This window comes from Sus scrofa, chromosome 14 (assembly GCF_054392235.1).
Source record: "Sus scrofa isolate SSC_HxYL_T2T_F1_AM1 chromosome 14, Sscrofa_HxYL_maternal_Yorkshire_Landrace_v2.0, whole genome shotgun sequence".
NCBI lineage: Eukaryota > Metazoa > Chordata > Mammalia > Artiodactyla > Suidae > Sus > Sus scrofa.
In genome coordinates, this window is record NC_139396.1 from 22,521,641 (window position 1) to 22,809,998 (window position 288,358).

A 288,358-nucleotide genomic window follows, 5' to 3' on the forward strand; every position below is an offset into this window, starting at 1 on the left:
ACCCAGAATCATTCTTACCAAATATCTGGGGACCTGGTGAAGCTGATTACATAAAATTAGCTGTCACTCCTTCACTATCCTAATGGAGTTCACAGCTCTGTGAAGGAGTGCTGGTTCCTCTCTTACAGAGAAGAAAACCAGTGTTCAAGTTTAAGAAGCTACAGCTTGGAGTCCCCTGCTAGTCTAGTGGTTAAGGATCCGGCATGGTCCCTGCTCTGGGTGGGGGTGGGGGAGGTTCCACCCTTGGCTGAGGAACTTCCACGGACAGGAGGTAAAGCTGTGCCTGGGATCCGTTTCCGTTCTGGGGTCAAACCCAAGGAGTGGGGTACATGAGCTACTTTTGAGGATGAGCACACAGACACTGTTCTTTTAAGAACTTTTCTAGTGTATCTCCAGTTTGGCTATCACCATCATCTCAAACTTCAGATAGCATTGCATGGAAAAAGCTGAGATTTATTTCAAGAGTTTAAGTTATTTTTCAAGAGAATGTTGAGCGATGTAACCCTGTGGCAAAATGTGTAAAAATGATGCTTAGAAGAAAGCAAGCTCCACTAGAGGCTGGTGTCCCCACACATTCAATGGATGATCCTCCGTCACTTCAGCCTTTGAGAGCCTTGCTCTGAAGACCATGGTCAGAAACCCTCCAGATTCACGCGCCTCTGCTCCCAGACAGCCCTCCCTGATTTTCACCCTGGCATCTCAAATTTGCCCACCACAAGTAAGCTCTAGGAGCCTCTGTTCTCCCAGTTTCTACCTTTCCTTTTTTTCTTTCTTTTTGGACTTTTTCGGGCCACACCCATGGCACATGGAGGTTCCCAGGCTAGGGGTCAAACAAGCTGTAGCCACCGGCCACAGCCACAGCAACGCCAGATCTGAGCCGAGCCTGCGAACTACTCCACAGCTCACAGCAATGCCGGATCCTTAACCCACGGAGTGAGGCCAGGGATCGAACCTGCGTCCTTATGGATGTTACTTGGATTTGTAACTACTGAGCCACAACGGGAACTCCTGTTCTCCTGGTTTCAAGAGACAGTCTCCTACCCACCCAGTTTCCTCACCCAGTTTCTCAAACCAGAGGCCAGTGCCATCCTGGACCTCGGTGTCCTCCAGGCACCCCACCTCTATGTCTGTTCTTGCCATCGCCTCCAGGAAGCCCCTTCTGCTTGCCTGCCCCACCCTGGCCCCCTCAGCCACTCCTGTCCTTCATCTGTGTTCCCAGAGACTTCCTTACCATGGGACCTACATCACATAATGCCTGTCCATTGCACCCAGGACAAGCGTGTGTCCTGTGTCCTGCCTCCCTCACTGATGTCACCTAGCCACGCCCCTACCCTTATTTCCAGGTTACTCCCTGGAGCCTCTCTCCCACATTGTTACCTGTCTGTTCACCAGCGAACCCCACTCAGCCTATTGTCCAACTTCCCTTCCTCAGGAAGCCTCCCCGCCCCCAGCTGAACTCTGCACCCCCTGTACCCCCATCACTGCTTTGCTCCTGTCCCCTAACCCTCTCACAATCTGTACCACCTACTTATCAATGCGTGTCCTTCCTTTGTATCTCCCACTAGAATATTAGTGTCAGAGGATGCCAGTGATGCTCTGGTCCCAGTGATCAGCCCAGTCTGAAGTGTGGTGACTCCTCAATGAATGTCTAGGGACAAATCTAAGTATCGGGTAGGAGTGAGCAAAGACCCAAAGCTGAAAGCAACAGTGAAGAGTGAATCCCTCCCATCCCAACCAGCACATAAGGGCAGTGATCCTGCTTTGAGAAGCTAGCAAAACATTTGGCAAGCTTTTATTCATGGGGATGCTGACATAAAGAAAAATACCTGGAGTTCCCGTTGTGGCTCAGTGGGTTATCCAAGGCAGTGCCCGTGAGGATGTGGCTTTGATCCCTGGCCTCACTCAGTGGGTTAAGGATCTGTCCTTGCCGTGAGCTGTGGGGTAGGTCGCAGATGTGGCTCCAATCTGGCGTTGCCTTGGCTGTGGTGTAGGCTGGTAGCTGCAGCTCTGATTCAACCCCTAGCCTGAGAACCTCCATATGCTCCAGGTGCGGCTGTAAAAAGAAGAAATAAAAGACAAAGGAGATGCTCCAAGTCCCAGGTGGCTGGCATACTGGTTTCAGGGGAGAAGGCAATGGTGGGCACATGGGGCCAGGTTCCCACCCAGAGAGAGGAGCCGCACAGTGGGCTCCCAGCAGCCTAGGAAGCCGGAAGGGGGATGTGCGCTGCGGGCACCGTAACTCCTGTTTATACCTGAGAAAAGTGGAGGGAAGCTGATGAATGGATGGCTCCCTCCAAAGGTGACTTGGTGATCTGGAAGCCTTCACCCATCCCCCACCCACCCAGGATTTTGGGGACATCTGGAGAATGTCACCAGGCCCTGGGCTGGTCATTGCGGGCTGCAGCATTTGCCTGGACAGACTCCTCAAGCTCCTCAGATGGCTGCCTGAGATCAGGGCCTGTGTCACACACCTTCTTCCCCTTCGGCAGGAATTGGGAAGACACCCCACTGAAAACTTTACCGGTTGGGGTTTAGGACATCCTTAACTGGACTGATCAACAGCTCTCGGAGAAAGGAAAGGAGAAAAATGCTGTGATCCCTGACATATGCTGATTTCCTGGGGGTAAGCATTGACACCTTGGGTGATCTTGATCTCACCACTGGGAAAATTTCCAAATATTCATTTGACCCTGGGCTCTCGGGAGCACAAGATGACAGATTCGTGCATTAGGAAAGCTCTGTATCGTGGCCGTTACTGACTCATCCACCTCTTACTCAGGACAACTGGCATTTCATGACATTTACTGGATGCTCGAGAATTCTTTGTGGTTGATTTCCTCAAATACAGGAAGCTGACTTTTCTCAGCAGTGAGCCTCGCTTACCAACCTGCCCGAGGACATCATCGTGGCGAAGGAGACGTTAATGTCACCCCTCACCCTGCATGGCCAGCCACTCTGTCACCACTCCTAGGCAAAGAAAGGCTTCCCTTTAGCCTCTCTGCCAGTTATTAACTCATCCTCCATAAGCAGTCATCCAGCATCCTGGCCATGGAGAATGCAGATCAAAGACAGCTCCGTGTCCTGGAAACAGTGTGGTTCCAGAAAGGACACTGGTGTGGGGTTTACGGACCCCCGGCCGAGAGCAGAGGTGGCCCTGGGTTTCTCCCCTCTCTGGCCCATCCGACGGACAGCACCAGGGTCGGCTCCACCTGTTCGAGTCTGTGTGCCGCTTGCGCAGACTAACCTGTTAGAGAAAAAGCTAACCTGTTAGCCATGAGGTGCCACACAGTGTACTGATGGATTTTTTTTTTTTTCCACTGTCAAGTGGAACTAGAGGGAGATTCAGAGCTGTTTGTGAATGCTGTTGGTTACAAAAATCAAAGAATAAAAAGTTACCAACTTCTATGTCAGACACCACGCTTTGGGCTTTATATACAGTCTAACACCGTTAACCCTCATAACACCCCTGCAAAAGAGGTGTTAGAATCCTATTGACTGATGCCACCACAGAGGTGACATCTCTGGGCTAAGGTGGCTCAGGCCAGAGCGGGCTGCAGGCTCCCTGCTTGGTTTTTGCCCCAGGAGGACCCCGCATCCCTCATTGACAGAGGAGAGGGGCCAGGAGAGTGTTCTTCTCATTTGAGTCCAATATTTCATCTGCTGTAATATCTCCTGACTCTGTCCCCCCTAAAAAAAAATCCCCTTTCCTTCAGGATTCTTGGAGGTTAGTTCCGGGGCTGCCCACACTCCCTGGTGGACCTGGCGGCCGTCTCTTGCTTCTTCAGCCCTTCCTTCCCAAACTGAAAAAAAGGAGAAATCAACATGAGATTTGATCGTCTCCCCTTCATACTTTTGCCCATCTTGCTTCTCTGTCTCTCTCTACAGGGTGATGACAGGAGCCTCACCAACCACTTCCTGGAGCTCAGGCGCACAGCCCAGGGCAGCCTATGGCCTCGGGCCTCTGCCTCTGGAAGCTGTTGGTGGTGCCAGGGTGGGATTTTCCCTTCTGATTGAATCCCCTCCAAGTCCCTCCTGCTGTCACAGAGACCTGGCAGTGTGAGGCTATCTTAGGTGACCCCGTAAACCATCTCAGCCTATAAGAGAGGGAGAGACTCAGCAAACAGGCCGTGACTGGCAAGCAGTGGGCACCAGCCTGGCTGCAAGTCCTCCTCCCTGCAGCCCAGACCCTATGAGAGACCAGTCAGATGAAAGCCTGTCTCCTGCGGTCCCCGGGGCGTGAGATGCCCATGCTAAGGGACAGTCCAGGCTGACATCCCACTGGCTTCGCATAATGCGTGCTGACCACAGAAGAGCGAACTGGCCACAGTCTGCCAGCGCTCAGAAGGGAGGACAGAACCCATTCTCTCAAACCACAGCTCTGTGCTAGGAGCAGGGCGGTATATTTAGCAAAGCAGGATGTTTGTGGGTAAATCAACATTTTGCTGTAAATAAAATTCTGCAAACTAGGGAGTTTAAGCTGAGGATGGCAGAAATTTATTTTACCACATTTTCCTAAAACAAGCTCCTTCTGACCCTTGTTTCAAAGACACCCTCACGCTAAGGGCTTGAGTGACTTTGGAGTAAGGGGTGCTGTCAGGGGCTTGAACTAGAAGAACTATGAAGAGCTTGGAGAAGCATCTCCCTGGGTAGACCAGCAAGCTGACCCTGTTCCTCCTCATGTCCCTATGAGGCACTCCCCACTGACCCACCTGGACCCCAGCATCCTGGCTGAAGACTGTGACAGCCTGCCATGCCAAACAGTTCCATTCATGGGGCTCACACGTTCTTAAAATCAAGAGTCCCTGTAGACCGTCGACCCCACACTTTGGGGCTGACCAGTGAATGACACTGCATTTAGTTCAAGCCTTGTTACATACACAATACATACATATTACATGTAAGGTGCTTCTGTGTGTCTCCAAGCATGTCTTGCCCCCGCTTTGCTGAATTGTATCTTGACTCATTGCATCAGTCATAAATAAGTGTGAGCAGGTGCCAGGCACTGTGTTTGGAGAAAGCTCTGAAAGAGATGGCCCACGAGCCAGAGGGGAGTCTCGGTGGAGACATGGCCGTGATGGGCAGGACGTATGGTCATGTGTGTGAGAGGAAATGCGACCACACATTTTCTTTTTGCTCCTACCACTGAGAGGTGGAGTCCAAGTGCCCCCCTTCCCCCGAAACCTTGAATCTAGACGGTCTTGCATGATTTGTTTGACCATTAGAAATGAGATATATGTGATGGATGGCATTTCTAAACTAGGTTATGTAAAGCTTTGAGGCTTCTGCCTGTGTCTCTTAAAACACTTGTTCTCAAGACACCCCCTCTTGGAATCCAGGCACCAAGTGTAAAGAAGCCCCAGCCATGGAGAGAGGCCAGCTGTGGGTTCTCCAACCAAAGCCTGGTCTGAGCTTCAAGCCACTGGCCAGCAACATGAGGGCACCATCCCACATGGCCAGCTGGTAGCCCCAAATGACATCTGCTGCATTTCCATGGGACACGCCAAGTGAAAGCCCAGCTCTTCCCGCAGTCCTGACCCAAGGAATTGGGAGAAAAATGAAATGGTTGTTTAAAGCCACCTAGTTAGGAGTGGCTTTGTGCTGCCACAGATGACCAAAGTACCATGGAAGCAAATCTACCGAGGCACCTCACTGGGATGCCAGGAAGGGAAATTCCAGGAAGGCTTCCTGGAAGAAGTAGTATCTCAGGTGGTAAGAAGGGAGAGGTTTTTCAGAAAGAGAAAACAGCACCAGTGAAGGGGCAGGGGTGAGAGGAGGTTCTACTTCCCTAGGGATGTGTAGTCGATGGAGGAGAGAAGAAAGATGGTGAAGGTATTAGCAGAGTTGGACTTAGAGATTCCCAGGATCCCCCACTGGGCTGCCCGTGGCACACTGGTGAAAGATCTGCCTGTGCCACCCTCATGCCAATGTGAGGACACAGTCACAGTAGGACTGCTTGTCTCTGGCTGGCAGAGATGATGGGTCCCTGAAGCAGCAGGTGATGACAAGTCCCATGTGCTCCTCTGAGATGCTCCTCAGATACCCATAACTGGGGGTGGGGGCATACTGAATCCCCTGAGAAGGAAGGAAGGTGGCAGCTGGAACACACAAGTCCCACTCCAGCAGACAGATGTCATGCTTGAGACTTAGATCCTAGAGAAGGTTTGGAAGCCAAGAGGAACACTGACTAGCATGAAAGGTCTCTTGTATAAGAGCTCAGAGATTCAAAACCTGCAGCCAGAGCAGCACCACCACAGGGGAGAAGGTCTAGATTTCAGACGTGGCCAACAAAGGTGATACTTTGGGGTTTCGAATCCGTAAGAGCCACACTAAGCAACATTAGGGCAACCGCTTCTCAGACCTAGATGAGTACCAGCTCTTCTGGGGATCGAACAGAAGAGTGGATTATGCATCCGGAAGCCTGAGATGCCACCCTGGATTCTGAGTTCCTAACACGTTCCCAGGTGATATCCATGCTGTAGCTGGTCCAGGAGCCACTCTCTGAGCAGCAAAAATTTAGAGGCACCCTCCGAAGAAGATAGGCCATCGTCTGCCTGCATGCTAGCAAAGAACAGCTTGGAAAATGCAGGTCTGGTCCACAACCAAATAAAAAAAAAAAAAAAAGAAACAATAGAATCACATTCATCATTCCACAAAATAGCAATAAAACTAGGAAGAAGTTTATCTGTTAAATGGTTTATTACTGTGATTGGGTTATCACTGCTATGTTTCAGGGTGCTATTACTGCATGACAACTAACCATGAACTTACCAGCTTCAGACAACACCCTCTGATTATTTCTCGGCTCTGCAATTCCGAAGTCCAGGAGGGCTGGTGAGTATCTCTGCTTAAGGCCTCATTAGAACAAGAGCACGGTCAAGGCTCTTACCTCGGGGCACTGAAAGGAACCACTACCCGGCTCATCGATTCCTTGCAGCTGTGTGATTTATCACCCTGCTTCTTGCTTCTTGCTGGATATCAGCACAATTGCTCTCAGCAACTAGAAGCCACGCTCAGGTCCTTGTCCCCTCTTGGGCCATCTCAAAGTCCACAGCGGGGAACCCCCCGACCCTTCGTGTCAAATGTCTTTGACCTCCCCTCCTGTGACCAGCCAGAGAAAACTCTCTGCTCTCAAAGGATCTGAGATCACTTTAGTCCCATCCCAATCACCTCTCTATTTTCAGGTCAACTGATGAGTAACCTTAACTACATCTGCCAATTCCCTTTTGCTGTGCAAAGTAACATAGCCCCTGGAGTGACACCAGGAGGCTCAGGGTCTGGGAGCACACTAGAATTCTACCCCACAAACTGGCAATGGTGCCTCTGGCAAAAACCGCCCATTGGCAATTTTGTTTGCCAAAGCAAACAAAAATGGGCAATTGTTCATCGCCGTGGTGATCAGAAAAGAGAAGCCTACAAAAGATAGGGTCTCTTAACTGTCCCACTCAAAAAAAGAAGCTTACAAAAGACAGGGTCTCTTAACTTTTGCAATGCAAACTAGCATTATCCCAAGAACCTATGTTTAAAAAAAAAAGTCTAGGAACATTTTCTGCCTGCAAACCCTTTATGGTAGCAGCAACATCAAAAAATTATTAGGTCATTTACACCTCCAAAGCAAAATCTAGTAACAGGTGACACCAGCCTCCTGAGGACAAAATTGACCCTGCAAAGCTAGAAGTAGCTTCATGCCATCAATGGGACATCAATGGAACATTTTTAACTTGTACCATTCTGAGCAAAGGCAATGGAAGAAACCTAATTCAATAAGTTTTCGAAGTTCCGATCGTGGCTCACTGGAAGCAACCCCACGAGTGTCCATGGGGATGCGGGTTCAATCCCTGGTCTCGCTCAGTGGGTTAAGGATCTGGTGTTGCCATGAGCTGTGTGTAGGTCGCAGATGTGACATGGATCCTGCATTGCTGTGGCTGTGGCGTAAGCCGGCAGTTGTAGCTCTGATGCGACCCATAGCCTGGGAACTTCCATATGACACGCCGGTGGCCCTTAAAAAAAAAAAAAAAAAAGAAGTTGTCTTTACAAGAAAAAATAAACCTCTGTCATAAACTTGTTGGAATTATCCTTGGCCTAAAACTCTACTCAGTGTAGTTCATTTCTGACAGGTAACAAGGACTTTTTCTCTCTTTAAATCCAAGAATAAAATTTACATATTAAAGTGAGAGAAAAGCACTGGTCTCAAGTCACACCTCAATGAATTGTGCATATAGAACCCTGCACAATTCATGCCCCCAGCTTTTCCAGTACTCTTGCTCTCTGCTCCAGTCCTCAGACACCCCCCCACCCCCGAGGGGGGGGCAGCTTTTCCAAAACTTTATTGAAGGTAACGATTTCTAGCCAATAAACTGCCTCTGTTCAAAGCTCACACACTGAGCGGTGTTAATACACACCCTCTGGGAATCACGGCCCTGGTCGGGAGGGAGGACCGTCCCCAGAAAAAGCTTTGGGCTCCTCTGAAGACCCTCCCTTCATGACTGGCCTCCAGCCACCACTGATCTGAGTTTTGTCCCTACAGATTAGTTTGCATTTGAACGTTTTTTTACCAAAGGCATCATAAAGTAGGTAGGTACTAGCTGCCTTTTCCCACTCAGCGTAATGAGTTCGAGATTCATTCACGCCGCATCAATAGTTCATTCCTTTCCTTTGCTGAGTAGTTTCCCACTAGATGTGGATACACATACACCCCATTTTATGACTCTTCACATTATTGCATTTCGCAGACATTGCTTTTCTTAGACATAGAGGGTTTGGGCAACCCTGCCTCCAGCAAGTCTCTTGGCACCAATTTTCTGAGCATTTGCTCACTTCATGTGTCTCTGTGTCACATCTTGGTAATCCTTGTACTATTTCAAACTATTTCATTATTTGTTGCGGTAACTATGATCAGTGGGTTTTGATGTGACTATTTAAATTTTCTGTTTTATATTATTAAATTGTTTTTTTTAGACAGGCTGCTATTGCACGCATAATAGACCACAGTACAGTGTAAACAAAACTTTTATGTGCCCTGGGAAACCAAAAAAATTGTGTGACCCACTTTATTGTGATATTTGCTTTATCAATCTGGAACCGAACCCACAGTGTCTCCGAGGTTGGCCAGGACAGCAAAGCAATAACCCGCTCAGCTGTGGATAAGCTATTGTGAATGAAGATGCTAGAAGATTCATGGCCAGGTTTGGGTTTTTTTGTTTTGTTTTGGCCGCACCCACAGCCTGTGGAAGTTCCCAGGCCGGGGATTGAACCCACACCACTGCAGTGACAACACCAGATCCTTAAACGGCTATGCTACAAGAGAAGTCCATCATGATTTGTGCGTTTTGTGTTCTATGCAAAAATGTTTGCCTACTCCAGTTGCAAAGATTTTCCCCCTAGGAGTTTTATGTCTAAGATCAAGTTCATGGGTGCATGAACAACATAAGGGTTGATGGGAATTCTGTCCCCACACAGATATCCAAACCGTTTAAAAAGAACTGTCTTTTCTCTATTGAATTGAGTGGGCATCTTCGTTAAAAATCAACCGACCACCTATGTGTGCGTCTCTGTTATGTCCAGTTGATGATTCTATCCACGCTGGCTGTAGCACCACACCACGTGATTCCTGCAGCTTCGCAGTAAGTCCAGAACTCAAGTGCTCTCTTCCAACTTTTAAAAATTGCTTTGGCTATTCTAGGTCCTGTGTATTTTCAAGCAAATTTTGGAATTAGCTGCTCAATTTATACCAAAACCCTACTGCAATGTTGATGGGATTGCATTCAAGCTATAGATGAAGTTGAGGAGAACTGAGGTCTTGGTATAATTGAGACTTCCAATCCAGGAACTCCATGGATTCAGGTCTTCTTAAATGTCCTTCTCAGCAATGTTCTGTAGTTTTCTGTGACTAGGACTTGTGGATTTTGTGTTAAATGAAGTTTAAGTATTCTATTTGGTATCATACACAGAATTTTAATTTTTTTTCTTTTTTCTCTTTTTTGCTTTTTAGGGCCACACTCTTGGCATGTGGAGGTTCCCAGGCTTGGGGTCAAATCAGAGCTACAACTGCTGACCTACAACACAGCCATAGCAACGCAGGATCCAAGCCGCGTCTTCAACCTACACCACAGCTCATGGCAACGCTGGATGCCTAACCCTCTGAGCAAGGTCAGGGATCAAATCCAAAACCTCATGGTTACTAGTCAGATTCATTTCCACTGCACCACAACAGGAACTCCTAAATTTTTTTTTATTATAGTTGCTTTACAATGCTCTGTCAACCTCTGCTGTACAGAAAACAATCCAGTTTTACGTATATATATATATATATATATACATTCTTTTTTTTTCACGTTATCCTCCAACATGTTTCACCACAAGTGATCAGATATAGTTCCTTGGGCTCTACAGCAGAATCTCATTGCTTATTCATTCCAAATGCAATGGTTTGCAGAATTTTTAAATAAGCATAATTTCCAATTGCTTGCTGCTCAGTATGTACATATGCAATTAATTAGGAGATTAACCTGTATCCTGAGATTTTCTATGTACACATTCATGCCATGTTCAAATAGAGACGGTTTTCCTCCTTCCCCACCAAATGTACGCCTTTCACATCTTTTCCTTGTTTTATTGACATAGGTTCTCAGTGCGATGTTGACCACAAATGATGAGAGAGAGCTTACCTCCTTATCTTGTTCCTGATCTTAGAGAGAAAGTACTCGGTATTTCTACAGTATATACAGTATTGTGTTAACTCTAGGTTTTTCACAGATGCCCTTTATCAGATGAAAGTAGTCCCTTTCTTTGCTTAGTTTGCTGGAAAAAGAAACAAGTGCACAATCATAGTAAGAGATTTTATCATTCCTTTCTCAGTAACTAATTGATCCACTAGAAAAGATATCAGTAGATACATAGAGGAGATGAAAACCATCATGTACCTTAACTTAATTGCTATTTAGACAGCAATTTTTTTTAGACAGAAAATTACACATCAGGCAATCTCAAAAAATTGAAAAAATCTGAAAGTATAGGAAGCAGATTCTCTGACTATAAATGACTTAAATTAGAAATCAATAGCAATAAGCTAGCCAAGGAAACCTCCAATATTTGGAAAGTAAGCTACACACTTCTAAGTCATGTGTGTTTTTTTAAAAAAACAAATGAGATAATTGAAAAAATATTTCTAATTGAGTGATAGTGAAAATACAACCCACCAAAATGTGGGGCGTACCGCTCAAGCAGTGGTTAGAGGGAAATTTACAGTTTTAAATGCTTACGTTAGAAAAGAGGAAATGTCCATCTCAAGAGGCTAAAAAAAGAAAAGCCAAGTAAACTCAAAGTAAGTGAAAGGAAAGAAGTAATAAAAAGCAGAAATCAACACGATAGAAAACAAACATGGCCAAGAGACTGTAAAGCTAAATCCTAGTATTTTAAAAACAGCGAAAGAGATAAACTCTTAACGAGACAAATTAAAAAATCACAACAGGACCCACATCATCAATGTCAAGAAGGAAAGACTGGTTATTACTTCAGACATTATAGATATTCAACGGGTATGTAATAAGCCAGTTTTGTGGAGTTTATGCTCATCACCTTGGTGACTGAATGAAACGGGCAAATGCCTTGAAAAACACAACTTGCCAAAAGGTACCCAAGCTGAAGGGGAAAATGGGAATAGCCCTATATTTACTAAACAAATTGAGTTCGTCATCATAAACTTTCTCCCCAAGGAAACTCCAGACTCACATGGTTTCCTAAGGGAACCCATCAAATAGTCAAGACGTCACAACACCAACCGTGCACAAACTCCTTCAGAAGATAGAGGGGGAGGGGACACATCCAACGTGTTTTCTGAGACAAGCATAACCTCAGCACCAAACATAACAAAACACTACGCCCCAAAAGGACCATTTTTATAAGGAACTAAAGTTAACACTCTCATGCGTCTCAAAGTCAACGTCAGCTCCACTGTAATAGAGATGACTAATTTAAGCCAATGAGAACCAACTCCCAAATTACAATATTAAACTTCATTCCACTGTGTCTTTTAAGAAATTGCCATATTTGGAAATTAATGATTTTTTTTTTAAAGAAAAAAATGAACTCTGGGCAAAGAAACACATAGAACCCAATTATTGGTTTAGCAGAAATCCAAATATCGTAATTAGAACCTTAGAAAAACTACGTGTGTTGGGAACAGATTTGTAGAAGAATAACATAAAACAATGCAAGAGGAGATGGGGCCCATGCTCCTTGTAACTAGAACATGGTGCACAACTTTACAGTGTGTAAATATGAAGTCTTTGAAGAAAGCATTGCAGTTTCTATTTTGATAGATGTCTTTATTGTGGTTTCCACTGTGTAGCCAAGTGACCTTCCTGCTCAGATCTGTGATGAGAAATTAGAACTTCTTTAACTAGTTTTTGAGAACCAGCCTGTTATCTAGAAGATAAAACTCAGTGCAGCAATTGACTCTGACTAAGTGAACATCCTTAGGGACCATGAGCATGAGATGCCCAGGAGTCAGTTAACCTGGTCAAGCATCCCTCCCCAGAATAACTTCATCAGGCGTCTGCAGAGAAGGAGACAAAGTGTTGGCTGCAGAAAACCAATGGTGACCACATTTCTAGACTGAAAACCCGGGATCCATGGTCTGACAAGAGTCTCTGTGACTGGCAGCTTGATGGTCCTGGGGGTTTATGAGAACTGTCAAAACCTCATTCAGTTGGAAATAGGTACACAGAGTATCTGGGGTCTGCGGCCCGAAGCCCATGAGCAAACTGCTCATCCTGCCTCAGGACAAGAACATCGAAAGCAGAGAGTGAGGGTTTAGAACTTTTACAGCTGTTTGACACGTGGCAACATCATGTCATTTTTGTGCCTAGTTTTTTTATTTTTAGTAATTCACACTTATTGGCATGTAATTACAAAAGCACTAGTCCAAGACCCAGTACAAAGATGGCTTGTGATGGATGCCCTGTTCTAGAACAGCAGCTGGAAAGTGCAATTTTATGGCTGTTGGTTCTGGAGGGAGTTGCAGGTAATTAGCTACTGATGCGAGTCGTGCTGATGACAGGCGTGGTGTCAGATGTCCCAGCTGATGTTTAAAACAGACATGAATGAATGCAAGAGTGTCCTTCTGCTTACCTGGTCTCACCCCCTTACGTTCCCCTGTGCTTCCTGAGAGCAAAGGGAGGCTGGCATTTCAGTCTGCGTGCCCAGAAACCCCAGGTCTGGGACGTGCCTGGCAGCATGACTGCATGTGAGATCACTCCTGGAGTAATGACAAAGTGGGAGAAGGATTCTGGGCCAAAGACGAGGAGAAGAGGCGTTCCCGCAACACCCAGGCTGGGGGATGGTTTGTCGTGGAGCTGGAAGCCCCTCCCCAGAGCTGCTCCCGGGCATTTGCTGGGCTGGCAGAGGTGTCCTCCCTGGGATGCTGAGAGCACAGAGGCTCCGCTGGCCTCAAATCTTACAAGAGCACACAAAACCCCTTCATTTTTCTGAATCAGCCCCAAGCTTCACTTATATGTGGTTACTTCTAGAGGCAAACTGGAAATGACGTGGCCCTTTCTTCTTTTGCAGCCTCTAACGTGAGTGCATGCGAGCCTAGGGACCTGGGATCCCATCCGCACTAGTGATCCATTTAATTTTCCATGAGCCAGAGGTTTTATTTTACAAAGCTAACAGTCTGCAACCTGCTGATGCTGCTCTGAAACAGGCCGACCCCACTCCCCCACGCATCTTCAAGGACAGTCAAAAAAAAAAAAAAAAAAAAAAACCAGTGAACTTCAATGTAATATTTGATTTCATGATAAAGCTGTCTTGTGGCTCATCGAGTCTGGCTGCAGAAGGTGTGTATGCCAGGAAACAAGCCCCGTATGGTTTCTGTGGTTTGGCAGGGGAAATTTCTGAGCTGGATAGATTTGGGGAAACGGGAAAGAGAGCCCAGGCCATGCGAGGCTCCAGCTGAATGTGGAAGGGCACGGAACAGGAGTCCGGGGCTCAGAGAGGCAATGCCAGCAAAGGGCAAGCAGGCTGGGGCCTGGCTGGAGACTCTGGACACCCCACACACATGGCTAGGCCCCGGCTGCGTGACCCTGCCCCATTCCTGTCAGCCCTGGGCTAGATGCCCCCAGAGGAGGGGAGAGCTGAGCCCGTCAGGGCTGGAGAGGGCAGAGCAGTGGAGAAGGCCAGCTAACGTTGGCCCCACCTGACACTTGGGATTTGTCGCTGCCCTTTCTCACCCCGGTGGGCCTCTCGGACCTGTCAGAGTTCTCAGGACCACGCCTTGGGGATGTTTCAGGAGAAGCAGACAAGTTCCTGTCGCTGCCCTTGGCGGAGGGCCAGACGTCAGGTCAGTCCATGGGGGACCTTGCTTGCAGCAAACGGGGAGTTCCTGGGCACAGCCCAAGGCTTACCGTTGTCCAAGGGCAATTAGGGATTATACCAGAGTGGCTTAAAATCAGCATTACGGATGTCAAGTTACGCAGACAAAGCGAGACGCCAAGTGGAGGACGGCCTGTCACTCGTGGTCTCTGAGGGGTCTCAGACCTCCCTGTGCCATCTGAGGACAACTGCACCGTGCGCTCCCCCACACAGGGGTGACTCTGCCCCTCCCCATGAGTCCCAGGGACCTGGTGGAGCAAGACTTTGGCGGTGGCGGTACAGGATTGGAGGACGGTGGGGGGACAGAGACATGTGTTTGTTTAGAAGCTGTCTTCCAGGAGCTCAGAAGGGGAGGGGGGCGGTAAGAAGGGCCAGACTGGAGGGCAGACCACACAGGCTGGGCCCCCACGTGGTGGAGGAGCCACGTGGGCCGGGTTCCCATGGTGGGTTTTATCCTCCCGATGTCGGTCCCATTTGATCCATCTTTTCAATCACACCGCCACCCCCAAGTTCACTGCCCCTCTCTAGGTGTCCCTCCTCCATCTCCCCAACCCTGGACCACACTGCGCTCAGTGATGCTCACCCACCCTGCACACTCTGCACGCTTAGGTGGGGACAGTCAAGGTGGACATGTCCCACGCTCTGTGTCCCTTACTTCAGCCACCCCGACTGTATGACATTCCCCACGAGGACCCACACTGTCTGGAGAACGGCCCACCCTCTGGATCAAACCAGACCCAGTCGGCAGTGGGTCAGCTCGAGTTGCCAGCACAGAGCAGGCCGAGGGTGGTGTGTGCTGCCCCTCTTCTCTGCCCAGAAGCCCCTCTCCCCTGCCCTGCCCAGAGAATCACTCTGTGTCCCTCCGAGGGATTCCCACCTGCGCTCAGCTGAACAAGCCCCCAAAGATGTCCATGCCCTAAGATCTGGGAATGTCACCTCATATGACAAAAGGGACTTTGCCAATAGGATTAAGGATTGGGGCTGGGGTGGTGGAGGGGGGGCAAATATCACAGGGCTCCTTACCAGGGAGGAGACAGAGACCAGAAAAGAAGATGATATGATGATGGGAACAGAGACTAGAATGAGGTTCTTCAAAGGTGGAGGAAGGAGCCAAGAACCCAGGAACACAGCCAGCTTCCAGACGCTGAAAAAAGACCAAGGAAGTGCATTCTTCCCCCGAGCTTCCAGAAGGAAGCAGCCCGGCAGACACCTTGGCTTCAGCCCAGGGAAACTAATTTCAGACTTCTGGCCTGAACACTAAGCGGATAAATCTCTGTAGTGTTAAGCCACCAAATGAGTGGCAGCTGGTTACAGCAGCCTGGGACCCTAACATGCTGCCTGTCGCCCCCTCGGAAGGCCTGCCGGGTCCCGCAAGCTGAGCATCACCCCCAGGACCTCCTGGCACCTGAACAGGAACCCCCTTCCAGCACAGGCTCCATGAGAGAAGGATGGGACCTCCTGTCACCCACATGTGTCAGTGGCCACAAGAGCCACTGCAGTGCTGGGCTTTGCAGACGCCTGTGTCCCTGTTCAAGGAGAGGCCCTGAGGATGTGGGGACTTGATTCCCCTCCCCAGCCACACTGTTCAGCAGCATCTGCCCTCCTGTCAGCATGGCCCCACCCGTGACCCACAGGCTGGCCTGGTGACAAGTTCCAGCTGCTTGGCCAGGGCTGCTCCAATGAGGTAAGCAACAAGGACAAGCCACTAAAGTCCTTTCCTAGGGTATTTCAACTAGGAGCTGAGAGCAGAGCCCGCCCTCGCTAACTCGGGTCCGAGGCCAGCCAGCAGCCCTGGCTCAGGCCCAAGGCTGGTCCCTGGACGTCTCCAGGTGGCCCTCCAACCTGGCTTGCTCTTCGGCCCTCTCCAGCCTCACCAAGGCAAAAGACACCAGCTATGTGTGCACAGATTCAAGGAAGCAGTGACGGGTAGGTGCAGCCACACTTCATGGTTATTCCCTGGAGCTCTCCCAAGAGGCCGGCAGGAAGGGCAGCCGCACCCAAGGGCAGGGCTTCATTTTCTCACCTGCATAGAGAATAGCTCAGGTGCCCACAGGTGCCCTTGGCCCATCATGCCCTGTGGCCTCCAGGGCCTCCAGAGTGGACGCCCGTCTGTTCCCAAATGTTCCCTGTCACTTCCTGGGGATGAGGGTGGGGACATGAAGCAAATCGCGGGTCCCAACCCAAGGTGGCATGGGCTCCAGCTTGGAGCACCCACCTCCTGCCTTGTGGCTCTTTTCTCAGCTGGCCCTGGATTTGGGATAGCCCTTAAATTCCACACTGCAAGGTTTCTTTTTTTTTTTTTTTTTTTTAATTTGTTTACTGATGTAACCTAAAAGCCTAAAAACATTATGATCCCCACACGGAGAGGGCTCAGTCACCAGTTTTTTGTTTGTTTTTGTTTTGTTTTTTGTCTTTTTAAGGCCACACCCGTGGCATATGGAGGTTCCCAGGCTAGGAGTTGAATGGGAGCTGCAGCTGACAGCCTGCACCACAGCCACAGCAACGCCAGATCCGAGCCACATCTGTGACCTACACCACAGCTCACGGCAGGGCCGGATCCTTAACCCACTGGGTGAGGCCAGGGATCGAACCCACGTCCTCGTGGATGCTAGTCAGATTCCTTTCTGCTGAGCCGCGATGGGAACACCAGTCACCAGTTTTTGAATGAATGACTTAACGCTTCATGAGCTGGAGGATGAGCCCTTCAACAAATATTATAATTGGAAACAATGCTAAGGTTTCAAATTTAGAATACTTCACTTAAATGTGCTAATTTGGCAAATTACAGGTTTGAGACCCTTGTGGATTGTCTGGACATGTTTTTTGTTTGTTTGTTTGTAGAAAAAGGGATCCGCTAAAGTAAACTACAAAGGCCAACGAATATATCGACATTGTTCATAAAGGTGCTTGCACGTTGCAAAAGACAAATGAGAGGCCGTCACACAAACAATAATTACACAAAGGCAAACTGAAACAAGAACAATGCGTTTCTCAACCCTTCTAAGGCTGGCTGAGCGCAGGGCTGGGTCCACTCCCCACAGGGAGGTGGAGAGAGAGGCTCCCCCACTGTCAGGGAGAATGCAAACTGGCGAGCAATTAAAATTATGTATCTCCAACCCAGGCCAAGCACAGGTGTGTGCAGCAAAACCTCAGAACAAAGGCATGTCCACCAGGAGAGGAGTGGCCGATTGAAAAGGCAGCCCCAGAAGAAGCCAGATATTGCCAACTGGGAAAAATGCTCAAGATTCATATGGTGAGGTGACAAAAACAGCAAGCTGCAGGCCCTCACAGAGAACATGATGCTGCTGTTTGTGGGGAAAAGTGTGTGTCCACAGGTATGAGTGTGTGTGCGTGTGTTTGTGTGTCCGTACATGTATGTTTGAGAGTGCATCTGTGTGTGAGTATGCGTGTTTATCCCACGTGTGTGCACATCTGTTTTTTGGAAAAAAAAAATTATTTTAATTTGCCCATAGCAAGTGGAAGTTCCCCAGTCAGGGATGGACCCCACACCATGGCAGCGACAACACAGGATCCTTCACCCACTGAGCCACCAGGGAACTCCCAAAGGTCTGCCTTTTTTTTTTTTTTTTTTTTTTTTTTCTTTTTACAACCACACCTGGGGCATAGGGAAGTTCCCAGTCTAGGGGTTGAATCAGAGTTATAGCTGCGGGCTTACAACCACAGCCACAGCAACATGGGTTCTGAGCCGCATTTTTGACCTATGCAACAGCTTGTAGCAATGCAGGATCCTTAACCCACCGGCGAGGCCAGAGATTGAACCTGTGTCCTTGTGGATAATATGTTGAGCTCTTAACCCACTGAGCCACAAGGGAACTCCCACAAGTCTGCTTGTTGAAGCAGAGGGAGCAGTCAAGTATAATCCCGATGGTGATCGAAGTTAGTTGAGCCAGGTTCCACGCTGGGCCAGGCACTGTTCTAAGCACTTTACACATACGCACATATTTAATCCTCATAATCTTCCTGTAGGAGGGTTGCTACTGTTACCTTCACTTCGCTGATCAGAAAACTGAGGCAGGGAACAGCCACAGGACCTCCTAAGTTTCCCAGCCTGTAGGCAGCAAATCTGAACCCAAGTGACCGGTTCCAGAACCCAGACCAGAACAACTTTGCTCTGCTGCTGAGCCCCAAATAGGAAAGGTGGAGCAGATTACTGAACATTTTGAAGGGTAGGACTATGGATTTTTTTTTGAGGGGGGGGGGAGTATTTTAAAAGTATTTTTGGATTTAAAGTTATTCCTTTAAAAAAGGGAAGGAGTGACGCATTTTTTCCTTAAGGGTGAAACAGTGCTGTGGGACTCCTCCTCCTCCTCCTGAGATGATGTAAGTGGGCTCAATGGAGAAACACAGGGAAATCTCATGCAATTATGCAATCGGGTGTATATTTCACATGAATTACAACGCACCTGGAGACACTGATGAAATCCTAGATGCCTAGAGCTGTCAAATGTGGTTGGAAAAAAAAAAAAAAAAAAAGAATACACCGGCCCACACCCTGTCTTCACAACCTATAATTAATTAGGGAAAGAAAAAGAGATCTGTCTGGTTCCATGACTTCAACTTTCCACCTGGAATATAAAGTTCTAAGAATATCAGTTGGCTCCGCTCCCCACTGCCTTTTCTTCTCGCTCTAACTTTCAGGCTTTTTGATTTCTATTTTCAGTGGTACTACCAAAATAAGAATGCAAATATCCTCTGCATAATTCATAAGGCGTACTACGAATGTTCAAGTGCTACTACTTGTGTCACAGCCACAAACATAAGCACAAGAGCATCCAGACAGCTGCTCTGTCTCTCGCTCCCGAGCCAGCCAACAGCTCCTGTAGTTAAACCCAGAACGTCTTCTTGTCCGCAATTCCGGTCTCAAATTCTGCATTTACCTAATTAGCTAGAGGGAGGCTAAGCTGTTCGTCTTATGTGCCGAATAAACCACTTTTCTAGGGAGCCTCGCTCCTTTGCTGGTGGAAAACACAGGAATGCTCATGCTGCACCTGTACCCCTGTACCCTGTACCCCTTTCTGTTCCCAGGCATCTACCACCTTTCTTGTGTGCAGTTAGGTTTTTTTTTTTTTTAAATACTCATTTATTGAAATTTTAGCACGTGTCGGTTCAGTAAATCAATGCCTCTTATTTGTGGCTATAGCACAATCATTTGGGTCCCATCCCCAGAGACCCTGGGCTAAACCGCCTGGTGAGCTCAGACATGTCAAATTTTAAAAAGTTTCCAGGAGGAGTTCCCCTTGTGGCTCCTCAGGTTAAGAATCCAACTAGTCTCCATGAGGACGCAGGTTCAATCCCTGGCCTTGCTCAGTGGGTTAAGTATCGGGCGTTGCCCCGTGAATTGTGATGTAGGTATCAGACGTGGCTCGGATCTGGTGTTGCTATGGCTGTGCACAGCATAGGCTGGAGGCTGCAGCTCCAATTTGACTGCTGACCTAGGAATTTCCATATGCTGCAGGTGCAACCAAAAACAAACAAAAACAAAAAAACCTCCCAGGAAAGCTTCCACATGAGAAGCTCCATGAACAAACCCCATGCCCAGAAGCTGGCTCTGCACGGACTTTTCCTCTGCCCTGAGCCCCGCCCTTCTTCTGAGCATTGCCCAGCCTCTCTGGACCCAGTAGGAGATGTAAGACGCCTTCCCCTAGTGGTTGGTCCAGGGCAACAGCTTCTTGTATTACCAGCAGCCACCAGAAACCCTCGGGGAGGAACTGCCTCTATTCAGGGAAGCCCCTAGATGCTCCCAGAAAGACAGGGCAGTGCTGGGGAAGGAGGGATGGGTGACACATCTTCAGGCAATAAACAAAACGGACGACTGTGTCCAGTAGTCTGGGAGAAGGGGGAGCAAAGAGAATGAAGCCCTGGTGGCTGCATGGCCTCAGAACCTTTAAGGACCACGAGGTCCACAGGACATCAATCGCCACTCCAGCTGCTCTGGGGCCACGTGTTCTCTGGGTGGCACCCCCTCGTCCAGGCAGATGAAAACGAGGTGTGAGTGGTAACCACTGCAGCTGTGCAGCCAGGTAGCCCTTCTGCCGCCTCAAGGCGCACAGCTGAGCAAGTTCATGGTGCACCCCCGGGGGAGCTGCAGGGGGTGTGTCTGTACACACTGAACCACGTCAGGGGATCGAGGCCCAGGATGATTTCAGGGATTTGCCGAACCTGGGAGCTGGAGCTGGTCTTCAGATTGTGGGATGGGGGCTGCAGGCCATTGTTTCTGGATTTCATAGGAATGAGAGATGCCACAGGTGTCTGGCCATGCCCACCTAGCACATGCTGTCCCCACCCCACGTGCAAACTCCCTAGGACAGGGTGGTCACAAGGGGGCCACCACGAATATCAGCTGAGGACCAAAGGAGGCCACAGCGTTGAAGCGGCCACTGTGTGGGAAATACGGAACAATGCTGGCACCTGCTGCTCTTTGCCCAAACGTGATCTTGTTGAATCCCTGATCGGGCCCATGAAACGGAACAGGCCTGGCTATTGCTTTGTACTCAGACTGCAGGAGAAGTTAGCTTCTCAGACTTTTGCCCCCTCGTCCTTAAGAGGGTTTCAGCACCTACCTTCCCCCAAGTAAATCTCGGCTACTGTGCTTCCAGGAGGTCCAGGCTGGACACATGATTGGCCAGAGGCCCCCAAGAGAGTTCTGGAGACGGGACCCATCCTGGATATTGCAGCCAGTGGAGCTCCCAGCTGAATGCAGCCACAGGAGCGACCCCAGCTGATGCCAGGCAGAGCAGAGCCACCCTGCTGAGCCCTGTCCAAATTCTGTCCACAGAATTGCAAGTTAAAAGGATATGTTGCTATGAACACCTAATTGGGGGGATGGCTTATAACTTGGCAAGAAGTAAACCACACTCAGCTTCCTCTGTACTACAGGGGCTCTGCTGACCCAGAGTGCCTAGGACACAGACAAGCACATCCTTGAGGAGGCTTGCAAGGTGGGGGTGTCTTGGGTGACATTTCCGAGGGCCCTGAAGGTGGGTGGAGATGACAGCACAGAGCTGACCCTCAGAGGGAGTGGCTGTCTTGCCTTCAAGATTAAATGATAGAGGAGTTCCTGCCATAGTGCAATGGGTTAAGAATTTGACTGCAGCAGCTTGGGCTCAGGTCGAGACAAAGGTGCAGGTTTGATCCCTGGCCCAGCAAAGTGGGTTAAGGATCCAGCATTGCCCCAGATATGGCATAGGTCGCAGCTGTGGTTTGGGTTCAGTCCCTTGCCAGAGAACTTCCATATGCTGCAGGTGCAGCCATAAAAAAATAAAAAATTTAGAAAAAAAAGACAAAATGATGTGAAACAAACTTTGACTCTTAATAGGACTGGTTGAATTTTTTTAAAGTAACAAAATAAATAAAAACATTGCTAAACTCAAACTCTGGGGTGGGAAGAGAAAAACTCAAGGGTTTTATTTTAGATATACCATTTTGGAGTTCCCATTGTGGCTCCGCAAGTTAAGAACCCAACATAGTGTCCAAGAGGATGAGGGTTCGATCCCTGCCCTCACTCAGTGGGTTAAGGATCGGGTGTTGCCGCAAGTTACAGCACAGGTCACAGATGCGGCTCAGATCCCGCATTGCTGAGGCTGTGGTATAGGCCTTCAGCTCCGATTGGATCCCTAGCCCAGGAACTTCCATATGCCACCGGTGCAGCCCTCAAAGAAAAATAGTAAAATAAAATTTTAAAAAATAGATAAGCCATTTAAAAAATCCTGCTACAAAAGGCAAGCGCCCCCCCCCCCCCACCAAGTGATTCAGAAAACCATTTAAAATATGGAATTATCTGCTCTCTTAAATGTTTATGGTGGCCTGGTTTCTATAAAGGCAGCCTGGGCCACAACAAAGGGCCTCATCCCGTGATCTCAGGATTGTTCACAGCTCACCAGGGCCCAGAGCTCACTTTTTATCTTCCAGGTAATCTGGACACTCTCAAAGCCGCTTTCTCATCACAGTCCCCCGAGGAGCTGAAAATTTAGACACTGATGCTGTCAGTGGCCTTCAGACAGGAGGCCACCTCGGGGCCACATTGCAGGTGGGCTTCTCCACTGACAACAGGAAATGGCCATGAACTCAGCAAGCCAGGCTTCAATCCCTGGCCCAGCAGCTTCGTATGTGTTCATTTCACATCGCAAAGCACGAGTGTCTCCAAAGAAAAGTCACTTCTTCCCTTCAGAGGCAGGGCTTTCTGTCCATAAGAGTTTGAACGTACATTCCTGTCCACAGAAAAAAAATCAAACTTTAAGGACGAGAGTTCCATCAGTGAAGTGGGAAAAGAGAAACCCCTGCTTCTCTGGGTGAGAAGATGACCTGGGGTCCATGGTCAGTGTCCCATCTTGGAAGGGCTAGGTCCAGCCAGATGCTGGGATTTTAGTCACTGAATGATCTTTTTAGGTCCGCACCTGCAGCATATGGAAATTCCCAGGCTGGGGGTCGAATCAGAGCTGCAGCTGCAGGCCTACGCCTCAGGAACAGCAACACGGAATCCGAGCCACGTCTGTGACCTACAGCACAGCTCATAGCAACACTGGATCCCTGACCCACTGAGCAAGGCCAGGGATCGAACCTATGTCCTCATGGATACTAGTCAGGTTCTTTACTGCTGAGCCGCAACGGGAACTCCACTGAATGATCTTTGGATGAAATGTCTCCAGCAGCCTGAGGTGACATGTCCATTCCAGGCAGCAGTGTCCTCCCGCCACCCCATCCCTCAAAAAAGGTGGGAAGCCCTTAGGGACCAGGCGCAGACAGGGACGCACTAGGGGAAGAAGCGGTCACCCATGCTGGATGTGCAGCTGTTCTCTGATTACCTGGACCCAAGACTCATTTTCTGTCCAGGACTGATCCCGTGGGACTCCCTTGCCCTCTGCCCCCAGGCAGGGTGGGTCAGTCAGTGAGCGGCACTAGCAGGAGCGTGGATGATGTAGCCTAGGGCATGCATGACTTGCTCTGGTGCCACCATCAGGAAAGGCTGGGGCATCTGGGATGTGGTGGTGCAGCTTCCTTCTTCTGGTCCACGCCATGGGATGCCGCCCAGATCCCCTTTGGGACAGCAGGCTTTATTCCCCTGTCCCTAAACCATGTCCCACCTGGCAGCTGACAGGAAATGACTGGTCAGCGTGTGGTGAGAAGACTTGAGCCTCAGCCCAAACTCAAGGACCTTCTGAAGGACCCTCTGGCTGCAAGGCACCCTGGGGGTCTGCCGAGGTCACTGGTGTGACTGCATTGCTGCTCAATCCTCCCTTCATCTTATGCGGCTCCCCTCCCCCACCGCCTCCGGACCCCAGCCCCTCCTCCCCTCCCCTCCCCTCCCCTCCCCTCCCAGGTGCTGGCCGGATCCACCTTGGGTGCAAGGCAGTCCCCGAATGTTACAAGGCGTTATCCCCACAGCATGAAGTTGCAGTATGATCACAGCCCCTCTTAAAAGGAAAGGAGGCAGGAGAAGGAGAGGGAAGGACACAAGGAAGGAGGAAAGAAACTTGAGAATCAGAGAGACAAGAAACTGATGAGCCATCCGTGAGAATATGTGGCAGTTTTAATTCCCATCCAGCTGGTTCCGAAGTCCAGGTTACCATGGCATTTATTTGTAAAAAGAATGGCTTTTCTTAGTCTGTCAACTAGGGAACAGAGCTGTATCTCTCCGATCCGAACTTCATTTCTAAAAGCAGAGGAAGAGGAAAACACTTTTTAAATCTTCCTTTCAATTTTTGAGAAATATGTCTTCTCTCACGTGAGTGGAAACAAGGGGACAGAGGTCTGTGCTGGAGGGTGGCGTTCAGGAGAAAGTCACCGAGAGAGAAGTGAAACCCTGGCAGAAGAGTGTCACCTGCGTCCTGACATCACCTCTCCGGGATCAGAGCCACCGCCACCCTTGGACATCAGCCAGCCCTGCCTAGTGAATTAGCCCCCCAGGGAAGATGGATGTCAGCAAAACCTCCTCCCCCCAGATACCCGAGTCAACTGCTTCAGAAGAACAACCACCAAAAATCAAACACCAGCCACACTGAAAGGAAGAAAGGAGCCGCGCACAGGGTTAATGTGGAGACAGGAGATCCAGGAGTCAGTGCATGTCTCCTTCCCCTGCACACACAACACACATAATGCATACAACACACACACAAAACGCAAAACAGAGAAATAACTCACACGACATCCACACCACACCACACACACAACACACACGGCACACAACGCACATGGCACAAAACACACACAAAACATGAAACAGAAATAACACACAACATACACAACACACACAGCATACATGGCACAAAACACACACAATGCATACAACACACACACAAAATATAAAACAGAGAACTAACACACAGCATACACAACACACATAGCACACAACACACACCCCACAACACACACAACACACATAGTACATACAACGCACACATAACAAGACAAAACAGAGAAACAACACACACGACACACACAGCACGCAACACAACACACCCCACAACACAGACAACACAACACACACAACACACAGTGCATACAACATATGCATAACACAAAAAAGAGAACCAACTCACACCATACATAACACACAACATTCACAACACACACATAGCACACAACATAGTGCATACAACACACACATAACAACACAAAACAGAGAAACAACACACACAACATACACAATACATATTCTATAACACACACACTCCACCATACATAATACACATAATACAACACACACAGCACACAACACACATAGCCCACATAAACAACATAAAACAGAAACAGAACACACAAAAAAACAACACAACGCAGAAAACACATACAACACACAATACACACACTTGGGAGCACTCCAGTGAGAAGAAGTGAGGCAGAGGTGCCCTGACCGCAGGGACAGGGAGATGCTGGTGGAGTGAAGGCACTTCCCAAGGCGCAGACACAGCGGCCAGGATTCACGCTGGGTGGTCTTTGGTGGCAGGTGACAGTCCCCAGCTCCTTCCATCCCATCTGGCCACGCGGGGCATGATGATGAAAGAAAACATGGCCAGAGCCCCAGATGGCCCAGGCACTAGGCTGAGCCAGACACCTCGTTCTAAGGGGCCCTTTGACCACGTAGGAGTCACCCTACCCCGGGGGTGGGGGGGAGGGGAGCTGCTCTGGCCCTGAAATGGGTGCACACGTTGGATTCCTAACCCCAGCTGGGGATCTGGCTGCGTGGAGACAGAGGGGGTCTCTCACTATTGACTCTATTCTAGCGCAATGTTCTTTTAGGAGCTAATGATGTCATCTCTACACAACGCTTGTGGCGAGTGGCAGTGGGGGTCTTAGATGTCTTATCAGCAGTGTTTACTGCCACGAATGGGAGAAAGTCTCCTAGAGGGGCCAAAAGGGAAATAGGTGTGCCCAAGAATCGTAGACCGTGTTGTGTGCTGTAGTCCACGGCAGCAGACACATATTTCAGCCTTGCCAGGGTTCAAGAAATATGGAACTACTTAGGAAAACAAAAAGAAAATAAAACTGCTGACCCATTGAGACTATAGAAACAAAAAAACCATGATATGAAATGAGTGAGGATGAGGTGGAATTAGTGTCCATTTAGAACTAAAGCTGAGGACCATAGGATTTATGGTTACGGAAAAGACAGTGTATCTTTAAAGCTGGAAGGAAAATGAATACGAAGTACCCAGAGCCTTCTGCTTTTCCAGGCTCTTCTTGGCTCGTTACAATAAAGTACACATATTCCCTTGTGCTAAGCAGAACACTGGCCCCCTCAAAGATGTCTGTGTCCTAGTCTCCGGAATTCATAAATATGTAAGGTTACATGACAGAGGGGGACTAAGGTAGCAGGTGCAATGAAGGAAATGAAGATGAAGGATGCTAATCAGCTGACCTTGAGATTATCCTGGATGGCCTGAGTGCATCCAGCGTGGTCACGGGTCCCAGCTGTGGGTGAGAACCAGAGGAGACAGAAAAGAACTTGACCTGCTGTTGCTACTCTGAGAGTGGACTGAGGACATGGGCCCAGGGACTGCCAGCAGCTGGAAAGGCAATGAGCGGATTCTGTCCTGGATCCGATGGGAACTCCTGACACCTTGGTCTTAGGCCCAGGAGACCACAGAACTGTTACTCTAACAAACGTGTTGTCCGAAGCCACCAAGTTGGTGATGGTTTGTTACAGCCACAATAGAAAGCAAATACTGGAGTTCCCGTCGTGGCGCAGTAGTGAACGAATCCGACTAGGAACCATGAGGTTGCGGGTTCAATCCCTGGCCTTGCTCAGTGGGTTAAGGATCCGGCGTTGCCGTGAGCTGTGGTGTAGGTCGCAGATGCAGCTCGGATCCCGCCTTGCTGTGGCTCTGGTGTAGGTCGGTGGTTACAGCTCCAATTCGACCTCTAGCCTGGGAACCTCCATACGCCGCGAGAACGGCCCAAAAAATAGCAAAAAGACAAAAAAGAAAAAAAAAAGAAAGAGAATACAATTGTAGAGTAGAAAAAGTATGTATGTTATATGTATATCACGTGAAAATTGGATTACCAGGGGCTGCCTGAATGGTAACTTGTTTTTGTAGCACAACAGCACACAGTAAACATGTTTCCGTGACAGTCATATACACACATCTACGACACAGTGTTCGGTTCGTGGAGTTCACGGTCTAGAACACATTGGTCCCATCTTCCTATGGCAGAAGGTTGTTTGTTTCAGAGGTTACATTGTGTGTGCACTTCCTTGATTCGTTTCTCAGGACAAACCCTCAGCATTTCCATTGCTTTGCCCATGAACAGGAACTTCTTTTTATTTATTTTATTTTATTTTATTTTATTTTTTGGTCTTTTTGCTATTTCTTGGGCCGCTTCTGAAGCATATGGAGGTTCCCAGGCTAGGGGTCAAATCTGAGCTGTAGCCGCCGGCCTACACCAGAGCCACAGCAAGGCAGGATCCAAGCCTCATCTGCGACCTACACCACAGCTCATGGCAACGCCGGATCCTTAACCCACTGAGCAAGAGCAGGGATCGAACCCGCAACCTCATGGTTCCCAGTCGGATTCGCTAACCACTGAGCCATGACAGAAACTCCGAACTTCTTTTTAAATGTGTGGCTTTTGACATCTAACACCATTGCTATGCAACCCCTCCCTCCGCTCTGGACCCTCACTCACACAGGGTGCTGACCATATCTTCACAATGTTTTAGGGGCTCAGTGAAGTGGTTTTTCAGAGAGGTCCTCCTCCAGGGCCTCCTCTCTTCTCTGCCAGATGTCTTCTCTTAGCACAGCTGGGTGAGCTGGGATGCAGTGCTCTCTGGACCACAGGAAGCAGCCCCAGGGTAAGGCGCTCTTTCTTCCAAGGTTTAAAGACCATTAAGTTTTCATCAGTCAGTTCCACTTAATTATTGAAGTACTGTGTCCTTTCTATTCCCTTTGAAACGTCATTTCCATTAAAGACAAAGCATTTGGGACCTAGGCTTTCATTGGCATCTTTCAAATTATTTTGAAATATTCGAAAACCTTTGATTCCTCGATGTGCTTCTGACCAGCAGAAAGGGCTGTAAGAACTGTCACACAGGGTCAGAGACACACATGGAAGTTCACCACGGTCTTTTTTTTTTTTTTTTTTGCATGTGGAAGTTTCCAGGCCAGGGGTCAACGAAGCTGCAGCTGGAACCTGTGCTACAGTCACAGCAACATCGGATCTGAGCCATATCTGTGATCTACGCTGCATCTTACAGCAATGCAGAATCCTTAACCCACTGAGCAAGGCCAAGGATTGAACCCTCATCCTCACAGAGACAACATCAGGGTCTTAACCCACTGAGCCACAATGGGAACTCCCACCATGGTCTTTTTTCAGTGTCTCCCGCTAGAAGCCAGGAGTGCACAGAGCACCTTTGGCTTTCCTCCAGAACCCAGAGCCTTAGGTTGGCAAATGGACGGATGCTCCCTTTGAAAAACTGCCCACACAGTGAAGAGGTGGGGCAGGCGTGCTGGCTTCCATCCTGGCTCAGCCTTTGGGAAGAAAAAGGCTAGTGGTGGGCCCCACCTCCCTGCTCAGCACACACAGGCTCAATTAATTCATGGGTTAATGAGATCATTTCATCCATAAGTCTCATCCAACAGAAACCAGCAGGAAAGTTTCCCAGCACCTCCAACACTGCCCAGGCCTGACCATCACCTGGGCCTCTCGGATGGCCTGATGGAGCCAGGCTGGAGGTTCTTAAAGCCCAAGCACCCCTCTGTCACTGACCTGGCCCAGCCTGGCCATCTCCACGCCCTCCTACCCCCAGGCATTTCCCACGTCTTCTTTTTATCTTCTGATAGCTCACATACTTATCGCTGGAGAAGTCACTCTTCTTGGTACAGTGTGTGTGTGTTATGTGTAACAGAGAGAGTGATATGTGTGTGTGTGGCATGTGTATGCGGTATGTGTGTGTGTGTGTGGCATGTGTGTGTGTCCCATGTATGGGGAGGTGTGTTGGATGTGTGTTACTTGTGTGTGTACCGTGTATATTGTGTTGTGCATGTGTGTGTGTGGTATTGTGTGTCCATGTACATCCCTGCGTGTCAGACGTGTGTGTGGCAGGAACTGGGAATTGTTTCCTCATTTTGAAAAAGCATGTGCAGGTTAAAATACAGTGAAGACTGAGTAGAGAAAGTTTCCAAGCAGCAGAATCCCAAACCCTACGGGGGAACAGTCTGGATTTGGGGGCAAATAGTTTAAAAAGCTGCTTGGCCTTGAGAAAGTGTGTGCTGAGCGAGCAGAGGCCGGGAGGGCTTCCTGGAGGCAGGGCTGCGGGACTTGCAGGTGTCCCTCCCCTTCCTGCATGGCAGGGCCTACTCCCAAGCTGGGTGCCACACCCTGGGACCACAGCGAGTGCTCAGCAGAGATGCACAGCCCTGGGGAGCCTAGACAGTCGTGGTTACATTTGGAATCTTCAAGGGTTCCAGGGAACCAAGTTTGGGGACTACTAGCACAGTTCTCCACCAGGAGAAGCACGCTCTCTGGTTTTGTTTTATTTCTCTGATTCAAGCCAGTCCCTCCCAGGATGAGCAGGGGCTCCTGCTGTCCCTGATTTCTCTAGGTCTTACATCACCCTGTTAGCCTGGGAGTCATTTCACAGATAACGGTGCAGCATCTGGGCATGGAGAGCCTCTCCATGCCTGGCACACATCACCCACCGGGCAGGCCAGCACCAGGTACCTTGTGAGGGTGGCTGAACGTCTGCCCCACCTCCGCAAAGCCAGCGCTCTGGCCATTGCGACCCAAGTCATGACAGGTGTCAGTCCGTGCCAGTGTGGCCACATCACCACCCCATCTCCAAGTCTTGAGTCTTCAACTAAGGGGGGCACCGCTCCCAGCATCAGCTTCAAGGGGTCTGGCTTGACCCTGAGATTCTGTAAGCAGCCCCTTCAGGGGCGCGGCACTGGTCCCCATCCTTGAGCCCCCTTTCCCAGGGAGGGGAATGCCTGCCCCTGGGGCTTCAAGTGGGAGCGGGACTCAGCTTGAGTGTCTACAGAACAACAGATGGTAATTTGTTGACACTGAGAGATTTAAGGGGACTCAATTACAGTCCTACTGAAAAAGCTTACTCTAAAATAAGAAAGCACACAGATTCCTCAACTCACAGAAATTGCTGACAGCTTTGTTTTCCACCCAGTAGGAGTAAAAAGAAGCTGACAACTTATTTTTGCAGGTTATGCTCATTCAAGTCTATTTTTAGATCTTTTTCCTAAGTAAGTGCACCAGAATAGCGCTCAGTTTGAAAAATCACCATCTGTTCCCAGCAATAAGCCCTGTCTCTCGGGGTCTGGGGTGGGCATGCCTGGCTGATCACGGCCGTCCCTGTGGACCAGAACAAAGGGCATTTTGTGTCCCCGTAGTGCTGCGGGGAGAGCACCCCAGCAAGAGTCTCCTGCAGTCGGCTTGTAAATGTCCATCAAACAACCCCCGATCTATTTTATTCATAAATCAAGCACCACAGAAAAAGTCCTCGGCTTTTAAAAAAGAAGTTCAAATAATCCCTTGTGTTTAAATAGATTTCTTATAAAAAGACCTTCCAACCTTATCTCGGTTGTTGAGATAAAAATTAACCTATGGAAAAAAAGCTAGCGCAGAAGGCTATAAAAGGTCCCTTCCCCGCCTAGTCTTCCGGCTGATGGGAGCCGCTCCCTCTCTCTCAAGCCCGGTTCTTTCTCGAAGTTCACAGGGAGAGGCCCCGCTCCAGAGTGACTCATGCTCTTCTATGGAAATGCAGTTGGTGCATGAAATAACATCATGACAGTGAGAATCTGACATATGAGTAACGGGCTGAGCACACCTCCTGGAGCCGGCATTGGCCTGTGGCGCCCGGGGAGGGCCAGGCAGATGGCAGGGGGTCCCCAAGGCCCACGGGACTGATGAGGCAGGCTGGGCTTCAGCTGTTTTTAGCCTCTGAGCTCACTCTACCCTCTGGAATAACCTAGATCTGAAGACCATATTTCTCCTACAAGTCCAAAGAACTCTGCAAGGAAGACTGTCCCTTCAGGCATGGAAGGTGTTACAATGATGGTAAACCCACCCCAGGGAGCCCAGGGAAGGATTCAGCAGGATTCAGGGAACCTGTGGCCACCACACGGTGGCTCTTGCTTCTTCTCATTAGGACTGCCTATGTGCCCAGCACTGGCGTCTACGCACACAGAGACCCCCACATGCTCCCAAACCACAGCCAGGAAGCCCCCCTGCTGGCCATTATTTTTGGCCTCTCTGAATGTTTTCCAAAATGACTACAGAAATGAAATCAGGCTTGCTTTACACACACTCCCTCTCTCGCTCTCTCCCAATACAGAGAGTCCCTCTTGGGGAAACAAATACGCCAAAATCCTAGTGCAGTTATGACATAGGATTTTGTAACCTGCAGCAGAGTTCAACTGAAACTCAAGCACAAGCCTCTTATCGGCGCCCCGTTCCAGGAAGCAGCCCTGTACTTGTCACCGCCCTCTTCAGAGCCGCCCCGCACGTAGGCAGCATCAGGCAGCCGGGGACCTGCTTCCTGCACCTTTGCACCAGCTTGGGGGTGACTCCTAAGTCAATGTTTACCCATCCTCTTGGCTTTTGGTGAAGCCAAAGTATGGGGCCGTCTCTGGACAGGAACGTCTCCCAAGCGCAACTGGTGGGCAAACACTTGGTCTTAGCAGTGCCAGGCTCTCTGGCTGAAGTGGAAAGAAAGGACCATCGGAGTAGGGCTGTAGTCTGAATTTCACACAGCGCAAGTCCCAGCTCCATTAAGACTCCTGCCTGCCACCGCCGACCCATGAAGCCGAGAGACCAAGGTTACTGTTCTTCGCAGAGGATGGAACCAGGGTTTTGGAGGAGAGTGTAGAGGGAGTGGGAAGGTTGCTAGATTCCTGCGTCACCTCCTCTATTCTCATTTTTCTCATGAGAACATGTGCCGGCGCTGTAGGCTAACTAATAATAACATCACTTCCAGGTGTCTCGTCAAACATGCAGGCATTGTGTAAATTTTAAAGAAGAAAACCAAACATCCTCTTCTTTAGAAGTTGTATTTAGGGAACAGTACGTGTTACTCGGAATAAACCCACTGGTTGTGCCTAGTCATTCTTACAGCGAAAAGTTGGAGAATGGCTCTAGGTGCAATAGGAAACTGGGGCTCCCGTGTTTCTGCATGCGAACATCAATATATTTTGAGGACCCCCATGTGAGGGTGACTGGACATTTATCTTCCTCTTGGAAAACAAGTAATATGACAAATAACAAACATGGATTACATGGTGGCTTAAGAGGGAACCAGACCAAGGTTACTGGTTTATTCCGCACAACTCTTTTTTTTTTTTTTTTTTTTTCACTTTTGGCCACCCCATAGCATATGGAGCTCCTGGGCCAGCGATCAGATCTGAGCCGCAGTCATGCCCTAAGCTGCAGCTACACTGGATCCCTAACCCACTCTGTCGTGCCAGGGATCAAACACATGTCCCAGGGGTCCCAAGACGTTGCCTATCCCAATTGCACCACAGTGGGAGCTCCAAAACAACAACTCTTAAAACACTGGGAAAGCACTGGCATATCTGTGCCAAGCATATTTGCGCAGTTGGTGGCCATGTGGATTTGAAGACCCTGGTAATGACAAGGGGTCTCCCGGGTGTTCTACCATAACCCAAGTGCAAAGTGAACAAGAAAATGCACTCATCACTGGAGACCCGGGCGCCAGGATCTGCCCGGTGGTGCTCCAGGAGGCTGTCTGCTGCCGTTACAAACCTCATGCGGGATGGGGTCTCCTGCAGTGTCTCCCAGACTCCAAGCTTGGGGTCCTAATGAGGGCCGCCAATTACAGCAGCTCACCCCTGCCCCCGGGCCCCAGTCCTTCCCCACATGTCTTCCAGAAACACGGAGGTAAGATCACCCTCCACTTTGGTAGAAACCCTGGGAAGATGCAAGTTGGGCATTGCGAGGGGCATGTTTCTCCCTCGTGGAGGACCAGTTGGCAGGGGAGCGGGAGAGATTGGAGAAGATGGGGACCACAGGTTTATTTGTCCCTGAAGCTGGCCGGTCAGGGAATTCTCTTTTCCTGTCTCGTTTAGTTCAGGTTGGGTTCATGTTCCCGGCTGCCCAAAGAATTCCAACGCAGGTCTTATCCCAATCATGTCCCCCTGTCCCTTGACCCTCTTCCTTGACAGTGGATTGTGTTCCTTGTCTATCTAGCTCATTTAGGTCCTTGCTGGTAGGGCCACGTGCTGGAGTGCATCAGCAGCCTCGGCACCCTCTCCCAAGCCCTCGATGTGCTATTATCTAAAGCAGACGCTGTTCAACTGTGGGCTAGAGAGAGCAGAATCCCTAAGCACACGGCGGAGGAGGCAAAGCCCTTAAATTCCAGCCAATCCAGGTTCAAAACGAGCCATTTGACCAGTTACTAGCGAATGGGCTGCACCCCTCTGCACTGCGCCTTCAGTCTGCGAAAGCCAGGGGTCTGTTCTCAGCCCGTGACTACCTCCAGGACCCTCCATGAGGGCACTACTGAGAGTGAATCAATGAAGGGTAAAGCCCCCCACGAAGATGTTTTCTCCAGTGATCCTTCAGGGGAAAAGCCTATCAGCAGCAACCTGCAGGGGAGATGGGCCAAGGGGCTTAACCTACAGTCAGGGAAGGGGTCTGAAAAAATGAGTGTCTAAGCACAGCTGGTCCTGCCGGGTCCCTTCAATTGTTACTGACCTGGGTTCTTATCCTCCTTAATCAGTAGAAATTGATATGAGGCCAGAAGGAAACGCAGGCAAGGCTTTACTGGGGCTCCTGCTGTAGCAGGGGGTTAGTGGGGGAGTGAAAACGGGTAACTCCTTTGTTCAGTCCCTGCAGCAGGGGGCAGGGGGCGGGGGGCGGGGAGTACAAGCTAGTTCCTTTATAAGGGTTGAGGGTAGGGGTGGGTCCTGGGGTCCGTCTGGAGGGGTGGCTTAGGTGGTCTGCCCACCCCCTTGGTGGTGCTGTGTGCAGGGTGCAGGCACAGTCCCCTGCTTTTGCCCCCAGCTCCTCTGAAGTGACAGTGGAATTTCTGGGCTTTTGGTACTTACCTGTTCACAGTTTTCCCCGGCTGCGACTGCGCATGCATGCAGTTGTTTTTAGTCCCTTATACTTTGTATTTTGTTGCCAGAAGGGGCGTTTGTCCAGTACAAACACGGAAGCGAAGGGTCCCAGGTCCCAAATCCTGGCCTGTGGCCCTATGACCACGGAAAGTGTGTGGATAAAGAGCATCTGTGCTTTGTCCCTATTTGTAAACAGATTTCCTCCCTCCCTGGGTACAGTGTCCTGAGGTGGCTGAATAGCATGGACGTCACAGGCTACCTGCTGCTTTGGAGCCAAACCTGGGCTCGAGAGCAATGGAAGTGACCTGGAGGTAGGGGTGAGAGCTGGGTGCACTTGCTGGGCAGGACCTGGGGTAGCTCTCAGCAAGACATCTGTGTTTGCAGATGGACCAGGGGGAAATGCTTGAAGGTGATTTGGGGGCTTCTTGGGGAGAGGATGACTGGTTGAGCTGAGGTTGGCCCTCCGTAGCCACTGTGCTTTTTTGGGCTAGAACAGCAGGCCTTCTGTCTATTGGAGAGGTGCCCCTCCTCCACGCATAATGCCCACTTCTGAGGCCACACGGAGGACATGTGATCCAGCAAGGCCGAGCAGAGACCTCTCCTGGGAGGTTTTTTGGTTTTGTTTTGTTTTTGCTTTTTAGGGCCTCATCTGCGGCATATGGAGGTTTCCAGGCAAGGGGTTGAATCAGAGCTGTAGCTGCTGGCCTACACCACAGCCACAGCAACGCCAGATCCAAGCCCCATCTCAGCGCATGGCACAGCTGGATCCTTAACCCACTGAGCAAGGCCAGGGATTGAACCCTCAACCTCATCGTTCCTAGCTGGATTGTTTCCACTGCGCCATGACGGGAACTCATTTCTTTTTCTCTCTTTCTTTCTTTCTTTCTTCCTTCCTTCCTTCCTTCCTTCATTCACTCCTTTCTTTCTTTTCTTTTCTTTCTTTCTTTCTTTTGACTTAGAACTGAGTGACGTTTCCTATCCTCCCTGGTGCTGAGGCAGGCAGCTGGGATCTGCCATCAGATGAAGCCAGGCCCTAGGATCAGGCTCAGAGGATGAAGCCACATGGCAGAGAACATGTTATGAGAAATGGAGTGTTGTCCCTACAGCCCTGGGCCCCTGGCTCCTGGGGGCCCTGTGAATGCTGCTCCCCTGTCCTGTCAGAGTTCCACACTGAGAGTCACGAAACTCCCTTGTGCCCAAACCGCTTTGGTTGATTTCCTGCCACCCACCCCGAAGAGCCCTAACACACCAAGCATCTCAGACCATCCTCAACTAAGATTTGAAAATCTTGAATAAAATGCAAACCTTTTCAGTTGCAGGCAATCAATAACAACCATCATGGGAACTCTCTAACATGCTTGGGGATGTGAGAGGCAGAGCTCTTTGACCCAAAAATGTTTAATAAAAGTAACATATGTTCAATCTTTAGCTCACAAGGTGGGTCATCGCAAAATAGATCTGAGATTTTTCACATCAAATTAGAATATGCAAAGGTAAAATTAAAATGCAATAGCAGAGTGTTCATGCATGAGCCCATCTCGTGAAATTCCCGCTCTGAACAAAAATCCCAAGTAGGTTTCTCTATTTTACCCAGTGGCAATAAAAAAGCTGTTAATCATGTACCCATTAAGAAGCTAAAATGCATTTGGTTATTTCTGAAGCACATTACCTTGAAGCTCTGTTTCAATCTTCCATAGTTGTGTGATGAGAGTTATGTCACAAAGTTAATCATTCCCAGGATGCTTGCATTTGGGGAAATGAAAAACCTCTTATGCAAGCAGCCATTAATCAGTCCTATTGCATAATGTGTTTTGAAGCACGTGTCAGGGGATCAGAGCCCACGGCTGCATGATGCAGGGCAGGGTTCTTGCCTCCTATTGCCCTTTGCTGAAGCAGAACTGGAACCACGTGATGTGTGCTTCCTGCCAACAGTCCCTTTTTGCCAACAATTAAGTTGGACGATATGGAGAAACAGAAATTTCAGTTCCTTTGGAGTTCTACAAAGACGACTCTTTGAAGTCCCTGGTTTCTGGCACAGCGTTGTGGCTGGCTGGGACGTGTTACGCTTGATCATCGTCAAAACTACCCATTAAAACGGAAATCAAAAAGTTTGCTCAAGTGGTTCCTGGCATTTGTGTTAGAAACAATAGGCAGAACCCCACCATCAGATTATTTGATACATAAAAAAAGGAAAAGGTCAAAGGCGCCCGAAGCCAAAGACAGACACATCACACACGAAAACTCAACGCATCATGTTTGATGTTCTTGAACAATAATGTTAGCAAGAAACTATTACTTAAGCTTGCCAGTGTTATCCAACAAGAACAGTTGCGAAATACCCAAGACAAATAGGCTGTAATTGTTACATGAATAAAGAGTCTGTGTAGCATAAACTGTTTTTGGTAATATCAACACAGACTCCAGTGGAGCGTATCGGTGATTAGCCATGTTCGCAACAATGGCCACTGTGTTTGAGCTCTGAGCGTTGCCATTGCCAGGTCGGGGGGAGGACTCTGGAATATCTACCCATTGTTCTCAACAACACCTTCCCTGAAAACTTCCTCTGAAATGTAACAGGGCCAATGAGACATTCTGGTAACCAACTAGAATCTATCTGGTCCCTTAAGCTATATTGGAAATAATCAATCATCAAACTTCATTCTCATTTTACTTTTTTCTCTTTTTTCATCTTCCATCACGAGCTGACTCTTACTATATTTGAAATCCTGCCCAAAGATCTGACAAGTTCAAGTTAATAAACTGTTTTGTCGTCATAGTCTTCATGTCCAACAATGGGACATGAATTTAACACCAGGGAAGAAAAATTCGTACTTCTTCTACAACATAAAAGCATTTATAAAGGCTAGGATTTTGATAATTAACTTTTGATTTTTACTTTGGGAACTCAGCATTTATGGATTGATTTGCTTTGAACTATGGCTATGGCGCTCAGTTTAACCCCTGAAATTCTCCAAAGACCAAGCCAATCTCATGACCACGCAGGTGCAGCCTCAGCTGGAGCAGGAAATTTCTGTTCCCAGGGTTCCTCTTCAGGGCAATATTTGAAAGATAACACAGCAGTAAACCCTATCTTTTTGACTGCAAATACATTTTACATTTTGATTACAATTATTTTGTCCTGTAATAATAACAATATATTAATAATATTAATATCAATACTTAATGATTAATATATTATACTGTTTTCTTACTGTGATTCAATTAACATCAGTTTATTTAATAGACATCAGTTCTGATGTACCCAAAGTCAGAAATCTACTCTGAATACCTTATTTATCAATAAGGTAAATGATAGGCATAGCTGCATTATAATCAGCTAGGTGAGTGAAACCAGTGGGAATGATGAGGTGAAAAAGCTCCAAAAATCTGCTCCTTTGTATAAGCAATAATGGTCAAAATCAGCATATACAGAACCCTGGAATGCAGCCAAAAGCTTGCAATAATCCAAGGAGCACTTATTCAAGAACAATGACTGAATCTCAGTAAGAACATCAAGCTCCGTGGCTTTTTTAATGGCCATATAGTCAGCCTCCTTTCCAAACTCCTGTACAGCTTGAAAGCCAACAACCTCAAAGCCAAGGTAGTCATGACCCGACTACCACCATGTCTGTGGCCTCCCTGTGGCCCTATTCCTAGAAATTTGTCATTATCAGACCTGTCTGGTAGTTCCTTAGAGAATCAATTAGCGGGGAAAACCCCATTCACAGGGCTTGCCTTTATCTGACCTGACTTAGAACGCCGTCATCATGAGCATATTTTTCCACAGGGTATTTGCAGGAAAAAAAACAGTTGACAATTGCCTAGCATCCAAATTTCCTGAGGCAATGATTCCAGTTGGTGTAAACAAGAAGCTGACCAAAACGCTGAAAAGGAGAAAATTGGGAATGAGATGTCCACAGGGGATTATGAGAAGCTCTGACATACCTCTAGGAATTTAGAAGGCAATGTGCATTTGCAGGGCTATGTGCACACTCAGGAAAGACCTGAGAAAGACCCAATTATCACCACTTGTTGACCTTGAGTCTCTGCACAAACAGAAGTACAGACTAAAGAAAGGTTGCCAATTGCCTGACAAAGCATTGATGATATGTCCCAACATGCACGCAGAGCCATTTGGCAAGAGCTAGAGACTTATTGGTACAAAGAATTTAAATACCAGTACAACTATTAGATGACCACTTAACTAACCAAGTAGAGGTTTCAGTGCCACATGCAACAGCAAATACAGAGGAGTTCCCACTGTGGCTCAGTGGGTTAAGGAACCGATATAGTCTCAGCGAGGATGCAGGTTCGAGCCCTGGCCTGGCTCAGGGGGGTAAGGATCTGGCGTTGCTGAAAACTGTGGCGTAGGTTGCAGATGCAGCTCCAATTCAACCCCTAGCCTAGGAACTTCCATATGCCATGGGTGCAGCCGTAAAAAAAAGAAGAGAGGGAAAAATACGTAATTATTTCAGGCAAGTCAATAAATAAATAACAACTATCCTGGGGAAGGGATGCAGGGATATGATTTTCAAAGTTGCATATTTATTATTTTAAAGGTCTATTATTCAACAAAATATTATAACATGCAAAGAAACAAGAAAATGTGACCAATAAAAGGAAAAGAAACAACCAGCAGGAACTGTCTCTGAAAAAGCTTATTAGAAAAGATTTTAGGTGAGCTATTTTCAAATATGCACAAAGAATGAAAGAAAAATATGAGAAAATGTCTCACCAAAGAAAATTAATAAAGAGAAATCATTAAAAAAGAATTAAAGTATCATTCTAAAGTCAATAAAATAATAACAAACAAAAAAATTCATGATAGGGTCTCAAGAGCATGTTTGGCATGGCAGAAGAATCAGTAAGCTTGAAAACATGTCAATAGAAATCATCAGATTTGAAAAGTAAAGAGAAAAAAGATCAAAGGAAAATAAACAGCGCCTCAAAGACCTGTGGTATATCATCAAATGTATGAATGTACGCACAGTGGGAGTTCCAGAGAGGAGAGAAAGGGGTAGAAAGAATATTTAAAGAGATAATGACCAAAAACTTCCCAGATTTGACAAAAGACTTGAATCTACACATCCAAAAATCTCAATGAAATCCAATCCGAATCACATCAAAGAGAACCACACCAAGACATAATAATCACATTGCCAAAAGCCAAAGCCAGGTAACCTTGAAAGTAGCAAGAGAGAAACAACTTGTCATTTACAAGGAGTTAATAACATTTATAACCAATTTCTTATCAGAGACCATATAGGCCAGAGGGCAGTGGGATGACATATTCAAAGTGCTGGGGAAAAAAAAAAAAAAGCAAGCGCATGCAAGAGAGACCTCAACCAAGAACCCTATGTCTGACAAAATTATACCTCAAAAATAAGGGAAAAATTAAGATAGTCCAAGAAAAACACTGCGAATTTGTCAATAGCAGAAATTTCTTGTAATAAATATTATAAAGGAAGTCCTTCAGGTTGAAATGAAAGTATACCAGAGAGTAATTCAAATCCACATGAAAAAAATTAGGTGTACTGGTAAAGGTAATACATAAGACAGTAGAAAAGTGTTTTGCATTGGTAACTTTTTCCCTCCAATTGGGATTAAAAGACAACTGCATAAATCATTCTAAAGCTATTCTCATGGACTTATACTGCATACAGGCTTAATTTATGATAATAATAGCACAGAGGAAGGGAGCAGTACAAGGCTACATTAGAGCAAATTACACCAATTTTCTACAATCTTTTCCAGAAAATACGAGTAGAAGGAATACTTCCTCATTCCATGAGGATGCACATGTATACACACATGGTCACTTACACACACGTGCTCACAGCAGCATTATTTATAACAGACAAGAAGTGGGAACAACCCAAATCCTCATCCCTTGATGAATGGATAAACAAAATACAGTGGAGGAGTTCCCGTTGTGGCGCAGTGGTTAACGAATCCGACTAGGAACCATGAGGTTGCGGGTTCGATCCCTGCCCTTGCTCAGTGGGTTAACGATCCGGCGTTGCCGTGAGCTGTGGTGTAGGTCGCAGACGCGGCTCGGATCCTGTGTTGCTGTGGCTCTGGTGTAGGCCAGTGGCTACAGCTCCGATTCGACCCCTAACCTGGGAACCTCCATATGCCGCGGGAGCGGCCCAAGAAATGGCAAAAAGACCAAAAAAAAAAAAAAAAAAAAAAATACAGTGGAATATTTTCAGCCATCAGAAGAAAGTGCTGACTGACACATGCTAACACCATGGATACACCTTGAAAACATTCTCCGTGAAAAAAAGCCAGGCATGAAAGGTTATATAATGTATACTTCTATTTATATGAAATGTTTAAAGTAGGCAAATCTGGGGAATTCCCTTCGTAGCTCAGCGGTTAACGAACCCAACTAGGATCCATGAGGATGAGGGTTCAATCCCTGGCCTTGCTCAGTGGGTTAAGGATCCGTTGTTGCCGTGAGCTGTGGTGTAGGTCGCAGACACGGCTCAGATTCCGAGTTGCTGTGGCTGTGGTGTAGGCCGGCAGCTATAGCTCCGATTCGACCCCTAGCCTGGGAACCTCCATATGCCGCAGGTGCAGCCCTAAAAACGAGAAAAAAAAAAAAAAAGTAGACAAATCTGGACACAGAAAGTAATTAAAGATTAGTGGTTGCCAAGGGCTGGGGCAGGGGCCAAGCAGGAGTGACTGGTAATGGGCACAGGGCATTTTTTTGAGGTGATGAAATTATCTAGAATTAGACAGTGGTCATGGTTGCACAGCTCTGTGAATAAACTAAAACCACTGACTCATACGCTTTGAAGGGTGACTTTACGGGATGCGAATTTTAGCTCAAAAATTTTTTTCACGAAGTGGCTTTTATCTCAATATCGATTTTAGGACTCCAAACGCAGAATCCATTCAGAAGTTACGGAACAGAGCCCAAATACGCATCCTGAAGATATTTTCCAGGTGCCAGTGGCTTTGGGGATCCCTGTCCTCAGGTTTAATGAATGGACAAGACGAGATCTTTTTTTTTTTTCTTTTTTAACTTAGAAATGTGGCCTCCATTCTGCATCTGCTAAAGGTCATGGAGCAGGAGAGGCAGGCCTGGCCCAGGCCAGCACTGGGCTGGCTCCTTTTCCTGGTTCTCTTACAGCGCTCCTCCTCGTGTTCACTTTCTAAGACTAGTTTATCCCCAGGGGAAATTTAAAATGTCAGGTCTGTCTGTTTTTTTAGGAAATTCAACATACATTTTCAGATCTGTACATGCAAATATTCTTTAATTCGCACATACAGCAAATGAGATATCACACATGCTACCTGAATTCAGGAGCACTGGCGCCGTGGATAGGCCCAGAGATACACCTTGTTAGTCTTTTTAGAAGAGTGGTTTGCCAATCACAGGTCACATAGAAATTCCCACAAAGACCAGAGCAAGAGAAAGTACCTTTAGGGAGTTCCCGTTGTGGCTCAGCAGTGACAAACCCCACCAGGATCCATGAGGTTGCGGGTTTGATCCCTGAATTAAGGATCCAGGTTTGCTGTGAGCTGTGGTGTAGACCACAGACACAGCTCAGATCCCATTTGCTATGGCTGTGGTGTAGGCCGGCAGCTACAGCTCCAATTCTACCCCTAGCCTGGAAACTTCCATGTGCCACCGGTGTGGCCATAAAAAGACAAAAAAAAAAAAGAAAGTACCTTTAAGGTTATGTGGAGACCATCTAAGAGAATTTAATCGATAGGTAATAAGAATAAATAAATCAATAAGAATAAATAAATCAATAAATCACACCACTCCTATAATTAGAATTTCTTTCCATGAAGTTAGGCATGGGCTGTCATTTCCTGTCTTTTATGGCATGTCACATATTTCTTGTACTTTTTTCTTTTTTTTTGGCCACACCTGCCACTTGTGAAAATTGTGGGGCCAGGGATCAAACCTACATTACAGCAGCAACATAAGCCACAACAGTGACAACACTGGATCCTCAACCCACTTCATCACCAGGAAACGCCTTTTCATTTTTTTTTTTTTTTTTTTTTCACTTCTTGTATTTTTAAAGCACTCAAACTACGGCCACTCATGAACAAGTTCTAGGCTTCATGAAACGTACGTTTCAGAACCGTGTTAACAGACAATGCGAAAGAAGTGTTACTCAATGTAGGAGAGGCTATGAGGTGTTTGAACTTTTCTCGGCTGCCAAACCACTTTTCACTTTCTGTAAACTGCACAAAGGATTCCTTCAGCACAGTCCCGAGGCTGAAAGTGAAAGTGACTCAGACTATTTTCGAAAAGGTCAGGAAGTGCCTTTGCCCATCTTCGAATTCCTCTGAAACCTTTGCCTGTGACTAAAGACGTCACAGCTAAAGGAATACAGCTCCAGAGCTGTTGCTCGGTGCCACAGTGGTCTATTTTACCGTGGTGAATTCAGGTCTTGCTCTGTGAAATGGATTCATAAGAGGTTGCGTCTGGAGAACATTTGGGTGGGCAGTTTTTGGAAAAGGGATAGGAGGTGAGATGTGTGGAACGGCTGATCCAGGCAGTCCGCCTTGCTCCCAGCCTAGTCCCAGCCTGCCCCACTGCAGGGGCTACGTCCTCCAGCATCTCTTCTGTACCACGGAGGCCACCAGGCAGCCACGTGAGAACCAACAGGCTTAGGAGAAAATGGGCAATTCTCCCTCCCCAGCCCTAGCACTTAGGCCTCCAGATAATTTTTTTTCTTTTCTCTTTTCAAATTTTTCAAATTTATTTATTTATTTGGCTCAGTACGCAGCAGGTAGAAGTTCCCAGGCCAGGGACTGAACTCTTTGCACCACAGCAGCAACCAGAGCCACAGCAGCGACAACGCCAGCTCCTTAACCCACTGAGCCACCAGGGAACTCTGGATAATTTTTCTTCAAGTTTTAAAAAAAGCTACTGCTTAAACACATGGATTATCCCAAGAAACAGAGTAGTGATGAAGTCCCGGCCCAGGTTAGACTGATTTCTGCTTTCTGTGCCTCTTTAGGACCTGACCAGTGAGCTGCCTTTGCATCCACGCACTTCCCAGCTATTCAGCCTGTGCTGGAGCTGCAGGGGTGCCATCTGGATGACCTCAAGGACAGAGCTGAGTCAGAGGAACTGTCCTCTGCCTGCACCCCACTCCCACCCCCACCCCCGAGCTTGCCCACACTCTGCTTCAACCTCGGCAGCAGGGAGCAGCTTATGGGCCTGGGAGAGTGGACGCAGCTTCCCCTAGGGACCCGGTCCTTGCCTCTGTGTGGACAAATGCAGAGTGGAACAGAAGAGTGTTGTGGGGGTGGGGGCCTGTGTGGCTTCCTCCAGCCCCTGGCAGCCATGAGGGTTCCAGTTTGGCACCATGGTTCTAAAAGACAGCCACCTGTCCCCCCTGAGCCCTCTTTCCCCAGGTGAACCCCCAGGTTCCTGAACGTGCCCTGAACTGGACCAGTTGTGAGCCCCACCTTCCTGATACAACAGGTCTCTTCTAAAACATGAAGCAAATAAAGCATCGCCTGTCATCTGGAGGAGGCGACTTTACTGATCCCCAAGCCCCTTTGCACAGACACATTCATTCCCTCTGCAGTGATCACAGAAAAACGACTGGATTCTTTTATGGATAAAGAAACAGGTTCAATGGTTCAGGCTTTACCCGCCCTCATCATTGATTTCAGGAGTTGAAACTTAGCCAACAGACTCCTGTGTGCTTTCCAGAAAAGCACAGAGTGAATCTCTAACCACCTGAAACTGTGATGTTGAGAAGTGAATACAAGACTCTAGGTGAACCTGAGCCGTGCAGAACAGAGTGAGACGCCCAGTACACTTCCGCTGAAGCAGCACGGGGTGCCCTTGACCCACACGCACTGCCTTTTTGACCCTACCATGCAGGAGTCCTCAGACTCACTGCTCACAGCTGCCCAGATTGGGTCTCTACCCTCCAGGTGTTGTGACCAACGTCACTGGGTTTCCAGGTTCAGAACGCCTGCCCCGAGTGCAGTCCTGGCCTCTGGTTCTTAAACCATAAAATGACAAACCCATCTCCTAAGGTGTCTTGAGTACTGGACCTGGACACGCAGGTGAAGTGCTTGGCTTAGAGGAGGTGCTGAAGCCAGTATCGCCGTACCAGTCACACGTCCCGCCTGACACCAGGGCCTTTGACACGCACACTTAGTCTCTCTCCAAGTCATGAGAAACCTGGAACCAATCAGAGCAAAGGGTGACACATGTATGTATCAGCAGCCCTTGGCTATGTTGTTCAGCTGGTTGTAAGCCCAACAGTCATGACAAGTCAACAGCCCCGGGTTCAATTCCCGACTCCATCACCCACTTGTAACCATGCTATGCTCCCAGCCTTCTGTTTTGGAATAACCAGTGCCTCTCCTTTCCTGGCTGATAGGAAGAGTAAATACAAAAGTGGATGGAAACCCTGGGAGGTAGAGAGCTTTGTAAATGGTAATCATTATCCTTGTAACTGTACCCAGCCCAAATCCCCTCCTCACACTCACACTAGTATCTTCAGTGATATTGTCAGAATGCTCCCTTGAATCAAAACATATCATTTTTCTTTCTCCTTTTTTCTTTTTCTTTCCTTCCTTCCTTCCTCCCTCCCTTTCTTCTTTTTTTGCTTTTTAGGGTTGCACCTGTGGCTTATGGAAGTTCCCAGGCTATGGGTCGAATTAGAGCTGGAGCCACAGCAAAGTGGGATCTGAACTACATCTGTGACCTACACCACAGCTCATGGCAACGCAGGATCCCCAACCCACAGGGCAAGGCCAGGTATCAAACCCTTGTCCTTATGGATACTGACTAATAGAGTTCGTTACCACTGAGCCACGATGGGAACTCCCCCGTACTGTGTTTTCTGTATGTTAAAATGGGGTTGACAAGCTGGTGGTCATGAGCTTACTTTGCTGATCCCAGGGGACCATGGGCTCACTGAGGAAGGGCCCTCCTCCATACTGCCCCCTTTAAGTTGGTGCTGTGTGGACGAGGGCCAGCCCTGATGTGCATGTCTCAGCTGGTCCTTGGAGTCCTTCACCCTCCTCATCAGGTGCCCAGCTCCCTCACGCTGCCCTGCGGATAGGTCTGAAAAACCAATACCATGAGCCAAACAGATTAGAAGCTGTCCCTCTGAGGGGGAGCTGAATTTGGGGACTTTCCCAAAGAGAAGACATTTGAAACTGGGTTTTTAGAGCTTGAGACCCACAAATATTTTGAGCAGAGTGTTTGATCCCCCTACCTGCCCAAATACCCCCAAACCACAATCTGTAGCCTATTTCATCTATGCAGAAGAGTGGCTCTCATGTTACCAAAATATTAGCAAGTAACTTTATTTTCTGCTTTTAAGGGCCATACCCTCAGCATATGGAAGTTCCCAGGCTAGGGGTCAAATTGGAACTGCCACTGCCGGCCTACACCACAGCCACAGCAATGAGGGATCTGTGACCTACACCACAGCTCACGGAAACACCAGATCCTTAACCCATGGATCGAGGCCAGGAATCAAACCCACAACCTCATGGATACTAGTCGGATTTGTTTCTGCTTTGCCACAACGGGAACTCCACCAAGTAACTTTCAAAGGCTGTCTTTTATCTTTGGTGACACAGGTACACGTTCTTTTTAAGTGTAAGAAAATAACTTCCATTGTCTTCTGATAAAGCCCAATACATGCTAACATACACATTGGTTAATCTTTAATGAGGTGAATAAATAGATAATAATAACGGCATGATCAGAAAGTATTTAGAATGTCCACCCCTGCCTGCTAAGGTTTTTGGATCCCAAATCAGAGCCAATGTAGGCCTCCCTAACCAAAAGAGGGAGTTAAGATCAAACGAGGAAAAGGGTCAATGGCCAGTCAGCTGAGTCCATAGGAAAAAGATGCATTTTCTGTAAGTAAGCACTGTCAGAAAAGTAACACTTGGTGATGAGCCAATTTTCTGACAGGCAAAAGAGCAAAAAGAACAGGAAAATTGAGTCTTTTTTTTATTATTATTAAAAACACCACAAACTTGAAATGACCCTTGAATCACAGAAAGTGAGTCACAGGAAATCTGAGTCTTGTTTCGGCCATGACTCCAACTCCTCTCTGGACTCCAAACCTCTGTAACTTAGGAGACCTCTCGTTCAGAGATAAGTTATAAATTAACCAGCACTGCATCACTTCAAGACCAGCAGGTCTCCTGGCTCTGAAGATAACAGGAGATGTTTTCCCCCTGAATTATAAGCAGGCCCGGTTAATCATCCTCCCTCCTGGTCCTTTCATTCAAACTGAACATATGGATACTTCCACCGTGGCTCCAGTTTGCGTCAGCTTGACGTGGTTTCAGTGTAAAGACCCAGAAACAACACTCCAAGCTCTGGGGGAAAATAAAAGCAGCAGCTGGCCCATGTGCCAGTGCAGGGGCTGGCAGGGGGCGGGGGGGTGGGTTCTTTCTCCAGGAATAACAGAGCCCCCCCAGCATCCAGCTGGGACCCAGGGGGAGGGGGAGGACAACCCCCCCAGAACGACGGCTCTGCTGAAGAGCAAACCAAACGACAGACAGCTGGGCGGATGTGTTGAAGTTGACGACGACGGGATGACGTCCTGGCTTTCAGATACACGCTGGTGACTTAATCAGAGCTTGTTAGGAAACTAAATGGTGTTCCATCAGCAGCTGGCTGCGGATCCAAGTTAAGAGCGACAAGTCACTCAGCACCCTACGTGTTTTTCCCCATTAACATAATTATTTCCTACTCAGTTAAAATGGAAGTGGCATCCCTACCTGTCACAGAGCAACATAGTCCTGAAACCTTTAAGGGACCCCGGAAACCAGGACTAGCACTTTATTTGCAACTTATCCTGCCTGAAATGAACGGTGCAGGTCTTATCAACACAGGATACACACCACCAGATACAGTCACCACAGAGCCGAATGGGGATTGTAAAAAGCCCCTTTCCTATGAGGCTGAGCAGCTGAGCAAACGTCCTAAGTCTGCATATGCCAGCCGTGCAGGTGACAAGGAGCACAGAACTCACCTGAGCCTGAGGACACACATAGTGAAGTGGCTTGTCCCCCAGCAGGGTGACCATCAGCTAAGGGTTGGCCCGTGCTTGCCTCTTCCAAGGTTTTTAGAATTGAGATGGAGAGTTCAAGTTCCCAAATTAAAGAGTAAAAGTTCTGGTGATGTAAAAAACTCCAAGACTCTTATGGTTTCCAAGAGCAGGGAGACCGCGGTGCTGGGCGTGGGAACACACGCAATAGGCAACCACCCATGTGCGGCACTGGACTCCATTGCAGTGAAGCACAGCTGCAGCGTTTGGGGACAGTGGCACACCCCTGGAGTCAGACAGCAATAGGTGCGGGTCTCAGAAAAGGGGGGCTTCTCCAGTGCTGCCCGTCTCAGTCCAGGACGAAGCCTCAGAAAGCAGATGTTTTGATCAAATGAATACACGATAAAGGAGCTCAAATTGATTGTTCCCCTCTCTTCTGCACACTTAAAAGGTGGTTTCTTCTAAAATCCAACATGCGGTGATGTATTCAATACACAAAATTCTGCAGTTTACTCTTGCCTATACACTTCCTAGCTGTCCCCCATCCCTGCCAGGCAAGGCTATATAAACTCACAGGCCCTCCCTGGGGCACCTGTTTCTAGTTGCTTACCTGGCCAGGGGCAGAAAGGCATGATGTTTCTTAGAAGGGAGAGAAAGGGTAGCTGTGTTCATCTCCTAATTAGGAGTAAAGAGCTGGGGGCGGGGAGGAGGAGGAAGCAGAGAGCAGGTGCCACTTCGCTCTTAATCCAGGACTAAGCCACTTCGACAGGCCAACCCTGGCTGTACCATTTTATTTCTGGGTTAGGCCAGGGGGCCAGACCACACCCTCTAAGAGAGCTTAGTGGTACAACAGCTCTAGGCCTCCAGCCACCTCACAAGGTCTTTGGCCCCAGTCTCTGGCTCAATTAATTCTCTAGTCCACACTGTCTTCTAAAACATGTCTATGTAACAAGGTCACATGACAGACTCAGCAATGGAAAGGGGGTTTCTTCTAAAATCCAACCTGCAATGATTTATATAATAAGACAGTATTATTACTATATAATACAAAAAGAACGGGGTAAGAGAGAAATTTCCAAGTTTTCTTTTCACTAATTTTATTTATATTTGGTCATTTTCACTCAGAATTCGATCAACTCCTTCTTCAGTATGAGATGTATGTGTGAGGGTACATGTGTGAATAATCCCTTAGAAATTTTATTTGGTATAACGTCACATTTTTGGTATATATAAATAATTTTATTTTCATACTGCAGCACAGGAGACATACAATCAATATTATTTCCTGGAGTGTGCAATATATAAATTATTCACATTAAAAAGATTAGGAACAGAAAGCCTCATATGCAGGAGGTATTTAAAAATGTACACCTAATTCTGAGTTGGTGTTTCTGACAGTATACACTACTAGCTTTATAAATCTGAATGAATATGATGATACACACTTGAACAAAGTACACATATAGGTCCACTGCAGGTACTTTATTCGGTATACAGATAACTTGCTCTTTACTTTGGTCGCTGGGGTTCCAGGTGCTGAGGCATACATGGATCTGAAAGACACTTCCAGAAGTACATTTATTACACTGGCATTTTAAAGATTTCTGTTGCTTCTATTCTCCTTTATAGCGAGGGGTCCTTTTCTCTTTAAAAGCAAGAAGACCTTCAAGTCTGTCTTTCGTTGGAACAGTCTAAGAGAAACAAAACGTGATGTTATCAATGCCAAAAAAAACCCCCAGCTGCAATAGTTTAACGAGTTTTATCTAAGGGAACCAATTAAAAGACCATCTAAAATTTTGACATCCTTTAGTCCCTTGAACAATTTTATTTATGTGACTGAATTTATCATTCTAACTCCAAATTTCCCATTTCAAGTACACTTTAATACAATTAAGACCTTATTTTTTAGACAATTTTAGGTCTACAAAAAAGCTGAGCACAAAGTTCAGAGTTCCCATATACTCTCTGAAGCCCCCACTGTTTCCACTATTATTAATATCCTGCATTAATGTGTAATTTGTTACAACCAATGAACCAATACTGACACATTATTACTAATGTACTACTAAAGTCCAGTTTACACCAGGGCTCAATGTGCTGTGTGTTTCATGGATTTTGACAAATGCATGATGTTACACATCCACCATTCCCACACCAGAGAGAACAGTACCCCTGTCCTAAACATCCCTAATACTTCACCTAGTCAATCCCCCACCATCATCATCTTTCCCAGAATGTCATACAGCTGGAATCATACAGTGCAGCCTTTTAAGAGTGAAGTCCTTCACTTGGCAATATGCATTTAAGGTTCCTGCATGTCTTTCCATGGCAGGAGAGCTCATTTTCTTTTATTGCTGAATGATACTCCCTTTTATGGATATACCGCAATTAGTCAGTTCACCTCCTGTAGGAATCCCTGGTTGTTTCCCAGTTTGGCAACAATAAATAAAGCTGCTAGAAACACCAGTGTGCAGGTTTTTGTGTGTGGACATAAGTTTCAACTCATTTGGGTAAATATGTAATGGCATGATCGCTAGATCATGTGGTAAGATGATGTTTAGCTTTGTAAGAAATGGCCAAATTGTGATATACTGTTTTTATTTGCATTTCTTAGTGACATGTGCTGTAGAGCATGCTTTTCTATGTATTTGCCAACTGTACACCTACACCAGTGAGGTTTCTGTTCAGACCTTATACCCACTTTTTAATGGGTGTTGAGTTTTAAAAGTTGAAGTCCTTTTTAAGATATGTATTTTTGCAAAGATTTTTTCCCCCAGTCTGTGGCTTGTGTTTTCATTTTTTTCATTTTTGTCTTTTGCAGAGTAGAATTTATTACTTTTAATAAAGTCAAACATCAATTTTTTCTTCCATGAATTATGCTTTTGTTGTTATATCTAAAAAGCCATTGCCAAACTCAAAGTCACCAAGAATTTCTATGTTATCTTCATTTTACACTAGGTCTATGACCCATTTTGAGTTAATTTTTGTGAAGGGTATAAGGTCAGTGCCTACATGTCATTTTTTTTTTTCTCTGTAGTTGAATGTCCAGATGCTTCAGTACTATTTTTTTTCAAAACTGTCTTTTCTCCTTTGAATTCCCTTTGCTCTTCTGTCAAAGACCAGTTGATTATATTTGTATGAACCTATTTCTGGCCTCTGTATCCTGTTCCACTGACCTATTTGTCTTTTCTCTTGCCAGTACTACACTTTTTTGATTACTGTAGCTTTGCAGTAAGTCTTAAAGTCAAGCAGTGTTATTCCTTCAACTTTGTTCTTCTTCAATGTTGCATCGATTAATCTGGGTCTTTGGACTTTCCATATAAATTTTAGAACTGGTTTGCCAATATTAAAAAGTAACTTGCTGGAATTTTTATTGGGATTGGACTGAAACTGTGATCAGGTTGGGGAGAGGTGACATCTTAGTACTCCTGAGTCTTACTATTCATGAATATGGCACATTTATTTAAATTGTGACCTTTTTTTTCACCAGAGTTCTGCAATTTTCCTCCTATAGATCTTGTACATATTTTGTTAGATTGATACTTAAGCATTTTTTTATGCGCTCACGTAAATTATGTTGTGCTTTTAATTTCAAATTCCAATTCTTCATTGGAAGAATTAGGGATAATTCTAATAGGGAAACAACTGACTTTTGTATATTAATTTTGCATCATGTAATCTTGCTCCAATTGCTTATTAGTTACAGTGAGATTTTTTGTTGTTGTTGATACTTTGGGATATTCTTTTTTTTTTTTTGTCTTTTATCTTTTTTGTTGTTGTTGTTGTTGTTGTTGCTATTTCTTGGGCCGCTCCCGCGGCATATGGAGGTTCCCGGGCTAGGGGTTGAATCGGAGCTATAGCCACCGGCCTACGCCAGAGCCACAGCAACGCGGGATCCGAGCCGAGTCTGCAACCTACACCACAGCTCACGGCAACGCCGGATCGTTAACCCACTGAGCAAGGGCAGGGACCGAACCCGCAACCTCATGGTTCCTAGTCGGATTCGTTAACCACTGTGCCACGACGGGAACTCCGATACTTTGGGATATTCTACATTGATAATCATGTCATTTACAGTTTCATTTATTCTTCCCCAATCAATATGACTTTTATTCCTTTTTCTTATTTTATTGCATTAGCCAGGACTTCTAGCAGATGTTGAAAAGGAGTGGTGAGGGGCAACAATCTTGCCATCTTGTTCCTGACGATTAAGTATAACAGCTATAGGTTTTCTGAGGAAATCCTTACCAAGCTGAGGAAGTTCCTGTCTAATTATAGTTTGTTGAGTTTTTAAAATGAATGGGTATTGAATTTTGTCAAATGCTTTTTCTGCTTCTGTTGATACAATCATATGATGTTTCCTGTTTAGCCTACTGAGGTGACGAATTACATTAATTAATTTTTGAGTACTGAACCAGCCTTGGATATCTGGGAAAAAATCTCACTTGGTTGTAACATATGACTCCTTTCCTACACTGTTGGATTTGTTTGGCTAACATTTTATTGAAGATTTCTACTTCTATTTTCATGAGAGGTAATGGCCTACAGTTTTTCCTTCTTCTAACGTCTTTAGTTTTGTTATCTCGGTATACTGTCCTCAGGGAATGAGTTAGGAAGTACTCCTTCTGGTTATATTTTCTGGAAAGGACTGTAGAGAACTGGTATAATTTTTTCCTTAAATGATTACTGTAATTCACTAGTGAAACTATCTGGGCCTGGTGCTTCCTATTTTAGAAGTTTATTAATAATTGATTTAATTTCTATAACAAACATAGGACTATTCAGATTATTTATTTCTCCTGGGGTGAATTTTGATATATCCTATCTTTCAAGGAATTGGTCCATTTCATCTAGGTTATCAAATCTGTGGACATTCGGCTGCTCATAGTATTCTTTTATTTCTTCAATGTCCGTGGGATCAGTAGTAATAACCATTGTTGCATTTCTGATTCAATTTTTATCTTTTATTTTTTTTCCCTTGGTTAGCCTGACTAGAGGGCTGTCAATTTTATAGGTCGTTATAAAGAATCAACTTTGGTTTTGTTTTTTATACTATTTTCAATTTTATTGAATTGGTTTTGTCTTTTACACTATTTTCAATTTTATTAATTTCTTTTTTTTTTTTCCTTCGATTTTTAGGGCCGAAGCCACGGCATATGGAGGTTCCCAGGCTAGGGGACTAATTGGAGCTACAGCTGCTGGCCGATGCCACAGCCACAGCCACACCAGATCTGAGCCATGTCTGCAGCCTACACCACAGCTCACGGCAATGCTGGATCCCCAACCCACTGAGTGAAGCCAGGGATCAAACCCAAATCTTCACAGATACTAGTTGGATTCATTTCTGCTGCACCACAATGGGAACTCCCAATTTTATTGATTTCTGCTCTAAAGTATTACTAATACTCTTCTGGTAACCTTGGATTTAAGTTGCTCTTCTCTTTCCACTTTTGTAAGGTGGAAAGTTATTACTGATTTTAGACCATTCTGCTTTTCTAATACACACATTCAGTGCTATAAATTTTTCTTGAATCATTGTTTTGATGCATTCTCACAAATTTTAATGTTATATTTTCACGCTGATTTAGTTCAAAATATATCTTAATTCCTCTTGAGACCTTCTCTTTGAAACATGCTATTTCGAAGTAAGCTGTTTAACCTTATTAAAAAGATTACATCTCATCATCAACAGGTGGGATTTTCCACCTATTTCTCCTATTGACTTCTGGTTTAATTCCACTGTGGTCTGAAAGAATACTTAATTTGATTCCCGGTCTTTTACATTTGATAAGGTGTGGCCAAATATGCTTTTAAAATTTTTCTTCAGATCTGTAAGAGGTTTGTAATTTAGTTCATTCATGGCATGTGCTCATCAATGACAGGTGGTAATTTATATAAACAGACCAGGCACAGAGGAACACTCCAGCTATTGCTCCTAATTCATGATCCTGCTATGCTTAAATATAAGCTGACACAGTTTCTAATTCTCAGGAAAGGGAGAACATAATTCCTTTGCTACTTTAGATGCCCTAAAACAACATTATTTCTTTCATTAAAAATAGGACAGGAAGAACAGAGGTAGGAAGAAAGATCTGTTCCTCTATAAAAAACCCTGTCATGTTGTGTACAAAAAAAGAAACCTATACACAGAATTGAATTAGTGAACTTTCAGTAGGTAGAAAGAAAAGCTCAGAATGTCAGGAAAAGCCAGTGAGTCTCAAACACTGGTGTTTCCTGGAGGCACACGCTCAGTGCTGCCTTCTTCCCACCTCTCGACACTGGACTGAGGGTTTCAGACCATACCCACAAAATACTACATGAGCTAGAGAGACAGCTAGAGCACAAATGGTACTAACTTAACTATTCTCGGAGTTTTCTAAATTACATAGAGAAGAGTCATTAGAATGTGGAACAGAATCAGTTGTATGAGCGGGTAATGGTCAAATAGCAGAAACAAGTAATTTCATTTGTCTGATTCCGTAACTGGCATGAGTCTAATCTGCTCAGTGACATAGAAATTACTTCACTTGTACAGAAGGTAAGGGGTATCCTCAATGAATCCATGATTGTATTACATACCTGAGCATAACAAGCTTCTTCTATGGCTAATCCTGTTACTAAATCAACCTGAGGATAAAAATATAATTCATTTCAGCAAGAGCATGGTATAGGTAATATGGTATAGGTAATAGAAATATAAACCGAAATTTAATAACCTTATTCCAAAAGAACAGAATGCTTTGATGTAATACAGCAAGTCAGACGTATGACCAGCTTGAGAAGCTCTAGAACCAGGCTGCCTGGGTTCAAATTCTGATGCTACCACGTGGGAGCTGTGTAACCTGGTTACCCAGGTTATTTAACCTCTCTTGCCTCAGAGAGGTATACCCAAACAAGGGGCTCATTATAGTAGCTACCAAATTGGGTTACTAGGAGGCTCAAATGACTTAATGTAGGTGAAGTCTTTACAAAGTACATAAGATATATAGATATAGATATACACACACACATAAGATGTATATATATACACCCTCATGTAAGGTTTTTGCTATTAGCAAGGGATTTATTGCTAACAAATTCAATCACTTTCAACTGCTCTCAAGACAAGGAAGATATAGTGGCCTCTGGGTCTGCAAGGAAGAGGTAGTTTTCTTCAAAATTCCCATAATTTATCCAACAAACAACTGCTGTAATGAAAAGCCCAATGTAAACAGGTACCTGCACTGCTCCTTGGCCCTGCCTACTTCTCCCCTGGCCTGGGGCCTCCACTCCTTTGGAGCCATCTCTCCAGGGTGACCCCACAGCCCCTTGCAGGGTTTATGTGTGTCTATTTTTCTTATAATCAGATACTGGTGCTGAGAATACACAGAATGCCCTTTTCTTTTGGTTTTCTATGAACTACTAGCCAGCAAATCTGTCTATTAACTCAATGGCAAAAACAACAAGCATATACTGCAGGGCATCAGTGAAACTACTGAATTCTGTGATTATGATACCGAATCAACAAAAGCTAGAAGCAGAATGAAATCACTGTTGTAGCTAAAAAGAACCTCAGTAGCTTTCAGTAACAGTAGCTGTGAAAGAGCTATCATTTAGAACATTAAAAAATAATGGTTCATTTAAGTTAAATCTATACTACCTACTCCAAAAAAGAACTCAAGCTTAAGGTACTCACCTCCATCCCTTGATTAATTGCTAATTTTGCCACTCTTATTGCAACAGGTCCCTAAAATTCAAATTAAAGAAACATATTTTAGTTATTATTTATGCAAACCATGTTGCATATCTCAGTAAAATTCAGAAACTCCCTTTGCTGGATTCATGGCATAGAAGTGACAATGGTTTTAAGACAGTGGATGGAAAACATATTTTAGGGCTCTTACAAGGTCTTAACTAAACAGCAACTCTAACAACCTATTGCATCAGCAGCAGGCTATGCAGATTCCACAGCACAGTGTATATACTTGGGGCGCAGCAGGTGCTGTGTGTCCAGCAGAGGGCTTTGTGTTGTTCAGCAAACCTCCCTGCAAGTTACGTAGGAAAAAGAAAAGGAGCTAGAGTGTTTGACACAAGAACACACCCACCAGTGGTGTGATGGAAACTTGGGCTGGAAATGAGGCTGACACTATTGATTAACATGGGGTTCAGGACAGACAACAGGTCCTACTGTACAGCACAGGGAACTATATATCCACTTTCCTGGGATAAACCATAATGGAAAGGAATTATTTTAAAAAGAGTGTATGTATATATGTGTATAACTAAGTCATTTTGCTGTATGGCAGAAATTAGTATAACACTGTAAATCAACTATACTTTAATAAAAAAAAAAAAAAAAAAACCACAAAACTACACAACACAACACACACGAAAACCAACAAAATAAACAGAAAAACCCCATGGAGGACAGATATCTGTTCCAGGCGGTGGATCTGTATCTTTCTTCCATGAGCGCTGCTAACTAACCACGATGATGATACATTAGTAAAGAAGTGTCCTCCAGGCAGTGCTTCCACATCACACAAAAGCTAGAAGTCCACAAACCTCCTTCAGGATATGTGAGGGCACAGAGGAAAGGACTGGGAGGCCTCCGTGAGAAAGAAAACATTACAGAAAACCACAATCCCTCAGATGGAATGTGGTTACTTGATCACATCTTAAATTCCTAAATATTGTTTATGAGTGTGAATTAGAATTGAATGGCATATTTTAAAGCATCTTTTGGGAGTTCCCTGGTGGTTCAGTGGGTTAAGGATCTGGTATTGTCACTGCCATGGCTCTGGTTACTGCTCTGGAGTGGGTTTGATCCCTGGCCTGGGGGATTTCCATGTGCCGAGAGCTCGGCAAAAAAAAAAAAAAGGAAAAAAAAAAAAAGGTGCATTTTTAAAAAATTAAAATACAAGAGGCTCTAAATAAAAGGCAAAACAAAGGACTCTAATAAGTGAATGCAAAGCGCACTTGGACATGAAAAATGCCATTTTCCCCTATCTAGGGGTTTTCAGTTACCTGAGATATTTAGGCAAGTATCTCAACTAGAATTCTTCCAAATGAGATCTGTATATATGGTACACATACTAGTCTTTTATTTTTAAGATTATTAATTCTTTTTTTTTTTTTAACAGAGTGCTCCTCTCAATAAGAATCTTAGCCATTCACTTTTATCAGACAAGGAAGGTGCTGGTCAAACTTCCCTATGCACACACAAATCCCCAAACCCGTTGTTAAAATGGAGATGCAGGTTCAGGGATCTGGAATGGCCTGGGGACTCCGCACGTCTAAGCTGCTCTCAGAGGCTGCCTGAACTGCTAGTCCACAGATTACACTTTGGGCGACAAGGCTTAGAACACTGAAGAAACAGGAAAATACAAATACTACTACGCATAATGCTTAATTAATTAGCTTCCCTTTCAAAATATAAAGCCAGTGCCTTTTCCATATATACAAACCTTTTTTTCTCAGACGGAAAAATGGAAGTAACGAATAATTCAGAAGTCACCTAGAAACTAATTTTATAGAAGCTTCCTAAGTATTTGGAAGAGTCATCATTCAGTCACAAAGTCTGGAAAAACAGACCATCCCAGCGTCACCAATTCTGTTTTGTAATTTTTGCATGTACTTTCACAGTTACACATTTTCCGAAGTCATCTGACATCTCCAGTCACCTGGGGAAAAATTATTTTTAGCAATTACTGTTCTCAGAGGCGTGTCCTTCAGACGACAGGGACGATGACGTCAGCCTGATTTGCACCGTGGCAGGGTGCAGCTGGATGTCCGATGGGAGGGGAGGAGGTAGCTCTCAGGCGGGGTGAGCTGTGGGCAGTGCTGGCACTGATGACACCGTGCTCACAGGGGAAAGAACCAGTTTGCAGGAGTGAGATAAGGAATCTGAACCACAGAGACGACAGCGGGCAAATGAGCCTCCAGGGTGGGGCTCTGGGACAGGGAGCTGAACACTCGTGTTCAAAGACCACGAAAGGTGGAGAATCTCAGAACTGGAATTGTGCCGCAATCCTTCCAAAACACACCTCTTTATTTCAGTCGAGACATGCGTTGGTCATAAAGTTTTAAGCTGAAGGAAGTCACTAAACCTGCATGTAGTTAAACTATTACCTCTCCTGACGTATCTTTAATCTCTCTCTAGGTAGATATGGCCTTAATATTCTGAAAAAATAGTAACACCAAAGTTACCATGAAAGCTTTTTTTTCTCTTCTTAAAAGTAGTAAAAGTCTTTTCTATTTGCGTTCTCTCTCCATCAATTCAGCATTAAGGCTCTGTGTTACCACATATGGGGGATAAATTACATAAGGACCCTTACAGCTCGTACTTTAACTGAGAGGAACTGGAGGAGCATCAACACCGGGAAGTGTGGTTTTAGAAACCAACTCCAATGTGAGGCTCCATCTGACTGCTCTCAGGGGACAGGCATGTCGCAGCAGAGCGGAGCCTCTGTCTGACAACAAAGAACTCCAAAGACACCTTCAGAAAACTAGATGCAAAGCTCTGAGCACATGTGAAGGATGCATGCGTTTTTCTAGAGAGAGATTTCATAGGATTCCCAAAAGGACCCATGGCCCCAAGACAGATCGTGAATACTGTATGAGTTAGAGAAGAAGTAATTTTGACTCTAGAAATGGTTAGGGGATTATCAAACTTTATACTCCATTAGGAATAAAGACATGTCACTAATTGTTTACACAGCAAAATCCTATAATCCATGAATTCAGAAGAAAGGAATATTTGAAAAATACTCCTGAAAGAGAGAAGCAGGAAACCCTTAAAATAAGACCCTCAATGCACTGCTATTAATATTAGTCATGGCATTAAGATCTGTGAGTAAACGCGTATGTCCTATGTTTGAAAGTGTACCTTGAGGGAGTTCCTGTCGTGGCTCAGTGGAAACGAATCTGACTAGCATCCATGAGGAAGCAGGTTCAATCCCTGGCCTTGCTCAGTGGGTTAAGGATCCGGCGCTGTCCTGAGTTGTGGTGTAGGTAACAGATGTGGCTCAGATCTGATGGTGCTGTGGCTGTGGAGTAGGCCAGCAGCTGTAGCTCTGATTTTTTTTTTTTTTTTGGTCTTTTTGCTATTTCTTTGGGCCACTCCCACGGCATATGGAGGTTCCCAGGCTAGGGGTCGAATCGGAGCTATAGCCACTGGCCTACGCCAGTGTAGCTCTGATTTGACCCTTAGCCTGGGAACCTCCATATACTGCCAGTGCAGCCCTAAAAAGCAAAGGAAAAAAAAAAAAAAAAAAGAAAGTGTAACTCTGAGGAAGTATACTGGGCACAAAGAAGTTAAAACAATGCCTACATCACATAAAACCCAACACAATCAGACAAACAACTGGAGCTGTTCCAGCAGGCTACCCCAGGTTAAGTATGATCTCAATGAAAGCTCATTTGGCACAAGTGATTGGGCTCCTTACTTATTTGTGTTTCAACGTGTGTCAGCTTGGGGCAGAGTCGGTGTAACGGCTCTTCCATCACTGTTTCGCTTCACTGTAGAGCTTGGATCAGAGGCGCTAGCTGACAAACAACTTAAGTTGCTAGGAAGTTCTGTCACACGTGTTAAAGGCGCATGTACTATATTATCCATGTGCAGCTACGGTGGACTATCTTTAAATCTTAATTTTAATTCTAAGGGCTCTTAAAATTAATCCAGTATATGATTTTCAGTTTTACAGCTACTATATACTTCTCTACTTGGAAAGCAAACCAAGGATATCATATGTACGTGAGATGATTGTTGGTTGTGCCAATTTGCTATAAAGTTATTTAAAAAGAGAAAAAAAAATGAAATGTAATTAAAATACCTGAGGTAGATGAATGGCTAAAGAAGACGTGGTACATATAAATACTAGAATATTACGTGCCATAAAAAAGAATGAAATAATGCCATTTGCAGCAACATGGATGGACCCAGAGATCATCATACTAAGTAAAGTCAGATAGAGAAAGACAAGTTATCGTGAACATATTTACAAAACAGAAACAGGAGTTCCTGTCATGGCTCAGAGGAAACAAATCCAACCAGGAACCATGGGGTTGTGGATTCGATCTCTGGCCTCACTGTGTGGATTGAGGATGCGGCGTTGCTGTGAGCTGTGTGTAGGTCGCAGTTGGGGCTCGGATCTGGCATTGCTGTGGCTGTGGTATAGGCTGGTGGCTACAGCTCCGATTGGCCCCCTAGCCTGGGAATCTCCATATGCTGCGGGTGAAGCACCCCCCCCCAAAATAAGTGACTTACCTTTGAAAAAAATTGTATTAAGGAAATAACAATAAAAAAAATTAAAAAAAAAACAGAACAGAAACAGACACATAAAACAAACTTACGGTTACCAAAGAGGAAGGGGGGGAGGGGAGGGACAAATTAGGGGGTTGGGATTAACATATAAATACTCCTATATATAAAGATAACCAAGACCTCCTGTATAGCATGGGGAACTATACTCAATATTTTACAATAACCTATAAGGGGAAAGAATCTGAAAAAGGTGTGCATGTGTGTGTGTATACACACATGCATATATTTATATATATAACTGAATCACCTGAAACTAATATGACATTACAAATCAAGTATACTTCAATTAAAAAATTTGTTTAAATGTGAAAAAAAAAATACCTGAGGTAAAAACTCTCTTGCTAGGTCCAAGGCCTTTCTGTAGGCAGCGTCCCCCTCCTGGTTCTGTTCTAGAACGTGGCTGATCAAGCCCACTGCTTTGGCTTCTTGGCCATCGAGCACACGTGCAGAGAAAATGAGCTCTTTGGCCAGGGACATCCCGATGGCACGTGGCAGTCGCTGCGTCCCCCCTGCAGAGTGGACAGGAGAGAAAAGGCAGGCCGTGACCTGATGCTCTTTTGTTTTAACATTTCAATGTTTCATTTCTTCTTTTATAAAAAAAATAAAATAAACTAGAGCCAGAAGTTTATGGGTCAAAATCAGTTAACTGGAAAACTACTTCAAAACAGAAGCTGATTTCAGAGTTCCCGTCATGGCACAGCAGAAACAAATCTGACTAGGAACCATGAGGTTGTGGGTTCGATCCCTGGCCTTGCTCAGTGGTTTAAGGATCCGGCGTTGCCATGACCTGTGGTATATGTCACAGACACAGCTTGGATCCTGCATTGCTATGGCTGTGGCATAGGCCAGTGGCTATAGCTCCGATTCGAACCCTAGCCTGGGAACCTCCATATGCTGGGGGTATGGCCCTAAAAAGACAAAAAAAAAAAAAAAAAAAAAAAGCTGATTTCTTAATTAGTTTATGAAATTATCAATACCCCCAAAGCATTTAAGAACCTTAGATCATTATTAAGTGGTCCTGACCCTGACTGTTCCTTGCAACACAGCTGGTATGTTCCTGACTCCAATCCACAGGCGTTCCCATGTCAGGAGCCAAAAGATGCACAGCAACAGGTGCGCAAGCTCTCCCTCCCGCGGCCCATTCACCACAGGAATGACAGGTCCGTCAAGCTTGGCCTTTCTCTTTCGGTTTCAATAAAACATCAAATTCTGAGACATTCAACTCATGTGCTTTTAAAGACTCACTTATGGTAAATAAACTATAAACTAATTTTAATTTAATGAATATGAAAACAGATAATTACTCATGAAAGAAGGCTCTGCCCCAGGGTTTTATTTTTTAGGGCAAGTACTACGTACTATTCACCCCTGATGCACTGCTCCATTCGATCCATCTATCTTTTGGCTCCAGTATCTCTGAGTGATGAGACTGGAATCTCATTAAACAGAAAGCTGGACAAACCAGGTCATATTCTCATTGGTAGCTTCACCTTCTACCAATACAAATATGAAAACAGCTGCAAATCTTAAATTTTATCTTTAAAGTGACAACTAGGCTGCCCAGGAGGCCAAAGAAAGGCTGAATGCTAAGGTTCTGAGGAGAAAAAGCAAACTGGTGCCCTGACATCTAAATGAGTTCACTGTGTTCCTCTGACCCATAAAGTTTAAACTTTGTTCTTCTGGAATTTCCGTTGTGGCTCAGCAGGTTAAGAACCTGACACAGTCTCTGTGAGGTTGCGGGTTCGATCCCTGGCCTCACTCAGTGGGTTAAGGATCCAGTATTGCCATGAGCTGTGATGTAGGTCGCAGATGAGGCTCAGATCCCATGTTGCTGTGGCTGTGGTGGAGGCCAGCAGCTGCAGCTCCGATTCGACCCCTAGCCTGGGAACTTCCATATGCTGCAGGTGTGGCCATAAAACTTTGGTTTTTTGCATTCGTTACCAACATTTAAAAACTGAGTGGGTGATTTCATGTAAAAATTGATTTTTAGAGAGTTCCCGTTGTGGCTCAGTGGTTAACAAATCTGATTAGGAACCATGAGGTTGCAGGTTTGATCCCTAGCCTTGCTCAGTGGGTTAAGGATCCGGTGTTGCCGTGAGCTGTGGTGTAGGTTGAAGATGCAGCTCAGATCCAGCATTGCTGTGGCTCTGGTGTAGGCCGGCAGCTACAGCTCTGATTAGACCCCTAGCCTAGCCTGGGAACCTCCATATGCCATAAGTGTGGCCCTGGAAAAGACAAAAAGACAAAAAAAAAAAAAAAAAAAAAAAAAAAAAAAATTGCTTTTTAGCTGGAAGTCAGCTGCAGCCACAGCTTTTAGATGCAACATACTCTACTTTGCCACGGATTCACTACTCCCTATTACTCTAATACTTTAGATTTAGAAGTTCTGATTCCCTTTAAGCAGTTTTAAAAGGGAGGCAAAATCTTTATTCACATCTCAATCAAAAGTGGGTTGGAGCGGTAATGAACCCAACTAGCATCCATGAAGATGTGGGTTCAATCCCTGGCCTTACTCAGTGGGTTAAGGATCTGGTGCTGCCATGAGCTGTGGTGTAGGTTGCAGATGCAGCTCAGACCCAGCATTGCTGTGGCTAAGGCTGGCAGCTGTAGCTCCGATTGGATCCCTAGTCTGGGAACTTCCACATGTCCCAGGTGTAGCCCTAAAAAGCAAAAAAGCAAAAAAAAAAAAAAAAAAAAAAAAAAAAAAAAAAAAAAAGTCGTGGAAAAAAAGACAAGATTCTAGAAAGCATATTTCCCCTTAGTAATTAGTATACTCCTCCACGTTTAGCAAAGCATGTCAAGATTGGAAGAATAGAGCTTATGATACTATTTTAAGCAACCACGTTGAGAACCATGACCATGTTTAGAAAATATACGTGTTTAAAACAAAAAAAAAAAAAAAAAAAAAAAAAAAAAAAGGAAAACAAACCTCAAAAGGTCTGACATTTTCAGCAAGGATTATTTTTTAACCTAAATGAGTACTGCTTCTGTAAACTGCAGTTACTTATTAAGTGTTTACACTGCCCAAGTAGTTAAAGATAAGTTTATAGGTTATTTTACATGACGTGGCAAAAAATGAAGCACTGACAAAGTTAAATCCAACTGTAAACAATGACGCTGTTCAGTGTAGTAAAGATAGGTCTGAGAACTGATGGGACGTGTTACATAGAAAGACAAGTTATTTATGGTGTTTACAATGACAGCTGATTAGAATGGAGATATAAATAATACAACCCAGATAACTATATTTACTCATGGAGCTGATGAGAATTTTAATGAGACTAAAGAATATATGGATAAAGTAGTCATGATAAGGACAACATTAAAAAATGATTCTTTTTAGTGTTTTGAGAAAAGTTTAATGAAGATTGGTCAAAACTAACAAATGTGATCCTCAACGGTCATAGTAATGTTATATCTTTTTTTTTTTTTTGTCTTTTTGTCTTTTTAGGGCCACACCCACGGCACATGGAGGTTCCCAGGCTAGGGGTTGAATCAGAGCTACAGCTGCTGGCCTACACCACAGCCACAGCAACACCAGATCCAAGTCCGAGTCTGTGACCTACACCACAGCTCATGGCAATGTGGGATCCTTAACCCACTGAGCGAGGGGGATCAAACCCACATCCCTATGGATACTAGCTGGGTTCATTAGCCATTAAGCCACAATGGGAACTCGTGTCGCACTTTTTTATTCAACCAAAACTCAGTATTTTGCAAATTCACATTAGCTTAAGCCCATTCATATATTTTGTTTATAGTATGATTCTCTAAAAATGGCGATTTTGTAAATTTAGCAAAGGAAACTAACACCATGAAACAGAGCCGAATGGCACAGCTGAATGGCACAGCTTTGCTAGATGAAGTAGATGCATAACTTAAATGCCTGCTGGAGGACAAGACGTGAGGGTGACAGTCATTCTGCTGAAGAGACCTTTCTTTTCTGCTGAAAACTGTGTATCATGGATCCAAGGAGAAACCCTCAACTTGGTTCACCAACCAACACTGCACCCACGACTGGGCTCTTCTGGCTACCATCACAGGCTGTCTGCTCTAGGAATCCCGAGTAAGTACAGTTATACAGTATTTGTCTTCTTGTGGCTGGCTTATTCTGCTTAGCATAATGTCTTCCATGTTCCTGCATATTGTACCATGTGCTAGAGTTTCACTCCCTTACAAAGCTGAATAATATTCCATTGTATGAACAGGCTGTTTATTCATTCATCTGTTGATGGGCACTTGGGTTGCTTCCACTTTTTGGCTAGGAGGAATAATGCTGCTATGAATACACGTGTATAAATATCTCTTCAAGACCCTGCTTTCAATTCTTTTAAGCTGACACCCTGATGTGGCATTGCAGGAACATTTAGTGAATCTATGTTCCATTTGGGAGGGAATAGCCACACTGTTTTCCACAGCAGCTTCACCAGTTTGTATTCCCACCAACAGGGACGAGCATTCCAATTTCTCCCCATTCTTACCAATACGTGTTACTTTCTGGTTTTGTCTTTTGATGGCAGCCATTCTAATAGGTATGAAATGGTATCTCATTGTGGTTTTTGATTTCCATTTCCCTAACAATTGGTGATGCTGAACATCTTTTCATGTGTTTATTGTCCATTTGTATTGTCTTCTTGGAGAAAAGTGGTCCTCTACCCATTTTTAAATTGGGTTGTTTTTGTTGTTGATGGGGTGTAGGAGTTTTGTTTTATGTATTCTGGATAGCAAAACCTTATCAGATACATGATTTGCAGTCATTTTCTCCAAGTCCATGGGTAGCTTTTGCACTGTGGATGGTATTCTTTGCTACATGCAAGTTTTAAATTTTGATGAAATCCTATTTATTTTTTCTGTTGCTGCTTTGACTTTTGCTGTCATGGCTAATAAATAATTGCCAAATCCAATGCATTAAGTTTTTCCACTGTTTTCTTCTAAGAGTTTTGTACTTTCAACTCTTAAAGTATTTACCCATTTTTGAGGTAATTTTTGTATATGGTGTAAGATAAAGGTTCAACTTCATTCTTTTCTGGGTAGAAATCTAGTTTTCTCAACTCTACTCATGAAAAGAAGCATTCTTAAATAGTCACACAAATACGTGATTTAATTTGATCACTGTTACCAAAACTTTATCTTCAGGGAACCTGTTTAGTAAGAAATTATCTGGTGCACTTTCAAATGCTGCAATCAGTTTGCAGAAATCAAAGACAGAGAGCCTGAACTGTATTTTTACTTTATAGAATTGAAGGGAACTGACCCCCTACTATCCCCAGGTGTATAAAATTTGTGATTTAAACCTGTATAAAAATGATATGACCCATGCAGTTTGCCTTTGTCATTTAATATTGATAGTGTGAGCAAAGAGCCATACAAAGGGAAGTTACTGAGCCACAGTGCAACACAACATAGAAAAAGTAAATATGATTGAGATGGAAGCTCAGATTTCCACAAATATCTCAGGAATAGTGACTCCAAATAGAAAATCTTTTTAGGCTAACATTCTAGTCCAATAGAAGTACTTCTATTTATGAATAGCTATTTTCTATCCCAAAATAAAGCAAAACTTAACACTACTGCTCATCAGGGAAGCAGGGGTACAGTGTAGCATCGCACCCTGCAACCTGAGAGACAAGATGTGTCACTGAGACCTGGTGTGGGGAAAAAAGGCCATCAGATACTTAAGTGCCAGATCAAAAAGGAGGACTAGAGAGAATTTGTTTCAATTCATCTTTTCTTAATTCTGAACATTAAATTCCAATATTATCTTGGAGTCAGGTAAAAGTGAAACCACTGTGTTGTGTTTCTGTCAACTGATTTTCTTATACCAGCCTCACTTCATTAGATCACACAACCTGCTCCATCTCCATAGGGATTTGAGCTCAGGATCACTCAGGTGCCATCTCTAAATACAATCTTAGGGGCTGGTGAAATCAAACAATAGAATTAAAACCAGGGTTGTCTCCAGTGGTATTAAAACTATTCCACTCTGACAGCAGCCCTAAAGTATGCAAAAATCACACAGGTCTAAGATTCTATTCAAACGTACACCACTGTCCATTCCAACTGCTTCCAACATGGAGCCCTGACTCCTGGTCAGGCCCTGCTCTGAGACTCACGGAGTTTTAGTAACCTGCCCAAAGTCATCAAGTTGGTTGCAGGAACAGGATCCACAGCTACCTCTGCCTGATTCTTATCTACTATGTAATAAGAAAATAAAAGAGCAACTCATGAAACAAATTCATGGCTTGCATTTATTTTATACAATAAAAGCTATGTGTTTGGTATGTATAAGTAGGTACATAACATAAGCAGGCATATCCATATGTCAAATGTATCCAGAAAGTTGTCTCTGTGGGGTCAGGTGATAGATAATAATCATTTTGTATTCATTTTGTCTCTCGCTGTATTTCAAAAATGTTCAGCAGTATCTAGATAATATGACACCGTAACAGGAATAAAGTGCCACATCGCTTTTGAAGAACACAGTGCATACAGGGAGGTAAAGCTGGGCACTAGGTAGAAGGCTCCCAAGACACTTCCTGCTCGTATTTCCAGGAAGCTCTCCAGGCTTCAGGAAGCCCCTCCTGGGCAGCAGTGTTAATACTAAGGGATCACGGAATCAGTAGTAATACACCCACGTGACCCTCCTGCGGGGACACCAAATACAAGGAGAAATAGGAAATACAAGGAGAAATAGGAAAGCCAGCTGGAAACTTCCACAACAGCTCACAAGACTCCTGTTAAAAGGCAAGTAATTTAACCCCTCCCAGGAGCAGTATATTCACAGCATGTTTTGCTTCCATGAAAAACTCCTCCTCCCGGTTCCTTCGTCACCAGGGCAGTCTGTGGTGTCCCATGGACCTGCATGAATCCGACATCAGTGCAACAGGCAAACACTGTGGGCCAAAGCCAAGCTACTGTGTTTGGAAGAAGAGGAAGCATCCTGGACACCACTCCTTCCTTTCTAATGTGGGGATGCTCAGAAAATGCTGGCTGTTTGCTCCGGCTCTGTCAACAAGGAGATTCTGACTCAGAGGGATCTGTTGACCCACTGCTGTAAAACTTGAGGTGGAAGATGATTCATTTTTAATAAAGCAACAGAATTTACATCACCAACGGGTATGCACCCCTTCGGAAGAGTCACCTCAAATGTGTACTTGTCATCCGGAACCATTTTAGAATCCCTCTTTGGGAACTAATTTCCAAGATGACACATTTGTTCATTCATTCAGTAAGTACTTCCTGCAGCTTCCTGTTCTAGGCAGGTGAATGCGGCTGTGACCTAAACAAATCCCTGCTTCCAGCAGCTTACACTCCCGTGGGGAAGCCCACAATAAGCAAATAAATACACACTGTTAATTGGAAAGTAGAGTGTGTCGGGGTGTGGTGTGTATACAGTTTAGACAGGTGGCCAGGGAGGGGCTCTGAGGAGATGACACTGGAGCCAAGAACAGAAGGAACCGAGTGCACAGTGCGCAGGTTGTGTGGGGACCGTGTCCGACTCACAGAGGAGCCCAGGGAGACCAGAATGGCTGGAGTGGAGCCCAGGAGAAGCAAGCCCAGATCTCATGGGTCCCCTGGACCTGGAAGGACCTACAGGTTATTCTGGGGATGACAGAAAGCCAAGGAACATCTGAGAAATCTTCTAAAAATGGTGGTGTAGGGTCATCAATCACTGGTGAACACTTGGGCTTGAGGACAAGCTATGATCCTTATGAGCCAGGAAGATGGAGGAGGTGGGTGGAGGCTTACACTACGTGTGGCAGGGCTCCAGCAGGCTCAGAGATAAATTCCAAAACAACTTCCCAAATGCTTTCAGGGTCTGTCATGGTTTGGGTGCCCAACATCCACTGTCCCCACTGAAATCCTGGTCCTGCTTTTGGAGAACCTCTTTAGTTTTATGCAGCCCAGGACAAGTATCCGAGTAGTCAGGTCTGGTCTACTGGATGTTACTTCTCAGGACTAGGAGTCCTGCATGGGTGATCCTGTAACACGGAGACTTTCTGAGCTTAAAAGCAATGCAGGGGCAGTAAGGTGCTGACCTGATGATACTTGTATTATGACTCCGGCCATGTCGTAGACTATGTGGTTCCAGGGCTCCTAGGGTTCAGTCCAGTTGGTGCTCTTTTTCTCTAGCCATCTACTGATTCTGAGAACATTACAATAAATTCTCTTTTCGTTTAAGGTAGCCCAACTTAATTTCTATGGTGGGTTTTCCAACATCATGAAAGATATAATGACATACTAGTAGTTTTGTTTTTCTTTTTCAAAAACAGTTACATGATGCTGGACGGGAGTTTATCTGTTGTACTTTTCCCAAATAAAATCCAGTTGTTCAATCTCTAATTTATTGGTCAAGGGACCTAATATGTGCCTGACGCTGTCCCAGGTGCTGAACAGACAGGAGTAAATGAAATAGGCCACCCCAGATCTCACAAAGCATGTATCTTAGAGAAAGAAAGGGAAGAAAAGGGGCAATCAACAAGCACACGGATGAGAGAGAACGGAGGCTGTGATAAGTGCTACCGAGAAAATTTAAGGCAGGGGAAAAGGTTCTGAGATAACCAGCAGATGGTTAATTTAGATCGGATGGCTGGGGAGGGCCTGCTGGATAAAGATGAGGCCCATGGCTGAATGCCAACAGGGCAACGGCATGAACATCAAAGAGAACATCCAGTGATGAGATCAGTCACACAAAGGCCCTAAGGTGAAGCCAGGCTTAGTATGTGTGAGGAGTCCACCGCAGCTTGGGTGAGAAGGACATGAGGGAAGTGGCAAGAGTGAAGTTGAAGAGGCAGGGTTCAGACCACACAGCTGTAGAGTAGGTTTACATCTTACTCTATGTATGATGGAAAGACTACTGGAGGGTTCTGAGTGGAAAGCAACATGATTTGTGTTTAAAACATCCTTTATAAGCTTGGCAGAGAAAGATTATAGGACAAGAGCAAAGTGGGGGCCCCACCCAGAGGCTCCTGCTCTCCTCCCAGTGAGATATGATTTGGTTTTGCTTGTTTGTTTGCTTTAGCGGGCCGCACCTGCGGGATATGGAAGTTCCCAGGCTAGGGGTCGAACTGGAGCTGTAGCCGCTGGCCTACACCACAGCCACAGCAATGCCAGATCTGAGCCTTGTCTGAGACCTAAACTACAGCTTGAGGCAATGTTGGATCCTTAACCCACTGAGCGAGGCCAGGGATGGAACCCACATCCTCTCGGATACTAGTCAGGTTCATTTCCACTGATACACAACGGGAACTCCCAGTGAGATGTGATGACAGCTTGGACTGAACTAGGACAGCGGAGGAAGCGGAGGGGGAAGGATTTGGGGTGAGTGTCCAAGACTGCCAGTAAAGTGGACGTACAGAGAAAGGGAAATCAATCCAATGCCTAGATTTCTGACCTGAGTGAGATTATACGCCAGTGCTGTTTACTGACCGTGGGGAAAAAGAAGGCAGAGGGGTGCACTCTGCTATGTTCAAGTGGGAGATGTCTTTTACAGACATAAACGGAGCAGTCAAGCATGTGACTGGATATTCAGTCTCATGTTTACTAATAATCACTATCATACAGATGGCATTCAAAGCCAGGGGCCTGTATGTGATCACTTAGGGAGACTGTTTAAATAGAAAGGGGCAGAGAAGGAGTGAGCAAGACTTGGAGAGGTGCCCCCTGGAGTGAGGGAGCAGAAGTGCAGGAGGAAGGCGGTACTCAGCTGGGCAACTACCCCCGCCACTCAACCCGGACTCCTTCCAGTGAAGTCAAATCTGCAGGGATCTCCTAGGAAAGCTTTTCCTCACTGAAATAAAGACATCCAGAAATAAACAAGCCTTTTCTCGGGATGTTGGCATGTCTACATGTGACACCTGGAGTGATGACAGCCACTCTGTGACCATGAGAGAAACCAGTAAGAGCAGAATCTTCAAACTAAAGATGGCACAGCAGAAACACTGGTTGTCTATTTTTTTCCCCCCAGCAACTCCTAGCCATTTGGGGGCAGGTACAGAGTAGGCAGATCAGCTGGTAATTCACTGGACAAGTGCAAGAAGTGCAATAACAATAGTTGACAAGTATTAGGCAGGTACTTTATAAACACGGCGAGCCTGTTTTTGTCTGAGAAGACAAGAAATGAAAACTTTCAAGCTACCTGGTGAACTCCACCCCCCAACACCCATGTCCCAGCAATTTAGTACTGCCGCCCTCCCAAACCAAAGTCCTCAACCGATTCAACCAAGTACAGATGCTACTTTTTTCTTCTTGCATGTATTTAAACAATTTAAATCAAGCTTTACTTGACATTTCACAACCAATTATAATATGTAAATAACTGAACGTAACTTACAGTTTTGAACTATAAATAGTTTCAGTAATATGTACAAGGAAGAAAATTCCAGGGTTTGCTTCCTTTTTGTATTTGGGGCTTCTTTTTAGCCTTTATCTTTCCCTCCTCTTAGGACTTCACAAAAAAAGAAGCCACGCTAACAAAGGGGGACACTTACGACAAATACTTTAAGTTGAAGGTTATGCAGATACTTGCATTAAGGGCATTCTGTTGATATAATTAGAAGTGATCTCTGACTCTTAAGTGAATACCACTTTTGAATTAGTTCTTAATTCAAAAATTAATTTCTTAATTTCATAAACAGAAAGTTCCACTTAAGGTTATACTTTCTTTGAATTGTGGAGGAAACAGAATAAAATGTTAACTTTGCATTAAAATGTCTGTTGCACCTGATGACCGTGGGCTCTATCAGAGGGCTTTAGGCAAGAGCTTTTTTGACAGATCTGGGCTAGATGCTTACAAACCTGTCTTCCTCTCACTTTTACACTGAAAGAGAAGTGTGCTATGTGAACAAACATGGCTGTTTACTCATCTCATAATAGATCATGTCACACACAATCATACAAAAACCATAAAAATATCTATACTTCAATTTGTGAGTGATGCATAAAGTGTTGTTATACTTTGTATTTCCTGAAGCTTTTACTTTATAATAAGTTGTAAAGTAATGAGAGAAGGCACACACATATAGAGACACATAGAAACAAACAAGACGGTTAGATTTAGAATGGATAAACAAGGTCCTGCTGTATATAGCACAGGAAACTATATCCAATCTCCTGGGACAAACTTGATGGAAAATAGTATTAACAAAAAGAGAGAGTGTGTGTGTGTGTGTGTGTGTGTGTGACTGAGTCACTTTGTTGTACAGCAGAAATTGGCACAACATTGTAAATCAACTCTACTTTAAAAATATATTAAAAAACAAATAAATGACAGACAAAAATGAGAAGGAAAACCTAACTGGCTAAACCCCAGCAGATTCTACCTCAAACACATCAATTTGAGCTCTGCTTGGCTTATACTAATGGAGCACCTAGAAAAACTTTAAAACTTTCTAAGAATTGGGGCACAGAAAGTAAAGTTGGACATCTGAAACTTTTTCCAGAGCACATTAAGCTGACTGGCAACAAATTGAAACCTTTGTGATACAGCTTTCATTGTTTATTATAGAGAGTTCTCTTGACTATCATCCCATCCACTGTTAGAGAACCAGGTTATGAATGAAACTGTATTTTTAAATGTTTATATACATTTTTACAACATACATTTGAAAGATTATCTTTTTTTAAACTTCTGAAAAATATATTATTATATACTTTTTTTTATTATTATCTTACTTTTATACATGATTTTAAAGACTGCTGTGCCCCATGCACATCTGTCCAGTTCAGGCCATCCAAGGTCTACCACTAGCACCGCATGCTTCTCTGTCACTCTTTGCAGCGGTGGAGGCTCCAAACTCAGCTCCAACGGCTTGCTGGAGGCTTCCTTTGCAGGAACCTCTCTCCACTCCAGCACAGCCAACAGGTAAAGGCAAATGACTTAAGTCAGACCAATCAAATGATCTCTGGCAAGCTGGATCATGAATGGAGCAACGGCAGAATGGAGGAAACGGTTGGGCTCATCAATTCAAACAGCTTCCAGGCAAGCCTGAAGTTGTGCTGCCAGATAGAACCTTCTGTGATGATGGAAACGGTCTGTGGCTGGGCTGTAAGATACAGGAGTCACTAGCCACGTGTGGCTACTGAGCACTTGAAATGCGACTGGCTTCAATTTTAAGTTTTAATTTTAGTTTGTTTTATTCAGTTGAAATTTAAATAGCATGTGTGGTCAACAGCCACAGCACCAGAGAGCCCAAGTCTAGAGTTTCCTGCCCTTCAGCTTCCCGTGAGCTCATTTTTGGTTACAATATTTGTTTCTGTTGCAAAACCAAAGAAACTCTGATATGATCTACAGTTCCCTGCAACACGTACAGAGTCTTAGACAGTAAGACAGGTCTGTAGACTTTCCCACTGCCCATCTGTCTGGCAGGAGACAAGGGAGCACATGCCTAGTGAAAGACCTGTGTTCCACCATGTAGGTAACCTCTGTCATGCCCAAAGGAGCCAGAAACCAAACGGTTCAACCGTTCTTACGATGAAGCCCCACCATATGCAAGAAAAATGGGTGTCAGCAATGAGATCAAAATGGAGATCTTGCTCACAGCCTTCAACATAAACCTATCTCAGATGTGATTAAAGTTGTGGACAGTAACTGCTCAGAGAAAATAAAACTAAAAGAAAGAAGCAATTCAATGCATGCTTTTGTATTCTTATTTCCACCTACAGTGTCCATTTATTGCACAAATTACTACTGCTTTAGGAACAGAAATTTCCTACCTATAGTAAAAATTTTGTGCCATATATGGCCATTTATGTGCCACTTATGCATAACTGTTTTATATGTTATATATTTTCCATTTTTAGCCCTAGTTATTTATATCAATGTTTTGTATATTATATACTATAAATATATATTTTGTTTAGTCATAATAGTATCTATAAGTATATCACACGGATTATGATTAGGCTGAATATCTCCTCCCTTTTGAGATTACTTATGAATATATATATATATATGTATATATAATTGTGTCAAATGAATATAAATACATAAATGTATATACATGACAGCCTTAAAGAAAATCTTTTTTTTTTTTTTTTTTTTGCCTTTTAGGGCTGCACCCGCAGTACATGGAGGTTCGCAGGCTGGGGGTTGGTTGATTCAGAGCTAATGCTGCCAGCCAAAGCCACAACCACAGCAACAACAGAACCAAGCTGTGTCTGCAACCTACACCACAGCTTGTGGCAATGACAATCCTTAACCCACTGAATGAGGCCAAGGATCGAACCACAACTTCATGGTTCCTAGTCAGATTCGTTTCCACTGCGCCATGACGGGAACTCCCAAGAAAATTCTTGATTCTATTTTCTTTAATACAGTGACATTTACTAACAATACAATGTCTCATGTTTACCTCATTGAATAACGCATATTAGTTAAACCATATTTAACAGCTTGATATCTCTTCAACATTGAAAAAAACCCCCTACCCCAAAGAGATGGTAAAGCATAAACCAGGTAGTCTGTGCTTTAGGAAGAAAACGTGTCATCATTTCTAATGACTGAATAAGCATGCTATTAGTGATATAACGTGCATTGCAAGTCACCTAAAAACTCAGTGGCTTAAAACAACCAACACTCCTTTTTGTGGGTCAGTTACCGCTCTGGGTCCCTGGGGAGGCCCCAGTCCTCTGCTTCCAGGCTCATTCACGTGGCGGCTGTTGACAGATATTCCCGGACCCCTGTCCCCCATGAGCTAATCCACAGGGCAGGTGGCTCCCCTCAAAGTGAGTTAGTCAAGAGAAAGAACACACAAGATGGAAGCCAGAGACATTTAACAACCCACCCAAGGGGTGATTTCCCCTCCTTTCTGCCGTATTTTATCAGACAAAAGTGAATCGGTACGCCCATGCTTCACGAGAAGAAGAATCACACGTGGCATGACCATTCAGAGGCTGCCTACCACAAAGTGTAACACTGATTAAGCCACATGCACGCTAAAGGTCATCTTTCCTTTACCAAAAAGCAGTTTTTTCCCCAGAGCTGCTTCTATTTCCCAAAACGTTAGAAACGTCTTTCATTCTCTCAAAATCAAGGAGGAGGTGAACAGAACATGTTAACCTCTATCTTCAAAAATAATAGAGAGGGAAAATTGGGAGACTGTAAAACGGAACATGTGCTTTCTGGAAAGCTCAGCCCATGAGAAACGCAGGGCTTGCCAACTAGAGTCAGCAGAGAAAGGGACCCCCACATATCAAGGTAGTTCTAGCCTTTCTAAAATGTACTGATTTAACTGATCAGCAAAAAGTGGGTACATTAATTGTACTCATAAAAACTGGACCCTGGCATTTTCATTAAATGGTGGGGGAGGGGGGGTATCCTAATAAAAGGTTTCAGATACAAGTGGAAAATCCTCAAGAGCCAAATGTTTTCTCTCTGGATAACGCAAAACCTCTGGACAAGTACAAAGACAGTACATACAGCCACAGCAACATGAGATCCTTAACCCACTGAACGGGGCCAGGGATCGAACCTGCATCCTCATGGATACTAGTCAAGTTTGTTACTACTGAGCCACAACAGGAACTCCCTATTTCTTATAATTTTTGCAAGAATCTCATGAGGTCACTACTATTACTATCCTTATTTGACAAATCAGAGGCTCAGAGAGGTAAAGCAACCAGCTCATGCCCACTAGTAAGCCAGGGAGTGTGGGTGAATTAGGCATATCTGATTCTGTAGCCCACTTGCTTTTCCTGATGGCAAGCTACTTACTTCCTCCTAGAAGAGATCAGAGGCAGAGCTCCTCAGAGAGTTACCTCTGATGGGGCAAAGCCTTGGTGGGACTGAGTTTGCATAACAACATAACGGGATAATTGGAATAAAAGGGACTATTACCCTCTGGGTCTGCCATCAGAGGCAATGGATGAGGGCAGAAAGCTTCAAATCTCTGGCACTGGATCGTGGTCAAGTCCCAATGGGAAAATACTACTGGAGAGAAACGAATGACAAGGGGAGGCCCACAAGACGGAAAGCCCGCTCCTGCCAACCTTCCGTTCTGGTGGCATACCGTCCTCCCCGTCACTCTGCTCCCTGACTGTGGCCCACCTCTACCTTATCCTCCGGTCCGTAGGGCTAGCGTTACAGGAAAAGACCGGAGGCATAAAAGATATGCAACTGATGGACTGGGAGCTTGGGGTTAATGGATGCAAACTCTTGCTTTTGGGTTGGATAAGCAATGAGATCCTGCTGTTCAGCATTGGGAACTATGTCTAGTCACTTATGATGGAGCATGATAATGAGAGAAAAAACAATGTAAGCATGTATGTGTAACTGGGTCACTATGCTATGCAGCAGGGAAAAAAAATTCTATCGGGGAAATAACAATAATTAAATAAATAAAATTTGCAAAAACCTAAAAAAAAATAAAAGATATGCAACTGACCACAAAGCACAAACCTTGAGCCACTATGGCCATCCCAGCCCCTTCTGAGGTCTCCTGTGTGGAACAGCCCACTTTTTTTTTCCCCCTTTAAACTTTGAGCCGAAAAAAAAAAATAGCATATTGAGCAAAACAATTTTTTAAAACATGCTATTTCACAGTGGCTAAAACTATAAAGATGAACTAACTAGCATTACTACAGGGAGAATCATGAAACATTTTATGAAATAACAGTAAAAGAAGATTTTATTATTTAGAGAACTCGTCAACAACTGTTTCATATTAAGAAAGTATTCTTCAGAGCACATCCAGGCATGATGAAGCAACTCTAACTTACTGGAAACAAATTATTTTTATAAAATATATCCAACATCTAGCCAGTTTTTCATAACTCCTAAGTCATGAGGCAAGAAAAATAGAAAACGTATAAAAACCAAATAACCTTCTCTTCATAGCCAAAACAAAATAAAACAAACACATGCCATAAAACAACCAAAATCCTTTCCCTAAACAGTGAGGAAAAACTACAGCATAGTATAACATACATGTATTCACTCTTACCTATTATTTTTTTCATGTCCAGTTGCCTAATCTATAAGTCATCTAATATATACTTTTATTTGGTCCGATATGTTCTTTAAAAATGTTCACTGTATAGTATCAATAGAATATCAATTAAAATAACCAGTCTGTCATAATAAAATACTGGGAAAACCCCCAAATACCGGCCACCTGTAGATCTCTGGTTACTCATTTTGCTCGTAGTCACTCTGTTGAAAAATGAACAGAAACTTCAGCTAAAGTTTTAATGACAATGTTTTTAGGAGTTCCGTTGTGGCTCAGAGGATTAAGGACCTGATATTGTCTCTTTGAGGATGCAGGTTCAATCCCTGGCCTTGCTCAGTCAGTTAAGGATCTGGCGTGCAAGCTGCATCGTAGGTTGCAGATGTGGCTTGGCTCCAGTGTTGCCGTGGCTGTGGTGTAAGCCACAGCTATAGCTCCAGTTCAACCCCTGGCCCAGGAACTTTCATATGCCACAGATGCAGCTGTAAAAAGGGAAAAAAAAATGCTTTTTATATATTGGAGTTTCATATTTCAAACTATATTAAGGCATACAGTTTGAAATATATGTGTAAAATTTATATGAAATTAACGTGTCTCAAGGCCAACACCCTCTTGCTTTCCAGCTCTCCCAACTAACTTCTCATGTGCACTGTTGCATATGTGGGCCAATGACCAGGATGAGACAGGCTGGCCACTCTCCTTTACTCCTTCTCACGCATCCTGACTACACGCCCACACATAGGAGGCTCCACAGAGACAACCCCTGCCCTCTCCCTGTTCCAGGAGAACATTTTTCAGACAAAACAGGCGTTGACTATTGCCATCCCAGCAAGAAAAATGAAAAGTTCCCTTACCACCACTCTATAATATGTGCTGAGTCAACAATGGATTGACAGAGGTGTTCCTCAGAAAATGTCAGTTTGGGATACAAATATTAAATCTAAGCCATACTGCCAGTATTTTAAATGACCAACTCTTTAAACACTGGCAACACAATATGCATTGATTACAAAATGTGCATGGCAGGTTTTTCTAGGGCAGACGTTTAGCTAGATCGCAGCTTATTCCTGGACTCTCTCTTTAAAATAAAGCAACAAAAATTCATTGAAAAACTAATATGGGGTGGGAGGTGGGGGGTGGGGGAATGAGGGGTGAGGATGGAAAGAGCAACAAGAGAGAGGAAGTGGCCCAACCTTAAGGCATAAGCATTGAGAAGCAGAGGCCAGGGAATGCCCACGACAGATTTCAAGTATGGCCACGGCACGGCCATACTCTCAACACGTCTCAACCCCAAAGCCACACAGGGCAAAGACGGCAACAGACAAAACCCTGTGTCAATACTACCACAAACCCCCTGCCTATTTGAAGAAAAAGGGGTGTGAAGACAGCTCCATGAAAAATTTTCAAATCTAAGCACTTTCTGAGAGACAGGGTGCCCTCCGCGCCCCCCCCCCCCCCACTTCTTATCAGGCTGTCCTACAGGATGGGGAGATCGCCATGTGGGGTTTTATCTGATAAGAGGAAAGCTGGAGAATGAAGGCTGAAATTATCATGCTCATCTAACCACTGATCATCTTCAACAATGATCAAGGATTTAGTAAAAGGGAAAGTAAAAGCGAAAATAAAGAAAATCAGAGAGACCAGGATAACTGAGTAGGAAAAGTGCCAAGGTGAGACATCTATGAGATAACAATTTCAGGTTTACTTGCCATCCGGAAGCAGAGCGTGCCTTTCATAAGCTGAAACGGCTGCAGAGAGCAAAGAGGCAGTTAACTTAGGACATACTTCGCTAACGGATGCACAAAATCATTCCAGATAAAGCACAGATGCTCAGAGATACAGCTCAAAGCCATGGCAGCTTGATGCTGAGGTGCTGAGTGTGGTTCCTGGGGAAGGAGCCTGGTAGGGCTGCTGCCGCTGCTCTGCAATGAGCACTTTGTAATTTGCAGGGAAGCCTGGTGCAAGCTGCTGCAAAACAAGTCCTGAACGCTACTTTCATCCTTAGCCTTTTCTCATTAAAGTGAAAACCCCTTTTGGATTTCTTTGGGTTAACAAAAACAGGTACTAAAGCAGGTCTTTCACAAAAGTTAGGTGGCATAAATCAAAGTATCTAAAAGCGGGGGATACCTGTCCTTGGAGTTGACACCTGTGGAGAGAGGCAAACTCCGGTGTTAGGTAGCTTACAGACATTGCCTCATTTAATCCTTCCAACCTTATGAAGTAGGTTATCCTCCATACAGAGAGAGTAACTACAGAGGCCCCATGTCAGGCTAGTAAGGCACAGAGACAGACTGCAAACCTGAGCAGCTGAGCTGCTCTACCTCCGACCCTCTCACTCCAGGTTATCTCAGGAGTCACCCTGAATCTCCAGCCCTGTTTCCAAATATACACACTTGCACACGCGTGGTTCTTACCCATCCTTTCTATCTCTAGCTGGCAACAGAGTGCCTACAGGGGCTGGAGGTGGGACCTGGGGACAGAAGCAGAGCCCATACAGCAGGATCTGCTGTCTTAGGATTCCAGACCCGTCTCTAGTGAGGGACAAAGGGTGTAGCTCATGGGAAACTGTATGGCCCTGCCTCAGTGGAGGGAGCCCTGGGAAAGGATTTTTATAAAGCTGCGTAACAGACTGCCTCCAGCTGCCGGTGGGCGATTCCTGCCACCCCTCATCTCCCCTTCTCATCCTCAGGGATGATAGGAAAAAAACAAGCAATACTCAGCACTCAACCCAAAGTCCATGCACTGTGTAACAGTACAACAATCCTGACAGAGGCTCATGATAAACAACAACAACAAACACGTGGGAGAGGAAAAAAGCCTGGCATTCTAACAATACAAAAGTTCACCAGCATCCTCACTGCTCAAGGCAAACCAAACAAGCCAACCTGTTCAAGAAAGCAAAAGCACACAGCCTGCTAAAGATGGGAGTCCTTTACGCAAGTCCAATGCAAGAAAGTTTAGATAATTAGGAGAAGACATGAAATCAACATGGGAGACTCAAAGAGTGATGGTAAATCAAGAGACTGAAATGAAAAGTGGGAATGCAGAGCTAAGAAAAATACTGAGGAACAAAATCAACATAATTAAAGAACTAATAAATGAATTATCATTAGTATTATTTAAAGAAGGCTCAAGACATATTGCTAAAGGCAAAATACTTGCAAAAAAAGGTCGTTTATGCACATGAAGAGTTAGAAGCTAAGCAAATAAACACAGGACAGACACGATGTAACAAAGAAAAATGCTGTTCTTTACAGAACTTAAGACAACTGCTGTGGACCAAAAGTAACATGATGAGAATGGCAAACAGAATGCTGGAAAGAGTCTGCGAACCTCAAAGTTATTCCTAAGCAGGCGAACCAAGCCAACAACTGCCTTCCCCTGACTTCTTACATGGACACCCAAGCCTTTAACCAGGTTCTCTGTTACCTGAGTCCTCATGTCCGGCCCTCCCCAATCCTTCAGCTCCTCACAGGTCGTCCCTTCTGTGCAGCCCCCTCTTTCCAGAACCCTCCAGCCACCTTCTTTCCGAGATCCTCAATCTTAAATCTCCTTCATCCTGCCATTCCCTTCATCTTTCACCCAACTGGCAGCTCTCAACTAACTGTGCACGGAACTGCCCTTTAACCTTCGGATTCTGCACCTGGGCAGTTAACGCGGCAGCAGGAAATCACGAGATCTATAGAAGGGTACTTAGGGTTCAGGCCCACAACCCTGGGCAAAGGCAGCCCTGGAAGGCAGCTAACACTCTGGCTCCCACACAGATGGACCCACATGGCGTGGTTCTCGTATCCCATGTCAGCACAGGTGAGTGTCTCTCAGCCCTCCCTGGTCACACACCCACACGCACTCTGCAGGATGCTTCCCAATCCCCTCCCTCCCCCTTGGCCAGGTGGTCTCACCCCCACCCACGCACGCATGGAATCCCTCCTCTCCAGCCTCTCCTTCTCCTGCCCCTTTCCTCATCCACTGACACCACTGGTCTTTTCCTCCAGGTTAAAAGGAATCCCTCTGTTTCCTCCGGGATTGGAAACCTGGGGTCACCATACTGTCATGATGCTCTCTGCATTATCAGCCCTGCTTGCTTACTGTGTCTTCTTCCTCTGACTGTAAGCATGCTCCCTTCATCTCCACAGATAATTCACTAAAACACTATCCTCCAGTTATAGGAACCCTCGTGAACACTTGAAACATAACAGCACCAATCAGCATTTTAAAAATGATTTTTGCTTGTCTACCTGACGGCAATACCACACGTTTTCCTTTGAGTAAGCTGATTTACTAAAAACTAAATTCATGTGTTTTATTATTTTGAGTTTAATAAATGATTTGTCATGGTAACAAGACACACGAGATACTTCAGGCTGAAAAAAGCTTCTATTTCTGGGAAAGGAAAATGTTGGCTGTAAAAGAGCTGGTTGCTTTGTTTTTTTTAATCAAGATTTCTCAAATAAGTCTGAAAAAGGTCTTCCCTCAAAACAAGTAAGTACGACAACAATCAATTTTGGATTAAAACCAAGAATGGTGTAACAGAAATTTTTGATACGGGGTGTTCAAGCAAAAGCAGTAACGTAAAAGAACTTCGGCTGCTGTCCTGAGGTTCTAAGTCCAAGAGCCATGCCTTCCCCCACCTCCATCCCCCACCCCCCGGGGCAGGGGCAGGGGCAGGGGCAGTCCTGTGACCAGACACTGGCCAGTGGTGCAGAAAGCAGGGGCTTCACCAGCACCTGCAGGTCCCCGCCTACACTCAGAACATGCTGGAACCAGCCAGCCTGCAGAGAAGATGAAGGATGGAGGGGAAAGACTGAGTCACTCTAGTCATCTCAGGGGTCCATCCTGGACCAAGTAAATGGGCCATCTACCAGGCATGCCAAGAGTGCCCAGCAGGACCAGACCTGCCTGAAGCTCCCAGCCTCAATCACTCACACATAGAGAGGCACATGAGCTAAATAAATTGCTGTTGTTTAGAGCCACTTAATTTCGGAATGGACTGCTAGACAGCATTAATTGCGGCAACAGATAGCTGGAACACAGATGAAATCTCTTGGGGGAACAATCACTAGACATAAAGAGAAGCACGCGTGTATTTGATTTTTCTGAAACGTGTACTGAGAATACAGAGAGTAAATCTGCAAGTAAGCAGGGGAAGTTGTGATCCATCCTATCAGTAGCCCATAGATGAAGCAGACAAAACACTGATAAACATACAGACAGAGGCCCAATCTTCGCTGCCACCTGCCTTGAACACTAAGTCTTACTGGGACCAGCCACCATTAGCTGATGGGACAGAGACCACACGGCCTGCAAGGCCTGACAAATTTACCATCTGGTCCTCTACAGAAAAAGTCCCCCCACCTCTGATATACACTGTTGGGAAAAAAAATACAAATAACAAGTTTGATCTAAAGAACCCTGCACCCCATCTATTACTTTCCAATATATAGGCAACATCTATGAAAGCGAACTGTATACTAGGTCACAGAGAAAATCTTAACAAAGACAAAGCAATTCATATAGACAGTCTGTCTACAAAGTAACAAAGATCAGACATCAAACCAAAAATAGTCTCCACAGCCACATATGTTTCAACATTAAAAACATACCGATACATTAAATGACAGGTAAATACAATAAAGTAAATTAAAAGCCAGAAAAATCCTCTGAGCAAAACTGACTTAACATATGAGAATGTATTAATACGGTAATACCTCAAACTCTCTGAAATTATCTATAAATTTAATGAACAACAAATTTAAAAAGTCTAACAAGTTGGCTATAGCTCCGAAATAGAAACTAGGTGATATGGATCAATTTCCCCAATGAAAACAAACACGAAAACGTCAGGTTTTAGGTTTAAAAAAAAAAAAAAAAAGTTAGGAGTTCCCATTGTAACGCAGTGGTTAACAAATCCAACTAGGAACCATGAGGCTACAGGTTCCATCCCTGGCCTTGCTCAGTAGGTTACGGATCCGGTGTTGCCGTGAGCCGTGGTGTGGGTCGCAGACGCGGCTCGGCTCCCGTGTTGATGTAGGCCGGCAGCTACAGCTGATTCGACCCCTAGCCTGGGAACCTCCATATGCTGAGGGAGCGGCTCAAGAAAAGGAAAAAAGACCAAAAAAAGTTATCAAGTTAAAAGCAATGATGAACCAGAAGAACAGCAAGTAACTCCCAAGCCATTTTATGGATGAAAACCAGGAATCACAGAAGTGAGCAGAATGAGGGAGCCCCCTAGTCAGTTATGTCCTTGTTCCAAGGTTCCAGGGCCACAGGGATGTGGGACCAGAAAAGTCAGGGTGCAGAATCTGATCAGGGAGACAGAAAAGACCCACCCACTAAGCAGGTGGAACTTCAGAGGGCACTGCTCCAAGGGGAAGGTAAACCAGATCTCCATCCTCATAACCACAAAGGACTGCACGCACTTCTACCCTGGTGCTTCACAGGGCAAGCGATGGGAGGAAAAAGAGAGGGAGAGAGAAATTCCCTGCCACTGCGTAGTTCTGCATACCAGTGTCACAGAACCTGGACACTCGTGGCCCCTGACAAACCGAATGTAAGGACCTAACTGGCACTGCCTTGGGGCAAACGGCAGAACAGATGCAAACCTCTCTTGAGGAGGACACATTTAGCCCCCATTCAGGGAGCCTAGGAGTCATTTTTCATGGGGAACAGCCAGCAAACAGTCAAAAATATTCGGACACAAAAAGAAGAACAAGAAGCAACAGAAACAATAAAGGGAGTTAAAAAAAAAAACAACAAAAAACCCGCACATGAGTATCTAGACATAGTTCTCAATGCTACTCAGCAGGATCTCCTTGTAAATCTATTCTAAATTGTGTCTGATAATCCCAAACTCCCAATCCCTCCCACTCTCTCCCTCTATGTCTAGATACTCATGTTGCAACAGAACAAAGGGTGGGGGAAAAAAATGCAATGTATACATGTAAGGATAACTTGATCCCCTTGTTGTACAGTGGGAAAATAAAAAAAATAATAATAAAAAAAGTAACAACTTAAAAAAATAAGTATGACAGTATATATTAAAAAAAACGCACACATTTCAGAAACTGAATAATCAGATACATATTTTAAAGCAACTAGATTTACCATATATAAATAAATGACAAGTCTGAATATACTCTCAGCAAACGGAAAACTAGAAAAAATGACATAGCAGATTTTAAAATGAAGCAAACACAATCTCTGGAAAGGGAAAACACAGTAACCCAAGTGAAAAACTTGACAGATATATTTGGCAGCCGACTGAGCACAGTAAAACAAAGCATTAAGTAAACTGGAAAATGGATCTGAAGAATTATCCAAAATGCAGCAAAAAGGAAAAAAAAAAAAACAACCAATGACTAGGTCTAACATAAATCAGATCAGAGTATGAGAAGAAAGGAAAGAAGGAATAAGCAGTGACACTATTTCAAGAGATGATAGCTGGATATTTCTAAAACACCGAAGGACACCAGTTCAGGTATTAAGAGTATCAGTGAATTAGAAGCAAGGTAAACAAAATGAAAATCCACACCTTAACAAATAAAATGGAACTCCAGGAAGCCAGACATGAGAGAAAAAACTGTTAAACAACTAAGGAAAAAAAAAAGGATTGTTTTCGAAGGAATAAAAGCTAGAGCAGAGCCAACTTCTCAGGCATGGCAGAAGGCAAGAAGAGTGGGACAGCTTCATGGTGCTGAAAGAAAATAAACGCCAACCTAGAAGCCTACATCCCATGAACACACTCTTTAAGAATGGATCATGGCTCAGCGGTTAACGAACCCGACTAGCATCCATAAGGATGCAGGTTCGATCTCTGGCCTCGCTCAGTGGGTTAAGGATCTGGCTTTGCTGTGAGCTGTGGTGTAGGTTGCAGATGCGGCTCGGATACTGCATTGCTGTGGCTGTGGCAGAGGCCAATGGCTACTGCCTGGATTGGACCCCTAGCCTGGGAACCTCCATATGTCACAGGTGTGGCCCTAAAAAGACAAAAAGACAGAAAAAAAAAATGAAAGCAAAAACATGAGAGAAAAGATAAAACTGCATTTATTTCTCTGAACACATTATTGGGTTAAATTCCAAATAGATTGAGATCTAGAAGTAAAAAATGAAGTCACCTAAGGACTTAAAAAAAATACCATGTGTTATTAATAACCTGGGCTGTATCTCAAAATCCATAGATTACAACAAAGATTAATGCATTAAAAAAATCATAAAGGAAAACAAGAAAAGAGAAAAATCCTAAGGAAATTTAGGAGACAAATGGTAAACAAGAAAAAAAAAATGGAATTGGAAAAAAAAAAAAAAACCACAGCTAAAGAACTGAGTCTTAATACATAACAAGCTACTAAAAATGGAGACATAGCTTAATAAGACAAAAAGGCAAAAGTTAGACAATTAAAAATTCAAATGGCCTGAAGGGGAGCAGAATATGCTATTCAAAAATATGTATCTTTGGCATAAGGATGATTTTGAACTGAAGGCAGATGAGGAAAAGCAGACCTAGGAAAACACCTAAAAATAAAGCACACATTTTTCTTTTTTGTGAAGGAAAAGTACATTTATAAAGGAAATTTCCATTTGTGAAGGTGTTTCCCTCTCTGGTACCAGGAAGGAAAGAACAACTTTTAACAACTCTTATCAGTGGAGAAGGAACAGACCGAAATTTGTAACATGAACCTTAGTAAACAACACTGGTTTACCATACATCTCCCACCAGAAACCCCAAACCCCTTTTCCTTTGTTAGCTTATGACAGCATATATGTCTCCAAATTCTCACCACCTCCCTGAGTTACTCATCACTGAGTCTCTCCCACACGTATGCGTGTTGCACATGATAATAAACTGGTTTCTTTTATTCATCTGTCTTGCGTCAGTTTAACTTCCAGGGCCCCAGCCAGAGAATGGAGAGGGTAGAAGAAAAGTGTTTTTCTTCCCCCACAGGCCCTTAAACATGTGAAAACTACCAACTTTGCTTATAAAGACAAATGCAAATTATACAGCCTCAAAATGCCCTTCCTCATCTGTCTGACTGGCAAATTATCCCAAAGATCGACAGTTCTGTTAGGGAGGCTGTTGGCCTGCAAACTGCTATAACCCCTGTGGCAGGAAGGTTTGGCAATACCTATGAATAGCTACCCTTACCCCAGCTACCTCAATTCGAGGATTCTACTCAAAGAGAGCCTAGTAAAAACTGTCAAATGGCATGATATACGCGTAAGGTTTTTCACTGTGACATTATCTGTAACTATAAAAGAACAAAAACAAGCCAACTGTCTATCAATAAGGCACAGGCTGAATGGATTACAGCACACATACACAATGGAGTAAAGAAAAGGAAGACATCAATGCAGCTGTAAAAATAACTGTTATATATACATACATGTATGTGTGTGTGTGTATATATATATGCTTATACACAGAGAAACTGCTGTCATGTCTTACCATATGGGTTATATGGTAGGTGTATACTTAACTTTTTAAGAAAATTCCAAACTGTTTTCTAAACTGACTGTACCATTTTATATTCCTATGTGTGGTGTATGAGAGTTCCAGAAGGTCCATATCCTTGCCAACACTTGGGAGAGTCGGTCTTTTTAATTTTAGCCATTCTAATAGGTATTTAATGGTGTCTCACTGTGGTTTTAATTTGCAGTTCTCTTAGCATTTATAAACATCTTTTCATGTGCTTATTTGCCATTCATATATCTTTTTTTGGTGAAGTGTCTTCTCAAATCCTGACTACTTTTTAATTAGGGTGTTTTGTTTTCTCACTATTGAATTTCAAGAGTTTTTGTAACATATTTTAGATACTGGTCCTTTATCAGATATATGATTTATACATATTTTCTCCCAGTCTGGGACTCGGCTATCTATTCTTTTATGTGTCTTTTAACAACAGATATTCTTAATTTTGATGAAGTCTAATATTTTCATTTTTCTCTCACAGGGATTGTGCTTTTTCTGTCATACCTAAAAAATCTTAGATTTCTAACCTAAGAGCAAAAGGCCTATTTTTTCTAAGTTTGTTGTTGAACTTTTACATTTTTAGGTTTCATATCTTGGTCTACAATCCATTTTGAGTTCATTTTTATATATGGCAAGAGATATGGATTGAAGTTAATTTTTTGCATATGGACAACCAAGAGTTGAAAAAGACCATTTCCCCCCCAGTGAACTGTCTTTACACCAAGCTTTATTTTTAAAGGTTTAAATTTGTATTATTTCTATTTTTTGTCTTTAAGGAGCCTATTCAGACTGTCTCAAAATAAAATACATACCTCCGTCCTAAAAATGTGTAAAAGTATAATAATATAAGAAAGAAAAAATAAAAACAGAAATTCTTATCAATATCGGATGTTTGACAAAGGACAACCTCACCCAAAAGCTACAATACAAAGGATACCTGTGGAACTGGGAAGAGCTCCCAGAAGTAGTGGACACATAGCCCAAGACCCTGTCAGGACTATAAGTAATGCAGACAGGAGTTTCAAAGAGCTGCTAGGTCAAGTCTTTTGTTCTAACTACCTCTCACTTACACAATACTAGTTTCCGTCCAGACTGTTTCACATTAAAATGTAGTTATGAACTTGTACACACTTGTTATAAATGGCAGGCTAGCATGGCATTTTTTTCTCATGGTCAATGGCATAAGAGAGTCCGTGTCCTCAGTGGACAGTTCCATGTAAATGACGAAGGACGGAAAAACAGAAATAAGTAAAAAATGCAATATCTCAGAATACGGGCCTGGAGTTCAGTGAGTGCTCTGGTGGCTCTGGAAGGACTAAAGCCACAGTGTCTCTGTGACACAACTGAGGAAACAGTATCTCACAAACCCCCTTTTTCCTGTTACCTCACCCCTGCGGCTGTTCTTTCAGCTGATTACACAAAAGTTGTTTGTTCAGTAGATTTTTTTTTTTCCTCTTAGCAGTAACAAAAAATCAGCAATGTAACAGATACATTAATATATACTTAATGCTCAAATATCTTTTATCTTTGCTCATGATTACAAACATGGCATATAAAAGTATAAAGACCATGTTCAAACTATATTTAGAGTCAAAAACAGCAGTTAGTAAACAAGAAAGTTATTTACATTTTTTAAAAAAATCAGTGGTTCCTTCGAAATTGTAGTCGTCACTAACCGCTTCTTTCAGGAAGAAAAAATGGGGAAATAAAAATGTTTCCGTGCCGAGTGTGGAAGGGCAGAGCAGCTCTAACGGGACTGGCCTTGACCTGAGAAGGTAGGCGATACGTGGCCACCTTACCACATGGTGGTGATGCAGGGCACCCTTCAAAATTCAACCTTCTCCACGAGCTCCCACTCACCTTCCCAGGACTCGCCCACCCATCTGGTCGTGGTGCGCAGGTTTTTCTCACTCCTCTGAAAAATCTTTCCAATACTACAATCCCGTCCAGTCATGTCCTTTGTTCTACAAAGGGTCATAAAGGCTACTGCATCACTTAGCAAACATGTACTATGTTTTTTAAAGTTCTCATTCTCTGCCAGGTCTAGTGGAAGGACCAGGAATAACAGGAGAACTTTCTCCTGTTTCCACATATAGACCCAGTTCCATCTCCTGATCACTCTCCTCCCACCCCCCATCTCAGAGCTGCAAGATGCCTGACCCATGCATAAAGTCACATGTTTTAGGAGTATATGATTCTAAATCACTAACTAAAAACTTTAAAAACTGTTAACAGCATATTCATTATGTAGTTTTTTTTTTCCTCTGAAAAGCAGTATCCATAACTTTAATCTCATTAAATAGGAGAAAATTTCAAGTTTCCACTATCTACTGCATCACTGATTTTCTTCTTGATGCAGCTTGGCAGTCACCCCGAGACAAGCCTATTTAGACTGCGGGCCAAGATGTGCTGATGCGCCACCCAAACAGAAAAGGATAAGATTTCAGGTCTAGAGGACTCCTAATACACATCAACATGCCCCTCTGGGTGAAAGCAAACAGTGCCTGAGAAGGAGAAGAAACCACTAGTAAACAAGCTGGTGATTTTCCTCAGTACACGGAGAAGCTGTGAGCCCATCAGTGTGTTGGCCATGGCCTAAGAGCAAGGGCACTGTCCTGGGGTCTGGGGACTGAGGGTTGCTGGGCCCCAGAAGGGATGGCATTTCACTTTCCTGAATCTCAGGATCATCATCTCTTAGGGGAGGGAAGATGGATGACCTTGCTGGTGGAAATACTCGGTAAGATCAACCACGTTGGCCCCTGGTCAGTCTCCCTAAGTGTTATCGGCGGTGTTCCAAGGCCCCAAAGCAACAGGAGGGGCTTCAAAATTTTGGGGGTGCACCAACACGCATCTAAGTGCTGGGCTCTCGGCAAAAACAGGGAAATGAGCTCTTCTCTTCTAATTCCATCTCCAGTACAGGACTTTATCCTCCTCTCATAGGTCCTTCTACAAAGCAGAGCCTGCCAAAGTGCTGTGTTTTTTTGGAGGGTGAGGATCTTTACTACTTACAAAGTAGCTGGGTTTCTGAGAGGAGTCACTGGAGAATGGGAAATAGAAGTCAGTCACTGGCTGATCGTATATTCATTATAAAAGCCAAAAGCTGTGGTTTCCACTGATATAAGCTCCCAATGACCCTGTAAAAGAAAAAGGAAAAGGGAGCCAAATGTCGACTGCAGGCCAGGATAGTGTCAACTTTCCCTGTACTCCTGGCTCCTCCTCGACATTCTATTTCATCCCCTGTTAATCCTACGGCCCACATACATTCCATTCAGCAAATCTTTTGATAAATTCCTATGCTGATCAAGCAAAGAAAAATTCACACTGCCCCGGTAAGGGCTGTGACTATGTAACTGCAACTGGTAAGGGGTTCTATAAATATTTTCATTATTCCACTTCCTTCAAAGTCCTCTCTGCCCTTAAATGGTTCTCCAAGTCTAGTGGGCCACAAAAGCTGTTAAGGAAATCTGTCAGTCCACTAATCAATTTTTTTTTTTTTTTGTCTTTTTGCTATTTCTTGGGCCGCTGCCGCGGCATATGGAGGTTCCCAGGCTAGGGGTTGAATCGGAACTGTGGCCACCGGCCTACACCACAGCCACAGCAACGCAGGATCCGAGCTGTGTCTGCGACCTACACCACAGCTCACGGCAACGCCGGATCCTTAACCCACTGAGCAAGGACAGGGACTGAACCCACAACCTCATGGTTCCCAGTTGAATTCGTTAACCACTGCGCCACAACGGGAACTCCTACTAATCAATTTTCTTTCCTTTTCTCTCTCTCTCTTTTTTTTTTTTTTTTTGTCTTTTTGCCTTTTCTAGGGCCGCTCCCGTGGCATATGGAGGTTCCCAGGCTAGGGGTTGAATCGGAGCTGTAGCCACCGGCCTATGCCACAGCCACAGCAACGCAGGATCCGAGCCACGTCTGCTACCTACACCACAGCTCACAGCAATGCTGGATCCTTAACCCACTGAGCGAGGTCAGGGATAGAACCTGCAATCTCATGGTTCCTAGTCAGATTCGTTTCTGCTGCACCACAATGGGAACTCCTTCTCTTTTTTATTTTTTTTGGGTGGGGGAGGGAGTTATTTAAAAAAAAACCCTATGTATGATCAAGGAAAAGCTACAAGCTATATGGCAATAGTGCCTCGGAAAAAAGCATAAACCAGCACAGAGAAGCGATTATCTAGTGCTTATTATGTGCCAGGTCCTGTACTAAGGACTTTACCAATTCATTTAACTCCCTCATCAACTCTCTTTGGGTGGTGCTATAAGCCCTGCTTCAGGACCCAGAGGCAAGTGTTGGCAGAGCTGAGTGTTCAGACACCAGCTTGTGTCACTACTTCCCTATGTCTTTATTCTCTCTGAGGGCCACAAACACTGGGTGGCTGTCCTTGGGGAATCCCAGCTCTGCCGGGCTACAGGAGCACAAAGGATAGAGGATACTTGGGTTACCTAGGAGGTCACATACTGGAAATAAGGCAAAGAATACTTGAAGTCAACTCTATTAAGAGTAAGATACCACTAGATGTGGATACAAAACATGTTTTAACTAAATTGGGACAAAGGTATTATAAAACCCTAAAGGCAAAGAAATAAACACATTAAAATTGATCTTTTAATACAGACGTAGGAAAACAACTTTTAATTTTCTCATTTTTACTATAGAACTATACCTTAATCAAATACGTATAGATGAATTAGTAATGAGAACAGTCAATCTTTTTGTTCCTATACCAGTTCTTACTACTTACTAGTGGCTTTTTGTTTTTCATTTATCTTTTCCTTTAACTCTACTGTATGATTTATAATTTTTGAAAGTACACCAGGGTCTATTACTCTTTAGAAAATAATTTATCATACAATTCCCTAAACGAGGTCCTTTTCACTGCCTGAAATTATTAAGTTTACAAGGACTCTACAACAGACCTTTGGAAATACACAGTGAAAATCAAGCCTGTACTGAATAACTATTTCCACCTCAGGTGAATATATGTAAGTGATGTCTTCTCCAAGAGAAATTTGGAAAAAATGAGTTTGGCAGGTGCCATTCTCATGTTTCAAAGAATGCACAGGTGAGGGCTCCCCACATAGTATTATGTGAAGTGAGCAAACCACAACTCTCAGGATTAAGCAGATATTCAAACTTATCAATAAATCATGGCTTTTCATATCTCCCAAAAACTAAGTCCATAAATAATATCTTCTTCTGTATGGTGTTAACTTTGTAAACACATTCCACAGAACGTCTGTCAGAGCAGAAAATAAATTATGGACTATGATCAAAGAGGCAAGAAAATGGGAGATTATTACCAGGATGGAGGTAGCCCTGTGTGCCTCACTGCAGCGCCTCCTCTCCCAGAGCAGCCATCTCTCTGCTTCACCTGAATCAAAGTCTTGTCAGGTATGGGGAGGAGTTGGCTTTCATGGGGTTGTGGCTCTTCTGTGGTGCTGGAGAGCCAAGGAGGCCAACAGACAACAGGCTGCTCACTGAAGCTGTTCCTTAGCCCCATGTGGGGTGCATGTGAATTAACACTCAGAACCCCTTCTGACCAGGCCATCAGCGTTCTCTAAATAGATCACTATGCCCTGGATAATCCTGGCATTCCTTAAAGTAACACAAGTAATTCTCCTGCATATAAATCACATTTTAATGGTAATAAAGCAAGCATAATTCAAAGAAACCATAAATATGGTTTAAAAAAAAAACCATAAAAAAGTTAGCATAAGAAAGTCAAGAAAAGCAATTTAAAGAATTACATTTCAAACTAATTAAAATGGAAGTCAGGAGTTCCTGTTGTGGCTCAGGGGTAAAAAACCCAACTAGTATCCATGAGGTTGCGGGTTCAATCCCTGGACCTATTCAGTGGGTTAAGGATCTGGCATTGCCGCGAGCTGTGGTGTAGGTTGCAGATGTACCTTGGATGCTGCATTGCTGTGGCTGTGGTGCAGGCCACCAGCTGCAGCTCTGATTCAACCCCTGCCTGGGAACTTTCATATGCCACGGATGTGGCCCTAAAAATACTTTAAAAAAAAGAAAAAAGAATTTTTTTGGTATTCTTAAAGGTCCATATCCACAGAAATTAGTGGAAAGAATTTAAACAAAAGAAATGTATTCTTAAAGGTCCATATCCACAGAAATTAGTGGAAAGAATTTAAACAAAAGAAATGTGGTCTGCCTTGAGTGCCCAGGCCTGTATCAGAAATCAGGAGTGAAAAAAGTACCAAAGTGTGAAAAAGGTAATCTCTGAATGGTGTCTACAAATTTATTCTGTTTACCTTGATCTCCTAGATTGTGATTTGGAGCTAAAACCCTTAGGCACACTACGGCGTAAACCAATTGCTGTGTCAGGGAGCAGGGAAAATCTCCCTGGAGAAGGGGGCAAAGGGGCTGTGATGAGATGGGGAGAAAAGAGGAAGGTCATCCGCCCACAGCTCAACTCAAGGCCCTCCCAGCAACCAGCAAAGTCGCAAGTGGCTGAGATGGGCCCAGATATGGGATGGGAAGGGCAAAACTGGGGAGCAAAATTCACGTCTCCAGTGCCAGGGTGCGCTTATGCTTTCTTTGGTCAGTGATGGGAAGTACTAAAGGTTTTAGAGTAAAATTAACCTGCCAAACACAATAGGGACATACACGTGCCAAAGAGAAGACAGAACCCCAGAGACGAATGACAAAATGCTGGTGGCAGGTAATGGAAATCTGAATTAACAGACTGGCAGTGAAACAAAAATGAATTAAAAGACGGCTAGTTAAAATAGCAAAATGTTCAAGTTATCTCTTAGGTTAATACAAAAAGTAAGTAAAGAACTATGTATACTGGAGACCGTTTATGTGCTGTCAATGCAATATGTCAATGCACTTCTATTAACTAACAACAATCCTGAATGGCAAAGTGAGGTATCAATACATCTACCGAGATCAAATATCCTTAATTAGCTACGTGACCCTGGAGAAGGTTCTAAGGTTCAGTTTCCACATCTGTGATATAGGAGTAACATACCTCTTAGGCAATAATGAAATAGGAGACAGTGGGATAACTTCTACCCCATCTGTGGATGCAACAAATGGACCTGGAATCTAGCACAAACTCTAAGGTCAACTAAACCTGATGTTTATAGCCCACAGCTGAAATGTTTCAAACTTGTCACACAAAAGTTGCAGTGAGATTTTAAGTTCAGGCTTATAAAGAGTTTATATATTCCAGAAGTTCCCATTAGACTTCTGTTAGTCTTATAAATTGTATACACTAATATGTATACATTTCTCAGAATCAGAGCAGATTAATTAAATGTTGGCGTGCTATCAACCCTCAGAATAGTAAATATAGTCATAGTTAAACCCAGCATAAGAAGTTTCATAGTTGAAAACACCTAGGAGTGATATTAAAAAAAAAAAAAATCCTGAGTATATCTTTTGTACGATTTTTTTTAAAACTTCAATACTTTCAATTTAAACTGTCCTAAAAGAGTAGTTTTTCCACAAAGGTATGAATTATAGTTACATCATGTATTTCATTTAGTTCTACAGTTTACTTGCTTTTAATTTGCTGCTCAAATGTGTAATATGTGAGTGATGGCAGCACTACAAAAGAATGTGGTTTTTAAAAGAAAAAGCTTTGCACAGCTGCTTGTAATAAAATAACCAAACCTCACAGCAAGGGCTGATTAGATAAAGATAAATATAGTAACACATGCGTAAGTCTGAAATAGATCTGAGAAAAACTGCTACAGAAGACATTTCCATGACTATCCTGACAAGCAATTTTTAATGATTAAATGTGCCTATGCATGTATACGTACATGTTTTGTATCTAAAAGCTATTTATAATGCTCCCTTACAGAATCATAAAGTTGATTTTTTCAAAAAAATTTTTAACTATCAAATGCTAACTTGGCACACAGCAAAGCTATCATTTAGAAATGATGTTCATTATTTAAAATAAAAGTATAATGAGGATTAACTTAGAAAACGTCTATTTTTAATTTCTAAAAACAAGATAATTGCTCATGAATTGAGGCAATATAAATTATGCAGCTCTATTTAAAAAATAAATGAAGGACAAGTTCTAAGTTATGGCATTTTATCTCCTATTTTATAGGAATTAAACATAATTAAATTTAAATAATGTCATACAAGCATTTTATTTCACTTTCATCTTATTTTGGAAACAATAGGGATTGATCATTTGTAATATATGGAAGTATTTGAAATTGCTTTTGGTTAGTCTATTAAATAAGTTAGTGAAGCTTAAACTGTTAAAAAAAAAATACATCTACCCAATTGCAGCAATTAAGCTTATGGTTTATTTACTGGCTTAAAATAAACACTTCATAAAATCTATCCTAAAATAATATTTGCTAATAAAACTATGACCAAGATTATCCTGAAATTTTATACTTCTTACAAAGAGACAAGTGGGACTTCCACTGCCACCCCTCCCTACTTCTGTTCCCTAACTATGTATATATGTGATTCTATTTCAGGAATTTCTATTCTGTACGTCTGTTCTCACACCAGTATCATGCTGTCTTGATTTCTCTAAAGTAAGTCTTGAACTCAGGCAGTATAATTCAGCCAACTTTGTTCTTTGCATTTTCATAAAAATTTTACAATCAGCTTCCTACTGTATACAAATAAAAAAGCTAAGACTGCACTAAACCTATAAAGAAGTGACATTATAACAATATAGCATTTTCTGATACATAAAGATATAATGTCTCTCCATTTATTTCAGTCTTCTTCGATTTCTCCCCCCCATGTTTGACAACAGATCTTACACATATTTTGTTAAACGTATTCCTAAATATTTCATGTTCTTTGATGCTACTGAAAATTGGAGTGATTTTTAAATTTCACTTTGCAATTGTTCATAGCTAGTATACAGAGGTACATACAATTGACCTTTATATACTGACCTTGTATTCAGAGACACTGCTTGATTTGATTACAAGTTCTAATAATGTTTTTGGTAAATTTAAGATTCTCTCTGAACATGAACATATGGCCCTTGTGAACAGAGAGTTCTTTCCAATCTTTATGCCTTTTATCTCCTCTTCTTGCCTTACTGTCCTGATTAGAACCTACAATATTGAATAGAATTGATGGGAATGAATATTCTTGCCTTGATTCTATTATCTGTGGGAAGGGGTTCAATTCTTCATCCCATCCCTGAATATGTTAGGTGTACATATCTGATAAAAGCCTTTGGTTAAATAGAGGAAGTAACCTGCTATTCTGATTTACTAAGAGGTTTTTTTTTTTTTTTTTTTTTAAATCATGAATCAATAGTGAATTCCGTCAAATTCTTTTTCTACAAATACTGAGACGACCATTGAAGTCTTCTTTTACTATAGTATGATGAATTACATTGGGGTTTTTTTTTGAAATGATTTTTATTTTTCCATCACAGCGAGTTTACAATGTTCTATCAGTTTTCTTCTATACAGCAAGGTGACCCACTCATACATACACATATACATTCTTTTTTATAAATCAGATTAAATCCCACTTAGTTACATTATCATTTGTAAATTTTTTTTTTTGAAAAATGAGTGACTATTTATTCACTACTGACTGAGGACTGGATCCACGGTGCATGGAATGGTCTTTGTCACTTAATTCCATACAGCATTATGCAATTCAATCAGGGTGGATAAATGATGGCGCTACATTACAGTCCATACAAAGAGGAAGTGGCAAGGCAGGGCAGATAGGAGGTCTTCAAGCTCCTATAATATTACATTAGAGTTGCTCACGTCACCCCCAGACTCTTGGCATTTCAGACACAAGAAAGTTCAAGGGAAGAAATACAGCCACAGAGTCCTGACTCAGAGAAGCAAAAGTCAACTCTTTGAACATTACAGTCCCTCTTCCCAGCATTCAGAGCAACATTCTTGAATGGAACCTCCATCAAGGGCTTGTATAACAGTTTACCTCCCTCATCCAACTTCACTTCTTATATATTATTTAGCACATTGGGTTTAATGTGCTAAAACTTGGTTAAGAATTTTTGTGTCTGTTTTTATGAGGGATACTAGTCTGTTGATTCCTTTCCTTGTAATACCTTTGTTTGGTTTGGCAGGAAAGTAATGAGGGCCTCATTAGATCTTTTCTTTCCTTCTCCATTTTCTGAAATAACTTAGGTGGAATTGGTTAATAGTTCCTCCATAAATGGCTGATAGATTTCACCAATGAAGACACTATGCCCAGCATCTTCTTTCTGGAAAAAAACTTTAATTACAAATTCAGTTTCGTATAAAAGTATAGGTGTTCATATTTTCTATTTCTTCCAATGTCAGTTTTAGTCAATTTCCTGGTACAGTTGTTTTTTAATATTCTCTTATAATCCTTTAATATCTGCAGAATTTGAGACATAACCATCTTTTAAATCCTGACATTAATAATGTGTTTGAGTTCCTTTTCTGGTTTATTTCTTGATTATCAGGTTAGCGAGCAGTGTTACCCCCACCACACCCCATTTTTGAAGAATTGGCTCTTGCTTTTATTTATTTTTCTCTATGGTTTGTACATTTTTTTCGCTATTTTCCTCTTTACTAAAAGTAGTGGTTCAGTTCAGTGATTCTAGAGCTTTTTGTTTTCTAATATAAGCTTTTAAAACTATAATTTCTCTCTAAGCATTGCTTTTAGCTATGTCCCACAAAATTTAATGTTTTCATTTTCTTTAAGTTCAAAATATTTTCTAATTTCTTTTGTAATTTCTTCTTTGACCCTTAGATGCACTTAATATTCTTTTAATTTCCAAGTATCTAGAAGCTTTTGATATATTTTTTCAGTTACTGATTTCTAATTTAACTTTGCTGAGGCCAGAGAATATAGCCTATTATTTCATCCTTAAAATGTATCTTATGGCTCATTTTTCTATTTTGATCAATATTCCATGTATAACCTAAAAAAAAAAAAAAGTGAATTCTATAGCTGCTGGGTGGAGTACTCTGAAAAGAGCAGTTAGGCCAAGCTGTTTCATAGTGTAGTTCAAGATTTCTATATCTTCACTGATTTCTTTCCATTTGCTCAACCAATTATGAAATTTCCAGCAAGAGTAGTGGACTTTTTATGTTTCTTCTTTTCATCTTGAGAACTTTTGCTTCGAGTATTTTGAAGTTCTGTTATTATAACAGAATACACACTTGGAATTGTTATGTCTTCCTGGTGAATTCATTCTTCTGTTATAAAATGTCCCTCTTTAACACTAGCAAGATTCCTTATTTTTGAAACCTAGTTTTCTGATATAGATATGCCAGCTTTCTTATTTATCATTAGCAGGCATATCTTCTTCCATCCTTTTAGTTTTAATCTATCTGTATCTTTGTAATTAAGAAGCACAGCTCTTAGAAACAGTATATAATTGAATCTTACTTTTTTAACCAATCTTTTATAAAGTGGTTTACAAATTATGTTGTATATAAAATTTTATGTTTAATATAATTATCATTATGATTGTGGTTTAAATTTACCATCTTGATGTCTGCTTTCTGTTTTTCTCATCTGATCATTATTACTTGTTCTTTTCATACCTTTGGGATTGAGCACTTTTAGTATACCGTTCTATCTTCACTAATGGTTTACTAACATTTAATTTTTCTTAAATGGCTGGTAGACTTTCTCAAACAAGGTTTTGTGAGACAATAAAGCCAACAGGAAGTGATACGAATGAGTGTTTTTACATGTCCCAATGACAGTACATTGTTCTTAGATGCACAGAAGTTAATTCATTATGTACAGTAAATGTCCTGAAGCATTAGGGCTTAGTTTAGTTTTTACAAAGTTCAGAAAAGTTTTGGTCATTATTTCTTTCAAGTATTTCTTTTTCCACCTCCACTGTGAGCACTGAAACTCCAGGTACTGCCCCATAAGTCACTTGGGCTCTGTTCTTTTTTTGTTTTGTTTTTTTCAAGTTTACTTTTTCTTTGTGCTTTGGTTTTGGCAGTTTCTACCTCTAGGTCTTCAAATAACTCTTCTCCTGCAATATCTAGTCTGCTGTTAATTCCACCCATCAGTTTTTTCATTTCAGAGACCAATCTTTAGCCCCAGAAGTTCCAAATGATTCTGTTTTACATCTTCTATTTCTCTTTTCATTATGTACATTTTATTTTAAATCCTTGAGCACAAATATAAACAGCTGTTTTGAAGTCTTTGTCTGCAAATTCCATTACCTCTGTCGTATCTATTTCCATTCACTGGTTTTTCTCCTTTGTCACATGTTTCTGCTTCATCTTGTCTACTAATTTAGGATTGGAGGCTAGACATGAACTATGGCATACACTGTATTCAGCTGTTTTCCTTTAAAGCACACTGGACTTTGTACCACAAGCAGTTAAGTTCTTTGTAGTGCAGGGGAATCCTTACAAGGCTTGTTTTTTTAAGCTCTGCTGGTGCATGTTTTGAGAACTCATCTTAAGGTGAGTTGGCCCTACTAGAGCATAATCCTTTTGGATATGTACTTAATTCACACTGTGTCCTACAAAGCCTCACTTCTCTGCTGTTCAAAATTTGATTTTTTTCCCCAGTCTCTCTTGTGTGAAGTCTGGGAATTTGGTCTGCTTATAGTTATCTGGTCATTCTTCACCTGGCCTTGTAGAGTTTTATTTTATGTAACCATATCTTAAAATCAGCAAGAAGTCAAGGTCACCCCTGTGCAAGTTTCTTGAACTACTGTACTGTATATAGCCACATCCTCTCCTAGGCTGTAGCTCATGCATTTACTCCATTTCAGCCTTCCAAGACAGACCATCTCAGAATGCTTGGGTTCCTCTTTTATCACTTTGTCATCTAGAAAATGCCTCTAAGCAGAAAGCTGAAATTCAAGGATATTCCTTGTTTGGTTCTTCTCTCTCAGGGTCATAGGCCTATACTATCTGCATTCAGTTTCTGAAAAAAATTTGTTTCATATACACGCCTAATTTTCTAGTTATTTAAGTTAGAAGGGCAAATCTGATTTCTGTTACTCCAACACAGCTAGAAACAGGTGAGGGTGCCCCTCTATAGATTAGAAATTAAATTGAAGCTCTAGATTGGGCTAACGTGAGAGGGGGGTGGTTCTCATAAATACCCAAAAGTGATTAGGAAGTTACTAGATCAATCAAGAATTCAATCCATGAATGAAAAAGGACATTTTAAAAAGCTCAGTTAAAGGCAGTAATAGGAGAAAAACAAAATCATTTCATGTTTATAGTTCACTTAGTTCATACTGTTCAACACAGTTTGTTCTGTAAACATATTTTTGCATAATGTCATCAAAATACATTACAGTTTTCGAAACATCTTTAAAGGGTGGTTTGTATATTTAACACTTGACAACCTTACATTTATACAGTTACGTTTCTATAAATTTAGTGTAAACTTAAGACAATTTACCTTGAATCTATTTTCTAGTGGAAGCATTTTTGTGTAGTATTATATTCCTAATAATGGAGAGGTTACCTGAGGATAGTAGGATCATTTATAAGAAGTAGCAAAACCCTGGCTCAGCTGCCATGGACTTCCTGTCTCCTCGAGCACAGTGAACATAAACATGGCCTCCAGTACTCTCTCCATGACGAGTAGGCTCATGAAAATTAATTTACGGCCACTCGTACCCTATGTCAATAGCTGAACTTAAAGAGCAACCGACTGGGCCAGGTGCTACTCTCAGAAACTTCACATACTTTACCTCACAAAACACTTTGGCTTTGGTACTTCCATAATCTTCACAATAAAAACAAGAAAACTAAGTCCCACAATTAGTGGGGAGGCTGAGATTCATATCTAGGTAGCCTAGTTTCAGAATCTATGTTCCTAATTATTGCATCAGGCGTTGGCAAATTGGCCTGCGGGCCAGCTGCCTGTTTGTAAATAAGAAGTCGTTTCTGCCTGGCCAAGGGAGAATAGAACTTTTGGAAACAGTCACATAGAAAGGCCCCAGTGAGAAGGTTGCTTGAGGAGGGATAACAGGAACTGTCAATTCCAGTTAAAAGGAACAAAAGCAGTGACTAGTCATAGCAACATCTTTCTTGAGTGTTAGAGACCCAGGGTTGTGTTGAAGTTACTGCACAGTGCTTCTGTGTTCCAAGGTAATCCACATGTTCTTCCTAGTGAACTAACTCTGCCATAGATTTACCTTCAGAATATAAAACGCACAGCAGAGGATCGCACACAGATTTTCACTGTTGAGTCAAGTTCAAAGGACCAATTAAATGTCTATTTGATGCGTGGAATGCAGTGTTAGGAAAAATTCTGCAGCCCATCCTCACTCCAATACCATGCCTTACCACAATAAGATAACATTTGTGTCACTAATGTACTTAATCTACCAGATTCAGAGTTGAATTTCAAATCACTTGAAATGAAAGTGAGCTGGATTCACTTATAATCCATCCACACAAGTGACAGTATAGAAACACATACGTTTTCATCAGGAAAAAAAGTACTGGGTTTAACAATGGAAAAAACAGTTGCTCAACCAATTTTGTTACCATTGTTGTCCAAAGGGATGACTCAGTTGAAAAAGCCAAGAGGAGAGCAAAAGTATTCATACTACTCTATTTCCTAAGGTCATTATCACAATAAATCAGACTATTATTTATTAACTTATTACTTTTAAATTTATTTTAGGGCCGCATAATTGGCATATAAAAGTTCCCAGGATAGGGGTCGAATCAGATTTGCAGCTGCTGGCAACAGAGGATTCAAGCTGTGTCTGAGAACTACACCACAGCTCACGGCAAGGCTGGACACTTAACCCACTGAGCAAGACCAGGGATCAAAACCACATCCTCACGGATACTAGTCGGGTTCATTACTGTTGAGCTACAACGTGAACTCCCCAGACAATTATTTATATTGTTAATTCTCTTCACCAATTCTTCATTATGGATCTGGATTAGTGAAACATTAGATTAGAAAGTAATTCTAAATGTTTTGTTTTCTCAAAATATGTACACACAGAACTATAATAATATAGAAGAATTTAGATGTTTCCATCCTTCCTGCATGCCCTGAGTCCTAGTTTCCAGGATAGAATTTCTGATTACTCTTGTTTTTTGCTCCTCTGATAGTTCTATACCTCTAAATAATAAACTTAATTTAGATTTTTAGATTTAATAACTTTATGTAACATCCATTGATTTTCCTAGATTCAAAAATTAGAATTTAGTTCATCTTCACCCATCTTCATCTTTATCTTTCTTTAACCCTTTTATTCATTATCATTTTAAGTATAGAGAATACAATTAAATTCCTTGTTCCACTAAGCTGACTCTGTATCTCAATTCCTCACTGATCCTGGAGCCAGAACACACTTTTTCTCTGTCCTTCCACAACGCACCTCAGGTCAGAGATACTTTTAACATCAAGAATGTAATCACTTATATCTTGAATTAACAGCAGTCAAATCTTCTTTATCAGATTGATTCTAAAAGTTGAAAATTAACAACTAGCCATCTACATTATGATGTGTAAATATTATTTAATGCCAGGCCAAGAGGTGTGCTAAAATTACATTTCAAATTCTTTACAAATCCAATGTCAAGATCTCCTGAGCACTCCAAGCAATTAAAAAAAAAAAAGGGTCTAGTTTTAAAATTAAATGGACCCGTTTTCCTCACTAATTGCTTAAAAGCATGGCCTTTCTTCCCATATTTAGGCCACAACAGGAGTTTTTCCTCGGGTTTCTAAGTGCTTCCTTTCTGGGAGGGGGTGGGTGACAGATGTCATCCCCAAGCCGTCAATCCTTTTCCCCTCAGGTGTCTTACACTCCTGCTCCAATTTGGAATGGTTGTTGTCTGGACCTATTTTATTGCTGTTATTCCTGGATTGTTTTGATGTCCAATTAGGTTAATTCCTGTATTTCCTTAAAGCCAAGTTATTTCTTTTTCTTTTTTTTTTTTTTTTCGGCCACACACACCTGCAACATATGGAAGGTCCTGGGCCAGGGACTGAATCCAAGCTGCAGCTGAGACCTACGCCACAGCTGTGGCAACAATGGATCCCTAAACCACTGTACCAGGTTGCAGATCAAACCCGTGCTTCAGCAGTGACCCGAACCACTGCAGAGACACTGCTAGATCCTTAACCCACTGTACCACAGTGGGAAGTCCCAAGTTATTTCTTAACAAGGGTCCTTGAGAAGCTAATTTTTCTAGTCCTTGTATATCCGAAAGTGTCTTTATTCTGCTATTACAACTCAATAGTAGTTTGTCAGGTAGAAAATTCTCGGTAAAAATAATGTGTTTATTTTTAGATTTTGTTCGCAATACTTATAAGCATCCAGTGCTGAAACAGATAAAACACTGCTAAATGAGTTTGATACTTCTTCATACACAATTTTTTTTCCTTCTCTGAAAATTTTTACAATCCTCTCTTTATCCTTGAAGCACTTACAAATACGTACATACCCATGGGTGACTTGTCTGCATTAATTGTGCGGGCTCTCAGTGGGTCCATTTAATACAAAGATGTGCCTTTTCTGCACCTGGGAATTATCTTCCCTTCCTCTTTTGATATGTTCCTCCTTCGTTTTCCCTTTCTCTCACTTCTACGAAGTCAAATGTCAAACTTCAGAGATTAATTTCCCATGAACCTCTTCTTGCACTTCTTTTGTCTTTGCTCTACATTTTGAACAATTACTTCAACTTTATTTTAAACTAAATAAATAAATCTAATGGCCCTTTCTTATAATATAATTGCTTCTGCATTAGCTGTTGCCTTCAGGTCTGTTCTTTTTCCTTTCAAGCTGTCAATTCTCCTCATTTATGATAACCAAGTGACCCCTTGGTTATCTGTTCATTTAAGATGGAAATACTGGAAAATGGAATTGCTCTCCCCTGCTCTGTTAGTTGGTCTATAGAAAGGCTTCTTCCTTAGTTGGAGGTTCTCAACCCTGTGTCTGACCAGGATAGGAAGCTTTACCTGATGTGAACAGAAAAGAACCTAACTTTTGAGCAGGAAACCTCCCCCCAAAAGAAGGGCTTTACAGTGGTACCAAAACTCCTTATCAGAAGTCTTTATTTTTTGAGTTTGGTTTCATATCTAAAGCAGAATCAGTTTTCGCCTATTTTGTACATGCTAGCTGCCTCTGCTTTAAGTGTGTGTGCACGCATGTGAGTGTGAGCACAGGGCACTGAGAGAGTGGGGTTGGGGGACTGAACTGTACTACGATTCCATAAATAGCCTTTAACTGTACCCTGTTTTTTGGAAAACTTGTATCTAAGTTGTAACCTCTGCCATAGCTGCTGGGGCTGAGTCCCTCTCCAGGATTCCCTTAGAAAGACTGCTTTCTACTTCTCTGAAGGGCCCTTGCAGTACACCTAGGTGAGATCTTTCCCGCCTGTCTCATCTCCAACATTCCCAAAAAGTTGTTGAGAAAGCTCTCTTGCAGCGCTGTGGCTTAAGGATCTGGTGTTGCTGGAGCTGCGGCACAGGCTGCATCCGCTGCACAGGTTCGATCCCTGGCCTTCCACATTGTGGCCAAATAAAATAAAACAAAATTACTGAAATTTCTTCTTTGTTAATGATGCCTCTCTCTTTGCTTTGCTATTTACTGGTTAGTGACTAAACTTTTTTCCCCTCCTTTACAGTCTGTGCTTTATTTTTTTTTCCTTTATAATGATTTTTATTTTTTCCATTATAGCTGGTTTACAGTGTTCTGTCAATTTTCTACTGTACAGCAAGGTGACCCACTTACACATACATTTATACATTCTTTTTTCTCACATTATCACGCTCCATCATAAGCAACTAGACATAGTTCCCAGTGCTATGCAGCAGGACCTCATTGCTTATCCACTCCAAAGGCAATAGTTTATATCTATTAACCCCAAATCCCCAATCTGTCCCACTCCCTCCCTCTCCTAACTGGCAACCACAAGTCTGTTCTCCAAGTCTATGCTTTTCTTTTCTGTAGAAAGGTTCATTTGTGCCATATATTAGATTCCAGATATAAGTGATATTATATGGTATTTGTCTTTTTTTTTTTTTTCTGACTTACTTCACTTGGTATGAGGGTCTACAACAAATACTAACAGACAGAAAAGGAGAAATTGATGAGAATACAACGACAGTAAGAGACTTTAACACCCTACTCACACCAATGGACAGATCCTCTAAGAGAGAAAATCAATAAGGCAACAAAGATCCTAAATGTGCTTTCATTCTGATGAGGTTTTAAAATGGGCAGTTGGCAAATGACAGTGCTGTGCCTAGTCCACCTTCTTGACTGGAAGGCTTAAAGATTTTTAAGCCTAGAGTGAAAAGTCATACTCACACCCCAAAGTAGAGAGAACAGCATAAAGAATGTCATGCACTGATGACTAATTCTCAAAGATATTTTAAGCAAACAAAATTTGATCATTGGCAGACTCCTCATTAATAACCCCTGCTGAGTGAAGTCCTCTGTGACTAGCCTTTGGGTAAGAATTACACAATACTGAAAAAATCATTTTGTAAGAAAGAATCTGTCATATAGTTTGATTTTGTAATCAGGGCAAGAGTTCCTTACACCATCTGTTGCACGGGATTTCACAGAATAACTGTCCAGAAGGAGACACAGGCCCCAGAGAGGCAATCTTCTTCTTTTAATAGGTAAGAGGAGCTCACGACTTGGGTAGGTGTTCTGGGGGCACACGCAGTCACAGGCTGGGGCAATCCCATCTTGCCCATCAATTAATGGAACAGGCAGGACCCTCACCCTCTTTTAACATCTTCTTCATTGGTGACTTAAAAGGTTATATATAGTTTAATATAAATACTGTGAAGGCCAGACTGTTAACTTTACATAAAATTGTAAAATAAAATGAGGTTTTTCAAGAAACTACGAGCATGTGACACGTGTTCCCTTTTAGGTCTGCTTTGGTGGGAAGGTTTGGAAGCACAAAGGAGTAAAACCAGATCTTCAGCACATGGCGCAGGTCTCTTTATTGTCAGGCCAGATAGCAGCAAAGGAAGTGTCAGCTTAACCCACTAATACATCGCGAAGACTCAGAGTTAGCAATGCGCGTGCTAGAGAGATACCCCAGCTTCCAAATGTAAAATTCCATGGACAACTAGCACTTGTATGGGACCCTGCAGTATATAGCACAGTTTCTAAAAGGTAACAAATAGAATAAACCTGACCACAGCTTTGTAACAGAGATTTACTATTACTCATTTTACAAAGAAAAGCTCAGAGACCTAAGTAACCACCACACAATTAGTAAATGACGTAAATTCAGTCACCTTTAACGCCAAATCTTCACCGTGTAGAGCATGGCCTGTCTTTCCCTTTGACTGTTCACCTGTTCCCTTTTCGTGGTGTCTGGTTCTTGTTCAATGGCTGTAATAGCCAATAGAATAATCCAAGGTTTTCGGATGTATGTTTTCAGTTGCCTGCATTTTTTTCTGGCCCTCATCTACTTACCCCATGAAGCCCTCGACAAGTGGAAGCAGGTGTAAAGCTACTGCTAGGAGAACACACCCCATGAAGCCCTCTATAAGTGGAGGAAGCCTTCTACAAACGGAAGCAGGCATGAAGCTACTGCTAGAAGAACACACCATCTCCTTGGGTTGTGTCTTCAACTAAAAAGATCAGCACATTCCACTCCCATGTCCCATTCTTGCTGGCAGTGGTTCAAGGACACTCAAGTGTCACATGGGTGATGTCTGATTGCCTCTTCTCAGGTGCAATGGGTACCCCCAGGCAACAGGGAAGAAATCCTAGTCTCTTTTCCTTCCTCTGTGAATGCTGCCTTCCCTAAGGCTACAGCCACCTTTTTACACTAGTTCTTAGGAGGAGAATAATAGTGAGGTTTGGCTGGTTCTGGCCCCTCTCCGCAAATATCACATTCCCACCCAGAACCCCTTCTCTTGGACTCACAGATCTGTCCCACTAACTCTTGGCTTTGGATACACACTGATCATCAAACACCAACTCCAGATGACTCTGAGGATGCCCTCTAGGAAGGTAAATGTAGACTAAATGTAAAACTAAAAACCAAGCATATATTTAACAAACAAGAACATAAAACAAGACACAAGTCAACTTCCTGTCGATAACATTACCCTTAAAAGTTTACTCAAAAAACATTGTTTTCTTCTATACTTGAAAGCAGAAAGCACTTCATCCAAACTTTGGATTAAATTAGGCTTTAGCATTATCGCACAGCCCTCCTCATCCGATGGAACATTTCTATGACAAGAACATCCTCTAGGTTAAGCTCATTCCAACATAACTCACTCCTGTGTCAGGAAGGAGACAATATTTAAAGTGTCTGCAAAACCTATGACTATGCAGAGAACACACATGCATACTTAGGCTGAGAAAAATACGATAGTCCATATACATATTTTTTTAAAACCCTAAATTTCTATTTATGCTATTATACCAGTTGCAACTATTTCATAGTCTTCCTTTGAAAGCTGGGGTACCTCTCTAGCATACACATCTAGGTCTTCTGGGGTAAATCCATATGTACGCAATTGTGATGAGTCTATATTCACACCTGTTGTGCATAATTCATCTAAACATAGAGAACAGAAGAGAAGCATATATTTAATAAATAAGAATATAAAACAAGACACCAGCCTGACCTTAAATATAAAGGTCATATACATATGCTTCAGAAGAGAAGCATACATTTAATAAGCAAGAACATAAAATAAGACACTAGTCCGATTTTTCACCAGGTTTATCCTACTAAGGGAATATCATTCAGATAATTAACCCCTTAAATGCTGAGAAACTTCCCTTGTAAGAAATGGATTAGCTACAGAAATGTTTAACCGTCTAGAAGGTGGAATGCAAAAAGATGTGACGGTCAGAAAGTGATCTAATATAAAAACCAAGTAGTGACAGATCTAAATATAAATGGTCAAATTTTCCATTTCACTAGTTCATAATGACTGAAAAAAAAAATCCAATTTCTTCTCAACACGTAATTCTTCCAGCAATATTTTAATTGTTATGGAAAACAGATATCTTCAACGATAAAAGTATACTTTATTCTATATGGGTGAATTTTAAAACGGAATGCTTCTAGTTTAGTCATCTTCTAACCCTAGAATTGTTGCTTTAAAATTACAAGAGGGAAAATGAAGCACTTATTTTGTTTATTTTTTTTCAAACCTACACATGATATGAAAATTCAGTTGAAGAAACATTTTATTGTGGCTGCCCTTTTACGACACACACCATCTGGTAACTAACTGGCTTTAAACACGAGGGCACTGGGAAGCATTCTACAACTCGGCAAACAAAAGATGCTGCCAAATACCTCTATAGCCTGCTATCCAGACATCTGCAAATCATGTCTTCAAATACTAAACTCAAAAGAAACAAAAAGTGATCGCCTGGCAGGGTGTACAAGGCAAGTGTAAAGAGACTGTCTCTAAGCAATGGAGTCTGAAACTGCCACCGCCTGTATATTAGACAGCAGATACTTTTACTAACATTAAAATATCCCTTTAGGTTTGAAAGGGATGTGCTTCTTTAGCCAATTAAAACTCTAGTGAAGGTGATAAGCAACTAAAATCGACTCTGATTCGTATAAAGAAAAGGGGATTTCTGGAAGGCTCGTCAAGAATCAAGGGAGGCTCTGAAAAATGACAGGCAGACACCCATCCAGACAACCTGGCAATGCCACCATCAAGGTCATGCTGTGGAAGCTCTACAACCACCTGAGTGTCCCATGTGAGAGCACCCACACTGGAGGAGCTCAAGGTGCCATGCCCCAGGGCTCCCTCCCTTGTGGGAACAGGCCCAGAGTTCTCTTCATAGAAAGAAACTGGAGTATGTTCAGAAAGGAGAATGGAACGAAGCAGGCAAAATACATCGAATGTCTACTTACTAGAGATCACCAACAACATAGCAATACTGAACTATTTCTCAGTGTAATTTCATGAATTTAAGCCATAGTCACATGGTTTGGCTCTCAAAGGACTCAAACCAGATGTTCCCTACAGGGCAATAAAGGCATAAACGCCTTCTGTTTGGGCTCTACACAGAATTTTTGTTCAATTCAGATTGTGATCATTATGAACAAAGAATCAATCTGTGACAGACTGTAGTGCAGCTTATCTGGTGCCATGTGTGGTACCTCTCAAATCAAACACTGCAGTTATTCACTCAAGAAAATATACTTGTACACAATCCAAATGAATTTGCAAATGAGTTCTCATCACTTTGATACAGAAAATACGTTTCCCTCAACACTTTTCAAAATACCTATGCTTTACCAAGATATTAGTATTTATAGCAAACTCAAAATAAACCAATGGGACCTAATCAAACTCACCAGCTTTTGCACAGCAAAGGAAACCATTAAAAAAACAAAAAGACAATCTATAGAATGGGAGAAAACAGTTTCAAATGATGCAACTGACAAGGGCTTAATCTCTAAAATATATAAAAAACTTATACAACTCAACAGCAAAAAAACCCAATAACCTAATTGAAAAATGAGCAAAAGACCTGAATAGACAGTTCTCCAAAGACGATAATACAGATGGCCAACAGGCACAAGAAAAAAATGCTCAACATCACTGATTATTAGAGAAATGCAAATCAAAACTACTATGAGGTACCACCTCACACCAGTCAGAATGACCATCATTAACAACTCAACAAATGCTGAAGAGGGTGTGGAGAAAAGAGAACCCTCCTACACTGTTGTTGGGAAATGTAAATTGGTACAAGCACTATGGAAAACAGTATGGAGGTACCTCAGAAAACTAAATAGAGAACTACCATATGACCCAGCAATCCCACTCTTGGGCATATGTCTGGACAAAACTTTCCTTGAAAAACACACATGTACCCATATGTTCATCACTGTACTATTCACAACAGCCAAGACATGGAAACAATCTCAATGTCCATTACAGATGAATGGATTAAGAAGATGTGGTACATATACACAATGGAATACTACTCAGTCATAAAAAAGAACAAAATCATGCCATTTGCAGCAACATGGATGGAACTAGAGACTCTCATACTAAGTGAAGTAAGTCAGAAAGAGAAAGACAAATACCATATGATATTACTTATATTTGAAATCTAATACAAGGCACAAATGAACCTCTCCACAGAAAAGAAAATCATGGACATGGAGAACAGACTTGTGGTTGCCAAGGGGGAGGGAGTGGGATGGACTGGGAATTTGGGGTTAATAGATGCAAACTATTGCCTTTGGAGCAGATAAGCAATGAGATCCTGCTGTGTAGCAGAGGGAACCATATCTAGTCACTTATGATGGAACATGATGGAGGATAATGTGAGAAAAAGAATGTGTATATGTATGTGTGCCTGGGTCACCTTGCTGTACGGTAGAAACTGACAGAACACTGTAAACCAGCTATAACAGAAAAAATAAAAATCGTTAATTAAAAAAAAGAAAACTCAACTGAAGCTTGCTACCTTCCAACTAATAAGTATTGAAAAGAAAGCAAAACATTCTAATATGATCAAACTACCTTATTAGCAAAAAAATTACTAATGTATTAAGTTGGATTTCATGTATCTAGAAAAAATTAAACATTCATAGTTCAAACAGGATAGGTATGCAAATATTTATTAGAACAATACTCTAAAACCCTTCTTTAAGACAGTATTTACAAGCTCCCCTTCTCAAATACTCCGCATTACGAAGTTTGGAAACACCACGTACATGGAGTCCTGAGGAGTTAACTGAAAGGACTTTGTTTGTTTGTTGGAAATGATGCCAAAAATAAATCGGAAGTTACAGCAGCATTCATCCAAACCCAATCATAAAATACTTTACAACAAATTAAACACAAAAAAGCATGCTTCCAAATGGTGGCTTTGGTATGTGCATTTGCTCACAGAGACAATTAATGCAGGCAGCTGGTGCTAACCTTCAGTAAGTTTCAATCAAAGCTTGACAGCTACCAGTTATATTTCACACAGGGTAATTATAGCAAATGGCATTTAGGCTTAATGTTCTGCCATTTCTTTTTCTTCTGGAATGTAATCAACAAGATATTAAGATTGCTTCTGGTTAGCTTTTCTTTAATCTTCACACTGACAAAAATAAATATTCAATCATAAGGCATTTAGCAAAAAGTCTAGGTGGAGAAAAAAGACCTGACATTCAGTAGAATTTTTGCTATGACAATAACTTCAACAATTGATATATTTATAGCTTTTCTGCATAAAATATATTAGTCATTTCATAACGAATTATACAATCTTCACTATGCTTCTCATTTTCTACAATGCCTAGACTTTTCGACATATATTGTGCTAGCATATAAGCATCAGTTGAAATGTTTTTTTGGATGTTCAGAAGGAAAAACCACAGCAGTTCCCCCAGAGGTTATGTTACTCTAAAACCCAGTGCTCCTACACATTCTTTGTGTATGGTAAGATAACTAATACAAACACTAGACAATGACCATATGGTCTAGATTTAACAGACAAGGTGCTTAAATTTTTATAGTAAAGTATTTAAAATGCTAACTCATACTGAATGTACTTTTTAAACTATATTCCACAAACGACTGCATATATATATATATATATATATATATATATATATATACACACACACACACACACACACACACTTAATCTCATTACACCTATACTTGCTGAAATGAATTCAGGCTGCTCTTTGAAAATTCTGCCTATCTATCTGTGCATCTGTGCCATCACCGTCCTGCACCAATCAGCACATCTCCAGAATCAAAGTGGTCCAGAAGCTCTGCGAGCACCTTGCTCCTTCCTGGACCTCCCAACTGTTTCTCCAGAAACGGAGCGAGGGTTCCAGCACTCTCCCTTCCTCTGCGGGTGAGACCATACGGACTTCTCATTGTACCCTCCCACATCACCCCTTACTCTCATTCTCATGGCCTTTTGGTTTTGCACGCCTTCTCTCATCTCTTGCTTAATTTTGTCATCACCACGTTTATTACCACCTAACATGACTAGATATTTTATTTATCAGTCTGCCTCCTCAAATATAAACTCCATGAAGGCAAGGGTTTGGTCTCTTATTTAATGCTATATTTTTCCAGCCACTACAAGTATCAGGTACCTAATAAGAACGCAATAAAATACTAAAAAGATAAACAAATGAATATATCTCACAGACCTGTAAGATCTATAAGCCAGGCTGCCAGTCCCAGCCTACAGCAGAGAGGCTTACTTCTAAGTAAGGACACTGCCTCCCAGGATTTGGACAAAGCCCCCACACCACTGCCAGAAGGAAGCTTGCACTGTCCTACCCTCTGAAAGTCAAGCTTCAAACTCGAAACCCTAGGCAGAAACCTCTGCTAGCACATACCCACCAAAATCTATTCGGCAGGGACCCACAGATTTAGAAGGAGGGATTCAGATGCTGGGAAGGCAAAAAAAAAAAAAAAAAAATCAAAAGGTACCTTACAATAGTGATGTAAACAAACTTCACTTGGTATAAATACCAGGGGAAAAGCTCTTCTGTGGAATGCATTATTTCTCCTAATATCCGCATTACAAAGGATTCTGCTAACTGGACTAGGAAGAAAGTGTCAGTGAGGTTCATTACCACTGTATGTGAGAACAGTTTAAAATGAATATGCTAAATTTCACATATTTGAACAACTTAGATTTCTGCACTATCAACTGGCATTAGAAATGTTACATTTATTTCAAGTTACACAAAATAAAGGCACCAAACTAAGTGTTTTAAATCCTCTACGTCTCTATAGCTCAACTGAAATGTTTTTCAAGGCATCAAAAATAACATGCGTGTGTGTACATTCATGAGGCAAATCAGCAAAAAATAATTGCACAGTGACCCAAATACCAGATTGGGAGGGGCTGACTGCTCTAGTTACAGAGCAACCACTGACTCATGAAAATTCAGTTCTTGCATTTTAAAAGGGTCTGAGCTCTTTAACACTTCTTTTTTTTCTGCAGCTTTAATTTTGTGCAGCCAACAAAATACAAAAAAAAAAAAAAAAAAAAAAAAACCTTGAATCTTAACCTACTTTCTTTTCTCTCTTCTCAGAGGTGTGAAAGGGCTGGCCAGGTATGCTTGAGTTTTAGAAACACAATCTGTTCCTTTCTTCCTCAGCCTTCTTAAAGTTCAAATGATAGGCCTATGAAGCCCCTCTCAAGATCTGCCATTCAAAGCAGGGAAACAGTTTTTACATGTTTTTGGAATCTGAAGAATTTGTCCCCAAAGGGCACTGAAACATGTCTAGTTAAAAACAAACTACAATAAGGAAAGCAACAGAAGCAGAAAACAAATGTACTAAACACACAGGTAACCAGTAGAAACGCATTAAAAAATATGTATATGTGCGTGTGTGCGTGTGTGTGTGTGTGTGTGTGTATAAAATTTCTGGGTATACCTCCTAAAAATCCTAGAAAATGAAACATTCAAAGAAAGCCAATTTATTTCATTCAAGGAATATTTATTAAGCAGCTATCACTTTATCACTTGACAAACACTGGGCTAGATGTTGCTGTCACAGGGATCAACAAAATTGCCCAGTTCCTTTCCTGCTAGCGCTCAGTTCTACTGAGGACGAATGGAGGACATAATCAAACCAGCAAAGAGATAGAACTTGTTGAACTAGGTAAACAAGGAGGCCGTTAGGCTGGGTGGCTCTAAATACCTTGGTGGCCTATGTAAGCAAACCAAAGTAAATGCCTCAAAGTTACAAAATCAAAACACTAAGAACAACCAATCACAAACAGCCAAACAGACTTTCAGTTATACAGCCAATCAATAATTTCCTTACTTTGCCTCTACTTTTTCTCTATAAAAGTCTTTCCCTAAAGCTCTTGCTGGCATAGTGCTAACCACTTTTAGCCTGTGACAACCCAGTTCAAATCGATTTTTTGCTCTGACAAAGTTCTTAAAATTTTACTATGCCTCAGTTTATCCTTTAACAACGAATTTCTTGAAAGAGGACAGGATATTATAAAGTTCTTATTTCAGTACCTAATGATGTGATCTTAACATGCGCTAAATAAAAACATCCAAATCTTCTCAGATCCTACAATGTGGATTTTTCACGGAATTCTCAAAGTTGTCAAACTGATGAATAAACGCTAAAATTTTATAATTGCAAAGTCAGGTGTATGAAAACAAAGGTAGAACAAAGTAAATATGAGACTGGCAGCTCAACATAATTTAAGTTTCTGAAAAATAATGAACTTAGGAGTTTCCATTTGTGGCTCAGCAGTAACGAATCCAACTAGTATTCATGAGGACGCGGGTTCAATCCCTGGCTTTGCTCAGTGGGTTAAGGATCCGTCAGCTGTGGCATAGGTCAGGCGCAGCTCGGATCTGGCATTGCTATGGATGTGGTCGACAGCTACAGTTCCTATTTGACCCCTAGCCTGGGAACTTCCATATGCCATAGGTGTGGGCCTAAGGAGAAAAAAAAAAAAGTGAAATAAATAAATAACTTAAATCCATACTAAATAAACCTATGTAAATTAACACTAATGATAAGATGAAAATGAACTTTATATAATGCAGAGAAGAAAAACATCTAGTAAACAGACAAATATATGAAACTGAAGCACCGAAAATACGCCCAAATCCACAAAACTGCCTTACCAAGCTTTACGCTTTAATTCTACAGTTTGGAAAAGCTGCTGTTCAATTAAGCTAGGCTATGTGGAAAACCCCATTGGAATACACTTCCTGAGCAAGGCAAATGACGCTATGCCCAAGACTTGCCCTTCTGGCAGAATTGAAGAGGAGCAGGTACCCCTAACCACACAGAATAGAGGGACAATCTGCTAAGCAAGGAAGGGGCAAAAGGAGCGAGAGAAAAAAAGACCTTTCTTTATAAACACAAACAGCTTAGGCAGGATACTGATGATGAGAAACTAAACCACTACACATATTGAGTCCTCATTACCTACCAGAATACCTTTAAAGTGCATGTCCGTTTATTCCTTTCACCCCATAATACCATTATAAAATACTCATGATGACTATCACACTTTATGGATTGGGAGATGAAAGCACAGAGAGGCAAGTCACTTTCCCAAGGCCCCTGAGTGAGGATTCCGTCCATTCCAGGGTCCACATGCAATGAGGTTACCAGTTTTATGGTAGTTCACATATTTTATCAATGTCTTTCTAAAACACTGAACTGATGCATAACTGATTTCGAAGTAGCTCATTTAAAATATCAGGTATTTTAGGACCTACAGACAATTAGGTGCTACAGATAATTACAGAAGAGTCCTATGGTTACTCCCTGTTTTTCAAGTATTTGCTTCTGGCTAATGAATGGAGCAGGGAACCCAATCAAGTTTAAAGTTGGCCACAGAAAAACAGAATTCAAAAATACATGTATTAGGTGAGTTTTCTCGACCACATGAGCCAGATGCCAGGCCAGGATGCAAATTGTACCATGGCGTCAGGTAAAAGTCTGCTTAATAAAATATCCCCTTGCTTTTCATAAGATATCAACGTCAACAAGTCAAATCTTCAAGCTGAACAGAAACCTCATAATTTATCATCTAACAGGGTGACTATGACCATTTCCAGACGCTTCCTCTTCCTCTGAAATGCTCATGACCAAGTGTAACCACTAACAGGTCAAGAAATAAATTAATTCCAGGGCACTGGAAATTATGTTCATGAAATGAAAAGTGGCCTTGCTGACATTGCATCACTATTTCTAGACAGTGCACTTGAACATCAAATAAATCTCACATCATGGAGACATGTCAAAAGCCAGTGACCTACTTTCATTAGGGTGGGAAAGGAATAGCAATCTGTCCTTTGAGACTAGGACCAAAATAGCTTCCCTAAAGCACTCCTTCATGCTTTTTAAAAGTTTTAAATAATCTTTTATGCAAAGGAAAAATAATAGCTAGAACCAGTATCAAATGTGAATTTTCTTTATGTATCCTAGTAAGTTAATTGTAGCTCTCATAATGCTATCAATATTTTCAAAGCTTGGAAAAAAATAAGAATCAGTAAAATTAAATAAGAAATTGTTTTCAATACCTAATAATTTCCTAATATAGGCAACCATACCACACCAGCAGACCAAGATTATTTCTGAGAAACTCCATAAAGATAACTGGCTGACTTCGCCAATGTCACATCCAAAAAAAAATTGCAAGTAATAAAACACAAAACTTTTAAAAAAGAAGTATCTTATAAATATACACAAAAATATAGGGAAATATTGAACCTACGCACAGTACCATAGAAACAAAATCTGGCACAATATATAGTGGCAAAAAGCAAAAACAATTCACTTCAAGAAGAGCTGAGCAAGAAGTAAGTCTAAAAGACACTGGGCCTATTAAACTTATTTATATGGGATTTCTTACTGAAATAAATAATGTGAAAAATAGAATAAAATTATCTCTTAGAAAAGTTCCTACAAACCGTATATGTCTACAAGATACATAAACACGTATAACAAACCAACTCAAAGGCAGAAAATAAAAGGCTGGGTAAGACACATCAGGCAAACGATGTTCAAATGAATTAGGGTTCAACATACCACAATAAGGTCAAAGAGAATTCATGGCAAAAACATGTCATGGGAAAATAGGAGTATGTGCTATGTCACCCTGATGAAATGGTATAAACCGTAATGAGACACATGACATCTCCAGGCACCAAAAAAACATGGAATTGAAATGTTTATACAGTTAACCCTTGAACAATAGAGGTTGAACTGTGTAAGCCCACTTACATGGGGATTTTCTTCAGTAAATGTGTACTACAGTATTACGTGATCCTTGGTTGGCTGAATCTGCAGATATGGAACCTGCATATAACTATAAAGTTACACACACATTTCCCACGGCCTGGGGGGTTGGCACCACTAACCCCTGGTAGTTCAAGGGCCAGGTATACAAGAAAACTTGAGAGTAAAACAAGAAATTGACAGGAAATACAGTATCAATGGGTACTTTAACCTACCTCTCTTCACTCTGACAGCTCAAATACACAAAAACTGGAAAAGAACATAATAAATAAAATGTATTTTGTAAACTGTATCTAAACCCTACAAACGAAATGGGTGCTTTCTTTTCAACGGCTGTGGAATACATATAACAACACTGGCCAATACAACTGTTATATAAAATGAAGCTGCAATCACTTCCCAAAAAAGTAGCGCTATAGAAAACATTATCTGAACATGTAGTAATGCAGCTAGAAATCACACTAAAAATAACTTGGAAACTTAAAAAACCAAGCAAACAGAAATACACCCTAAAACCCTACTCTAAGATTAAAATTAAATAAAAATAACATGCAAAGCTAGAAAATATCTAAGTGTTACATTAAAATGAACAGTAGACAGCCAAAGTTAGCTTTAAAATACAAACATTTTCATCATTAAGAATGAAGACAGGAGTTCCTGTCGTGGCTCAGTGGTTAACAAATCCAACTACGAACCATGAGGTTGCAGGTTTGATCCCTGGCCTCGCTCAGTGGGTTAAGGATCCGGTATTGCTGTGAGCTGTGGCTTAGGTTCACAGACCTGGCTTGGATCCCATGTTGCTGTGGCTCTGGCGTACGCTGGCAGCTACAGCTCCAATTAGACCCCTAGCCTGGGAACCTCCATATGCCACGGGTTTGGCCCTGTAAAAGACAATAAGAAAAAAAAAAAAAAGAATGACGACAAACCAAGTAAATATCTGAATTTTTAAAAAAGAGCAATGAAAACACTGAGACAAAGAAAAAGTAGAATTAATTATCACAAGAGCAATTAGGACAAAAATTTGAAAAGAGAAAAATAGTTAAGGGGGAAAAAACAAAACAAACCCACCATAAACCTAAGAGCTGGTTCTGTGGAAAAGCAAGTAGGGAGAAAGAGAAGAAAACAAAAATATGAATTAAGGTTTTAATAAAGAGAAACACCCAAGAATGAAAAGAAATAAAAAGAATTATAAGAAAACATGATATACAGGTCTATACCCATACATTTGAAAATCTAGGTAACTATAGTGCCCAAGAAGTGTCAATTATTAAAAGCGAATTTTAAAATGACAAAATGCATCAGGACACAAAAGTAAAATTAATACAAAATTTCAAGGGTGTTATTTAACCCCAGTATTATTTCAAGTATCCCAGACAGCAGATAATAAAGCTTCCAGGTCATTTTTAAGATGCTTCTATTTAACTGCTACCAAAATCTTACAAGACAACATATGAAGGAAAACTTCAAACTAATCTCTTCTATAAAATTGGATGCAAAATACCATTCCAATATAGATATATAGAATCCAGAAATATCACTAAGCATGAAAGGTTACTATATTATTACCAGAGTAGTTCATTCCAAGAAAGCTAGACTCTTTCAATAACAGAAAATCTAATTCAAGTATCAAAAAATTCAACACTATCAATATGTCAAAATACTTCCTTTATAGGATTCTGGATGTAGGATAGGATTCAGAGGAAAGGCCAAGAAAACACTTTATGGTGGTATGAAATACCACAGGGGTTTTTTTTGCTTTTTTTTTTACACTAAAGTTGTAAGACAAGAAGGAGAGACACCTAAAATGTACTATTAAATCAAAAAATTCCAAGTCTGAGAACAGAATGTATAATATAATCGTGTTTTTAGGAAAAAAAATATACATAAGTCTGTATTAATGTATTGGTAGATGCACTTTAAAATTTCTGAAATGACAGGCACCAAACCATTAACAACAGTTACTTATTTGGAATAATAATTTCCCTATTGATTTAAGCAAAACTAAGGGACAGCAAAAGCAAATGCTTTGAAGAAATCTGTCAGGAGTTCCCATTGTGGCTCAGTGGTTAACAAATCTGACTAGGAACCATGAGGTTGCGGGTTCAATCCCTGCCCTTGCTCAGTGGGTTAAGGATCTGGCATTGCCGTGAGCTGTGGTGTAGGTTGCAGACGCAGCTTGGATGCCGCATTGCTGTGGCTCTGGTGTAGACGGGCGGCTGCAGCTCCAAGTAGACCCCTAGCCTGGGAACCTCCATATGCCACAGGAGCGACCCCAGAAAAGGCAAAAAAGACAAAAAAAAAAAAAAAAAAATCTGTCAACAGCTGAAAGATTAATTCAATTCTGAACTGCTCCAAACTGCCTGCCATTATTATTTTTATCTCACTAAATTATATTAATAGTGATTATATGTTTTCCTTTTAACATTACATTAATGGTGAGGTATCAGGAAAGAGGCAGCAGAAGGTAGAAGACAAGGGAAAGAAAGTCTAAGAGCAAAACTGGCTGCTGGCAACCGGCCACACACAACAGCATCAACAACAGGGCTGACACTACAGACTATAATAACTAGTGATCGAAAAGGTCAAAAAGTGGACTTCCTGTTGTGGCTCAGCAGGTTATGAACCTGACTAGTATCCATGAGGATGGGGGTTCAATCCCTGGCCTCACTCAGTGGGTTAAGAAGCCAGCGTTGCCATGAGCTGTGGTGTAGGTCAGATCCCGTGCTGCTGTGGCTGTGGTGTAGGCCAGCAGCTGCAGCTCTGATTCAACCCCTAGCCTGAGAACTTGCATATGCCATAGATGAGGCCCTAAAAAGCAAAAAGGTCAAAAAGTATATTCACAAATTGCCACTATAAAATGACAATAATAAGAGAGGGAGGTGAGACATGTGACCATAAAAACACATCTTAGTTGAGCAGTGTAATCCTATAGGCAGCAAAAAGCTTATTTAGTAACAGCCAATTTTACACACAAAGACAAGAACTCTGAATGCTAACAGGATGGTTTCCAGCTCCGCCACAACCATAACAGATGGGGCACATCTCCAAGTAACAAACGGCTATAAACAGTGGTGAATCTGTTTCAAAGTTAAGGTGGTCCTTTCAAATCCCCAGGCCAAATGCCTTTTAAGATCGGTACTCTTAAGTTTGATCTCACTTTTGTGGGTAATCTAGATCCTGGAAGTAGTTTGGTGAGATTACAGTAAGTGGAAAAATAGCAATAATGAGTCTAGGTGTATGGAAGTTTTCTGATTAAGCTTTCAGTCATTTGACAAAAATAATGCAAATGAGTTCTAGTTCAAGATGACGACACAGAAGGATTGTGAACTCACTTCTTTCCACAGACACATCAAATCTACTGCTAAATAAGGAACAGTTTCCTTTAAAAGAAACCCCAGAACTACCTGAGCAATTCCTTCACATTGGACAAAATAGAAAAAACCCACACTCAGGTAGGAGAGGCTGAAGCACCAATGACCCCACTCCCAGGGTAGTGAATTCATAATTCCAAGATTCTCCCTGAGGAACGAAGGATTTAAATCCCACACCAGGCATGCCAACTTTTAAGCCCAGCACCTAAGAGATGAAATCCCAAAATATCTAGCTTTGAAAGTCAACAGCTTCATGTCAATGAGAGTGACAGCTATAATAAACTGAGAAACAGTTCCAGGCTCACACAGACTCACCTGGCAACCCCTACAGAACCCAGTGCAGGAGCAGCTGACTGAAAAGTGCCCAGTTTTTGTGTAAAAGAGGCCTATTTGCTTATGTTGAGGCTTTAGTCTGAAAGTCATCTAGAACCCTGCTGTAATACTATCCAAAGACCAGTGGGATCAGTGGGTTCCATCTTTGCACTCTCTCTGCCTCACACTAAGTCACCAGAATCTCCCAGAAATGAGCCTGGACACACATCTGGCAGATTTTTGCAGATGTCGCCCAGGAAATACCCCTTGATCGTCAGGCTCTGGAGACCAACAGAGCTTATATTCATGGGTCCCACAAGACTAACAAATAAAAAGTTCTTAACCAGCTATACACCCCATGGCACAATGGAGAAGAAGCCAAATGAAAGGGCTGGTATTTCAGAGAAAGAGGCCAATAAGCTTACCTTCATAGCTGTGGCCTGAAGGGCAGCTTCTAATTAAAGATGCATCAAAGGGCTATAATTTTGACTACTACAATCCTCTCCAGAGAAAAGGAGGCAGGGAGGTGCCATCTTCCCACCTTCCATCTGCCCTGCCCCAGGTCTCTGTTGTCTCTGAGAAAGAACCCTGTGCACACATCTGTCACCCCAGCCTTGGTAGCTGCCACCTAGAAGACTATCACTTGACAGCCTGGATCTGTTGACCAGGTGGCCTTGCGTTAATGGTTCAAAGGGACAACGGCAAACAAAGAAACAGTTCTTAACCGGTTATCACCCAAAGGCACAGTGTAGAAGGAGCAAACAGAAATGCCCTTCTCCAAGTCTTCCCCTGAAAGAAGTATGTTTGCATATCTTAAAAGCTACTGCCTGAGGGTCTGGCTTCTAATCAGCTAGAATCCAGAGAATATCCCCTCTGAAACACTGACAGGTCCTGGCACACCCTCAGCCACTAAGAATAAAGCAGGATGCTTGAGCAAAACCACCAAAGATTTGAGAGACAATAAAGAGCTAGGGCAGGGCTGAACAATAAAGTTTGTCTCCAAGACTAGGAGAGGTGGCTGTTTTATCTAATACACAAGAACCAACATCAGTCAAGGAAGTTAAAGAAACATAGAAATGTATTCCAAGGAAAAGGACAATGTAAAATCTCAGAAAAAGACCTTAATAAAACAAAGACAAGTGATTTCCTGAAAAAGGAGTTCAAAATAGGTTTTAAAAATGCTCACAAGAACAGGAAAAGAAAGAACTCCCACAAAGTGACAGAAAATTTAAGACAGTACAAGTAGAAGTGATAAAGCTGAAGAATACAATAACTGAACTGAAAAATACCATAGAGGGATTCAACAAAAGGCTAGATGAAGTACAAAAAAAAAAAAAAAAAAAAGGATCAGTGAACTCAAAGACAAGGTTGTGGAACTCATCCAATCAAAGCAACAAAAAAGAAACAAGAATGGAAAAGAGTCAAGAAAGCTTAGGAGACTTATGGGACAACATGAAGCATACTAATATTCATATTACAGGGGTCCCAGAAAAAGAAGAGAATGCAAAGGAGGCAGAAACCTTACTTGAAAAAATAATGGCTACAAACAACCCTACCTAAAGGATAGAAAAAGACATCAAGATCCAGGAAACCCAGAGAGTTCTATAAGAGATAAACCAAGAAAGACTCACACCAAGACACATTATAATTAAGGTCTCAAAAGTTAAAGCAAAGAGAGCATTTCAAAAGCAGCAAAAGAAAAACAACCTGCTACATACAAGGGAACCCCCATAAGCAGATTTGGTAGCAAAAACTTTGCAGGCCAGAAGGGATGAGCACGATGTATTCAAAAAACTTCTAATCAAGAATACTACACATAGCAAAGCTGTCCTTCAGAAATGAAGGAGAAATAAAGTGTTTTCCGGACAAGTAAAAGCTAAAGGAGCACATCACAACTAGACTGGCCAAGAAGAAAAAAAAAAAAAAAAAAGTGTTAAAGAAACTATTTAGTAACAGGAAAACATATGAAAGTATAAATCTTAATGGTAAATGCCAATATAAAATTTAGGATAAACTAAAGTTGCAAAGGTACTAAGTTAATGACTCATAAAGCTAACATGAAGATTAAAAGACAAAAATAGTAAAAGCATTTATAACTATAATAACTTGTTAATGCATACACAAGATAAAAAAATGAAAAACGTGACATCAGAAACATAAAATGTGGAGTTCCCGTCATGGCTCAGCAAGTTAAGAACCCGACTGGTATCCATGAGGATGCATGTTTGATCTCTGGCCTTGCTCAGTGGGTTAAAGATCTGGCACTGCTGTGAGCTGTGCTGTAGGTCAAAGACATGGCCTGGAGCTGGTGTTGCTGTGGCTGTGGCACGTACAGTTCTAATTCCGCCCCTAGCTGGGGATCTTCCATGTGCTGCAGGTGCAGCCCTGAAAAAAGAAAACAAGAAAATAAAACATGTGAGATGAATAAAAATACAGAGATGTAAAATGTACTCAGACATGGAATTTCCATCGTGGCGCAGTGGTTAACGAATCCGACTAGGAACCATAAGGTTGCAGGTTCGATCCCTGGCCTCACTCAGTGAGTTAAGGATCTGGCGTTACCATGAGCTGTGGTGTAGGTTGCAGACTCGGCTCAGATCCCGCATTCCTGTGGCTCCGGCATAGGCCGGTGGCTACAGCTCTGACTAGACCCCTAAGCCTGGGAACCTCCATATGGTGCAGGTGTGGCCCTAGAAAAGACAAAAAGACTAAAATAAAATAAAATGTACTCAAACTTAAGTTATTATCAACTTAAAACAACAACCCACAATAAGATGCAACCTTGCACCTGTTAGACTGGCTATCATTTTAAAAATTTTTAAATAACAAGTGTTGGTGAGGATATGGAGAAAAGGGAACATTTGAGCACTGTTGGTGGAAATATAATTTGGCACAGCCAGTATGGAAAACAGTATGGAGGGTCATCAAAAAATTAAACAGAACTAATATATGATTCAGCAATTCCACTCATGGGAATTTATCTGAAGGAAATGAAAACACGAACTCAAAAAGAGAGTTAGATGCTCACTAGCTCAAAAAGACATTAGGGAAATGAAAATTATAAACACAATGAGATACCAGACACCCATGAGGACTAAAATCATACTAAGCATTGGTGAGCATACCAGGCATTGGTGAGGATGCAAAAGAAACTGGAATTTGCATTATTGCTGGTGGGAAATCTCACAGCCTTCTGGTCCAACCAAGCTGGAAGCCATTTTGACAGTTCATTTAAAATGCAAACATACATTTATCAGACGAAGCCATTCCAGTCCTAGCCATTTACTCAAGATAACTGAAAGCATATGTCCACGCAAAGGCTTGTGTACAAATGTTCACGGCAGCTTTACTCATATATCCCCAAACTGGAAATAAGCCAAGTGTCTATCCACATGTGAACAGACAATCAAACTGTGGTACATCCATACGATGCCATACCATTCAGCAATAAAAAGGAATTAACTATTGAAACTCATATAAATGAATACCAAAATAATTATGCTAAGTGAAAGAAGCCAAGCAAAGAAATGATTATGTAATGATTATTAAATGATTTTACATTTATGTAAAATTCTAGAAAATGAAAACTAACTTAGGTGACAGAAAGTGGGTTATTCAGTGGTTGCATGAAAGAAACTTTTAGGGGTGATGGAAATTTTCATTATCTTGACTGTGGTTATGATTTCATAGGTGTATCTAGGTCAAAACTTAACAAACCATATGCTAAAAACATATACAGTTTATTGTACATCCATAATAACTTGGTAGAGATGATGTACTTCATTTTATTGTATTTTTTGTCTTTTGTCTTTTTAGGGCAGTTCCTGAGGCATACAGAGGTTCCCGGGCTAGGGGTCTAATCAGAGCTACAGCTGCCGGCCTACACCATAGCCACAGCGATGGAGGATCCAAGCTGCATCTGTGACCTACACCACAGCTCACAGCAACGCCGGATCCTTAACTCACTGAACAAGGCCAGGGATCAAACCCGCAACCTCATGGATCCTGGTCAGATTTGTTTCCACTGTGCCACAACAGGAAGTCCTGTTGTATTTTAAAAACAAGAAAAATTTCAGCAAGCAAGCACACAGTAACAACACAAATAACAATGAAGTGTCATTTCTGACAATGTGCCAGGTGATGTTATCAGCACACGTACTACCCTTGCTGATTCTCACCCTGGCTCTGTGGGTACAGACATTATTATTACCTTCACTTTACAAAAGAGAGTGAGACATAAAGTGCAGAAAGAACTTGTCTAATGAAAGACAGATTAGTGAGGGAGATGGGATGCAAGTCCTGAGAGGCTCAGCCGAGAGCTCCTCCCATGAACCAGGCCTCTGCCCACAGGTGGAGATGGCTGCTCATCAGCCATTCAATCACAAACATCACTGCTGAGTGAGTAAATTCACTGTGTGTGAGTGAAAAGAATGCACTTTTAATGCTACTGCTCCAAACAAGCTTTCCTGTTATCATTGGACTGAGATGTGTACTTTATCAAATGCTCAGGGGCATGAACTGAGGGCAAGTCTGAACGGTTCACACTCTATTTTGCATGTTACAGGAACTAGAGATTCAAAAACCAGTCACCAAAATGGATGATTTGTGAAATGAAAACTCAGTTTTATTTTTAAAAGATGGGAGAAATGAACTGTCATTTGTCGGACTTTATATATGCAATATTAATTTGCCTGCCTTTATGAACTTTTTATATATTTCTTTTCGCTGTTCTCAGCACCTGCTGTCCACTCTACTTCAGGTGATTCTTAAAACTTAATTTTAACTTGATACATACGAAAATATTCCCATAATAATAACTCTCCAATTTACTTCGTGTAAGCTGTCTTTGAAGTTAACTTCATTCTGTTTCCTCCAGTAGCAGTACAGTTGGCCCTCTGAATCCACAGATTCAATGAATTTCCTCCAATCAAAAGCATTCAGAGAAAAAAAAAAAATTCCAGAAAGTGTCAAAAAGTAAATCTTGAATTTATCTCATGCTGGTAACTAATCAACCCTTTTTTTCTTTTCTTTTTTTTTTTTAGTGTATTCATTTTTTAATTTGCTTGATTCCCTTCCTAACTGCTGCTATAATAAGTGATCACAAACTTGATGGGTTTTTTTTTTATTTACTCTTTATTTTCTTTGCCGATTTTCCATTGGATTTCTTGTCCTATGTTACTGATTCATAAAGGCTGATTTTAATATATTTACATCATTCACATTTAACTATAGGTTGCAAATACTTTTTCTCTCTCTTAAGAAATGTGATTCCGCCCAACCCCAAACAAACTAATGATCCTTCACTAAAAGTGTGGTTCACAGTCCCGTGCTAGGTGCTCCCAGGCATGGGGGATGTTAAAGGCATGTCACCTGTCCTCAAGAAGCTTGCAGTCTTGTTAATCTAGTGAAGACGATTAGTCACAAGCACATCCATGAAGTGTTAACACGGATGGAGAAGTGTCGTATCTTCGTTGTCATTTGCTTCTAGGTATTTTTTAATTTCCTGTTAGATTTCTTCAGTGATCCTAGAGTCAACCCTTGGTGTGAGGGGGCACTGGTCCCAGGAGCTCTTACATGTACCAAAACCTGCAAATGCTCAAGCTCCTTCTCTAAAACAGCACAGTAATGAATACAGTTGGCCTTGTGTATCCATGGCTTATAGACCCTCGATTCAATCAACCTCAGACAGAAATTTCCATACACAGTTGGTTGAATCTATGGATACGAAACCTATGAATACACAGGGCTGATTATATATTTACTGAAAAACGTCTATATAGAAGCTGGACCCATGCAATTCAAATCCATGTTGTTCAAGGGTCAACTGTTCTTTCCATAGCATTTACATTGTATTTACAACCACTTCCATAACATTTACATAGTGTTGGGTATTATAATCTAGAGATGATTTAAAATATACAGGAGAGGAGTTCCCATAGTAGCACAGTGGTTAATGAATCCGACTAGAAACCATGAGGTTGCAGGTTCAATCCCTGGCCTCGCTCAGTGGGTTAAGGATCCGGCATTGCCATGAGCTGTGGTGTAGGTCGCAGACGCAGCTCGGATCCCGTGTTGCTGTGACTGTGGTGTAGGCCCTCGGCTACAGCTCCAATTAGACCCCTAGCCTGGGAACCTCCATATGCCGTGGGTGCAGCCCTAGAAAAGACAAAAAGACAAAAAATATGTATATACATATTCAGGTGGATGTGCATAGGTTATAAGCAAACACTACACCATTGTATATAAAGGACTTGAGCATCCATGGATCTTGGTATCCACAAGGGGTTCTAGAACCAATTTGACTACAATTCACATGTTTAATAATTCTCGCTGAATGACTACTGGCCCCGTGGTCTCCAGTGATGAGAATGAGAGAGATGGTTTCTGGCTTCATAAAGCTTCAGAGTACAGTTTTATATTTCATATTTATTTATTTCTTTGTCTTTTTAGGGCCATACCCACAGCATATGGATGTTCCCAGGCTAGGGATCAAATCTAAGCTGTAGCCACCCCTGGCCTAGGCCACAGCCACAGCAATGCCAGACCTGGGCCGCAACTGTGACCTACACCACAGCTCAGGGCAATGCCAGATCCTTAACCCACTGAGCGAGGCCAGGGATAGAACCTACATCCTCATGGATGCTAGTCGGGTTCATTAACTGCTGAACCATGATGGGAACTCCTGTATTTTATATTTAAGTTTATGATTTTGAGTTCATTTTGTACAAATTGTGAGATTTAGGTTGAGGGTTCTCTTTTTATTTGGGGGGGGGGGCACATAGACGTCCAACTTTTCTAACACTTTCTCCACTGAATTGCCTGTGGGAATTGTCCAATATCGATCAGCCCTATTTGCATGAGTCTGTTTCCTGGATTCTGTTGTGTTCCACAGCTCAATGTGTCTGTCCTTTCAACAACATCACACCAGGTCCTCTGCAATTGTCCTTACTCTGAGAATAGCCTTATTTCACCTTCATTCCTAAAGGACATTTTCTTTTGATACAGGATTCCGGGTTGGCAGTTCTTTCCTTTCAGCACTTTAGACATGTCATTCCACTTATCTCTGGAACCCATTATTTCTGATGAGGAATCTAGTCATTCAAATCACTGTACCTATAAACAACGTGCTATTTTCCTCTGACTTTCAAGATCATTATTGTTGTCTTGGTCTTTAGTTTTAAGCATTTTGATTATGTGTCTGGTCAAGAATTTCTTTGGGCTTATCTTGTGTATGTTCACTCAGCTTCTTAAATCCTTAGTGTAAGTCTTTCACTAAATTTGCGAAATCTCCAGCCATTATTTCTTCAACGGTTTCCTTTCTGAGCCAGTCTTTCTCCTTTCTTTCTGAGATTCTCATGCTACAAATGTTAACCATTTCACTACTGTCTTATAGGTCCCTAAGGTTCTGTTCATTTATTCTGTTTTTTTTGTTTGGTTTTCTGTTTCTTAGACTGGGAGAACTGAAAGTTCACTCGTTCTTCCGTTATCTCTATTCTGAAACCTTCTGCATTTCCATTTGTTCATGTGCGTGAGGCCTAAAATTAAGGCTCCATACCATGTGCTGCTTAGCACCGAGGGAAACCAGGCGACCCACAAACGGCCTGACCACAAGTTCTCCTCCCAACTTTGTTCCAATGGACTAAGTCCCCTTGACAGACAACCCACCTCATCAAGAAGATTGGGCATCGTTCCTAATGAGCCCTGGGGACAGGGTTCCAAGTTCCTGCCAAACTGTGAAATTATTCAAACAAAACCAATCACATCCTCCCTAAGGAACCAGGAAGCACACCACCCTCTTATCACTATAGAGCCTGCCTCCATCTTTTCACTCTGCTCCCAAGCACAACCCCCGTGTAGTCCTGCATGCCATGTGGTGCCCTCCCCAGGGCCATAAGTATATGTGACTAAGAAGCTGCTAATCAATCACATCTGTCTAGTGTCACGCAGGCATCACATGTTTGGCCATCCCCAGAAACCTAGGAAAGGAAGCTCTCCCTCACCAACACCGTGAAGAGAAGGCAACAGAAACAGTTCACCCTTATTTCTTGAAGTACTAACTGCTTCAAAATCTTGGATAATTCCAACACCCGTCATTCTAAATGACATCTGTTAATCATCTTCTCCCATACCAGTTGAGATTTTTTTGGGTTCTTCACATGCTAAGTAATTTTGGCCTGGACATTTTTGTTTTAGCATTCGACCAACTTGGCTATATCCAGGCTGCACATTCCAACCAGCCTTCCGTGGATTGTGGTTTCAGCATTAGCTATGTTTTCAGGGCCTTTGGCCAGTCTCAGATCTGGGCAATAGTCCACCTCTTGGTTCAAATTCTCCAGTGTTTGGTCTGCTGTTTAGCACCGGAAACACACACGTCCACCACAGCAGTGAGTCCAGGAGTTAAAAAACAACTTTGTGGGGTCCCCTACCTGAGATCCTCACTCTTCGCAATCTCCTTGGTACTTTCTGGTTCCCAGGGCTCCCCCTTTTCGGTGCTCCAGCCAAAACTCTTGAACTACAGCAACATGCTCCTAGCAGGAACGAGCTCTTGCCTCTAACCTGGCCTTACTGATGTCTACTCTTGGCGTGGTGACCAGGAAAATCTTTAAAAATCTTTTAAATCTTTAAAAGAGATGCTAAGATCACACGGCATCTCTGGTAATAACCCGGTGGGTCCTTCTCCACTCAGGTTACCAGCTGTAATGCCTCTATGCTCTTATTCCTCTGCCGCTTCCCTGACGGTATCTCCAACCACTCTCATCCTCCTGTCTGCTATGGGTACAGTGATTAAGTGAATGTTCCAGGCATGCTTTCATCTTAGCCCTTTATCCTGGATGTTCCTTTGCCTAAAATGCTCTTCTTCCTGTCTGACAATTTCCTCAATTCCTCTCAGTCTTAACACAAATGTTATCTTCTCAATGAGGCTTCCTCTGACCCTTTATTTTATTTTATTATTTTATTATTATTATTATATATTTTGTTTTTTAGGGCTATACATGCAGCACATGGAAGTTCCCAGGCCAGGGGTCAAATTGGAACTGCAGCTGCCGGCCTACGCCAGAGCCAAAGCAACTTGGGATCTAAGCCATGTCTGTGACCTACACCACAGCTCACAGCAACATCGGATCCTGAACCCACTGAGCAAGGCCAGGGATCCAAGTTGTCAGATAAAAAGGAGAGCATTTCAGAAAAAGGAACAAATCCTCATGGATACTAGTCGGGTTCACAACCCACTGAGCCACAACAGGAACTCCCGACCCTTTATGTTAAAATGCAAACTCCCAACTCTCCTCAAACCCCTTCCCCTTTTTCTACAGCATTTTGCACTTCTGCCATAATTCACAACTTATTATTTGCACATCTACTGTCGCTGTGCTAGAACATCAGCTGCACAGCACTAGTGATCGTTCCTTGTTTGTTTCCAGCTATATAACTAGTGTCTACACCAGTGCATGGCTCAATGAGTATTTGTTAAGAGAATAAATATGCCTGGAACACAGTGTGTGAGCAAAGGGAGCATCAATAGGAGAGAAGGTTAGAGAAGTGCTGGGGACCCACACTGCAGGTCTTATAAACTGAGGATTATAGCCAACAGAATCCATAGCATCTTCTCAAACTCACGATTCCCAGTTCAAGCTGCCTTATTCCTGTTTGATTTCAACAACTTTATAACAGCAGTTAGGATACTCGTACACATGTTTAACTCTCCTACCAGATTTTAGATGGATACTCCAAGGGGACTGACTCTGCTGAGTCATCTATGTCTATATTTTTATCTATTTCCTCTAGAGCAGCTAACATATGGCCTGTGAACAAATAACTTCCAAAACACCCTAATTAGTCAAAATGAAGTAAAGGGTCACTGAATACATTTTAAAGTACAAAGAAATAAGACTGCAGTGCATGAGGTGTGTTCATGAATGTACTAGACTTGAAAGCAGAATGAGTGCTGGCCTTTAGAGGTCACTTAGGAGTCAGCCCATTAAAGCCAGCAGGGCTGTCTACAGCTCCTAACACTGGTAAATGTTTGACATTATACAAGCCTCTTAAGAAAAGCAGTCTTATTTTTGTTGTTATACTTCTCTTCTGCCTAAAATAGTATGACCTTATTAATCAGATTTGGCACAGAAAGGTCCTTTGCTATTTATGAAAATCAAATTCACCCTCACAGGATAAAGATGAGTCACGGCTGAAGATATGCAAAAGAATAAGCTCAGATTCTGATATAAATTCTACGAAGATTTCAACAAAGGTTATAAACAAAACTTTCCAAAATGACTACTGTGTTCAGGACAACACAAACACACAGGATGTAAAAATCTGTCATTACTTCATAGACACACCTTAAAATAGAGTTCCTGGACGCCATGCCAAGAGACGGCCTGATTGCTAAAGCCAGCCCACAGCGAGACAGGCAGCGACGTCCCAAACCCTCACCCTGTGGAGGAGAAACAGACAGAAAGGGGACTCTTGTTCTGGCCCCTCGAAACCTGAGCGCTCTTATTTCTTTCTCCCTCCCCCCCGCCCCCTCCTTCCTTCCTTTCTTTTTTTCTAATAGAAAATAAAACAAAAACTCATCTTCTTTCTTTCTGTTTTAATTCGGGTAAGAGTCAATAGCAATAATTATTATTAAAGATTCTTTTCCTGAAAACTTTCCAAGAGAATACTAAAAGTACACCCACAGTTTAGTCCCCACCTTAACCAAGTAATCAAAGTTATCACCCAAAGTAGGACAACCTAACATTAAGTGTCACCCAATGAAATGAAAATGAAATATAGGGCATGTGGCCCATTTTGTACTTTTGGATAATTTTTTTAACCTAAACCTAAACATGAGGAAATATTTCAGTCAAATCCGGAATGTGCAAATCTCAATAAGATAATCTGCCTGAATTATTTTTTAAAAGATTAGTTTTATTTAAAGAGAGAAAGAGATGGAGAACCTACCTAGATTAAAAAAAATACTACAGATAAGCAAATGCAATGGGTGACATTTAACTGAATCCTGAATTGGCAAAACAAAATAAACAAACAAACCAAAAAACAACTACAAACAACACTTTGAACCTGGGGTAATCAGAATATTAATACTAATGTTAATATTGTCAGGTGTTATAATAGTGTTGTTATATAAGAGTCCTTTGTTTTTCTCCTGAAAAGCATGCTAAGCTATTTAAAGGTTCACCTTGTTCTTTTGAAATGGCTCAGCAAGAAAAAGTGGATGTGCATATGAGAGAGGGAGACACAGAGTGGAAGGAGAGGGGCACGGGGAGGGGCAGATCTTGGCAGAGGGTATAAAGAGGCTTATTTTACTGCCTTTCACATTTCCTGAAGTCTGAATACTCCACAATAAAAAGCAGGGGACTAAAAGAGAGCCAAAGACCGGTGGAAATACTAGACATCTTGTCCACAGTGATGTATGCCCAAGCCTTAACTGTTATCTTTGTTAAAATAAGGTTTCTTGACACATACCCCAAATCCTTAAGTAGTAGATACAAGAAACAGAGGTCAGGAATGAGACTGCCACCATTCTCTGTTCAAACTTGTAGTTTCCTAAATTGTCAGATAAAAGCATCCTAATTCTCTGAATTTGTTTTATTCAGTTCTTATAAATATGTTAAAGGGTGACAACTGTTTGGGGAGCTATTTCCAAAAAAATTTTAGTATCTAAACTGGAGCATTCTCCCAAGAGGGAAGAAGATAGGAAGTTTAGCTGCTTTCTTAAAGGTAAAAATACTAGAGAACAGGGTAGGGCGCTTTGGTGTATAAAAATCCCCCAAATAATTCAGAATGTTGTAGGAAGATCTTAGGATAATAATATTAATTATTTTTAAATAGGCTAGTGAGTTAAATCATTAACACTGTATTTTGTACTTTATAATGTCTGTCTATAATCAAATAAGAGTACTGGTTTAAGTATATGACAGTCAATTCCAATTTAAATTATATTTGATATAACACAATTTAAAGAATTTCACTTTGGAGTGTTTCCACCTTTCATACCCTTCTTTTCATTAATTAAGCATTTTCAGGTCAAGTAAATACTGAAATTTGCAACACTAATCCAAAAATTGCGTTATATTAATGGTCCATTATTATTCACACTCACTAGGAATATTACTATTTCTTCAAAACAGTCATTTTATAATTTAATTGGTTTTAAGAAAATTTACAAAATATACCTTTAAAATAATCACATTGTTATTCAGGCTTAAGTTCAAGTAAAAAAATAAAAATTTTTTTTAAAAAGCACAAAAAGAGAAAGAAAACTAAATGCCAGGTTTTGGGTTTTGAGCAACTGTTTCCCAGTAAACTGGTATCCCAAAAGCGCAGACGTGATAATTACGTGACAACTAAGAGCATCAGGTTAGCTCTTTTGGGGCTGTAAACCTCAATGGGCAATGGGGAGGCACAGATTCATTGGGATTAACTTTCAAATGCTGTCCAGTATGGAACCAGGAGCCTGTAGGAACTTAGAAGATCATTATCGGTCAGACTTATAAGACATGTATCTTCTAGACTGGATGCCAATTCATACATTTTACCACATATTATTTCATTCATAATACTAAAAAGGAAAGAAAAGCATTAACTTTTTCCACAATACGCTCCCCATCTGTATTTGAATTCCCCTCACTCATTTTCTACTCATTTCTGGCTGTCCACAGCCACCTCTGTCTGAAACAGAAGAAGGGCTGAGACCGGACACAGTGAAAAAAGGCTCAATGATGAGGTCCACGAGCACCTGGCTGCTCAGTGGGCACCTACAAGAGGAAGCAAGTTAAGCGCCACCAAGAAGGGAGGAAAAAAGTTGAGTGTGGTCTACTGTTTGTTTCTATTACAGAAAGCTCTTTGTAACAGGTAGCAGAAATGTTTATAGTCAGAAAAAGAGAAGACGTCTCAGAGATCATTTTAGACAGAGCAAATCTGTCAATTTAAAACCAGCTTAAAAAGTAGTATCTTCATATGAGGACACCTTTAAGAAAGGGAAAGAGAGAAATGAATGAAGGTAGAGAAAATACCTGCGGATTAAAAAAAATCTATGCAAAGGACAGAAGAGGATTTTCTCCATAGAAATTTCAGCAATAGCTCCTTTAGATAATAGATTAAAAAAAAAAAAACTTACTTAAACTATTCTACTATTTTACAAACAAAAAACAAAAATAGGCTTTACTTAGGTACTTTAATAGCCATTAATACTAATGTAAAAGTGAACCAAAAATTCCACATGCATCTTTTTTACCTAATTGTGGGTATGTGGCCATATACAAAATTAGACTCATTTTCAAAAAAAATACAACACTAAATAATTACACATGCTATGAACTTGAAAACTTCATTATATTAAGGGAGCAACTGACATATATTCCTTCAGACTCATTTAGGAAGAAAAGAAAAAGAAAACTCTCCTTTATAAATAAGTAGCAAAATGTTAAAGCATACTGAATTTTATAACAAATAAACTTGTTAATAAAAGTTTTAAAAATAACTGTATTTATGAGAATCCAATTTCAATCAAATATACAAAAAGTGGGTTGTGATTAGTGGACCCACAACCACTGAGGACACTCAGGAGCTTAAGTACACTGGGAAGAAACCGCTAATTTCAAGACCTCATATGACACGGGCAGCTCCCAAGGGAAGATGAAAGGAGTTACAGCTGCTGCCCTCATTTCTGTGGTGTCATCAGTTAAGCTTTTTGCATTTAATCAAACCCAACCTATTCTCACGCAACAGTTCTATCTTCCAGTGGTTTCAATACAAAACATTCCATATTCAGGAACATGGTAAATAATCAAATTGAATATTGTCATTGAATTCCAAGTTCATTAAGATAATCCAGGACGATCTCATCTCAAGATGATCTGCCAAGACCCTTTTTCCAAATAAGGTCACATTCATAGGTTCTAGGTTGAAATATCTCTTGGGAGGGCCCACCATTCAACTACAGTCACCATCTTTCTAGGATTAGTTAAATCCCAATCATCAAGTAATGCTTACTTCTTTAGAAGCATTTCATAAGCACATCATATTATCCTATTTATAAACCTTGTTTTATTTTACCTGTTTCTATCTGGTAATTCTTTTCAAAAGGCTCTATTTTCTTATAAATCTTCTCGGTGTTTTCATGAGTCACTGTATTAAAAAAAGCTTGCTAAAGTCGAACAGGTAGATATTAAATGCTTTTACCTAAAAGAACAGTATTTCTACGAATTCCCAAAGTAGGAAACTTAGTGAATCCTATATATTGATCTGAGTAGTCTTCAATTTCACTGAATTATAATTTCTACCTATATATCTAATCAGGATAAATATTCCTATAATGATAAGGCCAAACATATAATTTTAACTTATTCAGGTACGACATGCCCAAAGCATTCAAACACTACCTTTAATTTTTAAATTATTACCGTTATTTCATTCACACCCTAAGTTATTAATGTGTTCATTCTCAAATGAAATCTACTTTTTCAAAAAACAACTTCACAGAATGTGAATGTTTCCAAATTCCTTGCATTAGACAAAAGACAAAATTTCAGATTTATAGGGTGATGCAAGATTTCACTATCAATATTAGAAAAGGGCTTTCTTTTTTTTCTTTTTCTTTTTTTTTTTTTGTCTTTTTGCCATTTCTTGGGCCGCTCCTGCGGCATATGGAGGTTCCCAGACTAGGGGTCCAATCAGAGCTGTAGCCACCAGCCTATGCCAGAGCCACAGCAACGCGGGATCCAAGCCGCGTCTGCAACCTACACCACAGCTCAAGGCAACGCCAGATCCTTTAACCCACTGAGCAAGGCCAGGGACCGAACCCGCATCCTCATGGTTCTTAGTCGGATTCGTTAACCACTGCGCCACAATGGGAACTCCATTAAGAAAAGGGCTTTCTTAACTGAGTCTTCCACAAGACACAGCTCACCTATCTTTTTTGTTTTGTTTTTTTAGGGCCATACCTGCGGCCTATGGAGGTTCCCAGGCTAGGGGTCCACTCAAAGATGCAGCTGCCAGCCTACACCACAGCCACAGCAATGCCAGACCTGAGCCACGTCTGCAAACTACACCACAGCTCACAGCAATGCTGAATCCTTAACCCACTGAGCGAGGCCAGGGACTGAACCCGCATCCTCATGGTTGCTAGTCAGGTTCGCTACCCACTGAGCCACGATGGGAACTCCTCATCTATCTTTCTCATAGTGACAGAAGTATCACTTGTACAGAAGTATCCAAATTCAGACTACCCACTAACACCAACTTTTGTCCAGCTGCACAGAAACACAAGTAAGCTGGCGCGAAGCCAGGGAAGCACTGCCCTTCCTCGACTGGGGTCTAAGTGTGTACATAAAGCTCTCTGAGGGTGCACACATCCACACAAAAGTGTAAAAATATAAGTGCAATTCTTGAAGAGTAATGTGACTGGTACAATAATTTAGTTAAGAAACCATACAGAAAAGCCCAGGACATAGCACAAAAAGAGAGCAACAGGCAATACCTGCGATCTTCACATGTGCAGAAGCTAAAAGAATGCATTTTGAATAAGGACTTTGCTACAGAAGCAAACAATACAGCATTAGTCTCTTTACCTCAAATGTTGCCTTTTCAGCTAACACCTTTTTGCCTTATGCTCTATCTTGAGGAACAAAAATCAAGATGGGCATGAACAATTCATACCTCCACCAGGAATAATTGCCAACTTTGTTTCAACCAGGCCCATTTTGGCGGAGGAAGCTACAAAACAAAGAAGAAAATTAACTAGCATTCACATCATCAAATTCAAATACCATGACTTGAAAAGTTAGTAAAATAAGCTGCAAATATTCTGTTTACTAATTAAATTTGTGTCACAAATCTTTTTTTTAGAAAAAAATAACTTCAGAAGGCATTTAGTTGTGAAAATAAACACTCTAAATGATACATATTAAGAGATTCACACAACATTTTCTGTTAAAAATTGCTTGGCGGCGAATTAATTTTTGATGCAGAAAGACCAGGGTTGTAATTTGACCTGATACTGCCAAGTCATTTCTGAAGGCTTAGATCTCATTAATTATTCAGGGTGAGAGGGAGGTTGTATCTGACAAGTACGAATTCTTTAGCTGCCTGAACAGCCCTACAGATCAAACAGCTTAATATATCATATCAGATATGGCAACTCTTCAAGACCAAATCTCTAGTTACTTCTGACAAATGGTTTTACAGTTCTGACAGCTGGACAGGATTCCTCTTTCCATGTTTGTTTTCACGGCTACTTGAAAACATCTTAATTAGTTCTTTATTTGCATACCCAAATGTACTTGGCCTAGCTCCCATACCCTAATTCCCAGAACTTGGATCCTTTCAGAAATGGATTACACAGAACTTGGTTTTTCAATTTAAAACCCAATGATCTCAGTCAAGAACACTAAAGAGATCTAAAACGAGGTCTCAAACAAAGTGAAAAGGGAGGAAAAGGACACATGGACTAGCAACTACATACCCCAAGAACCATGGCCATGAACTAGGCAAAAAACATAATTATATTGATTTTAACAGGCAGCTGTGATAGAAGTGACAGCGGGAACCAGGGAAAGATTAGTGACAAGTATGTGCTGCCTGCCTCACCCAATCTTTGGTCCCAGAGCCCCTGCATGTCACTCTGATGAGGGACAAAGATGCAAACAGAACAGCGACCATTCAGAAGATAGTGTCGAGGACAGCAGTGGCAATACGCAGAGCTCTGACGGGACAAGAACAGCGAGTGCTGTGATGCCAGACTGCTGGGTTCAAATCTCAGCTCAGTCACTGATGTGGGGCCTGGTTCTTCCTCTCTCTGCCCTTGTTTCCCCAAGCACCACAATGTGCACCTATCTCACAGGGCTGTTGGGTAGACTACACGAATTACTGCGTGTCAAGTTCTTAGAAAAGCGCTGAGCACCTGGTCAGTACTTCGCACGTGGTTAGCACTGTCTTCAGTATTATTTCCATCATCACCTCAACCAATCCTCAGAAAACTTATAGGAAGAACGTGAACCACAAAGAGATTATTATTACTGTAGCTAACAACAGTTATGGACTTAGACTAGGCACATGCCACAGATTAACGCATTTAATCTTCTAACAGCAGCTGTCAGTTCCCCCATTTGAGAGGAGAAAACTGATCTAAAAAGGGTAGGACCTAAGACCCAAATTCAGTTCTGTCTGATGCTATTCTTCTCTCCTCCTGCTATGACCGAACAAGACCCTATAAAAGACTGTTTTCTTAACCGGAAATTTTAAATACTTCATTAAGCCCAATAGGTGACTGTTTCTACATGTTTTATTGAACAGGAGGGGGAAAAAAGTATTTGGAATTATCCGAAGAATAAGCACAATCTTCATTTTTAAAAAGTTACCTTTTTAATAGGATTAATTCTCACCTGCTACTCTTATATCACATGCTAAAGCCAGTTCAAGTCCACCACCTAAAGCGAGTCCATCTATTGCTGCAATGGTTGGCACTGGAAGATTAGCTGAAACAGAAAGATTTCATGCTTCTTCAGTCAGAGTGTTACCTTACTATGTAATTTATTTTAGATATACTTCTGTGAATACATTTTTAAATAGAATATTGTCTACAGAATTTTAAAAAAACTAAGCATTTCATGCATCATTTGTCTATAAAATGTGATAATCATACAGTGTTTCATCACATAAATGTGCAGTAATATCTCTAAATCTTACCATATTATTGAAATATATTCATAAATATTTTCTGTTGAATTAACAAAAGCACAGTTCTGGCTTCTCAATCACAGAGCCCAAAGTCTCTTTCAGGCTGTTCTGGTTCATGCAAATTTCAAATTGAAATGACTCAGGGATAATGCAAAACTCATGATCTTTTCATGGGTTGCCCCTGGTGCTTAGAATGATAGAGCCTCATTCAAAAAAGTAATATGGGAGTTCCTGCCGTGGCTCAGTGGAAACGAATCTGACTAGCATCCATGAGGACACAGGTTTGATCCCTGGTCTCGCTCAGCGGGTTAAGGACCCAACGTTGCCGTGAGCTGTGGTGAAGATCACAGGCACGGCTTAGATCTGGCGTTGCTATGGCTGTGGCATAGGCTGGCAGCTATAGCTCTGATTGGACCCCTAGCCTGGGAACCTCCATATGCTGTGGGTGCAGCCCAAAAATTAAAAAAAGGGAAAAAAATACATCTACTCGAAAAAGGACAGAAGCTGTCCAAGCAGTTGCTAGGGCATCAACCCACTAGTAGTTTTATTATTTGGTGATGAGTATGATGAACAGCAGCCCTATCAAATACCACACACTTCAGATGGAAGAGACTCTCAGAAGGCTTTGAGAACCCGTATGGCTTAGCTGATCTTAAAAATCAAAACCAGACTTCTCTCAGTCCAGAAACAGATTATTATTTTAATGAGACTTTTATAAATTATAATATACAGATTTCATTTTCTATCTCTGGTTCAAAAACTGGTTAACTATCCTATGAAGGAGAATCATTTCTATTAATTTTATTTCTGACTTTGGAAATGTAAAGTTAGGTGGCCATCCTTAATATATATATATAGAATGTAGACATTAAAAAGGTACCATCTTACCACAAAAAAGAAATAATAAGTGTGTGACATGATGGAGGTATTTGCTAATGCTACAGTGCTAGTTATATTATGATATGTAAACAAATCAATACATACAACTTAAATTTACACAGGTTATGTCAATTATATATCAATTTAAAATAAATACATAAAGTAAAAATGAATAAATAAAAATAAAATAAAAAGATATCATCCCTAGAAATCTCTTCTCTCTCTTCCATAGGTATTCCGATAACATGAAATTCCTCAGAGATCTATTCATATCTGTTGAAGTGCTCTGAGTTTTATTCATACATGAAAGAATTTATCAAACTCGTCCTAATTTTCCCTAAAAGATGTTTTTCTTAGTAAGTTTTTTTCAAGAAAATATGAGTCATCTCAAAGTACATGCTAGTTTCATAGTTATCTAATGTGCTTGTTTTTACATATGGTATTTCTTCTACCTGAGAGCATTTAATAATCTTAGAGGAAACTCAATAAAGCACTCCTTTAGAAAAGCAGAGTATCAGTTTCAGAGAACTGAGAACTATCAAAATGGCAGGTACATCAGAGTGTGACTGAATGAACAGAAACCGCCAGGAGCAATGGCTATTCCCAACAGCATTAGGAAGAAATTATGACTCAACGTGTTACGCAACCAACAGGATCAGATACTATTTTGAGTTCAGTACCAGGAAATGAGCCAGGTATGACAAAGAAGATAATAATCCTTTGAATGCTCCTAAAAATATAATAAAAGCAAACAATTAAAGTTTCGCTATTTTAGGAGAAAAATAAATGATCTGCAAGGGAAGGTCCAGTCTCCTCCAGAGTCTGCAGGACACCCTCTGCAAACATAACTGGAGTCAGAAGGCCGAGAAGGTGGGGGAAAACAAGTGAGGGGCTCCTTTCAGCTCTGAGATAAATACAATGCACGATGTGGGTTTTCAGATGTTTCTAGAAAAACAGCAACAATGCGAATACTAAGGGAAAATGCTCGTGTGAGTCATGGAGTTTTAAATTTGATTTTGCTGCAAAGTAGTGTTCTTATAGAAAACAGAGAAATCACATCTTTCAAGAGAAATGCCCATCTAGTAATATCAGAAGTCTGACTTTACTGAAATCATTTGAGGAGAACAGAAATAAAATCGAAGTTTAACAGGAAGTAATAATAAATTCCAAATTATCCCTATTTCAGCTCAAACTTTACCTTCAGGTTAATGTATTCTCTCCCACGGCCATCATCGAGTTTCAAAGCAAGCACCAAAAAGAAAAATAAAATCAACCACTCCTCCCCAAAGCCTGCATGCTTGCCATGCCTCAGCTCTCTGGAGGCCTGGCCAGGGCCGCTGAGAAAGGAGCAGGCCTGGACACAAACAGACACATTCACCTTAGGGGGGAGGGGACGGAGGGAGCCCTGTAAATGGGAGCTACCTTTCCCAGGAGTCAGAAGAGTGACCACTGTGCATTCTGAGAAAAGCTGCTTGACTTTTCTAAGCCTACCACTTAGCCGCCTGCGCCTTATTTTTTTTTCTTAATAGCTGCACCCATGGCATATGTAAATTCCCAGGCCAGGGGTTGAATCTGAGCTGCAGCTGCTACCTAAGCCACAGGTGCAGCCATGCTGACCCCTTTAATCCACTACACCAGGCTGGGGATCAAACCTACACCTCTGCAGCAACCTGAGCCACACTGCAGTCAGATTCTTAACCCACTGTGTCACAGCAGGAACTCCCCACCTTCCTTCTTATCCTTCTATATACTACCTATGCATCTAGCAAAATATGAGAGAGTTTGCTTATTACATGTGGCCACTGTCCTAAGCACCTTCAAAATATTATTCAAATCTCCTACCAGCTTTATGACATCAGAACTCTTACTGGGTCAAGGAGTTGCTGTTACTTGCCCAGTACAGCCACAATTCAAGCACAGGTGGTCTGGAGCCAGGCTCTCTCGTACCCATTATTACTCATCATCAGTTCTCACAGCCCAGACCGAGAGGCCTCGAGAAGGGACTCAGAACTGTAAGCCATCCTTCCTAAAGGACCTGCAACCATGTATCTAGGAAAAGGAAATGCTGAGACTCCTACAGAACTCTTAAGAGCACACTGGCTCTGTGCTCTGCTAATTCTTAGAAGCCTAGAGCAGCACCACAGTTTAGTGGGTCCAACTGGGGGAACCTTGGGAACCAGAAGCCAGGCACCAGCCAGAGTTCTGACCTGAGTTTTCCCTGGGAACCCCCAACCCAGACTGTCCCCAGTACCTGCCTATATGGGTTATTAAAGTAGGAAGAGTCAACACCAGAGCATCCTCTTCCTACCAAAATTCCAAATCAAAAAAAGCCTCTGTGGGGGACATGCAGAGAGGGGATGCTGGTGAGGTTAAATCCCCATACACTCTCACTTCACAGCCTTGTCTGGAAGATTATGGTAAATGTAATGACTCCTGCTGTGTAGCATTGAGAACTATGCCTAGACACTTACATTGCAACACAACAATGGGAGGAAAAAGTATGCATACACGTATGTGTAACTTGGTCCCCATGCTGTATAGCAATAACAATAAATTTTTAAAAATGTAATGGCTGAGTAATGATTTCCACTGTCAACCGCTACTTCAGATGTAACAAGGCTCTTGGTACTTCAAATGCTGCTCAACAGGGCAAATGTAGTTACTTCTGTTTCTGATAAAAAGTAGTTTACTTTTTTACCTGGAGCAAAAAAATACATCATTACTGCCTCTTTTCATTACTCTCGGGCTCTATATCCTTGCTCTTCAAAATGCAGTTATGGACCAGCAGAATTAGCATCACCTGGAAGCTTGTTAAAAATGCACAATCCAGGAGTTCCCATTGTGGCTCAGTAATGACTGCTGTTATCCATGAGGATGCAGGTTCAATCCCTGGACTCACTCAGTGGGTTAATAATCCAGCACTGCCATGAGCTGTGGTGTAAGTTGCAGATGTGGCTCAGATCCCATGTTACCGTGGCTGTGGCTTAGGCCACCAGCTTTGGCTCCAATTCAACCCCTAGCCCGGGAACTTCCATATGCCACAAGTGCGGCCCTAAGAAAAAAAAGAAAAGAAAAAAAAAAAACAAAAAAAACAATTCCTGGTTACACCCAGACCTGCATTTTAACAAGATCCCAGGCAAAGCTCTGGATATCTCACCTAGCCCATAGGAATAATCATATATACTATGGTATATCTATAGAAAATAATACTAGAAAATCATTTTTTAAACTGCAGTGATAAAAATCGACATTGGAGAAAACAAAACCCCAAATTATTTCCAGAAATAATTTTCAAATACAAAGCTACAGCCAAAGAATAACCAAGAAAACAAGATAAAGTAAAAAGAAAAAAATAGAAAAATAGAAAAAAACAACTGAAAAAAAAGATGTATACAAAATTGAGATCCATAATCGTCCAACACTGACTCTCAAAGACATGAAGCCTAGCAGGAAACTGCAAACTACGAAAAGGGACACAACAGATTTTTAAAGGAACCAAAACTATCTTGAAATTTAAAGAAGCACAATGTGTATAACAAAACAGGCGGAGCTTACAAGAAAATTAGCAAACAGGTAGATGAGTGACAAGAAAGTATCTGTGGAGAGGCAAGGAAAAACATACAAATGGAAAATACAAACATAAAGGATACAGTGAAGGTCTAATATATGTCTAACTGGCAGAAAACACATGAAATAAACATCTATCTGAATGAGTTTAAAACAAAGCAGCAGTTTGTATCACTTAACCCCAAACTCCAACTTTATGCCTCCTCTCCCCCCTGTCTCCTTTGGTAACCATAAGTAGTTTGTAAAAGATACATATTACTACTGAATTGCTTTGCTGTATACCAGAAACTAACACAACTTTGTAAATCATCTCTACATCCATTAAATAAATAAGCTAAAATAACACAGCAAATTAAACTTGAATAAAAAAAGGAATTAATTAAAAATAGAATAGGGATTAATAAACAAAAACAATAGAGAGGATTAACAAAGCCCAAACAGATTTTTTAATGTATAATAAAACAGAAAAGCCTCTGGAGAGACTGATGGGGGAGGGGGACAGCAGAGGATACAAATTATCAATGTCAGCGTGTATTCCAATGTCAGGAATGAAAAGAGACATCATTTTATTGGTCTTCTGACATTAAACAGATAAAAGAACATAGATGACTTTCAACCAATGCATTTGAAAATTACATGAAATGGATCAATTCCTAGAAAACTATATATTTCCAAAATTAAAAAATAAAGGAGTTCCCGCTTGGCACAGAGGGTTAAGAATCTGACTGCAGTGGCTAGGGTCACTGCAGAAGTGAAGGTGTGATCCCTGGCCTGGTGCAGTGGGTTAAAGGATCCAGCGTAGGTCACAGCTGCAGCTCAGATTCAATCCCTGACACAGAAACTTCCATATGCCGCAGGTGCGGCCATTTAAAAAATTTTTTTTAAATATAAAAACTTATTTATGTGGTTCTTTTCATATACATATAAATATATTTGTACATTATAGATAAATGTAAGTATACAAATATATATTCAAGTAAAAACCAAGAAAAGGTCTAAAAATATAAATATTAAATTAACATATTAGCAATAATTATTTATGCGGAGACAAAAAGAATGGGAGAAAGTGCGGAAAAGTTTTATATTTTTACATTAGAAACATATTCAGATACTCTTTATGGAATTAAAAGCTAACAACCATGAAAAAGTCAAAAGAATTAAAATGGTCTTTTCTTAGTCTTGTCGTTTTCTAGAACATTTTAGAATAATACTTTAAAGTAAGTGACAGCTAGGTTCATAAGCCCATTACTCCTGCTTTATTTACCAAAACATTATAATTTTCACAAAACTGTCCAAAGTCATAACATGATTTAACACCCACTGAAAGTCAGCAAAGGCAATAAAATTCCAAAATGAGGAGACTATAAGCTGCAAACTGTGATATGTAACTACTCTATGCTAGACTATGATTCAATATATAGGGATGTTAACAGCTCATAAGGGAAAACAACTGACTCCCACATACTTGTGTCAGTTTTCCATCACTCTTGGCAAGAAGACAAAGAAAACTAAAATGAAGATCTGGAAGTTACTACTTGGAAAACTAATTAAGACAGTTAACTAAAGTGTTTCATTAATCAATTTTTCACATACCATAATTCAGTACTTCCAATTTTTAGTTATTACAACAAACTGGAGGTGGGGAGAGTAAAATACATGCTAGATTGCATTCAATTTGACTAAACGAGCTACATTTTAAGCTGGTCAACTTGAAAACTTTGGAAATGTTCTTTCCTAATCAATTCGTAACACAACACATCTAAAATAAAAGTTATTTAGATAATAGCAAAAAAAAATGTAACAAGTGCATAATCTCTCCAAATGTATTATAATAGTCACCAGAGTTAACAGTTAAGTATGCTCAGAATAAGCTTTATTTCAGATAAAGTGAAACAAAAATGAAATACCTGAAAAAGCTTTGAATTGTATAATGGTGATAAACTGCAAAAAAATAAAAACAAAAACAACCCCACTCTGGATACATATCAGATGCTTCTAAAGCAAATGAAAAGCTTTTTAAAAAGGATATACCTATAGAATTTATGCAAGCTCTTTTGTAGTCATTACTCAAGAATCTCTAAATTCTAAAATGCGATACTAGAGTTCTAGGTGGATTTATACATACAAGCACATTTCCTAATTTAATAGCTTATATAATTAAAAAATATATAATGGCTAAACCCATGAAGTAGCAAATAGAACACTTAAACTTGGTAAAACATTATCTGTATTTTATTCATATTCTGCTCATATTCAAAAACTATGAATGTACATCAGAGACTATTATTAAGCCATGATAAATCAGCATCAGAGACTAATATTAAGTGATGATAAATCCGATGTTATGCTTTATAAAAAGGTATATATATTTTTTGAGGAAAACATTTCCAAATACTTCCATTTGTAGTTTATTCACAAGAAATCAAATTATGGAACGTATTTCCCATAACCAGGATATGTTTCCGATACCTAGTTTTTCCCAAATGTACTTACAACCAAAAAGCCAACAGACTGGGGTGCTCCCAAAATTTATCTAAGGGATGGAACGTTCCCTCGTTTGTCAGCCAAACAAGCAGCTGACCAGAGCAGCTCCAACACTTCTCTCCAAAAGGGTACTTGTTAAATTCACCAGTATTGACGATGCTGCAAAATCCAGTAATCAATTCCTCAGCACTCTACTCATCTTACTTGACCTGTCAGCAGCTTTCCTTCGTGAAAGACTTTCTTTCCTTGGGTTTTCAGAATACTCTTTTCTTCCTAACCCCCTACCCTGGCTGATGTTTCTCTGGCTCCTTTCTGTTTCTTTTTCATCCCCGCCTTGAAACATTCCAGTACCTCAGGGCACACAAACACCTTTTCTCGACACAGTAACTTCTGGGTGCCTCACCCAATATCCAATCTTCAGATAGCATTCACATTCTAATAACTCCCAGATTTACATCTCGAGCCTGGACTACTTGCCTAAACTCCAAACTCCTATCTTGCTGCCTTCTTGACATCTCCACTTGGACGTCTGAGAAACATCAACTACCTTCACATTTCAAACTTGAACTCCTAAGCGACACTTCCCACTCCGACCCAGCAAATGGGCAGCCATTCTAATTTACTAAAACACAGTAAGTGATCAAACTGTTCTATCCAGATCTCCTGTTGTGGCTCAGTGGTAACAAACCCCACTAGGATCCATGAGCACATGGATTCGATCCCTGGCCTAGCTCAGTGGGTTAAGAATCCAGCGTTTCCAGGAGCTGTGGTGTAGGTCACAGATGCAGCTCGGATGCAGAGTTGTTGTGGCTTTGGCACAGACTAGCAGCTACAGCTCCAACTCGACCCCTAGCCTGCGAACCTCCATGTGCTGCGGGTGCGGCCCTCAAAAAGCCAAACAAATTTAAAAACAAACAAACAAACAAAAAAAACCCTGCTCTATTCATGTTTGGTCTATCATCCTCAGTCACATCCTGGAAACAATATGAAGTGGGATGGAAGAGAAAGAATCAAACTCACTCCCAAGGCAACAGAAATAAGAGCAAAAATAAACCAATGGGACCTAATCAAACTGACAAGCTTTTACACAGCAAAGGAAACCAAAAAGAAAACAAAAAGACAATTTACAGAATGGGAGAAAATAGTTTCAAATGATGCAACGGACAACGGCTTAATCTCTAGAATATACAAACAACTTATACAACACAACAGCAAAAAAACCAACTACCCAAGGGAAAAAGGGGCAAAAGACCTGAAGAGACATTTTTCCAAGGAAGAGGTACAGACGGCCAACAAGCACATGAAAAAATGCTCAACATCCCTGATTATTAGACAAATGCAAATCAAAACTACCATCAGACACCACCTCACACCAGCCAGAATGGCCATCATTCATAAGTTCACAAATAACAAATGCTGGAGGGGGTGTGGAGAAAAGGGAACCCTCCTGCACTGTTGGTGGGAATGGAAGCTGGTACAGCCACGATGGAGAACAGTATGGAGGTACCTTAGAAATCTATACATAGAACTACCATCTGACCCAGCAATCCCACTCTGGGGCATATATCCAGACAAAACTTTCCTTAAAAAAGACACATGCACCTGCATTGTTCATTGCAGCTCTATTCACAATAGCCAAGACATGGAAACAACCCAAATGTCCATCGACACACAACTGGATTAGGAAGATGTGGTATATACACACAATGGAATCGTACTCAGCCAAAAAAAGAACCAAATCATGCCATTTGCAGCAACATGGATGGAACTAGAGACTTTCATCCTGAGTGAAGTAAGTCAGAAAGAGAAAGACAAATACCATATGATATCACTATAGCTGGAATCTAATATACAGCACAAATGAACGTTTCCACAGAAAAGAAAATCATAGACTTGGAAAACAGACTTAAGGCTGCCGAGGGAGGAGAGGGAGGGAGGGAGTGGGAGGGATCGAGAGCTTGGGGTTAATGGATGCAAACTATTGCTCTTGGAATGGATTAGCAATGAGATCCTGCTGTGTAGCATTGAGAACTATGTCTAGACACTTACATCGCAACACAACAATGGGAGGAAAAAGTATGTACACACGTATGTGTAACATGGTCCCTATGCTGTACAGCAGAAAAAATAAATAAATAAATAAAAATAAAATATTAGGATAAAAATCCCAAAAAAAAAAAAAAAAAAAAAAAAAAGAATCAAACTTGGACCAATGCAGGCAATTCTCTGAATTTTAGGTACAGGCAGACAAAAAGGGATTCCAGGAGAAGCTAATCTGAAGATGAGAGCAAAGCAGGACACCTTGGCTCACCTGTCTACACCAAGAGGATCCCAGTCAATGTTCTCTTTCAATGGCAGATCTACCATGTGCCAGTTATGTTAGACACCAGGTACAGGAGGAGGAAAAACCCACTATGTTCTCACAGGAGGAAGGGGATAGGAAAAGTAACACATGGTAGGAGAGGACTAGAATCCATATAAGATTTACACATGATATGGCTCAACAGACATATATCAAAACAATTCATAGACGCCACTACATTTGTGGAATGTACAAAATGTAACTTTTCTACAATAAAATAAATGTCTATGGCAATGTCTGAGAAAACGTTAAGCTGAGCTGATATTCTGACATAAGAGCGACTTTATCTTATTAAATAGAATGTAACTTTCAGCTTAAGACAAAAAATGACAGAAAGACAGATCCTGTAGTTACCCAAAGATTAAAGACTACTCTCATACAAAGTCAGCTAGCCTGGGGCAGGCAAAGAGTTTGAGTACAATGACAAAGTCTTGCAGAAAGGTGGCCAAGATAAAGGTCTGATGGAAGTGTGCTTCTGTTGTGGTAGAAGCTTTTAATTATGAGTGACTTGTTTTGTATTGCTTTGAGCCTTTCAACTCGAAAATTCAAGTAAAGTGGAGTTCCCGTTGTGCCGCAGCAGAAACGAATCTGACTGAACCATGAGGTTGCAGGTTCAATCCCTGGCCTCGCTCAGTGGATTCAGCATTGCCATGAACTGTGGTGTAGGTCACAGACGTGGCTCCAACATGGCGTGGCATGGCTGTGGTTGTGGTGTAGGCTGGCACCTGATTAGACCCCTAGCCTGGGAACCTCCATATGCCACGAGTGTAGCCCTAAAAAGAAAAAAAAAAATTCAAGTGAAGTGTGTCTCAATTCTAAAATTCAAAATCTTGCCAAGGAAAGTAAAGTAAATGAGAGGCACTACTTGAGAACAAGTTTATCCCAAAATATTTACATAAGGGTTTTTCATCCAGAAATTTTCTATTGTATTGTTTAAAAATATTTTCTATGTATTTGACCAGAGACACAGTTTTATTTAATAGAAAAAAGTACATAAGAACAGATTTTTTTCAATCACATAAAGAAAAGCTAATCAGAGAATTTGAAAACTTCCAAAATTAAATTATTTCCTTTCATTAAGACTTTACAGTATTAAAAAACTTAAGAAAAAAGTGTTCGTTAAATAGATGAATTTTGTAATCTGTCCTTTTAACATAATTACCTGCATTTCAATGCAAATTCAGCTCTCTATTTACATAGCTAAATTAAGCTTTTGCAATTTTATTTCATCAGAAGTAAAGGGAAAAGGAAGCCAAAAATGCCTAGCATTTTAAAGGATTACTGTAGAAGATCATCTACAAAAACATCATCCACATTACATTAGATTCGACAATTTAAAATTCTGGTGAAAACCTATTTTAAATATTTCTTTATCATCAGATAGGAACTCCTTGAGGTCTCAATTTGAGAGAACAGGCCTGTTCCCTGGGAGATTCTACTTCAGAGAGAATTCCAAAAACAAATTTTTCTCCCTCTTCATGAAATACCATCTCATTAGACAAAGACTGGCTATAAGTAGGTAATTAAATACCACTGTTCTAGGATAGCATATTCTTCATTGGTAATTTGCATAATGGTGGTGCCAGTAGTGAGGTGCCCATATCGCCCAACTGGAGGAGTGGGGACCTCAGGAACAGCAGATAACAGATCGGGATAAAAGCATGTTTGTGTAGCCATGCTGACTTGCTAATGCCTGACATTTCAAAATACTCAGTTACTGCTTTCAACCTACACATCCCATATTCGAAGGGGGAGTGGGGACTTGTAACAATGGTTAATCTTTCAGAAATCTGAGAATTTCTTATACAGCATCTCAAAAAGATAAGAGTTTGGGGTATTTTGGTTTTGTTCTTTGAAAAGAACAAAAGAACTACATTTTGTTCAAGGATTTTGGAGTTACTTTTTAAGAAGAGGCTTTCTAGGGAGCTAGGAACAATAAAGAGAAGAATTTCATGACTCAAAATATCGAACTTCATTCTCATCTCTATTTTAAAAGAACAGCTTTCAAATGAGTCCAGTACCTTACAGACTCTTCATTAAAAACTAGCAGAGCACAATAGTCACTGTGGCCAAGAGAGTCTATTCTCTTCAGACCCCAGAGAAGGAACTCCAGCTGTGGAAAATGAAAATAAAATGGGGCAAGAGGGGAAAGGGGTATAAAACAGGGAGGGTATATTCTGATCTGTACTGTTACTGATATTGCTACAATGACCGAGTCCAACATATGCGTGGTTGTTGAAAATCAGCTCACAAAATTCCTGAAAATGTACTAGTCCACCTGAACAGCCACCAGCGCACATGAATACCATAACAGTCCCAAAAGCACAGTGCAGAATCCTCCTCCACCGGCCTCCATTAGCATCCGCCAGACAAGCCACAGCCTCCAAGCCATGGGAAATGTAGCCCCAGGAAGCCCTTCTCTACAGAAAAGGAACTAGAACTACAGGATAAGGGCCAAGAAGAAAGCAGGAGGTTTGCATGCAAAATCTGGCCCATAAGCCAATTTTGCTTGACATTCAAAAGGGGTTTTTTTCCCTCTCTCAATGAAAGTCTTCAAACTGGGAGATATAGCCTAAAAATCTAGAATTCTGGCTTTTGTCGAAAATAAAAAAAATATATAAGAAAAAAATGCAGAAAATTATTCAAGAAAGAATGTAAATGTTCACAGAACTCAAGATATATGAATCTACGAAAAATGTTGATCTAATTTGGCAAATATAAAGAACACAGGTAGCATGTACATACAATGAAGCATAATAATAAAAAACTCCCTTAAAATCACCCCACAGAGTAGGGGGTCAGAAGTAATATCCTACTTGTCTAGGTGTTCTCCCACCTATTCTTCCATCTGCCTTCCTAAAGCCAGAGGTAATCATCAAAGTCTGTGTTTATCATGCCCATTTATTTCTTCTGTGTATGTGATTTCACTACATCTCTAAACTATATCCTGTTTTGCATGCTTTTAGTTTTATAAAAATTATGTTTTAATTCAACATTTTCCAAAGAGTTATCCTTGTTACATAGGTAAGTTATTCATTTGTTACTACAAACAGTCTTTGTCTTATATCCTGATATAAGTCTCCCTAGGACACCTGTGCAAAATGCCTGCAAGAATTGTGCAGTTTCAAACTCCAAGCAGCAATCCATGCATTAGAAGGTGAAAATCAGGAAGTTTTAAAAATAAAATAGGATAGTATCCAAATGCAAGCACAAAGACAGGCAATTATTTCATGAATCTTTGATACCCACCCACCCCAAGGTGTTTACTGGGCCAAACTGTAAATTTATTTGTTACTATGGTCTAGGGAAAGTCTTACAATCACTTTTCTTGGTTAATACCCCATTTAAAAAAGTGAACTATTGAGCCTTTTTGGATGTGGATGATCAACTCTGTAACACCGAACTTTCCCTAACCACTTAATGCCAATTTATACTCCCATTGAAAGCATATAAACTTCCTCACTATCTCTTGGTAATATCAGGCAAAAAGAACTTTGGGCTAATCTGGTAGATATAAAATAGCATCCCCCTGTGGTATTAATTTGCATTTCTAGGATTACCAATGAAGTTGGTCATCTTTTCATATGCTCTCTTCCCATTTCCCCTTCCTCCTGTGTGAAATATTTTTGCTTTACTGACTTCCAGGCTGCATGTATGTATGCATGTGCTGATTCATGTATGCATGTATATACACACAAATTCTTTAGTGGCTATGTAGTTCAAGTATTTTCTCCTCTCCTGTGGCTTTTCTCTCTACTTTCCTTACAGTAACTTTTAATGAACAGAAGTTTGTAAGTTTAATTTAGTAAAACTTATCAACCTTTCCTTTTGTGTTGCATGTTAAGACAATTTTCACTCCATCAAGATCATATAAGTTTGTTTTATTTCACAGTCTTTACCATCCCCCAGTGATCTACAATGTCTCCTCTCTCCTTCTCAGTTCCCCTACTTTTAAGCAACTGTTTGGGGGCCTATATTCCACTCCACTGGTCAACTTGTCTATCCCAAAGCCAATAATATACCATCTTAATTTCCATATCTTTAATATAGGTCTTGAATACTAATAAGACAAGGACCCTCATTTTCTTCTTGAAGAGCATTTGGCTATTTGGGGGCCTTTTTTTTTTTTGGCTTTTGTCTTTAGAGGGCCACACGTACGGCATATAGAGGTTCCCAGGCTAGGGAACTGAATCGGATCTGAAGTTGCCAGCCACAGCCACAGCCACAGCAATGCAGGATCCAAGCCATGTCTGCGACCTACACCACAACTCACAGCAACACCGGATCCTTAATCCACTGAGCAAGGCCAGGGATTAAACCTACGTCCTCACGCATACTAGTCACGTTCATTAACCAGTAAGCCACGATGGGAACTCCTATCTGTAGGCCTGTTTATGCTCATCAAGTTTCTCACAAAATTAATACACTTACATTTGTACATTGAATCATCTGTGAGAATCATCTTTTTGATACTGAATCTTCCAATTCAAGAAGATAATGTATCTACATTTAATTTTCTTAATGTCTTGCAATGAGGTTTCGCAGTTTTTCCATACAGCTTGCATTTATTCATTTTTGTTCCTACTGTCAATGCTATCTATCTTTCTGTGATCGACATCTTTTGTCTCTTGCTGGTAGGAAGAAAAGCAACTGATTACTTTTTAATATGAATCTTACACTCGGCTATCTCAGCAACACTCATTATTTCTAATAATTTGTTGATCCTTTTACATTTTCAGTGGAGAAAATCACCACTTGCAAAAAAAAAAAGTGTTATATTTCTCTTTTAGTCATTATTTTATTTCTATTTCCTGCCTTTCCACACATGCCAGGATTTTCAGAGCAGAGATGGTGATTGTGATTTTCAGAACAGAGATGGTGATTGTGAGCCTCCTGTCTTTTTCCTGATTTTAGAAAAGCTAAAAATTCCTAGTTTGCCTTGAGCTTTATCTATGATAAATTTGACCTCTCTACTTCTGTCAATCTATTGAGAAAAATATATGATTATGGTTAATATCATGAATTAAATTTAATATTTTCAAGTAGAAACCTCTTTCTCCTCCTTGAATTCCTGGGAAAATTCAACTTGGTCTTCTTTAAAAACTTACTGATCTCATCTATGTTCACAGGTAAGAATGGCTCCTCTCAACCCTTTCTTCCATTGGTTTTTGTCATATTTATGAACAAAGGTTCTACTAGTCGGAAACAATGAATTTAAAGGAGTTCCCTGGTGGCCCCTCAGTTAAGGATCCACCACTGTCACTGTTGTGGCGTGGGTTCAATCCCTGGTCAGAGAACTTCTGCATGCTGCAAGTGCAGCCAAAAAAGAAAGAAAAGAAACACATACACACTTAAAAAAAAAAAAACAAAAACAAAAAAACAGTAAGTTCAGGAATGAACTCTCATGCCACTGTTCTGTGGAAGAGGCTGTACAAAATTGAAATGATCTATACCTCATAGGCAAGATAGAGAACCTGAAATGTAAACCACTTAATATGTAAAAACTGGGCTTCATGCTTTCTCTGTGAAAAAACTTTTAACTGCTTATTCAATTTCTTCAGTGCATAGCTGACTAGTCTACATTATGATTTCTTCAGACAAAAATTTCATATTTATTGGCATAAAGACTTCCACAATTTTTTCTCGGAATTTCTATAATCTCCGCTATTACCTACAGTCATGTCCCTCTTTTCGTCTGTAACATCTGCTGTTAAAAACCTTTACTCCTTGGTTCAGAGTCTTTGCCTTGACTGGATCCATCCGTCTCCATTCCATCCCCAGCTTCTATCTTACTAATTTTTGATCCTTGTATTATTGCCTACCTTCAACTTTCTTTAAACTCTGACTTCATTAAACAACTTTTGTGGCTATTTATTGTCAGCGAGTTTCCCTAACATATTCATTTTAAGGTTATGAATTCTCCTCAAACTACAAGTTTAACCCAATCACAAAAATTTGGATATTCCAAAATCTTTTCCTATCAGTGAACTAATGTACTGGTTATGTAAAAATTTATACATTTGTTCTTTTTAAGATTTCTCGCATTTTTTTCTTCCTGTTTGCAGATATAATCGACAAAAAATCACCATGTAAGTTTAAGGTGTACAGCATGATGATTTGACTTACATACATCATGAAATGACTATCACACTAAGTTTACTAAACATTATCTCATACAGATACAAAATTATAGAAATAGTTTTCCTTGTGATGAAAACTTTTAAGATTTACTCTCTTAACAACTTTCATGTAAAACATATAGCAGTGTTACTTATATTTATAACATTAGACATTATGTCCTTAGTACTTATTTATTTTATAACTGGGAATGTGTACCTTTTAATTACCTTCATTCATTTCCCCCTTTCACCCTCTCCCCACCCCTGGTAGCCTCGGCAAATCCTGATCGGTTTTTCAGTTAGTTTCTTTGTTTGTAGGTTGGTTGGTTTTCGAAGTGTTATCTCCATGCTGGTTTCCATTGTGGCTACATCAATTCTGTTCCCACCAGCAGAAAGGTTCCCTTTTCTTCACATCCTCGCCAACACTTGTTTGTTGTCTTTTTGATAACAGCCATTCTGAAAGGTGTGAGATAATACCTCATTGTGGTTTTGATTTATATTTCCCTGATGATGAGTGATGCTGAGCATCTTTTCAAGTTGCCTGTTGGCCATTTGTAAGTCATCTTTGGAAAAACATCTATTTGGAATCTCTCCTCATTTTTTAAGATTGCTTTTCTGATGTTAAGTTGCATAAGTCCACTATATATTTTGAATATTAACCTCTATTGGATATACTGTTTGCAAATACCTTCTCCCATTCAGCAGGCAAACTTTTTATGTATTGATAGCTTCCCCCCACTGTGCAAAAAGCTTTTAAATTTGATGTAGTCCCATTTATTTATTTTCATACTGGTTCCCTTGCCTGAGGAAACATATCCAAAAAATTATTACTAAGACCAATGTTAAAAAGCATACTGCCTATATTTTCTTCTGGAAGTTTTATGGTTTCAGATCTTACATTTAAGTCTTCAATCCATTTTGAATATGTCTGTACATAGTGTGAAAGACTAGTCCAATACAATTCCTTTACACATAGCTGTCCAGTTTTTCAAACACTATTTATTGAAGAGGCCGTCTTTCTCCCAGTGTATATTAACTCCTTTATCACAGATTAAGTGATCATATAAATATGGATTCATTTCTGGCCTCTCTATTCTGTTCCACTGATCTATGTGACTGTTCTTTTGACAGTACCATACATACCATAACTTTGTAGTATAGCTTGAAATCAGGGAGCATTATACCTATAGCTTAGTTCGTCTTAAGGTTGTTTTGGCTATTTGGGGTCTTTTGTGTGTCCATACAAACTTTAGAATTATTTGTTCTAGTTCCGAGGAAAATGTCTTTGGTATTTTGATAGTGATAGTACTGAATTTTTAGGTTGCCCTGGGTAGTACAGACATTTCAACAATATTTCTTCTTCCAATTCATGAATACAATCTTTCCAACTGATTATGTCATCTTCAATTTCTTTCATAAGAGTCTTACAGTTTTCCAAGTACATGTCTTTTATCTCCTTAGTTAATTTATTGCTTGGTATTTATTTCTGATGCAATTGTGAATAGAATTGTTTCCTGAATTTCTCTGATAGTTCATTGTTAGCATATGGAAATGTAACAGACTTCTATATATTAATCTTATATCCTGTAATTTTGCTAAATTCACTGATGAGCTTTAGCAGTTTTTTGGTGGCACCCTCGTGATTTTCTATGTATAGTACTGTGTCATCTGCAAACAGTGGCAGTTTTACTTCTTCCTTTCCAACTTGAATTCCTTTTATTTCTTTTTCTTGTCTGATTGCTGTGGCTAAGACTTCCAATACTGTGTTGAATAAAAATGGTGAAAGTGGGCATCCTAGTCTTGTTCCTGATCTTAGAGAAAATGCGTTAGCTTGTCATTGTTAGTACTCACTATTTTGAGACTTTTTATCACAAGTAGATGCTAAGTGTTGACAAAAGCTTCTTCAGTATCAATGGAGGTGATCATATTTTTATTCTTTGATTTGTTAATGTGGTGTATCACACTGACTGATTTACAGATACTAACCTATCCTTGGGTCCCTGCAATAAGTCATAGTTGATTATGGAAACTGATCCTTTTCTATGATTCTAGTTGAATTCAGTTTACTAATATTTTGTAGAGGACTTTTGAATCTATGTTAATGAGAGACTTGGGGCTAGAATTTTCCTTTTTTGTGCTATATGTCTGCTTTTGGTATCAGGATGATGTTGGCTTTGCAGGGTGAGTTTAGGAATATTCCTTCCTTTGCAAATATTTTGGAATAGTTCAAGAAAGACAGGTGTTAGTTCTTTTCTAAATATTTGAGAGAATTCACCTATGAAGCCATCTAGTCCTGAACTATAGTTTGTTGGGATTTTTTTTTATTACAGATTCAATTTCATTACTGGTAACTAGTGTTCATATCTCCTATTTCTTTCTGGTTCAATGTTGAAAGATTTTACACCTCTAGGAATTTGTCTCTTTCTTCCAGCTTGTCCATTTCATTGGCAAATAACTATTCATAGTGATTTCTAATGACCCTTTGTATTTCTGCGGTGTTGGTTATAACTTCTCCTTTTCTATTTCTGATTTTATTGATTTGGCACCTCTTTTTTCTTGATAAGTCTGGCTATATTCTCAAAGAAACAGCTTATAGTTTCATTGGCTTTTTCTTTTTCTTTTTTTCTTTTTTTAGTCCCTATTTCATTTATTTCTACCCTGATCTTTATGACTTATTTCCTTCTAGTCATGTTGGGTGGGTTTAGTTTGCTCTTCTTTTTCTACCATTTAGGTGTAAGGCTAGATCATTCGAGACTTTTCTTATTTCCTGAGGTAGGCTTGTATCACTATAAACTTCCCCCTCTTAGAACTGTTTTTGTTGGATTCCATAGATTTTGAATCATTGTATTTTCCTTTTCACCTGTCTCCAGGTTTTTTTTTTTTTTTTTTTTTTTTAATTCCTTCTTTAAGTTCTTCAGTGATCCACTGGTTGTTTAGGAGCATACTGTTTAACCTGCATGTGTTTGTCTTTCTTGGGGTTTTTTGAAGTTTTTGTTTTTTTGTGGGGTTTTGTAGCTGATGTCTAGCCCCACAGTTATGGTTGTGGTTGGGAAAGCTGCCTGATATGATTTTAATTTTCTTATATTTACTGAGGCTAGTTTTGTGGCCTACTCTGTGATTTATCTTGGAGAATGTTCCACTTTCACTTAAAAAGAATGTGTAATTTGCTGCTTTTGGATAGAATATTCAATATATATCTATTAAGTCTATTTTGTCTAATGTGTCATTTAAGGCCAGTGTTTCTCATTGATTTTCTGTGTGGTTTTTCTGTCCACTGATGTAAATGGGGCGATTACATCCCCTACTATTATTGAGCTGTCAATATCTCCCTTTAATTCTGTTAATATCTGCTTTATGTATTTAGATACTCCTATGTTGCCTGCATACACATTTACAATTGCTACAGTTTCTTCTTGGATTGATCCAATGATCATTATGTAATGTCCTTCTTTTTCTCTTATACTCTCTTTTAGACTTTGTTCTAAAGTCTACTGTGTCCAATATAGGTACTGCTACCCTGACTTTCCTTTCATTTCCATTTGCAAGGAATAACTTTTTCCACCCATTTACTTTCAGTCTGTGTGTTCCTTAGAATCTTAAGTGAGTCTCTTGTAAGCAACGTATATACATGGGTCTTCTTTTTGTTTACTTTCTACCACTTTATATATTTTGATTGGAGCCTTCATTCATTTACATGAAGTGATTATTCCTGGGTAGGTAATTACTGCCATTTTTAAAAATGTGTTTGGGTGGCTTTTTATAGTTCCTTATTTTGTTCCTTTCCTATTCTTTGGCTCTCATTCCCTGAGATTGGACTATTATTATCTTTAGTATTATGTCTGAATTTCTTTCTTGTTTTTGTGTATCTATTATAAATTTTTGGTTTGTAGTTACCAGAGGTTTAGATAAACCAATATATATATGTATGTAAGTAAGCTGCTTATTTCTTAAGTTCAAGTGCATTTTAACAACCCTGCATTTTTACCCACCCCATTTACTGTTTTGTTTTCATTGTTTTTTTCTTCATGTTTTTTATTACTCAAATGAATTTATCACATCTGTAGTTGTATAATGATCATAACAATCTGATTTCACAGGATTTCCATCCCTCAGCCCAAGCACATCCCCCCACTCCCCAAACTGTCTCCTCCGGAGACCATAAGTTTTTCAATGTCCGTGAGTCAGCATCTGTTCTGCAAAGAAGTTCCGTCTGTCCTTTTTTCAGATTCCACATGTCAGTGAAAGCATTTGATGTTGGTGTCTCATTGTATGGCTGACTTCACTTAGCATGATAGTTTCTAGGTCCATCCATGTTGCTAAAAATGCTGCTATTTCATTCTTTTTGATGGCTGAGTAATATTCCATTGTGTATATGTACCACATCTTCTGGATCCACTCCTCTGTCAATGGACATTTAGGTTGTTTCCATGTTTTGGCTATTGCAAATAGTGCTGCAATGAACATTGCAGTACATGTGTCTTTGAGAGTCGTGGTTTTCTCTGGGTAGATGTCCAGGAGTGGGATTGCTGGATCAAATGGTAGTTCTATGTTTAGTTTTCTGAGGAATCTCCATACTGCTTTCCACAGTGGTTGTACCAATTTACAATCCCACCAACAGTGAACTAGGGTTCCTTTTTCTCCACACCCTCTCTAGCACTTATTGTTTGTAGACTTTTGGATGATGGCCATTCTGGCTGGTGGAAGGTGGTACCTCATCATGGTTTTGATTTGCATTTCTCCAATAATGAGTGACGCTGAACATCTTTTCATGTGTTTCTCGGCCATCTGTATGTCTTTTTTGGAGATCGGTCTGTTTAGGTCTTCTGCCCATTTTTGGATGGGGTTGTTTGTTTTTTTGGTATGGAGCTGCAGAAGTTGTTTGTAAATTTTGGAGATGAATCCCTTGTTAGCGGCTGGCTGAGGGGTGGGGCCAGATTTTCCCAAAATGGCCACCTCCAGAGAAAAGCACTGCTGCTGAATATTCCCGAGAGCTTTGCTTTCAATGTCCTTCCCTCACAACAAGCCACATTCACCCCTGTTTTCCCAGGATGTCCTCCAAGAACTGCGGTCAGGTTTGACCCAGATTCCCTTGGAGACCTTGCTTTGCCCTGGGACTCAGTACACGTGAAAGTCTGTGTGCACCTTTAAAGAATGGGGTCTCCATTTCCCCCAGTCCCGTGGAGCTCTTGCACACAAGCCCCACTGGCCTTCAATGCCAGATGCTCCGGGGCTCTTTCTCCCTGTGCCAGATCCCCACACGTGAGAGAACTCTCACTCCTATAGGTGAGTCTCTGTGAACCAGTTAGTTTCCAGTCTGTGGAGCTTCCCACCCAGGAGGTATGGGGTTGTTTATATCGTGAAATCGCCCCTCCTACCTCTTGATGTGGCCTCCTCTTTTTCTTCTGGAGTAGGGTATCTTTTTTAAGGTTTCCGATCCATTTTGGTGAAGTGTGCTCAGTCTTTAGTTGTGAATTTCGTTGTTTTTAGAAGAGAAGTTGAGCTCCAGTCCTTCTATTTCGCCATCTTAATCCCATCTCCCCATTTACTGTTTCTGATATCGTGTTTTACATCATTTTGTCTGTTTGTTTGTTTTTGGCCATTCCAGTGACATGTGGAAGTTTCTGGACCAGGGATCAAACCCAAACCACAGTCACAACAGGGGCCACTGCCACGACAATGCCAGTTCTCACAAGGGAACTCCTACATCTTTTTGTTTTGTGTATCCCTTTACTACTTATTGTGGATATAATAATTTTACTACTTTGACCTGCTAACTTTCCTACCAGCTTATACATGGTTGATTTACTACCTTTATTATATTTTCACTTTCACCAATGATATTTTTTCTTTCATAATTTTCATATTCCTAGTTGTAGCCTTTTCTTTTTCACTTAGAGAACTCCCTTTAACATTTCTTGTAAAGTTGGTTTGGTGGCACTTAAAAGCTTTTGTTTGCCTGTAAAACTTTTGACCTCTCCATTGAATCTGAATGAAAGATTTAGAGGTAAAATATTTTAGGTTGTAGATTTTTTTTCCTTACATCATTTTGACTATATCATGCCGCTATCTTTTGCTCAGTAGGATTTCTGCTGAAAAGTCAGCTGATATCCTTCTAGCAGTTCCCTTTTAGGTAACTTGTTAATCTTCCTTGCTACTTTTAGTATTTTTTCTTTACCATTAGTTTTTTCCACTTTAAATGCATCAAAAACTTTAAATGTGTCTTGGTGTAGCCCTTTAGGGGTTGATTCTGTTTAGGGCTCTCTGTGCTTCCTGGACCTGGATGTCTATTTCTTTCCTAGATTAGGGAAGTTTTCATCTATTATGTCTTCAAATATGTTCTCTGCCCCCTTCTCTCTTCTTCTTCTGGGTCCTCTATAACGCCAAGGTTAGTATGCTTGATGTTATCATACACATCTCTTAAACTGTCATTTCTTTTTATTCTTTATTCTTTTTTCTGTTTAGCTTCATTGATTTCCACTACTCTGTCTTCCACCTCACTAATCTGTTCCTCTGTATCATCTAATCTACCATTGATTCCTTCTAGTTTATTTTTTATTATCAGCCAATTCTTCTGAATTTTAATCTATGCAATGGAATTCTCAATCAAATGCACAAGTTATTTTGTGGATATTTAGAAACTGATTCTAAAATTAATATGGAGAGTCAAAAGAGCGAGAATAACCAACACAATATTGAAAAAAAAAAAAAGGACAAAGTTAGAGGACTGGCACCACCCAATGTCACAGTTACTATAAAGCTACAGTGATCTAGACAGTGTGCTTATTGGCAAAAGAATATACAAAGAGATCAAGGAACAGAACACAGAGCCCAGGAACAGACCCCATAAATACAGTCAACTGATCTCTGACAAAGAAATAGAACACTGACATTGTTTTTAACAGGGCTGAAACAACTGGACATCCAAAGGTAAAATCATGAATCTAGACAGAGACCAATATCTCACAACAATTAACTTAAAATGAATAACAGATCTAATTGCAAAGCACAAAACTGTAAGATAACATAGGAGAAAACCTGGAAACCTTGGGTATGACAATGACTCTTTAAACACAATACCAAAGGCACAATCCATGAAAGAAATAATGGATGAGTGTGACCCTATAATGATATAAAACTTCTGCACTATGAAATATAATGTCAAGAGAATGAGAAGACAAGCTACAGATTGAGAGAAAGTATTTGCAAAAGACACATCTGATAAAAGAATGTCATCTAAAACACACAAAGAACTCTTAGAATTCAACAATAAGAAAAATAATGATTAAAAAATGAGCCAGGAGAGGCGGACCAAAATGGTGGAGGAGTAAAAGGTCACACACACCTTCTCCCACAAACACATCAAAAAAACACATCTACAGGTAAAACTTCTCGCACAGAACATCAACTGAATGCTAGCAGAAGAACTTAAACCTCCAAAAAGGGCAAGAAACTCTTGACATAACTGGGTAGAACAAAAGAAAAAAAGAGAGAGAAAAGGAATCAGGATGGGACTAGCATTCCCAAGAGGGAGCTGTGAAGGAGAAAAGGAACCCACCTCCTGAGCAGCCACCTAACTGACGAAAGATCAGCTGAGTCGGCAGGAAAAGCGAAGCAGCTGGACTGAGAACAGCAAAGCAGACTGAGAGCATGGGACCTCAAAGTTGCCGAGAGTAACATGGCAGCTGGACCAAGAACAGCAAATTAGAGTGAGAGATGCACAGATCATCTGAACCACCAGCCCAGACACCAAGATGCCTGGGCGGGGGCTGGGTGCTAAGATTCAGGTTCTGGAAGTCAGTCCTGGGGAGAGAACTGGGGATGGCATGAGAGGCTAAGGAGCAGGGTGCCACAGGCTAATGAGGGGAACACCATGGCAGAGGGAACCTGGGAGAAGGTCCGGACCCGCAGGAGAGGCAAGGAGCCACTGTTGGGGAGGGAAGAGGAGGAGGGGCAGGCCGCCATAGGAAACTCCCTGCTCCAGAGCAAGTGCATGCCCGCAGGCCTAGAGGGTGGGGTGCCTCTGCGGAGGCTACGGGTGGCGAGAAGCCTTTTGCTCGTTTAAGGGAGATTAGGCACTTCTTGTGCAAGCTACCAGTGGCCAGGCACCTACTATGTGGGCTAAGGGCATAAGGGGTCCAAGTGCAACGAGGTGCCTCTTGTCCGATCCACAGGTGGCAGGGGTAGACTGCAGCAGTCGTCTCAGAGGCCAGAGGGAGGCATGGCTTGCCACCACTGGGTGGGGCCTGTGAGTGGGCTCCACCAGTGACCCCAGTCACCTCAGGGGTTGCCAAAAGAGAAAAAAAAGAGGGCACTGCAACCAAGCACCATACGTTGTTGCTCTCACTCCCCTGGGAACACGCCCACCCTGCAGCTGCCACTGCCAAATGCTCTGGGTGACCCACAGACACTTGGTCACTGTCCTTTCCCAAGACCCTACAACCAGGAGCAACTTGTGTAGCACCTCCTGCATGGGCTAAGTAGGACACAGTGCTTCTTGTGTGGTCTGCAGGAGGTAGGGGCAAACCACTGCAGTTATCCCGATTCCAGAGGTGGGTGTGGCCCACCGCCATTGGAGATATCTGAAAATCACTTGCAGCCCCATTCACCTAAAGGGCACCACAGAGGAGGGCATTGTGACCGAACACCACCTGCTAGTGCTCTTGGACCCCCAGGAACACAACCACCCTGCTGTTGCCACTGCCAAACATTCCGGGCAGTACCCACACACCTGATCTCTGTCACGTCCCAGGATCCTGCAACTAGGAGCACCCTTTACAACACCTCATGTGGGCTAAGTGAGATGGGTTTCTTCATGCATGGTCTACAGGTGGAGGGGGAAAACCACCGCAGTTATCACTGACTCTAGAGATGGTCATGGCCTGCTCCTAATAAGGGTCCCTGAACAGGCACCACCTGCAATTCCAATTACCTCAGAGGAGGTCACTACAATCAAACACAAGCTGTTGTTACTCTCACTTCCTGGGAACTCACACACCCTGCTGTTGCTACTGCCAAATGCTCTGGACACCTTGAAGACCTGCCTAGAGCGTATTACCACCTCCCAGGGCCCTGCAACTAGGAGTAGCCTGTGCCACCTTCCTGCAGATCCCTGCTGCTATTGAGAGCCCAGCAACCAGGCACCGACTGATGGCCCTACCCATTGCCCCCTTCTCCCTAAAAACACACTGAGCATCCTGAGAACAACAGCCGGCTCACACAGAAGCAAGAGACAGCAAATATTAAAACTCCCACACCAAAAATAAATAGTAACCCCCCAAAAAATACAAAGGGGTATTCTTGCACAGAAGTAGCCTTACAAGACTACAGTTTGGCTTCAGTGAACTCACAGAAAAAGAAAAACACAAGCAAGATGAAGAAGCACAGAAACCATTCCCACTTTAAAGGAACAGGAGAATTCACCTAAAGCAGACAACAATGAAAGAGACCTCTGCAGTCTGACAGACACTGAGTTCAAAAAGGAGACAGTGAAAATACTGAAGGAATTAAGAGAGGATGTTAACAGTAATGCAGATTCCTTTAGAAAGGAAATAGAAAATATAAGGAGGAGCCAAGAAAAACTAGAAAATTCATTTGTAGAGATACAAACTGAGCTTAAGGCAATAAAGAGCAGAATGAATAGTGCAAAGGAACGAATCGGTGATGTGGAAGATGATATAATGGAAATCACCCAATCAGGACAATAGACAGAAAACCAAATGAAAAACCATGACAGCGATGTAAAGACCTATGGGATAATATAAAGCAGGCCAATCTATGCATAATAGGAATTCCAAAAGGAAGGGGAAAAGAAAAGAGGATTGAAAACATATTTCAAGAAATTATGGCTGAAAACTTTCCAAATCTAAAGGATACTGATATCAAGATATGGGAGGCACAGAGGGCCCCAAACAAGCTGAATCCAAACAGGCCCACATCAAGACATATTATAATAAAAATGGCAAAAGTTCAAGATAAAGAGAGGATTCTAAAGGCAGCAAGAGAAAAGCAAAGCATTAATTATAAGGGAAACCCCATAAGGCTATCAGCTGATTTCTCTACAGAAACACTACAGGCCAGAAGGGAGCAGCGAGATACATTTAAAGTCTTGAAAGGAAAAAATCTGCAACCTAGAATACTCTATCCAGCAAGAATATCATTTAAATTAGAAGGGGAAATAAAGAATTTCTCTAACAAACAAAAGCTAAAACAGTACAGCAATACTAAACCCATTCTAAAATAAATACAGAAAGGGGTCCTCTCAAGTAAAAAAAAGAGAGAGAAAAAAGAGAAAAGAAGAATTAGGATGGAGGAAACCACAACTGGAAAGCAATCACTTAAATAAGCCAGCATACAGATCTAAACATGAAGAAGTTTAAAAAAAAAAAGACATCAAAATCACACAATGTGGGGAAGGAAAGTAAGAAAATATAGATTCGATATGTCTGAGCCTATATGACCATCAGGCAAAAGCAAGCAGATATAGGAAAGACTTAACATGCTTAAAAAACAGGGCAACCACAAATCAAAACCAAACATTACATTCACAAAAACTGAAAAGTACTCAAGCATAAAATAAATGGAAACCATCCAAGCCAAAAAAAAATTAAAAAAAAAAACAAGAAGAGAAACATAGAATCCACTGGAAAACAAGGTTTAAAGTGGCAATAAATATATATCTGTCAATAATCACCTTAAAAGTCCATGGACTAAATGCTCCAATCAAAAGACACAGAGTGGCAGATTGGATAAAAAAGCAAAAACCTTCAATCTGCTGCCTGCAAGAAACTCACCTTAGAGCAAAGGACACATATAGATTGAAAGTGAGGGAACAGGAAAAGATATTTCATGCCAATGGACAAGACAGGAAAGCAGAAATTGCCATACTCATATCAGACAAAATAGACATAAAAAGGAAGGTCATAAAGAAAGACAAAGAAGGACACTATTTTATGGTTAAAGGATACATTCAACAAGAGGATATTACAATTGTCAATATATACGGCTCTAATATAGGAGCACCCAGACACCTACAACAAATACTAACAGACATAAAAGGAGAAATCGATGGGAATACAATCATAGTAGGAGACATTAACACCCCACTCACAACGATGGACAGATCCTCTAGACAAAAAATCAGTGAGGCAACAGAGAACCTAAAGGATACAATAGAAAAGTTAGACTTAATTGACATTTTCAGGACATTACATCCAAAAAAATCAGAATACACATTCTTCTCAAGTGCACATGGAACATTCTCAAGAATTGATCACATACTGGGGTACAAAGCTAACCTCAACAAATTTAAGAATATAGAAATTATTTCAAGTATCTTCTCTGACGACAATGGCATGAAACTAGAAATCAACCACAGGAAAAGAAATGAGAAAAAGCTTACTACATGGAGACTAAACAACATGCTTTTAAAAAACCAATGGGTTGGAGTTCCTGTCGTGGCTCAGTGGTTAACGAATCTGACTAGGAACCATGAGGTTGCGGGTTCGATCCCTGGCCTTGCTCAGTGGGTTAAGGATCCGGCGTTGCCATGAGCTGTGGTGTAGGTCGCAGACGTGGCTCAGATCCCGCGTTGCTGTGGCTCTGGCGTAGGCCAGCAGCTACAGCTCTGATTCAATCCCTAGCCTGGAAACCTCCATATGCCATGGGAGTGGCCCCAGAAAAGGCAAAAAGACAAAGCAAACAAACAAACAAACAAAAAACCCAATCGGTCAATGAGGAAATCAAGAAAGAAATTAAAAAAATAGCTCGAGACAAATGATAATGAAGACATCCACTCAAAATCTATGGGATGCCGCAAAAGCAGTGCTCAGGGGGAATTTTATAGCAATACAGGCCTTCCTCAAAAAAGAAGAAAAATCTTAAATTGACAACTTATCCCAACACCTAAATGAATTAGAAAAAGAAGAACAAACAAAACCTAAAGTCAGCAGGAGGAAGGAAATCATAAAGATCAAAGAGGAAGTCAATAAAATAGAGATTCAAAAAACAAGTGAAGAAATCAGTAAAACCAAGAGCTTGTTCTTTGAAAAGGTAAACAAAATTAACAAACCTCTGCCTAGACGCACCAAGAAGAGGAGAGAGAAAGCCCAAATAAACAAAATCAGAAATGAAAAAGGAGAAGTCACAACAGATAACTACAGAAATACAAAAAACCATGAGAGAATACTATAAACAATTGTAGGCCAACAAATTTGACAACCTGGAAGAAATGGACAACTTGCTAGAGACGTACAGCCTGCCAAAACTGAATCAAGAAGAAAGAGATCAACTGAACAGACCAATCACTAAAAATGAAATTGGATATGTCATAAAAACACTCCCTACAAATAAAAGTCCAGGGCCAGATGGCTTCACAGGAGAATTCTACCAAACAAATGAAGAGGAACTTACACCATCCTCCTTAAGCTTTTTCAAAAGGTTGAAGAAGGAACACTCCCAAAGACATTCTATGATGCCACCATCACCCTAATTCCAAAACCAGACAAAGATACCACCAAAAAAGAAAACTATCGGCCAATATCTTTCATGAATACAAACGCAAAAATTCTCAACAAAATTTTAGTCTTCTGAATCCAGCAACATATAAAAAAGATCATACACCACAACCAAGTGGGATTCATCCCAGGTATACAAGGATGGTTCAACATATGCAAATCAATCAACGTCATACAGCACATTAACAAAAGAAAAGTCAAAAACCACATGATCATCTCAATAGATGAAGAAAAAGCATTTGACAAAGTCCAACATCCACTCATGATAAAAACTCTTACCAAAGTGGGTATAGAGGGAACATACCTTAACATAATCAAAGCCATTTATGACAAACCCACAGCAAACATAGTCCTCATTCGAGAAAAGCTGAAAGCCTTCCCACTAAAATCTGGAACAAGTCAAGAATGTCCACTCTCACCACTGTTATTCAACATAGTACTGGAAGTCCTAGCCATAACAATCAGACAAAGAAAAGAAATAAGAGGCATCTAAATAGCAAGAGAAGAGATAAAACTGTCGCTGTATGCAGATGACATGCTGTATGCAGATGACATGATACCGTATATAGAAAACCCCAAGGACTCAACCCCAGAACTACTTGAACTGATCAACAAATTCATCAAAGTAGCAGGAGATAAGATTAACATTCAGAAATCAGTCACATTTCTGTATACTAACAATGAAACATTAGAAAAGGAAGACAAAAATACAATACCTTTTAAAACTGCACCCCAAAAATCAAATACCTGGGATTACACCTAAGCAAGGAGGTGAAAGACTTATATGCCGAGTACTAGCAAACATTAATCAAGGAAACTAAAGAAGACGTAAAGAAATTGAAAGATATTCCATGCTCCTGGGTTGGAAAAATTAATATTGTAAAAATGGCTATACTACCCAAAGCAATCTACCTAAAGTCAGCAGAAGGAAGGAAATCATTAAGATCAAAGCAATCCCGATCCAATTACCCATGACATTTTTCACAGAACTAGAACAAACTATCTAAAAATGTATATGAAACCACAAAAAAATCAGAATTGCCAAAGCAATTCTTAAGAACAAAAACCAAGCAGGAGGCATAACTCTCCCAGACTTCAAGCAATATGACAAAGCCATAGTCATCAAGACAGTGTGGTACTGGTACCAAAACAGACAGACCAATGGAACAGAATAGACGACCCAGAAATAAACCCAGATACCTATAGTCAATTAATCTTTGACAAAGGAGGCAAGAACATAAAATGGGAAAAAGACAGTCTTTTCAGCAAGCATTGCTGGGAAAACTGGACAGCTGCATGTAAATCAATGAAACCGGAACACACCCTCACACCATGCACAAAAATAAACTCAAAATGGCTGAAAGACTTAAATATAAGACAAGACACCATCAAACTCCTAGAAGAGAACACAGGCAAAACATTCTCTGACAACAACCACATGAATATTTTCTCAGGTCAGTCTCCCAAAGCAACAGAAATAAGAGCAAAAATAAACCAATGGGACCTAATCAAACTGAAAAGCTTTTGCACAGCAAAGGAAACCAAAAAGAAAACAAAAAGACAACTTACAAGAGTTCCCATCGTGGCACAGTGGTTAACGAATCTGACTAGGAACCATGAGGTTGCAGGTTCCATCCCTGGCCTTGCTCGGTGGGTTAACGATCCGGCGTTGCCATGAGCTGTGGTGTAGGTTGCAGACGTGGCTCGGATCCCGCATTGCTGTGGCTCTGGCATAGGCCAGCGGCTACAGCTCCTATTGGACCCCTAGGCTGGGAACCTCCATATGCCACGGGAGCAGCCCAAAGAAATAGCAAAAAAAGACTAAGACAACTTACAGAATGGGAGAAAATAGTTTCAAATGATGCAACGGACAACGGCTTAATCTCTAGAATATACAAACAACTTATACAACACAACAGCAAAAAAGCCAACAACCCAAGGGAAAAGGGGCAAAAGACCTGAAGAGACATTTTTCCAAGGAAGAGGTACAGACGGCCAACAAGCACATGAAAAAATGCTCAACATCCCTGATTATTAGACAAATGCAAATCAAAACTACCATCAGACACCACCTCACACCAGTCAGAATGGCCATCATTCATAAGTTCACAAATAACAAATGCTGGAGGGGGTGTGGAGAAAAGGGAACCCTCCTGCACTGTTGGTGGGAATGTAAGCTGCTACAGCCACGATGGAGAACAGTATGGAGGTACCTTAGAAATCTATACATAGAACTACCATCTGACCCAGAAATCCCACTCTGGGGCATATATCCGGACAAAACTTTCCTTAAAAAAGACACATGCACCTGCATTGTTCATTGCAGCTCTATTCACAATAGCCAAGACATGGAAACAACCCAAATGTCCATCGACACACAACTGGATTAGGAAGATGTGGTATATACACACAATGGAATCATACTCAGCCATAAAAAAGAACCAAATCATGCCATTTGCAGCAACATGGATGGAACTAGAGACTTTCATCCTGAGTGAAGTAAGTCAGAAGGAGAAAGACAAATACCATATGATCACTTATAACTGGAATCTAATATACAGCACAAATGAACATTTCCAGAGCAAAGAAAACCATGGACTTGCAGAATAGACTTGTGGTTGCCGAGGGGGAGGGGGAGGGAGTGGGATGGATGGGAGCTTGGGGTTAATAGATACAAACTATTGCCTTTGTAATGGATTAGCAATGAGATCCTGCTGTGTAGCACTGGGAACTCTGTCTAGTCACTTATGAAGGTGCATGATAATGTACAAAAATAGAATGTGTACATGTATATATAACTGGGTCACCATGCTGTACAGTAGAAAAAAAAATTGTATTGGGGAAATAGCTATTTAAAAAAATTAAAGTAAAAAAATTAAAAATGAGCCAAAGACTAATAAATACCTCACCAAAGAAGATAGATGCCAAAAAAGCACATGAAAAGATGTTCTACATCATATGTCACCACAGAAATTCAAATTAAAACAACAAAAATGGGAAAATATATGAGAAATGTTAGAAAAAGAAGAGATAAAAATTGCATTGTTTATATATAATGAACATTTTGCTTTCTGGAAAACACAAGAAAATTGAGAAATGACAATAATTACTACAAGTTCTTAGTAAGTTAGCATGATAGAAAATAAGCACATAAAATTTAACAAATTTCCTACAGACCTACAATTAATAACCAGACTTCAACAGAAATAGGCAGAAAAGATCCCATTCAAAAGAATAAATGCTATAAAATAGCTAAGGATAAATATGAAGGGGAAAAATAATACAAGGCCAAAGCCAATGTGAAGAAAAATTTCTTGAAGAACACTACAACATGAAATGCTCCCCCACAAAATAAGAGCCATGCACATCATGAACAGAAAGATTCGGTACCATAAAAATGTCAATTCTTTATTAAAGAAGATTTATAGAAATTCTGTTCATAGTCTCAGAAGGATATTTTTCTTCCTCACTTTAATAATTCTAAATTCATTTGGAAGAGCTGATGTATAAGAATCAGCAAAGACGATCTTCAAGGAAAAAAGAAAAGTAATGAAGGGAACTTAGTACCCTCTAGATAATTAAAGCTCCTAGAACTGAATTACAGTGGAACTAAGAGATATCATATGCAATGCAAACAAAAGATTAATGCAAAACTGGCTTTTAAGTAAATAGCTGTTAAATAATGTTATAGAAAAGAGAATGAAGAATGTGAACGGGCAATTTACAGAAGGAAAAAGATAACTCTAATTTGAAAGATATAACATTACACTAGCATCTGGGAGAATACAAATTAAAATAATAAGATGTATTTTCTTCTTTAACTGTGGCAAACTTAAAAAATAGCAACACTAAATGCTGACAAGAATATAAGCAAACAGACACTGTCACGTATTTGATGGTAATATAAAATAGTGTAATCTTTTTGCAATATAATCTGGTAGGATATATTAAAATGTAAAATGGACACGCAATACTTAGAACTGCAATACCATATTTAGGAATCTATTCCATAAATGTACATATTAATATTCTAAAAGACTTTGTATAAAGATAATCAATGCTTTATAGCAAAATAGAAAAAAAAACTGCAAAAACCAAAAACCAAAACAAAAAAACTTAAATATTCATTAACAAAAAAATAATTTAAAATTTTAGATAAGACTATGCTATGGATTACTATGCAACAGTATATTAAAAAGTTAATAAATTAAGTTGATATATACTGAAATATAAACATTACAGAAAGGTCTAATTCTCAGGAAACAGTATAATCCCATATAAATCTATAAATGTTTGTGTACTCAATTTAAAAAATACAAAAACTTTATGTCAAAGGCTTATGCCAAATTATTCTCTGTTGTCTAATAACTACTTGTTATTCCATGTCATCATAAATAGGAGGCATCTTTAATTATAAAATATTTTTCACAATTTTTCAAATTAAATACATCACATGCTATTTTGCAACCAACCAGAGATCATGACTATCCAATTACAGAAATACTTTAGCCAAAGCTTATATATAAAGACTGTGGGCAACTTTTTAAATCTAACATATAAGGTGATTTTCAGCATGCTAAAAGGAGAATTTAATTGTGCTTACCGATTTCATTAATCACTGCTCTTAATTTGGAGACAAAAGGACCAACTTCACTGGAATGCATTTTGACTCTTTCCTTAAGGTCAGCACCTGCAAATATTGTATTTACAAATATAATATCTAGTCATAAACAAAATTTTAAGGCAACAAACTGAAATTTTATGTAAGATTCATATAGCCTTAAATACAGACTGAATTTACCTGTCAAAGGAATTATATTGCCCAAGTTTTCCTTCCCAAAGACCAGCATCAGAAAGAAAAAAAATAATTGTTTGTTCATACATCTACCATGAGCTTAGAGTGGTAGTTCTCAAACTTTGTGGTCTCAGGACCCCTTTATAATCTTAGGGGTAACAGGGAAGAGGCACTGTTAAGATTATATAGATTTGGAGTTCCTGTCATGGCTCAGAGGTTAACGAATCCAACTAGGAATCATGAGGTTGCGGGTTCGATCCCTGGCCTCACTCAATGTGTTAAGGATCCAGTGTTGCCGTGAGCTGTGGTGTAGATCACAGACATGGCTCAGATCTGGCGTTGCTATGGCTCTGACGTCGGCTGGTGGCTACAGCTCCGATTAGACCCCTAGTCTGAGAACCTCCATATGCCAAGGGTGCGGCCCTAGAAAAGAGAGAGAGACAAAAATAAATGAATAAATAAATAAAAGATTATATAGATCTATCAATACTTATTCTATTAGAAACTGAAATGACAGAATTTTTAAAGCATTTATTTATTCATTGAATAATACAAATAAGCCATTCACATTAACATAAATGACTATAGATTGAGGACAATTTTTGATTCTTGCAATTTTACCCACCACTGCTTCTGCCTCATAAGTGCAAATGCCAACCCACTGAAAAGTGCAAATCACACCTTCCTGCTATGAAAATCACTGTGACTTCATGGACGCCCATCTTGGTGACTACAGATCACATTTGAGAATCACTGGCTTGAGAATATACACAAACTGACAATTTCCTAACTATGAGTTTATCATAGAATCACAACTCTGGAACTGAAATAAAAATAAACACATAAGGGAGTTTCCATTGTGGCTCAGTGGTAATGACCCTGACTAGTATCCACGAGGATGCGGGTTCAATCTCTGGCCCCACTCATAGTTCACAGACATGGCTCAGATCTCACGTTGCTGTGGCTGTAGTATATGCTAGCAGCTGCAGCTCTGATTCGACCCCTAGCCTGGGGACTTCCATATGCCACAGGTGCAGTCCTAAAACGCAAAAAAAAAAAAAAAAAAAAAAAAAAAAAAACCCACAATGAAACTGGCTATTATTAAATAGATAGATAGACAGGCAGGTAGAGAGAGAGAGAGAGATAACAAGTGTCGGTGAAAATGTGGAGAAAAGGGAACCCTTGTGCACTGCTAGAAGGAATGTAAATTTATGCAGCCACTATGGAAAACTGTGGACAGTCCTCAAAAAACTAAAACCAGAACTACCATAGGATCCAGCAATTTCACTCCTTAGTATCCTTCTAAAGAAAAAAAAAAAAAATTAATTCAAAAAAATATATGCACCTCCTATGTTCATTGCAGCATTATTTACAATAGCCAAGATATAGAAACAACCCTGTGTCCACTCTTAGGTGAACAGATAAAGAAGATGTGATAGGTAGAATATTACTCAGCCATAAAAAAGAGTGAAATCTTGTCGTTTGCAAGAACATGGATGGACCAAGAGGTCATTATGCTGTGTGAAAAAAAAAAAAAAAAGACAAATACTGTATGATTCCTCATATGTAGAATCTATAACACAAAACAAGCAAATATAACCAAACAAAAACGGAGTCACACATAGAGAACAAACAAGTGGCTGCCAGAGGGGGACAGGGGTAGGAGGATGAGTGAAATAAGTGAGGGAGACAAGGGGTACAGACTTCCAATCACAAAATAAATGGCTCACGGGGATGAAATAAATGCACAACATGGGGAATATAGTCAATAATATGTAACAGCTGTTTCATGACCGATGGTGACTAGACTAACCATGGCGATCATTTTATAATCCATAGGAAGAATGAACCACCAGGTTGTGCACCTGGACCTGACATGGTATTATAAGATAACTATACTTCAATTAAAAAAGAAAAGAGAAAGTTTTTTAAAGGATAAGCATGTTCTATATCCCAACTGTCGTCATGGTTTAAACATCTGCCAAAATTAATCAATTACATATATACTTAAAATTGGTACATTTTATTACAAATAATCCAGATCTCTATAACATGTCTTTTTATGTCCAAGATAAGAACCACATGCTAAACTAATACAAATTTGTAGATATTTATCCTTTCACTTTACTTCTCAAACCCTCTAAGGGACTGGCATTCACAAGTAAACCAATATAACCTAACCTGAGATTCCGAAACAATACTGAATAGATAACTTCATTAGTCAGAGGCCTCCACCTAACAAACCTTATCATGATACCCACATCCATTTGAACAATACTCACGACATTCAATAAAGCATGTTGACATTTTAGTGAGAAGTTTTTAGTCAGAACATAATTTACTAGAACTCAAAAGCAGAAGCAAAAGTACCTTTACTTTTAAAAAAAAAAAACCCACACTAGTATAATTCAGTGAAACACTCAATTTAGAGTTCTACACAGAGGAATCAATTACCAAGAATTGTTTATAATCTATTTCAGGAATTTCAAGAGAAAAAAAATCCTCAGTCTCAGTAATTTCTCATAGGATTTCATGTCAAAAATTTCATGGTAAACACGATACATATGTGCTTTGCTACTACTTAGGGTTAGAACACTAAAAAACCAAAAATTAACAGATGACTAGGATCAAAGGTTTACATCTGTTACAGCAGCCTAGTCAAAAGGACTTTTTCATAATTTCATTAGAGATAATACATTAATTTTTTTTATTCCTAAACATTTTGAAAGAGCAAAATCACTTCAGTTTTCTATCTGTGTATGTGTTTGTGTGTATGTAAGAAACAAGATAAAGGGAGTTCCCGTCATGGTGCAGTGGTTAACAAATCCAACTAGGAACCATGAGGTTGCAGGTTCGATCCCTGCCCTTGCTCAGTGGGTTAAAGACCCAACGTTGCCGTGAGCTGTGGTGTAGGTTGCAGATGCGGCTCCAATCCTGTGTTGCTGTGGCCCTGGTGTAGGCCGGTGGCTACAGCTCCTATTCGACCCCTAGCCTGGGAACCTCCGTATGCCGGGGGAGGGGCTTCAAGAAAAAAGGCAAAAAGACAAAAAAAAAAAAAAAAAAAAAGAAACAAGATAAAATGTTTAAATGAATAGATAAATAATTTCTAGACTAGGCAGGGGAGAGAGCACACATTCAGGCCAATCTCTAACACAATCTGTGTAGCCAGTGCTCCACAATGAGCTGTGATCATCAAAATTCTCGGTATTCTAAGAGAAGAACAGGCAAGACATGAACCCAGAAGCAATGTTCTAATCCCCAAAAAAGAGTACAAAACACTGATTCCCAGCCTGGAGTTATGGCCAGGGTAATGGCACAGTATCTGAAAACATATACGTATAGAAAATATTGTCTACGGCCATGATAACTGTGATATATATTTCTTCTGTATCTTGATAGCGTTGTGGTTAATAACGGAAAATTCATTTGAATAACATTACTGTAACCAGAGTGGCATTTTGACATTACATGTATTCTCAAACAACATAAGATCACTACAGTGTATAAGCACATGAAATTTTAAAAACTTAAAAAGGAGACCTCCTACGTACTCCAAGATTAAAAATTACTGATATAGTAAACAAAAACCTGCCCTAGAGGTCAGCGGTAGTTCCAGCTAAGGCACCACTTTGACCAGGCACTTGCCCTAACAGTCTATAACATGAAAGCATCTGAATCACTGTAGAAGGCCTTTATATTTTGAAATTTTTCTCTCTCAAATGTTCCAACATTAAGAAACTCCGTAATTTTGGTGTCCAAAACCAGATACACTTGGTTTAAAATTATCTACTTGTATATATCTGCTTAATATAATTCTTCACTATACTTATTACAGAAAGTTTGAAGATGGAGAAAAGAAAGTATCTCTCCTAATCTATAACTTTTATTTGAAGATATAGTTTTTACTATCAAAATGGGAATAACATTTTACAAGCAGCTCTCTCTTATAAACTGTATTTTTCACACTATAACATAGTCTTCATACTAGCACTTTAAGTAATCCCTTAACATTTTACCAAGTACATGTATTTATTTGTGTATTTATGTATTTATGTATATTTGGATGTATCTGTATAATGAAATACTATGATAAAAAAATAAAATAATAAAAATTGCTTTTTTTTATTAGGGAAAGAAATGAGTAGAGGGAGTGGGCAAGAGTAGGATTCTGTATACTTTTTCATACACTTGAAAAATGTATACATTTCATACATTTTAACATACTACCTATTTATTATTTTAACTAAAATTTTATTTTTAAAATGTAAAGGTAATTAAAATACAACTGTTGGAGTTCCCATTGTGGTGCAGTAGAAATGAATCCAACTACTATCCATGAGGATGCGGGTTGATCCCTGGCCTCACTCAATGGGTGGGGGATTGATCTGGTGTTGCTGGGAGCTGTGGTGTAGGTCGCAAACATGGCTCAGATCCCACGTGGCTGTGGCTGTGGTGTAGGCTAGTAGCTGCAGCTCTGATTCAACCCCAAGTCTGAGAACTTCCTTATGCCACAGGTGAGGCCCTAAAAAGCCAAATAAATAAATACAATTGTTGACTCTAAATAGTAGATTTAAATAAGAAGTCAGAAATCACTCAGTCCACCTTCCAGTGCATGAAGGGATCACTTTAATTGTGCTTAATTATCTGCTCATCCACCACATTAGAAAAAAAGGACAGAAAGGTTAAACAAAATCAGGAGCCAGAAATACTATGAATGAATTCTTCACAGAGTGGTCTAAGACAATTTCAGAGAAACTGCTCACATCCCAAGAGCCCCCCTCAAAAATCAGTGAATCACAGCACAGTTTAGAGGCATTTTAAATTCAGTAAATACATGTTGAGTCCCTATTATGTGCCGTGTTAACATAAAATGATTTTCAAAGAAGAAAAAGAGAAGTTCACATCCTCAAGAAATTTGAGGCAAGACCACTTTATAAGCTTCATATTTTTTTTTGGAAATTAACAAGGTACAACTAGAACACAGAGGTACAGAGAAGAGAAACCTTTATGGGGCAGAAAAGGGAAGAGGGAAAATGAGTAACTTTAAAGGGCTGGAGGGCTAAGAGAATAATCAATAAATGAGTACACTATTTTTGAGAATTTGGGATTTGAATATGACTACTTCAGAACAGAAATTAAAGCTCTAATTATGCGAAAGACTGTTTTTCAACAACAACTAATAAATGAGGCCTAATTGAGGTTTTATACTATTACAAACTATGAGAAGTTTAAATATTCTAAGTATGTAAAGAGATTTTGTTTACCTAGACTTACAATACATTTAATGTATACATATTAATAAATACAGATCTACTAACTGCCTGTTTCAAATACACCTAAGAAAAGGTGAAAACCTTTCAGAGAAATTCAAAAGAATAGTTTTACTACACACTCTGAGTTACTAAAAACTATTTGCCGCAATTTTTCTAACATGCAAACGTGTTTTTGGACAAAATATGCTAAAATAGAGGAGAAAATTATCCTTATGAAAAAGGATATGGAACAAAGAAAATAGACTTGATAAGCCCTTGGAAAAAGTACTTAAGGCTAACTTGTTAATCTGGTAAAGTATTTGGTATATTACTTAAAATATCCCCAGAAAGGCAACCTATAACAGATAGTTAGTTGTAAACTATACTAAAGCATTAAAGCCTTGTCCAAAGAATACTGATAATGTGGAGGCACAAAACAAATAGGCAGCAAAGGAACCAATTTAAAAAAAAAAAAAAAGAATTCTACCAGTAATTATAGCATTATAATTACAAAACCAATTACCAAGAGAAAGACAGTAATGCTAGTTATGATAGACACATTTCTGAAGCATCATTCTACCTTCACTATATCACCATCACTCCTGAAAGATTCATATAATTGAGCCTTCCTTAAAAGCCTCCAAACGGCCCTATGTCTTCCCAATAAGCCCCTTGGCAGCCCTCAGAGGATCTGAGTGCAGTGACCTCAGAGCCATCAGTCATGGCATTAGATTCAGTCACGTGGAAATACAGTCACCTGGTCCTAAGATCACAGACACAAGAATTCTAATACTCTCAGTGTAAGTTTTTCATATTGTTTAAGAAAAATACTTTAATAATACTTTTATAAAATTATTAACAGCTGGAGTTCCCGTCGTGGCACAGTGGTTAACAAATTCGATTAGGAACCATGAGGTTGAGGGTATGATCCCTGGCCTTGCTCAGTGGGTTAAGGATCTGGTGTTGCCGTGAGCTGTGGTGTAAGTCACAGATGCAGCTCAGATCCCATGTTGCTGTGGCTCTGGTGTAGGCCAGCGGCTACAGTTCCAATTAGATCCCTAGCCTGGGAACCTCCATGTGCCGCAGGAGCAGCCCTAGAAAAGACAAAAAGACAAAAAAAAAAAAAATATTAACAGCTATAACTCACTCACTACTGTAGTATGCTTTGCATACACTGTCAGATCAAGCCTCTGACAACCGTACAAGGAGGACAGTATTACGTTGGAAAATGTGAGAGCAGAAGCCAGTACTGCAAACCGTTATCACCCAGGCAGCTGAGCATACTAATCCTACTCTCTTCAATTACCAAACTGAAGTTAAAACTAATCCTTTTGGAGAGACAGGATTAAGATGGGGAATAGAAGGCCTGGAACTCAACTTCTCTCCTAAAAATAACAAAACTCACAACTAAAGACTGAGCAATCTCCACCCAAATGGACCAGAAAACTTAAAAAAGATACCCTACTCCAGAAGAAAAAGAGGAGGCCACATCAAGAAGCAGGAGGGGCGATTTCACGATATAAACAACCCCATACCTCCCAGGTGGGAAGCTCCATAGACTGAAAACTAACTGGTTCACAGAGACTCACCTACAGGAGTGAGAGTTCTGAGCCCCACATCGAACCCTCACATGTGGGGATCCAGCACTAGGAGAAAGAGCCCCTGGAGCATCTGGCACTGAAGGCCAATGGGGCTTGTGCACAGGAGCTCCACGGGACTGGGGGAAATGGAGACCCCATTCTTAAAAGGCGCACACAGACTTTCATGTGCACCGGGTCCCAGGGCAGAGCAAGGTCTCCATAGGAATCTGGGTCAAACCTGACTGCAGTTCTTGGAGGACATCCTGGGAAAACAGGGGTGAATGTGGCTTGTTGTGAGGGAAGGACATTGAAAGCAAAGCTCTCGGGAATATTCAGCAGCAGTGCTTTTCTCTGGAGGTGGCCATTTTGGGAAAATCTGGCCCCACCCATCAGTCAGTGCTGAGAAGCCCCAGGGCAAACAACAACCCAGGTGGGATCACAGCCAGGCCCCTCAGTAAACAGGCTGCCTAAAGACTCCTCAGGAACACAGCTGCCTCTAATCCCATCCAGAGACTAAGCCCCAACCCATCCAGAATCAGCTCCACCTACCAGTGGGCAGGCATCAGCCCCTCCCATCAGGAAGCCTACACCAAGCCCCCATACTCACTTCAGCCACAAGGTGGGCAGACCCCAGAAGTTAGAGAGGCTACAACCCTATTATCTATAAAAAGGTCACCATACCAAAAACCTCTAAAAATGAAAAGACAGAGAACTATAACTCAGATGAGGGAGAAAGGAATAATCCCAGAAAAACAGCTAAGTGATGAGGAGATTCTCAGTTTCCAGGAAAAAGACTTTAGATTGTTGATGCTGAAGATGATGCAAGACATTGGAAATAAACTGGAGGCAAAGATGGATAACTTACAGGAAACACTGACCAAAGAGATACAAGATATAAAACTTAAACAAGAAGAGATGCAAAATACAATAACTGAAATAAAAAATTCACTAGAGGCAGCTAACAGCAGAATACAGGAGACAGAAGAACGAATAAGCGAGGTGGAGGACAGATTAGTGGAAATTACAGATGCACAACAGAAAAGAGAAAAAAGATTGAAAACAAATGAAGAGGGTCTCAGAGAACTCTGGGACAAAGTGAAATGCACACATCCATATTATAGGGGTGCCAGAAGGAGAACAGAGAGAGAAGGGCACAGAAAAAATAGTCCAAGAGATAATAGCCAAAAACTTCCCTCACATGGGAAAGGAACCACTCAAATCCAGCAAGCACAACGAATACCATATAATAAACCCAAGGAGGAATACACCAAGACACATATTAATCAAACTGACCAAAATTAAAGACAAAGAGAAAATATTGAAAGCAGCTAGGGAAAAGAAACAAGTAACATACAAGGGAAACCCGATAAGGTTATCGGCAGATTTTTCAGCAGAATCTCTGCAGGCCAGATGGGAGTGGCATGATATACTTAATGTGATGACAGGAAAAAACCTCCAACCAAGATTACTCTACCCAGCAAGGCTCTCATTCAGATTTGAAGAAGAAATCAAAAGCTTCACAGGTAAGCAAAAGCTAAGAGAATTCAGCAACACTAAACAGCCTTACAACAAATACTAAAGGAACTTCTCTAGGCAGAAAAGAAAAGACAGCAACAGGAAACAAAAATTCTACAAATGACAAGGCTCACCAATACAGTAAAGATACAAAATCATCCATGCACAATTATACCACCAAAATCAGAAATTATGAGAAGAGGTGGGTACAAATGCAGGACACTGGAGATGAACTTGCAATTAAGGGAACAACAACTTAAAACAATCTCATATACATATAGACTCTTATATCAAAACTTCAGAATAACTGCAAACCAAAAATCTACAACTGATACACAAACAAGGAATCTCTGGAGAATATATCTCATAGTAAATAAGTGCATAATCCACCATGAAGGGGGTCATTTGACATCATTCTTGGAATGTTGTAGTCTTCTTAGATCTGATTTTGATTTCCTCTCCATCAAAGAATTTATGATAATTATAATTAAATACTGCAACTGTACAATTCAATAATACAGCTCTACAACTGTATTATTAATAACCATCTCTCTCCATGGTACAAGGTAAGGTCTATAATGTCTTGTTTATCACATCACCTAGAATGGTGTAATGCCTATATTGAAGAATCAATAAGATGTAACAAACTGTGAGGACATATTTATATAGTTACACTGTTTTTAACCAATTTATGCATTTTATATTTTACTTATTTTCAGAGGGTATATTATTTTTGTTATTCTTACCAGTTAAGTTATTCTTTTTATTATGCTATATAAAATATTTAATGGTATATAAGGCTTTCTTCTTTATAAGTTTTAGTTGCATAATACAACAATTTTAATATAATGCTAATTTTTAAAGAAAAATTGAATGTAACAGATAATACTAAATAGTAAAGATGAAAGCCATACAAAATGGGATAAAGTATAGAATAGATTTCCTATTTGTCTCAGCATATTTTCCATTCCACTTCCCCAGATGGAGTCACTTAATCTGTTTCTTAAGATCCATGATATAATAATCTGTATGAATGTAATTGTGTTTAAATATATGCATTTTATTATGTAAAAAAATAAAAATTAAATTAAAAAAAAAAACTAATCCTTTTATGTACAGTACACTCTATCAAAAGCTAAAATGCAACTCATGAAACTGAATGTTCCTAAATATTTTAAGGAACATTTTAAGGGGGAAGCTGCAAAGTTTGAAGCTTGAAAAACTGAGGACTCTCAACAACGAAACTGAAGAACAGCAGCCACAGCTAAGATACCTCTAAAAACCTTGTCTAGACATACTCTCCACTTCTCCAGAATTACTCTAGCTATAGTGTAAATGTTAAAAAACACTCATTGAACCTAAAGTGTCCAATTATCTCCAGTGGATTATTCCGTTTATACTTTTACTGAAAAAAAAAAAAAGTTTATGACTCAGTCAACATCTACCTTTACCTACTTATTAGTAAATTACTATGATACTGTATATTATCAGCATTTTTTATCTGAATCATCTACAATTTTTACTAGTTGAAACAGATCCATTCAATCCCATGACTTTTTTTAGAAATATTTAGAAATATGGAAAATGCAAAGCAATTTAATCCTTGACTTTTTGGTAACGTAGTACAAATGGAAAAAACATATTCTGCTGCTGTAGATACCAATTTAAAAACACAGATGGAGTTCTGCTGTGGTGCAGCAGAAACAAACCCAACTAGTATCCATAAGGATTCGGGTTCGATCCCTGGCCCTGCTCAGTGGGTTAAGGATCCGGCGTTGCCATGAGCCGTGGTGCAATTCACAGAACAAGGCTCAGATCCTGCGTTGCTGTGGCTGTGGTGTAGGCTGGCAGCTGTAGCTCCCATTCAACCCTTAGACTGGGAACCTCTATATGCCGTGGGTATGGCCCTAAAAGGTAAAAATAAATAAATAAATAAATAAAAATATGATTTGTGGACACACCTACAAACACCAGCCGCCAAAACAAAGGTCTATACTTAACATTTTCTACTGAGGCAACTACAGCTCCTCAATTAAACTATTTTTTAAGCAACTCTCAAATGCAGAGCACAGTGTTATGAAAAAGAGACATGATTTTTCCTTCCCAGTTCATCTTTTCTAAATATTATTCATGTACCACAAGTAAACATTTTAATGGCTCAATTTATTTTTTCAACTTCCAAAACAACTTTTCCACATGCTGTAAAAGTTTCCTTCTAATACTAACAAAGCATTCAAAGCATTCTCTTTCTTGTAAAACAGTAAAAAAAAAAAAAAAAGAGGAATTGTTTCTACTAGAATTCAAACCACGAACACTTCATAACAGAAAATAGGCTACTATTGAGGAAAGACTAGACTACAGTTTGCAAAATGTAATCTATGTATTTACATACCAGCACAGAATATCCCTGGGACTTCACTTCTGACTATTATGGTCCGTACTTTCTTATCAGATTTTAAAGCATCCACAGCTTTTGACAGCTAAACAGAAATAGGGAGGGTAAGGGAAAAATCATTTTCAGATTAATGTCAATACTGTTTATCTTAATATTAGAAGCAAATAGATTAACCTTTACACTTACCATTTTTACAAGATTTTTACTCAGTGAATTTTTGGCATAAGCTCTGTTTATTCCGAGCACCACAATTCCTAGTTAAGGAAACAAACAAACAAACATTTGAGTTAGTGAGGTATTTAGGGTAGAGACTCCCACATACACAGCTAGTTAACTTGGGACTGAGGAATCTACCTTCTCCTTGAGGTTCACTTCAAGAGCTTTATCCTAACTTTCCTATTTGCCTTCCTCTTTAAGCATATTTTTAAAGAATGTGCTATATGTAACATATTTACAAAATCAATCTAATGCTTCATATTCACCACTTTTCTTCAGCCTTTAAGAGAAGAATTTTACAACAGCATGCCCCTTCACTTCTCTCTCCTTAAGCCCCACCAAGATAATCTGTCACATTCTACTAAATTTTACATAGCTAAATCAGATTAACTAGTGGAAAGGCCATGCTTATTGGTGAAAACTCTAAATTACGGAATACTGTTTCATCACTTCCAAGTATACACAGAAGTACACAACAGCTAACAATTCTTTTTCACAGGCAAGCATTATAGGATCAGTTTTTTGGCTGGTAAACCAGATGACAATGTTGCAATTACTCTTTCTGTCACACTACATAGTTCTCAATATTTCCATCCCAGGTTTCTCTCCTGACTCTGTCCCATGTACTTATTAACCTGAATCCACTTCCCTTTAGACATCCAATAAGCAATCAACCTGAATCTATAGAAGGTTTATTCTCCCCCAAAGCCCAGCTACCTCCTAACTTCCCTAATTTTATCAGAAAGCATCATCTAAATCCAGCCTCCCATTCCAGCTGCTGTAGTCAGATCAATTTTCTGAAAACAATTACATGCTCAAATTTTAAACTCTCCTCTGCATAAAATCCTTTAATTATTCGAGTTCCAGACCTTAATTATATGCAAAGTCTTCTAAAACCTGCACCCCACCTTATGTTCCCTGAGTAAGCAAAAATTTTCCATGTATAATATGCATTTCCACCTGGTTGAGGGGGTGAGGGCAGACAAGAGGGGGGTGATCGTTATTGGTAACTGAGTTAAAGACAACAAAATGTGCACATGCTTCTCCATGCAAGAAACTGTGCAAACCCACTTTTCAAAAAAAGTACAAAGATGAAATTAGGCCTACAGCAGGATTAATTTGCAAACTCTCCAAATGATCTCAGTATGGAGAAAATCATGAAGGAGAACTGGTATCTAGGGCTGGCTCTGTATTAAACAGCTGAAGGACCTTGGTTAGGTCCCAATACTAATGACAGCAGCTAGCACTAATTGAGTTCTTTAGCATGTGTGGGCCACGGTTCTCAGTGCTTCATGTTTATTGTCATCCCCAAAACAACCTAAAAGGTAGGTATTATTTTTATCCTTGTGGAACAGACAAAATAACTGGGACTTGGAGAAGTAACTACCTTCAGCTGGTAAGTGGCAAAATCTACACTTGAAGGAAGAATGACTATGCTACACTGTTCAAGCTTCACTTTCCTCAGAAGAAAACCAAGTAGATAAGATTAGATATATTCATTCATTGAAATGTACTGCATACACACTATGGTGCTCAGCTCTCAGGGAACTACAGTCTAGGAAGGAAAGACAAACATTTGTCAAATCATCACAAAAATATACAATTCAAAATGCTGTACATGCTCTAAAGAGTGCTACAGTAATTTGTAACCAGAAGTGACATGGTCTGAGGGCAAAAGAGGATAGTCAGGGAAAGCTTCTCCAAGACAGGGCTATGTGAGCCGAGATTGGAAAGATGAGTAAGAGTTGGGGGGTGGGAGGGAAGGGACAGGGAGGTGCTGAATTTCAGGCAGGGCAACACAGGAGAAGTCATAAAACAGTCATGCCAGAAGGAGGAGGAGTACCAGTGAGAGGACAGGTCAGCACAAGCCAGATATTGTTGCTACAGGCCCTGTTAAAAAGAAAAGGAGTAACCACTGAGTTTACGTTCCATAAACAAACATATAAAAGGGGCACGGGGATGGGGAGGGGTGGTATCTATATTTGGAGACCATACCTAGGTGTACAAGGCTAGACACTTTGAGGCACAAGCTGTAGTCCAATCAAGAGATAGAAGGTCTGACTGAGGTTAGCAGAGTTAGAAGGAAGTGAGAGAATTCAAAAGCTACTCAAGTGGTAAAATTTTAAATGAGTTGTGATTGCCTGGATTGAGGACTGGCTGCATTGAAAGGAGGTATTTAGGAGTGTTTAAGTACTTCACCATTCAGTATAATGACTGCTATGCATTTCTAACAGCTTTTTATCAAGTTGGGGAAATTTATTTCTATATTCAAAATTGCAGGAGTTCCCCATTGTGGCGCAGTGGTTAATGAATCCGACTAGGAACCATGAGGTTTTGGGTTCAATCCCTGCCCTTGCTCAGTGGGTTAATGATCTGGCGTTGCCGTGAGCTGTGGTGTAGGCTGGAAGCTGCAGCTCTGATTAGACTTCTAGACTAGGAACCTCCATGTGCCAAGAGTGTGGCCCTCAAAGGACAAAAAAAAAAAAAGTCACAGCATAGAAAATAGATTAGAAGGAAGAATTTAACTAGGAGACCATAGACCAATAACCGTTATGAATACTGATACCCTCAAAAAAATAAAAGTCCGCAAAAAAATACTAACAAGCCAAATCTAGCAGCATATTCAAAGGTTTATACACCATAACCAAGAGGGATTTATACTAGGAATGCAAGAGTGATTCAGCATAAAAATCAAAGTAATACACTACACTAACAGAATAAAGGAAAAAATTTAAAAGCCACATGAACATCTCAACTAATCCTTAAGAAACATTTGACAAAACCCAACATACTTTAAATGATTTTTTTAAATAATAATTTTAAAACTTCAAAAAACTAGAAATGGAAAAGAACTTCCTCAAATTAATAAAGGGCATTTACAGAAAACCCAGAACTAATATCATACTTAATGTCAAAAGACTGAAAGTTGTCCCCCGAGATAAAAATATATATATATATATTTATATATTTTGTCTAGAAAATATATAGACATCTGTTTTCACCACTTCTACTGAGTACTGTATTGGAAATTCTAGCCAGAGTAGCTAGATAAGAAAAAGAAATAAAAACATCCAGATAGGAAATAAGGAAATAAAACTATTTCTATTCACAAATGACATGATCTTATATACAGAAAATCTCAAAGAAGCCACAAAAACTATTAGACCAATAAATCAAATCAGTAAAGTTACATAATATAACTTCAATATACAAAAATTAGTTATACATCTACACACTATCAATAAACACTGCAAATGAGATTAGGAAAACAATTTGTAATAGCACCAAAAATAATAGAATACTTAGGAATAAACTTAATCAAGAAAGTTCAACTATACAGTGACAACTATAAAACATCACTGAAAGAAATTAAGAAAGTAAATAGAAATATATCAACTGGTTTTTGACAAAGATACCATGACCATTTAATGGTACAAAAGTTTTCAACAAATAGTGGTGAGATAGTCAGATATTCATTCACAAAAGAATGGAACTGAGCCCTTTCCTCACACCATATACAAAAATTGTCTCAAAATGGATCTAAGATATAACTGAAAGAACTAGAACTCTTAACACTTTTAAAAGGAAACATAGAAACCTTCATGACCCCGATTAGGCAACAGTGTCCTGAATATAACAACAAAAGCGCAATCAACAAAAGAAAAACAGATAACACATACTACATCAAAATTACCGAGGAAGTGAAAAAACAACCCGTAGAACAGAAAATATTATCAAATCATACATCTGAAACAGGGTTAATATCCAGATTATACGAAAAGTTCTTACTACTCACAGCAAAAGGACAACCAAACTGAAAAACAGGCAACGGATCTGAACAGAAATTTCTCCAAAGAAATACAAATAATATGAGGCTCAACACCATTTGTTATTAGAGAAATGCAAATCAAAACCACAAGGAGGTATCACTTCATGCCCAGTCAGATGGTTTTAATTTTTTAAAAAGAAATAAGCATTGAAGAGGATGTGGAGAAAGAATGCTCATACGTTGCTGACGAAAATGTAAAATGGTGGAGCCCCTGTGCAAAACAGTTATAGGCAAACCCATAAAGACAGAAAGGAGATTAGTCGGTTTTGGAAACTGGGGGAAGATGGGGAACAGGAGGAACTGCTTCTATAGGTTTGTTTTGAAGGTAATGAAAGTGGTCTGGACTTAGACAGTGGATGGTTGTATAACACGGGGAATAACCTAAAAACCACTGAACAGTACACTTTTAAAAGTTATCATGGTCAACTTTGTATTATGTGAATTTTATCTTGATTCACAAAAAAAATTAAAAAAAAGCTACTAGGGATATCAAACAAGAGGCTACCGGAGAGATCCAGATAAGAGACAACAGCACACAGGCTTCAGGCTATGGGTGGAGAGGGAAAGTAGACTGCTCCTAGAGATATACTGAAGGTAGTACCCACAGAACTATTATCAATAATATTACAAGCCCTGTTTATATTCAATCTGTAGATAAAGCACTAAAAATTGAGAACAAAATGTAACTATCAAAAACTCTGATGATATAAAGTTACAAATATCAGAAATCGGATGATTAGAAGATGAAAGAAAGAGCAAATATTTTATGACCACATGTAAAAATGCCTAGATATTGTTCAAAAAAATAACTTATAAGTAACACAAATCAGAGAGTGAATAAAGTTATCATTCACAGCAAGGACTCAAAATAGAAGTTTAACAGCAAAGACTCAAAATAGAAGTTTAAAGTCTTTACTTTGACAAAAGGATCTGAAAGTAAAGAGGTGGCACTGTTCCACAGTGCTTTTCAAAAAAGATTTACCATGAGCATATTTCCTTTAAAGAATTTTGTAGACCTCAATAATTTAACTTATTATCATTAACAAATCACATGTAATACACAAAGCACTGAAATCCACCGATGGAATACTTAAAATAAACCACATATATAATTCAGATTCCTTAAGATACTACAAAAGTAGTGAGAACCTATCCTTAAAATACTACAATAGTGAGAACCTACACTTAAAATATACTGAACTATTTCAGAACTCCTTCACATGAACACAAGGAGATATGTACAACGACCACATCAATTTTTAAAATACCCAAATTTTAGAAACAACTTGGAAAATAATTAACAGACGATTATAATGCCAAAAACCCAAAATAATCAAATAAGAAACTACTGCAATCAAAAGAGCATTAATTATGTAAAAGACATGAAATTAATATATCCAGAAACAAAAGCCTTCAGCTAAAAAGAGAGAGAGAGGAGAGGAGAAAGGAAGGAAGAGAGAAGGAAGAAAAACTACCTGGACAATACACTGAGAGAAAATATCTCATTTTTATGAATATCCAGAAAGGAAAGCAGGGAGGATGACTTGGGGTACACTTAACATAAACATGCAAATCCTACTGGCAAGCACTTTTAAAAGTCTCTTTAAAATAACCAAAAAAAGTAGAATTGAACAAGTGGAAACACAAATCGTGCTTTCAGGTAGAAAAAAAAAACAAAAAAACAGTATCATAAATATTTCCCTACTTTTAAATCCAACACAATGCCAATAAAAACACCAACGGGTCTTTTTCTGAAACCAGACATGAAGATTCTAAAACTCAAGTGGAAAAATAACTATACAGAAAAAGCCAAGAAAACAAAGAAAAAGGAAGAGCAAAGGTGGAAGAGGGAGGACCTAGCCTTACCATACATTAAAACATAACACAGCTTTAATCATAAAATAATAGAGAAGTGCAATATCTACATGGATCATAAAGCAGAACAAAAAGTCCAGATGGAATTTTTGCTTATGATAAAAATGGTACTTCAAATCAGTGGGGTAATGGGGTTGGAACAACTAGATACCCATCTGGAAAAAGATAAAAGACCCGTATCTCACATTGCCATGATAATTCCTTTATTTTTACACTGGTGGTTTCAAAATGGTGATTTTCTTCTATCATTCCTACCATTCTTTTATAAAAAGGTTTTCTTCCCTACCCCACTATTTTGAATAATCACTATGGCTTTGTGGATTCCTTATTCAGCATGCTATAATCCATTATCACTGTACTTTTTTTTTTTTGGACTTTTGCCTTTTTAGGGCCACACCAGCAGCAATATGGAGGTTTCCAGGCTAGGGGTTGAATCCAAATTGAGCTCTAGCTGCTGGACCACACCACAGCCACAGCAACACAGGATCCATGCTGCTTCTGCAACCTACGCCACAGCCACCAGCAATGCCAGATCCTTACCCACTGAGTGAGGCCAGGGATCAAACCCACATCCTCATGTACACTAGCCGGGTTCATTAACGACTGAGCCACCACGGGAACTCCCATCACTGTACTCTTTAATGTTCAAATTATCCTACATATGGCCAGTGAGAGAACACTTCCTTGCTTTTTGACCCACAAAGATATTCCAGGCACACCTTAAACTGTCCCTGCTCCAGACCTACAATCAGACATTTCTCCAAAAAGCCCTGGCTTCTTTCAGTGGGAGAATAGTTTAGAAACCAAAATCTGGACATAAGATATATTCACTGCTACTGTGGTATGTATTATTGCTTTTAGACTGTCTCAGCAATCAGAATAAGAAATAAATGTAAACATATGCAATCACAATATACTCTTGGTTTTTGGATTTATTAGAAATCGTAAGTTTGTCCTGTTACCTCTAATTCAAATCCAACATAAGGGGTTTCTTCCTCACCTTCCCCCATTACATATCTGTACTTTCTTCTACCACAACACAAAAAGTCTGCTTACCAAGAACATTTTTCATTTGTCTATCCCACAATAAAAAGAAAATATATTCAGAATTATTAAGCCTAATTACAGCTAACAATGGACTACTAAATTTCAAGATTCTTTTAACTCATAACTAATTGACCTAAATGATAACAATTTATTCAAAACGATAATGCCAACAATGTACAGGCATTATTGTTTTGTATAAATGGTGACTCTAGCTTACAAAAAAAGGGAAATGAACGACAGCAATGTTATAAGGAATGGCAGGAAAGAAATGGAATACACATTTATACATTTACCACCATGAAGTGGTATAATGTTATTAAAAAATGAATGTGGGAGTTCCTGTTGTGGCTCAGTGGTAACCAATCTGACTAGTATCCATGAGGACCCAGGTGTGATCCCTGGCCTTGCTCAGTGGATTAAGGACCCAGCATTGCCATGAGCTGTGGTATAGGTCACAGAGGTGGCTCTGATCCTGCACTGCTGTGGCTGTGATATAAGCCGGCGGCTATAGCTCCAATTAGACCCCACCCTCCATATGCCACAGGTGTGGCCCTAAAAAGAAAAAGGAAAAAAAAAGTGAACATAGATTACTTGCAAATATATATTGCAAATACCAGGGCAACCAATAAAAATAAAATCTCTTAAGAAGTATAAATGGCATGCTAAGAGAAGTAAGAAAATTGGCAGAAAAAAATGGAAGACAAAAATGAAAAACAAAAAACAAGGGCAATGAATAGAAAACAGTTATGAATATAATACATAGTAATCCAACTACTTTAGTAATCACTGTTAAGTATGAATCATCTAAAATACATTAATTAAAAGACAGATACTATCAGAGCTGATTAAAAATAAGAACAAACTATATATTGTTGAAGAAATTCACTTTAAATAGAAAAACACATTTAAAGTTTGTTTGGAAGCACAAAAGACCCAGAATAGCCAAAGACATCCTGAAAAAGAAAAATGGAACTAGAGGAAACAGGCTCCCGGACTTCAGACTATACTACAAAGCAACAGTCATCAAAACTGCATGGTACTGGCACAAAGACAGAAATATAGATCAGTGGAACAGGATAGAAAGCCCAGAATTCAACCCAAGCACCTACAACCAACTCATCTATGACAAAGGAGGCAAGAATAGACAATGGAGAAAGGACAGCTTGTTCAATAAGTGGTGCTGGGAAAACTGGACAGCCACATGGAAAAGAACGAAATTAGAACACACCCTAACACCATACACAAAGATAAACTCCAGATGGATGAAAGACCTAGATATAAGACCAGACACTATAAAACTCTTGTAGAGGAAAACAGGCCAAACACTCTCTGACATAAACGACAGCAACATCTTCTCAGATCCACCTCTTAAGAGTATTGACAATAAAAAGAAAAATAAACAAATGGGACCTAATCAAACTTAAGTTTCTGCACAGCAAAGGAAACCCTAAACAACACAAAAAGACAACTCACAGAATGGGAGAACATCTTTGCAAGTGAATCAACTGACAAGGGATTCATCTCCAAAATTTATAAACACCTTCTGCAGCTCCATACCAAAAAAACAAACAACCCCATCCAAAAATGGGCAGAAGACCTAAACAGACAGTTCTCCAAAGAAGACATACGGATGGCCAAAAAACACATGAAAAGATGTTCAGCGTCACTCATGATTAGAGAAATGCAAATCAAAACCACAATGAAGTACCACCTTCCACCAGCCAGAATGGCCATCATCCAAAAGTCTACAAACAATAAGTGCTAGAGAGGGTGTGGAGAAAAAGGAACCCTATTACACTGCTGGTGGGATTGTAAATGGGTGCAACCACTCTGGAAAACAGTATGGCGATTCCTCAGAAAACTAAACATAGAACTATCATTTGATCCAGCAACCCCACTCCTGGGCATCTATCCAGAGAAAACCACGGCTCGCAAAGACACATGTACTCTGATGTTCATTGCAGCACTATTTGCAATAGCCAAGACATGGAGACAACCTAAATGTCCATCGACAGAGGAGTGGATCCAGAAGATGTGGTACATAAACACAATGGAATATTACTCAGCCATTAAAATGAACGAAATACCAGCATTTTTAGCAACACGGATGGACCTAGAAACTATCATGCTAAGTGAAGTCAGCCATACAATGAGACACCAACATCAAATGCTTTCACTGACATGTGGAATCTGAAAAAAGGACAGACGGAACTTCTTTGCAGAACAGATGCTGACTCACAGACATTGAAAAACTTATGGTCTCCAGAGGAGACAGTTTGGGGGGTGGGGGGATGTGCTTGGGTTGTGGGATGGAAATCCTGTGAATGATCATTATACAACTACAGATGGGATAAATTCATTTGAGTAATAAAAAAAATTTTTTAAGGTGAAAAAATAAATAAATATAGAAATACAAACTGAATAAAAATAATGAGATGGAGAAATATAAACCATGCTAATACTAATAAAGAAGACCTGGAGTAGTTATATTAATTTCAGAGAAACATCACAAAACAAGGAATAGTTCAGGGATAGAAAGGGGACATTACATAATGCCGGAAGGGTCATTTCTCCAACAAAACATGATGACTAACAGTAAAGCATCCAATTGCATGATTTAAAAACTGACAGAATTATAAGGAGAAATAAATAAATCTATCATACATGCAGATTTCAACTCACCTCCATCAGTAATAGATCCAGCAGATAGAAAATCAATTAAGGGTACAGCTGAACTGAACACCAAAAATCAACTAAATCTAACTGAATGCTAGATCTAATTGAATACAGAGTACTACATCCAACAACAGCAGAACACACATTCTTCCCAAGCTCATATGGATATTCACCAAGACAGACCACGTTCTGGGCCAAAAATACACCGCAACAAATTTAAAATAGAAATCATACTCAAGTATGCTCCTAGACTACAGGTGGAAATAAACTGAGAAGTCAGTAACAGAAAGACAGCTGGAAAATCTCAAAATACCTAGAGATTAAATAAGCTACTTCTAAGTAACATTAGGTAATAAAAGAAATCTAAAGGAAATTGAAAATACAGCTTATCAAATTTGTTTTTGATGCAGCAAAAGCAGTGCTTAGGGGAAATTTACAACACTGAATGCACATATTAAGAACCATATTAAGAACTGATGATCTAAGCTTCTAACTTAAGAAACCCAGAAAACAACTAACAAATAGAATCTAAAATAAGCGGGGGAAAAGGTAAAAATCAGCAGAAATCAATCAAATTGAAAAACAGGAAATCAGTAGAGAAAAAACAAATGAAAAGTTGGCTCTTTAAAGAGATCAGTAAGTCGATAAGCCTCTAGGCAAGCTAACTATGAAAAAAAGAGAGAGAATACAAATTACTACTATCAGAAATGAAAGAGAATACAAATCACTAACAGCAGAAAAGCATCACTACTGAACCCCACTGATACCATAAACATAATAAGGAACATTATAAACAATTATATGCCAACAAATTTGCTGACTTAAATGAAATGGACCAATTCCTTGAAAGCCACAATCTACCAGAGTAAGAAACAGATAAACTGAATAGGCTTGTATCTATTTAAAAAACTGAATCAGTAATTAATAAACTTTTAAGATAGAAAGCATCAGATGGAGATGGTTTCACTGGTGAATGCTACCAAAACATTTAAAAAATGATGTTTCGCCACAATCTCTTCCAGAAAACAGAAGCAGAAGCACTTCTTAGTTCATTCTATGAAACCAGCATTACCCTTCTACCAAAAACGAAGACATCACAAGAATGGAAAACTAAAGATCACTCTCTCTCATAAACACAAATGCAAAAATCCTCAAAAAAATACTAACAAATTAAATCCAGCAATGTATAAAAATAATTACACCCCACAATCAAGCAGGATTTATTCCAGGTGTGCAAGACTGGTTCGATATCTGAAAATCGATTAATGTAATTCATCACATCGATAGACTAAACAAGAAAATTCCTACAATCATCCCAATAGATGCAAAAAAAAAAAAAGAATTTGACAAAATTCAACCAGATAAAAACTCTTAAACTATGACTAGACGGAGGCTTCTTCAACCTGACAAAGGACATCTACAAAAGACCCAAGGTTAACATCATATTTAGGATGCGAAAACTGAATTCTTTCCCCTCAGATCAGGAAAAAGACTCGGATGTCTTATTTTTATTCTACACTGTAATGGAGGCTCCAGTGAGATTAGGCAAGAGAAAAAAATAAAAGGCAGCCAGATTGGAAAAGAGTAAGTAAAATTCCTTCTATGTGAAAAGTACATGGATCCTTTATATAGGAACTATTAAGAAACCCACTAAACGAACTTTGAAAATAAATAAGCAAGTTCCACAAAGCTACACGATTCAAGATCAACATACACAAACAACTGTATTACTATATGCTAGCAATGAAAAATCTGAAAACATAACTAAGAAAACAATTCTATTTACAACAGCATCCAAAAAGAATGAAATAGGAATAAATTTAATAACAGTAGTGCAAGACTTGTACACTGAAAACTATAAAACACTGCTGAATGAAAGCATATTCCATGTTCATGGAATGGAAACTTTAACACTGTTACAAAGGCAATAATAGTCCACAAAAGGATCCACCTATTCAACGCAATTCCTATCAAAATCCCAGATGACTTGACTATCTTGAGAAAATTGAGAATTCTTCAGAAATTCTAGTATAAATTCTTCAGAAATGGTACTGGCATAAAGATAGACATGTGAATAAATGAAATAGAACTGAAAGTCTAGAAATAAACTCTGTGTTTACGGTCAATTAATTTTCAACAAGGGTGCCAACACAATTCCTCGGGGAAAGAACAGCTTTTCCAACAGTGCTAGGACACTGGATAGCCAAAGCAAAAGAATGAAGCTAACGTGTTACTTCACAGCATATACCAAAGCTAACTCACAATCAGTCACAAATTGGAAGAGCTAAAACCTTAAAACTGTTGAACAAAAACAGTTACAGGAGTTCCCGTCGTGGCTCAGTGGTTAACGAACCCGACTAGCACCCATGAGGACTTGGGTTTCAATCCCTGGCCTCGCTCAGTGGGTTGAGGATCTGGAGTTGCCAGGAGCTGTGGTATAGGTCGCAGCCATGGCTCGGATCTGGCGTTGCTGTGGCGGTGGTGTAGGCCCGCCGCCGATTAGACACCTAACCTGGGAACCTCCATATGCCACAGGTGCGGCCCTTAAAAGACAAATAACAAAAAATAAAATAAAAATAAATTAAGAAAGAAAACAGTTATAAATCTTTGTGACCTTGGGTTAGGCAACAGTTCCTTAGATATGATCCAAAAGCTCAGCAACAAAAGAAAGAAAGAAATTGGACTACATCATAATTAAAAACAGAGGCTCGTTGAAATTAAGAGTGAAAAAACTCACAGAATGGGAGAAAATATATGCAAATCCTGATTAGGAACTTATATCCAGAGTATATATAGCACTCTTACAATTCAACAACAAAAAAACAAAACAACCCAAATAAAATGGATGTGAAAGACATTTCTCTAAAGAAGATATACACACGGCCAATAAGCACATGAAAAGATCCAACCATTAGGGAAATCCAAATCAAAGCCACCATGAGATATCGCTTCACATACACCAGACGGCTATAATCAAAAATCCAAGCAGGTACTGGTCATGATGTGAAAAAATTTAGAGCCTTTATACTTTGCTGGTGGGAATATAAAATGCTGTAGCCACTTTGGAAAATCTCTGTAGTTACTCAAAAATGTTAACCATAGAATTATAATTACCATAGGACCCAGGAAGTCCACTCCTAAGTGGAAATAAAAAAGTATATCCATAAAAATGTACATGACGTGAAGGTTCTCAGCAGCACTGTTTATGAGATTCAGAACGTGGAAATAACCTAAATGTACATCAATGATGAGCAGAAAAAAAAAAAAAAAAATCCAAACAATGGGAGTTCCCGTTCTGGTTCAGCAGGTTAAGGACCCAACGTTGTCTCTGTGAGATGAGGGTCCTTCCCTGGCCTTGCTAAGTGGGTCCAGTGTTGCCACAAGCTGAGGCATAGATCATAGATACGGCTCAGATCTGGTGTTGCTGTGGCTGCCTAGGCCACAGCTGCATCTCCGATTTGACCCCTGGTCCAGGACTTTCCAAACGCTTCAAGTGCAGCCCTAAAAAGAAAAAAAAGAAAGGAGTATCATTCAGCCATAAAGAGAAATGAAGTCCTGATACACACCACACATAATAGAAACTGGGAAACACAATGCTAAGTGAAAGAAGCCATAAATAACTACATATGATCACTTTATGTGAAATGTCCAAAGTAGAAAAATCTGAGAAAGTAAATAATAAATGGGTCTTATGGGGGGGGGGGGAGTATGAGATTGGGAAGTCACTGCTAAAGAACACAGAGTTTCATTCTGGATTGATAAAAATGTTCTAAAATTGGACTGTGGTGATGGTGGCACAATTCTGTAAATATACTTAAAACAGTTGTACATTTTTAGTTTTATATGTGAATCTCAATAAAGATTTTTAAGATGTTCCCATGATGGCTCAGCAGTAACGAATCTGATTAGTCCATGAGGACACAGGTTCAATGCCTGGCCTTGCTCAGTGGGTTGAGGATCTGGCATTGCCATGAGCTGTGGTATAGGTCAAAGACACAGCTCAGATCTGGCGTTGCTGTGGCTGTGGCGTAAGCCGTGGCCTATGGCTCTAATTCGACCCCTAGCCTGCAGAACTTTCGTATGCTACAAGTACGGCCCCAAAAAGACCAAAAAAAAAAAAAAAAAAATTCACATGCCATAAAATATGTGAAGATAGATATTTTTTAAACATGAGAAAAATATGAATCAATCTGTTTTAAAAAAAAAAAAGGCAAGTAGAAGGAAGACAACCTAGCTGACCTCTGCAACAGCCCACTTGAGAGATGATACAGGCTTGGACAAGGGTGGTTCTGGTAAAGAGGAACATGGAGAAAAGTGGAAAGACTACGAAGACATTTGGGAAGAGCTGATGATGACGTAGATGTGAAGGATGAGGAATGAGCAGGTATCAAGAATAACCTGCATGAGGCATTTGCTTGTTTGCTCTATTTCTACCAAAAGTTGGAACAGAGTTCACAGAAATGATCTTTAAAATGGGTCACAATTCTTGCCAGACTGGGAGAAGGCAAAGACACATAAAGAAGGAGAAAAAGGTAAAGCTTAGGCACAGCAGAAGGGAGACAGGTGGTCTGCAAAGGCCTGCAGCTGTGAGGGCTTGAAGGCATTAGAAATCACTAGTTTTTAACTGAAAAGAGATGTGATTCTTGGCCTTGAAAAAATAACTCCTGCCCCAGTGCAAAGAACAAACCCAGAAGGAGAATGATCGAAGACCAGTTGACCTATAAAGGAGGCCACTGCAGAAAACCAGGAGAGACCTTTGTAAACCATGACCAGGACTGCTGCTGAGGTGGGACAATGCAAGAAATAACAACTAAAGAAAGCTAGCAGTGTAACTGTGCTTCCGCAACAAATTACAAGTAAGAACTCAGAAAACACACAGGGCTGATGCATTCTGCACCCACCCATATCCATCAGCGTAAAGAAGCCTACAGGGCAGAGAGCAGGACAGTTCTCATATTTCCTGCAGGCTGCTAAGAGCACCAAATTTTGGACTCACCTCTAATGAGAGGCAAAAGCTCCTTCCCCGGCAGTAGCCTCAACCTCTTGTTTTCTTTGCACTGCTTACTGCTGACTTGGCAGTAAAGTAAAGCATATATAATGTCAGACAAAACTGAGTTATCACCTTGCCAATCCTGAAAGGAAACTGGAGGCCAATTTTCTTAAGAAACCATATTTCCTAATAGCTGACTTTTACATTTTAAGTAGTTGAAAACATCCTGAATTTATTGTCTTATATTCTGATTTCTTCTCTTTAAGCCATCTGAATTCTAACTGAAGGACCTTCCAGAGATTTTATGAAAATTTACTTTCAATTTGCACTCCTTTAAGTCATAAGGACAAAAAAATACAGTATATGGTGCACATTACAAGCTGTACCCGCAATGCCTTTGTAGCTAAGGTACTGCTGGTACAACGAATGTAAACAAAATTCAAGCAAGACTAAGCTTACCCCAAAGATGGTAGCATTCACGGCTCTAATCACTCCAGGGCCAATCTACTTTCCAGCTGCATGTCTCAATATTCTACCAATCATGCCATAATAATACAGCCACGCTTGCTTTAAGCCATTTCCCCCAAAACACTACACATTTTCACAAGCCATGCCTTTGACCATGCTCTTGTCTCTGTCTGGAATAATAAATAAACACATGAAATAACTCATTATACTCCAGAGCACCCACTATGAGCTAGATACCTAGTGGGCAATTTATATTAACACTCTTATCTAAACTTCACAGCAGCCATACAAAGTTGGTATTATTTCTCCTATTTTACACATAAGATAGTGGAAGCAGAGCAAGTTTGCCTAGGAACCCTCATTAACGTCAAATTCCACTGCAAGAAATCCTAATGACTCCCCATGGACTCCACCAATCTCCCCAAATACAGCTGGGCGTATTACTGCCCTTTGCTCTCAACAAGGCTTTAAATTAGCATAGCCTTTTAACCACCAGCATCTTCCTCGCTAAACTGGTAGCTGCTTAAAGACAGCAAACATGACTTAACTCCTTTTGCACTTTCGCTTAACAGATTATAGGTGCTCAATAACTGCGTGTTAGAATTAAATAACTGCTCTTCTGGTAAACTGCTATTTCCACCTTTCATGATCCATTTAGCTTTTCCCAACGAGGCAAGCCAAAGATAGTGAGCTTCTACAGTAATTCCACCGAAAGGCACACACCCACAATCTTACTCCCACCGCATTGTATTGCTAATGAGTCTGTCTCCTCCCACTGAAGGTAGCTCAAGGGCAAGATCAATACGACTACAATTGTGTTCCCTTAGCAAGTCGCTTGGAAGAACATGACAAGGCTCAAAACTGTTTAACTAAAGTGAAACAGACCACAAAACTAACCAGATAAAATGGACAAAGGGAAAAACTGCTCCAGATGAACAGCTTTAAATTTAAATATGTTCAGCATAATAAAGTGCACTCTCACTGCAGCTTCTAAAACTATCCCTCTGATATCTGAGTTGACAGAAAGCCATTACAGAGCAAGAACAAAATCTGGAAGCAAATATCACACACCCGGTTTATTGACCTTGGCTCGTCTAGAGTTGAGGGCGTAAACTGCGTTTCTGTCTTCGGCGCTGAGTAGGGCCGCTTTTACAGGTTAGCTGCTCCGTAGGACACCTTTAAGCGTGGAGAGCACTAAATAGCTGCAATGCTTCGATGGGGGAGGGGAAGGCCCCCCAGGCCTCTCGGCGGACAAGGACGTCAGCCCGGACACTCGACCTTGCGACCCCTTCCTAGGACCGGCGTCAGCCCGCGTCGCGCCCCTCACCTCGGTTCTCCTCCTCCAGATATCGCACCCGCAGCTCGTCCTCCGTCTTCGCCTCAGAGCTGTAGCCCCTTCGCCAGGCCGCACCCCCGGCCGCGGGCGTCCAGCCCCGAGCCCAGATGGCCGGCCCTACCGGCAGGCCGGTCCAGGAGCCAGGGAGCCTCCACCCGGGGCCGATCCCCGCACAGTAAGCAGCCACCAAGCGGGCGCGGCCTGCCCGCAGGGTACCTAAGGCCCCAGGTACCCCCGCTGCCGCCGCCATGTTCTCTGTTTACGGCGTGGGCCTGCGGTCGCTGCACGCCGCAGGGCACGCCCAGGCCCCGCCCCCGCGTCGCCCCTCCCTGGCCCCGCCCCCGAGGGCTCGCCCCGCCCAACACCGAGGACCTCGTTCCAGATCCTCCTTGCACAGGCCTCCCTTGCCTGACACAGAGTGTAATGCTTTGTCCAGCAAAGGCAGGGTGAAGTAATTCTCCAAGACTGCGCAATGTTTTAGGGTAGAACACATTCTATAAGAACGCCCCGAAGAGAGTCGCCTCCCTACATTCCCTGGGCTATGCCCTCGGGTCATGTGTTCCCTGCAAAAGTGAACTAAGGTTTGGCTGACAGGATGGCAGCTCTGCGAGGGGATCCTGTTTATAACCGGTGTACTCGGTAAGTGTACTTACTCATGCATATAAGAGCCGTGAATTATCAGTTAAAGGTGCCTGTAAACATATGTGATCCTCACCATACGGAGTTCAGGAATGGCTGGAAAACAGTCAAAGAACACAGGGGTCCTTAGCCCGCCATCTCAGGCAGGTGGCACGGCCTTTCCTGAACAGTTTTAAAACTGTGAAGGGAGTTCCCGTCGTGGCGCAGTGGTTAACGAAGCCGACTGGGAACCATGAGGTTGCGGGTTCGGTCCCTGCCCTTGCTCAGTGGGTTGACGATCCGGCGTTGCCGTGAGCTGTGGTGTAGGTTGCAGACGCGGCTCGGATCCCGCGTTGCTGTGGCTCTGGCGTAGGCCGGTGGCTACAGCTCCGATTCGACCCCTGGCCTGGGAACCTCCATGTGCCGCGGGAGCGGCCCAAGAAATAGCAACAATAACAACAACAACAACAACAACAAAAGAGACAAAAAGGCAAAAAAAAAACAAAAAAACTGTGAAGGTCATCAAAAGTAAGTCTGAGAAACTGTCACAACCAAGAGAAACCTAAATGGCAGCTAAATGTAATGTGCGATCATGGCTTGGATCCTGCAACAGAAAGTGGAACTTAGGCAAAAATGAAGGGAATCCAAATATAGACTTTAGTTCATAACATGTCATTACAGGTTCATAGATTGTAGCAAAGGTACCATATTAATGTAGGAGAGGCTAGGGGTGAGGTTCTACTGGAACCCTGTACTGTGTTCTCACATCTTCTGTAAGTCTAAAAACGGTTATAAGAAATGTTTAGTTATTAGTGCAAAATAAATGATAGATGCCCCAGTTCACGTGGACCCTAATTCAAATCCAGTGAGTCTGTGCTGCCCTGGACTGAGCTGGAAGCCTGCCCTGGACAACTAGTTATTGACACTTCTGGAAGACCTCCAAGCCTCTCACCCAGCCTTCTCCTCCAAGCCACCTGTTTGCCTTCCTCTGCCCCTCATATCCTTTGATGTTCCCTTCCCAGACCCAGGGAAAGCTTGAATGGTGCCTTCCCCACGAGGCCCTAAATCTCTGCTATGAGCACACCTAGAATGAGAATTGGCCATGAAATTCTACAATTTGAAGGCCAACTCCATCGCTCTTTACCTTTCTTAGGCTTCCAAGTTATAGTGTCTCCCTTTTACCTCTCAGACAGAAGAAAAGAGTTCCTGCTTTGTCAGAGCGTCACTGGAAAGCTGTCATTCTAGCCCCCCTTCCTCTTCAGGTCTTGGGGGTTCCTGTTCCTTATACATTTTTTCCAGTCAGTAGGAATTTTATTCTGTCCTCTACAACAGTAAAGGAGTCTAAAAAGAGTTTATTAGCCAGCTGGGGCTGCTGTAGCAGATACCACAGACTGGTCTGAAAATTCAAGATCAAGGTATAAACAGGTTTAGTCTCTTCCTGAGGCCTCTCTCCTTGGCTTGCAGACAGCCACCTTCTAGCTATGTCCTTGTACAGCCTCTCCCCTGTGTGTGTGCATCTTTGATGTCTTTGCCTCTTCTTCTAAGGACACCAGTCCTATTGAATTAGGGCCCTACCTGTGTGATGTTATTAATATTAATTACCTCTTTAAAGGGCAGATATATCCAGATACAGTTTCATTAGAAGTTAGGGTGTCAACATATACATTTGAGGAGACACAACTGAGGCTGGGACAGAGACTCTTCTTCCTCAGTTCCCTGTAACCAGCTCTGCCAACCTGCATGCCCCAACCCCAGGTCCACATCAGCCTCCCTGTGGGATTATAGTGCTGTGGGGAATTGATATGAAGAATATTTTAAGCTGAAGATATTTGAGATTCAAAGACGCTTTCTCAGAGCTTCCTTTCACTGACTAAGCAGGAGAAATGAGACTGTCATAAATCCCCTCTTTGAGGTGGGTTTACTCCCATGGGAGAGAGACCAAGATAAACCTACCATAAATCCCTTCTTCGGAAAGTTTCCCATCCATGAAGAAGAAAGAAAGACAATGAACCTCTGCTGAAACAAACATTACCACAAACTTCCTTCTCTTCAGTTTGTTCTGCTTAAAACACACTTGTCTTTCCTAATGAAACCTTTTTGTTCTTCTCATAGAAGTCCCCTCCCTTTCCCCTTCTAAGTTAGGTCTACAGGCTCGAGCTTTAACCATTTAGGGAGCTAGCTCCTTCTTTTGTCAGCTCTTGTATGCAGACACAGAGAAATAGACCTGTATTCTCCTACTGATCTGTCTTTTGCCAGTTTAATTTGCAGGCCCCGGTCAGTAAAGTTAAGAGGATAGGGGGCAAATGTTTCCTCTCACGGAATACCAACATATCTCCTCTTTCATCCTCAAAGCAAGCACATAGGAAGACACTGACCCTCTCAGAGGAGGAATCTGGCTTCTAAACCAATTTGCCAAAGGTCAAAAAAAAAAAAGAGTAAGCTGCAGAGTCCCGTGCAAATCAGCGCAGGTAATTTTGTTATAATTTCCCACCTCTCTACTCCAGTTCTCTTCCTCCCCCAGGATACCTAGTTATTCTCATCAAGGTCTTTGTCATATTGAGGCGGTGGTGCTGAGAATGGAGGCACCAATAGCTAAACATGTTTCAAAGAACAGACATTAGCGAAGCCGTGGTCATTAGTGCTTTCAACAACTTCAGAGAAAAACAACAGATGACAGGGCAGTTCACCAATCCTTTTGATTAGTGACTATCTAGATTATTATCCTTATTATTATTATTGTCATTTTAGGGCCACACCCATGGCATATGGAAGTTCCCAGGCTAGGGGTTGAATTGGAGCTGTAGCCACCGGTCTATGCCAGGGCCACAGCAACGTGGGATCCAAGCTATGTCTGTGACCTACACCACAGCTCACAGCAACGCCAGATCCTTAACCCACTGAGGGAGGACAGGGATCGAACCCATGTCCTCATGGATACTAGTTGGGTTCGTTAACCACTGAACCACGATGGGAACTACTAGACATTTAAAAAGAAAAAAAACTAAAGCAACAAAATTGATTCTACTTCTCAAGATTTTGTGGTGGTCTTTTTGTACTGTTGTATCAGGGTTATAATTGTTTCTTTATGGAGAGAGAGGCTGAAGGCAAATGATATTCAGAGCACTGTGTAGTGACTCCGGGTCTCCCAAGATTTGGGACGTATGGGGGTAGTAGCCATCAAGCTTTTCAGAAGCCAAGACTCCAGTATTTTATAACTTTTGAAGCATTCATAGCTTCTCATCTGCGATATGGAGATAAGAAGATCCCACCTTCAGGTTGTAAAGCATAAGTGAAATAACTTACATAAAGGATCTGAATCATAGGTGATCAAAGTGCCTTTTTACTTCCCCCATAAAGATGCTGGTTACATGGTCAATATATAGATAAGGGGTCGGGGCTACTTCAATATCTTTAAGGAGGACAAAAAGGCTACTTTGCTCCCCTGTCTCTTCTCTCATACTTGTCATTATGCCATAACTATTCCTTAGATTTAAGGGACTGGATATTAGACTCTGATACACTGAGTTTAAATCCTGTTTTGTGTTTTTTTGTAACACTTAACCGTAAACATGTAACTGTGTGTCTTTGGGCAGAAGGGCAGACCCACTTCTCCACATCTCAGTTTTACTGATTAGGAGATGTTAACATTACAACATCTGCCTTATAAAGTTCTTGTGGCAGGGGGACTAAATGGGATGGCACCCATGAGGTGCTTAGCACTGAGCATGGTCCTTCTTTAATTACTCAATAAATATTAGTTCTTATGCTAGAGTTAAGGATTCAACATTGTCACTGCAGTGGCACAGGTGCGATCCCTGGCCTGGGGAACTTCCACATGCCTTGGGCACAACCAAAAAAAAAAAAAAATTAGTTATTCCACACCATGGGGCCCATGAATTAAATGATGTTATTTCAAGCTAAAGGACTTTTCTGAGTCTCATTTAAATAAACTGAAAACGGGAGTTCCCGTCGTGGCGCAGTGGTTAACGAATCCGACTAGGAACCATGAGGTTGCGAGTTCGGTCCCTGGCCTTGCTCAGTGGGTTAAAGGATCTGGCGTTGCCGTGAGCTGTGGTGTAGGTTGCAGACGCAGCTCGGATCCCACGTTGCTGTGGCTCTGGTGTAGGCCGGTGGCTGCAGCTCCGATTCAACCCCTAGCCTGGGAATCTCCATAAGCCGCGGGAGCGGCCCAAGAAATAGCAACAATAACAACAACAACAACAAAAAGACAAAAGACAAAATAAATAAATAAATAAATAAACTGAAAACCACCATTTCAAGCAAGCAAGCATGGACAAATTTCCTATTTCAAGATATTTCAAGTTAAAAATTTTTTTAGTTTTAATATCATAGATTTTGGTAACTATAAGTACATCTGAAAAATTCTATGGTCAGTATATTCTTCTGAAAGTCATTTAATAATGTGATCTTTCATAATTTTCCAAATTGCTCAACAACTTCGGCTAAAGCTGTTGCTAGAAAATGCAGCAACTAACCATCTCAGCATTATATATGCAAGCATATCACAGGGATCCAGTATCCACATTCAAGAGCTCCAAGCAGATCAGAACACCGTTTATGTCATTAATATTAAGAATGGTTTTCTATGCTCGATATTAGGTCAGCTTGCAAAACTGATGGACAATTCATACCTTCTGTCAATAGTTCTCAGCCCTAGTTGAGTGTAAGAATTACCTAGGAAGCTTTTTTTAAAAAGCATAAGACACAAATCATCTCTCTCTAGGTAGAAATTCTAATTTTGTCCCTTGGGAAGTCTGGTATCTGGTACCATTTTTAATTGAGACTTTTTTTTTTTTTTTTTTTGGCCACTTCTGGAAAACTCATTTTCTGATCTGTAGTTTATGAAACCACCTGTGGGTGATAATACCAAATAGCTCTAATTAGTTATTGGTATTTTATCAGAATGGAGATGAGTGGAAGCCCCAATTTGGGTATATTTAGCCAATAATGATCCGGAAAGAAGAAATTTATAATGAACAACAATATTGATAAATGTCCAAGGCCTTTGATTTCTTTCAGAAAGTATGCGTTATAGTTGCCACCAAATTACAGGTATTTTCTATCTAAAGATAAACACCAACTTTTGAACAATTTTGCCTCAACCACTATATGTGAGAATACAAGTACATTCTTTTCAACCTGAAAAGTAAACAATTATTGAAACATATTGATGACATTTTATCACTACACAATTAATTGGGTTACTCTTGTTGGTCTTGCCAATTTTGTTTTAACTGTGGACCTAGATTAGGGAAAGGAAATATCAAAAGTGAGTTGTCAAATATTTAGTCACACCAGGATATGAACATATGTCATATTTATTTAAAGGCAGCCGGAAAAGCAAGGTTTAAATTAAGCAGAGTAATAAGTACATTTAACTTCTTAGAAATGAGAGATCTTTGTTTTAAATGATTCAAGAAGTGTAGTGCAAAGCTACCAGTAGAGAAGACCCTCACAGAAGGTTGACTTTTTGGGAGATAAGAGTTAGCTGTGGAGTCATCTCCTTCACAGAAGACCAAGAACAAAATTGTTTCCTTTTTCTTTTAAAGGGTTAACTGTATATTCAGTGGTCAGAATAATTTTTATCGGAACTATTTGCTCTGCTTTTTATTAGCCATTAGTATTTTAAGTTTAAAACATTTTATATGCATTTTGTTTACATACAAATATATATGTGCAGTTAGACAAAAATTTATTTTATTTTATTTTTTGCTTTTTTTAGGGCCATACCCATGGCATATGGAGGTTCCGAGGCTAGGGGTCTAATCAGAGCTACAGCTGCCAGCCTACACCACAGCTACAGCAATGCCAGATCTGAGCCACGTCTTCAACCTACACCACAGCTCATGGTAATGCTGGATCCTTATCCCACTGAGCAAGACCAGGGATTGAACTTGCAACCTCATGGTTCTTAGTCGGATTCATTTCTGCTGTGCCATGATGGGAACTCCCTAGACAAAATTTTTAAATTTTAATCTCAGTTTTAAAAATAAACTAACCTTGTAAATATAGTGTGAAAGGCAATATGTCACACACAAATTTACCTTCTTAATTGGAGATTTGCAAAAAGCAAATATGCATTATAGAATAATTAATCACTTTTATAACCCACATACATGTATGCATTTTAATCATCAAAAATTTTGAGTGACAATGTTATAACTTAATTGAATATTAGATATCTTTTTTTTTTTTAGGGCTGCACCCACAGCATATGGAGGTTCCCAGGCTAGAGGTCTAATTGGAGCTACAGCTGTTGGCCTATGCCACAGTCACAGCAATGCCAGATCTGAGTCATGTGTGCAACCTACACCACAGCTCACAGGAACACCATCTCCTTAACTCATTGAATGAGGCCAGAAATCAAACCTGCAACACTTCTGAAGTGCCACAACAGGAACTCCCTAAATATTAGACATCTTAAAGTCAGTTAAAGATTTCAAAAATTGGGAGGGTTCCCAAGATGGCAGAGTAGAAAGACTCTGAGCTCACCATCACTCATGGGCACAACAAAATTACAACTATTTACAGCATCTTTCAATGAGAAAATTGCAACCTACCAGAAAAAATTATCTACAACTAAAGTTATAAAGAAAGACCCACCACCAGACAGGGAGGAGGGTCAGAGGATAAAAAGAAATTAAGAACATTTCCGAGATCACTGGGACAACATCAAGTGTACTAACATTCTCATTATAGAGATCCAAAAAGGAGAAGAGAGGAAAGAGCAAAGAACATATTTGAATACATAATAGCTGAAATTTTTCCAAAACTGGGAAAGGAAACAAACCTACAGGTCCATGAAGCATAGAGTCCCAAACAGGATGAACCTGAAGAGGACCACACCAAGACACACTGTAGTGAAAATGGCAAAAATTAAAGATAAAAAGAATATTAAAAGCACTAATGGAAAGCAACAAATTATATACTAAGGCTATCAGCTGAGTTTTCAGCAGAAACTCCAAAGGCCAGAGGGAGTGGCATGATATATTTTAAACATTAAAAGGGAAAAACCTAAAACCAAGACTACTCTACCCAACAAGGCTCTCATTCACCTTTGATGGAAGTGTCAAAAGTTTTACAAACAAGCAGAAACTAAAAGATTTCAGTACCACCAAACCAGCTTTCAAGAAATATTGAAAGGACTCCCCTGCGCAAAAAAGAAAAACCACAGAAACGTGAAGGTTAGGAAAGGAAAAAGCTCATCAATAAAAGCATATATACAGTAATGGTAATAAATCAACCACATACAAAGCTAATAGGCAGGTTAAATGACAAAAGTAGTAAAATCATCTATATCTACAACAAGCTGTTAAGGGATACACAAAACAAATAGATGTAAAATATGATGTCAAAAACAGTAATCATGAGGAAAGGAGAGTATTTATTAATCCAGCGTTGTTAAAAATTAAGGTTGTTTGAAATTAAGGTATTAGCAACTGAAAGTAATTGGTATATGTAAAACTTGATATACATAAAAACACAAATATGTGGATGCTAAGCAATATACTACTAAACAACCAATGGGTCACTGAAGAAATCAGAAAAGAAAAAAATAGCTGGCGACAGATAAAAATTAAAGCACAATGATCCAAAATCTGTGGGATGCAGCAAAAGCAATTCTAAGTGGGTCATTTACAGTAATATAAGCTTACCTCGGAAAAGAAAAAAAAAACTCTAGCAACCTAACTTTACATGTAAGTGAACTAGAAAAAGAACAAACAAAATCTAAAGTTAGTAGAAGGAAAAAATTATAGAGACCAGAGCAGAAATAAATGAAATAGAGACTAAAAAAAGCAATAAAAAAGTTCAGTGATGTAGAGCTGACTCTTTGAAAAGATAAACAAAATTGGTAAACCTTTAGCAGACTCACCATAAAAAGAAAAGAGAAGTGGAATCAATAAAATCAGAAATTAAAAGAAGTTACAGCCAATACCACAGAAATACAAAGAATCATAAGAGATTATTAAAAACAAGTATATGTCCATAAAATGGAAAGTTTAGAAGAAGTGGATAAAATTCTAATAATGTACCATCTCCCAAGACTGAACCAAGATAAAATAGAAAACATTAACAAACCAATTACCAGTAATGAAATTGTATCAGACATGTAAAAAAAATTCCCAGCAAACAAAAGTCCAAGACCAGATAGCACAGGTAACCTACTCAATATTTTGTAATATTCTATCAAAATACCAATGTTATTTTTTACAAAACTAGAACAAATAATTCTAAAATTTATATGGAACCACAAAAGACTCCAATTTGACAAAGCATTCTTGAGTAAAAAGAACAATGTTGGAGGCATCATGCTCTCTGATTTCAGACTATACTATAAAACTATAGTAATCCAAACAGCATGAAACTGGCATAAAAATAGACACAAAGCTCAATGGAGCAGAATAGGGAGCCCAGAAATTAACCCATCTATTAATTAATTAATCTTGGGTCAATTAATCTTGACAAAGGAGGCAAGAATATACAATGGAGAAAAGACATTCTTCAATAATTGGTGCTGGGAAAACTGGACAGCTAAATGTAAATGAATGAAATTAGAATAATTTTCTCACACCAAATACAAAAATAAACTCAAAATGGATTAAAGACCTGTATATATAAGATCTGAAACCATAAAACTCCTAGACGGAAACATAGGCAGAATGCTTTTCTTTGACACAAACTGTAGTGTGTATGTGTGTGTGTGTGTGTGTGTGTGTGTGTGTGTGTGTGTGTGTGTGTGTGTATTTGGATTTGTCTCCTAAGGCAAAAGAAACAAAAGCAAAAATAAACAATTGGGACCTAATTAAACTTAAAACCTTTTGCAGGAGTTCCCATCGTGGCGCAGTGGTTAACGAATCCGACTAGGAACCATGAGGTTGCGGGTTCGATCCCTGCCCTTGCTCAGTGGGTTAACGATCCAGCGTTGCCGTGAGCTGTGGTGTAGGTTGCAGACACGGCTCGGATCCCGCGTTGCTGTGGCTCTGGCGTAGGCCGGTGGCTACAGCTCCGATTCAACCCCTAGCCTGGGAACCTCCATATGCCACGGGAGCGGCCCAAGAAATAGCAACAATAACAACAACAACAACAACAACAACAAAAAAGACAAAAAAAAAAAAAAAAAAAAAAACCTTTTGCAAAGCAAAGGAAACTGTTTATAAAGTGAAAAGATAACCTGGAGTTCTGGCTCAGTGGTTAACAAATCTGACTTGGAACCATGAGGGTGTGGGTTCGATCCCTGGCCTTGCTCAGTGGGTTAAGGATCCGGCATTGCCGTGAGCTGTGGTGTAGTCTGCAGACACAGCTCAGATCCCACCTTGCTCTGGCTCTGGCATAGGCTGGCAGCTACAGCTCCAATTGGACCCCTAGCCCGGGAACCTCCATATGACATGGGAGCAGCCCTAGAAAACGCAAAGACAAAAAAAAAAAAAAAAAAAAAAAAGGAAAGGTAACCTAATAAATTAGAGAAAATATTTGCAAATGATATGATTGATAAAGAGTTATTATCCAAAGTATATTAACAGCTCATACAACTCAATATCAGAAAAAACAAACCCAATTTAAAAATGGGCAGAAGACCTGCATGGACATTTCTCTAAAGAAGATATACATATGGCCAATAGGCATATGAAAAGATGTTCAGCATTGCTAATCTCAGAGAAATGCAAATCAAAACCACAGTGAGATACCACTTCACACCTGTCAGAATGGCTGCCATCAAAAAACCCACAAGTAACAATGTTAGCGAGAATGTGGGGGAAATTCCCTTGTACACAATTGGTGGGAATGTAAACTGGTACAACCACTTTGGAAAACAGTATAGAGTTTCCTCAAAAAAAAAAACCCTAAAAGTAGAACTACTATATGATCTAGCAATTCCACTGGATTAGTACATAACTGAAAAAAATGAAAATAGTAATTCAAAATGACACATGAACCCCAGTGTTCATAGCAACATTATTTACAATAGCAAAAGCATCCTTAGTGTCCATCAACAGATGAACGGATAAAGAAGGTGTGGTATGTGTATACACATACACCTACATACATACACAATGGAATACTACTCAGCCATAAAAAAAAAAATGAAATTTTGCCATTTGCAACAACAAGAATGGACCTGAAGGGTACTATGCTTAGTAAAATAAGTCAGGCAAAGAAAGACAAATTCCATATGTTATCACTTATATGTGATATCAGAAAAAAAATAAGGAACATCTGGCTCACAGATATAGAGAACAAACCTGTGGTTACCAGCAGTGAGAGGGAAGAGGGCAAAGGCAAGGTAGAGGTAAGGGCTCAAGAAGTACAAACGTCTACATATAAAATAAATCAGTTATAAGGATATGTCATACAGCATAGAGAATATAGTCAGTATTATATAATAACTCCATGTATAACATATAAATGGAGTATAATCTATACAATTTTGCATCACTATGTTGTACACCTGAAACTAATATGATATTGTAAATCAACAATATTTCAATTTTAAAAAGATCTTAAAAATTATATTTACAGTGTAACATAATCATTGTTGATTTTATTTTTTAAATTTTATTATTTATTTAATTTTTTCAATTTTTATTTTTTGTCATTTCTAGGGCCATTTCTAGGGCCACTCCTGCAGCATATGGAGGTTCCCAGGCTAGGGGTTGAATCAGAGCTGCAGCCGCCAGCCTACACCAGAGCCACAGCAACTTAGGATCCAAGCCTTGTCTATAACCTATACCACAGTTCATGGCAACGCCGGATCCTTAACCCACTGAGCAAGGCCAGGGATCGAACCTGCAACCCCATGATTCCTAGTCAGATTCGTTAACCACTGAGCCACGACAGGAACTCCTTATTTATTTATTTTAAATCAAAGGAATGACATTTTAAAAATCCTGTACAGATAGTGTGTTAAAGTGCAGGCCTGAGATCACTCTGAAAGGCGTTGTGCTGTGTGAAAGTAGCCTGGTCAAGAGGTTAATATGATGTGATGCCATGTATAGGACATTCTAGAAAAGACAAAAACTATAGTGATGAATTGACTTGGAGTAGAATTTTTTTTTTTTCATTCCGCTAATTCATTATGTTTCTTAAGATCTGATTAAATTTTTTATTCATTAATTTTGATCTGCTATAAGTTCCTCATTTTTGTGATGAGTGATGGACCATGAGTAGCATTTTTGAGGTTTGCAGAAGTTATTTTGCTTGGTCATAATGTTCCTTTTTATGTGCTCTGGGCGGAGTTGGGAGGTGGGTGGCAGGGTCCTCCAGGGTCAGCTCCCAGGGATGAGCAGCGGCAGCTTCAGCATGATTTCTGCCACACACATCTGCTCCTCCGCATTCAGTCAAGCCTCCCACTAACTCTGAAGCCATCTTCTCCGATTTGGGATTTGGGGGTGTGTTTTTTTTTCCTATAGATTTGATCAGGCCTCCATTAAGTTTTGACCTGATTTATCTCTGATCTCGTTTAATGCCTTTTCCACACTAGACCATGAGTCAGTTCCTCATAGTCCTCTTAGGCTGGAGATTTGCCTTTGAAATCTTGCTTTAATTTCCGAGAGCATTTCTCCAGCGTGACCTGGTTTCCCTGTGAACTGAGTTGAGATTCATCCCATGTTCATCACCAACTGGACACCACCAGCCAAGCGGTCCCAGGGGCCACAGCACAGGAGGTGACAAATGAAACTGCTCCAAGCACTTAGTTTATGAAGTCAGTTTAAAACACACGGGGAGAAGCAAGGGGAAAGATAGAGGGTTAGTTAATGAACTCAAGGAAAGATGCAAGCAGGGTGGGAGAGCCATGCTCTGAATCCTGCTTACAGAGTGTTCATGTTTCCTGTCTGTCTCTGCTTCATCACTGCTGTGATGTTACAAAGACTGGAATCAAGGTTTGAGCAAGAGGCTGCAATCAGAGAAGGTACCGGTGGCCAGTGGGACGAGGATGTCCGGCCCCAGTACCGATTGCCACTTAGCCTGCTGAACAGCTCCAGGTTTTTGTTTTGTTATTGTTGTTGCTTTGTTTTGTTTTTTGTTTGTTTTTTAGGGCCACACCTAAGGCATATGGAAGTTACCATGGTTGGGGGGCGAATCAGAGCTACAGCTGCCAGCCTACACCACAGCCACAACATAGGATCCCAGCTGTGTCTTCGACCTACACCACAGCTCACGGCAACGCCCGATCCTTAACCCACTGAGCAAGGCCAGGGATCAAACTTGCAACCTCATGGTTCCTAGTCGGATTCATTTCCGCTGCACTGCAACGGGAACTCCATCTCCAGGTTTTAGCTGCATTTCTTAGACTGAGGACACATAGAGCTTGAAAGAGTGGTTGAATTAAAACCTCATGAATACTCAGTGCCTCGGTGCCTCGTGTATATTTATAGTCATGAATTTTAGGTTTCTCGGAGTCTTTCCATTGCTTCTCTATCTGTATTTAGCACACACAGTCTTTGCTGCTGAACTTATCTTTATCTCATATCCTAGGAATTGGGCCAAAGTCTTCCACTCTACATGCTTACTAATGACTTATCTATACTTGGATCTCACCTCTATACTTACTTCTCTATCTTACGTCTTTCCTATTTGTTTTCTTGTTTTCTCTAGCATCCTGGAATATTAGCAAACAATACAAAAAATGCACATGGCACTGTGTTACCCCCATCCCAAGCTGTTGAGAAATGGGCAGAGGTTGGGGAGTCAGTGTTCATATTTGTGCTATCTTCAGTTTTCCTGTATTACTCTGATCACTCTTAGGGCTATTAGCAAATGTGGTTTTCTGTTTGCAGCCCAGTGGGCTGGCCAGGGCCGGGCTCCGGAACCAGACCTTTATCCTCAGTCATGTCAGTACTGGACAAATGATTGGCTGTGATAACTATTTGCCTCTCCATCTTTGGAGGGGACATGATTTCCTAAACCTCAAGGCACAGAGAAGCAGAGAAACACACTTCTCAGATAGGTGGATCCTAAAGAGAGACAGAAAAAGAAGGGGCTAAGCTGCAAATCCTCAGTTTCTTCTCCCCAGATGCCCAATCAGCTGCATCCCTTCTCTCCCCTGGGGCAAGGGAAAGAATGGGGAGGAGAGAGAGGTCAAGAGTGTCACCCCGGGAGCTTCCCAGTGATGATGGGAAGTGTTTGCTTCCAACATCTGGCCCCGAGTCACCATAAAGTCTTATTAAATTGTATTATTCCAGTGAGGTATTTTATTGACTACTATTTCTGTTCAGGTATTTCACTTAACTGCCTTAAAATAGCACTAAAGTCTTTATGTTGACATTTGAAATAGCTCTAGCTTTCTTCTTAAGAATAGGAATTTTACACAGGGAACTATACTCAGTATTTTGTAATAACCTATAAGGGAAAAGAATCTGAAAAAGAATAGATATATGTGTATAACGGAATCACTGTGCCGTCTACCTGATACTAACATAACCTTATAAATCAATTACACTTCAATAATTAAAAAATAAAAAACACTTGTTAAAAGCGTTCTTAAGCAAAAAAAAAAAAAAAAGAGTAAGAGCTTTAAACAGCCTTATAACAACCTTATCTCTGTAAGTGTACCACATACTGAGTTCTCTCTTTGGTGTAGTGCCTCTTCAAGGTAATTTGTGGGCCCTTATTCCTCATATGGTCCATTATTTCTGGCCAATGTCTTGAGATGAATATTCTTGCTTTCCACCCCCAAAATTCCTTAAAAATGTATTCCTTAGGCAGTGTATCTACCCAAGGAACCAAGTTAATATGATCAAGAGTGGAATTTAAGTTCAAAGTAAAGGAAATAGATTTAAAATCAACTGTGAAAGATACATATATATTTATAGCCACATAAATATAATTGGTATTCTGTACCTAAATTGCTTAGTCATTACGTTTTGTAAATGGAAAGCACCTTAGGGGCTGTCTTGTCTAAACTCTTCATTTTACAAGGAAGAAAACTGAAATCCAAAGAATCTGATTCTTGCCCATCAGAATTAATTTAATTTAATTTTATTTATTTATTTATTTTGTCCTCTGTCTTTTTAGGGTCACACCTGTGGCATACGGAGGTTCCCAGGCTTGGGGTCTAACTGGAGCTGTAGCCCCTGGCCTACACCACAGCCACAGCAACATGAGATCCGGGCTGCGTCTGCCACCTACACCACAGCTCATGGCAATGCCAGATCCTTAACCCACTGAGCAAGGCCAGGGATTGAACCCGCAACCTCATGCTTACTAGTCAGATTGATTTCCACTGAGTCATGAAGGGAACTCCCAGAATAAATTTTAGAAGCAGTACATGGTCCTGATTCTTTCCAATATATCAAAATATTTACTCTGAGAATATGGAGTTGGCACTAGCATCACAAAAGAAGGTGTTAATAAGCAAAAATCTCAATGAACTAATGCCAGCAATATAGACACTTATTTCAAAGAAAATCATTATTTAGACTTTTTGCTGTAAAAAACTTCAGAAAAGAAAAGAGAGTAATAAAAAAGTTGTTTTTTTTTTTTTTTTTTTGTCTTTTTGTTATTTCTTGGGCCGCTCCCGCAGCATATGGAGGTTCCCAGGCTAGGGGTCCAATCGGAGCTATAGCCACCGGCCTACGCCAGAGCCACAGCAACGCGGGATCCGAGCCGCGTCTGCAACCTACACCACAGCTCACGGCAACGCCGGATCGTTAACCCACTGAGCAAGGGCAGGGACCGAACCCGCAACCTCATGGTTCCTAGTCGGATTCGTTAACCACTGTGCCACGACGGGAACTCCAAAAGTTTTAATACTTGTTAACTGTAACAGTCAGGAAAGACTCCCTTATACTTCAGTAACGCACAACCCCAGTGGCTTTGCAGTGGCCTATAAAACAATAAAATGTTCTGCTGTATGTTCAGCATAAGTTGGTGGGAAGATCATGGGCTGTACTTCATTTAGGCATCACATAGACGCCCAGGTTGACAGAGACTCCATAATGTTATGATGACAGCAACAAAATAAGAGGCTTCTGGGTTTGCTGTGGCACAGGCTAAGAGCAGTGTGGAGAACCAATACAGGTGATTAAATGTTTGTCCCTGAGGTCCCTCACTTTCATCTTTCTTCTACTTACTTTCCACCTTCCAGGTTTAATAACCCAGATGCTACTGTACTAACTTCAAGAATGTGGGCTAGTGGAGCTCCCATTGCGGCACAGCGGAAATGAATCTGACTAGGATCCATGAGGACACAGGTTTGATCCCTGGTCTTGCTCAGTGGGTTAAGGATCCAGTGTTGCCGTGAGCTACAGCTCCAAATCGACCCCTAGCCTGGGAAACTCCATATGCCAAGGGTGCGGCCCTAAAAAAGCAAAAAAAAAAAAAAAAAAAAGTGGGAGAGTGTAATTCTCTAAGCATTGGAATGTAGGGGCCACCAGATCCTGGCAGACATTAGTGATGTCTGATTCTGCTCTATTTGCTTTATTAATTTATCGAGAGCAGGTTGAAAATTTTTAATGTAAGCTATAGACATAGCATTTTCCCCTAAATATTCTGTTGTGTATCTCTATAAAATAAGGACAGTTCTCCCACTTTTCTGCATTATTGCAATGAATTTAGACATTGTGGTGATTCACCTCTAAATACTTTAGTATGCATTGTTTAAAATTAAGCTTTTATTGGAGTTCCCCTTGTGGCACAGAGGAAATGAATCCGACTAGTATCCATGAGGATGCAAGTTCGATCCCCGGCCTTGCTCAGTGGGTCAAGGATCCGGCGCTGCCATGAGCTGTGGTATAGGTCACAGACATGGCTTGCATCTTCAATTGCTGTGGCTGTGATGTAGGCCCCGCAGCTGTAGCTCCAATTCAACCCCTAGCCTGAGAACTTCCATATGCCACAGATGCGGTCCTTAAAAAGAAAAAAAAAAAAAATTAAGCCTATACTTTATAATTACATGGCCATTATCCTATCTAACAAAATTAATAACTCCCCAGTATCTCCAGTATCAATTCATAGTTAAGTTTTGCAATTATCTCAAACCCTGCCTTTTTGTGTACACACCAGGATCCAAGTAAGGACTATATTATGTCTAGTGTAATCTCTTTTAAAAAACATAGTCCCCTCCTCCGCCCCCCCAACTCCTTTACATGGGATCTTAACGTCTGGAAGGCACAGTTATACTGTGTTCTATATACTGAGTACAGTTGTCCTGTAGAATTTCCCACCTCCTAATTTCATCTGTTTGTTTCCCACTCCACTTTCTCCTTTACCCTACATTTATCCATAAACTGGAAGGCAAACAGAAAGGCTCAGGTTGACCATTTTGGACAAGGACACTTCCTAAGTCACAGCACAAGGTTCATATTGTTCCACCAAAGGAGGAGCCACTGTCTGGTTGCCTACTCTCGGCGATGCTAACACTGGTCATGGCCAAGTCCTCCCGTGGAGTGGTGTATTGCCCCCCTTTGCAACAACAGGTAATTGCACAGAGATGTTCTGGCACCACGTTAGTGGCTCCCCTCCCCCTGCCGCCCCAACAAAGCCTCACAGGAAAACATTTTCAGAAGCGATATTCGTTTTCCATTTGCAACTCTCCCAGACAGTGACATTTCAAATAAATACACAGAAGCTATGAAAATGAATCAAGTCAATGTAGAGAACCCGTTGATTGAATGTCTCAAGTCAGCAAGGGGAAAAGTCAAGTTCTAATGTACCCTCTTGAAGATAATATCCACGTTCAAGGCTTTAGCTGCAGCCTGTGTGCTGATAAGTCACACATTTCGGTGTATTTGTCAGGATTCTCTGGAGAAACAGGAACCGAACCAACACACGCGTGCGCATACACACACACATGGAGGGAGAAAGAGAGATTTATTATAAAAATTGACCCATGCAATTAGGTGAGCTGAGAAGTACCAAGATCTGCTGTCTGTGAGTTGGAGGTCCAGGAAAGCCAGGGATGTAAATTCCAGTCTGAGTCCAAAGGCCTGAGAATCAGAAGAGCCAATGGTGTAATTCCCATTCTGAGGAAGGAGACCACACCCCAGCTCAGGTAGTTAGGCAGAGAGCAAATTCTCCCTTCTTCCTCCTTTTTGTTCTATTCAGACCTTCAGTGGGTTGGCTGAGGCCCCCATGCATGGGGGAGGGCAATCTTTACTCAGTCTTCTCATTCAGATATTAACTTCATCCAATAGCCAAGATGTGGAAGCAACCTAAATATCCATCAACAGAGGAGTGGATGAAAAAGATTTGTACATATATACAATGGAATATTACTCAGCCATAAAAAAGAATGAAATCATGCCATTTGTAGCAGCATGGATGGACCTAGATATTATTATACAGTGAGGTAAGTCAGACAAATACAAATATCATATGATATCACTTATGTGTGGTATCTAGTAAAAATGATAGAGTTTTACTTATTTATAAGATAGAAGCAAAATAACTTATTTATAAAATAGAAGCAAACTCACAGATTTCAAAAGCAATCTTGTGGTTTCCATAGGGAAAACCATGGGGGGGGGAATAACATATACATACTACTGTATAAAATAGATGATTAATAAGAACCTACTGTACAGCTCAGGAAAATCTACTCAATAGTTTGCAATAACCTATATGTGAAAAAGGACTACACATAGAGTACACACAGAGAACTGACTCACTTTGCTATACGTCTGAAACTAATGCAACATTGTAAGTCGACTATATTCCAACAAAATTTACTAAATAAATAAAATATTTTAAATTATTAAAAAAACAAATATTAATCTCATCAAGAAACACCCCCACAGATACTAGAAATAATGTTTAGCCAAATACTTGGGTGCCCTTGTGATTCAGTCAAGTTGACATAAAAATAAGCACCACTCAACATACCTGACCACTAGGCTAGTACCAAGTCCTCTCTACCTTCCACATGTTGAAAACAATGTAGCAGCATTGCAAAATCTAACTTACTCTGCAACTCAGATCTTTCCAAGAATAGCTCCTTCAAATTGTGTGTAACTACTCAGGTGTTTCTCTCAAACTTCATTCTACTTATTAGCAGGAAAAAAAAAAAGCAATCAAGTATTTACTCCATGTTATATTTAGCCTGATCCATAAAACTATGCAGGCAGTAAATAGATCAGTGGTTTTCAGGGGCTAGGGAGTAGGGGGAAATGAACTGACAGAGCATAGAGGATTTTTAAGGCAGTGAAACTATTTTGTATGATACTAAAGTGGTAGATACATGTCATTATATATTAGTTCAAACCCACAGAGTGTACAACCCCAAAAATGAACCCTAACATCAACTAAGGACTTTAGGTCATAACAATGTGTCCCTGTAGGTTCAGCTATGGTAACAAACATACCACTCCGATTGGAAATATTGATAATATGGGCAGCTGTGGTGTGTTGGATTAGGGGTATATGAGAAAACTCTACTCTCTGCTAAATTTTGCTGTGATGTAGGTATTCTGAAACAACTCCTTATAGCAAAAATTATCACAACCTTGTGAACTAACTCTGCTTCAATAAAACTTAAAAAAAAAAGAAATGTTGAGAAAAAAAATTGTTCACACACACACACATACACACACACAAAACACCTGCTCTAAAAAGTTAAGTCTAAAACAGAAACAAAAACATGGAGTTCCCTTGTGATGCAGTGGGTTAAGGATCTGGTGTTGTCACTGCTGTGGCATGGGTTCAATCCCTGTCCCAGGAACTTCCACATGCCGTGGGGGCAGCCAAAAATTAATACAGCAATAAAATCTACTCTTAAAAACTAAAAATGAAAATAGGCTGGATCCAAAAATTTGAACAGCCTTTCTCACAGTCTTGAGATACCATCTCCTCCATCCAGCAAGGTGGCACCAGAGTTGGGGAGAGGTCTCCGGAAGACATGACACGGGAAAGCGGTGTGGTTGGCCGCTGTCATCCTCAGTCTCTTCTGCTGCCTGGAGCGTGTTCTGCCCAGGCACCAAACAGCCTCCTCTACTGTGCTCTGTCTGGGTGACCTCCTTGGAAAAAAAAAGAAGGCATTGGATGTGAGATAGCACCTTATCGTGCCATGGACCAGCCATACCCGCATGACTATATGTTACCCCACGACATCTAAAATATAACTGACGAGAAGGCAAAACAAAACACATCAAAACAAAAACCCCGAACACTGACGAGAAAGCTGATCGGAATGTCAAAGGGATGTGGTAACGTGCTGATGCATTTTCTTATCTCCTGGACATTTTTCCTGTCTAAAATCTAACGGAGAGCTGGGCAGGTTTTGTTTTAAATAAAACATTTTGAGACAGAGGTCAGCTACCTCATCTATGCCTTTTCTTCCACAAACATCTTTTCTACTTACATATGAAGATAAACATTCTTATTTAAGTTGGTGCCATAAATCTTTTTTTAAACAACGGTGACATCATGAAGAATGTTTTACGTATAACTGCTCGGATTTTAATTTTAAAAAATGGTACAGTTTATTCAGTACGCTCTTTGTTTTTAGGGATGCACCTGAGGCATATGGAAATTCCCAGGCTAGGGGTTGAATCAGAGCTACAGCAACACCAGATCCGAGCTGAGTCTGCAACCTACACCACAGCTCACGGCAATGCCGGATCCTTAACCCACTGACTGAGGCCACGAATCAAACCTGCATCCTCACAGATCCTAGTTGGGTTCATTAACTGCTGAGCCACGAAGGGAATTCCTATTCAGTACATTCATTATTTTAACTTCTTAGGCACCCTACAAGGAAACTTAGAAGGATGAAATAAATTTCCCAAAGACACATAAGTAAAAAGTGGTGGAGCTAGAATTACATTCCAGAACTGTTCTAGTACCAAGGTTGTACTTTCCTCGAATACCCCCTTTCAATTACCATGTCTCCAGACTGCCAGTCCCACCAGGCAGGCTATCACCCTCCTTTGATAGAGCTTGCATGGCGGTGTAACTCCCGGAAACCCGTTTCTGCTCTACTTTGTAAAACATGTCTCTGATCTTTACAGCAGTGATTGTTAAGCACTTAATGGTGTGGGTACTTTACTAAGTTTTTGACATAACTCTCTCTGCAATATTGAATATTTCCAAATATTTGTGTTTCAGTTCTCATTTTTTTTTTTTTTTTTTACACGACAGCCACAGCAACGCCAGATCCAAGTGGCATCTGAGACCTACACCACAGCTCACGGCAATGCCGGATCTTTAACCCACTGAGTGAGGCCAGGGATCGAACCTGCACCCTCGTGGACACAAGTCAGATTTGTTTCTGCTGAGCCATGATGGGAACTCCCTCAGTTCTCATTTTTGATAAAGAAATGAAAAGATGGGAAGATGAAAAGGAAAATCTTGGCAATGGCTCTATAGCTAGTGGGGGCCAGAGCTGGTGTCTGAGCTCCTGACCTCTGCTCTTTCTGATGGCTAAACATCTTCAGTGGCAGTTTTGCTGAGGAAGGTGCTGTCTCCTGGCTTAGCGTGAGAGCCCTGTGTGGGATCCGTTCTCTCTTTCTCTCCTCCACCTTTATCCATGTACTTGCCCTCTCATTCCTTCTCTGATCTTTGGAGTTTTATATCCTATTTCTCTATGTTTAGCTTCATTAACTCTCCAGACTGTAGAACTCAGTCATATGTATATATATATATATATTTTTTTTTTTTCTCTTTTTGCCATTTCTTGGGCCGCTCCCGCGGCATATGGAGATTCCCAGGCTAGGGGTCGAATTGGAGCTGTAGTCGCCGGCCTATGCCAGAGCCACAGCCACATAGGATCCAAGCCGCGTTTGCAACCTACACCACAGCTCATGGCAACACCGGATCCTTAACCCACTGAGCAAGGCCAGGGATCGAACCCACAACCTCATGGTTCCTAGTTGGATTCGTTAACCACTGAGCCACGACAGGAACTCCCTCAGTCACATATTTTGCCCTATGAAGTATTGCTAGGATAGGATGTGATGGCCCTCTCTTGTTTCTACATCTTTTTTTTTTTTTTTTTTTTTTCTTTTTCAGCTGCATCAGCAGCATATGGAGGTTCCTGGGCCAGGGATAAAATCTGAGCCACAGCTGTGACCTATGCCACAGCAGGGGAGACACCAGATCCTTAATCTGCTGCACCACAGCAGGAACTCCCAAATTAATTTTTAAAACTACACTTGATTTATAATTACATGGTACTTAGAAATTCTTCTTCCTAATTTTCTTTTGAAAAATTTAAAATCTACAGAAAGCTTGAAAGAAGAGCACAACAAACACCTGTGTAATACCGTTGCCAGTCTGTTAACTGGTAAAAGATATATCCACTGATTGTTCCTATTTGTTTTTCTAAGTAAATTACAGATATCATGACACTTCACCGCTAAGCATCTAAACATGTCTTCCTTAAGAATGAGGAAATTCTCCTGCCTGTATCTATGTATCCATCATCACATCTCAAACCTATAACTATTCCAAAATATCATACATACTTAGAATTTCCAAGCAAGTCATCCACAGCTTGTACCTCTTTACAATTCAGACACTGCACTTGGTGATGCCTCTTTAGTCTCTTTTAATCTTCGAATGCTGACTTTAACAAAGTACACTGGAGCGTTCCCATTGGATCTCAGCAGAAATGAACTCAACTAGTATCCACAAGGATGGGGCTTCCATCCCCTGGCCCCACTCAGTGGGTTAAGAATCCGGCTTTGCCATGAGCTGTGGAGTAGGTCAGAGACACTGCTCAGATCTGGCATTGCTCTGGCTATGATGTAGGCTGGCAGCTATAGCTCTGATTTGACCCCCTGCCTGGGAACTTCCATATGCCGTAACTATGGCCCTGTAAATAAATCAATCAATCAATAAATAAATATGTAGTCCACTGAGCCAGTTGTCCTACAGAATGTTTGGATTTCAGGTTTTTCGGGTCATTTCCCAGAGGGTGAAGCTCAGGCTGCATATTTAGGCAAGAACACTACATAGGTGTTTTCATGTCGTATTAGGTGCCTCATGATTTCAGTCAGCCCCACTCAGTGCTGCTGTTTGATCACTTGATTGTGGGAGTTTTATGTTTGCTTTTGTGTTGTGATGCTAGGCTGGCATTCTTTTTTTAAAGTATAGTTGGCTTAGAGTGTTGTGCCAATTTCTTCTGTACAGCAAAGTAACCCAGTCATGCATATATATATATATATTCTTTTTCTCATAGTATCTTCCATCATGTTCTATCACAAGAGATTGGATATCATTCCCTGTGCTGTACAGTAAGACTTTATTGCTTATCCATTCTAAATGTAATAGTTTGCATCGCCTAACCCCAAACTGTCAGTCCATCTCACTCCCTCCCTCCTCTCCCTTGGCAACCACCCCTGTTCTCAATGTTTGTGAGTCTATTTCTGTTCCGTAGATAGGTTAGTTTGTGCCATATTTTAGATTCCACATGTAAGTGATATCATATGGTATTTGTCTGTCTTTTTCTGACTTCTTTCACTTAGTATGAGACTCTCTAGTTGCGTCTATGTTGCTGCAAATGGCGTTATTTCATTCTCTTTAATGGCTGGGTAGTATTCTATTGTATATATGTACTATATCTTAATCCACTCATCTGTCAGTGGACATTTAGATTGTTTCCATGACTTGACTAGTGCTGCTATGAATATACTGGTACATATTAGACTGGCATTCTTTCCATAGAAATGTAAGCACTTCTGGTTGTTAAAACACTGGGACATAAAGAGAACAAGAGAGTGTAACTGTCAAGGGACAGAGACAGCAAATCCAGTTTAATCCAGAGGTTGTGTTTGCTGCCCCTGCCAGGCTCGGGGGTGGGGGCTGTAAGTGGGGAGCTAAGGAAAGGAGATGTGAGGATGTGTGGGTTGCTGCCCCTGCCCATAGCTTTGTCACCTCCATGACACAAGTTTTGAGTGATAGTGATTGGAGTCATGGTAACATGCTCCAGATTGACTTTTCCTCCTCTGGACTTCATCTTGTGTTATGGCATATAACTGGTCCATGGTGGTCCAGCAGGCTCTCACCTTCATTCTCTGGTATGATGCTCCAGTTCTCACTGCGGTGGCCTGAGGGCCCAGCATCCCCTTTCTCTTTCTCTAAGATGTTGCTGCAACACCTCCTCATGGCTTTCCCTACCAATCTCTTCCCCTTCAACACTGCTCCAGTTTTTCTTATGGTCTCTTACGATTGAATCCCATCACTCTCCTGCTTAAAAATTGTTGCCAGCTCCTCATTTCTTGTAGGGAAAACTCAAATATTTTCTTGGAACACAAAATTCCCCTCCTTCATTCTTCAGGGTCGTATCTTTATCAACAAATTTGAAGTAAAACTTGTGTTACTTGAAGTACAACAGGTGTATAGAAAATTGAGAAGTAATAAACCACAGCTCAATCAGTCCTCACAAAGTGACCCTACCCAGGTTGGGAAACAGCTTTGCCAGCATCTCAGAAGCTCTCTTCATTTCCTCTCCCAGTTGCCACCTCCTGTCTTCCCCAAATTTTACCGCCACTCTCCTGACTTCTAACACCATAGTTTTGCCCCTTTCAAAGAAACTTTATGTAAATTGAATTACACAGTATGTGTTCTTTTAAGTGTGGCTTCTTTTGTGCAATATTATGTTTGTAAGTAAGTTTCCCCTGGGCTATTCCAATATCTTCATTGTATGTGGATTAACTGAATAGGATTAATTGATCTGTTCTACCATTGATGGGTTATTTTCAGTTTTTAAGTATTATGAGTAATGTTGCTATGAACATTCATGTACATGTTTTTTGGGTAGATGATGTCTTCATTGCTATTTACGATGACTCTAGGAGCACAATTGCTGGTCATAAGCTATGCATATGTCCATCTTCAGCAGAGACTGACAAGTCATTTTCAAAGTGTACCAATTTGCAGTCCTACCAACAAGGTATGAAACTTTCACTTGCTCCGTATCTTTGTCCATACTTGGTATTTCCATCCATAACATTTAAACCATTCTGATGAGTGTATAGTGTGTCTCAATATGGTTGAAATTTGCACCTCTCAGGTAACTAAGAGTATGAATCAGTTGGATGTCCTCTTTTGCGAAGTCTGTCTTTCTTATAGAAATTTTTACTTTTTTTCACTTTAAAAATTTTAATGAAGTACAGTTGATTTACAAGGTTGTGATAATTTCTGCTGTACGACCAAGTGATTAATTATACATATACACATATCCATTTTCTTTCAGATTCTTTTTCCACATAGATTATCACAGAATCCTGGGTAGAATTCTCTATGCTCTACAGCAGGTTAGAAGTTTTTAAACATATTTTATGCCTCTCTTGTTGGGTCTCTGTGCTGATAGGAGATCTCCCCCAAGTGTGTGGATTAAGGATACATTTACCTAGTGTATTTCGATGAACAGACATTCCTAATTTCAACATAGTCCAGTGCCTGGGGAACTCTCTTTTTTTGGATGTCATAGCATGCATGCAGATTTTTTGGCCCTCCTTCCAGGCATGATAGCCTCATAAGATGCTATCTAATGACGACAAAGAGCATTTGCAGGCTGCTTCCCTTTTATTAGAAGGAGAAAGAGATCACTCTTAAGTGGTTACAGTGACATCCTGTACATTTCACTGACAAATCGGGTTGCATCTCCACCGCTAGCTGCAAGGGAGTCTAGGAAAGTGAGTATCTCTCTTGTTCCTGCCTCTATATTCTGAGGATAGCAAGAGGGAAGGGAACTGGAAATAATTGTTAGGAGTCCAATGGGCAAAGCCTGCACAAGAAAGGAATCATGTGCAGGAGCTTCCTGCTCTTACCAGCAAGTGGAAGGCACATTATTTGCCCCTCCCCTCCATTAAAAAACGTTGACTGTATGTAACAATGAGCTGTTAATGTCATTCCACTGAAATTACATCTTGAAACTGAGCTATTATGAAGGGTTACAGATAAATGTGAAATGGGTGTTGAAATACCTCCATATGGAATCTCCAGATGTACATCTGTTTTAGTGCAAATCTTCATATAGACCATTTTGGATATGAAAAAATAAAATCATAACATTGGTCATCTTAAGAGGATTGATTAGAAGAGGGAAGCCTTAAAATTTTATTTTTATACTTCTATACTATGTCTCATATTTTTATAACTTGGAAAATATTGTGAAAATCCATACATTTGAGTCATGATAGAATTGAATCCCACTTAACAAGTATGGACTGCCTTGGTTCACCATTGTTAATTTAACATCGCCTGCATTCCTGAAATGACCTATAGTTGCTAAAAATTGGCTGGATTTGTGGAGTGGATAAACCACACAGGAGGTACCTTAGTGTTATGAAGTACTTACTACCGAAAGTTAAATGTCACGTGTGGGCTGAATGGTGTTCCCTCAAGATGCATAAGTTGATGTTCTAAACCCCATTACTTCAGAATGTGACTGTGTTTAGAGATAGGGTCTTTATAGAGGTAATAAAATTAAAATGAGTTTATTCGGGTGGGCCCTAATCCAATACACTTGGTATCCCTGTGAAAAGGAAATTAGGGAGTTCCCATTGTGGCTTAGTGGAAACGAATCTGACTAGTATCCATGAGGACGCAGGTTCAATCCCTGGCCTTGCTCAGTGGGTTAAGGATCCAGCATTGCCATGAGCTGTGGTGTAGGTTGCAGACACGGCTTGGATCCGCATGGTTGTGGCTGCAGCGTAGGCCAGTGGCTACAGTTCCTATTCAACCCCTAGCCTGGGAACCTCCATATGCTGTGGGTGTGGCCCTAAAAAAAAAGACAAAAAAAAAAAAGAAAGAAAGAAAGAAAAGGAAATTAGGACACAGGTAGGTAAAGACCATGAGAAGACAGGGAATTGACGCCATCCACAAGCCAAGCAGAAGGGCCTCAGAAGAAGCCAACCTCATCTACACCTTGATTCCAGCCCCCAAAGCTGTGAGCGAATACATTTCTGTTGTTTAGGCCACTCAGTCTCTGATACTTTGTTATGTGGCCGGCCCTAGAAACTAGTACAGATACCTCATACCCACATGTGGTATATCTTCGTTCTTTTTCTGCCCAAGTTTATTGAAGTATAATTGACAAATAAGATGGTATTTTATGTGAAGTCTACAGTGTGATGATTTGATATTCATAACATTGTGCAAGGATTCCCACCATTGGCATCACCTCTCATATTTCCCCCTTTTATGGGGGGGGCGGCACCGTGAGAACACATCTACTCTATTAGCAAACTTTAATTATACAACACAGTATTCCTTTTCTTTCTTGCTTTCTTTCTCTCTCTCTCCTTTTTTTTTTTTTTTTTTTTTTTTTTTTTTGTCTTTTGTCCTTTTTAGGGCTGCACCTGCTGCATAAGGAGGTCCCCAGGCTAGAGGTCTAATAGGAGCTGTAGCCGCCAGCCTATGCCAGAGACGAGCCGCATCTGCAACCTACACCACAGGTCACAGCCATGCCGGATCTTTAACCCACAGAGCGAGGCCAGGTCGAACCTGCAACCTTTTGGTTCCTAGTCGGATTCGTTTCTGCTGCACCACGACAGGAACTCCCAGTGTTCTTAACTAGAGTTTCCATCAGATTCTCAGACCTTATTCATCTTATAAGTGAAAATGCATACCCCTTTACCAGTCTTTCCCTATTTCTTCCAACCCTCAGGCCCAGGCATCCATATTTCTACTCTCTGTTTCTGAGAGTTCATCTTTGGGATGTCTTCATCCTAGCGGGATGTCAAAAGAAAGAGTACTGCCTCCTACTTATATATGACCATTTGTTTAATGTTTCAGCTTTTAGCTTTTGAAAGTCCTTCCATAATTCTTTTCTTTTCACTGTCAAGATTATTCAGTGAAGCGAGGTACTCTTGCCTTATATATAAGGAAACTGAGGCACAAAGGGATTAAGTGACTCTATCAAAGTCATGTAACAAGTGAGGAGCAAGACCAGATTTGGAGACTTGGTCTCCTGGACCAGTAGTAACTATCTCAAATGGTGCTTATTTCCAGGTGTATCCGAGCCACCCAGCAAATGCATATTGAGTGTACGTGTGTGTCCATCTTTCTCTGAAGCTAAGAGGACAGTGATGGTGAGAACATGGTGTCTGCTTTTGAGGAGCATACAGTCTAGATACGTTGACAGACACCTAGACAAGCAATATCTTATGCAATATGAAAAGCACTATAATAACAGCATGAACAAAGCATTGTAGAAGCATCACAGGGGAGGACTTCACAGGTGTGGTGGCATTGGTGCTGGGCTTGAACAAAGTGAAAGAGGTTGTCAGAGATTGGGGTTTCCAAGCAGAACTTCACCTGCAGAGTCCATAGTTGTGTGAGGTGGAGACCACAACAGAGAGGCTGGAGTATAGACTGGAGGACAAGGGAGAGGGGTGCAGGGAGACGGGGGGAGGCTCAACAATTCCAAAGAGCCTTCTATGCATGTGAGCAAATTTTCCCTTCACCCCATACATCAGAAGTTCTCAGATTATTGCATTTATTTTATCAGGTTAAAAAAAAGTTAATAGAAAGCTATTGTAAGATTGTTGAATTTTTATTTTTCTAGGTAAAAACCAAATTACTATCATCTGAAATTCAGTATCATTTTTTTTGTTTGTTTTGTTTTGTCTTTTTAGGGCTGTACGTACCCATGGCACATGGAATTTCCCAGGGGTAGATGTTGATTTGGGGCTGCAGCTGCCAGCCTATATCACAGCCACAGCAACATGGGATCCAAGCCACATTTGTAACTTACACCATAGCTCATGGCAACACCGGATCTTTAACCCACTGAGTGAGACCAGGGCTCGAACTCATGTCCTCATGAATACTAGTTGGGTTCGTTACCACTGAGCCACAATGGGAACTCCTCAGCATCATTTTATACAAGGAACAACACCAAGAACTTAGGGGAGTCATATTTCTGCTAAAAATTTTTAATACATTTGCTTTATGAAGAACTTACTGTGTTCTCTATTTTTCACTAATTTCACCAAGACAGAGTTTAGAGGGCCACCTTATAGATCAGGCTTATCAATTTTTAATGAGGAGGGGATATGTGAATCGCCTGAGGATCTTGTTAGAATGCATATTCCAATTCCAGGTGGGGCCTGAGAGTCTGTGATTCTAGAAGCTTCTATGTCAGATCTTCACTGCTGGAGCCTAAACCACACTGACTAGCAAAGCTTAGTCTGGACAGCAAGAAACCAGAAGATTGGCTTGATTGAATTTGTATTTTATTTTATTCTTCTTTCACTTTTTAGGGCTGCACCCACGGCATATGGAGGTTCCCAGGCTAGGGGTTGAATTGGAGCTGTAGCCGCCGGCCTACACCATAGCTCACAGCAACACCAGATCCTTAACCCACTGAGCGAGGCCAAGGATCGAACCCACAAGCTCATGGTTCCCAGTTGGTTTCATTTCCGCTGAGCCAGGACGGGAACTCCTACATTTGCATTTTAAAAACAAACCAGAAAACCATGTGTGAAGTTGGTTGTAAATGAATTGCTACCACAGTTAATCACACAAAGCAGATAATTTGTCCTGTGGGTTATGAAAGATTTCCTTACCTTTCTGGTCTGCTGATTCTTTGCAGGAATTCCTTAAATGGCAAGAACACCTCAAAGATTCACACACAAAAAATCATTCTTTGAATTTACTATCTGTGTCTCCTCTGATTTAATAGTTTAGTCTTGCCATAGAAATGGAATTTTTGTGGAATTCTTATAAGCAAGTGGTATGTCTCAAGAAGAGACTATCTACAGCCAAAAATAAAATGACTTAAAAATAGTATAAAGCAAAGCAGCAGTAGTTGATTTGGTGCCATCTTTTCTCAGGGACTCGAGCAATGATTGAGTCCCATACATGGAGAACAGATTGTTCCATGTGAGGCCTATTAGAAGTTAACTCCAAAGCAGATGTTCCTGAAGATTCTGTTACCATTATCGACAATCTGTTCTCGTTTTATAGAAAAACAAATATGTAATAATAAATTATCATACTTACCTTAATGGCTTAATAAGGATTCATTAGTAAACATTCACAAAAGGGGATAGGAAGTTTAAAATGTACTATTGAAAAGAATTAATACTTTTCTTACATCAGAAGCCTAAGACGTAGTGAGCAGTGGCAGATGGTGAATCTTACAAATATCTTACCATTATTGGGAAGGCTGCTGGAACCCAAGGCAGAAAATAGCAAACTAGAATGACTGCGGGGGTCAGTTGTAATTTTAAAGAAGCTCTGAGTTCAGAGACCAGATGGTATTCTCCAAAAGATTGATTCAGAGATGCTTCCCACAAAATCTTTCCTAGGTGTTTGTTTTCCTAAAGCCTATTTGAACAGTGACTCTCAGAGGACTTACAACTTTGAAAGGAGTCTTATATTCTTTGGCTTTGTATTCTCTAAAGGGGTATTCAGTAGCTTGAATGAACACAACTCCTGATGGACTCAAAGCTCAATTTTATGTAGTTCCCACTGCCTCATTAAACCTCACTCAGTGATAAAGTCTTTCGCGGACCGCTGGGAAACATGCAGACAGGAACATGACTTCCTGCTCATTTGAGTAACAGACATGCCTTAGGCACCTTGTGAAACAAACACAGCCTCAATTCCAAAATATAGTATAGGCATCCAAAATAGTTCAAAATTTAAAAGTACTTACAAGGATATATTACTGACCAAATCCAGTCTAATGGGAAAATACAGAGGGAAGGGTCAATAGGAATGTGTGTATATCTTGAAAATCCAGAAACATCAAGAGTGTCGAATTGAGGACCTAAGATACACCTGAAACAAAATTAAAAAGAAACTCCTATTTAGTTCATCAAGTATAGAGAGAGCTATTGCCCCTCAACCCTGAGCCCCCTCCCACAGAAGTCTTTAAGTGGAATCATAACACCTGATGTTCTAAGATTCTATTCTCTGTGATGCTGGGAGGATACTGGAATTTCGTTTTACAAATTTATTTTTTCAAAATAAGATACACTAAGCTGCACTATTATGTAATATTTTAGGCAAACTTAATACATGCATTCTCTCTCTCTCTCTCTCTCTCTCCCCCCACACCTGTCTGTCCCCTCTGTGTGTATGTGTGTGTGTGTCTGTCTGTCTGTCTGTCTGCCTCAGGACTGGATTGATGGGGAGTTCCCGTTGTGGCTCATTGGTAAAAAACCCAACTAGTGTCCACGAGGACTCAGGTTGGATCCCTGGCCTCGTTCAGTGGGTTAAGGATCCGATGTTGCCATGAGCTGTGGTGTAGGTTGCAGATGTGGCTCAGATCTTGCATTGCTGTGGCTGTAGCATACACCACTGGCAGCTGTAGCTCTGATTTGAATCCTAGCCTGGGAACCTCCATATGACATGGGTACAGCCCTAAAAAGAAGAAGAAGAAGAAAGAGCTGGATTGATGGATGGATAGATAGACTGATAGATAAATAGATGGATCAACGGTTGTACTCTTCTTTTTTTATAGCTATAGGATTGTGAGATAAACAAAAGTTGGAAATCTCTGGTTGAAAATACTAGGACAGTTCTGTTTTGCATTTTCAGAGCCTGGTTATGTTACTTAGTTTATTCAAGTTGTCCTTAAGTGGTACAATATCAAAGAAATAGTTCTTAAAATTTTTTAAATAAAATTAAATTTTTATTGAGGGGTAATTGCCATACAGCTGTATTAGTGTAAGCATCTGAGAACTAATTTTTAGATGGAAAGATCAGTAACTCCAGTAATAGGACATAATAGAGATCACCTAATTTACGAAATTATTGTCTTAAAAACTTAGCTCTAATTTTCTTGCATCAAAATTTATTTATTTATTTATTTTTTCAGCAAGCAAGCAAAGTCTTTATTACAGGAAAGCAAACAGCTCCCAGGACAGCTGGGAGGGGGGAGAAGAGGCCCCCTCTCTGTTGTCCTATTGGGGTTTTTATCCCTCAAAGATTGGGGGGGGGTACCAATGTGGGGTCCAGAAAGATGTGGTTTTCTCCCATTGGCTTTGCCCAGTTACCTATATCAGTCCTTGTCCAATAGAGGTCTTAACGGGTCAAAATTTATTTTGAATAATGTTACTTCAATGGTAGTCATCTGTTTCAGCTGCAGAAAAGATAAATAAGACCTGAAGTGACTGACACCAGGGCAGGTAATTGCTATAGAAATTGGACAGAAGAGGGAGAAGCAGGACGCTTTCATTTTATTTTATCTTATTTTATTTTATTTTAATTTAATTTAATTTTATTTTATTTTATTACTTCACCACCACACCTGCTACATATAGATGTTCTTGGGCTAGGGTTGAATTGGAGCTTCAGCTGCCAGCCTACACCACAGCTCCAGCAATGCAGGATCCAAGCCACATCCCTATACTACAGCTCACGACAACGTCATAACCTTAACCCACTGAGCAAGGCTGGGATTGAACCCCCATCCTCGCAGACACTATGTTGGGTTCTTAATCTGCTGAGCTGCAATGGGAATGCATCCTTTTATTTTTATTTATTTATTTTTTCTTTTTATGACCACACCCATGGCATATGGAAATTCCCAGGGGTTGAATCTGAGCTGCAGCTGCAGGCCTACACCACAGCCATGGCAACACCAGATCCAAGCCACATCTGCGACCTACACCACAGCTTGTGGCAATGCTGGATCCACAGGACTCTCTTAGGGGGCAGAAGCCTAACACCAGGAGAAAGAGGCGCAGTGCACTAATTCAAGCGGGGATTGTCATTGCCTTGCTCCCCTTCCCTTTCCTCCCATGGGTCTGAGCCTCTCACGGCACCCAGAGCCCAGGGAGAACAGCTGACATCAGTGATACAAAGTCATGGCTTCACACTGCTTGATTGTGACCTATACTGAGATCTATTTTATATTGTGAATGGAAACATATATAAGGACATGTGTTTCACAAAACCGGAGTTACACTTATACATATAATGCATTGTTATGTTGTCTAATCCTTCCTTTGAAAAGTTGGCTAATTTCTATTAAATTAATTAAATTAATTATTAAATTAAATTAATCTATTAAATTAATCCATTATAGTTTCAAGTCCCAGTTTGCAATGCACAGATCACAGGGAATAAGCCTAGAAAAATTAGCATTGGCCAAAATATTGAGGGCCCTATAAGGAGCTTGACTTTTATAATTTATTAAGAGGGCCTATTGAGGTTTTGTTTTTGTTTTTGTTTTTTGGCTGCCCCATGGCACCTGGAGTTCTCAAGCCAGAGTCGTGACCTATGCTGGATCTTTTAACCCACTATGAGAAGCCAGGGATTGAACCTGCGTCCTGGCACTGCAGAGATGCTGGGGATTGCGCTGTGCCACGGCAGGAACTCCTATGAGGTTTTTAAAAAGAGAGTAGAAAATCAATCTGCAGCAGTGGGCATGAGGTGTACAGACACACACATACACATGTCTATATGTAGTCCATAGACATGAAGTGATTAGGCCTAAACCCAGGGAGTATAATACTTATTGTCCTATTTTTTCTTTCGTATTTATGCCATTTGAAGCACCACTGGTTTGAATATAAGGCACTAAGCACTGTAGTTAGGAGTATGGCTCTTGAAATCACATCCTAACTGCCTCCCTCCAACACCCTCCCCCACCCCACGTTCTGTGAGCCTGGGCATCGTAGTTAATTTTATGTGCCCAGATTAAACATTATTCTGGCTGTGTCTGCCAGGGTATTTCTGGATGAGGTTAGCATTTGAATCTGCGGACTGAATAAAGCAGATTGCCCTTCCCTGTGTGGCTGGGCCTTATCCAAGCCGAAGTCCAAACTAGAACAAAATGTAGAGGAAGGGAGAACTCCCCCGCCACACACTCTCTCCCTCTCTCTCTTACTCTCTCTACCTTATGAGGCCGGGACATCTCGCTTTACCTTCTCCTGCCCTTGGACTGGGTGGGATTCACACCATCGACTCTCATGGTTCTCAGTCCTTTGGACTCAGACTGTTAATACAACTGGCTTGGCTCTCCTGGGTCTGCAGCCTGCAGACACAGCTGGTGGGACTTCTCAGCCCCCACAATTGCATGAGCCAGTTTCTTATAATAAATTCTCAATCTTGGAGTTCCTGTCATGGCTCAGCAGGTTAAGAACCCCACTAGCATCCATGAGGATGAGGGTTTGATCCCTGGCCTCGCTCAGTGGGTGAAGGATCCAGTGTTGCCATGAGTTGTGGTGTAGTTTGCAGACTCGGCTTGGATATGGCGTTGCTGTGGCTGTGGCGTAGGCCAGTGCTCCAATTCAACCCCTAGCCTGGGAACCTCCATATGTCGTGGATGCAGCCCTCAAAAGACAAAAACAAACGAACAACAACAACAACAACAAAACTCAGTCTCTTCCAATAGATAGATAATCTAGAAATAGGTATAGATAGCTTTAAATCCTATTGGTTCTGTTTCTCTGGAGAACCCTGACTAATACAGCAGGTTAAGTTCATGTTTCCATGATGGACGGAGTAAGAGCTCTCTGAAGTCTAGATAATACCAGTGGCAGTGGGTGGCAGCTGGCAGAGCCCCTATCCTAACTCTAGCCAGCCACATTTCCTGAAGCAAAACAACTGCTATCCGTATATATGCAGAAAATTCCTCTGAATGGAGCTTGCAAATCTGCTGTCACCAAACCTTTGCTTCCCCCATCACTCTGTCCTCCAGCCACAGTGGGAATGGGGAAGAGCGGGGTGGAGGTGGGAGAGGAGGGTGCAGAGGAAATGCTGCTTGTCCTCTAGGCTTAGTGCTCACCATAATTTTATACCTTTAAAGCAAACCTTGAGTTCTTAAAGGCATACTCAGAAAAATGACCTGTTATTAGTTCCTTATGGTATTTTCATCATAAATACACATTACTGGGAGTTCCCACTGTGGTGCAGTGCAAAGGAATCCGTCTAGTATCCTTGAGGACATGGGTTTGATCCCTGACCTCGATCAGTGGGTAATGGATCCTGAGCTGCTGTGAGCCGTGGTGTAGGTCAAAGACACGGCTCAGATCCAGCATTGCTATGGCTGTGGGGGAGGCTGGCAGCTGTCTCTCTGATTTAGCCCTTAGCCTAGGAACTTCCATGTGCCGTGGATGTGGCCCTAAAAAGACAAAAATACATACATACATACATACACTTTATTGTATTTTTAAGGCAGAGTTCAATTTTGGCACCCTATTCGTGTTATCTAGGCACCAGAGAACACAAACGGTTAGGCAGTGACAAACAAAAAGTAGTAGGTTCTAGTAATTGCTTGCATTTTCCTTCTGCTTAGCCATTGTTTATTGCTTTCATCAGCTATTACATTACACTTTTCTCCGTCAGAGAACATTCTCGCCTGAGGTTAATTTATTTTCAAACTCAGTGAACACAAGAGTGACACTTTCCTCAATTCTGTTTTATTGCATGGCTCTAAGGAGGTGCTAAGATGATTCCTCCTACCTGGGAAAAATGAGTTTTCTGTGTGTTTGGTAAGCTTTAGGCCTAATTTGCATATTCATGGCAAGACAATTATCTTGATTTTTGAAAAAGACATTCATTTGCAATATCAAAATTCAGAATGCTTTCACTCGAATTAGCTAAATAATGATCACAATTTTGCTCAGCAGTGATGTAGGTGTGATGTTAATGCCATTTGGCCTGCAATACAAAAGCAATTACAAATCAAAGAAGCAAGCAATAATTTATTGTGACATTTATCCTATTTTGTAGAAGACCCAGAATAGGTTCATTGCAACCCACTTTCACAGTAACCCTGGCTGGGTCAATTTATTACTGATGAAGCCTCAGAAAACGCTGATGTTTGTGGTCATGTCAGAGCTTTTCAACTAAATCTCAGACTTCTGTTTGTGGTATCACATGGTGATGTGATTTGGAGGTTTTAGAAGAGAAAAGCGATCTTATGACTGCCTGCTGGAAATGCCCGGTTCTTTGGCAGCTTAGGAGTTCTGGGTAATTTTGGAGGAGAAAAACTGTTGCTCCCTGACCTCACAGACTCTGTCGCCCGCTGAGCTGGCACTGTATCCCACAGGACTGCTGCCTCCTCAGGCAGCCCAGGACCGCAGCCCCCTTCTCCGCCCGAACCACCAGGTCCGCTTCTTCTCTGCTGGTCCAGCTGATCACCACGTAGAGAACTTCCTGCTCTTCTCCGGTCTCTGTCTTCCACGCACCACTTCTTTTCCTTCCAGCACCGTCATTATTCTCTAACTCCTCTCTCTCACCCTCTTTCTCTGGAAAATTCAGTGCGCACCTGCGCAGGACTAGGGGACCGGTGGGGAGCAGCAGTGAGTCCAGACTTCAAGAGTGGGAGGTGGTAGCTCCGGAACCCCCCAGGACACTTCCAACCTGGCGACACGGATACTTGAAGATGCTCGGTCACTTCCAATCCCCACAGAGCACAGGGCGGCTCGAGGTGGCAGCTGAAGAGAGTGACCTTGGCCATTGTTTGGGCATAGGGAGGGCTCAGAGCTGTCCGCACATAGGTGCCAGGGGAGCTCGTCGGTCCTGAAACTACTGGGATGAGCCTACACTTCAGCCCCGCGTGACCTCAGCCCCACCCCCACCTCGGAGTTTCGGAGACCCTCTGCTTCTGCGTCTATCCACAGTATCCTTTCCCGCCCACCCTTTACACACCGGCCATCCATCCTTCTCCCAGCTTCATCCTGGCTTTCCTCAAATCGTTCCCTTCACTCCCACCCACATGCTCTTCTGATCTCACACTTGAATTTGTCTTTTGGGGGCAGTTACGCATTTCCTCTAGTCATTCCTGAAAGAATCAGGGATGATTTCTTAAGCCTGGAATTCAAAGTTCTTAGGCAACTGGTTCTACATTTAGTTTGGGGTTAGTTCTTGCTGATTTTCTAAATAAATTCACTTTTTCAGGGATGCAGAGTGTCTGTGTTGCTTCTCCTGATGGCAGTATGAGCCCTGCTTTCTGCCCTTTCCCCCAGCCTAAGTTCTAATTCCCCCTTCTGCAGGTTCTTTTCTTGCTGAGGTCCTGACCTTGACCTTCCCTCAGGTCCCCCCTATAGCTGCAGTGCACACCCCAGCTTCTTTCACAGGCACACTGTTTTCCCGCGTGTTTTACTTCTTGGTAATGCCTATTGGCTGTTTCCATTTTTGGTGTCTCAGTCTTTCCTTCAAAAGTAAATTCAACACTCTTCAATGGGAGATTGTCTCTTTCAGCTGTTTCTTCCATAGTAGGTAGCCCAAGACTGGGGGTCTATAGGCAATCTGTATGTAATGATAATTAGCAGGGCCCCCCTAACCCTAAAGACCTGGCGAAGGTAGTCTCCTAGCCTCAGTTACACGGATGGTCAAAGTCCAGATCCCCTTCTAGATGCTATAGGTTCCTGGGAGGCCTCAACCTTCACCATCCCTCTACACTCAGGAAAGCTGCCTTGCTCTGCACAATGCTGGCCCAGATATAAAGTCCAGCAAACCAACAAAAACCCACTCACACAAAGCATCTGAGAGCCCAGTAGGACTTACAGTTAGAGGAGGAAATGTTAGAAATGGTTTTTTTTTTGCCACATATTCTTCAATGGCCTACCTAGGCCTCCTCCGCACCACCCCCCCATCTTTTCTCCCCGCCCCCTTACTTTCAAAAGTAGCCCCTTGCTAAGCACAAACCACCTGCCTCATCTCCTCTCACTGTTTCTGCAAAGCAACCTACCTTTCTCTCTTGGTGCCCAGTACCTGCTGACAACACTGTTTTTAGGGCTTTTTTTCCTATGACCCCAGTAGTGCATCACCGTTATTTTCTCAAAGAGAAAATTGCAAAGTTCCCTGGTGGCCTAGTGGGTTAAGGATCTGGCAGTGTCACTGTTGTGGCTCAGGCAGCTACTGTGACATGGGTTTGATACCTGGCTCTGGAACTTCTGCATGTCACAGGTGAAGCAAAAATAAATAAATAAAAATAAAATAAAATAAAGTAAAATCCCTCTCTTATGGGAAATCTGGGACAGTTGTTGGAGTAACTTTTTAAAAAAATTCATTTCATTGAAAGAGCTGCTCACCTCAAGGGTGACTCATCCTGAGGCTTCCCCTGTTCCTTCTCCGCCTTTTGTTAAATCACCATACATCGTTAATGAATAACCCCCTTTCCCATCTTCAGGATTTTGTCCATGTGGGCTTTCAAAAGGGCCTTATTCTTGACCTCCAAAACCTTGGACTTCATTCAAGCACTTTCCCCAAAGTAACCTTTTCCTTCTCAAGTGGATAAGACTGACTGACAGAACGGAGATATCAAAAATGGCAGTGATAGCAGTCTGGGTTCCTTGGCTTATTTAGTTTACTCTGTGAAGTACTGCTACTCATCTGCCAGTAACATTATCAATACTCAGCAATGGCAATCAGGCCTTGGCAGACCCCAGCATGACGATTCAGCGGCGATAGCTGCACGCCCTCCTGACTTTTTAAGCAATGCTCTGTCACCTTCTAATGTCACCTGTTCTCCTTTGCCAGGAATGCTACCACTTACCTCCATTAGTTCCTGAATTATTGTTTTCCTTATATCCATTAGAATCAGTATAAGCTAGCTCTGCAAAAATACTGCCAAATTCTTTACACCAGTTATATTTGATCTTACCTTCCCACAAGACGTCCTTGTTCATGTTTCCAATTCCACTAAAGTTCATAATTCTAAATTGTCTCTTTTTTTTTCCTACCTTCAGTGGAATCTTGAGTATCCTACAATCTCATACCCTTGGCAAGTTTTTCTTGTCTTGTCTTTGTCTTTTTAGGGCCACACTCATGGCACATGGAGGTTCCCAGGCTAGGGGTTGAATCAGAGCTGTAGCTGCTGGCCTACACCACAGCCACAGCAACACCAGGCCCTTAACCCACTGAGCAAGGCTGGGGATCGAACCAGTGTCCTCATGGATACTAGTCAGATTTTGTTTCCGCTGAGCCAAGGTAGGAACTCCTGAAAGTTTTTCTTAATTAAATTTTCTGGTGCAAGTAGTTTGTGGACACCACACACTGTCATTCCAATGGTTATACGACTTCCTAAACAAGCCCCAGTCCCTGGCCCGTAAAACACACACACAAAACCCAGTGTGTGCTGCCAACGATGCTCGTTTTTGAGAGATAATTTCTAGTTTTCAAAAATGTGTTGGACAGTTACCATTAAAAAAACTAACATGACTTTTTTTTTTTTTTTTTGTCTTTTTTTCTTTTCTAGGGCTGCTCCCACGGCATATGGAGCTTCCCAGGCTAGGGGTCTAATTGGAGCTGTAGCCTCTGGCCTATACCACAACCACAGCAACGTGGGATCTGAGCCGTGTCTGTGACCTACACCACAGCTCATGGCAATGCCGCATCCTTAACCCTCTGAGCGAGGCCAGGGATCGAATTCAAACCCTCATGGTTCCTAGTTGGATTCATTAACCACTGAGCCACAGGACAGGAATTCCTAAAAAAAGTTTTAAATTAACAATGACTGTGTGCCAAAAAGATGCCCACTTATGAGGGATCGGACTTCCGAAGAGCTAATATGTGTAAACATCCACAAGAACTGGAAGAATTACTCAGATGTTTTAGCTGTTTTTATTTGGGAATATTTCCCCCCAAAGGAGAAAAAAAGTTATTGCACAGCTATCACACACACCATAAAAATGGATGCTTAAATTGCACTTTTTGTGTGTGTATGTTTTTTTAGGTCCACACCCACAGCACATGGAGGTTCCCAGGCTAGAGGTCCAATCAGACCTGTAGTCGCCGGGCTACACCACAGCCACAATGACGCCAGATCTGAGCCTTGTCTGCGACCTATACCACAGCTCACAGCAACGCTGGATTCTTAACCCCCTTAGCAAGGTCAGGGATCGAACCTGCGTCCTCATGGTTACCAGTCAGATTTGTTTCCACTGAGCCATGACGGGAACTCCCTTAAATTGCACTTTTAGTAACTGGCAGAAAAAAGGTTCTTAGAGCTTGGACCCCTTCTTAGATTCTTCTTTCCTGCAGAGACGAGACACTCTTCAGTCTCTTCTCCCTTGACTTTATCAGGGGAAAGCTAAAGTATATCAGGCTGTCCTGGTCCCGTGGGGCCTGGGTTCTGGCTGCTGTGAGTTTTTTTTGGCAAATTAACCTCTCCAAGTCTCAGTATAAGTGGGCACAGTAATAAAACAGTAATGATGAGATGCGGTTGGACACAGGAGGAATGTGCTGCTAGGTGGGCTACTACCAGGGGACACGTGCTTATTTTACATGTTGGCTCTGGGACACTGCCTGTCTCTCTGAATCCACCCCACCACACACACTCCTGCTCACCTCATCCTGGCAGGCAGAGGGAAGACTCAGCGGTTTCTGCTGCAGTGTCCCCATCTGCTATGCCTGGTGACTGAGGTGGGGGCCCCTGTGTTTTTCTGACTGTAGCTTCTTGACTACCTGGTAGCCATCTTTCTAGGATTTCCTAAGAACTTTGGTGCTCCAAGGCTTTCATTTTTTTTCTTTTTTCTTTTTTTTTTTTTTGCTTTTTAGGGCTGCATCTGCGACATATGGAGGTTCCCAGGTTAGGGGTCTAATCGGAGCTGAAGCTGCCAGCCTATGCCACAGCCACAGCCACATCAGATCTGAGGCGACTCTGAGACCTACACCACAGCTCACGGCAATACTAATCCTTAACCCACTGAGCAAGGCCAGGCATCGAACCCTCAACCTCGTGGCTCCTAGTTGGATTTGTTTCCGTTGCGCCATGATGGGAAGCTCTCATCTTGTACTTTTTGAGTGCAGTTATAGACTTATTTGGGCTTTAAACATATATCATTTTTGAGAATTCTGTGTGTGGGATGGCGAGGTAGCATTTCCTCAGTTGACAATCATGAAACAGAAGTATTAAACTGTAATTTGACTTTATCTTTCTTTGGTTCTTAGTAAGTTTGGAATTTATTCATCCTTTCTTTAATGAGTAACATTTTAAACATCATCCCAGTTATATCATATTTCTCTATCTACCTATCTATCCATCCACCCATCCACACATCCTTGATATTTTAAGACAAAATGACTAAGGAAGAGGGTATCCAAATGTGAGATATTCACCACGGTAGCAAACATTGGCAATTATTGGCCTCGGGTGGGCAGGCTTTTGCTTCTGCACAGCAGTGTTTGCTTCTGCAATGCTCTGACACACACATGGTTCTTCCTGAAAACAACTCAAGATTTACCTCTTTGGGCCATTATCCACTCGTACCCTTCTATTAAGTACCACACAGTGTAAGTTTCATCGCTTTTGGGGACAATTTAATCAACAGTTTTAATATTTTCTCCAATTCCATGGCTGTGAAGTCTCCTTTCTCTGATGGGTTCCTTTCTTTTCTTTCTTTTCTTTCTTTCTTTTTCTTTTCTTTCTTTCTTTTCTTTCTTTCCTTCCTTCCTTCCTTCATTTATTGCTTTTTAGGGCCACACCTGTGGCATATGGAAGTTCCCAGGCTAGGGGTTGAATTGGAGCTACAGCCACCAGCCTATGCCAAAGCAATGCAGGATCCTAGCTGAGTCTGTGACCTATACTACAGCTCAGGGCAAAGCCAGATCTTTAACCCACTGAGTGAGACCAGGGATCGAACCCGCATCCTTATGGGAGGGTAGTCGGATTCTTTTCCCCTGTGCCACAACGGGAACTCCTGATGGGTTCCTTTAGAACATTTACGCCTGCATCTCTTGGCACATATGCACCTAGGTCAGCGGGACAGTTGTCTCTGTGTTTGGACACTGTGTTGACACAACCTGGCATTCCACTGGGCGTTGATTCACAGTAAGCTGGAGAGAGCTAAAGCTTTTTTCCCCTCCATGTATATGTTATTGCTTTTTTTTCCCAGTTGTGAACTTGGACAGCCTTTTGTTTTCCCGCTTAACACAGGATACTGGCTGTACACTGTATCTCTGTTATGATTCACTGTTCTTAGATTCCCCACATCCATCTAGGCTGTGAAAGACTTTTGCATCCTGACTGCCATCCAATATTTTAGCTCCCTTCTGCTTTGTAACAGATGAGATGCCTTTGCCTCTGGGCTTCACCCAGACACTAATTAGTGACTGAAGAGAGAAAGGCCAAGGGCCAAGACTGGCAGCGCATTTCTCTAAAGAGTCAGGAGATTTCAGAGAGAACTGGTCACCGTGCCCAAAAGGACCACGTGGATGACATGTGTGTGCATTCTAGCTTTCCCTCTCATTCGAAGGATCCACTTTTTAAAATATAAAAGTGCAGGAAGTTTAATATATCAAAAAGCAGGCTTTTATTCAAATCAGGCAATCAAAAAGGCTGGAGACCCCTAAAATGAGAAGTTATAATTGGGCTCTTTCCAGGTGCCACCACGAGATACAGGTAACAGAGTAAGTAAGGTTAAGTCATCCTGTGGTTTTTTGTTTGTTTTTCTGCTTTGTTTTGTTTTTTTGTCTTTTCTAGGGCCGCTTCCCTCAGCATATGGAGGTTCCCAGGCCAGGGGTCTAATCAGAGCTGTAGCCACCAGCCTACGCCAGAGCCGCAACAACTTGGGATCCGAGCTGCGTCTGTGATCTACACCACAGCTCACAGCAACACTGGATCCTTAACCCACTGAGCAAGGCCAGGGATCGAACCCACAACCTCATGGTTCCTAGTCGGATTCGTTAACCACTGCGCCACAACGGGAACTCCGTCCTATGTGTTTTATGAAGACTCAAGTCTGTTCCCCAAAAACTCTCCCCACTGTCTCACTTCTAGGATGAAAGAGAGATCAGTATGGAAAGAGACAGTTCTGGAGAGGGCTTTGGTGGGACTAGCTATGGAGAAAGTTGTGCTTGAATAACACCCATTCACCCACTCCACCCCACCCAGAATCCAGTGCCTCACTGCAACAGAAGGCACATTAGATTGTCTTCTATCAGCAGTTACTGGCCTCAGGTGGGCAGGGCAGGCTGCTTTGCTTCTGCACTGCTCTGACACACACACACACACACACACACACACACACACACACACACGGTTCTTCTGAAAACAGCTCAAAACAACTTACTTTTATGGGGCAATTGAGGATCTTGGACAAAGCGTCAGTAATGATCTTGTCATCAGTTTACTTAGAATGATGCTTTCTTCTGGACTTCTCTATTATAAAGAGTTTCCAAACGGACGCTAGTATTTATAGTAATCGTTAAGAAATTGTAAAAAAACAAGTCATCACATATACTCAGACTGACCTTGGTGGAATGTGATAATTGATGTGCTCTTTGAAATTTGGGAAACTAAATAAAACCAGTATTTCACTGGCTTAATTCCCTAGACTGTTATATTCTAGATCTGTTAAGATTTACAAGAATATAAAAATGACTTCATCCATAACCTTTTATCCACTCTTTTAAAAGAAATAATAAAGTGGGTCAGTGACTCAACTGTCCACATCCATGTGTCATACTGGAGGAAAGAGAGGCTGACACTAAACAACGTAGCTTTTTCTCTTAAACACAAAGGACAGAGAAAACCTTAAAGAAGAATAGATGATGGGGAGTGATTTAGGAAATTAATCTCAAATTCAAGCAAACTCATTCCCCACCCCACCTCTGTCTCCCCCTTTGGAAGTCTTTCAAACTTGTCAGAGCCTGGGCCAAGCCACAATAAAAACAAATCATGCATTGAACTTACATTTTGGTGTTCCTGATATCAATAGGAGAAAAGTCCCCCAAATAAGCAAAAGGCAGAATATCTTTTTTTTTATTTGTTTTGCTCGTTATCAAGTCACATTTATTCAGCTTCTCTGTGGATTGGCATGGGGCTAAATGTCTACAGAGCATGTTAAACAGAGCCTCTTGCCCTCAATGCAGAGTATCTTAATACCCACTTTTGTAACTGAAATTGCTCTTTCCCATAAAATTAAGTGCAACGGAGCAGTTCTGTGTTTGTCACCATTCCTTTATTGAAACTGGTAACTTACACACTTTATAAGAGAACAACAAAAATAATGTTCAATATATACAGTCTTTGCAATGGGCTATTTGACAATATACAAGGCAGAGTGATGACACAATCTAATGTTCGTAATAATTTGTGCACAAAAAGACACCCAACAGACAACAGGTAAAACATTACAGTGAAATGACCACAGGGCCAGTGAAAATTCAGCTTCATACAAAATGTACTCATCTATGGCAAGTGACATCTCTAAATGCCCAGAGCTTGTTCAGTAGTAATTTTACCCAGAGTCCGAGGCAGAGATTTGGTGTGTGGCTATAAGTCTTTTAAATGAGACCACTTCTGCAGATAAGTTTGCTATTCCCTGCTTCAAAAACAAATTCTCTGGGTCAGAAACTTTGTAACCATTGTCTTTTACCTCAACCACTCCAGTTTTGAAACTATTCTGAGTTTTGCCACTAAGTTCTTTTTGATGCCAGTGTTCGGATTTGAGAGACCAATCTTGAATGTTACTCACTTGCACCGAAAAGGGAGTGAGAGAAGAATGTACCAGATTGGAGGCATTATGCTTTTCGAGTTCGAAATGTCTCTTGGACGTCATGTCGACGGGCGAGGAGAGTTTTTGCGTGCCATCGAATTCGTGATCGAAGGCTTCCACTTTGATCTGCATGGCTTTGGCTTTAATCCGAAGCTTGTGTGGCAAGGCAGAGGAATTCACTTCCGGGACTTTAACCACGGTGGCGTGGACACGCTGAAGCTCGACGGGAGAGTGGATCGGGCCCTTAGGTACCTGCTGCTCATCTTCCCCATCAGATGACTTTCCTACCGTGCCGTCATCGGTCTCTGATGTTCTTGGCGAGTTACTGGAGGACCGGTTGACCTGCAGCAGAGGGGGTGAGTGTGAATAGCCAGGGAAAGAATTCCCCATGTAGTTCTGATACACAGCCGCCCGACAGGTGCCCCGGTCGTCTCTCGGCTCCCTGGCATAGCTCTCCAGTTCCATGGGCTCTTGCTTGATGACCTGGAACTTGCTTTCAGGGCTTCTGCAGCCACCCTGCGCAGGGCCCTCGTGCGAATGTTCTAGCGAGGACACTTCGGAAACATCAGACAGAGAGCTCTGGGGAGAGTGTTTGATGACAGAGATGCAGCTGCTGGCCACCATGGAGGGCTCGGGCTCATCCACAAAGGCGCTCACGGTGGATTTGGAAGTCTGGTAGTCTTGGAAGTACACGGCTGTCGAATTACTGAGTTTCTGAATCTCCTGGGCGTAGGCTGTGGAGCTAATTAAACCAAACTTTAATTTTAGGGAAAGCAGTTCAGCTTTTAAAGTGGCATTTTCTTCCCCCAGGGCAATGAGTTTGTTCTCTAAAACCAGGTCATTCAGCCGACGCTTCTCACGGGACCTCTTGGCGGCTTCATTATTTTTCCGCCTCTTTTCCCAATACATGGCATCTTTCTTCTCGTCGGGAATGAATTCCCGTTTCCTCCGACACGCTGAAGATTTGTTCTTGCCCACGCTTCCTTCGTTGAGAAGGAGCTCTTCGCCCGTCGTCAAGTCTTCGGCAACTTCGCTTAGGGCCGAATTAAGCACCATCATCTTGTCCATGCTGCTCCCGGCATCAAGAGACGCCTGCTCCTTCTTGATGCTCTGCATTTTTCTCAGCTGCATCAGAAACAAACTTAGCCTCTATATGCGGTGCAGGAGAACAAATTATTGCCCCAGGATTCGCAGATGCTTTAAGAACTGTGGTTTAAAATCCATCAATATTCTTCCTTTTATGCTATCGCCCAGAAGAAATCTCGCCAGCTCCTCTTGCTGAACGGAGGTAGATGGGGTCTTTTGCAACACATGAGATGATCACCTGCAATAGATAAATGACAACAATAGTTACCTACCTGATAAATGTGTATTACCAGTTAGGTAGAGGAAACTACACGAGGCATGTTGGGTAGACGGGTCTGAACAAGACATGCTGCTGTCCTTCTAAGAGTTTATAATCTTCAAAAAGAAAATAAGTACCCAAATACCTATACTGTAAAGTTGTAAAGGATGAATCCCCAGTGAGACCTGTCAGCAGAGTAAAATGTCCTCCAGGAGGGTGAAAGAAAAAAAAAAAAAAAAAAATCTGCCCCAGGGAGAAACAGAGGAAGGCTGTGCTGCAGAAGATGAAATGGGGTGGGGCATGTGGGGACAGGACATTACAGGAAGGAAATGACAGATCGCCTCTGGTTGGTAAGTTTTTAAATAGTATTTGCATCTTGTGGTGCTTCTGAATACTTTCAGACAGCATTTATATCACTGCCAAGCAAACCCGCTCACTTCAGAAAAGGAACTTTCCCAAGTAAACTTCTCTAACGTCAGTAAAAAATTCTGTAATTACATGGAATAAAAATGGAGCTGAATTTTTATTTCCACAGAAGCGAAAATAAAAGTCACACAAACAACGGAGCTGCAGTTGATTCATCTGACTCTTATGTGGACAACTTCTGCCCATCAAACCTCTGACTGGGCAGGCTATGCCATGGCCATGCTGCCAAGTGACTCAGCGTACCTCTTCTCAATAAAGCTACCTCTTTTGACACCTTTGTGCAATGAGGTTAGCAATGTTCTTTTCTCAGGTTCTTTTAAACTGATTTATCAGACATTCGCTTAAGAGTGAAACATCCATAGTGCCCTTTTGGTCCTGGAAATTTTGTCATAATAGGTCTCATATATATAGCAGCTTCAGACTAAAATAAACAATTACTATTCTAAGGGATTTTTTTTTTTTTTTTAAGTACAGGGCCTTCTTGAAACTTAAAAATTATTTTAAACTGAGAAAATGTAATTATGGAAAGAATTTCGTTCCATTATACTAGTTAGTTTCAAACAAAATATAAAAACTCAAAAATAGAACCATCAACTAACTTCCCTTTCCACTGATGACATATTTATAATCTGAATTTGGCCTGACATGAGACAATAAATCTGTATTAGGTTCCAATAACAATCTTTTTGGGGCAGTTTTGGATCTGTGTTTCTGGACAAGGCTTCTCTGCCTAATTTTCCAGAAAGCAAAACTTTCACAAAGGAGATATGGTAAGTCAGCTGTTCATTTGGCATTGTCTGCACATACACTCGATCCTGCCCCATTCAAAAGATTTAATGTTTTTGTTTCATGTCACTCTTTCTTTCTTGCGCATAGTTTTATCATGACGAAGGCAATGAAGTTTTAACTTTATCAGCTGGAAAAGCCTGCCAGCTTCTTGTGTCTCTTCCAGAAGGAAAAGAAGGAATGATGTAATAATTTCAGGATCGTAAAGAATAAGGTTTTAATGCCATGTTTTTGTCCATCACACTGAGCCAATGGAAACAATGAGGTGCAACTTGGCAAAACTTGTGATTACAAAGCTTCTGTTTGTTTTTCATACTATAGCTTTAATGGGAAATGAAGGCAAAGAATCTGCCACAGCAGGCAGTGATGGTGTAGAAAGGGGATCTTTCTACTTATCGCTTAGTAAAACAATACTGCTTCCTTTAATTCCACTTAGGTTTCTTGTGCTGACATGAAAACCCCTTTTCCCTCTACATACTGGGTGGATTCTTTCCTCCTGTTAAGAATTAGTATTCCCTGATTCAGTTAAATCCTCCCCCTCCCCCCAAAGTCAAATGAATGTTGAAGCAAAGGGTCAAAATTCCAGCTCCAGGAGGACAATTACATTGTTCTTTTCCAGGGTGCCTTTCAAATCTCCACTGTGTCTTTAGGGACTGGCTTTTAAAACACCATATAGTTCCCTGCACACTGTTATTCTGAGTATTTTCTCTACTGGAGAACCGTTCTCTTCTATGCATTTTTAAATGTGTCTCTCCCTTGGAAAAAATATCACACTCCTTTTACATTTCATTTTGGCTATGAGTTTTGGGATTTTGGAGGGTTTGTTTGTTTTTGCTTGTTAGGGCTTGCAGGTGCGGTATATGGAAGTTCCCAGGCTAGGGGTCAGAGCTGCAGCTGTCAGCCTATGTCACAGCCACAGCAACACGGGATCAGAGGCCCCTCTGTGGCCTACACCACAGCTCATGGCAACGCTGGAGACGTAAACCACTGAGTGAGGCCAGGGATCAAACCCGCATTCTCATGGATACTAACTGGCTTTGTCCTCACTGAGCCACAACAGGATTTCCCTGCCTATGAGTTTTTAAAGTTATAAAAACTTTTGAAATGCCCCACCCTTCAATCTGTATTGGCTACTCTTCCTAAAGTTTTCATTCTTTCTTTCATATCCATTTTCATCATTTCAAACCTACATCGAGGGACTCGAGACTCTTTTCAACCTCCTGATTCAAAGGTGCGTGCTGAGTCTGGTGTGAGCAGGGGGGCAGGCAGACCTCACCATATAGCACAGAGAAAACAATCCTACTTTCATTCAATAAAAATATCCCATGTGTCTTAAAATTGCTTAACCCCTTTCTTCTAGATGTCTGAGTACTAATATGCCTACTTTGTTATCTCTCTCTCTCTATATATATATCTTTATATCTGCTGGTATACGCAAAACCTGCAAAAAACAAAACAAAACAAAAAAAACCTCCTTTCTTTTCAGTTAATTCTATTTGAATTTCACTACATGTACTAGAATCTGGATTCTTGCCTCATCTGTACATATTAACCATCTCTGACTCAATCAGCAAACTACCAGATACTACATTAGGATAGTCTCTGTAATATTATTTATCAAACAACCTTGCAGTGTTGAAAAGCGCTTATCAGCAGTGTGAGAAAATGTAAAGAGAGGTGCTGATTTTGTAAAATATGTATCTTCTTACATGTTTGTTTTCTATGTCCAGCTAGGCTACAGATTTGTTCAGGGCATAAATTAATATATTTGTATCCTAGCAACCAACTGCACATATTAGGTGCTTGACATCTGATTGACAGTCCCTCATCTGCCTTATATAAGAGAGTTTGGTAACTGAAAACATTTTGCTGATATATTCTTTTTTTTAATTTTAAATTAAGGTATAGTTGATTTACAATGTTGTGTCACTTTCTGCTGCACAGCAAAATGACCCAGTCATACATACATAGTTTTTTTTCATATTATCTTCCATCATGTTCCATCACAAGTGACTAGATACTAGTCACTATTGTGCTATTCAGTAGGACCTCACTGCTTATCCACTGTAAGTGCAATAGCCTGCATCTACTAACCCCAAACTCCCAGTCCATCCCACTCTCTCCCCCTCCCCCTTGGCAATCACAAGTCTGTTTTCCCTGTCTGTTCTTTTGAATTTAATATTGTTACGTACATTCTAAAAAAGATATTTCACTTATTAACAGAGAAATCCTCTGATTCCTTACATGACTTGTTCAACACATATGGAGCACCTACTGTATATGTGGCACTGAGCCGGACTGGGGGCACCTAAAGAGGGAGAGAAAACTCAAACTCCCAAGAATCAAGGGACCCCTTAGTCTTGGCGGGAGACAGGCTCTCGAATACAGCATACAACCAGGGGTGTGCTGCTAACATGGGGTGGGGGTTCACATTTTGCATGGTTTCTAACTGTGCTGTTTTTTTCTTGGGATGGTGATCATAACAAAATATCACAACAGGTGCCATTTACTGAGCACTGACAATGCAACAGGCACGGTGAGCCTGGCCTGTGATTGTTTCACTGCCCTCGTAATTAATAAGCACTTTCAGGTTTCAGGCTCAGAGAAGGTAAGCAGCTGGCCCAGTGTCACACAACTAGTTAAGTGGCAGCACTAAGATTCCAGCCCAGCCCTGACCCTGATGCCATTTCTCTAATAGCACCCACTCCTACCCTGGCAGAGGGCTGTGCTGTGTGTATCTCTGCAATGCAGCTCATTTCCATTCATGTCCTCTCTGTGACTCTCTCGTTTCTGAGTAATATATACCCATTTACTAAGTTACTTTGGGTGCGGGAAAGCTCTATGAGATGCTGCCAGGACTTCTTTAAGACAACAAAGGCACTCCTTGGAACTTTTCTCCAGCTTCCTCAGAGTTGATCTATATTCTCAAAGTATCAAATGAGCAGAGAAAACATTCTAAATTTTCATACCTCTGCTAACGTTTCAATCTCTTGGCAATCCTATAGGTTAAAATAGAGGAAAAGAGAAATGACAGCTATTGGCATCGTCATCTGTGAGTTTTCTGTAAGGAACCAAAATGTATCCATTTTCAATGTGGGGGTGGAGCTGTTCAAACATGGACTGAGCCACTTTCCCAAGATTATGAAACCCTAGACAGCGGAGACGGTGAGGGCAGAAAAATCTGTCCATGCCCTCCAATAATAAATTTAAATGAAAGGGAATGCAAACGTGGTTTAGAACGCCTTCCCAAAACATCAGTACTTATGTTCAATTAATGACTTTATTTCAGATTCCAATGTTTTCCCTTATGATTAATTCAACAGTCACTCCAGCTCTGCCTCATGTTTTCAGATCACTACCAAGCTGTGTTACATCAGTCACCGCTAGTTTCCTTTTCTGGTGAGTAACTGACACGAAATGCCAAGTCTATGATGCTGGTGTGTTCAGCCTGATCAGCCTCGTTACATCCATTAGATAATACGGCTGCTTCTTAAAAATACAAATAAAAAGAGAAATTTAGGAGCAGGAGTCATCACATTCCAATGACCTATTTTCCCATACCTAACGCGGACGTGCCGTCGCTAATTAATGCCTTTTCGTGGCACATCATGCTATTTCTACAGGCAGGAGTTATGTTTTGTAAGCCCAGATTTTAAAGTCTGTTTAGGTCAGATAATGTAAATATTGTTTTTAATTAAGATTAAATTTGGCTTAGAAAATTCTCTAGGAGAATGAAGCCTTACAACACAAATTCTAGATCCAAATTCCCCTTGAGGAGGAAGGTCAGTATTTTTGTGAACAATGAGACCTGTATCTTCCCTGGCCTCCAACTCATTTCTCAGAAAAATACTGGTTGACAAATCAAACTTGTTACAAACAAGAAAAAAGCATTTTGTTTCAACATCTAGGGTCTTACCAATAGTTGAGACATTAAAATCTACCATGAGAAAATTTCATTATTATCTCTTTAAAGGGGAAGTCTTATTGCAAATTGCTCCTATTATATACTTTGATTTTTAAAATTCTGTCAATACAAGATGAAATACCATTCGATGTGCCTAATGATTTGGAAATATTTTGGCTGAGCCACCTCATTTTTTTCTCTACTCTCTGAATGTACTATTTACACCCTCAGAGGTATAGTATACCTTTAAAGAAAAAAAAAAAAATTCCTTTATGTTAAACTACAGACCATCTCTCTACTAAGAAGCCGGTTGCTTATTTTTGAGATAAACGCCATTTTAGTGGGAAAAAAAAAAAGTTAATGAATCAATTCACAGTTCTTTAGTAATATTAGCAATACGTTAACCTACATTTTCTTCCTGTGGGTAAAATCCATGTCATGGTTGTTTCAATAAAAACGCTTTACTTCTTTTCATGGATGAAAACAAACTCGGGGTGGGGGAGGGCAGTAATAAGGGATGAAAAAAAAATCCAGAAACACTGAAGTTGTATGATAATTTCCTAATCAGGCTGACATATAAAAGGCTTTTTAAATTAAGAAAACGATGTTAAACCTCTGTGAGTGCCAGTGAAATGCCCCCCATTAATTATATAATTCTGTCTCTAGTAACACAGACTTTAACCCTGAAATCGAGAGAAATGCATACGTGATCAAACTCTAACACACACATAAACAGGCTCTCACACTTCCCAAAATCTATCCTATCATAGCAGTATACTGACCTACTTTCTCTATTCAGTACTCTGTCACTAAATGTGTCAAAACCAGAGCGAGTTTATGATAAATGAACATACTTCAAGTTTCTTGATCTCTCATCCTTAGCAAAGGACCACCTGAAAATTAGATTTAAACTTAATAAATACAATGCCAACACTGCATTTTATGATTTTATAGCCTTGACATAATTTAAGAAATCGAAACATGAAAGAGTATATACCTTGACGTTCTTTTATAAAAAGAGGGCGCTCTTTGCAACCTCTCAATGAAAACATTCTGAAGTCTGCTCAGGGGAAGTGCAAAGATGCTAACACATCCAAACAACTTCAAGGTTTGAAGGAGGGGAACAGGGAAGGTGGTGGGGGGGAGCGGTGATTAAATACTAATGCGTTAAGAAAAAAATCTGCAGTCCCTTCAAAATGGGGATCATTCGTTTTCTTGAAACTTTCAAAAAGAGAATTTATTGGTCTGCTAACTAATTTGAAATCTTAAGGGACACTAATAATCATGAAATAACCCAGTTATAGGAAATTCTGCAACAGGTAAGTAATACTAGAACACATGCAACATGAGGTAATGACTCAAAAGAGGGGTGTGTGCAGGCGCTGGGTAGGGAACGGGCAAGTCTGTAAGTATTCCTAATGATACTGAAGAATCATTCCAATCTTCCTCAGCCTGACTTTTTAATTTCTTGTTCACTTTCCTTCCCAGTGGGCACATGGTTGCAAATGTCATTTTCTTTACTCTGTGCCTCATGAATAGAACAGATTATTTTATTTTATTTTTTTGTCTTTTTAAGGCTGCACCCGAGGCATATGGAGGTTCCCAGGCTAGGGGTCGAATTGGAGCTGCAGCCACAGGCCTACACCACAGCCACAGCAAAGCGGGATCAGAGCCGAGTCTGCGACCTACACCACAGCTCACGGCAACACTGTATCCTTAATCCACTGAGCAAGGCCAGGGATCGAACCCAAAACCTCATGGTTCCTAGTCGGATTTGTTAACCACTGAGCCACAACAGGAACTCCATAGAACAGATTATTTTAAACGTTTATTTTTTAGTGTTTATTTGAAGGCTACTTCATTCCAGTTTAAGATCCCTAGAAAGTTAATTAATAAAAGACACCATGTTCTGGTAACTAAAAGGCTTATACACATCATTCTGCTTCTAATGAAACCGAGTCCTCAAAGCACAGACGATTACGAAAGGCAACTAGAAAATCCCTACTAAACTTTCTTATCATAAAAACAAGCTTATTCTAATTAAAACCATATGAGAAATGGCATTTTTTTTTTTTAACTACAGGAAAGTTATTTGTAATGAAATTTGAGAGATAATTGGGGGTGGTGGTAATACTAATTCATTTTGAAACTGAAAAACTCTTATGTAATGTCTGTGATCAAAGGTCAGCCTCTTTCGACATTCTCATACAAGTCCAATCTGGATAAAAATCAACTCAAATATAATCTAGAAAAATAACAGGATATCAAACAATGTGTTAACCCTGTGAAAGACAGGCATACCTTACAAAAACAAGAAATGGATATTAAAGGAAACTTCAATTACATTGTTTCTGTCTTATTTTGAATTGAATCCCAAGCGTGCTCTCATTCCTTAATACAAATTAAAAATAAACAACTTCGAACAACCTCAATGCCATCTGGATTACAATGGAAATAATGAAGTATGTGTGATTTTACTCGGGTAAAAATAAGCCCAGGCAACATGACTGCACCTTTTCCATTCCATGCTGCAATCACACTCACGTCTCGGAACTGACTCTATGGACCAAAGCAAGGTCAACTAGAAATATCCACTCAGCTGGTGAGTCAGGCACATTGCTCAACATGGGAAAGGGCCCGAACAAAGGGTTTTAATTTTCAGGTCGTTGCATCATAGTGATGTTATAATTGCACTTCGCAAAGATAAGTCTTTAACACAGAAAGGAAATTGTTTCAAAAACGTGCTTGCACTCATACTCAGGGAAGGGACAGAGACAGAAGGTCCCCACCCGCTACCCCCCAACCCATTTTCAGGAGCCTAGGCTGCTAATCAATTTCTTAGCCTCCAATTCCTTATGGGTAAAACGGGGATGATAATAGAACAGTGAACACACTGCCTGGCACATGCAAGGTACATGCTGAATAAATATTAGCTCTTAATCTTATTTCTGAAGAATGAGTAGCATCAAGGCAACAATGATTAGTTCTAGGCCTCTCATGATTCTTAGTGAAGCACCATTCTATGCTGCAAGTCTAAGGGTAAACCAAATGGAATTTACTCTGTGTTAGCCAAAAGGGCCAACCATCAGCAGTTTCATGGGATACATCCTAAGTTTTCTTTTGTTTTTCTTTTCTTTGTCTGTTTTAGGGCCACACCTGAAGCATACGGAAGTTCCCTGGATAGGGGTTGAATTGGTGCTACAGCTGCCAGCCACAGCCACTGCCACAGCAATGCTGGATCCTTAGTCCACTGAGCAAGGCTAGGGATCAAACCTGCATTCTCATGGATACCAGTTGGGTTCGTTACTGCTGAACCACGATGGGAACGCCACATCCTAGGTTTCTGATCGTAGTACAGGCTGCATACACAGAGAGCCTCATTTGTAAGGTCCAACCAGCCTCTGCTCTCAGAAGAGAATTTTAAATGCAGAGATTATCCAGGCCCCAGAAAAACCATCACAGAGAAGTCAAGGGGACAGGAAAAAGGCAGCTGTTTTGACCCTTGTTATACCATTCCTGCCACCATCAACTCATCTCTCTCTGTTTCTTTAAACAGTTCCCCAAAACATTAACCCAACAACTTGGGCAGTTTGAGGTTCTGCAATCCTGCCAAGGATTCTCTTCAAACTAAAATTACTATTGAACATGATGATGGCCAATAGTTTTGAGGGAAAAAAATTAATCATTATTGGACCAAAAAGTACAGTATTTCAAGAAGAATCTTTAACTATAGGCTTACTTGAAACTTCAATCCTATTACTGAAGAGACTTGGAGAAAAAAATCAAGGTGAATATCTTTAAAATATACATCTATGTTTCTAGACACTTACGCAGGAAGCATTACTGAACTCCTCACAGCTGCCCAGAAGCAGGTTTTATTTACTCAGTTTACCCTGGAGGCCTATAGAAATCAGAGCAATGCCCAGATCACAGGCTGGGGCCTGGGACCCAGCTCTTCTGAGTCCAGAGCCTGTGCACTGTTTCTTAACTACTAACTGCCCTGAAACCATTCGAGACAGGGGTGTAGGAGATAATCCCAGAGAAGCCAACTTTTCAACAAAGCCCTTTGCGCTGACGCCCTTTCAGAGAACATTTGCAACGCTGCCCTGAATGTACTTGGATCTACTGCAAGAGCAAAATCTCAGAAGACCTACGGACAGGATGAAAGCACTGTAGTTTTAAAACAGGACAGGACAGCAGCATCCACACAAGTGCTTTGATTTTTTAAAAATTTTGAATTTGGGGGATTTGAGTTCTCTCTCCCCTAGCTTTTGGCCACATAAACTAGGTTTCAAAAAAAAAAAAAAAAAAAAATCCACCCGTCTGGCTACAGCCTAGTTGGGGCCCTTGGCGTCACCATCAATGCTGGAGCACCCCTCCCCCCAGTTTTTGAGGTGTCTCGACATTTAGCGGTTTGCTTAGGTCTTTTTCACTTGACGAAATCAGAAGCGCTCCGCTCCGACATACAATGAATCCTTCTTGAACAAAGGTGTCTGCGGTGCTCAGAAGCTCAGCGCGCAAAAGGCAAAGCAGGACCCTGGAGCTGCCCGATGGAGCGCGGGCGGCGGAGAGGTGCTCAGGGCGCCCGACTGAAACCTCTCCGCGCGGCCTCACCCTGTGTCCATTCCGTCCCTCCAGCTCCACTCCGCCTCGCGTCCCTCCAGCTCCAGGCTCCTCCAGCCTAAGCAGACCCAAAGCCCAAAGCGCACCGCACTCCGGGCCTCAGGGCTGTCCCTGCAGGCCCCCCCGCCACCCCCGCCGAGCCTCCGCAGGACCCGCCCCCCGCTGGGTGGGCGGCGCAGCAGGGCCTCGGCGCCGCCAGGACCCCCGCGCCAGAACAAAGGAATGTGGGGAGGGGGCAAGGAGGAGTGCAGGCCGCCGTTAAACCCCTGTCTACGCGCCGCCCAAGGACGCTCGCGGGTGCGGACTGAGGTCCCCCGCCACCCCTACACACCCTCCCCCCAAAGACCCCAAGGGGCCGCAGGAGGGAGGGGCGCGCGGGGAGGCAAAAGCGCAACACTGAGGTGGCGCTCGGAAGGTGGCGCTACGCGGCCCCCTGCAGACCCAGGGCTCCCAGCCCGAGCTCCAAAGTAGGTCGGGGTCTGACACTGGGGGGGGGGGGGGGGCGCCTGGAGCTTCTTGGAAAGCGACTTCAATTACTTGAGGTAATAAAATTTGTTCCAGAGGTGAATCTGTAATAGATTTGGAATTTCCCCTTCTCCTCTTCCCTCCCCCACCAAAGCCCCCCACAACCCTGCGGTTTAATTATTTGAATGTTACATGAAGGGAAAATAAATCTGATAAATACACACCATCATAGACATATATTCACAATACTTTATATGAGTCAAGGAAGAAATTTAAAATCTGGGTACATTATATATTAATGTGATGCTCGCATGAATAAAACTAGGGCATTCCCACAAGAACACAATCTACTAACCTATATCTGCTTCCCATAAATCATATCTGGTCTGGAGGGAAAAAAATCCGATCTGAAATAAATACCGTGACCTCATTCGCTGTTGTTATTTACAAAAGCCAAGACCAGAAGATGACACTCGGCCATCCCTTGCTGTTCTCAGGGAACAGCACTTTCCTAAAGTGTCCTTTAAAAAGATAAATGAGAGTCAGCATCCAGCAAATCACTGGGCTCTGCGAAATGCCGTCCTAAAAATACAATCTTATCAAAGGTCTCGGAAGGCGTGGAGTTAAAACTACAGCAAATGGCCTTGAACTTATATTTGCACACAGCCCTGGAGAAAACACCAGAAATAGCGCTGTGAGGCCACAATTGTTAAAATGTGATAGTTGGGGCTAAATTTAGAATAACACACATTTCATTTAGAGCAAAAGACACATTCGGCAGTCTGAGCATACTCAATGCTTACCCAGTTGTCTACTTTCCGGTTTAAAATATCCTTAAAAAAAATAAAACTGTTACAGTGACATTTTAAAGGCTGAGATTGTCCTACTTTCTTTGTAGCAAGATTTTAAAATCACGTAATTAGCTCCCTCTTCCTATGCTCACTGCCAGCAAATTCGTCAGTTACATAATGCAACATTTCCAGGAAACTATTATGTGATCTGTCTTGCCGTGTCTGAAAAAGCAATGACAATTAAGGTAAGAAAAAGGGCTGATCGAAAGGAATGAATTAACATTAGGAAGGTGGGGAGGTGAACGTCACAATGGTTCGTCTCAGATTTAAAAATAATAGCTTAGAACACCCAAGGGACGAGCCCGGGCAGTATCCAAGATCAGAATACAACCAGAGGAATTCTTCCTTTCACGTTTTGTAGGAGTGTTTAAAAATACATCTTTTTAATTGGGAACGTAGTATACAGGTAAATAAAGATCTGATATCCAATGCTGCGCTAAAATTACCAAATCATTGCACACGTACGCGCACATTCCCACATCAGCCCGTAATCCTTGCCAGTATTTCACGGTGGGCAGATTATGCAATGTATGCAAGGACAAATCCCACAACCTCCCCGAGCGCTGGTAAAACACGCTGACGACAAACAGGGTGGAAAACGTCTGTGCAGACTCAGCCCCGGACACAAACAAACGCAGCGCAGGCATTCTCCGAATGCCGTCACCGTTCACGCTACCAATGCTCTTTCTCAACGAGAAAATCAAGACTATTGCCCATTAGTCAGCCCCCCTCCTCTCCTCCGCCGCCAGCCCCGCAGAAGGCACGAGAAAGGAAAGAGCGCTGCCCTTCCCCAGGAGATGGCTCAGTCTCCCCGGCGCTCTTCTCTACCAAAACATCAATTTTCCTGAAATCAGGAGACATTATGCAACAGTGGCGGGGGGAGCGCAAGCCAGCTCGGACTACGTGCCGGCGCGAGGGCGCTGCAATCAAAGCAGCCACCTTAAGGTGGCGAGTCCCCTCCTGACAAGGCAGCAAAAGTTTATGTAATGAATGCCCCGCGCACACTCGCAGCCGCCGGCCAGTCCCGCGCACAGCCCGGCCCCGCGCGCAGCCCGGTCCGCGCCCAGTGCCCGCCGGCCGCGCGCCCCAGGAGCGGGCGGGGAACGGGGCACCGGGCCCGGGCAGGCGGTGGGCGGAGCGCTTACCGTGTTCCTGCTCTCGGGCCGGCGAGCCGGGGCGACAGGGAGAAAGAGCAGGGAGTCGGGAGCCGAGCTGGAGGCGCTCAGGGATCCGGGTCCGGCCAGGCCTCCGGGACGGCAGGAGCGGCGAGGGCGCGGCGCGGGAGGCGGGCGGCGCGCCGGGTCCGCGGGCGCCGTGGCCGCGCCGGGAGATGTGTGTTAGTAGGTCAGTTCCGAGCGCGGCGCTACGTCGCCGCCCGCCAGCCTAGCCGTGACGGGCGGCCGCGGCCCCAATCGCTGTGCCCGCACCCGCCCCCAGCCCACCGCCAATGGCCGCAGCCGGCGGGGGCGGGCTCTCACAGGCCCCGCCCCCGCCCGCGCCCCCTCCCGGCAGCGCCACCAGCAAGCAGCCCGCGTCCCTTCCCGGCCGCGGCTACTGCCACCGCCCGAGCGCCTGGAGGACCCGCGCCCAGCGCCTCGCGCCCCGCTTCAGGGCTGCACAACGGCCAGCGTGGCCACCTCGACCGGGGCAAGCCTGAGGAGGGGCCCGAGACCCCCTACCTTGCCGTCCCTCTCCCCTCACCGTTGCCTTCACCCTCTCGGTCACCGAGGTACCTAAGCCCAGCGACCCTCGCTCACTCGCAGAGGCGCGTTTTGTTTCCCCGAGCGCTCAGCGAGCCAGGCTACCTGTTGCCGACCGAGTACCAGGCGGAGGGCTGGAGGCTGCCTCGACCCGGGCGTGGCAGGGACCTCCGCCTTCCCCTCTCTAAACGCCGAGAGGACCCCTCCTCCTGGGGGTGGGCGAGAGAGGAGGCCGAGGGTGAGCGCAGGCGAGCGGCCAGAACTCAGGGCCGGCCGCAGAGGGGAGGGAGGCGGGTGGCGGTTCCGAGCCCCGCGGTGCTGCGTTGGCAGCGATTACAATGCCCCGCGCGTCTCCCTTGGGAGCGCGACGGCCGGGAGCGCGGGGGGTGGGGTGGGGGGAGAAAGCGCAACGCACGAACACCGCCCCCTACACAATTAGGGCGAAGATGACGGCTGCAAAGTTGTTGCGTAACACGACTGGGAAACGAAGCTGGCCAAGGTCCATCTGCCCCCTCCCCCGGCCATGCCGAGAGTGGCCGCCCGGAGTGCGGGTCCGCGGGCCGGGTGCGCCCATCCTGTACGCTCGCTGGTGTTTGCTGCTGGCGCTTGAGACAGAGGTTCAGAGTCTCTTGATCTTGAAGTAGAAGCAAGTCGGTCATTTCTGCCTCTAATTGGATGCAATTGTCTTCTTCCCAAATTCCCGGGCTACGTAACAGACGTAAAGAAATGGGGGAAAGGGCACCTCCCGGCGAGTCAGGTCATTGAGCTAAAGACTGTAAAGGCACGTGGCACACACACGGCGCATTTCCTGATAGATAGATAAATCGATAAAAGCGGCAGCGCCTGCCTTTTACGAAGGGAGCCATATTCTTGATAGTGACGCACAGATTGCCCAAATAGGGAATGTGGCAGGTGCGGAAAGACCTCCTGCTCTGCTTGGACTGTGTGGAAGCTGGGCTGAATGCCTTGCATGACTTTCCACTTCTTTTTCTTATGATAAAATATTCTTTAAAAAAGTTGAACTAAACACCAAAATATAGAGTGAACACCTTCCTTTCTCCCAGCTACCCTCACCGAGGTCTATCATCAATAGAAAATCTGCTTGCTAAGTTTGTCTCTTCTATCTTCCTCAGTCTCTTACTGAGGAATTGTAAGTACCCCCAAATGGATGCTTAAACATTCTTATCACATATTAGGTTTTGGAAAGCTTCACGTTTCAAACTATTCTCCAAGGACAATGCTGCTGTTCAGAACACACACATGTTCACGATTCACCTGGTAAGGTGTAGATTTACCAACAAGGCTCTGACAATATAGACCTGCAATATGGGTTTTAGCATCTTCCCCAAATGCACCTTTCCAAGTGCTCACCAATTCAAGAAGCACATCTGTGTGTGGCTTCTGAGTCAGTCACCTGTATTAGATATTTATTCCAAAGAACTGACTCCATTGATGAAAATGAATCCTGATTTTGGTTTATATTCTCCACTTTTCTCACTTGCAATAATACATTTCCTCCTCATCCTCAGTCCTCACAATGCCCATTATAGCTTTGAAAAACCACTTTTAGATGAAATGAAAACCATATGCATGTCAGTTACCTTTACAGGGTTAGAAATGGAGCTAATTCATAGAAATCCAGAGCCCCCCAGAGCACATCTACAACATATTCTCCCACATTGTTCTGTTTTTTTTTTTTAAATAATTTCACAGAATCCAAAGCTGTCATAGAACAGGCAGAAAATAGTTTTATGGAAAATAGTTTTATAGAAAAAGAACTTGAAATTCAAGAAAGGTAGGTAACAGGCTTGAAGTCACCTCAGTTGGTAATAGCGGAGAAACTCTCTGAACCTGGAATCTGTTTTTTATGCTGAATTTTGAAGCCTGACACGCCTCTAATTACTTGAGGGTATTCTGGATTGTGCTTGTATCATATTATTGCATCATTTTTAATCACCATCTTACTTGGAAATCAGATGAAGTGTAAAAGATATCTGTGATACCAGCTTAGAAAATAACTCTTTAGCTCCTCCTGGTGATTAGGAAACCACTACACAGTGCAATGAACGAACGATCTGTCCCCATGACTCAAGAGGTGCTATGTCCAATATTATATCCTAGAACATTTACAGAATAGACAAGCACTGGCAGATTAACCAGAGGAAATGGAGCATAAAACCTAAAGCACTGGAAACAAATTCCAGGGAGACATCAACATGGGCCTGGTTGTACAGTAGGGCTGTGACCAGGTTCCTGCAAGGAGAAGGATGAAGAGGGATTTGATTGAAGGAAGAAGGTCAAAACCTCCTTCCCCTCTCTCCCTCTCAATGCTGGGGGAGAAGGGGGATGAAGGAGAAGAAAGCAAGGACTGCAATGAGAACTACTGGCAGAACTCACTCAACTACATTCAGCCTCATCTGATCACATTATCAACGTGCTTTCTGATTAAGCGAATAGAACAGCAAAAAATTGAGAGCAGAATGACTAAGAATGTGGCCTCGCCTTACTGAGCTGGGAAGCACCCTACAACTGCAAATGTTTCAAGTGAGAAAATACCTAAAAGGATGGATGTATCCAGAAGTTTTTACCCTGGGCCTCTTTAGGCAGAGGTAGCTGCAAACTGGGGTATCTAATGGGAATTCGGATTAGCTGCACTTGGACCACGGCAGAGCAGCTGCCTCTTCTAAAGAAGATGGAGGCTTGACAGTCTGCCCTCTGATGGAAGAAATATATAGAGATTGCACCCTCCCCCCCGCCCCCGGAAGAGAGGCATCAGGCCTCATCAGGCAGCTGAAAGGCAGGCTCCCTACTTAGCGACCCAGAATGGACCACTCCACTTTATGGATTCTAGAGTTTGGCTTCTGGATCTCTTTGCCAAAAAACTTTCCACAGCTAAAAATCTGTTGGTGACCCCTGGGCACCACAGCCAGCCTCAGGGCTCCTGTGCTCAGGCCCCTTGTCTTTCCACTGCACGTGCCTATTGAGCATCTTGTGTCCTTTTACTACACGTCATGGGCAGAAGGTGAAACCATTTCTAGGAATCCAGAGGTTAGAGATTTGTTTTGTTTTCATGTTGAGACTTTAATGTGTGAGCTAATGTGGCAGAGATTGTCATGACTGGTCACTCAGGGGAGGGCTGTCCACCTCTCAGTATGTGATGTATGCTGGTATTTTTTGGCTTAGACCTAATGAGTCATTGAATGTTTGGGCAGAAACTTCCTGGAATGGTATTTATTTCTTTCCCTCCTGTACTTTGTTTTATTTCTATACTTCATGTCATTCCTAGTCCTTGCTCTGCTCCTTCCCTTTTCATTCATCCACTGTCATTCACCTTTGTTCTTTTCGTATTTTTTCTCTTAATTTATGTGATTCATCCTTGTATTTTTCCTTTGACTTTTCCCTGATCATCAAATCCTCATCACTCCTTGGAATCTTTCCTCTACTAAACTTCTGCCTCCTGTTCTCTCTTGCCCCTTACCTGGCTCAGCCACAACACAGATATTGTGAGTGTTCAGAATTTCCACTCTGCCTCCCAGCCCCAGCTGCTCAGTCCCTCAGCTTCTGCCACATGGTTCCATTAGCATACGTGGCCTTATATTCTTCAAAAACTAGTTTTTTAGGAAATTGGGTAATAGAAGATGTTCAAATAACACTCCTCATGGAAGTATAGCCTTTAAAGTATGGCAAGTTGAAATGTGTCCCATTAAACAGCTCTTGCTCAAGCTAAGCAAGAAATTAGATCTCTGCACCGACTACATGATTTCTCCAGACAAAAGCAACTGATGGTCTGAATACATTTCAAAGCATTTTCAAAAACACCCAGGCAGGAGTTCTTGTCATGGCTCAGAGGAAACGAATCTGACTAGTATCCATGAGGATGCAGGTTCGATCCCTGGCCTTGATCTGTGGGTTAAGGATCTGGCATTGCCGTGAGCTGCAGTGTAGGTCGCAGATGCAGCTCGGATCTGGCGTTGCTGTGGCTGTGGTGTAGGCTGGCAGCTACAGCTCCAATTAGACCCCTAGTCTGGGAACCTCTGTAGGCTGTGGGTTTGCCCCCTAAAAAGAAAAATTAAAATAAAAAAGACCCAGGGAAAAACCAGAAAGAGGTGATTTTGCAAGCGAAGAGAGAATGTTGCAAGTACTCCATTACAAAAATTGAAACACATCTTTAACTTCAGCTGCACACATTGCAGTTAGCGTCTTTGTTCATTCACATTAAATGGTATATGTAAGTAAAGGTGCCAAAATAAAGGAAACTAACAAAAAAGTGGGTGAGAGGCAGGGGACCACACTGAACTTGGTCAAGACTTGGGAAGCAGCTAATTGTGTCCATTGCAAAACCTCCGGTGATGGAGCAAGCACTGTGGGAGCAGTTAGCTGATGACTGGGACCCAGTTAGCAGGGTTACGAATGTGTGAAATATAAAATTGTGAAATGCGTTCTAACAAAAGTCATTTTACTAAGAATAAGAGATGACACGTCCACATTGCAATGCAACTCCAGCCACTGAGGCAGACCTTATCTAAACATTTCTGCAAAGTTACACACAATGTAGTTCACTGGAAAAAGCCACGGCTGCAACTCAGGAGGCCAGGGCTCTAATGCATTTCTTACCCTAGCCAGACTCACTAAAGGAGTCATTCTCTCTCTCTGAACATTGTTCCTTGATCTGAGACCCAAGGAATTTGAGCCAGAGTCTCTGTAGCATTCCTTCTGGCATTGTGATGGGGTGAGTCTTCAGCAGGGGCCTCAGGCACACAGTGCAGAAAGGGAACCCTGCAAATTTAGCATCAACAGAGAAGCAGCTCTAGGTTAATGCTGGCTCACCCATAACCTTCACTTTGCCTAATTGTAACATGCATCAGAGGAAATTACACTGCAACATGTTTACACTGACATGTTTAGAGACAAAAATTGTCTTCTGCAGGTGTGGTTTGTTTCAGCAAGAGATTAAAATGAATGTTATCAGTTTGGCAAATGCACTAGAAGCCCGGAAGTTGGGTGCTTGACCACATTTCTGGTCTTCTGAGAAACTTCCAGTTTAATAGACTCTAAGCAACTCAGCAGAAGTGCTTAAGGTGTTAGTTCAGCTCCTGCTGGGTGATGATCTCAAGCCGTGCACACGCTGCTTTGTGGAGGGTTTTGCTGTGTTGGTGGCCTGGGATGAGAGGAAAGCAGTCTCTCAGCTGGTCAACCAGATAAACAGGCAGTAGAACCCAGGGATGGGGAACAGACAGGGGTGTTTGGAGTCCCAGCTTCACTGCTCATGGTTATATGGCTGGGGCAAGATAGTTTCCCTAATGGTGTTCTGCCTCAGTTCCGCCTTCTGGCACCCATTTGATAATAACAGTATCAATCTCAACAAGTTGTTTTTGAGGATAAATTGAGTTAAGATCTACTAACTGCTTAGGGAAGTGTCCAATGTGAGACTGTCATATGTATTAGCTATTTTTATCATTAACTCAATCAAAAATCAACCTACATCAGGTATTATCAACTGAAGATGTGTGTGTGTGCACGTATGACTGTGAGTGTATGCATGCAAAGTGTGCGTCCTGTTAATTGCATGTGGACAACGGATTCTGAGGGATGGTCAGTCCTGCATTCAGCTGTACAAGTGATTGCCTACATTTTTAAGAGAGGACACCAGTGGAGTTCCTGTCGTGGCTCAGTGGTTAACGAATCCGACTAAGAACCATGAGGTTTTGGGTTCCATCCCTGGACTTGCTCAGTGGGTTAAGGATCCGGCGTTGCCGTGAGCAGTGGTGTAGGTCACAGACGTGGTTCGGATCCTGAGTTGCTGTGGCTCTGGCGGAGGCTGGTGGCTACAGCTCCAATTGGACCCCTAGCCTGGGAACCCTCCATATGCTGTGGGAGTGGCCATAGAAGAGGCAAAAAGACAAAAAAAAAAAAAGAGAGAGAGAGAGAGAGGACACCAGAGGTAGACAGGGGTAGAAGTTCATCAATTATTCCATTAATCAAGCTTCATTTATTGAGGTATTCCTGGAAATGCTGAGTGAGGTCTTGTGCCTGCCCTAGCCAATGAACTCATTCATTCACTCCTCCATTTAATGCATATTTTTATTTTTATTTTTTAATCTCTTGGGAGGTTGTTAAGGCAACTTTCTTGTAGCAGTAGCTAAATAACACAGTTTTTAGGTTTTATCTCATTGACTGATTATAAGCTTCTCAAGAATGATACATTCTCACGACTCTCAACATGCACTCCTCCATTTAATGCATATTTCCTGAGCAGGGGCCCAGAACTAAGCCACACCCTTAGAGGTCTGTGGAAGGGTTAGAAGCATCACACCAAAAGCATCACAATGTGTAACTGTCATTCAAAAGTCCAGACCACATGCTAAGAAGGGTTCTAAGGAGAGGAGACCCCCAACCCACTGAATGAAAATGGAAACACATCCTGGAAAAGGTGGAATATGACCAAAGTTTATAAAGATGGGTAGGCATTTGATGGACAGGTCAGAGGATACTGAATGGAAGAACCTGTCTACAAAAGGCCTAGAGGTTGGTGATCAAGGGAGGCCCAGGGGAGCCGTAAGGTCAAAGAAGAGCTGGATGGCAGCCTGGGATGTGTGAAGTCTGGCAATAGGAGGGGAAGGCAGACCAGGCCCAGGTTTAGGAATCCCTGAGTGATCACATCAACGAGGCCTGTGCATTACCCAGGCAGGCACGAGCAAGGATGGCTTGGGGAACAAGGTCTGCAAAAGTGACACATTTTTAAACATATTTTTACACAAACTGTCACATATGACGAATCAGTGTGGAAAAGTGGTTGAAAGCCCTGGTCTCTAGAATTCAATGGGCCTGGATTCCCTGAGTCTCTGCCTCATATTAGATGATCCTGTGTCAGTTACATGACATCCTGGTGCCTCAGACTCCTCATCTAGAAAGCAGTAAAACAGTGACCTTACATGTAATTGTAACGTTGTTGAAGAAGGAAATGGGGGATTTGAGGAAAGCACTGAGTGCTGTGCCAGGTATACAGGCCACTAGCTCTGGTCAGGATGGAAGTGACTTCAGACACACAGACACATAGAAACAGGATGCCAAACCATGGGGCCCTCATTTACATGCTGGTTTCCTTACTCAACTGTGGCAGAGGACCCCCAGGCCTCACTGCTCCCAGAACAGCCCCTCTTGGCTCTCAGACATCCAGACCTGCTGGTTTAAAAGAAATAAAGGAATGGGTGTTTGCTCAGAGCAGTGCACCAGGAGGGGCCAGCTGGGCGTAGGAAGAAGGGTGAACTTGGATGGGAGAAAACTAGAACTGGGTTCTTCAGTCAGATGTGAAGAGTTGAGATAGCAAAGCATGGAAAAGTGGGGACATGGAAGATGACAGGGTGGACCCAGAGGAGATAGGTCTCCCCAAGTCCTTGCCCGTGGGCAGGAGGAGGGTAGAGACCCATGGAATGAGACCAGGTAAGCATGGTCACCCCCAATGACCAGGGAGCAACAGATGTCAGATGTTCTGGGGTTTGGAGCGGTGGCGCTCCCTCCCATGAGATGCTCCTGTTTTGATCCAGAGAATAAAGCTGTGTGCTTTCTGGCCAGTGAGTGTAGGCTCCAGCATTAGGGCAGGGAGGAGGTTCCCTTGGGGATTTACACCTCTCTCAAGTTTCCTGAACTCATCAAGAGATGTGTCCCTGTGAAGGAGAAATTCTGGTGTCCAAAGTTGGTTTACTTTCACAGAGCTGGAAATTCTTGAAAGAGCCCCTAAACCTTGGGCAGGCACTGGCGTATATGGTGCATCTACAAGCTGCCAGCCAGCCAGTGTGATGCTTTGAGAAGGCCATACATATGCTTCCCTTCTTTCAAGGTCATAACAATAATAGATACCTCTAAGGCATCTCCCTGTGCCTTCATTGTTTGCTATCACCTGTTTTAAGGCATTTCATGCTCATGTCACCCCATGCAGAGGTGAGAGGTGTTGAACCAGAAGTTAGACTCAGGCTGCCCCCATATGGCTGCCCAAGTGCTCAGAGCCACCTGGGAACCTGTCATCCTGAGCAGTTACACCCTAAGTGCCTTCACCGGAGGTGGGAACATAACCCAACTTGGTACTTTACGGCTCAGGACTGGACAGGAAAGAGTTAACCAAAGCTGAGGTCCACCTGGCTTCAGCCTCCAGGCGGTTTTCTTACTCTGGATGTGCGCCTTTGACCCTTCTCTTTCCTGCCTGCCTTCCGGTGATTGGTTCCCACGCAGGACTCCTGCTGCCCCGACCCGGGCCACCTAGGACTTTTTTCTTCAGGTACCAGAAGATATCCATTCCCCTTAGATAAACGGTCCCTGCCCAAGTCCCAGAGCAGATCCTTCTGGATTCCCTCGGCTCCCCACTACCCCAGGCCTCTGGCTGCCTGTCACGTGGAAAGGCTCTGTCCTGGACACCTTCACCTTTCCCACGCCACCTGCTGTCTCGGCCCCTTCCCCACCATTGGGTGTGGCTGACTTCCTCCTGGCTTCTTCCACGTGCCCGATCTGACCTGGCAGATTCAGTAGATCTTGGGCTCCCAGCACTTAGGCACTCAGACAAGCACGGAAGTCAGGGACCTGCCTTCCCTGGAGGCTGCCTGTGGGGCAGGTAACACAACCCCAAAGTGCGGGGGAGTTGGTGCACGGTATGGTGAATTCCAAGCAGAGAGAAAGGCCGGACGGGGCCTGGAAGCCACAATGCTTAGCCGCACGGTGCTCCACCTCCCGGAACCGGGCCCGGTTTGCTTGGGAAGCTGTCATCCACCGGCGAGGCATCACCTCTTACTACTTCCTCTACGTCTCTGCCTCCCTTCCCTTTCTCCCCACTCTGGCAATTCTAGAGTTGTACCTCCCAAGGAAGCTTTCACCCGTGGGCTCTGACTCAGGCTCCCATTTCTCAGAAACCCCGACCCAGCAGCCAGGTTTTTCCCCTCTTCCAGAAACTGTAGGAGATATAAAATGCAGCAATTCTCAAAGATAAGTTCCCTGATAATAAATGCTTCACTGAAAGCAGCAAACAGAGAAAAACAACGATTTAAGTCTTGCAGGAAAATTGGTATTCACTTTTCTTCTCTCTCACAGGACTGGAAGAATCCTCTCTAGAACATTCCAGCAACGCCTTTAATTTCTTGTCAGGAGGTAATATGCTGCTTTAAGTACACCGTGCTAAAAAAAATAAAAACCATGAGGTTTGTTCAGGAAGCATCAGGCAAGTCCTTTCCAGCGGGGTTTTTTTTTTTTTTTTCTCCCTTTTTTCTTTTTAGGGCCACATCCACTGCATATGGAAGCTCCCAGGCTAGGGGTCGAATCAGAGCTACAGCTGCCAGCCTACACCACAGCCACAGCCACAGTTCTTGGGATCCGAGCCACATCTGCGACTTACACCACAGCTCCTGGCAACGCCAGATCCTTAACCCACTGAGTGAGGCCAGGGATCGAACCCGCATCCTCATGGATCCTAGTTGGGTTCCTTAACTGCTGAGTCATGATGGGAGCTCTCCTTTCCAGCATTCTTTTTGGGTATGATATGCATTTGTTAACTTTACTGGAGATTAGACAGAAAAATGGATATTTGTTTTGATAAAAGGAAAACATTTTAAAGTGTTGACTAGAAGGCTTTCTTGTTACTGAAAAAGATTTATTGTTATTACTGCTTACTTGAAGACTATTATTTTTCAGGACAAGTTAAATCATCTACTTAGCAGTGAAACAATAAAGTCTTCCCTTTTAAATAGAAAAGTAAACAAGAATAGCCATAATTATTTGACATCAACAAGGAGCTATGAGACAGGAGGAAAAAGTATTCTCACTGTTACCAAGAAGCTATGATTCAGTATGTTTGTTGACCTAAAGTAGGTTGGAAAACTAAAGCTTGTAGAAATAAAAGGAGAGTTCAGCAATGGAACTGGGCAAAATATTAGGATTTAAGAAATGGTTTTCTTGCATACAGGGGTCATGTATAACAGAGTGGCTGAAAGTATGCACGCCCCTGCTCACAGCTGTGTGATCCTGGGCAAACTGCTAAAACTACAGGTGCCTCAGTTTCCTCAGCTGTGAACTTGAGCAGCTGGTCCTGCTGCCCTTAGAGGTTCTGGTTAGAACATTGTGAGAGTGAGTTACTGTCCTTGCCTCCCTCAATACCCAATTCCAAGCTCACCCATCCAGACCTTGTCTACTTTGGGATTTGCACCTGTCACACACTTTCATAGAGGGTGGGTACTGTCATCATTCTGGCCAAAGAGAGGCAAGAAGTCATAGGGACCTCCTATTTTCCTTTCCTCCTGCCTTTTAAAAAATGGATGAAATGCTGTAACTGTGACACCCATTCGACCATGAGGGAAAACATCAATGTCAGCCATCGTTTACCTACCTCAGAGGCTTCCTGAATATGAGAAAAACAAATCTGTGTTGCTTCAAGTTACTGTTGGGTGAATGTTTTGTGACCTATGGATTTTCATTTGTATCTGAATGACATAAATAACATTTCTGGTGCCTAGAAAGTGCTTAATAAATGTTTCTTTTTATTATATTTTATTTATTTATTTATTTATTATTTTAATTTTATTTTCCCACTGTACAGCAAGGGGATCAAGTTATCCTTACATGTATACATTACACTTACATTTTTTCCCCTACCCTTTGTTCTGTTGCAACATGAGTATCTAGACATAGTTCTCAATGCTACTCAGCAGGATCTCCTTGTAAATCTATTCTAAGTTGTATCTGATTTATTGTATTTTAAAATATTATATTAGATATGTTCAAAATATAATTGGGGAAAGTATCTTATTCATAATAAAAACCTGTTAACTAATTAATACTACCTCTAACAAAAAGGTACAAGTGGATCTATGTAAAGAAAACTAATAAACACTAAATAATGACATGAAGGCAGACATATAAGTGAGGAGACTGAACATGTTTCCAGATGAAAAGTGTCAATATCTACAAAGATGACAATTATCCCTATATTAACCAATAAGCATAAAGCCACTCAATCAAAATTCCAATGGATATTTTGAGAAATTTGAAAAGTTGATTCTCATTTTTAGTGGGATGGATAAATATTCTAAAATACCTGAATTGATGTTAAAAAAGAATAAATGTAGTGAACCTATTTAGTTTATGAAACCAGATATTAGAGGAGTTCCTGCTGTGGCACAGTGGGTTAATAATCCTACTCTAGTGCTTGGTTTGCCATGGAGGGGTGGGTTGGCTCCCCCGCCTGGCGCAGTGGGTTAAAGGATCCAATGTTGCTGCAGCTGTGGCGTAGGTCACAACTGCAACTCAAATTCAGCTCCTGGCCTGGGAACTTCTATATGCTGTGGGTGTGGCCATAAACAAGACAAAAGAAAACAGCTATTAGAACTGTACTAATTAAAATGATGTGGCATCATTGAAAGACAAATTGACCAATGAAGTGGAACTGAAATTCAAAAAATAGATTCACATCTAAATGTAAAACCATATATGATAAATAGGATCATTTAAGTCAAAGACCACCTTACACCAGTCAGAATGGCCATCATTAACAAGTCAACAAATAACAAATGCTGGAGAGGGTGTGGAGAAAGGGGAACCCTCCTACACTATTGGCGGGAATGTAAATTGGTACAAGCACTATGGAAGACAGTATGGAGGTACCTCAGAACACTAAATATAGAACTACCGTATGACCCAGCAATCCCACTCTGGGGCATATATCCAGACAAACTTTCATTGAGAAAGATACATGCACCCCTATGTTCATTGCAGCACTAGTTACAATAGCCAAGACATGGAAACAACCTAAATGTCCATCAACAGATGAATGGTTTAAGAAGAAGTGGTATACATACACAGTGGAATACTACTCAGCCATTAAAAAGAACAAAATAATGCCATTTGCAGCAACATGGATGGAACTAGAGGCTCATACAAAGTGAAGTAAGTCAGAAAGAGAAAGACAAATACCATATGATATCACTTATATCTGGAATCTAATGTAAGGCACAAATGAACCTTTCCACAGAAAAGAAACTCATTGACTTGGAGAACAGACTTGTGGTTGCCAAGGGGGAGGGGAGGGAGTAGGATGGACTGGGAGTCTGGGGTTAATAGATTCAAACTATTGCCTTTGGAGTGGATAAGCAATGAGATCCTGCTGTATAGCACAGGGAACTATATCCAGTCACTTGTGATGGAACATGATGGAGGATAATGTGAGGAAAAAAATATATATATGTATGACCAGGTCACTTTGCTGTAAAGTAGAAATTGACAGAACACGTAAATCAACTATAATGGAAAAAATAAAAATCATAAAATAAAAAAAATAAAGACCATATAAGTGAGGGTTTTTTACAACACTGTTGGGAGGACTATAGGAGCATTTTCAAGGCTAGATCTCCTGGAATGACTCAGCATAAACAAGACTGATTGCCTGGGAGGCACTGGAGCTGACTTAGACATGGCCACTGAAGCTGTGCCAGAAACAAGAAGCCTTGTCATTGCAGCTGCCTTTCACATTCAGGCAACTGGACCATGGTGTCCAGAGCTTGTTCTGGGAATAAAAAGTCACATTATCAAGCTGTCCTTATCATTTTTTGATTCCCAGAAAGCTGGCAGATGGCAGCTTGACCACTGATGCAAGAAAGCTTCAGAAATGGTGAGACTTTTTTTTCTTTTGATTTTTAGGGCCAAACTTGAGGCATATGGAATTTCCCAGGCTAGGGGTCTAATCAGAGCTGCAGCTGCTGGCCTATACCACAGCCACAGTAACTTGGAATCTAAGCCAAGTCTGCAACCTACACCACAGCTCATGGCAACCCTGGATCCCCAACCCACTGAACCTGGGATCAAACCCACATCCTCATGGATACTAGTTGGATTCGTTTCCACTGTACCATGACGGGAACTCCCTTCTGAGGCTTTCAAGAGCATTCCACTCAAAAGCCATAGGAAAATGACTCTTTGCTTTCCAGAATCTCTCACAAGTGCATCTAAATGATGGAACATAGTTTGCTTCCAGAACCTCAGTTTCAGAGGAGCCTAGGAAATGTTTTCTTTAGCTCTCCAATCTCTTCAAATAGAAGCCAGGTCAAATGGCAGTTGAGAGAACTGATCCAAAGTAACTCTTCATAATGGGAAATTACATCATATTGGGATCATTGGTTACTCCCTCACCTTGTTCCAAACATAAAAATATTCTCATGATCAAAGAGTGAAGTGTTGGAATTTCCAATGTGGTGCAGTGGGTTATGAATCTGACTGCAGCAGCTTGGGTCACTATGAAGGTGAGGGTTGGATCCCCCAGCCAGGTGCAGTGGCTTAAAGGATCCAGCGTTGTCACCATTGCAGCGTAGGTTGTAGCTGCTACTGCCCTTGGCCCCAGAACTTCCATGTGCTGCAGGTTGAGACATAAATTTAAAAAATAATAAATAAATAAAGATTTAAGTGTTAAAATTACACTGAGATTACGAAAACAAAACATGGGAGGAAGTTTCTTTGTGATCAGCAGATTAAGAATATGGCATTGCCCCAGCTGTCGCACAGGTCACAGCTATGGCATGGGTTTGATCCCTGGCCCTGGGAACTTCCATGCGCTGTGGGTGCCATAAAAACAAATGTGGGAGAATAGATGTAGAATCTTGGGGTGGGGAATAAACATGAAATCCAGAAGCTGTACAGGAAAGGATAAACATATTTAATTCAGTGAAAATCAGGAAGCTTTAGTTTGATAAAGAACATCCTAAACAAAATTAAAAGTGAAAGCCCGGGGGAAATATCTATACTTTATAAATATCAAAATGTATTTTATCTTCTAGTATAAAGGGTTAATTTTGGAGGGGGGTCCACACTTGTGGCATATGGAAGTTCCTGGGGCAGGGATCCAATCAGAGCTTCAGCTGCCAGCCTATGGCCACAGCCACAACAACTCGGGATCCTTAACCCATTGAGTGAGGCCAGGGATAGAACCCGAATCCTCAGGATTACTAATTGGGTTCATTACCGCTGAATCACAAAGGGAACTCCCAGGGTTAATATTTTTAATATGTTGATTTCTTATAAATCCACAGAAAAAGATCCTATAGTAAAACAGGGAAAATATATGAGTAATTTTTGAAAAAAAAATCAAATGCAAATGACTAAATCATATGAATAACTTCATTAATAAGGAATAAAATAACATTACAATGAACACTTTTTACTTATCTAGCTGGTAACAACACAGAGCGATAATATCCATTGTTGGGAGACATATTAGGGAAATCTGCTGCAAACAGATATCAACTTTAAAAGTGAATTTTGGCAGTATGTATCATCTATTCAAATGTCCCCCACCTTTTGACCTACAACACACTTCCTAGAATTTGTCTCACAGAAGTAGCAACACACTTCTCAGAATTTGTCCCACAGAAATAATTACATAAATGAGCAAAGACACATGATGCAAGGATGTTGACTCTAGTGTTATTTGTATGAGGAAAAATTGGAAACAGTGCTTAGTGCCCGTCAGTGCGTCATTAGTTAAGTAAATGATGATACAGTCATACAACGGGCTACTAAGCAACTACTATAAAGAAGTTCCATTTATACTGATGTTGACAATGGCAAAAATATAGTAAGTCAAGTAGCTCTGTACAGGTAACATGGTCCCACTTATTTGTAAAGACAAAAAAAAATGTGTATTATGTATGCAGAAAATCTGAAGGGAGGCACATACACATCATTCACAGTGGGTTTTTTCTGGGCTACAAAGGCAAAACTTGCACTTTTTATTATATACTTCAAGACTTAACGTCATTTGACAAAAGATACATATCCCAAAAGACTTATATTTTTAAAAATGAGGATCTGTAAAGACACCCCCCCAAATCGGTCATTTGACATGGAAGCATGGCACCAAGGTGACTGACCCCCATTAAAGCCAAAAGGAGCTTAGAGCCCACTTGTTGACAGATGTGGAAACTAGGAACCATTGGTCCCAAGTCTAAATGGAAGGCATTGCAATATTTCCTGAAGCCGTATTTCTGAATTCTAAAACCAGAGTCAAAGAATGCTTTAGCATTTTCAAGTGGCATTGCACATTTGTACCTTCCCCTAGGAAGCTGCTGTTATTGGCTTAGGATGATTAACTTTCCTGGCGAAGGTTGCCTTGTCTGCAAGACCGTCATCTGCCAGGCAGCTGACCTTGAGGCAGGCTGTGTGCAGAATTTCTCTCCGGACTATCACCTGCCTTTACTGCCTCTGGCACTTATTTTCTGTCCCTTGCCTGTCCAATCTGCATATTATTTTCTTGCCTAAACTTAGTCCCCTTATCTTGGCTTGTTGCTTGCCCCTGCAAGCTGTTGTAATTGGCCTGTTGCTGTAATTTCCTGAATACAATCATAGAGGTTACATTGCTTAAAACTTTCCTTTGAAAGTTTGTACTTGAAACTTTGCTCGCAACCCAGCCTCTTTTATAAACCTATTTCTTGGTTGTTTCCTTTTAAAAAATTACTTATTTTAGTGAAGTATAGTTGATTTACAATGTTGTGTTAGTTTCGGGTATACAGCAAAGAGATTCTTTTAGATATATTTATATTTTTATAAACTCTTTTCAGATTCTTTTCCATTATAGGTTATTTCATGATATTGAATATAGTTCCCTGTGCTATACAGCAGGACCTTCTTGTTTATCTATTTTATGTATAGTAGTGTGTTTCTCTTAGTCCCAAACTCCTAATTTATCCCTCTTCCCTTGGTTCTTTCTCACGAATGATTCAGTATTCAATATGTTTCGGTTTTTTTAAAAGTCGTTTATTTTAAATTTGTCAAAATGGCTGAACCTGGTGTCTGAAGAGAGGCAGCGGAGTGTGAGACTGAGAGCATGCATCTTGAGCCGCTGTGCCACTACCAGCTGTGTGGCCTCGGGCAGATCACTTGACCTCTCTGGGCTTTAGTTACCTCATATAAATTCTATATTGCATGCTTATTACGTGAAATAAAAAAATATCAAGCTACTTTTTGTTGAATTACCAGTAAAGCACCTGTACATTAGAAATGCATTCATTCAATAAACATTACCTGATGAACAGTTTAAGGAGACCCTCCTAGCTGCTGGGAAATGACAGACTGTGGAGGAAGCAAGGTTCAGCAGCCGCCAAAATGTTTTTTGTGTTTAGCCATGTCCTTCCATCCTCAACGCCATTGCCTTGGTCCAAGCCACCTTCATTTTCACAATCTAATTCTTCATACAGAATTTAAAAATAGGCTCTGATCAGCCTTACCTCAGTGGCTTCTCGTCATACTCAGGAAGGAAACCACACTCTAGCTGTGATCTACAAGGGTCTGCAAAATCCTGGTCCCTCTGTCTGTCAAATTCATCTCATACTTTTCTTCTTACTCCCTAGGCACCAGCAACACTCATCTTCCTTCAGTTTTTAAAATATTTTAATCTCTTTCCTACCCCAGGGCCTTTGCCTATGCGGTTCCCTCTGCCTGGAACATTCTCCCCAGTGCTTTTAGGGCTTTCTCCTCTTTCTTTAGATCTAGCTTAAATATCACCCCCAGTAACAGTTGGTTGTTTTCTGCCCAGCAACCATTCCTGTTTCTGTTTTTTCGTGTAGTAGCACTCCACATTTCCTCTGTAGAAATGTCCCTCCCAGATTCTCCACAAGAGAGTGGTAAGCCACGGAAGGTACAGCACATATGTAGATATGAAAGTCTTTTAGTTTCTTCAGAGAAGAATCCTTCAGGCATCCTGGTGATGGGGCAGGAATCATCCCTGATGACTATGCAGGGATAAGCCTGAAGGGTAAGAGTGACTTTGCATTCAGACTTAGTCTCTAGCTTTCTGTTGTATTCCAGAAAATGTTCAAATTCTGATTTCAGAGCCCGGTATGACCTGGCTTTGACTTTTATATCTAATTTTATCTTCTGACCACCCTTCCTTCTTACTCCTGCTTCCAGACATATTAAATGTCTCATGTTTCCAATTGCACCAATCCTTTTCTTACCTCCTGGGCTTTGCTTTAATTTTTCTGCTGCTTAGATCTGCCTCTCATTCTGCCCCTCTGTCTCTTCATGTATAGAATTTCTATTGATCCTTTAAGTGTCAGTGAAGCTATCAAACCCTCCAGGAAACACACTTTGACTGACTTATACAAAATCACATGTCCCTTAAAAAAAAAAAAAAGATTTCCATGCTTCTATGTATTTTGATACTTATCACAGCACTTAATATCTCATATTAGACTCAGCTTTTGCTTGTTGGCCTCTACCACTAGAACCTCCAGCATTGCACCTCACCCATAACAGTGTTATTGGAAGAGGCAAGCCACAATTGGACGTGAGTATCTTTGCATATTTTTGCTGGGTATGCCAAGAATGGAAGGCTTTGACCACTCTTTTTGTGGGCCACTTCTCAGAGATGTGTTTGCTGTGAGTAATCTTGAGAGATGAGGTAGTGTCTCTCCCCAGACAAAGAGGAGGCCTCTTTCCATTTACTGTAATAGTGATGACTCTCCTAAACTCTATGTGCGCCTGTCCTGCAACACGACTCATCATACTTACAGGCATTCATCACGGACCCTTTGTGTTGGCCCTGTGGGATATGGAGGGAAAAGGGAACCCAGTACACCTGCTGCTTTTACCCTCAGTAGTGAAGTCCTGTCTCTGATCCAGGAATCTCGTGTCTTCTGGCAACCAAGAAATACTAACAGGCTAACTTGCTAGCTTGTAAGTAGAGTAAAAATCCTAGATTGTTCACTGTTATTGACAATCTTAAGACATATTTATTGACTGTCGGAACAAGAACTGGAATTAATACCTGTGCTAGTTTGCTTGGTCTGCTTAACAAAGTACTACAGACTAGGTGACTTATACAATAGAAAGTTATTTTCTCACCATTCTATAGGCTAAACCCCTGTGATCAAAGAGCTGGCAGGTTTAGTTCCTTCTTAGGGCTGTGAAAGAGGTCTGTTCCTCCCTCTTTGTCGTATAGATGACCATCTTCTTGTGTTTTCATATTGCGTTCTCTCTGTACATGTCTGCATCTAAACTTCCTCTTAGAAGTGCATCAGTCACATTGGTTTAGGGCCACTAGAAGGACTTCATACAACCTCTGTAAAGATCTGTCTTTAAATATGATCACCTCACTCTAAATATGAGATACTAAAGGTTGGGACTCCAGCATATGAATTTAGAGAATAATATAATTATGCCCAGACAGCACTATAAACAAATTCAGAATATAAACTTTCATCAGGGTTTATAGCATAACAGCCCCTTAAAAAATATAATGAATTATCAACAAATATAATTAGACAATAACTTTGAAGATTTCAAGGTTATTTTGGTGAGATACAAACTTGATTTTTGCCTAGATACTTCAAAAACTGCTCTTAAATCCTAGCAACTTGGCACTTTCCTCAAGTGGTTATATAAATAAATCTCTCTCTCTTTTTTTTGTCTTTTTAGGGCCACATCTGCAGCATATGGAGGTTCCCAGACTAGGGGTTAAATGGGAGCTGTAGCTGCTGGCCACAGCCACAGCCACAGCAATGTCAGATCTGAGATGCGTCTGTGACCTACACCACAGCTCACTGCAATGCCAGATCCTTAACCCATGAAGTGAGACCAGGGATCAAACCTGCGTCCTCACAGATGCAGTCAGATTTGTTTCCTCTGAGCCATGATGGGAACTTCATTTTTTTAAAATAAATCTTTTTGACCATTCGAAATTTTATTTTAGAGCAGGAACATTTCTGAATATACACTAAAGCAATCATTTATTAAGCATATTAATCTAAATTTTTCTCTGAAACTTAAACATAGTGGGAGTTCCCTGTTGGCCTAGTGGTTAGGAATTCAGCATTGTCACTGTTCTGGCTGAGTGAGGTTCAGTACCTGGCCTGGGAACTTCTGCATGCCACAGGTATGGCCAAAAATTAAATAAGATTTAAAAACAAAACATAAAACATAATAATAGAGTGAATTTTGTATTGGTAGATATCTAATTACGAGAACTGATAGAATTAAACCATTATAAGTAGTTACAAAATGAGGACTGTCTATATTGACTTGAGATTTATCTTTATAGCTTGTTGTATCTCATTTCTTGTTTTGTTTATTCTGTAGAATTAAACATTAGCTTTTAATGTGAAAAAGAGATTTCAAGTGAATGAGCCTTGAGGAATACAATTAAAGAATAGAATAACTAAAATAACTCATAACTTATGTTTCCCAAGTACAAACAAACAAGACAGTTGGAAAAGAAAAATTATTTCTATTCCATGGAAAACATCTTTTGGGAAACTTTTTATCCCAACAGCATTTGCTGTTTTGTTTGTTTGTTTGCAAAAAATGGGGTCTTTGTCTCTGAAGAAATACTATGATAGAACAACAGTTATGTAGAAGATCCATACATTTTCTTATAGACGGGGTCATAATTTATTTACCTCAAAAATTATAAGCAAATTTTGCTTTCTAAAAACTTTCATAAGAAACATCAGAATTCAAGAGGGGTCCAAGATGATGGGCAAGAAGGAAAACCCTGAGCTCATCTCCTTTCAGACACAACAAATCTACAGCTACATATAGAAAAACTTTCCCTGAATGAGACCTGAGAGCTAATTGAACTGCTATTGCACATAGAAGGTTCGTATAGAAATGGATAGGAAAAACAGAGACACAATATCCACAGGAGTACAATCCACAATGCAGCAACCTGCAGGAGAGTGGAATATAGCTGAGAGGCTCTGGCACAGATTTGCCTGCTGGGGACACAGCAGTTTATGAGGCACCTTGACTACACAGGAAGGAAATCCATTTATTAACCCTAGAGCGTCTGCCAAACAGGCAGGAAATTGTTGGAACCTTCCCTGGGGTTGGAGGCATTAGCTAGTGCTATTGTTTGAGTTGCTCTAGAACTCCCCCCATACTGAGCCCTCTCTAACTCCATCTCCCCCTCCAATGCAGGGACTGCCCTAAATCAGGACCCATTCCAGCTCTATCCACCCTGACAAGAACAGAACTCTCCTGGCCCACATCTACTCCAGGTCAGCCAGCCTGACAAAGCTTCCAGGTGCAAATAGCCTACACAGGTAATGTTCCACACAAGCTTGCTTCTTCAAGATGAGGAGATATAGCTGTTTCACCTAATTATAGAAACAAAAATTGAAAGGCAAGAAAAATGAAGAGACAGGGGTACATGTTCCAAGTGAAAGAACAAATAAAACTCTGGGAAACCCTTAATGAAATAGAGATGAGAACTTACCTGATGAAGAACTCAAATAAATGGTCGTAAGGATGCTCACTAAACTCAGGAGAAGAATAGAGGAACTCCGTGAGAACTTTAGCAAAGATTTAGAAGATAAAACAGAATCAACCAGAACTGAATAATACAATTATTGAAATAAAAAAAAATACAGTAGAAGGAATAAATAGCAGATTAGATGATAGAGAAGAACAGATAACCAATCTGGAAGATAGAATAGTGGAAATTACTCTATCAGAATAGGACAAAGAAGAAAGACATTTTTAAACTGAGGAAAGTTTAAGGAATCTCTGGGCCATCAAGCATACTTACTTTCACATTATAGGGGTCCCAGAAAGAGAAGATAGAAAAGACAGAAAAATTTTTTGAAGAATCAATGACTGAAAGCTTCCCTAACCTATGAAAGAAAACAGACATCAAGGTACAGGAAGCACAGAGTCCCAAACAAGATGAGCCCAGAAAGAGTCACACCAAGATATATTGTAATTAAAATGGTTAAAGATAAAGATAGAATCTTAAAGTCTGCAAAAGAAAAACAACTAATCTCATACAAAGGAAACCCTATAAGATCATCAGCTGATTTTCAGCAGAAAATTTACAGACTAGAAGGAAGTAGTAGAAAGTATGTTAAGTGTTGAAGGGAGGAAAAAAAAACTTACAACCTGGAATGCTCTATCTGGAAAGATTATTATTCAGAATTGAAAGAGAGATAAAGTTTTGTAGACAAGTAGAAACTAAAGGAGATCATCACCACTCAACTGGCTTTAGAAGAAATATATAAAGATCTTTAAGTAGAGAAGGCTACAACTATAAATAAGAAAATATAGGAAAGAAAAATATCACAGGTAAAAGCAAATATATGGTAAAGGCAGGGAATCAGTCCTTTAAAGAGCCAGTATAAAGGTTAAAAGACAAAAATAGTGCAATAAACTCTAACTTTGTATACACAAAATAAAAATATGTAAAATATGGCATTAAAACATAAAATATGGCTGGTGGAGTAAAAGTGTACTGCTTTTAGAATGCCTTTGAGTTTAAGTGACTATCAGCTTAAAATAGATGGCCATATATATGGGTCAGTAATGACATAACCACAAATCAAAAACTTAAAATGAAAACACAAAAAATAAAGAGAAAGGAATCCTAACATAGCACTAAAGGAATCCATGAAACCACAAGAAAGTTTTAAGAGAAAAAGACAGGAACAGAGAAGAACTATAAAAACAATCAAAAAAAAAAAAAAAAAAAAGAAAGAAAGAAAAAAAGAGCACTTAACACAATGGCAATAAGTAGGACTTCCCATCACGGTGCAGTGGAAGTGAATCCAAGTAGGAACCATGAGGTTGCAGATTTGATCTCTGGCCTTGCACAGTGGGTTAAGGATCTGGCATTGCTGTGAACTGTGGTGCAGTTTGCAGACTCGGCTTGGATCCCCTGTTGCTATGGCTGTGGCGTAGGCTGGCAGCAACAGCTCTGATTAGACCCCTAGCCTGGGAACCTCCATATGCCGTGGGTGCAACCCTTAAAAAAAAAGCAAAAAGATAAATAAATAAAATAAAAAACAATGGCAATAAGTAAATACCTATCAATAATTGATTTAAATGATTGCTGGAGAGAGTGTGGAGAAAAGGGAACCCTCCTACATTGTTGGTGGGAATGTAAATTGGTCCAACCACTATGGAAAACAGTAGAGATTTCCCTTAGGAAATTAAATATAGAACTACCATATTATCCAGCAATCTCACTCTTGGGGATATATGCAAAACTATAATTCAAAAAGATACATGCACTCCTATGTTCATTGCAGCACTATTGGCAAATGGCCAAGACATGGAAACAACATAAATGTCCATCAACAGATGAATGAATTAAGAAGATGTGGTACATATACACAATGGAATACTACTCAGCCATAAAAAGAACAAAATAATGCCATTTGCAGCAACATGGATGGAAATAGAGATTCTCATAGTAAGTGAAGTAAGTCAGAAAGAGAAAGACAGATACCCTATGACATCACTTATATGTGGAATCTAAAATATGGCACAGATGAAGCTATCTACAGAACAGAAACAGACTCACAGACATGGACAGCAAAGTTGTGTTTGCCAAGGGAGAGGGGGATGGACTGGGATTTCAGAGTTAATAGATGAAAACTGTTACATTTAGAATGGACAGACTATTCTAATGTGTAGCACAGGGAATTATGTCCAATCACTTATGATGGAATATGATGAAAATAATATGAGAAAGAGAGGATATACATAGTATGACTGGGTCACTTTGCTGTACAGCAGAAATTGATAGAAAATGTAAATCAACTATAATGAAACATTTTTTAAAATAATTGCTTTAAATGTAAGTGGAGCAAAGTTTCCATTCAAAAGATGTAGGGTAGGGAGTTCCTGTTGTGGCTCAGTGGAAATGAACATGACTAGTATCCATCATGGTGTAGGTTCAATCTCTGGCCTTGATCAGTGGGTTAAGGATCTGGTGTTTCTACAGCTGTGGTGTAGGTTGCAGACTCGGCTTAGATCCCAAGTTGCTGTGGCTGTGGCTTAGGGCAGCAGCTACAACTCCAATTCGACCCCTGGCCCAGGAACACTTCTGCTGCAAGTGTGGCCTTAAAAAGTAAAAAAAAAAAAAAAAAAAAAGATGTAGGGGTAGTTGAGTGGATAAAAAAGTGAAGCCAATATACATGCTGATTATGAGACTCATCTCAGATTTAAATACACACATTTCTAAGCATCTATGTACCCAACAGAGGTGCACCAAAATATATAAAGCTAATATTAATAGACCAAAAGGAAGAAATAGACAGTAATACAATTTTAGTAGGGGATGTTAATACCCCACTTATATCAATGGGTAGATCATTGAGATAGATAGTCAATAGAGAAACATTGGCCTTACATGATGCATTAGACCAAATGGACTTGATACATATAGAGAGAGAGTGAGAGAGAGAGCATTCCATCCAAAAGCAGCAAAGTATACTTTTTTTCAAGTGTACATGGAGCATTCTCACGATAGAATATGTTAGGTCACAAAATAAGACTCAATAAATTTAAAAATATTAAAATCATATCAAGCATCTTTTCTTACCACAATGATAACGAACTAAAAATAAACTGCAAAAAGAAAACTGCGAAAACCACAAACATGTGAAGACTAAAAAATATGCTACTAAACAATCAATGGGTCAAAAAGAAATCAAAGAGGAAATAAAAAAATACCTTGAGACAAATGAAAATGGAAAACAACTGTCCAAAATCTATGGGATGCAGTAAAGGCAGTTCTAAGAAGTTCATGGTGATACAAGCATTCTTCAAGAAACAAGAAAAATCTCAAATAATCAATCTACATTTATATTTAAAGGAAGTAGAAAAAGAATAACAAGCAAAGTCCAAAGTTAGTAGAAGGAAGGAAATGATAAAGATCAGAAAGGAAATAAATGAAATAGAGACCAAAAAAAAAAAAAAAAATAGAAAACACCAATGAAAATGAGTTGTTTCTTTGAAAAAATAAAGTCAACCAACCTTTAACCACAGTCATCAAGGAAAAAAGAGAGTCCAAATAAATAAAATCAGAAATTAAAGAGGAGAAATTACAACCAACAGCACATAAACACAAAGAATCATAAAAGTATGAAAATTAAATGCCAGTAAGTTATATATGACCTAGAAGAAATGGATAAACTCCTAGAAATATGCAAACTTCCAAGACTGAATCTTGAAGAAACAGAAAATCTGAACAGATCAATTATAAGACATGAAATTGAATCAGTAATCAAAAAACTCCCCCCAATTAAAAGTTTAGGTCCAGATGGCTTTATAGGTGAATTCTACCAATACCTAACCTTCTCAAATTATTCCCCAAAGTTGAAGTGGAAGGAACATATCCAAACTCATTTTGTGAGGTTAGCATTACCCTGATATGAACCAAACAAGACACCACACATAAAACAAAATCAAAGGCCAAAATTCCTAATGAAATAGATGAAAAATCCTCAACAAAATATTAGAAAACTGAAAACAATAGTATATTTAAAAAATCATACACCATGATCAAGTGAGATTCATTCCAAGGATGCAAGAATGATTTAACTGCCATTAGTCAATCAATGTGATATACCACATTAACAAAATGAAGGATAAAAATCTCAATAGATGTAAAAAAGATGTTTGACAAAATTTAACATTGATTGATGATAAAAACTCTCAACAAAGTGGGTATAGAGGGAACATACCTCAGCATAATAGAGGCCATGTATGACAAACCCACAGCTAACATCTTACTCAATGGTTAAAAGCTGAAAATTTTTCCTCTAAGATCAGGAACAAGATGAGGATGCCCACTTTTGCCACTTTTATTCAACATAGTATTGGAAGTTCTAGCTATAGCAATCAGGCAAGAAACAAAAGGGATCAAAACTGGAAAGGAAGATGTAAAACTGTCACCATCTGCAGATGACATGACCCTATATGTAAAAAATACCCCAGAGATTTCATCAAAAAGCTATTACAACTAATAGATGAATTCAGTAAATTTGCAGAAGGATAAAAGATTAACATACAGAAATCTGTTGCATTTCTATACACTAGCAATGAACTATCAGCAATGAGAAATTAAGGAAACAATCCCATTTACAATCATATTGAAAATAGTAAAATATCTAGGAATAAATTTAAGGAGCTGAAACAGTTGCATTTGGAAAATTATGATATTGAGGAAGGAAATTGAAGACAACACAAATAAATGGGAAGATATACTATGCTCATGGATTGAAAAGATTAAAATTTCCATACTATCTAATGGTCTGCCAATTCAATGTAATTCCTATTAAAATACCAATGATTTTTCACAGAAATAGTACAAACACAAAGACCTCAAATTGCCAAAGCAATCTTGAGAAGGAAGAACAAACCTGGAGGTATCATGTTCCCAGACCTGAGACTATATAAGAAAGCTACAGTGATCAAAACAATATGGTACTGGCACAAAAACAGACACATAGGTCAATGGGGCAGAATAGAGAGCCCAGAAATATACCTACTCTTTTAATGTTCAATCGATCTATGACAAAGGAAGCAAGAGTGTACAAATGGTATAAAGACGGTCTCTTCAATAAATGGTGTTGGGAAAACTAGACAGCTACATGCAAAAGAATCGAATTGGACCACTTTCTTACACTATATACAAAAATTAAAAACTGAAAATGGGAGTTCCTGTCATGGTGCCGTGGAAAGGAATCCGACTAGGAACCATGAGGTTGCAGGTTCCATCCCAGGCCTCGCTCAGTGGGCTAAAGATCCGGTGTTGCTGTGAGCTGTGGTGTAGGTCACTGATGTGGCTCGGATCTGGCATTGCTGTGGCTGTGGTGTAGGCTGGTAGCAACAGCTCTGATTAGACCCCTAGCCTGGGAACCTCCATATGCCACAGGTGTGGCCCTAAAAATTTCAAAAGGGGGAAAAAATACAACAACTGAAAATGGATTAAAGACTTAAATATAAGACCTGAGATAATAACACCTCTAGAAGAAAATGTAGGCAGTAACCTCTTTGACATAAATCTCAGCAATACTTCCTTGGATATGTCTCCTTAGGCAAGGAAAACAAAGACAAAAATAAACACATGGGACTACATCAACCTAAAAAGGTTTGTACAGCAAAAGAAACTACCAACAAAATGAAAACACAACATCCTGAATGGGAAAAGAGATTTGCAAATGATATATCTGATAAAGAGTTGATATCCAAAATAGGTGAAGAACTCATAAAACTCAATATCAAAGAAAGAACCTGATTAAAATATGGGCAAAGTATCTAAATAGACATTTTTCCAAAGAAGACATTCAGATGAAAAACACACAGTTGAAATCATTAACCATCAGGGAAATGCAAATCAAAACCACAATGAGATATCACTTCACATCTGTCAGAATGGCTATTATCAAAAAGACAAGAAACAGTAATCGTTGGCAAGTATGTGCAGAAAAGGAAACCCTCATGCACTGTTATTGAGAATGGATACTGGTGTAGCCACTATGGGAAACAGTGTGGCAATTCCTCAAAAAATTACAACTACTTTATAATTGAGCAATTTCAAACCTGGGTATATATCTGAAGAATATGAAAATACTATTTGAAAAATACACATGCACCTCAATATTCGTAGCAGCATTATTTGCAATATCCAAAATAGGCAAGCAACCTAAGTGTCCATTGATAGGTGAATGTGTAAAGACTAAGTGGGGAGTTCCAATCATGGCTCAGTGGAAACAAATCTGATTAGTATCCATGAGAATGCAGGTTCAATCCCTGGCCTCGCTCAGTGGATTAAGGATTGGCATTGGCATGGGCTGCGGTGTAAGTAACAGATGCCACTTGGATCTTGTGTTGCTGTGGCTATGGCATAGACCAGCAGCTAGAGCTCTGATTTTATCCCTAGCCAGGGAACCATGATGTGCCACGGGTGCAGCCCTAAAAAGACCAAAAAAAAAAAAAAAAAAAAGACTATATGATATATATAAAAAATGGAGTATTACTCAGCCATAGAAAATAATGGAATCTTGTCATTTGTGGCAACATGGATACCCGAAGAGCATTATGCTAGGTGGAAAAAGTTAGGTAGTGAAAAGCAAATATCATATGAATTCACTTATATGTGTAATGTCAAAAACCAAACTAATGAGGAAACAAAACAAAACAGAAAACAATTCATCAATACAGAGAACAAAATTGTGGTTGCCAGAGGAGGGACAGAAGAAATAAATGAAAGGGACTAGGAGGTGTAAACTTCCAGCTAAAAAAGTGTCACAAGGAGGTAATGTATACCTAGGGAATATCACCAATAACAATGGAACACTTTGTATGGCGTCAGATGGAAATGCTCTTATTGCGGTGATCATTTTGTAATGTACAGAAATGCTGCATGGTGTACACCCGAAACCCACATAATATTGTATTTTAATTATAATTCATCAGAAAAAAAAAGAGGCATCATAATTCTTCTCAGAAAGTGGAACTCTTTTTCTCTCCTCCATTTGGTCATTTAACATACATTGATTAAATGTCTTCAGTGTTTGGAGCATCATGCTAATTGTTAGAGAATACAGTGGCAAACAAGGCATGTGAGTTCCTGGAAGGAAGTGCTATCTCTTTTCCTGATTTTATTTATTTATTTAATAATGTCAGTACAGACTTATGGATATTTATTTTATTCTATTCTATACAGTTATTATTTATTTTGTGGTTTAAATGGCTCTAGCTGGGGACTCTGAGTGGAGTCTGAGGCATGGACTTATATGCAGGTAGTTTGAGAAGTAATCCCAGGAACAAAAATGAGGGGCAGGGGTGAGTGAGACCTGGAAGAAGGTAAAGTCAATGCAGCATTTTTGTTGTTGTTGTTGTTGTTGTTGTTGTTGTTTTTGAGGTTACCACCTTGGGGGTGGGATTATTACAAGATATTTCTTGAAACCAGAGTTACTCATCTGAAGGACAGAAGTTGGGAATGCCTATCCACCAGATCTTATTTTCTATTGTTCAAGGGTTTTCCCTAAAGGAATTACTCAATGCTTCTGAGTTATGCACGTGCCATCAAGCAGAGCTTGATTCTGTAGTTATTAAACAGGGAAGTAAAAAATGAGCATCTGGCTCATTATGCATGGCATATGGTGTGAGTGCATTGGGCACCCTCTAAAAAGCATCATAAATCCAATAGTACTATTTTTCTTATATCCCAAAAGTGGCAAAAATACCTCATCCATCCTAAGCATATGGGCAATATAGAAAGATTTAGAATAGAAATTAAACACTACATTGCAATCCAATTCCTTCTGTGTTACTTTAAGAGCAGTGAGTAAACTGATTTCATCATTTTCCTGCCTGGGAACTTCTACAGTCTGTGCCCTCCAAGTATGTAATCCATGCGATATTTGTAGTTTCTCATGTTTCTTGGGCGAAAACTTATTCCTGGTCATTGATTTGTGAAAGATTTACTCAGGCATCAATGGTTATGGAGATGAACTTGTTATGCTGCATAGTTTCTGAAGCATAACGGAATTCGATTATTTTGTCAGTTCCACAGTTTTACATTCTTCAATCGATACATAGAATAAAAATACGTACCCTTAAGTATGTATGACCTTTTAAGTTTGACCTTTTAAGCTTTTTAAACGAAGAATGAAATACTGGTTAAAAATTCAAAAGCAGTCAAACTAAAAGCAGAAAGTAATGAAACTGGAAGAAAAGTTAAGTGGATAATTAAAATCAAAAGATAATTGTGTTTGTTTCCAAGGGCTCCTATAACCAATTACCATTAAGGTGGTAGCTCAGTAAAAGAGAAATGTACTTTCTCACAGTTTTGGCGACCAGAAGTCTGCAATCAAGGTGTGGACAGGGCTTCACTTGCTCTGCAGGCTCTAGGGGAGAGTCCTTCCGTGAGCATTCCATGTTCTGGTGGCTACAGGCAATTCTCAGATGCCTTGGCTTCTGGCCCCATCTCTCCACTGTCTGCCTCCATCTTTACATCACTTTCTCCTGTGTTGGAGTCCTCTCTTGTTTTGTCTCAACTCTTCCTTGGCTTTTCTCTTATAGAGACTTTTTTTTCTTTTTGCTTTTTAATTGTGCACCCACAGCATATAGAAGTTCACAGGCTAGGGGTCGAATCAGAGCTACAGTTGCCAGCTTACACCACAGCCACAGCAACATGGGATCCAAGCCATGTCAGCAACCTACACCACAGCTCACGGCAACACCAGATCTCGGACCCACTGAGCAAGACCAAGGATCAAATCTGAATCTTCATGGATACTAGTTGGATTCATTTCCACTGAGCCACAATGGGAAATCCCTATAAAGACAATTTTCACTGGGTTTAGGATCTCTTCAGATAATCCAGGATGATCGCCTCATCTCAACATCCTTAATTACATCTGCAAGGGTTCTTTTTCCAAATAAAGTAACTTTCAGGTTCTGGGGATTAGGATATGGACATATCTTTGTGGCAGGGGAAGTCACCATTTAACCCAGTACAATTCTTTGAAAAAAGCAATAGGAGCTCCCATTGTGGCTCAGTGGTGATGAATCCAACTAGTATTCATGAGTGTGCAGGTTTGATCCCTGGCCTCATTCAGCGGTTAAGGATCTGGTGGTGCCATGAGCTGTGGCGTAGGTTGAAGACTTGGCTCGGATCCCTCGTTGCCGTGGCTGTGGTGTATGCCAGCAGCTGCAGCTCTGATTCAACCCCTAGTCTAGGAAATTTCACGTGCCATAGGTGAAGCCCTAAAGAGAGAAGGAAAGAAAGAAGGAAGGGAAAAAAAAGGAAGGAAGGAAGGAAAAGAAAGAAAGAAAAGAAGGAAAAAAGCAGTAAAATAGACATATCCTGAATAAGTCCAATCAAAGGAAAAAAGAGATGGCACAACAGAAGAATCGTAGGCTGGGAAAGGGGACATGATAACAGAGAAGAATTAAATTTGCAGAACACTGAAACCTGAAGCTTTAGACCAATATATTTTTTAAAATAGTAAAATCAACAATTTTCTAAAATGCTCTAATTTGGTTTTTATTTGGCTCAAAAAGGCATAGTACAACTACTAAATAGATCATGAATCAAAAGAGAATTTGAAATTAGTCAAATACCTTTTAAAATAGATATTACTCAAATGGTTTTCCAGATGAATTCTAGCAAACCTTCAAGGAATATAAAAATGTGATCCTACATACTAAAAATCAAAAAAATCAAAATAAAAAAAATAAATAAAAATGATTGTGTTAGTTTACTTGAGCTGCCATGACAAAATACCACAGGTTGGCTGGCTTAAAAAACAGACGTTTATGGAGTTCCCATGGTGGCACAGTGGGTTAAGAATCTGGCGTTGTCTCTGAGGCAGCTTGGATTCCATCCTTGGTCCAAGAACTTCCATAGGCCATGGGTGTGGCTGAAAAATGAAAAACCAACCAACCAACCAACCAACAAAACCCTCAGACATTTATAGTTGCACAATTCTGGAGGCCAGAAGTCCAAGGTTAAGGTCTAAAAAATTCAGTTTCTTTTGAGACCTTTCTTGCTGGCTTGCATTTGGCCAACTTTCCTCTGAGCTTGCAATGCAGAAACAGAGAGAGCTTTGCTGTCTCTCTATTTTCCCATAAGGACCCCAGTTGTATAACATTAAGAACCCAATCTCATGACCTCATTTAATTCTGACTACATCCTAAAGTCCCAACAAATCTACAAATAAAACCACCTGGGGATTAGAGATTCAACTATGAATTTGGAGTAGGGGTGAGGAGAGAACCCAATTCAATTCAGAAAAAAAAGGTAAAAAATTAAATATCAGATTTTATGCTAACAGCATAAATCTGCTACCCAAACAGTAAAAGGACATCAGAAATATTAATTTATAGGGAAATGTTGCTTACCTATGAGTATAGGTGGAAAGTTCTTAAAATTTTAAAATAAAGTAAGTTTATGCAAGGAATGGAGACCATTTAAAAAACAGAAATATACCTGTCAATTTTTTCAATACAGCATAACATTAGAAGTCAAATTCCATATTGTTTTCCACCAGATGCTATGATAAAATAATCAGCATAGTGGAAAAATTAGTCATGGCAGAAAACTGCCTAAATCTGTGACTCCTAGTAAAAATTTACAGCAGATACCAGAACTTTCTGATTAAAATCAGAAACAAGGGAGCTCCAATTGTGGTGCTGTGGAAACGAATCCCACTAGTATCCATGAAGATTTGGGTTCAATCCCTGGCCTTGCTCAGTGGGTTAAGGATTTGGCATTGCCATGAGCTGTGGTGTAGGTTGCAGACACAGCTTGGATCCCACATTGCTATGGCTGTGGTGTAGGCCAGCCATTCTAGCTCTGATTGGAACCCTAGCCTGGGAACCTCCATTTGCTGTGGGTGTGGCCCTAAAAAGCAAAAGAAAGAGGAGAAAAAGGAAGAAAGAAAGAAAATGGTGGCTTGTTACTATTCCTATTGAACATTACGCTGAAGATTTTTATTTTATTTTATTTTATTTTGGGCCACACCTCTGGCATATGGAGGTTCCCAGACTAGGGGTCAAATCAGAGCTGTAGCTGCCGGCCTATACTACATCCACAGCAATTTAGGATCCAAGCCGCGTCTGCGACCTGCACCACAGCTCATGGCAACGCCGGATTCTTTTTTTTTTTTTTTTGTCTTTTGTCTTTTTGTTGTTGTTGTTGTTGTTGCTATTTCTTGGGCCGCTCCCGCGGCATATGGAGGTTCCCAGGCTAGGGGTCGAATCGGAGCTGTAGCCACCGGCCTACGCCAGAGCCACAGCAACGCGGGATCCGAGCCGCGTCTGCAACCTACACCACAGCTCACGGCAATGCCGGATCCTTAACCCACTGAGCAAGGGCAGGGATCGAACCCATGTCCTCATGGATGCTGGTCAGGTTCATTAAGCACTGAGCCATGATGGGAACTCCCACGGTGAATGTTTTAGCTAGAGTAACAATAAACAAAAAGAGGTATAAGTATCAGGAAAGAAGAAATAAGAACAATTTTCAAGTGATTTCTATCTAAAAAATCTAAGAGCGTCAACTAACAAACTATCAGTTCCAATAAGATAATTCAATCTGACCATGAGACACAAGATGAATGTAAAAAAGCAATAGCATTCTTACATGACCATAACCGATTACAGAGCTGTAATAGAAAAAATTACATACAACAGTAAAATTTTAATATCTGTAAGAATAAATCTAATACAATAAGGAGAAGACCTATACAGGGCAATCTGTAAAATATTACTGGATGAGTTAGAAGAAAATTTAATAAGTAGAGAAATATTCCCAAACTCCATTTCTAAATTCAATGAATAACAATCAAGATCTCAACTCATGAATTTCATGGAAATTAACTATCTGACTTTAAAATTCATAGGGAGCCATAAATGTGCATGAATACCCTAGCTATTGTTAAAAAGAGAGGTGAGGCTTTTGCACAGATATAAAAATATTACAAATTTGCTGTTCCACATGTTGTTATCAGTCTACCCCATATTCATTCTCCACTCTTGTTTATGAACACAATGCTGAATTTACTGGGGCGTGGTGAAATTCTCAGTTTATCCAGAATCCTTTTCTCTTGAAGTGGCCCTGTGACATTGCTTTGGCCAAGGAGATTGAAGGAACATTTGCTACATGAGACTTCCGGGAGAAGTATAGTTTTCTGCACAAAAAGGGTAGCTCTAGCTATACTCAGGGTAGCTATAGCTTCCTCCCTCGCCTCACACCTTCCCCCTTTATGAGGTCTATGACATGCTGCCTAGAGATTCACCAGCCATCTGACCACCATGAAGACCAACACCATAGGTGGGGGAGGACAAATGACAGCGTTAAAAGCAAGAATGGGAATTCTCTTGCGGCTCAGCAGGTTAAGGATCCTGTGTTGTTACTGCTGTGGTTCGGGTCAATGCTGCCAGTGGATTCGACCCCTGGCCCCAGGAACTTCCACATGCCATGAGTGTGGCCAAAAAGGGGGTGGGGGTGGGAGGAGAAAAGGCAAGAACGATTCTGGGTTCCAGATGTCATCTTAGTCTCGCCACCCCTGACTTGGACCACATGGCTCTGGCATTTTGGTTAAATGAGAATAACAAACTCCAGGTAAGTCACTGTTATGAAGATTTTGTAACATGTAGTCAAACACAGTCCCAGCTGGTAATAGCTATAGTATGAGGCGTTCCCATCGTGGCTCAGTGGTTAACAAATCCGACTAGGAACCATGAGGTTGCGGGTTCGATCCCTGCCCTTGTTCAGTGGGTTAAGGATCCGGCATTGCCATGAGCTGTGGTGTAGGTTGCAGACGCGGCTCGGATCCTGTGTTGCTGTGGCTCTGGCGTAGGCCGGCGGCTGCAGCTCCAATTCGACCCCTAGCCTGGGAACCTCCATATGCCGCAGAAGCGGCCCAAGAAATGGCAAAAAGACAAAAAAAAAAAAAAGCTATAGTATGAAAATAATGTGCTGTTTGACAGAGGCATAGACAAATCGATCTATAGAACAGAACACAAAATCCTAAATTAAACCCATGGAAATACGGGATTTTGTGTAAAACAACTATATGTTACATGCCAAATCAATGAAGAAAAAATGGACTAGCAAAAACATCGTAATTGGCTACCCATTTGAGAAAATATTGAGATAGTCACCTCAAACACGTGGAAAAGCGTAGATGTGGTCAGGGGTAGGGTAATGTCACATCCTGGTTTGCCCAGGACAACCAGCTTTACTCCTATTGTTGATGTGTAGGTAGCAATGGCATTCTCTATCAGGCTTAAAAGTGAATTGTATGGCCACCCTCAGTTGTGAAAGGAGATGGACAAAGCTGCTGGGGAGGACTGCTTGGTCCAAGATTTGTAGCAACCTGGGGTGTCTGGGGTGTGAATGGAAATATAGCTTTTGACTAGTTACTGAAAGGAACTGCCTGCTGGCATAGAGAATGGATCTGTGATACTCCCACTTTCATGGTGTGTTGGGGGGGAGTCAGAATTATTCATATCAGATTTGGTATCAGATCTACACATAGGGCCCTGGAACGCTGCGAGAGCACAAAGGAGCTTTAAAAAAGGTACAGAATCAAAAAAGAAGAAAAGTTAAAAAGGAGTTCCCATTGTGGCTCAGCGGAAACAAACCCAACTAGTATCCAAAAGGATGCAGCTTCTGTCCCTGGCCTTGCTTAGTGGGTTAAGGATCTGATGTTGCTGTGAGCTGCATTGCTAAGAGCTTCGGTGCTGGGTTGCATACACAGCTCAAATCTGGCATTGCTTTGGCTGTGGTTTAGGCCAGCAGCTACAGCTCTGATTCAACCCCTAGCCTGGGAACCTCCACATGCTGCATGTGCAGCCATAAAAAAAAAGAAGAAAAAAGGGGGTACAGAATTCAGAATTAACCTCCAAGCAAAATTAACCTCCAAACACTGTAAATCACATTAAGAAATCAAATAATTGACCAGAGGAAAAAAATTCAAAAGCTCCATGTGGATTCTTTTAAAAATAAAACATTTCTGTACTTGCAAGTATGTGAAGGCCCTTAAAGATATAAATGATAGAATAATATCTATTAAAAAGAAACGCAACAGTGTAAAATACAAGGCCAGAAATGAAACAGTAACATTTTCTAGTAACATTTTAGTAACAATCTAAAAATTAATCAGAAATCTTGGAAACAAGATATATTATCTTCTTAAAAGTTTGCTGACTTTATTTTTTAGCATTTTAGATTTACATAAAAATTGAACAGAAAGTATATGAAGATCCTATATACTTGTCACCTTCTCCTACCAACCAACCGTTTTCCCTGTTACTAATATCTCATATTTGCTATATTTGATGAGCCAATAGTGGTATATATTTGCTAAAGTCCATAGTTTATATTAGGTTTCACTCTTTGTGTTGTATATTCCATGGGTTTTGATAAATGTGCAGTGTTATGTATCCACCCTTACAGTATTGGGGGCTTTCCAAACTTTTCTAAATTTTA

At 41.3% G+C, this 288,358-nt stretch overlaps 2 protein-coding genes and 1 long non-coding RNA gene across 25 annotated transcripts; all 3 read right to left on the reverse strand.

Moving 5' to 3' along the window:
• Positions 1 to 48,013: 48,013 nt before the first annotated feature.
• Positions 48,014 to 195,867, reverse strand: AUH (AU RNA binding methylglutaconyl-CoA hydratase). 22 transcript variants are annotated; one of them, XR_014826402.1, is made up of 11 exons: positions 195,572 to 195,867; positions 179,330 to 179,397; positions 179,141 to 179,228; positions 168,210 to 168,296; positions 135,389 to 135,481; positions 133,665 to 133,721; positions 75,343 to 75,387; positions 59,082 to 59,746; positions 54,609 to 58,060; positions 53,513 to 53,560; positions 48,014 to 48,624 (listed from the first exon to the last, which is right to left on the reverse strand). XR_014826402.1 is itself a non-coding variant. In XM_001928792.7 (10 exons), the coding sequence occupies exons 1-10, from the start codon at positions 195,828 to 195,830 to the stop codon at positions 48,547 to 48,549; spliced, it is 1,017 nt and encodes a 338-aa protein (XP_001928827.3). In that variant the 5' UTR covers positions 195,831 to 195,867; the 3' UTR covers positions 48,014 to 48,546. The 22 variants fall into 22 exon arrangements, 6 of the variants coding, with proteins under 6 accessions (XP_001928827.3, XP_084850667.1, XP_084850665.1 ...); XR_014826394.1 differs by lacking the exon at positions 75,343 to 75,387 and adding an exon at positions 87,657 to 87,781 and having other exon boundaries at positions 54,609 to 54,659; positions 59,559 to 59,746; XR_014826395.1 differs by lacking the exon at positions 75,343 to 75,387 and adding an exon at positions 87,657 to 87,781 and having other exon boundaries at positions 54,609 to 57,979; positions 59,094 to 59,746.
• LOC146396402 (uncharacterized) lies at positions 123,116 to 126,090 on the reverse strand. The gene is made up of 2 exons (XR_014826406.1): positions 124,682 to 126,090; positions 123,116 to 123,994 (listed from the first exon to the last, which is right to left on the reverse strand). It is a non-coding gene; the product is annotated as an uncharacterized LOC146396402 (long non-coding RNA).
• Positions 195,868 to 238,952: 43,085 nt separating the features above from the next.
• On the reverse strand, positions 238,953 to 253,963 carry NFIL3 (nuclear factor, interleukin 3 regulated). 2 transcript variants are annotated; one of them, XM_001928870.7, is made up of 2 exons: positions 253,714 to 253,963; positions 238,953 to 240,832 (listed from the first exon to the last, which is right to left on the reverse strand). In XM_001928870.7, the coding sequence occupies exon 2, from the start codon at positions 240,637 to 240,639 to the stop codon at positions 239,251 to 239,253; it is 1,389 nt and encodes a 462-aa protein (XP_001928905.1). In that variant the 5' UTR covers positions 240,640 to 240,832; positions 253,714 to 253,963; the 3' UTR covers positions 238,953 to 239,250. The 2 variants fall into 2 exon arrangements, with proteins under 2 accessions (XP_001928905.1, XP_003359068.1); XM_003359020.5 differs by lacking the exon at positions 253,714 to 253,963 and adding an exon at positions 253,054 to 253,285.
• Positions 253,964 to 288,358: the final 34,395 nt, after the last annotated feature.

Excerpts from the sequence above, each read along its gene's own strand:
- AUH (XM_001928792.7), bottom strand. The coding sequence starts at position 195,830 with ATGGCGGCGGCAGCGGGGGTACCTGGGGCCTTAGGTACCCTGCGGGCA. Across the intron at positions 168,297-179,140 it reads CCCAGGGATATTCTGTGCTG|GTGCTGACCTTAAGGAAAGA; the intron begins GTATGTAAATAC and ends CAATATTTGCAG. Across the intron at positions 135,482-168,209 it reads AGCAGTGATTAATGAAATCG|CTAATCTTCCAGTGCCAACC; the intron begins GTAAGCACAATT and ends TTTCTGTTTCAG.
- NFIL3 (XM_001928870.7), bottom strand. The coding sequence starts at position 240,639 with ATGCAGCTGAGAAAAATGCAGAGCATCAAGAAGGAGCAGGCGTCTCTT.